Source organism: Macrotis lagotis, chromosome X (assembly GCF_037893015.1).
Source record: "Macrotis lagotis isolate mMagLag1 chromosome X, bilby.v1.9.chrom.fasta, whole genome shotgun sequence".
In the NCBI taxonomy this organism is placed as follows: domain Eukaryota; kingdom Metazoa; phylum Chordata; class Mammalia; order Peramelemorphia; family Peramelidae; genus Macrotis; species Macrotis lagotis.
Window position 1 is genome coordinate 73876008 of NC_133666.1, and position 240683 is coordinate 74116690.

At 47.4% G+C, this 240683-nt stretch overlaps 3 protein-coding genes across 6 annotated transcripts in view; 1 reads left to right on the forward strand and 2 right to left on the reverse strand.

Annotated features, from left to right (window-relative positions):
* The window catches only part of AKAP4 (A-kinase anchoring protein 4), a 7196-nt gene extending 3375 nt beyond the window's left edge, over positions 1-3821 (reverse strand). The window contains exons 1-4 of one of the 2 annotated variants that reach the window (XM_074204344.1): positions 3673-3821; positions 1890-1985; positions 701-748; positions 284-382 (exon numbers count right to left, since the gene is read on the reverse strand). In XM_074204344.1, coding sequence (XP_074060445.1) covers positions 284-382; positions 701-748; positions 1890-1985 — 243 coding nt within the window. In that variant the 5' untranslated portion in view covers positions 3673-3821. Of the gene's footprint in view, positions 1-283; positions 383-700; positions 749-1889; positions 1986-2590; positions 2719-3672 lie in introns of those variants that run through there. The other variant, XM_074204345.1, reaches the window with a different exon arrangement.
* A 5624-nt stretch (positions 3822-9445) lies between these two features.
* On the forward strand, positions 9446-37663 carry CCNB3 (cyclin B3). Of its 3 annotated transcripts, XM_074203111.1 has the most exons (14): positions 9446-9624; positions 9737-9862; positions 10936-11086; positions 20387-20535; positions 21762-21845; positions 23723-23841; positions 25589-25748; positions 27053-27148; positions 31298-31390; positions 32003-32140; positions 32952-33107; positions 34237-34386; positions 34733-34863; positions 37521-37663. In XM_074203111.1, the coding sequence occupies exons 4-14, from the start codon at positions 20419-20421 to the stop codon at positions 37594-37596; spliced, it is 1320 nt and encodes a 439-aa protein (XP_074059212.1). In that variant the 5' UTR covers positions 9446-9624; positions 9737-9862; positions 10936-11086; positions 20387-20418; the 3' UTR covers positions 37597-37663. The 3 variants fall into 3 exon arrangements, with proteins under 3 accessions (XP_074059212.1, XP_074059211.1, XP_074059213.1); XM_074203110.1 differs by lacking the exon at positions 10936-11086; XM_074203112.1 differs by lacking the exons at positions 9446-9624; positions 9737-9862; positions 10936-11086 and adding an exon at positions 17578-17686.
* A 6930-nt stretch (positions 37664-44593) lies between these two features.
* Positions 44594-170132, reverse strand: DGKK (diacylglycerol kinase kappa). The gene is made up of 34 exons (XM_074201861.1): positions 170106-170132; positions 169836-170015; positions 169662-169751; positions 121499-121657; positions 110767-110874; positions 105349-105458; positions 101046-101097; positions 99818-99883; positions 99637-99736; positions 96436-96524; positions 95690-95800; positions 91165-91245; positions 89961-90065; positions 80520-80652; positions 80015-80121; positions 79529-79654; positions 78723-78825; positions 73131-73293; positions 72175-72283; positions 71324-71463; positions 70662-70719; positions 68017-68308; positions 66507-66606; positions 64673-64780; positions 61889-61985; positions 61153-61260; positions 60408-60521; positions 59831-59965; positions 59195-59358; positions 55778-55898; positions 54989-55075; positions 52824-52946; positions 50676-50781; positions 44594-45286 (listed from the first exon to the last, which is right to left on the reverse strand). The coding sequence occupies exons 1-34, from the start codon at positions 170130-170132 to the stop codon at positions 45234-45236; spliced, it is 3825 nt and encodes a 1274-aa protein (XP_074057962.1). The 3' UTR covers positions 44594-45233.
* Positions 170133-240683: the final 70551 nt, after the last annotated feature.

A 240683-nucleotide genomic window follows, 5' to 3' on the forward strand; every position in this document is an offset into this window, starting at 1 on the left:
CCTGCCCCTCCAAAGGTGGCTACAGGGCAGAACAGAGCAGGGAGGAAGTTTTTTATGTAGCTTTGGTCTAGCATGAGAGAGGCAAGATCAAATGTACCCAATGCCCTACCCTTATGACATCAGCAGAGTTGTTTATAAGCTCCTTTTGCTAACCAATTACATAATTAAAGTTCTAGAGTGACAGGCAAATTGTGTGAGGTTTCCTTGCATATAATTGGGTTGCCAATCACGTAGGCAAGCAAACAGTGGGGGGAAGAATACTGTTCAGTGATTAGGCATTTACCTTGGACTGATCCAATTTCTCTGTGTCCTTGATGACAATTATCTCCTTTTCTTCCAAACACTCCAGGTCCAGTTCCCCCTCTGAACTGGGTCCTCCTTCCTGTTGTGGAAAATAAAGATGGGGTTTTTCAGGGGACTCACTGATAAGTCAACAATTCTCCCTAACCTAGAGCCCCACTATTCCCTAGCTACACAAAAGGGGCAAAGAATAGGAAAGGCATGTGACTGGGTGGCAAGAGAATTATATCAAAGTTGCTTTCTCCACCTTTTCCTGTTTTTTTTAAAATAAGGAAATACACACCAAATAAAAAAAAAGAATGGCTTAGAACCCTATCTTAAGACCCCCATTTTTAGCCAAAGGACTTACTATTTTCCCTTCTTCACATTTGGTCACTGTCTAAATGAGATCACTACTCACCTTGTCTTTGTCTTCTACATTGAGAGTTGATACATCAACAAAGCAAATCTAAGGCAGAAGGAAACATCCATAAACAGCCATGTCAATTCCTCAGAGCCCAAGGAGAGAATGAATGTCTACACATCCTCGTCCCTCAGTCTTTCCTCTTTTCCTTCTTCCCAACTGGAAAAATTTCTTGACTTCCATTTGGGGAGGTGGGGGAAAGAATGAATGTTCCTGATTTTTCTTGCAGTTTAGAAGACTGGGGGAAGCTTGGCCCGTTATTCCTGTTTGTGTTTGTCATTGTGTGCTGGAACCTTTGTGAAGTTTACAGTTGTGTTTCTCAAGATCACTCTCCTCTGTTCTGCCATTACCTCTGCCAATAAGAGCAGGGTCAAAAGTGACAGAGCTTTGGAAGGATCTTTAAGATCAAATTCAGTGAAGATTGAGTCACGTTTTTATAAGGACCATATGAGAACTAGTGTAGCTTGAGTTATAAACTGTTTAGAACTACACAGAAATGTCAACTAGTCAGTATAATAGCTTTCTTCCCCAGGATCCCCCACTGAAAAATGAAAGGCTGATAATAATCAGGGCTAGCTTTCACTTAGGAACCTTTTCTCATTTTGGTACTAAGTCCATCTCCTATTGAATTTAGTGATCAAATGTTTGGGAGTAGGATATAACCTTGATTTTGGAAAGGCAAGATTAAAAGTGAATCGAGTTTTCTGTTTCTGGAACATGGAAAGGGAAAACTTTCTGTAAAGTTATCCTTTTATAGGATAAATTAAGGGAGGGAACTAAGTTGCCATAATTCTCTAAGGTCCCAACATTCTCTGGCCTTTTAACTCCCTGGCTCCCTTTGTGACATCATTGACTTTCTTAGTTACAGTTGAGCTGAGCCATTTGGCAGTTGCCTGGGTGACGGGGGCATTTATGAAATCATGACCTGTGTGAGGTCATGAGTTAAGGTTGCCAGGCAACCCAGTCTGTTTTCCCCTGACAAGTGTTCCCCACCATTTTACCTGAATTTCAAAATCCTAGAATTTTAAAAATCCCTAAAAATTCTTTCCCTTCTCCCCTTTCTCCCTTCTCTCCCATGTTATATGCCAAGCCTAAATAGAAAGTTCTTTGGGAAAAGTCTCAAAAGCTGAGAACTATGTGGTTGTATGCACCCAAATTTGGGATGCTTAAGAAGCTTCCTACTTACCACTTTTCTATCCTGATCTGGCTGTCCTGTTGGGCTGTAGAGATCAACCTTGCAGACTCCTCTGCGGCTATGTAACCAGTCAATATCATCAGACATCTGAAATAAATGGAAAAGGATGAGAGGAAATGTTCTGAATATTGGGGGGGGGGGAGGTAAAACCATTCAGGCAGCGATTTCCAATACCTGAAAACTTGGAATTAAGCAGGTTAAACAGACAACATTTTTTTCAAAATCTCAACCTTGCTTTTCCTATCTCTTTAAGAAGCAGGCAGGGGGAGAAATCCTTATAGAAGCCCTGTGATAAGAATTTCTACTTTTGGTCTTGTTTCCCAATTTGAATCTACTAATAGACTATTCTCAGAAAGATAAGTTGGAAAAATAGAGCACCAAGACACAAGAGATTTAACTATAAGAAAAAAGGGGGGGGGAATTCCTCTTTTTCAACCCACAGTTACTTGAGATTAAAAAGGAGTCATAATATAGACTCCCTTTACATGGACTAGAAATACCCCCTGAAACCTAAAGAACTAAAAAGGAAGAAAAGAGAAAATAAATAAGAAGAGAATGAAAAGAAAAAGAAAAAGGAAAGGGAAAGAAGGGGGGAAAGAAAAAAGAAACAATAAAAAAGAAAGGAAAAGAAAGAAAAAGAAAGGAAAGGCAAAGAAAATTAAAAAGAAAAAAGAAAGAAAGAAAACTATTACCTTGGTAGTCTTTTGAAATTTGGTACCCAGAAAGCTGGGCCCCTTAGATGGTAGTGGGCAGTGCCGAGTTCTTGGGCACCTTACAGCTGGATGTCCCTCCCGGCCGGTGGTCTGAGTGCAACTGACTAGCCAGGGCCCCCCCCCTCACTGCTCTTGTTACCAGGGGCTGGTCATCAACCTCTGTTACATAACAAACACCCTGAAGTGTCATTAAATTCAGTCATCAATGGATTACTGAGCTCAAAAGAGGGTGGGGCTGGCCATCCTTAATATTAATAATATTAAAATTAATATTAAAACACCACTTAATCAAATCAAGGGAATTTGGGACCCATTTTTTTGTGATCAGCCCTAATATAAGCTCCTTGCCTCAGTTTTGGTGAGGGGGAGAGGGAATATGAAGGCTAGTAAACCAGATTTGGGGGGGTTATATTATACCAAATTTCAGGGCTGTGGGCTATTTATCTCAACTAGAGAGTTTAATATGGCTTTACAATCATGAAACTTTGGTGACTAAGATACCAGTTCTGAGCTACTCTGTATAGGATTTCCCTCAGAAACTATCTGAGTCCATACTTCAATACCAATTATTTAAAATGATTTTTTTTCTTATTGGGAGGAGGGGGGAGGAAAACACACAAAATAACCAGTAACCTTAAGAGCTCAAATCTATACCCAAAGGGCTCCCCTTTCCATACCCAAGAAATTCAAATCCCTTTTCCTCAACTGCCCCAATACAAGAATTCCAATGTGTTCCCTTCTCCCACTTCTGAATTCCCTTCCCTCCCATTTCTGAATTCACTTTCCCTCCCCTGGGCTGACTCAAAAAGAATCCCTCCCACATCTGAAAATCCCTTTCCCTCCCTGGGCTAATAGCAAATCAAAGTAGGATGGTGAGGAACTTTGAATACAACTTCTATGGGAATGAGAGGAAGGGCCTTCTAACCCTTTGTAGAGGTGATGAAGATTGGGGGATTGTGAACTTGGGAACCCCCCAGCTTCCCTTTCCACTGCCCCCCAAGGACCACTTGACAAATGAGGGGAACCCCCCTCCAGGCCAACTGAAGCTGGCCTTTTTCTACCTTTGCTGTAGCAGCAGTAGTACAATGCTTCAGATTGGGGAACAACTTTTCGTTGTGAGTGCTGATTTGGCGCTGAGATGACCTTGCCAGACTGAGGAGGTGTTACTTCCTTCTTTAACTCTCCATACTCCCCGAATGCCCCAGCAGCTAGTGGCGTCTGGAATTTAAGTGACTGGCATCATTTGTTTCCATGGTGACCAGTGACCCCCACAAAGCAGGGGCAATGACCTCAATATTCTGGTTATCCTGAATGGTTGGCTTTCAAATGAGGCCAGATGAGGTCACAAAGCCATAGACAAACCATTAATCATTATGCAGCTTGATTGAAACTTTTTTATAATAATAATAAAAAAATAATTATTATTACTATTATTGTCATTAAAAACTTGACAAGGCTGTGTTCCTCTGGAAGGACAGACCTGGCAGAGTTTTCTAGGCCAATGGAGTTCCAGGGAGGTCAGGAAATCCATTGTAGGCCTTTGAATTCCCTTCTAGCCATTGCAGGTCAGTTGTTTAAGGCTCAATTCGAAATCAGTGTTCATCCCACATTAAAATATCCCCATTTTCACTTCCTGTTTTGAGAAATCCTTTCAGAACTCTTATTCTCCCTGCTGCTCCCACAGCAATGGCTCTTAGAGAAAAGTCAACTGCAAGAGAACTTGATGATTCCCAAGGACCACTGTCATCCTTAAGACAGGTAGCCCCTCTGGTCTTAGCCTTTGTGTGGAGGAATGATGGACAGAATAACCTCTGGGGTTGTGATACCTAGAGTCTCTACCATGAAAGTCCTGTCAAAACTGGGGAAAGAGCTGCATTAGTTCAAAGGACAAAAAGGTTCTAGGCAATGAAGGAAATCAGAGCAGAGATGACCTTTAAGTATAAGGAGGCTTTCATGAAACTGACTAGAGAGGCGAGGACCCAAGGCCCAGTGGCTGGACATCACATTCACTAGTTAGGAAGGCCTGGTTGACATGTGAAGAGAAGCATGAGGCCACAGGAGAGACAGACCCTGACCTGTGGCTGTTTGAAATGAAAGGGCTATCATTCAAGAGACTTCAGAAAGTCAGGAGCTTGAAGAAGGGGACCTTTGTGATGGTCCTAACAAGAAAGGCAGATCCAAGGAGGAATGGGGGTAGCCCCAAAGGTCACAGGGCTTTCCCCCCTTCCCCCCCTGGTGCCTTTCAAGCAGAGGCTGTTTCTACTCTTTTGTGTGTTTTTTTGTCTCAGTATTTCTTTAAATGTCTAAAAGATGGCCTGGCACCAGACTGGCACTTCAAAATGTTTGTTAAACTTAGCTGTATTGACTTGAACTGTTAGGGCTAGAGCAGCTGAACCCATCCTACAGGGTAGGCTAGGATTAGGGGTTCCTGGTCCTTTCCCCTGGAAGGTGGCATCCTTCCTTGAGTTCACAGGGCCATGCTGACCTGCTTTTGTGGGCTCTCCATGGGCAGTTCCCTTTTACTCAGTTTTGCCTCTGACAAGGGCTGACTCCTTAAGCTCCTTCTGATTGGAGGTCAACACCAGTAGGCACCAAATTCCACAACTCTAATTCTGCCCCAAACTGTCTGAAAACTTGAGGCTCCACAGAACAGTAGTCAAGGCCCCAGCACAGCCCCAAGTAAGGTAGCTGCTCTGAGCAGTCAGCTGTGTTCTTCCCTTGATCCAAGACTGGGCTCATGTATCTGGCCCAGAATCCCATTCTCTGAGGAGTCAGCTCTGTTAACGCACCCTGGACCTTCTTTGAAAACCTCTTCTCTACCTCGCCTCTATATGAACAGACAGCCTATCTCCAAGAACTCCAATAAGGGGGAGCCCCCACCTCCTGAGGCAGGCTGTCCCCTTTTAGGGCAGAGCTTCTAACTAGAAACTGTCCCCTGATTTCCATTGAAAGCTACCTTTGGCCAATTTTGATGTTGAGAACACAGATTTTAGGCTAAAAGGGAGCTTTGGGGGTCCTGAACCAACAGTCCCCCCTAATCCTGCTACTGGCTTATAGAGAGATCCTAAAAGTACTACATGCCCCATCTCTTCACTGGCCACTACAATCCATTTAAGAAAGTTCTCACCCCAAAGTCCTTGATTCCTCCAAGAGACTCAACATCAGTACATTAGTAAAACTTAGGCTTTACTCCTGGAAATACCAGGAAAGAAGATGCCTTGCCATCTTGGTGGCTGCCCCTCCCCATCCACCCTGGCACCCTAACCCCTTCCTAGATGTCCTGCAGCTGGATTGTCTCTCTCTATTAAAATAGGGTGCATTGAGAAGCCAGCCTGTCTTAATTTCTGATTTGTGTCTCTAGGGCTCAGGGCCACACTTGCCCCCCAGACCCAGAGATATGTGAGGAAAGGATCACGAGAATGGAAGGCAGCCATGCCAAGCCTGGGATATATAAGACCATGCTTGTAGGTGCTATAGACATTATTCTGACATTTTGCGAGCTGAAGAAAATAAGACTAGGGAGTGAAATTGTGAGAAGGAAGGGAGAACTGTGCTGAGAGCATCTGAGGCCGGAGGCCTCCCAAGGATGGTCTATAACCAGATTAAAAGGTCACTGGGAAATGTTTAACTGAATAAACAAATAAATAAATGATCAAATAAATAAATAAATAAATAAATAAATAAATATAGAATACAACACAGATATTGGGAATTTGTGATGTTCCAAGGCAATATGTGGCCCAACTAGTTTCACAGTCACTGGGTGGGAGCTCTCCCAGGGACCACTCCTGCTTTGGAGAAATTGGTCATTGTGTTTCCTATTCTTGGTAACAAGACCCATTCCATTCCCTTTTCACCAGGTCTGACACTTCTAACTCATGTTCTTCTCCTGTACTGAAGACACTCCAGGGCTTCTCTATCATCTGTAAGTCAAATACAAAATCCTCTTGTCATTCAAAGCCCTTCCTATCTTTGTGGCCTTCCTATGCCATATACACCCCCAATGTAGTCTCCAAGCCAGTGACACTGAGCTCCTGTTTGTCCCCCAAACTCAGACCCTCCAACTCCAGACTCTGAGCTTTTGTTCTGACTGTCCCCCACTCCCAGAATACTCTCCCTCCTCATCTCTGCCCTCTGGTTTCCCTGGCTTCCTTCAAGTTTTAGCTAAAAACCTGCCCTCTCTAAGAAGCCTTTCCTAATGACCTTCATTCTGAGCCTATCCCTGATTTATCCCATGGCTGTCTTGTTTGTCTGGAATTGTTTTCATGTAGTGTCCGCCCATTAGCCTGGAAGGACACTGGGAGGTCCTTGGGGCTGTGCTTTGCCTTTCTTTGCATCCCCAGCCCTTAGCACACACACACACACACACAGAGGAAGTTTTTAATGGAAGCTTGTTGAGAGACTGGTGGGTTGAGGTAAGCTCCTTCAAACACCAGCAATCCCTTAACCTTGCACTTGAGAGAAGTAGGCTGGAGTTGCCCAGCACTAACCCTCCATCCTCAGGCACCTTCCTGACTTCTGGGGCCTCTGGAAACAGGACCAGGTGGGGTCTTGAAACCTGGCCAGCAAGGAGCAGAGACTCACAGCAGGTCGGCACAGTGGATCACTCAGCAAGGGAGCTGACAGGTTGAGAAAGGAGCAATGTTGTTTGGGGGTCTTTTGTTCTAAGAGGGGTCAAAGAGGCTAGAAAACATTGGACTCCATCTCTGCAAGGAGCACCCAGAGTTCACAAAATGATCAGCAGGGCAAGGCCTTCATTTCAAATCCACAAGCTTCATTAAGTTCCTACTAAATAACACAGTGACAGATGAAGTGGGGGAGGGGAGGGGTGGCAAAGCACCTTCCCTTCCCCTCAAGTAGCTTAGGGGGAGAAGCCACGCAAGGGTTTCTCTAAGTGAACCAGGATGTTCTTTGAGGAAAGGTACTAAGTCATAGGAGGAACAGCCTTTAGCTGAGAGAGACAAAGGAGACAGGAGGAAGAGATTAGGAGGGAGAGTGAGGCCACATGGAGGCCAGTCAGAGACATGCAGAGGATTCTGGGGGAAGAGCAACAGAGACACTGGAGTCACTGAATGGCAGATGGAGAGAAGAAAGGGCCTCTAATTAAGGATTTCAACTTTGATCCCAAAGCTAATCTGAGTGGCTGACTCTCATCCTTTTGGGTTCAAAGCCCTCTCTCTCATTAAGCAAACCTGCTTCTCTTATTGTTACTGTTTAATTTTCTTTTGAATAAGCCAAGCCCTTCTAGTTGGCTCTTTTGGAGAATTATGAAATTAGGACCAGAAGGGACCTCAACGGGTTTCTAAACCTTTAATTTTACAGGGGGGAAACTGAGGCCCAAGAGAAGCTCCATGCCTTTCCCCATATCACAAGAATTGTCTAAATGGAGGCAGGATTTGCATGTCCATCCTCTGACTCCCAAAACTCTCTGTACTCTACTAGGACCCCAGCATCCTAGAATGCCAGGCTCCCAGGGCCTCGGTCACCCTCTGACAGCTGTTGGGGGCAGTTTGGAAAAACCTCCCTAATGCCCTCTGTCCCCAGTGTTATCATCTAGCCTAAGCTAAAGGCCTATTCCACTTTGGGGAGGCTCTAGTAGGACTTATCATCTATCCAGCCTAAATCTGTCCCTAGGTCACTTCACAAAATGCTGGAAGTGTGGAAGAGACAGAAGGACATTTGTTCTGAACCTGAGAGCCTTGGGAATGTCAGCATCTGCTACTCTAGCCATCCTAAGTCAACTACTGTGCCATCCTGTCACTACCTACCCTGTCCATTATCTGCCAAGTGCTGGGCAGTCAATACAGCCAACTCAAAAAGGTTTCTGAGAGTGAAAAAGAAAGTGTGTTCCAGGTTAAAGAAAACACTTCTACCCTGTCCTGTCACGCCTCTGTGCAGACAATTCATTGGGAACAGCATTACCTTCTCAGCCTCATACCCCCAACCACTGGACCAGCTTCCAGTATAGCCCTAAGTGTTCCCTGTTGACAAGTTCACTTGTCCAACCTGTTCAGCAGACATCCAAGAGCCTCCCCCCACCCCGATTCTCTCAAGTATCAGGACATCAGAAAGAGGTATGATTTATGTCCCTGGGAATGCCAGGAAAGTCAGTGCTTCACCATCTGCTTGGTAGCTGCCCCCAGGGACCCTGCCCATCTCTGCATTTCCAATGGTGGCCTTTAAAACTGGGTAGACCTTTATTAAGTTGGCTGGAGGGGAAGAACACTAGAGAGAATGGGCAGCCTGGGCAAAGGCTCAGAAGGGAGCCATGTTTGTGAGATCCAGACATGGTTAGACATGTGGGCTGCTTAAACCATGAGTGTACCTAGGGGCAGGAACATGGCGTTGAGTCAGACTGCAGGCTTGGGGCCGTTATCATTGAAAGGCTGTCACACACAAAAGGAAAAACACAGGGACTCTTGGGTTTCAGGGTGCCATGTTAGCGTACAGGTGGGTACGGATGGCTGCCTTTGGGTGGTAGGAGGATTTCAAGCACAGAACAGTTCAGCTCTTTGGTGTTTTGTCTGTGTGTCTCTAACCCTTGGGCCTGACACCAAATGGGAACTTTGTAAATGCTTGGTAAATTCAATTGGTTGGTAAGCCAGCTGGGTTGAAGGGACTTCAGAGCTGCTTAAACCCTTCCCCCTAGAAAATTCTGTTCTATTAATTAATCTGTGTTTCTTTGTCATTTTGATTAAGAAAAATTAAAATAATTAAAATGCCTATCCATTGGGGAAGCCCTTGCTCTCTGGCCAGCACTGTCTGACCTCACTCCCTTTGTGTGTTCACAATGGGCTACACCCCAGTGACCACCTGCCCCTGTCCACTAGCTGATCCCTGAGTTTCAAGTACCCTCAGACTGGGCCCCAGCACCCGTGGGACTCTCCTGGGTAGATTCTGTTCCAACATCCAGTTGGGTACTCAGGAGACTCCACAGGGTAATAAGAACTCTGAGCAACAAAGGCAAAATAGAGTCACCCTGATGATCACAAGCAGGGACCCTCTCCTCCCTGGTAATTGGTACTCCTGATCCCTGCCCAAAGACCAATTGGCCAGTGCCCTAGGCCCTGCCAGCAGCAGCCACTGTGACCCAGTATCATACACCTCTGATTTTATTCCCACTAGATCTACTTGGTCGCTGACCCCCACCCCACCCCCCCAAAGAGAACATCCACCTATCAGAACGGGGATTCTTCGGAGAGCAGAGATCGTCCAGCTTTTACTTCGATCCCTAGGTCGTAACTGTGCCAAGTAAGTACTTTCCAAATTCTTAAATGCTTTTTCTTTTGTTCACTCTGTCATCTATTCTAAACACATCTTCCCTTTGCAGATCAAGAAACTGAGGCCCTGTGAAATAAAGTGATAAAGGGGCACAGTCACAAGGGCCTTAGCTGGAAATAGAAATCTAGGTTATGTGAACCCAAAGTCAGTCCTTCGGTATTTCCTGAATCCATAAGAGACATGATTGTAAATGTACATCCTATATCAGTTTGTTTGCTACCATGAGGAGGAGGGAGGAAAGAGTTGGAGGTCTGCACCCTTGCTAAAATCAGCAGGGGCAAAAAGGAGAGGCAAAATTTGACTCTAAACCTTCCCTCTCTCAACTCCCATTTCTCTTTGTGATCTATCAGAACAATAGCACTAGAATGGCCGGTCTGCAGGGCCACTAACTGTAACCCTTCAGTGAATCATGGAGGGAATCAAGAGGCAGTAGCTGCTGCTGCTGCTGCTTTGGAACATGAAGAAGGCAGAAGGCAGGCTTGGAGCCCATGGGGGTATCCCCAGGTTTGAGAATTATATCAAGCATCACATGAGAGTCCAGACCTGGCCTGGGTTTTTTAAACACGGGTGGAATTGCAGAAGGTAAAGTGAGTTGGAAGTATGGTCAGAGGCCTAGAAGAGATGTATAGACAGGGGATAAGCCTAGAACCTAGGGGGTACTGAAAGAGGAATAGCAGGAAGTTAAGGGGGAGATAGGCTTGAGGCAGACTGAGCTTTCTGGGTTTAGGAAGAGTGAAGGGCATGTGACAATACTACCAGGAGAGCTGCTGTGTATAAGAGGGGACACTTGACATCCTCAGCTTCAGGGAATGTTATTGGAAAGTCACATGTAAGGGGGGCTAACCAGGAGGATTCTCCAGTGAGAAAGAAGTGCCTAGGGGACCCATTATAGTAGCCTCCCAGGCCACAACTGCCTGGCTGGGACCCTTTTAGGTACAGGCTGCTCCACTGACTTGGACTTTTTTTCTCTTAGCACCTAGGACTGGGCCTACTGGCAACCTATTATTAGGTACTCCAAAAATGATTGTTCAATTGAATTTCAGAGTTGTTGAATTTTTGACAATCCAATCACACTATAGGGAAGCTGGGATAAGGGTGGCTTAGAGATACCCAGCTCCCCCTGGAAGATTCTATCCTGTGAACTCACAAGGCCACTCAGTCTGTAGCTACTGGTCAGCAGCTAGAGAAATTCAGGTAAGTTCACTGTTTATCATTTGGAGAACCAACCCCCCATCTCTGTCCAGGGTTGCCCAATCTCACTGACATTGTGGGTTCATCATAGCCTGCTCCCTAATAACCATCCACTAGGTCCTTCCCAATGAATGAGGGGGCAGGGAACAAGCAGGGGTTGAATCCTTTAGCCTGTGAACCTCCCTCTGACTTGGGGACCAGCACCAGTGGGCAGTGAATTCCACACATCTGTTTCTACCCTCCAGTCCAAACTGTCTAAATATACAAGGTGACACAGACCAATTTAGCCAGGACTCCAAGTCCCAAGTTAGACAGCAAGGCAGCCAGGCTGCAGAATGTCCAGCTCTCTATGCCTTGATTTCCCCTGAGGCTTCCCTCCTTTGGACTTCTCCATCGTGCCCAATGCAGCTTTTCATCCTTCAAGATCACTTCAGCCCTGGAACTCAAATCTTGTTGGTATCCTGGGCTCCCTCCCTTTGATTGGAGACCTCTCTTCCCAGACGCTCCATCGAAGGGGAGAATCTAAGACACCCATTCCTTCCTTTCCCACTCAGCTACCCTCCCCTGGATGTCTCTATGATGTCCTTGTACCTTGTCTCCCACTTCCTTTTACATATCACCATCAGATTTTTCAGTCCTTTAGGGCAGGGGACTGTCTTTTGCCTTTCTAAGGCCAGCACTTGGTGTGGTATTTAATAAAATTTGTTGACTTTGACTTACTGACTGACTGACTAACCGACTGAGGATATCTTTGATTTGTTTCTGATCTGGGTTAACGTGTCTGTCACAGAATCAGATTCTTATGGTAACGATGGACCTTAGGGGACATCTCTTCTGGTTTATCTTAGATCTTCTTCTGTAGCCCCTGACCTGCCCCCCCCCCGTGCCCCTGGCCCCAGATTTGACAATTCAAACTCTGTTCTAGAGGCCAAATTGAAGGCGAAGAGATCTAGCTTCTCTTTTTGTGGCTGCCTATCTCCTTTTGGAGTAACTTTCCTGGCTAGGCCCTGCCTCCTGAAACCCAGGCTCCATCTGCCCTTGGGCAATACCACAGGCCCTGGTAAGAGCCATGAACGTCCTCTCCCAGATTATTGCCCAACCATATTCCAGGGAAGCCACCTCAACCACCATTCACAGCAGGAATTCACAACCACTAGGAGTCGTCCTCAGAATGTAGGGCTGGCTGGTCAAGCTGAAGTGGCTCCAGAGAGGAGCTGGGCAATTCTCTGTTAGCACGTGGACAACCACCTCCTTTCCCAAAAGATAGACCAGGACCCTGAACCTTAGAACCATCCTGAGACCACTAGCTTTCTAAGTCCTTAGTCATCTAGGAAGGATATAATCCTTGTGGAAAAGGAACTTGCCAACCTCTCCTCCCACCCCACACCCATCAACTGTCAACAGTCAGCCACAAAATAGGCAAATCCAAGAATCTGGCTTAGCAGAGTCCTTCAGAAGAGGGAACCTTGGAGTTATCCCTGAAGGCACTACCCACTGCAGCAGTCACCCTCAAAGTCTACCATGTCCCAAGGTCACCAGAGGATGATTGGGTCATCAGTGGTCTTCCCCAATTAGAATGGGAGCTTTGTGAGAGCACAGACTGCCTAATTTTTCTATTTGTATAAGCCCCAGGATTCCACACAGGCTTAGGGGCATAACAAGTCTTTCCCAAATGCCAGACCAAGCCCCAGTGGAATGAAGTGACAGGTACAGTCACAAGGGAGAAAGTTGGCCCAACTGAGGTCTAGGGGTGAGGATGGCTAGGGGGTGGTGCTCAGTGCGGGGATGGTTCCAAGCCAGGCTTCCAACCAAGCTGACCAGATTTAGACAGTACAACCCTCTCTCCTGGGGAGCAGCGGATCTTTAGAGAAATTCCCATTTCAGTGGGATTTTTGTCCTTGGTTCTCAAAGAAAACCTAAATGACATCACTGCATTAGAGTCAAGTCACAATGTGTCCAACTGACTGGTTGGACTAAGATGAGCTTGGAATGCTCTACCACAGGTTGGGCACAAAGTATCCATGGGGACATTAGAGTTGATATTCTAAACTTACACGTTTTCATATTAGGACACATTTGATACATTTTTCAATAGGTTGGACACTTCCAATCTGGGACCTCAGATCTTCTACAGCCAACCCTGGTTTTGACAAATGGGAAAGCTGAGACCCAGATGGAAGCCTGTGACTTTTCCAAGTGTTATAAGGGTTATAAAATGGGAAAGCAGAACGTGAACACCTTCCCATACCTTTCTTTGGATTCTCTTTTGATAACACCCCACATAGAAGTCAAAGCTTTCTAGGGTTAATAACTTAGACATGCAAAGGTTCTAGAGAACCTCTTCCAGGGTGCTGTGGCTAGTACAAATAAGAGATGGAGGTGGTTTCCAGTGCCCCTGGATGTCTGAGGACCATGATAAAATGCTTCTAAGTACAAAGATGCGCTAACTGAATTCAGTTCAGTGTCCTATAGAAGCTGTGAAAATAGCTGGCATTAGTTTAGAGGGAAAGGTTCTGTGTGGGCAGCAAAGTCAGGAAAAACTTCCTAGAGATGACATGGGACCAGGACCTTGAAACATGGGTAGGATTTAATTCTGGAGGTCATGAAGGAGTTGGATACACCTGAACGGCTTAATTGGGTGACTAGAGAAAGGTGCTTCAGATGAAATGGGTAGCATGCACAAGGACCTATAGGTAGGAAACCATATTGTACAGCAGGGGAGCAGTTAGAATATAGGGGTCAGCAGGGGAACAGAATATAGGGGTATATGATGGGGAAGAATGTGTCAGTCAGGGAGGGACATAAGGGGTGGTCAGATTTCCAGCTCTGGGTTTAGGATGAGAGGGGGTGAGGGGTTATCCTAATTGAAGGACACTTGAGCCTGGCATCCTACCCACTGCACCAACTAGCCTCCCTAAGTACTTATCTATTTGAATCAGGCACCCCTCCCCTCAAGCTCATTAGACAGGCCCTTCAGAATTCTGTGAGGATCCTTTGGTTCAAAACCAAGGTAGAAAAAGAGAAAACATTTCCTCTGTAAACTTGGGATGTGGTCTCCCAAAAAGATAATATTCAAACAAAGTAAAGACTGACAGAGTGCTTTCCGTGGGCGGGGGAAGCAAGATTGGGGGGGAAATTGTAAAACTCAAATAATATCTTTAATAAAAATAAATTAAAAAAGACAATATTCAGTGGAAGAATGAACAGGGAATATACATATATATATATATACATATACATATGTATATGTATGTATATATATATATATATATATGTATATGGAGGGAGGTGATAAGCATGTATTAAACAAGTAGAGAGGAAGACGGGTGGGGCCAGAGTGCAGTGGAAGACTCAGTAACTGCCTCTGTAAAATGAGGGGCAGATTAGATGACTTCAAAAGTCCCTTTCAAAACTCTGGACCACTGTTGTTCAATCACATCTCACTTTCTGTGACCCCTTTGGAGGTTTTCGGAGAGGAGATATTGGAGAGGCTTTGTCATTCTCCAGTTTCTTTTACAAATGGGGAAAGTGAGATGCCTGGCCCTTTCCCCCTAAAAGACGCTAAATTTCTATGAGGTCAAAAGTCCATTCAGTCTGGCTATTTGTAATTCGACTACAGAAAATGAATTAGGTGCTTGACATTTGGGGACACCCCTGCTCTTTAACCTAAGTTGCCCAACTTAACTGCCATTGTGGGCTCACCATGGGAAGCTCCCTAGTGACCATCTGCCAAGAATTGTCCAGTGACTCAGGGGGCAGGAAAACAGTAGTTGAATCTCCAAATCTTGGTCCCCTCTCTGATTTGGGGACCAGCATTAGTGGACAGTGAATTCCACAGACTTCCATCCATTCCAAAAGCTATGCCCACAGGTCATCACATAGAGTAGCTACCCGAGCCATGTCCCTAGCTTGTTCCAGCAGTGGGATCATGTGCCTGTTACTGGGTGGCAAAGGACCTGAGGGTACATCTAGTTTATTACAGATTTGCCTGACAAGCCTTGACTTCACCACCTGCTCCCCAGTGGTGGTTCCGCATTTGTTCAAGGAAGGGGCAACCCACTGTCCCCCAAGGTGGTCCATGCAGCTTTCCTCCTGGGTACTTCTGACACCTAGGCTAAATATGCCCATAGGCAACTTACTAAGATAATGAGAGTCAAGATTGGGAGCTTAGTGTCATCATCCTGTCCACAAGAGCCTTGGACATAGCAGTCCCTATATGGCCAACCAGGTGGTCTTTCAGAAGGGGCGTAACAATTTTGCCATCACTAACCCTTACTGGTCACTAACAGTCATCTGCAGAGCACCCTGAGGGCGAGATGAGAGGTGTGTCTGAAGTTAAGCAAACTACTGCCACCACTCATGCCCTTAATACAGCCAGCTTAGGGTCCTGAGCTTCAGAGGCCTGGAATGGACTCTCTTTAGCCCTCCCCTTGGATTTGTGACTCTCCAATGGCCTCAGGGTGCTGTAGCCACCATCTTCTCTTTACTAACAGTTCACTTCCCCCAACCCCAAATCCTAGACACATTCAAGTAGGCAAAGAGATACTAAGAAAGAAAGATGCTTGGTCATCTGTTTGGCTAGTTCTCTACCAGCTTTGTTTGTCCGCTTTGTGCCTATGCTGCAGCTGAGACCTCAAACATGGGGAACCCCCCCTCTTCACATGAAGAGTCAACCCCTCAGCCTGGCTAAGGGTCTTTTTCATCCTGGTTTCCACTTCACCATCTGATTTCCCTTCACTATCAATTCTCACTCAGTATGTACCAATCAGACCAGTCTGTCAGCTCTTTGTACCTCATGTCTGGAAGGCAGTATCCTTCCCCCAACCTCCCAGGGTCCCTCATCTTTGAGGCTATCTCACAAATGTTTCATAATTTTGTATTCTGGCCAGGAAAGGGATGATGGAGGGAGGGAGGGGAGCAAAAATTAGGCAGAGAAAGGGAGGGGTAATCTGAGACTCCCTTTCATCATCATGCACTGAGCTCTCATTAGCTGCTAGCAGCTGAGAACTGTCCATTTCTGCCCTAGGAAGCAGCTGGTGGACTTTTCAACACATAAAACTGATTTTTTATAAATAAGATTTGTTTGCCCATTGCTCCTTATTGAAGGAATGGTTTAGAATTTTAGACTTCCTTCAGAAGCCCAGTGAAGTAACTGTAAAGTATCCCAACTGAGAGGTGCCTGAGACTGCTAACAATTTTCAGAAGTCCTCATTAATATTCACAGTATGATATAGGGCCATATTCTTGGGGTAGAAGTCCAGGCAACTTATGTTTACATTGCGATGTTGGTCATATACCCCGAAGCTCAGAACTGGAGACCATCTGAGCCGAAGCAGTGCCGGTCTTCAAATCCCCACCACAATAACCCTGCCAAGTAATTATCCTTTCATTTGAGGATACTGAGTGAGCAGGTAGACACAAAACACCTGTTCTTGGCTTTCACCTCTCCTAGAAGCAGTCATTTAGAATGTTCCAATCACTGGTCTTAGAGGTAAAGGAGAATTTTAAACCAAAGGAATAACGAATGGGGGAATGAAGGATGTGGCAGAAATTGGAATGGGGGGGTGGAGATTTTTCAAAGCTGCTCATAGACTTCTAGGATGTTTAACTTGGGCGTCTTTAGAGACTAATGCAAACTCATTCTCCCGATGAACACGGAGATCCAGAGAAGCTAAGGGATTTAAATCAAAGTCATGCCTTTGAACGTTATGGGGCCACGCCAGAGGCTTATTCTAGTGTCTCCAGGTATACCCAATCCAGATTAATGGGCCTGCGACCTCAGAGGCTGACTCGGGTCACCCCTCCCCGCTCCCTGGAATGCAATTCCGGTCCTTGTGGCACCATCTCCCTACTATCATGGTGGTCCTTGAGAAAGGACAATCATCATCATCGGGTGACCGAGTGGGTCACTTGACCTGTGTATCGCAGTTTTTCATCTGTAAAATGGACAGGACGCATAAGTTCCGGGGAGGTGAGGCCCAGACACGGGGGCCTCCTTTCGCTACACGAGAGGGTCACCCAGAGCCCGAGTCCCGGAGTCCCTCCGTAACGGCTGAGACGGGGCGGGCAGGCTGGACAGAGCGATCCCGTGGGCTCAGGGGTCAGGCTTTTTCCGAGAGGCCGGCCGGAGGCAGAGGGCAAGCAGCGGACACACTTACTGGTACCTACGCGTCCGCGAGGAAGCCCTTCAGCCAAGCGGGCTCCAGGCCCGGAGGTTATTTAAATCACGCCCCGCCCCCCCCCCCGCCCCTCCCCCGTCGCCCAGGTTCGACTCCGCCCGGCGGGCCCCGCCTTCACGTGACGGCAGAAGGCGTAGCATGCTTGGTGGTCACGCCCTCGGAGGCTCGCGCTGCTTTTCCATTGGCTGCTGAGCCCAATTTTAAAAAGCCCTGCGCCTCCTCCTGGACCCAGACAGCAGCCTTGAGGGCCCGGCTCGCGGATTGGCCAGCCCCGAACCAATCAGGGCCGGGCTCTCTTCTCCGGTGGCAGTTTTCAAAATTGCTTCCCGAGCGCGAGCAGAGGTCCGCACACAGGGAGCTCCTCTAGGCCAACTGCCCCGCTCAGCCGCAGCCGCGCGGTGCCGGAGAGCCGAGCCTAGGCCAGGTAAGGAACACGGGAAGGGCGGCGAAGGCCGGACCCGCCGCACGGGCCGGCGCCTCAGCCCGGGGTCTGCCACCTGTGCCCCCGACTGCCTGCGCCGAGCCCCCGGGAGCCCTTTCGGGGCGCGTGCCTTCCGGAAGCCCGGGGGAGGGAGGCCCCGCCTCGTGAAGCCCCCCCCAAGTCAAACGAGAGCCCCCCCCCGCCCCGTGGGCAGCGAGGCGCAACCCTGCCCCAGCCTGCAGAGCTAGCAGCTCCTCCGTGGGCCTCCTCCGCCTGGCTTCGGGTCACGTGGCGCTGGGCACCAGGCCCGGCCCCCCACGAGGTAGGCCCCGCCCCCCTGATCTCCATAAAGCAATAGTAGCACTGCCGCGCCCCGCCCCCACGTGACTCACCTGCTGGAGCCCGGAAGTGCCAGTCTCTGCGGGGCGGGGGGCGGGGGGCGGGGGGCGGGGGGCGGGCCCCGCCCCCGCCGCCGCCCCCGGGCTGCTGGCACTGAGTGCGACCAGCTCCTGCTGAGCTTCGGCCGAGGCCTACACGGCCACGCGCGAGCGAAGCCATGCCAGGCGCCTGCACTCCGGAGCTCTGGGAGCTGCTGGAGCCGTGGCAGACGATTTTTGTGTGAGGGTCCCGGGAACGGGGAGCATCCGCCTGCCTCCTTTGCCCTCAACAGCCCATTCGCACCCTATTTTTACCTCAGTTCTCAGACCCCCATTTGATCTCAGCTTGCTTTCTTTTCAACCCGTTTCCCTTCTCACCCGAGTTTTCCCTAGGCTTCCCTTTCATCACGTTTTTACCTCTCTTTCCTGTCATTTTCCCCTCTTCCCTCAGCTTCCCATCTTTTGACCCTAATTTTACTTCATATTGGCTTTTCACCCCATTTTTGACCTCAGTTTCCCTTTTCACCCTTTCTGTTTTGTTTTGTTTTGGCCAGCAGTGGCGTTAAGTGACTTCCCAAGGGTCACACAGCTGATTTCTAGGGCCAGTGCTCTCTCCACTGGGCCACCTAGCTGTCCCTCACTCTTTTTGTACCTCCAATTCCCTTTCACACCATTTTTGCCTCAACATTTACTGTGTCCAGGGTTCCCATTCCCCTGGGATCACAAATGCTAGTGTTCCTTTTTGACCTGGGACTGTAACCTGGAATCTGGGACCAGAGTACGACACCCACTGCTATCAAAGGGTCCCCTTATAATCTCCTTCATAGCAGTTGTCTGACTCCTTACCATCTAGGGGTTGAGAGCTCTTGAAGCCACCTGTACATATACCCCCAAGGCCAGCTACTGGCTTGCTGAGGCCTGGCTTGGGCTCCATTCCACTCTTCCTCCAGTGAAACAAACCATTCTTTTCAACCTCCTAAATTGGCTTGGACTAGAAAATTGTTTCCCTATGACCTTTTGTTGGTTCTGCTGCTCCAGAATTCGTGCTGAGGCATTCTTTTAGAGATATTTGGAGGGGAATTTGGGAGAGCTTAGGCAAATTTCTGGCTGAGTTCTGCCTTCTTGAATTCACCTCTATTTGTTATTTTATAAAAAAAAATTAATTTAATTTAAAAAAATATAGCCAATAACTTAGATACATTTCTCCCATTTTAAGAGTAGGGGTTCTATTTGCTCCTTTAAACTTGGGAGTTTTGTTGTCCTTTTCCATGAGGGCATGAAATGTCAGTACCATCACCCTTAGTGGGGAGGGATATCTGGTATTCACTCTGTACAAGCTTTCACCATTTGTACCTTCTATAAATGTTCTTGAATTCTCACTGAAATATTGTTATACAAATTCAACTTAGCAGGTCAGTGCTGTATGTTGCTGGGGTTCCTAAACAAAGGTCCAGCTAGTCTTGCCGGGCTCTGTGGCTTCACGGGCCAAGACCCCAAAGAGAAATGTGGCTGTAACTGTTGGGGCAGATGGGAACACTGCCCCCTGCAGGTTTGGGTTCAGGTTCAGTGGGGATGAGTGGGAGGGTTTGAGTCTGTCCTCCCACTCCCCAAACAGATAAATACTTTGTTGACTGCTTAATGACTTTAATCAAATTTCTTCTTCTCTTTGAAAAACTAATCTGGAGGTCTGGTGGCAGCATCTATGTTATTAACAGTTGTCTTTGTCATCACGGTGATTTTTTATGAGTGGGAGGCCCTTTACTGTACTCAATTGAAGGGAAGGGACCCTTCCAATCTAACTTGGCATAGTGAATTTTGGAGATTTGAAATAGCTTGACCACACAGAAATGGTTTCCAAAGGAGACCAGGAAAGTTTATAAAGGGGAGAGCATGGAGAAATTCTGAACCAAAATAAGCTAGCTTTCAAGGATTCCAGGCATGGCAAAAGGTTCTAAACAGTGGGACAAAACCAAGGTGACAATGCCTTGTTGCTTGTTCAACAGTTGTCTCCTTTGTTTTTTGGAATAAATAGTTTTTTTTAAGTGTTGTGTGATCCATTCAACCCTGCTGTTTAGACTCAGTATGATAAAAGTGAGATTGGTCCTGTATAATTTCACTGTTGCTGATGCGCATTCTTATGGAGTCTCTTCAAAATGCAGAAAGCATCAATCCTGTTTCTATGGCAGATGAACATCTATCCTAGAAATTGTTTCTGTGCTCAGTCCTGAAGACCAGAACTCTCAGGGTCCATAGATAGAGATTTTAACTTAGTGATGACTCTTTTCCAAAGCTTTTGTTCAAAGGTGCTGGGTCTTTCTGATTACAGTAAACTGTTGGAGCAACAACTGAGTGTGGGAGATGCCTCGCAACTCCAGGTCTCTCAATGGCAAGGGGTCCAGATCCAGCAAAACTCAGCCCATGGAGAATACCAGAGGTGAAGCAGTTAGAGCCACAGAGAGCCAAGAAGCACGAAAGGTTAGCCAGGAGTATGATATCCTGATGCTTGGTTTGCTCTTCTTTCCCTACACTTGTCTGTTCACTGATGCCACACCCCCCTCCCCCAAATGAATCTGCATGTACCTTAGCTTACATAACAACTTTGGGTTGTTATGCACAAGCACTATATAAATGTTAGCTATTATGAATAAGAATAACATTAGATTTTTGGCATCACTGCCTCCAAAACCCCAAAGTAGCACAATGACTGCATCTGATGGCTTTTGTACCTACAGGCTAGACCACAAATGGCCTTTTTGATGAAAGGGAAGGGAGTGTTTCATTAGCATCAGAACTGTGGAACTTGGGCTTTTGGGGGTCCCTAACCTGAATTCTGATCATGAAAATACTTGCATTACTTTAGTGATGCTGTAAATTGTTCTAGCTTTGTTTTCTTTATATCAATTCATACTGATTTTCCCCATTTATCATTTTCAATAGTACAAGAATATTTCATTATATTCATATACCACAATATATTTAAGGATCTATCTCACAATCAGCAGCCCCCCCCCATTTCTTTGTTGTTTCCAAGAATGCTTCTATAACGATTTTGGTCTGTATTGGACCTCTCTGTCATTCTTGGGATTTACACTCCCTCCATTAAAGGATTTGATCTAGGTATACTTTAATAATAGTAATAATAATATTAATAATTAAGCTATCATTTATATAGCACCTATTATGTGCTAGTGCTTTTTACAAATATCCCAGTATGCCTTGCATTGAATATCAATTTGTATTTATATGACACCTGAAGATTTGTAAAATACTCTTGGGATACTTCATTTGTTGTTTCCTGGAAATGTTACATCTTATGTCTTATTCTGAATTCTTTTAATCAGATAAGCTACCTGTAGTGGAGCTGGTAGGGAAGGGGTTGGGGGGACAGGAGGGAAAGCAAGCAGGGTCATTTCAGAACATGGAAGATAGACCTAGAACAGCATGTGGAAACTGATACCAGGAGAATACAAAATGGTAAAGAAAAACAAGTGGGAAAAGAATATGAAAGGCAATTTTCCCCCACGAGTAATTTTTGACTAGGGCCTCTATTTGTCCGATGGTTGTATTAGGATGCTCTTGATAATCCTGTGTGTGCCTGACCAGTGACTGGGTGTTTCTGATGTGTCTCCTGTGATCCTAGGTGAATATGGCTTTCCATAGTGGCTGGCGAGAGATATTGTTATCCATATCTTTTTTAACAGGAGGAAAATAACCAGATAAAGAGATCACCATCTTCACCACAGGGAGCACCCAAGAAGCGGTCTGTTTTTGGAGATCTCACCAATGTGAGTAGCCTGGTTTTGTCTTGGTTTGTCCGTGTCTTCTAACCAGGTGATGGCTGATGGACTCAGGGGTGCCTGGAAACAACTAGAACTTAATACCTTTATTGTCTAGCTATGATAGCTTTGCTCTTGACTGTTGAACTGGAAATTTGTGCCTTGGCTCTGAGGCTTCCTTCCTGTTTTGAACTAAATGTTAGTGGGGTCTTGTATATTTATGGCATCAAATTAGGCTCAGGGCTCTGAGTGATTGATCTTTGCTTAGATTAAGATTAGAGAGTTTTGGAGGGATATAGGAGGAATGCTTGCTCTGTTCCACAGAATAGCCCTATATAATCCTGTAGTGACTTATCAGATAGAGTAGGCACCAGTATGCATTTGCAATCTTCATGCATTTCCTGTTAATATGTGCAACTTGGGCCAACTGATCTAAATCTCTAGGTTTAGCCGTCAAGGGAATTGCTGGACATTAAACAATATATCAGTGCAAGGAGGGCACATGAGTTAATTTAGTTACCTCCAGTTAAGTGGAACTAGTAGTCTGATATTATAACATTTGACAACTCCCTAATGCAGGGGTTCTTGAAAATATTTTAAAGAAATATTCTTTAAATCTTTAAGAAAAATATTTTAATTCTAAGAAGGGTCCATAGCTTTACCAGTCTATTGCCAAAGGACTCTGACACAAACTAGGTGAAGAACCCCTCTGCCCTAGGGAATGCTCAGGATTCAGGTCTTCAGGGTACCTGATCAGGTATAAGTTTGGGCAAAGGTAGCTTGGGAAATATATCTTCTATGCCTATTACAGTGGTTCTCCTTCTGGGACAGCCCTAAAAATCTCTGGTTCCTTTGTGACTTTTGAACAGACATGTAGGGTAGGAGAGTCTAAGGACTTCAACTGAGTCAGATTATTTAAGATCCCCTTTTATAAAACTAGTTCTCAGAGGCAGACCTTTCAGTTCTGCCTATCTGTGGATGTCCTTTTGATTCTTATATAAGGGAGAAAAGTAGGGAGGGATAGTTATCAGAACAGCAGATTTGTTTCTTTGACCCATTCAACTGGTGTTACATATGTGACTGCTGTAGCATCCCCTAAATTTTAACTTAGCAATTTGGTCAATTTCTGCTCTCACGGATATAAGTGTTTTAATTTATTATTTTTTTATTTTTAGAAAGGTTTTATTTATTTTATATTTTACAATTTGTCCCCCAATCTTTCTTCCCCCCCACAGAAGGTACTTTGTTAGTCTTTACATCATTCCCATAGTATGCATTGATCTAAGTTGAATGTGATGAGAAAGAAATCACATCCTTAAGGAAGAAATATTATGAGATAGAGCAAAATTACATAATAGGACAGCATTTTTTAAATTAAAAGTAATAGTCTTTCATCTTTGCTCAAACTCCACAATTCTTTCTCAGGATAAGTGTTTTAATTTAAACATTAGTAATGTGACCTCCTGAGATTTTCTACCTTGTGCCTTGTCAGCCTAATCTGGACAGTGAGGTAAGCTGACACTTTGAGTAGCCAGAAGGGGAGGATCTAGAACCTATATTCAGGTGCACCTGAGTGGTTTAATTAATTAGCCTCACTAGTAGACCCTGCTGTAGAACTTGGTTATTTATCCTCCTCCTTTTTGTGATTTAAGTAGGGATTTCATTCCTCCTACCTCTTGGCCAGTAGATTAAATAGAAAAGTCAAGGATCCAGAATGCTACTCCAAACTTGATAGCTAACCAGGCACCTTGACAATTATTTGAATCAGACATAATAAAGATGTATTTTCTAACTAGTGTTACTTGCACCTTCTTATTGAACTTCAGTCTTCAGAGGAATGTTTTTCCTGTTAGACCTGCAATGGTTCTGTTCAATTTATTTTCCAGGCTCACCAGAGTCAGCCTACACAGTCCAAGAAAGATATGGTCAAGGGTAATAATAAGAAGGTACTTAGGAGCACAGTGGCTCAAAGTCTCTGCAAAAACAATGGGTTCAACTTCCAAAAGTAAGTAAAAGTCATGTATAACCAGAAGTTAAGGGGATAACATCCTATCTTCATCAGAGAATTTACTTAGTAAGCCACAATGGTGTTTGTCGTGTTAACTTTAGGCATTATAGTAGGTGATTGCTGATTGTATTGGGTAGAATTGTGGAGAAGTCTTGCTTAGGAATTTGGGAAAAGGGCTTTGTGCTTACCTCTTAGGAATTCACTTACCATTTTTGTGGTTGGTTTTAATTTTTAATTTTTCAGGAAGTTAGCAGAAAATAATCAAAGGCTTCTCACTCCTACCTTCTGAGAGAAGTTGGATTTCTGCTGTTACAAAGTAATCCTTCATCACTGGCCCTAATCATTCCTGTTGCTGGATTATTTCTTGGTCTCTTCTCCCTTTGCCTAAAACCTGATATATGAAGGGACTTAGTACTGTCCTGATGGCTAGTCACTTTATGCAATCAGATTAGTGATTCTTCTCCCTACCCTTACCCTTCCAACCTCAACTTATATTTAACTTGATCTCTTGCTACTTTATTCTTCTGACCCTGGCATTAACATTTCCCCAAAGAGACTTTTTGCTTAATATCTTATAACCATAATTATATCCTTGACCTCCTGTACCATGATCTGATTTCAATCTAGTCCATGTTGCCTGCTGGGCTAACTGTTCAACTCTCCACATAGGTTGGCTGTCTCACAACTTGATCTGATATTATCCTCTAGATCAGGGGTAGGGAACCTCTGGCCCACAGACTGGTGTGGTCTGGTGTGGCCAAGGCAATCTCAGGCAGAACTCGAAATTCAATAAATCTAGTAGCTTTTCAGGGGTGAATTAATAGCTCAATAGCCCTTGATAGAAAAAAAATGTTCCCTACCTCTACTCTCTAGATGAAGGGTTCTGCCTGGTATTTCAGCTCAACAAACTATTTTAAGTCTCTACTTTATATATATACATATATGTGTGTGTGTGTATGTGTGTCTGTGTGTATCTCCCTAATAGGAAAGCTGTCTTTCTCTCTGGTCTGTCAGGGCTTTTTCTGTATATCATAGCTCTAATCTGCAGGGTTCTTTACTCACATAGGAAACAAAGTTCCTTGACTCTTTTAGTATCTTCCTTCCTTCTCCATTACTATTTTCATGTTAAGATTTCTAAACTTAGGGGTGGCTAGGTGGTGCAGTGGATAGAGCACTGGCCTTGGAGTTAGGAGGACCTGAGTTCAAATCCAGACTTAGACAATAAATACCTAAGCAGCAAGTCACTTAACCCCATTGCCTTGCAAACCACTCTCTCCCTCCAAAAGCAAAAAGAGATTTCTAAACTTGCATTTTATTGTCACCAGCTCTGAATTCTAGGTATGAAGATCAGAAACAGAGAAGGCTTGGCATCTAGTACTTTTGGTATAGATACCATCACCTGGTTCAAGGCATTTTCTGTTGTCTTTCATGCCCTTCCCTCCACTCACTCCTTGAGCTCTCCATACATGTCTCCTCCTCTGTCACAGGCAATCATAAAATGTAGGAAGAATAAAAATTCCAAAATGGTCTGCCTATTCTGTTGCCTGGCCTGTTTATTTAGCTTGGGGACCATGGGGGGTGGTACTTAGAGAAGATCTGTCTATGTTTTGAGGTTAAGACCCTTTTCCCAGTCAGGTTCCCTAAGAAACAACATCTGAAATCTGAAATCTCCCTTCATGCACTTTGCCAATGAGAACAGTGGCTAAAGCTCCTCAGTTTGTCCTAGGTCTACTTTCTCTTACAGGTCTGGTGCCAAATCCACTTCAGAGGATGCCTCTGTCAGCTCTGGGCCTCCTCCTGTCAGTGGGGGACTCATGGTTGTCCCAGAGGAGGAAGATTCTGCGAGGGTACAGGCAGGACCCAGTATTGAAGAAGCCTCAGCTGCAGAACCAGGAACAAGCAAGGTACTCTTCTTTCTCCTTGTTCCCATTTTTCATATTCCTTGCCTAACTGAAATGATCTTTGGAGCATTCAGGAATTGTCTGAGAAAAGCAAGCCTGGAGCTCTGGAGATATTTCTTCTCTCCTAGTCAGAAGATGATATTGCTTAAGATTACATCTGCATCTGTCCACAACCAGGTGGACCAAACACTGATTTCTTTTTTTGGGGGGCAGCTGCTGAAGACCGGGCTCACCAGATCATGTTCCTTGTCTTCTGGTCTAAATTTTCCCCCAGATCAGGTTATCCTTAGATAAGTGGTTATTAATAATTATGTTCAATAAGTATTTAAGAACTCACTGAGTGAAATGAAATAATTTAGGTTTGAGAAAGAGGCTATGTTTCTCCCCCCTTGATCTAATCAGCTGTTAAGTACCACCACCAGCAGATTAGTGATCAATTAGCACAAAGATTGAGAAGTCAGTACCTGTTTTACCCCTAGAATTGATTGTACAGCTTGGGAGACACTGGGACAGGACTGCCCAGCATGGTATGCCATCATCAGTGAGGGTGCTACTGTCTGTGAGGAAGGCAGAATTGAAGCAGCTCAAAAGAAACGTGACATCTGTAAGTTTAGAGGACCTACCCAGGTGTTCACATGGACTATTTGTGCCCAACCTGTGGTAGAGCATTCCGAGTTAGTATTGGTTTGATCAGCTACATGCTGTCATTTGTCTCAAATGTAGTGATGTCGTTTTGATCTTCTTTGAGAACCCTAGAATATTGGTAGAAAACAAAAGAGACTATCTTAGAGTAAATAGACCTTGAACGAATAATTAGAGGGTTAATGTTTGGCAAGAAGGAGAAAGGGAAGTGATCATGTATGTATTAGAGAAGACTTAGAAGATGGGAAGAAACGATTTGGGAAAGGAAAGAAGCCATATAGAATAAACTCTAGCAAGAAATTCAGGGGAACAGATGGGGTTCCTGGGCACAAATTCTACTGGGTAGGCTGGTCTTAGTACTGAGGAAACCAAAGCATCTTGTCCTGGTAGGTTTTCCCCCAAAGATGTAGCATCTTCTTTGGTTCTGTGGGCATGCCCAGGGAGGGAGTTCTTCTAGCAGGTCAGATGTATTACCATCTGTTAAATGTGCAGAGCAGTAGTTACTGGGCATTATGACATGTTCCACCCTTCAGAGGAGTTTAGGTTTGACATTGCTGAGGGGTTGAACTTTGAAATGCCTTAGTTGGAAGATGGGGTTGGGAGAAAGACTTGCAGTAGGTACATTTCTATGTCTCCCCTGAGAGCTGTCTCTTCCTGATGGATAGATGCCTGTAATGGAGACTACAGAAAGAGTGGAAGAGGACCCCTATACCACTACAGAATATGCCAAGGAAATCTTCAAGTACATGAGAACTAGAGAGGTATGTGATCTACATGTGGCTCAGGAGCCTGGGGAGCTTAAAGCTTACAGATTGGGGGTATTGGCTTTTCCATTTTTCTACTTGCTGTTTCTCAAGCCTGTAAGTGGAAGACATTGAAAGCCTTTGAGAAACCACAAAATCACTGTCTTTAGAACCAAGGAGGTAGGACCAGGAAGAGCAATTAGAGAGTATAAGCTTGAGGATCACTTTCTACACCTCCCTTCTGGGACTGTTGTAGGGAATCTAGTCTTCTTTCTATGCTCTGGATGGATTCCCCACATGTGTGGAAAATAGTGTCCTTTGATTTTTACCTGATCATTATAATTGTTTCCTTCTTTCAGTATGTTCATGAATCTATTCGTTAATTGTGCAATTCCTTTATCTGGTCATAATCTGTTGTCATTCTACTTCCTCTGCCTTTCACTCCCTGACTGTTTTCTATCTAATCTCTTGATCCCTCAGTCCTTTCCTAGGCTATCATTCCTTCCCCACTATCCTCGGCTCCCTTTTCCTTTCCTGTCTCGACCCCTTGGGTGAACCATTTCATTCCCATGCTGTCATCAACTCTTTTTTTTTTTTTAGTTTTTGCAAGGCAATGGGGTTAAGTGGCTCGCCCAAGGCCACACAGCTAGGTAATTATTAAGTGTCTGAGGCCGGATGTGAATTCAGGTACTCCTGACTCCAAGGCCAGTGCTCTATCCACTATGCCACCTAGCCGCCCTGTCATCTACTCATGATGCTCTTGCTCCTTCATTCTTTTGCTGAGCTTGCTCCCAAATCATTCCCACTACCCACTGCCCTCTCTTCCTATTCACATGCTGCTGAAAGAAATTGGAGAGAATCATGAAACCATGCTGACCAGGTCCACTACAAATTTGTTTCACCATCTCAGCTGGACTCTCAACGTGGCAAGGCAATTCTTTTACACTTCTCTAATTGACTCTGTTCCATTCACCACAATGACTGTTCCAAAGGTTTTTGTTCTTCAGCAAACCTCCCATGAGCTTCTTCCTTCTACCCTCTCAGCTGAGAGTCTTGTCTCATGTCTTAACTGAAAAACTTAAAACTATTTGCTGAGAGTTCCCCCTTTTCTCATCTTCCATTCTGAGACATCTTCTCCCACTCTTCTCCTTCATCACTGTCTCTCATAAGGAAGTGGCCCTTCTCTTTGCCAGGGAGATTTCTCTCTACATACACAAGTGATCTCATGCTATCCCATCCTTTCCAAACAGATTTCCTCTTCTCTCAACCCCATTTTCACTAATCTGCAGTCTTTGTCTACTAGCTGGAGCCCAAACATACCCTTGTCTTTCCCATCTTCAATACCTCCATTTCACTAGCTGTTGACACACATTTTACTCCCTTTTGTGACTGAACTGCAGAAGGTAATTTCTACTTCTTTCCTCTCTTTTCTTAACTCTCTTCAGTCTGGTTTCTAATCTTATCATTCAACTGAAAGTGTACTCTCCAAAGTTATTGGTATTCTCTTAATTTTCAATCTATTGACCTTTTTTCAGTTCCCCTCTTGACTTTTCTTCAGCCTTTGACTATCATTCACCATCTCCTCCTTAATACTTTCTTTTCTCTAGGTTTATTCTCTCCTGGTTTTCTTTGTGTCTATCTCACAATTCCTTCTCTCATTTTTTTCATATTTTTTTAGGTTTTGCAAGGCAAGTGGAGTTAAGTGGCTTGCCCAAGGCCACACAGCTAGGTAATTATTAAGTGTCTGAGGCCGGATTTGAACTCAGGTACTCCTGACTCCAGAGCCAGTGCTCTATTCACTGAGCCACCTAGCCACCCTGTCTCCTTTTTTTAAAACAAATTTTTAAATTAAATATTAATTCATTTAAACTAATAGTAACAAATCCATTACATGTTAAAATAAATAATATTTTATGGGGGACACAGTATTTCCAAAAGAAAAACAATAGTGAAAAGAATAGCTTTGTTTTTTATTTTTGCAAATCTGTTCAATGTCTGGCTTGATAAGAAGGGAACTGGATTCTCATACCAGCTTCTGTAGTTGATCTATGCCTATATGTTGTATTAGTTGAAGTAGATGTAGAAAATTCTTTTACTGGCTCTTCATTGAGGTTGTATGCACTAACTGTGGGTATTCCCCAAGGTTCTTTTTGCCATTTCATTTGGTAATTTCGTCAGCTCTCATGAATTCTGTTATATCTGGCAGCTAGGTGCTTCAGTGGATAGAGTGCCAGACCTGCAGTCAGGAAGACCTGAGTTAAAGTTCAGCTTCCTTTACTAGCTTTTGACTCTTGGCAAGTCATTTAACCTCGGTTTGCCTCTGTTTCCTCATTTGTAAAATGAGCACAATAACATCAGTACCTACCTCCCAGAGTTGTTGTGAAGATTAGATGAGATGATAATTGTAAAATGCTGACACATTGCTGGCATATCATAGGCACTGTATAAATGTTAGCTAGTATCATCATCTGTCTAGATGATTTACTGACATATTTATAACGTTTGTCCTTCATTCTTGAAGAAGACAATGACATCAGGGAGGTGAGACCATGACAAGCACATTAATTGGATTGGAGTGGGGTGGGGGGATGTGCTCAGTCACCAGCCTCACTTTCTCTTCCAGAACCATCTAGGTCCAGGGGCCAGATAGGAATCAGGATGACTAGAGATGACCCTGGATGTGAGGTATTCAGAGTTAGGTATCAAGTGTCTGAGACCAGATTTGAACTTGGATCCTCCTAACTCCAGAGCTGGTCTCTGGCCACTGCAGCACTTAGCTGCCATTATCCAGCCCTAATTTCTTTTCTGACCTCTTTAGAGTCTTACATGTCTAGCTGCTTATTTGATGTCCAGAAGTAGATGTTCCCTAGAGACATCTTAAATTCACAATGTCCAAAATTGAACTCATTATCTTTCCCTCCAAACCCTCTCCTCTTCTAATTTCCCTATCACTGACAAGGGCACCACCTTCCTCCCAATCACTCAGACTGGAAACCTGGGTGTCTTCCTCAACTCCTCACTCACTCCCATATCCAATCAGTTGTCAAGTCCTTTTGATTCTACCTTTGCAACATAGCTAATCTCTCCCCTTTCCAGTCTATCTTTCACTTGGTGTCAAATAGCTTTTCCTTAAGTACAGAGCAGACCATGTCACTTTTTTGATTGGTTGTTGAAGTTCTTCATCTGGCCTCATTTTTGCCTTGCTAGTCTTCTTCCACATACTCTGTGACCCAGACCTATTGACTTTTTGACTTGTCTTTACACAAACCATACCAGCTCACAACTTGGAGCATTTTCTCTGCCTATCCTACATGCCTAGAATTTTCTTCTTCTTCTTCTCCATCTCCTGGCTTTCTTCAAATCTCAACTGGAATCCTATCTAGAAACCTTTTCTTGTCCTTCCTTCCCTCTGAGGTTATCTCGTGATCTTGGTTAAACATAATTGCTTGCATGTTATCTTCTTCATTAGAAGGTGAGCTCCTTGAGAGCAGGGATCATATTTTTGTCTTTCTTGGTATCATCCTGTTCTTGGCATAGCACAAGTATGTTCTGACTAGTGAGCTTACACTATCAGCTCCCAATTTTTTTTAGGATTTTTGCAAGGCAAATGGGGTTAAGTGGCTTGCCCAAGGCCACAAAGCTAGGTAATTATTAAGTGTCTGAGACCGGATTTGAACCCAGGTACTCCTGATTCCAGGGCCGGTGCTCTATCCACTGCACGACCTGGCCGCCCCTCCCAATTTTCTTGTCTCCCCCACTGGAACAGATGTATCTTGGCTGGACCTCCAGCTATAGTTTTGGCAAAGAGCATAGAATTATATGCTAGTCTTCTCTTTGACAAAATAATTAACTGAGGATAGCCCAGAGTCAAAGAAGCTGCTATGTGGAAATTTCCATTGTTGATCTTTGACTTCATCCCACTGGCACAATTGCACAGGAGCTTGGAACCTTGATTTTCTTGCTTCTGTTGGTCCCTTAGTGGAAATGATACTTTCCTAAAGCATCCTCCCATTTGGTTCTGCACATCCCATGTCTCAAAAATAAAGTGTCCCTTTGTCATGTAGATGTGGGCCCTTTCAGGTAGGACTTGCAGGCTAGTAATAGTTGTGCCGTTTGACTGCTCTGGTTATGACCAATCCATTCCCCTTTGTTCCTCTTGACTACCAGGAGAACTTCCCAATCTCAAACTACATGGTCAAGCAGCATGATATCAGCAAGGATATGAGAGCCATCCTGGTGGACTGGATGGTGGAGGTGCAGGTAAGTCTGGCAGCTTCTGACAGGGAAAACTGGTGGCAAGATGTTTTAGAGAGAGCAGCCACATGGATAGCTGTTCCCCTGTGCCCATCTTAAGACAAATGAATAGGCAGCACGGTTGACCCATCCCTGCTTTATAATTCATCTCTGCCCAACAGTGTCTTTGGCAAAAAGTCTCTGAGCTTTGGGTTCGGAAAGTAGCATAGTAGTTTGATAGACCTAAAGAATAATTCCTTATTTCAATGGAACTTTATGTTTTGTTCATACATCCTCATTTGATCCTACATAATTCTTTATGACATCTCTTGGCTTAGCTACAACTAGAGGTACTCTTAGGCTAGATCCCTGGGATGAAATTTTCCTAGGGAAAGGGCTGCCTATTTCTGCTCATTTTCCCTGGCCTTTCTGTGTCAATCCTTTTTTATTCAAAAACTGTAGGCCTGTCTGATTTCTGACTTGGCAGCCCTGCCTCTTCTGGATCTTCTCAACTACATACTCTGAGTGTGTGTGTATATACCAACTGGTAGCAGGAAGCCAAAAGTAGCTAAAAACAGACTAGAAGACAAAGGAAATCATGTTGGACTTAGATATGGGATGTGCTGTCTCCTTTTGCAGGAGAACTTTGAGCTGACCCATGAGACCCTGTACTTGGCAGTGAAATTGGTGGATCACTACTTGATGCAAGTGGTGTGCTTGAGGGACAAGTTACAACTGATTGGATCCACTGCTATCCTGATTGCATCAAAATTTGAGGTGAGTCCCTGGGTATGATCCTAGAACTTTGAGAGAAACATCATGTTAACCATTTCTTATCCAGGAGCAGAGAGGCCTGAATGCCATCTTTAGCCCCACCAAACTATATCTGCTCTACCCAGAAAGAGAGCCTAGGGTTAAGCTGTTCTAGCTGAGTCTAGTAAGGGTTGTCATTTTCTCCATTTCCTGGGTATCTCCAGTATCTTTCAAAGTTCCCTTCTAGGGAGGGGGGTGGGTGATGTCAGAGGCATGTTGGTACAAGTAGAGTGATTCCTCTGCAGGCTGGTTGCCATCTCATATCTGTTCCCACATAGGGAACAGTCAGGGAAAACGTGTTTATATCTGATATGCAAAAGACTTGCTCTATTTGCCTCATGTTAACAGTGATTTGAAATAGTATAGATGAAATGAAAGTGATTTCAAAGGCATGGCGTATTGTATTCCCTACCAAGGAGAGCTCTTTTTTTTTCTCTTGGCCCCTTCTTGATAACCAGAGTTTCCTTTTTCTCTCTGTGAGCTAACCTTCACATTTTTTTAACTGAGTCACTTGTCTTGTACTTTTCTGACCTTTTCTTCAGTTAGGCATAAGAAATTCTAGGATCTTGGAATAAGAAATAATACCTTATTCTAAGGCCCTCAAAAGGTGTTTGTTTCAGGTCAACCAATGGTTTTCGGAGTTGGTTGTGAAGGCTTGTGCCAGGAATTAGGGATTTCTTCTATCCTACCTCTCTCATTCTTTTAAGCACCCTATCCTAAGGGGAGAGGCACTGTCTTATTCCCATATGACTTCTCTTTTAACTTTCTTTTTTAGGAACGTTGTCCACCCTGCATAGATGATTTCCTATATATTTGTGATGATGCTTATCAGCGAGAGGAGCTTCTCTCCATGGAAATCAGCATCCTACACACCCTCAACTTTGATATTAATATTCCTATTGCCTATCGTTTCTTGCGCAGATTTGCCAAGGTGAGAGGAAATCACTAGGTCACATAGACCTCTTCTACCCTAGGGCTCTTCTCGCATGGGATAAAGGGAAGTTCTTAAATTAGGGGCAAGTTTCTTCATTCCCAAATTTCCCTAAGTCAGAACCTGACAGCATTTCAGGAGAGTGTCATAGGGTGGGGGAGCGGGGAGAGCTGGCTAGGTGATGCAGTGAATAGAACACTGAATCTGGAGTCAGGAAGCCCTGAGTTCAAAGCTATCCTCAGATACTTAGTAGACATGTAGCCCCAGTAGCTAAGTGGTCTCTTAATTTCTGTCTGCCTCAATTTCCTCATCTGTTAGATGGAGGTAATAACACCTATCTCCCAGCATTCTTATGAGGATAAAATGAAATATTTACTAAAGAATTTTGCAAGCCTTAAAAATGGTTTATGAATGCTAACTGTTATTATTCAGAAATAGGAGTATTAGGAGGCTGGAGAGAAGGGTGCAGGGTAGGAATGTCTTTTGGATAATTTTGCCTAGGGCCATTTCTAATTTACAAACATCCTGTATGTTATGGACTGGAAGATATCTTTAGATTGCCAAATGCCACTCCTAGACCCTTGAAGGAAAGAATTTAGGCAAGGAGAAACCAGGGGAAGGAAAGATTCTTCTTGTTGGAATTGACTCATGGGGACAAAATGTCAGAGATGGAAGGGATCATGGAAGTTCTCTAGAGCAACCCTCATGTGAACACAAATCCCCCAACATTTCTGACAAATGCTCTCCATCCATTGCTCCTAGACCTCCAGTGAGGGAAAATATTCCCTGCCTTTGAGGCAGCCCAGTCCACTTTTGGATATCTGGAATTGTTAGGAAGTGTGGTTCCTTTATTGAGCTAAGATCTTTTCTGCAATGCTCATCTCTTGCTCCTAGTTGGATCCCTTGAGCCCTCTTCCACATAACAATCCTTCAGTACTTAAATGCTACAAAAGGGTTCCTCCCCTCCAGTGCCTTCTGCACGCTAAATGTCTTCTGTTTCTTTAATCAGTCTTTCTGTAGCTTTCTGTGGCATGGTTTTGAGTCCCCTCTTCATCACTTTCCTTTGGATATTCTCTGATTAATCTATTTCCTAGAGTGTAACACACTTGCTTACCATTCCCACCTCTAGTGTGCCCACGTCAACATGGAGACCCTGACCTTGGCCAGGTTCATCTGTGAGTTGACTCTGCAGGAGTATGACTATGTTCAGGAGAGGGCATCAAAGCTGGCTGCTAGCTGTTTCTTCTTGGCCCTCAAGATGAAGAATTTTGGAAAGTGGGTAAGCCTCTGGATGGGAGCACAGGATTAGGCAGAAAGTAGCATAGCAAATCTAGAGGGAACTAAATTTGCAATATCCTGAGTCATAAAATCCACCACATCTTCCAAGTAAGGTGGCTGATAGAATGGGAGAAGACTCAGAAGAGGTTTCAAGGTAATCTCCATGGTCATTGGTATACATGTCCTTCACGATAGGGGAGGCTCAAAGACCACAAAGTAAGGGTATTTGAATGTATAGGGCAGGTTGGATCCCTCAAATTTCAGTCTCCCTGGTATGATTCAGAAAAAGTCACATTGACAACTGTAGGCTCACAAATATTACAAATATTATACTTTGCTTATTCTAGACTCCCATATTGGAAGATTACAGTGGATACCGGGGCACAGATCTCTTCTCCTTGGTCAAGAGACTCAACTTCTTGCTGACTTACCAGCGCCATGACAAACTTAAGGCTGTGCGTACCAAGTACTCCCACAGGTAAGAAACTAAGCTCTCTGCTGGGAAAATGGATGACTAAAACCTTTGGAGACCAAAACTTGTAACTTTTCTGGCTCATGTGAGGAGTACTAATAGCTTCTGTCTTCCAGAGGTTATTCCTTTTGAACCTTCTTCTGATTACTAACTGGTAGAGCAGAAAATGAAAGGAGCTCAGGGTTATTACTGCTCTCCTAGTTACTATTCTTAAAGTCTGTCACATGGACCTAATGGTTTTTTAAAGGAATATTGCAAAAACCTTCTTCTCTTTAGGCTTACCCAGAAGGGAAGGCAAGGCCTTCCTGCTTATTGGAACTCCTTTATTCTTTAAAGATAATTTCTCAACATTAATAAATTATATTATAAATAAATTTCATTGAATCCTCCAACCAAAATAACTCTAGCTAAATTTAGATGAAGTGTTCTGTACCCTAAGTTACTCAAGCCTCCTTATGGAGAGGAAGAAGGGATATGTTTTTTCCCCTCCTCTTAGGGCTCAGAATGAGTCATTCTAATTAATCTGTCTAGTAGTATGTTAGCATTTTTGTTTACTACATTTTGTGTTTGTTTATGTGTGTGCATGCATGCATTTGCCTTTTGGTTCAACTATCTTTTCTCATTTTCAGTTCATATGGGTTCTTTGAAATTCTCATTTGTTTTTTTTTTATGGCACAATAATGTACCATCAATCAAATTCGTAAAACTTTTGCCATCTTGTGAAGTGGGCACTCATTTTGTTTTTACATTTTTTGCTACCACTGTAGTGACTACTCTGGCTCTGTTGGGCCAACTCACAGTTTTCCCCATCTGCACACCATCAATGTACCTGCTTTTGTTGTCTTTCATCATATTTGCCGATTTTGGGGACATAAGGTGAAACCTCCATTTTTCATGTGCATTTCTCATGATTTGTGGTTCAGAGCATTCTTTGATAGGGAATTGATATTGTCTTTTGAAAAATAATGTCCTTATTCTTTTAACCATGGAGAATGGCTTTGACCTTACATATTTTTGTGTGTGGATCTTGAGATTATACTTTTATCGGTTATTTGATACCAAAATTTTTGCTGCAATCAAGTTTCCCTTACCTTGGTGGTTTTTATTTGTCTCTCTATCCTCAAAACTTACTTCTTGTTGTAGTAGCAGAGAGCAGCTGGCACTCTTTTACATATATTATCAATCAATAAAGATTTATTAATTGCTTACTATGTGTCATAGATTGTCAATAAAGATTTAATAAATTACGATGTGTCAGACACTGTGCTAAGTGCTTTTGTCATTTGATCATTTCATTTGATCCTCCCAGTAGCCCTATGTCTTTCTTCTGTTCTTGAGTTTTTAAATGATACGACCTTGTCTATGTAGGTTGAGCGGTTGAGCATCCCTTCAGAGATCTGGTGGTTTATAGTAAATAATTCAGTTTTCTAGAAAACTGCTGATTTTCCAGCTGCTCTGGTCAATGTTCTTCTCCTCGTCGTTTGTAGTTTGGCCTCTATTGAACACTGGACTGTTGTGTTTGACTGCATCTAGGTCTTACCTAATCTGATACCTGATTTACTTTTCTCTAACCACACTCCAATCTTTTTTTTTTTAAATCAAAAAAGTAGTTTTGATTATTATAGCTCATTATAATATATAATTTGAGATCTAGTATCACCTTCATTGCTCTTTTTTAATACTATTATTTCTGTGAGATGTGAGGCCTTCTGTTCCTCCAAATGAATTTTGTCATTTTTTTGTCAAATTTTGTACCACAGCTCCTTGGATATTGAATTAATATGGGACTAAATCTTTAATTTAGTGTCTTGGACTTGACCCAGTTATGAACAGTGAATCTCTCTCATTAGTTCATTCCTTTATTTTTATAAAAAAATTTATAATTTATCTTTTTGTATGTCATTTACATCTTGGGGGGGGGGGGGTTGGTGATCCAGTAGAAGTGATAGCTCTTTCTGTCAGTTTGTTTTTTACTCTACTACTATATTGATTAATTGCCTTGATTATTAGTTTCTTTCCTGCTTCTTTTGAGTTTCCCTAGTATAAAACATTTGTCACTTCCAAATGGGGATGTGTTTGTTCTCTTTTTGTCACTGATAATACTACCTTGCACTAGAAATTAGAAATACATTTGAGGTTGTAGCTATAGCTAACATTTTTTAGAGCTGTGTCCCACAATAGTGAGAAAGGGACATTCTTGTTTTTTTTACTTTTTGTTGGAGAGCTCTTGCTTTGAGAAAATTTGGATGCTATGAAAGAAGGCTCCTGCCATAGCTGGTCTTTCATATCAATGAATTCTCTTCAGAATCATTTTGTTTCTCTGATTCATCCTTTGACCAGAAGCCTCCACTTAAGCCTATATCTTTTATTTTTAGTATTTATTTTTATGAAATGGTCTGAAAAGGATGTTTATTTCTTCCCTTATGTATTTGATTTCTATTTTACTCCAGGATCCCTTTTTGTAAATGTACCATGTAATGATGAGAATTAGGTATATTGTAAACTATTTTTATATGCCAAAGCCTTTTATATTTGCTTTGGATGAATTTATAACAGATGTCAACAAGGAGAAAACTAAACTCTGATAAAATGCTAGAAAAACCAGATTAGAAATATCTTTGGTGATTTCTGAGCTGCCTTTCCCATTCCCCTAATTCTTACAGAATCTTCTTTGAAGTTGCTAAAACTCCTACCTTGGATATGTTGAAGCTGGAAGAGATTCTGAAGAACTCAGTCTGAAGAACAAAGCAGGGACCCTTATGTGGAGGCCCTGAGGCTGGCCTTATAAATACTACACTTGTAAATATTTTGTCTGGTCTCTGTCTCTTTGTTAGCACGTTTGTCTCTTTCTGTCTGTCTGAACGGATGTTATTTAAAAAAAAATCAAACAACTTTTTAAGAAGAAATAGTTCCAATGTTTTGATTAGAAATTCAATAAAAGCTTATTCAGTGCCTTCCTTCCCCTTATTCTCCAGGGACAGATGAGGTATCGAAAGGTAGAAAATAACAGCTTCCTTTCTTCCATGGTGGGGGTGGGGGGGGAAGATGCCAAGGGCTTCTTGGCATAAGGCAGTTCCTTTCCTGCTGGTGGTTGTCTCTATGGCCCATCCTTTTCTATCACAAGCTCTCTTCTATAATTCTCTAGTCACTGTTCAAGGAGGGGGGCAGTATTGCTACATGAATATTGAGTTCAAGGGTGCCTTCTAACCCTTACCTGAGAGAGCTTTCCATGCCCAGGAAATGAACTCGAGATTTAGAGCAGCCAGCAGTGCCCATGATACCTTATGCTTTACCTGATGCTTTTCTGCATTTGCAGAACAATCTTTAGTTGCATATAGAATATATAGAAGCAGGAGATGTCCTTTTTCTGCGGGTTTATCTTCAGTTGCTAGAAAGAACTCTAGTTGGCAATTTGTGTTGGTTTTTTCCATTTCATTTTATGTGTTGTCATTAATGTGTTGGTCAGAGATGAAGGTGTTGGCTAACACTTTGAATTGTGATCTGGGCCTTCTGCTGATACCTAGCTTTAATGGCAGAAAAGAGAATCTATGCCACAAGACCATCCCTCAGTACTAATGGAGGATAGGGATTGGAGATGGAAATTCAAATTGTGCCACTGACTCAAAATCCTAGTGGTAGACTCGACACATCATTTTTCCATCCTTGAGGATGAGGAGGTTTGGGAAGAGTAGCTTCAAAGTCATTGTGATTTTGTACTAATAGGGAACAAATGTGGCCTCATGTGCCTTCTCTTTCCCTACCTCCCTCTGCTAGAGGTGCTAATGCACAATGAGTAGCTGAAAAATTCTTTGGGTTTGTTTGGTTTTTTTTTTCTTTTTGCAAGGCCATGAGGTTAAGTGGCTTGCCCAAGGCCACAGAGCTAGGTAATTATTGTCTGAGGGCTGATTTGAACTCAGGTCCTCCTGACTCCAGGGCCAGTGTTCTATCCACTGTGCCACCTAGCCACCCTAGGAGGAAGTTCTTTGGTGCAGTTTCATTCCAACCATCAGATATTAACCTCTCGGGGCGGCTAGATGGAGTAGTGGATAAAGCACTGGCCTTGGAGTCAGGAGTATCTGAGTTCAAATCGATCTCAGACACTTAATTATGACCTAGCTGTGTGGCCTTGGGCAAGCCACTTTAACCCCATTTGCCTTGCAAAAAAACCTAAAAAAAAGATAACCTCTCGGCTGATGGATAGCTTAGGGGCTATCATTTCTAAACAATTGAAGCACCCCCTTCTCAGATCTTGCTTGCTTCTTTGGCCTCAAAAGTCATATTGGAGGCTGTGAGAGGTTGTTATAGAGCGGGATGTGGACTCTCAAAGATGTTTCTGTAATAGTCCACCTAAGTATCACTGCACTGCTCCTCCCCCTCCCTCTTCCTCCAATTCTACATTATAAGGGTGCTGAGACTGTTGCTTTTATACCTGCTTCTACACAGCATTTTTGCTCTTAACTCACTTTTCTGCAATCCAATATAGATCTCACCCTCTGTGTCTTACCCTTCACCAATCCTTTTATTACCCTAAGAATGAGAGATACCTGCATGCAGCTGTGGCTTTTTCTTTAGTAACCCCCTTCCACCTGAGTTCTGTGCACTGGCCTTTTATTTTTACTATTTATGTTCAATGTAAGTTTTGACATAAAAAATTATTTGAAATTTATTTGAAATTTAATAAAGAAGTTTGAAAAATAGTATTCTAGTTGTTTTTACTATTGTAGGCCCAAATCCCATGAATTTCTGACTACCTTTTAACAGTGGAACTTGACTTAAAGGTAAACACAAAGGAGTATCTATCCCAAAGTAACATTCTGCAGGCTATGAGCCTAATCAAGGAGAAAAAAAAAAGCTGGATTTGCACCAAAAGAATTCCAAACTGGAATCCTACAAGAGAATCTATTGGAATCTAGAGATGGCCAAGAAAGTCTCTTCCTTTTTTTTAGTTTTTTTCAAGGAAAATGGGGTTAAGTGGTTTGCCCAAGGCCACACAGCTAGGTAATTATGAAGTGTCTGAGGCCGGATTTGAACTCAGGTACTCCTGACTCCAGGGCTGGTGCTCTATCTACTGCACCACCTAGCTGCTCCAGGAAAAAATCTCTTGATAACTGTACTTGCTTATTTACCAAAGTAACAAAGTCAGTTCTCTCATGCTTGTAGTGAACAAAGTTATTGTTTAGGTCTCAGTCAAAAACAATTTTTAAGAAGGTGGGATTCGGGGGCTAAAAATTGAAGGGAAGTTTAAAAGAGGCAAAATAAGGGAAGGAAGAAGTAAACCAGGATATTCCTTTATAAATTAACCTGCTTAGGGGAGGGAGGAGGAAATGACACAGGAGACAATCAGTTGATTTAGGAGGGGCAAGAAAGAGGTGATCTGGAGTTCTATTCCAGCCTGTCTTGGGAGTAAATAGAGAAGGGATAGTGATTTCTTTGGTCTCTTGGAGAGCATGGTGGAGCTCTGTAGAAGCTGGTTAAAAGCAAGGAAATGACACAGGAGACAATCAGTTGATTTAGGAGGGGCAAGAAAGAGGTGATCTGGAGTTCTATTCCAGCCTGGCTTGGGAGTGAATAGAGAAGGGATAGTGATTTCTTTGGTCTCTTGGAGAGCATGGTGGAGCTCTGTGGAAACTGGTTAAAAGCAGTGGAAGGATGTCAAAGGTGATAGGAAACTGATTTTGTTCTACAGGAGAGAAAATAATGGAATGCTATGTTCCTAGGTAGCACAGAGCCTTATGACAAGCTTCCTTGGAGGGGAATGGACATTTTAGATGATCTCCAAGCAAGGATCCTGTTTTCTATCATGTAAAAAAGGGAGGGGAAGGGGGTTCCAGGGGCTCTGTGGAGATTCAGAGACAGGATAATAAATTCTGGTTTGAGTAAGGGCTCAGTAATAGTAAGGGCAGAAAGTAAAGATGCCAATTGTAATGATTTCTGTGAACCTATGGAAAAAGAACAGCAGAACATAGAAGAAAGAACCCACATCTACAAACTAAAGATACCATATCAGGAAAGAAAAAAAGGAATATGCCAAGGAACCTGAACTGAGTAAGTACAATGGCTACTCTGGGCTCAGGAGACTGAAGAGGGAGATACAAGCTAGTGGGAGGGGGATTAGGGGTGGGGCTACAGGTGCAGAATGTGGCAGATAATGGTCACTGTGTTGGGGTTTTGTTTTTTTAATGAGGAAATTTTCATTAGGTGATTTTGAAAGTCCAAAAATGGCAGCATCTAAGGTCAAAAGACATTAATAATGCTTGTAAATAATTTTTACAAAACATTTCTCATTAGAGGGATTTCCCCCAGAGCAGCCCTGGATACAGCAGCAGTGGGAACAGTGGGCATCATACTCATTAGATCCTGTCTGTCTATAGGAGTTAATGATTGATGGCCCCTGAAATAATTCACAAGGAGCCGAGACTGTAAGTTCAACCATTTATTAGTGGCCTGAAACACAAGCGCAACTTCGTTTTAAATTCTGGACTGATGTTATATTGGGGAGGAGGGGCTGGTGTGGATTGGTGGACATATTTTAATTTTGCTTTTGGTATTCTCTTTGCCACTTCACCATCCAGCTTCCTCCCTTCAGTCCGGGCTCTGCTACTGAACAGGAGCCTTTGAAAACAAACAAGCAAACAAACAAAAGCCCCCCAAACACAACAGAAACCAACAGGAGATTACAGGTCAGCAGACAAATACAAAGGAACAATCGCAATTTCACCTAGAACAGGAAGCACAGCAGTTCTTAGGAAAGGATGCAGATTGGGGTGGGCAGGTGAGTACAGTTCAGTTCCATTCTGTTGCATATTTTGGATTACTGCTTATCCTAATCAGACATCTTCCTTTATACTGTGGAGTGTTTGATGATAACAACAAGGTTAGCATCCTTGACCTGTCCCTTCCTCCTTTAAGCTGCCATGGCTCCCAGTGTCATCTCTGTCCTGGAGATGCTGGTGCTCAGTGATTCAGCCAAAGACCTTCTGGCAGAGGCTTTTCATAGCCTTGCAAAATTAATCCTTTTTCCTTGGCCTGTGCTCTCACTCCTTACAGACCCCATATCTAATGACTGAACTTGTTACAAAACCCTTTTACTCTTTAATCCCTCCCTAATATCCTTTTTTCTACACAAATGAGGTTTTTGGAACATCATTAGCTGAGAGAAAAGTTGGACTTTGCAAGTTTCAGTCAACTGTAGATGACAACCCCCTCCCCCAATCCCCATCCTACAAGACGTGTCAAAGCCATCTGTCCATCCACACTGCTGAGATCATCAAGGAATTGCATTCAAGTCTACATGAGAACAATCACCCCATGAAGCAACCCACCCCTTATTTGCCTGAAATGCTGTTTCCAAAGGTAATGGAAATGGAAATGGATGGTGAGGGCCTGGTCCCATTGCCCAAGCAACTATATTACAGCACTGCTTCAGCGAGACCCCTGAGAGGCTAAATCACTCCTGGGGCCCAAGGGCAGCCCCTGTGAAGGAGGGAGCTGATCTTGCTTTGTTCCAAGCACTGGGCTGGTCCAGGTATAGCAGGTGCTCAGCAGGTTCTTTTCCTTGGCACCCCGAGCCTGTCAGGAGGGCTGGCTGGGCATCAGGGCAGGAAGGGGAAAAGTAATGGAAACTGAGCTAGCAAGCAACACCTGCTCAGGACCCTCCTTCCTCCTCCCTATCAGCTCAAAGCTTACTCCTTGCTTGGTCTATAGCCAGACTAGCTCCATTCTGATTTAGGGAAGGAAGAAAAGAGAATTCTGGAAGGCCAAGGGTTTGGGGGGTGTGGATACTGGCCAGATCAACAATAGCACAGCACAGAGCTAGCATCTATATTAGCAATCTGAACAAAATGAGAAAGAGCTACATTCAACTTGGCCACCATTGGGGGGGGGAGAAGCAACAAAAGAATCCCAACTCTGCCTAGACTCCCAAGATCAACGACAGCCCTGACCTCTGTGTGGTGGGCTTGTGCATGCATAGACCCATGTCCATGTGCATACCCTTGTGTCCACATAGGGGACACAGGGATGGCTTGGCCCTGGAGGTGGTGGCATTGATAAAGGGAAAGGGCTTTGAGCCCCAGAGGAGCCTAGGAGTGGGGGGGGCAGTCAAAGCAAAAGTCTCAGAGATGGCTTATCTCAGTGACAAATAAATTAACTCTGTAGATGCTTAAATAAAATTTTAAATAGTTTCTTCCATCTATTTACAATACTTTCTTCTTTAGATTTATGGCTAGAGCTATTTTTTGGCATCACAATTAGACAAGACGGCATGAGGAATTCTTTTTTCCCTGTTTGCTGTTTTAAGCTCCCCATTTTCAGGATGGAAAAGTGTCCAGGACCAGGTTTCTTATCTGATGTACCCCAATGATCCAGTGACAGGAGAGACCTAGGGAAGAGCTCTGCCTTCGTCTTGAGGTATGGAGAGGCCATCTTTCTAGCTCCCAGCCAAAGGGCTCGATTGGTTTTGGGGCAGAGGGGACAGAAATTTGTCTGTGGCCTTCCTAGGGCTTGGCTCATAGGGCCCTGGAGCATCTCCCCTCTAGATGCTAGGGCTTGGCCTCATTTGCCTGCCTTGCAACAGGCCTTGCAAACATCAAAATCCCAAGCAATGTTAGGGTTGGGAACAACTGGGATTTTTGTTTTTTTTAGAAGGTAGAGAAGTGTCCCACTCAAGGAGGCTTGGAGTCACCTGCTGTTGCTATGTGACCTCATGCTCCAGAGGTGCTGCTTTGACAGCCTCTCTCTCTGCTGTGAAGGCCAGCTCTGCCAGTCCAGAACCAGCAAGAGGGAAACAGCCTGGCAACTCTCAGGTGAGTCTGGGATCATCTTGACAGCTAGGCCAGGAAATTCAAGACTGGCTGCACTGGATGATCCCTGGGCTATTAGCCTAACCTAGCCTTGAGGAAGGGGGGGAAGAGGGGAGGAAGGGGGAGGGGGAGAAGGGAGTGGAGAAGAGAGGGAAGGGGAGGAGAGGAGGGGGGAGAGGGGAAGGAGGGAAGGGAGGGGAGAGGAGGGGAAGGGAGAGGGGAGGGAGCAGATCCTAATTGCCAGTAGCTTTTACCTTTCTGCATGGAACAGAAGTGGCCTGGACATCAATCCTAGCAGTGGCTCTGAAGGCTCCGCAAGGATGGCTCAGATACCACAACTGTGTCAGTGGAAACAGTGATGGGGATGCCCAGAATCTGAGGTTCCTGGGCATGGCAGTAAGTACAGAAGAACTTTATCAGGAGCCTTAGATACTGAGTTGTACTTTCAGTTCTTAAAAAAATATAGACATCTCTCCAACTAGTTAAGTCTCTATCTTTCTATAATCTCTACAGCAGCACAAGGGTGAATGACTCTTTTGGCTCAAAAACCCAGCCAGAATGCAAGCGAAGCACTGGCGGACAGCATGCAAGCTTGGGTCAAGGCAGCGGGGGTTCTTAAAGTTTCTGGAGACTCCGTCAAGTTACTAGTGATGAGCAGCAGTGGGCAGAGTGGGTCATTCACCTGCAATCAGGACTGGACTCTTAAGTGGTCCAGTGGGTACCTGATCAAAGCTATTCACAAGCAGGCACACACGGGCACACACACGCAGACACACATACACACACACACACACACATACACCCATACACCCATATATATATACACACACATCCATATACAGATGCACACAGGCAGCATAGACTACTTGCAGAGACTGCAAGCCACATCGCCAAGAAAGGCAAAGTTTTTGACATGCATAATTGAGTCTCCCAAGATGATGGTGGTGGGAGTGTCAAGGTAGCACAATTAAGCTTAGGCCACTGATGTGGGGGGGGGGGGGGGCTGAACTCAGGGATAATCAAATACAACCATGTAATTAAGGCCAGGATAGAAGCCCCTGGGACCTAGTTCCCATCTTCCAGGACACAAAGTCTCTCTTTCTACCTTCTTCCAAAGGGAAGGCCAAAGACATTTGACAATCTCAAGGCGCCAAATCATCCAGGTGACCCTGACCCATCAGAGAAAACCCTATCTGCAACACAGCCAAAGAAGGCCATTCTAGATCCCAGGCATAAACAGAAGCTTAACTCATTTAACCAGAGCCAAACAAGAAGCACAGAGAGGGAGAACTGAAGAACAACTCCATCCAATGATCTTTGGCCAGTGTGGAAATGTAAACTTCTAAGGAAACCTGATAAAGTTGAGAATGTCGCATTAGTAGAAAGCATCGTCTGACAGGCCTACCAAGGGTCCATGTCTATTCTGGAATAACCGAGTCTGCGATTGTTATATGGGTTGAGAGTCATTGTCGGTGTGGTTATCATTGTCAATCCACCATGAGGTGAGTTTTTGTTGGGAGTGCCAAGCTGGCGGGCTCTCTCTCTTGGCCATTTCATAGGTTGTGGCTGATATCTTTAATTTCTTGAAGAATCTTCTTCACGTGGCCAACCTTTCTGATTCCTAAATCCTTTATGGGAGAAAAAGAAGAAGGAAATTAGCTTGCTGACATGTATCCAATGTCTTGGGCCAGAGGAAAGGAAGATGAGAGAAAGGGCGCTGATGAATTCACAGCTTCCCCAGCATGCCAAAGCCCAGTTGGGAGCAGCTGAGCCATCAGAGGATGATGCTGAAAGTGCTTGGGACAAAACCACTTCTGGCTGAGCTCTCATGCTAGAAAGGGCTGCTCCACACCATACTGTAGTATGCCCAGCATGCACTCTGTCTACCACCAGTACTGTACAGAAGAAGTAGAGGGAGAGGTAGCTAATGGCAGTTCTGGCAGGGGGGTCAGTTAGGGATCTATGAGGAATCCTTGGATGAAGCAGAAGAACAATGGTTTTTGGATCAGCAGTCCTCTCCTTCTTGTCTCTGGAAGGAAGTTGACCCAGTTTATTCTCATGCCCCATGATATCTTGGGGCTGACCTCAGTTCTGTGGAGCTATCTGTGCTGGGCCGCTTGGGATGCCAGTATTTTGTTTGCCGGTAGGCACAGAGCAAGTCTGCCCTCCAAGCCTCTACCTTGCTTCTCAGTTTTTATATTCTCATGCTACGTTTAGACTGTAGGAAAGTAGACTGGGGGAACTAGATGGGATACCTTGTTTTGCTTGAGACAATGAGCAGAATGAGGATTGGAGAGAGGGGGGAGCAGATTTAGAGAACAGCATGGATTTAGATAGGGTAAGACTTGCCAACAAAGTGAGCTAGCTTAAGATCCAGTGGGTTGATCAAAGAGAGTAGATGGGCCTTCCCTTGATAGTAGCCTTTGAACAGGTCTTTGGAGTAGATGCCTTGGATTGGAGGTGTTAAAAGCTTAGTGGAGGATCAACTCTCCACCTAAATTGAGGAGGTTGGGTCAGTTTATTCTGAGGACTTAGATCATGGCCAGGTGAAGGGCAAGGTCAGGGTGAGGTTTGATGCCCACTACAGAGTAAGGCTTAAATTGGAGATCAGGATTTTATGTGGTGGTGGTAAGGAGAGGGGCCTACTGTGAGGCTGGGGTTAGGATCTGCTCTCACGTGGGCTCAGGTCTTTTCCTGTAGCTGGGGTTCAGGCTTACTTAGACCTCAGGTTTTCACTGACTGGGAGTAGGGTTGGTTGCATTAGCAGTGAGCAGATAGGGTCTGATCTCAGTTTGAGTTGAGATAATTGTCAATTCTGAGTTTGAGGTCAGAGGTCTCAGCATGAGATGGGCATAGGCTTACTATTTGAAGTACCAGGATCAAGGAGAGAGAGAGAGAGAGAGAGAGAGAGAGAGAGAGAGAGAGAGAGAGAGCGAGCGCACTTGAACACACACCAGAGCCTTCAGCTGAGTCAGGTAGATCTAAGTTCAAATCCAGTTTCAGACACTTATTAACTGTGTGATCCTGGGCAAGTCAATTCCCCTGTCTTATCCGGGTTCCTTATCTCTAAATTGGGGATGATAGTTCTTCTCATAGGGTTGTTGTGAGCATTAAATCTGATAAATGTAGAAAGTGTGATGTAAATGTTAACTATTCTATTCATATATATATATATATATATATATATATATGTCTAAATAAATATATGCACATCTCTATATATAGATAGATAGATAGATAGATAGATATACATATGTGTGTGTGTCCACACACACAGAGACATGGTGGTCCCCAGAGGCCCCCTCCCCCGCACTTAACCACCACCCCTTGGTGGAGGAGGGGTGGCCCCATTCAGGGGATTGCACATCCCAACAGATGCCAGCTTCTGGGTAGCAAAAAGAAGCCTTCAGTGAGCTACGAGGCAGTGAAAAGGGAAGCCCCTCAGCCGAGATGTTCTCAAGGTTCCTGTGTCTGGAGGTAGATTGCCTAGGGTCCAAGGGCTCTCAGCCTGGGTGGGCTGGCTTCCCAGCTCAGGGAGCCTCATTCAGGGCTCAGGTCAACTTGGATCCATTCATGGGAGGCTAGAGGAAAATCCCACAGCTCATAAAAAAGGGCTTAGCCTTGCTCATTGATTTGGGGGCTTCCCCAGCCCATTGGTTTCCTCATCTTTATTCGCCACCAGAGAGTATGTTTAAGATCCTTGGGTGAAAAATCTTTTTATGTGGTAGAAAAAGCCGAGAATAGACCTCTCTAGTGCGTGAGACATCCCCACCCCACCACGTAAATGTTAAGCAGGTAAAAGCAGATGAAAATTCAGAGTTCACTACAAAGAATTGGAAGAACAAGAAGACAAGATTCAAGGAGAGAAAGACTCCTTGATTACGAGGTAAAGTTGCTGACAATAAGAACAGGCAGAATTCCCACCTGCGGACCCCTCCCTCTCCCATAGGACAAAGGCCTTTGCTTTTGGGATGAGTCTCTGAGTCCTTTATGAGTCACTTTTCCTTTTCCATGACAGAGCTGAGGAGCTGATGCCAAGGATCCTTGTTTTTTACCATATCTTGAAGAGGAAGGAAGAGCAAAAGCAAGGCCATCCTGGCCAGGGGATCATGCCAGGGCCAAGTCACTTGTGGGCAGCATGGATGCCAATGGGGCAGCCACCATTTCTGGAAAACAGGGGCATTTTGAATACCTTCAAGTCTCGTCTCTCCAGCAGGATCAGCTCTGAGCCCTGGATTTCATGGCGGGTAAAAATGTCTTTGTACTCCCCTAAACCAAGTGCGTCCAGCCAAGAAGCCACTTCCTCAGGGCCCCATTTGTCCACTAGCAAAAAGGAAAATGACAGATGACGAACTTATTGAGAAGACGCCAAGAGTGACACGTGCAGAGACATACAGAGAAAGAGAAGGAAGCTCTTAAGCAAAGCACAGGCAGAATCAGGGCGAGTTGGTAAGAGGCGGTGGGAACAGCGGCAGCAGCAGGAATCTTAGAGAGGTTTCTTGAACGTAAGAAACCAAGTCATTGAGCCCTGGGACCCCTGGGATGGCCCGACAGCCTAAGCCTCACCTAACAGTTGAGGGCATGTTCAGAATAACCCCTCAAATGTCTGAACTCTTTGAGGAAAGAATGAAGGGGCTCATGCTTTATGGTCCTCGAGACAGTGCTTCCCCATAGCAGAGGCTCAATACTTGCTGATGGAATTGGCCTGGACGCTGTCCCTTTCATGGTTTTCTTCCCTCTCCATACCTCCACAGTATGGATCCCATCTCTCTCACATGGCCATAAAGGCGCAGCTAAGCTGCTCCAACAGTAGCTGATGGCATCATGTGCAATCCAAGAGGTCAGCTGGGGAAGGCTTCGCTGCTTGGCCACCCAGTGGTTGGATGGGTAGGTAAGCTCTTGGGACTTCAGGGCGTGGAATCCAGTGATTCCACAATCCTGGGCCTGGGACCCAAGGCAAATGAACTTCCTGGGAACCTCCCTTTTCAGCAGATCTCTCTGCTCTAAACATGCTAGGGAGATAGACTCTATGGCTCGAGCTGTCTGTCTGGCCCTCATTCAGGTGGACCAGGCTGACCAGGCCTTCTCTACATCCTTAATCAAAGAAACACTGCACTCCTCTACTCTCTTCTGCAGACACAAGTCAGGAAGAGTTGAAGAAAACTGGCCACCTTCTCCATAGATGGCCATATCCTGGAAGTCTCTGGGCTGTCTGGGTAGCCTGAAGGTGGCAATCTCAGTACTTGTCTCTGGCTGTGCCCAACCTCTGGGTGACTGTTTCTAACGGGTGTCTTATTAAAAACTTCCTTTTGACAGTGTTTTGGGGCTTGACCATCAACAGAGTTGAGAACATCACGAATGAGTTTTCCAAAAACATCAAAATTTGGCAGGAAAATGACTTATGCCCAGGCAGTAACAATACTCCCTTTCCTTCTGGGCCATGTCACATTTATACAACTGGATGTAGCTCTGAGGCAAGGAGGCAGAGGTAAAGGGCGGAAAGGCAGCAGACAAGCAGACAGATTCCTGAAGTGACCATGCTGGGGTTTAGGAACAGATGGGGAGACCCAGGAAAAGCAAAGAAGCAAGAGGAAAGTCCCTCTCAACCTTCCCTAAGCTAGTTCCCTGTCTGGAGGAATTCTTGATCATTTTTAGGTTCCTCAGATCTCTCTCCCAACTGCCTCCAGATAAAAGAACTCATGGAACAACCTTCCCTTGGGACCTGGCCAGTTGGCTACATGAGGCCTTGGTCACAACTTATACTTGAAGGGTGGTCAAAGAGAAAGTGGAGCAAAAACTAAGGGGCTCACCACCTCCCACCACCACCCCCCCAGCCTGGCAGGCAGGCAGGCTTTCTCTCATCCCCAGTGATCTTGGGTTTGTCTATTTTGAAGGGAGACACAACTGCACTACCTGCCTCCTCCACACCTGCATGCTGTGATAAGGTCTCCAACACAGTTGGCACAGTCATCTTTGGGTGATGAGCTCTGGGCTTAGTAAGGGAGGCACCCCCCCTCAGGTAGCAGGTCTTTTTTTATCTACACCCTGGCTGAATCCCCCTTTTGGGGGCTTGGTTCTTAGCCCAGCCTATATAGCTATCAGTAAAGCCTACGGGTGGAGAAGTCTGGGAAAGGGTAGAAGGGAAGGATGGAAGGGAAAAAAAGGAAGGGGAAGAGGGGAACAGAGACAGTCAGCCACACACCCAAAGAGAGACAGAGAAGAGGGTGGAGGTAGAAGGAGGAGAAAGAGGTAGAGGAGTGCTAATGGAGCTTCAGATTACTCCTTGATGGGCATCCATGGTTTTTTCAAAAAGAGACAGCGGGATTAGAAGGTGACAACCTCCCTCCCATTCCTCACTTTTTCCCCTCAATTTCTAGCCTCCTTACTTTAATCTTTGCTCCTCCCAATCCTGGCGAAATTCATCTTGGACCTTTAGCACCTAGGCTAAGACAACCCTCTCTTCTCATCAGCTCAGAATCAAGACGGTAGTGGAATGCTGTCTTTCTGCACTTCACTTTCCTGCTCCAGAAAGAGAGAGCCTCACTTACTCTAGTTTAGGCTTTTTCAAAAGCAAATTTCTCCAGCAGGATTAGCAGCTCTCTGCTCCTGGCACAGGAAAGAAGCTAGGTATGACTGGGAGACATTATCTAAGAAAGACTTTTTAGCCCTAGTTTGGCCTGATGGATACAGCTTTGGACAGAGTAGAGAAGTGATGGATGGCATTTCAAATAGATTTCTTCCAGTGGGCTGCCAAAAGTCAGCTCCAAGGGAAAACTGCCCTCCGGCCTCCTGTCACATTGAGGGGGGCAGAGGCAGATTCCATGTTCCCTCAGGCTTTCATGGCAGCTCTGGGATCCCTTGGGGCTGTCCAAGATGTTCCCCTTCCACCTTACTTCATCTTGTTTTCAGCCATGGGAGAACAGGGAACCATGATTGTCTCCTCCAGCTCCCTCTCTGCTTCCTTCCATCACTGTATGTCTCTGGGGCTTCACCCCCACAGCTGGGGAAGGGACTTACCTGAGACGGAACTGCTCCATTTGACCTTGTGGGGCTTGCTTTTCCTTCCTTTGGAGATGTTGAGGCGCAACCTGAAGCTGCCCTTGCTTGTGTGGCCCAAGCTCTCCTGGGTCAGAGGAAAACAATAGGCTTAGTTTTTATACCTTTTAAAAGAGTTGGCAGGGGCTTGGTCCAGGGCCAGCTACCCCTAAGTGTGCATATGCTTTTAGATAATCCTACAGTTAGAACTCAGAGGCCATCGAGTCCAAGCATTCTATAGGAGGAGGCATTCTATAGATGATGAAACTAAGGCAGGCCCATGGAGATGATATGACTTCTCCAAGATGACAAAGGTCTATTGGAGGGGCAGCCTTAGTCTCTGGCTCTACTGCCTGATATGCATTCCACCTTGGGCAATGTGTGCTGATTGCTATCTCTGTGGGTCTTCCTCCCTGCCCCCCTTTCTGGGGCTATTCCATTTTCCACCACCTTGCTGTGGAAGTTGCTGAGAGGCAGAGACAGGTTTGAAGTCAGGATGCACTTCCTAACCCTCAGGACTGCCCTCAAATGTCCTGGGCTGTTGAGGTGGTACCTATGCCCTCCTTGGAGGACTTGGGGCACAGCTTGGGGGGCAGGGAGGCAGATGCTGGGTCGGTTGTGCAGTGGATCATCCTTCAGATGCAGGTTGACCTCAATGGCTTCACTTCCTCCTCTGTGAATGTTCAAATGTGAAAGCCCAAACCCACCAGCTGTCTACTTCGGGGGGGGGGGGCGGCAGGAGAGGCAACAGGGCCATAAGCCAGGGCCCTCTGCTTTATGCTTTTCTTCATTTCCCACCAATTGCATTCCTTGGGATTTCTCCAGCATGACCCTGCACTAAAAACTCCTTCCTAACACCCCCACCTCCTTTTCTCCTGTGTACCATCTTCCCATATTTGAGCGTAAGCTCCTTTAGGGCAAGGATTGTCTTTCTTCTTCCTATACCAGTAAGTCACCCATTGCTTGAAGTAGATTAGGGTGCTTAATAAGTGAAGAAAAAAGCCAGGGTATTATGTACAAAAACCAAAGCGGTTTGGCTCCCTCTTCCCAGGCCAGCCAATTTAAGATGAAGAAAAAGAAGCAGGTTCCCTCCTCCAGGGGCTTGGCCACATTTAATGAAGGACACGGACAAGCTGGAGAGCATCCAGAGAAGGCCAAAGAGAAGATGACAGAGCTGAAAGTGACCCTCAGAAATGGAGCGGAGGTCAGTGATGCAAAGTGATTTGCCCACGGTTGAGAAGGGGCAGAGCTGGGACTCATGGGACTCAGACCTCTAACTCTGAATGTCAGCTAAGCCATAGGATGATTGACCCACATACAAGTCACTTGAAGGCTTGGGGGTGGGGGTGGGATGGGAGTTGGCTGCTGAAAGGCTTAGGCCTCATCTACTCTGCTTGGTCCCTGAGGACAGAATCAGGAGCAATTGATGTGGGGTGGGGACTGGAATGGCCGGTCAACTTTCTGAAGTTGCACCAAGAGAAATTCAGGTAGATTGGGGCTGGTTAGAAGGCAGAAATCTTTCCCAAGGAGAGTCATCTTCAAGTATCCTGGCAGACTCCAAGTCAAGGCTGAGGACCCTCAGGGGAGATTTCAAGAGGCTTTTTGCTTGGGGATGGATAGAACATGATGCCCTCAGAGGGAGAGCCCTTCCACCTTGCAGCTTCTGGGCAGGGCCACCAAACTAACAAAATGTGACTATTTTCCAACTCTGTGACATAATTCTCAAAAATTCTCATGTGTCTATGATGCGTTCCTGCCATCTATCTTGCTATTCCTGTCTCCTAGAAGAGATCAAAGGACCAAAGCAGCTGGTACAGAGTAGTATCCCAAAAGCCCTAGTGCTTTTCTTCCTCTTTCCCCTTCAGACTCATGGGGCATCAACCCCCACCATCCCTCCCAAGTTACCTTTGGCTAGAAAAGCCAAATTTCACTCTGCCCACATCCTTTGATCCAGGAAGGTTCTCTTCCCTCTCAAGGTGACCCTGGGATCAGGAGAGGGCCCTGGCCCACAGTAGGTGTTTCAGAAATGGTAGGTGATTGATGAAAGCTATAGATTCTTCCATCTCTCTACCCCAAGATCCATTGAAGGCCCCATAGCTTTCAGTCACCCTGTTTCGATGCCCCACTCACCTCTTCAGTGACAGCATTGAGGATGGGGGCCATCCAGTGGATCTCAGACACCTTCTCCAGCTCCTGGCTGACATTGGCTAGGGCGACCTGCAGTCCCTCCTCTCGCCGGGGGCTATCCAGCTGCTGGAGGACAGAAGGCAGGCGGAATGTGCCCTGGCTCCTGCACTAAACATTTTGAGGCAACGATGGGGGTGGAGAGACCTAATAGATGTGGCTGGAGAGGGACTAGGCCCATGACTTGCCTCTCCAACAGAGTGTGATATGACCCAGTGATCCCAGGCAACTTTAAAGCTCTCTCATTTTCCAGCCATTGAAGCTCAGAGAAAGAATAACCCCGGTCTAACTTGGAACACTTTGTATGTGACATGTATGTATGATTCAAGTCCAGGTCCTTTCTCGGGAATTCAGGTTGGTTTGCTGTCCATGACAGGGCTTGGGCTTTGACTTGACCATTGTTTGCCCCAATTTCTCATCTGGATACTGAAGTCTGAAGGGACTTCAGAAGGGCTTAGGACAGTCTAGCCCTCTCCCACAAATGGGACTCATAGCATATTCTGGCCCCTAAATCCAGATCCTTGAAGACTCCTTTCTCTGAATGCTGGCATCACTTCCACCCCAAACCAAGCCTTGGGTTACCAGCACATAAGACGAATTTTGTGTTCCAGGGCCTAATGAGTTAATGGAACAGATGGGAAGTGATGTCCCTGTCCACCCAGCCTCTTTTCATCTCCTTGGCATGGGACCCACTTTGCATTGGACCCCCTGCTGCGAACTGTACTGATGCCACTTGTCACATACAGGTGAGTGGCTGGAGGGTTACATGGACTGGGGGATCAGGAAAGCCAATAGCATAAGACATCAGCAACTGAGACACATATGCAAGGATGGGCAGACCTGAAGAAGTCTGGCTGATGGGAGGGCCTTGGGGAGTTTTGTAGAGATGCAGTGGATATGGCAGTCCTGGGGAAAAGATCCCCAAGCCAAGCTAACGGTGAAAGGAATTACTCCAAGTATGTCAGAACACCTGGATCTTCCTACAGTCCTGGGAAATGGCCCCCACAGATACATAGAGGCTACTCTGAGAGAGGTCCAGGGTGTAGGGATCAGGGAGGTGACAGCTCTCTTGTCTCCATCGTCTTCCAGATCTGGGCACCCAGTGGAACAAACACAGTGATAAAGGCTGAAGCGCAGCCAGAGGAAGGCTCCCAGAGTTCAAGTTCATACCACAGGAGGAAGGGAAGACTTGGTGGAGGGAGGGGAATCATGCTCATTGTCTTCAAGGATCTGCAGTGAGTTTTGTGGAGAAGGGCCTAGTTTAGATCTGCTTGAGTCCACAAGGCAGAATGAGCATCTTTGGGAGGAATAGCTTGCTAATGGGGAAAACTGCTCTCTTCCCCTAACCCTCTGGCCTGAGCTTGGGCTGCCACAGAAGAGCGGCTCCCCTGGCTGTAGGTCTTCAGACCGAGGCATGGGGTGGTAGGGACCCAGGGCTTAGGAATCATTGTTTGGGCCGGTGTTGAGCTGGTTGCCTTGGAGGGGGGGGGGGAGTCAAGTCTGTCAGTGACCCCCACCCCCACCTTCCATGTGGTGCAATGAAAAGTCCAAGGTTCTGAGGTTAAATCTGAGCTCTGCTCTAGGTCACACTATCTCTTTGAGCCTCAGTTTGCTAGGATCTTGTCTTGCCTCTTGTCTTCTCATGACATTTCATAGTTCTCTCTGCTCTCAGGTGTACTGTGGCTATTGAATATTCCGAGATGTGACTATACTGCCTGGATGGTCAGATCCACAGTGTAACCTCTAGACTGGAGGCTCTAGGAGGGGAGGGGCATGTTGGAATCAACTGGCTCTTACCTACCACTTTTCCCATAGCAGGCCCCACTCTGTGGGACAGCCAGAGGATCTTGCAATGTCACATTCTGGGAGATCCTGTGTTCAAAGCCCAGCTCTGCATACCTGCATGACCTCCTTTCTGAGGTGACTCAATTTCCTCTTTTGTAAAATGAGGACCTCTGAGGTCCTTTCTAGTTCTGGAACTAGGAAACTATAATTGTAGGAATTGGAATTGGAATCTTCAATCCTAGTCCTTTCTTCTTAACTCACTGGCCCTTGTCTCTCCTACTTGCTGCTGTCAGGTTATCCAGTGCCCACGCATGCCCTAGACTCACCAACTTCCCTTCCACATAAGCCCTGGCTTCATTATACAAGGCCTTCACGCTAATTGAAACTTCCACAGCTGAGTTTCTGCTCAGGCTCTGCAAAGTGGGGAGGTCAAGAGAAAGAAGGAAAAAGGAGAGAGAGAAAAAGTCAGTCAAGATGATGAGCCTGGCTTCTGCATGTCAGGGGATGGAAGGAGCTGGCAAGGAGATCAGGGAGCTGGGCCATCCCTGACCTGACCCAATGTGGCTCTCCTCTCCTCTTTTATTCCCTCCCAAGAAGGGGCTTCACTCTGGCCTACCCTTGGAATGGGAAGCAAGGCTGGCACCTAACCTATCCACGTAAAATGGAAGCCACTCTTGGCCCTTGAGCTAAATGAGTGGAGATCCACACATTCCCTCCCTCTTAGCCCACCAACTAAACTATTTCTTTCAGTGGGATCTTTTGGTTCCAACAGGGCTAGAAATCATCAGCCCCAGAGTGTTGGAGTCATTGGTCCCAGATGTGGTCTTTAACTCCTGGGTTGGACCAGATGGTGCCAGTTTTTGAGCAGTGAAGGCACCATTCAAGGGCTGCAAATGTGTCCCCAGTCCCTCGCAGACTTGGTGAGCAGCACTAGTCCCAGCTGCTTCTGGGACTCATACTGGTCTCAGATTTTCACTCCTCAACACTTGAGCTGCTTGCCCTCTGGCCTCATCTGTGTGTCTGTGCTTCTGTGAGTACCTTCCCTGCCCCCAACCAAGCTCCCATCATCCCTCCCCCCAACTTCCCCCCATCCATTGCTGACATCCCCATCTTACCTCAGGGCTGCTGCCGCTGCGCTTGCTGGGCAGCACTTCAGTCAGGGCTGAGGCACAGCCATTCACTGAGTGGGCCAACTCCTGTTCTATGGCCTTGTAGATCTTGGCCACTTCACGGATCCTGCAACCAAGTCAAGGAGAGGTGAGACAGGGCCTCAGGTTAGAGGCCAGAGCTGACCATGTCCTTGGGGGTACATCATGACATGAGAAAGAAAGCGGGCCATGCTACACTCCTGAGAGAAGCCACGGGCAACTCTCAGTGATATCACGCTGGGCTAGCCACGCTGGCTGGGGGAGGGGCGGCACCAGGCATCAGTGAGCCACGTAAAAGGGCATGGGCTCTGGGGAAGCCACATCCTGAACCATCATCACATTCAGAGTGGTTGTCACTGGGACCCCCTTGGTCATAGCTGCAGCAGATCCAAGGTCAAGGATGCTGCTGCTGGGCAGCTTGGTCCAAGTTGTGTAGCTGAATTTTTGAGGAACCTGAGGAGTTTAAACTCCAATTGAACACATTCCCCTTGGGAATCATCTTGGTGCTGCTTCCTGGGCATAGACCTGGCCTGTAAAGGGATGAAAGGCGGAGGAAAGCTGTTGGGGCTGCATGGGCCAACCTATTCTGTGAGGGGAGGGAGACTGAAGACAAGGCAGTGGGGGAGTCGAGCCCCCAGCCCAAGAAGCTGAGTCCCCATCTACCCACCACCACATCTCAGACCCATGCCACAAAAATTGGACAGAGCAGCCAGTGTGACTACTGGGTCTGGGTTGGAACTTGAATGGACCCCATTTCGACTTGTCATGGCAGGAGTTTGCTTCTCATCTTTTAAGACCTCAACCTCATTGCTGTGCTATATGGAGAAGAAAGAGCCTGGCAAAGGCAGCTTCTTCCTGGGCTCTCTCGGCTGTCTCTGCACTAACACATTCCTCAGGAGTGGCGGGGCCCTGACTGAAATGCCATAGCCCAGGTGGGGAACATTCGGTTGAACCCTGGACTGTCTGCTCCCAGGGCTGGCATCATTCCATCTGGGCAGTGGGGGTTGTTTGGCACACACCTGTCCTCGGGGTCCTCCCTTTCTTTTCTTGTTCCCTATGCTGCTGGGGTCAGGTGGGAGGGTGATATAAGAGTTCCTATGCATTCCTCAGTGCTTTCCTGTGCTAGGTTCAGCCCAACAGGGGCCCTTCCCTTGTTCTCTTGGTTGGCGGTGGCTTAATGCTACTCTCCCTGGGGCCCTCGGGATCTATCGGGGCGGGCACAGGATTCCCGACCTTGCGGTAAGTCCTAGCCCAAAGGGTCCCCCGATTCATTATTTCTAACAGGATCTAATCGAGGCGGGCACGGGGTTCTTGCCAAAGCAATAGTCCCAGCCCAAAGGGTCCCCCGATTTATGAGTTAATTACAAGGTTGATGGGTTTTCCCCTCTAAGGATGGTGACTATCCCCTAACAGGTGGCAGTCCCCCAGAATCAGACCTAGTCAGGTGACTGATAGAGGGGGTGGGTCTTGAGTTTAATTCGAGCATTCTGGATACAGAGGCCAGTGGCTCAGGGGCCTGGCTTTGTTCCAGATGATTCCCACAATGCTCCCCTTTAGCACCTACCAGTCACTGAGGGTCATCTCCCAGAAGTCCACTCCTGCTCATGCCCCACCACTTTTATGCATAACAGACAACAGCAAGCTTTAGGTGGGAGCCACGCAATTAAAATGCCAACCAAAAGTCAAGGGGGGGGAATTCCCATTACCGAACCCGGGTTTGTCTTTCACTCTGGGGGGCAAGTTACCATAAAACCACCCTGCTTTCCATGTCAGATGTTCTGCGTATGAGGGGACATTTTTCTGAGACTGGAGCAACAAGCAGTCACTCCTGTCCATTCCCCATCATTTAGTAGCAAATGTTCTCTGAGTGGTTATATGGTAAGTCTGCCAGTGCAGCAGAGGAATGAAAAGACAACCCACGCACAAAACTTACGTATCCTAGTGAAGTGTTTTGAAGGATATAGGTACGGCCGGCCGGGTCTCAGATGCAGAATCGAGAACTAAGGACACAGGTGTTGTAGTGCTTCTAGGTGCTTCTAGAGGGGAGACTGTGTCCTTGGTCCAGGCCTGAAGATCAAGTCTCACACCAACCATCTGGGCCACGCAGGCGCCGGTGTCCCCACATCAGGTCGTGACATGCAGCCGCACAAAAGGGGGCATCTGACTTTCCCCCTTATACAGAGAAAAAGCTCCATCTCTGCCATGTGTTGGTGATGCCTTGTCAGTTTCCCTGAGTCTTAGGGAATTGGGGGTAAGGACTGGCAGTGACAGGAGTGACTGGACGTGGGATCGGAATGCTCCACCCTAGGCTTTACTCCAAGCCCGGGGGTCTCTAAGACCCTCCCTAGAGGCTGTGGAACCATGCTCCCCTTGTGCCCAGATGGTCGTAATCTGCAGAAACTTTGGACTGCTTTTGGACCCAGAGAGGGAGAGCCTCTTGGCAAGCTTAGGAATGTGGAAAACAGAGACCCTGGGGCACAAGCAATCCACACAAACCAAGGTCCCCCCTCTCTGGTCACCCACAGGTAGCTAGAGGCAATGGGCCACTAAGCATGAGAGCAGATTCTGCCTTCTTTGGCCCACCATGACCAGGCAGGTGCTGGGGGTAGGTTTGGGGGGAGGGTCTTTGACTGCAAATGCAGGGAGCCTGCACCTATGGCTGCCAAACTTGGTAGTGCAGAAGCTCTCTCCACCAATAGGGAGGTGGGGGGGGGTAAACTTGGCTGCAACTGGGAGTTTTGAGAGAGTGACCTCTACTAATCCCCAGCCCTCCATATGTATGAATGTGTATGTGTGATTCTTCTAAAGTAAATTAAGATCGGCTCATTGACGGTCACAAAGGCAAGAGCAGCTAACAAATAATGACCTCACACGTACAATGGGATGACAAATTCAGATGACCAAGAAAGTTTTTCAAAACCACATCCAGAGGGAGTTAGGCTTGGGTGGGTGGGGGGGAGTAGAAAGGCCCAGCCACCTTAGCTTACAGAGGAGGAAGCTGAGGCTGGCTATTTTTTCCCACATTAGGAGGCAAAGAGTCACAGGGTATTCAGGACTACAAGCAATCTTTGAGGTCCCTTGGGATCACGGGATCCCAGATGTGGACCCAGCAGGGAACGCTAGCCTCCTTAGCTCACACAGGACAACCCCTCAGGTCCAAAGAGGGGGGAGGGATTTTGTCCAAAGTCACTAGGTCAATTAATGGCCCAACCAGGACTAGAACCTAGGCCTTGGGACTCCCAATTGAGGCCAGTTAACCTCCCTCTTGATCTAGTCCATGCTGAGGGATGGCTGGCATCCATGTGGAGGCCAGGCTTTCCATGCAGTTTACCCTCCTCTCTCTTCCCCTCACCCCAGGACTCCCTGACAGAGCAGCCACTTCACCTGGTGATGAGGATGTCAGCAGATCGGGCAAAGCGCTGCAGCAGCCTGTATTCCTCTTCAGTAAGATACTCCATGGACTGCTGGGAGCTGAGCCGGGGGCGGGCTGATCGGTAGCTTTCCCCTTTTTGCTTATCTTCCCATGACTTGAGGGTACTCTCAAAGGCCTGAAGAGGAGAACAGCAAAGATAGGCGATTGAGAGGTCACTCCCTTGCTGCCTGACCCACCTCTTGTAGAAGCAGTCACCAAGACAAGCTTGAGGCCTTCCCTAAACCCCAAGCACATCTTCTGAGCTCTAAAGCCCAGCATGCTGGGCCTCGGCTGCGCCTCAGGGGCTACTATCTGTCCATCTCTGAAGAGGGCTGCCTCTTGGTAGCAGTGACACTTAGCACTTAGTGACAGGACAAAGGAAGCCTTCGGGGAGTAGTGGCACTGGGGTGCTCGTCATTGCCCTTTTCCCCTTCCCCATGCAGACTGAACTGGGCAACTTAGAGGGTTTCACTGAAGTCAGAATCAAACATAAAGGTTGTTCTTCATGGTTTCTTAGAAGGATGGGGGTGGGAGACCATTGGAAGTCTTGTGAATTCCCGGGGAGGGCTGAGGCCTCTAGGTGTACATGATAGACTGAAACGTCTCACCCGGTCTCTGGTCAGCATCTGGGCTCGGTTCTTATGCTGAATCTTGATGATACCTGGGGGCTGGACCCAGGCCTCTCCATCTACTTGCACAGGGACCCCCTCATCACCACAGATGGTGATCTTGACCACACGGCACTGGCAAAGCAATGAGGAGAGAGAGGTAAAAGGGATACCCCAACCCAGATCCTAGGACCTCCTTCCAGCTCAGCTCGAGTGTCTGGAGCAAGGTCAGGCCCCAGTGACGTGAAATTTCTTTCCTGTTGGCTAGTGGGACCCAGACATTAGTTGAGGCCCTTCAGAAGCAAACCTGTCTCAGAGGCCAAAGGGCTTCCTTGCTCTAGTCTGGGAAGAAAACCCAGATGGGGCCTCTGCTCAGTGCTGGACCCAAGGAAGTACTTCTGAGCCTGGCCTCAGCAGTCTAGCCCAAGGGAACCTAGTGTTCCCCGCCCCTGCTATTCATGGCACTGTGTGTCACACCACTCCCAAACACGGGAGTGTGTGTGCTCATGGCCCATGGCCTAGGGAGCTTCAGGAAGGCGAAGGCCCAGGCCTGACCCACCAGGCCACTGTTGCCCACCTGGGCAATGCGGTGATGTTGAAGGTTGATAACTCTGGACACAGCCATCTGGATGCTGCCAAACACTGCCACCACCTCCAGCTTCTTGTCATCAAAGGAAGGTGCACCAAAGTTCTGTAGAGAGAGTGGTGAAGTCACCCACCCCCGCCCTCCAACCCCATCTCATCCACTGCTATCAAAGGCCTTCTTCGCAAATTTGTCACAGCCTAGGAGATGGAAGGTCACCTGACAGATATGGGCTGCAGGGTTCCCTTGCAACTTGGAGATTCTGGGCTCATACATTTGAAAGCCAGCTTTACTAAGGAAAATCTGCCCAAGGAATTGATTGGACATCATGGAAAGAGAGGGATCTGGGGCCAGGATGGTCATCTGCTTTCCTGGGGCCTGGCTTGTCTAAACAGACTGTCTCCCACCTTTGCTTGAGGGTGGTATGTTCACTTGCCATGGGTGCAGGGAGATTATTTCCCATTTTCAAGCAAGGAAGGCTGGTCCCAGAAAGCTGGGAGACTGACAGATCAGGAGAAGCAGTTCCCTGTCCTCAGGTCCTCAGCCAGGTCTTTCCCCTGTTCACCACAACCCCCCAAGAGGCCCTCCCTCCTTAGCTCAGTGAGCTGTGTTCCAGGAGGGTCTGGGCCAGGACAGCCCTGCCACTCTTTAGGGTTTGGAAGGCTTCTGGTTGGGTCAGCTTTCCCACCTCACAAACCTCTTTCCCTCTCCCCCCTCGTGGTTAAGAGTATAAACATACATTATCTTCCTTGGTGCCTCCCCAGAAGTTGATGCCTCCTGCATAGCTGGGGATGTTGAGCACAGCAATTCCCTGCAGACTAGGCAAGGCCATGATTTCACCATCACACTGGAAGAACGAAGAAAAGATCTGGGGCTCAGTGCTCACTGGGAAGGGGGTGAGAAGCCTGGAAGGGAGCAATGCTAAAAAGGACCTGGGGCCTCCATTCTGTAGGGAAAAACTGGGGCCCAGAAATTGGAAGTGAGAAGGTGCTACAAGGTCCCAGCTCCTAGGGCCTGTGTGACCTTGGGTTAGTCACTTGACCACTCTAGGCTGCCTCAGTTTCCTTTTGTAGAAATCGAAGAGGTTGGTCTAGGACTTTATAGTTGTAGAGGTGATGGGAAATGAGGGGGGCAGAGCACTTTCCAGGTTGGGCAAAATTAGCCTCAGATACTAGCTCTATGGGCCTCTTTCCTCACCTGTAAAATGACAATGTTGGTCTCTTTGAGCCCTAATGTTCTAGGATCCTCTAGGCTCCAATGTTCCTTCTATGTCCTATAATCTTGATTTGGGTACAGTTAGAGGGATTCCAAGGCAGTTACAATATGTACCACAAGGAGGAGTGGTTCAGATCCCAGTGGGACTTGGTTGGGCAAAGATAATGGATATGGAGTCAACCCTGGGCCTTGGTTTCCTCCTCTCTAAATAGTTTGGAAGCTGGCGGAGGGGGAAAGATCAATGCGGATGGTGCACTGACCTCGAGCTGTACTCGCTGCTCCAAGTTCTTGTAGGTTCGCTGCAGAAGCTCCTTGGTTCCCAGCACCCCATACCACATCATGTTCTTGGTGCGACTGCTGTAGGTGGGGAAGGGAGAGAAGAGAGGCAATGAGGGTGGGAGAACGACTGATGGAGAAAGAAGGGATGAATTGAGAGAGAAGGCAGCACGAGGTCAACAGTCTGACATATCCCACAACGAGCCCCGACCAATGCCCTGCAATTGAGAACAAACCTCAGTCTCTGCTCCCAACTACAAATAGAAACAATGGACAGGGTTCAATGGGGTAGGCTCTAAGGGAAGGATACAGCTCTCCTTTCTGTTGTCAACCAGGTGGTGCCAACGTTCAGACCAGAGGCTCATGGGGAAGTGTCTTGGACAGAGATTAAAGGGGTCTACAGAGGCTGAAATTCCTGGAGAGAACAGAGAAATCAGGTCTGTTCACACTCATCATCTGAGAGAGCATGGACCAAGAGGGTGAAGGAAATGGGAGTGAGGCATCAGGGAGAACATCCAGAGGATCTGGTGGCTCATTTGGCTGTAGAAGAAGGCATCAGAGGGTCTTGATTCAAATCCTAGGCAAGACATCTTTGTGTAACCTCAGGTAAATCACATCCCTTTGGAGCCATAGCTTCTCATCTGTAAAGTGACAGGGGCCTGGGCCTGTTTTCAGACCTTTTGTTTTTGATGCTTCATATCTTTGCTGGCTTTCCTCAATTTTCAGATTTTCTTCTAATATTTCTGTTTCATCCTTTGGCCTGGTCTCCTGTTCCAGAAGTTCATCCCAGTATCTTGCTGTTTTCCTCCCTGGGTGTTGCCCCATCTGGGATCTTGTTTCCTTTCTTCTTCTGGCCAGGCCTCTCTTCTCTGAGGCTCCACTTGGACTTCTGGGTTTCCTCGGGAGCTTCTCCCAGCATCTTCATGGTTGGAATGGAAGAGTTGATGGTTCCTTCTATTGCCTGTCATCGTTCCTCTAGTGGGGGATTTGGGAGGACCCAGACCAGCTGGCCCTCAAGTCCCTTCCAGCCTTCAGTCCATGATCCAAGGACTAAGGACTTGCACCCCATTAGCCACTGCCGCAAAGGCCAGAAACTCCTTGGAATTTCTCTTTAATGAACGAATCTTTCTGGAGTGACCAGGGAGAGATGAAGGCTTCTGGAAGAGTGGGGAAAGAGGAGAGGCAAGGCAATCGGTCCCGTGGCCCTTCAGGACACTCACCATCCTGCCCCAGACAGGTCGGGCACTTCAACTGGCAAGTGAACATCTCGGCAAGGGGAACTGCCACTAAGGTGGCATGCAGCAAGAAGAGCAACTGAGTCCTGAACCAGAGCTAGTCTACTGGAGGCCTTCCAGCAGCTTCCCTTGCTCTCTGGGGCAGCCAGTTTCCCACTTACCTTCCCCCTTTTAAGGACTGGAGAGGGAGCAAAGAGGTGGTAGCACCTGTTCTCTAAGCCAGATAGCAGGGAAAGAGAGTCAACCAATCAAGCGATTGATATGGCAGTGAGAAGGGAGTATCCAAGGTAAGATTTACTTGGGAAATGTCTCCAGCCTTCCCTTTTGAACCAGAGGACTGAAGGGGGCTAAAAGTGCCAAAGGTGGGATTGGTAGATTTGGATCAGCCTGGCCACCAGGCCTAAGAGTGGGGGGAGGTTTCTAAATGTCTCTATTGCTTTGGAAGCTGAGGCCAGAGAAGCAAGTGATAAGGAAAGTTAGGATCAGATCCAGCCTCAAGCTATCAACTGGGTGTCCTTAGAAGGGGGCCCAAGGCTTAAGGGGCGGAGCAAAGCCAACTCTGACCTGATTTCTGATCACAAGACTGCCTTGAGGGAAGGCTGCCACTGATGGGTTGGTTCCTTCATCTCTATGCTGAACTTGCCAAGAGAACTTGGGAGATTTGCGGGGAGTTAATGCAGAATCAAGAGATGCTGGGCTCGATACGGTCCAGGTTCCCTTCAGCACTTGAACACAAAGGGAAATGAACAAGAAAGGCTCAAGCAGTGGGCAAGAATTGGGAAAACAAAGCAGCACCTTGATTGTGCAGATGGTGGCGACTGGGATCCAAACTGGGCATGTCTGAGGCCTTTGTTGTCTGGAGACAGGATATTCCCAGCCAGAGCCAGGGGAGAATTGAGCTTTCTGTTGAATCTGTTGAATCTGGCCAGTGCCTGGAATGTGGACCCAGGATTCCCCAGTCCCCAAAGTTGGTCAAGTGGTTTTCTCCAAGCTGTGTTTGACTGGAACAGAAGAAGCCACGTAGCTCCACCACTGCATTGCAGACACAGGCTCCCTACTTAGCCCTGGAAAATGGCCCTCTTTATTTCTGGGCATCATCTGAGCAACTGGCCTGAACCTGGGGGTGCTGACCTAATCCATGGACCCTCAAGCTCAAGACAAGTTGAGCGATTCTTTGGGAAAGGGAGAGGCTGGACAACCAGGACAGAGCTCCAACACCTGTGCCCAGAGACTCCCGATCTTGGAGTACCAGACTGACTGAAGGAACTGGGGGTGCTGACTGGAGGAGAGAAGTGGCAGGGGGATACGCTCATTGTCTTCTTGCGAATTAGAAAGCCTCTCTTGTGGAAGAGCCCTTAGAGGTCTCATTCTGATGAGGCTCAGAGAGCAACAGGGGCAGATTCAGAAGTTTGGGAGTAAGAAACAATTGTGAGCAATGAGAGCCTTCTCCCAGTGGGCTGGGTCTGTCTGGGTGTCTGGGGGCGTTCCCTTTGTAGTTGGCCAACTGCTCTGTTCTATGAGGGACAGCCGTACCTGCATTTCTTGGGGTGTTCGTCTCTTTTGTTGTTAAACTCCAGAGAAATCTTCGCATCCAGACCGATGCCAAAATAGTTGTTCATGACGCACTTTTCAGAGAATTGGCTAAAATCAACAGATGGGGGAGACTGAAGATTAGTGTGGGAATGTCGAGCACAAGCAATGGCCACCGTCACCGTCAGTGACAACCAGCGTTACCCAGTGCCTGCCAGGCTCAGGCCAAATCTGTGATCCCCTGTGCAGAAGGAATGGCTCAATAGGATGAGACCAGAGCAGGCTTCAAGAACAGCTCTTGGCTAAGCCTCCAGAGGGCCTGCACAGTTCCAGGGTTAGCCCTAACCTAAGCTTGGAGTCCCACCTGGAAATCCTGCTAAAAAGCTGCCCTGATCCACGTGGGAGTGGGAAGAACAGGAGGCTTTGGAGGCCTCAAACCTGGCTCCATCATCTGCTCCCTGTGGGCCTCTGAAAGATGAGAGGGGGTTGAATGAGAGGGCACTTCAGGCCTGTCCCTCCCTTTCAGCTCGAAAGCAATTCATTTCCCCTCCAAGCGCCTTAAGTGAGAGCCAGCAGTAAAATCCTCCCCATAAACTCAATTGGGATTATTCCTCTTCTCAGATGACAAGGCCATCCAGTGGACCCACTAGATGGGTAGCCTTTCTTCTGAGCCCCATGAAGAAGCATAGATCTGGGACAATGATGGAGAGAAAGGGATCTCTGGGTCCCCAACCTCATTACACTTATGGATGGCTTTGCCCATACTACAGTCTGGGTTGGAACTCTGGTTCTGTTACTGGATATCTGTGTGGCTAATGGCAAATCACTACACCACTAGGAACCTCAGTTTCCCCACTCTTAAAGATCTTTTCCAGCTCCAAGTCAATGCTCCTACTGTCAGCATATGCTGAGAGTAGTACTTCATTTAGCTCAGAAATGGAAAGACAGAAAAAATTAGAAATCAAGTAAATGTCCTTCAATTAGGGAATGGCTTAGCAAACCATGGTCTATGTATGTCATGGAACACTGTTGTTCTATTAGAAACCAGGAGGGATGGGAATTCAGGGGAGCCTGGAGGGACTTGCATGAACTGATGCTGAGTGAGACGAGCAAAACCAGAAAAACATTATACACCCTAACAGCAACATGGGGTGATGATCAACCTTGAAGGACTCACTCATTCCATCAGTGCAACAACCAGGGACAATTTGGGGCTGTCTGCAATGGAGAATGCCATCTGTATCCAGAGAAAGAACTGTGGAGTTGGAACAAAGACCAAGGACTATTACCTGTTTTTTTCTAAATTAAAGGCATCTTATTGTCAGATCTTGTTATCTCTTTTACTTAGTTTCTTCCTGAAGGATCTGATTTCTCTCTCATCACATTCAATTTGGATCAATGTACAACGTGGAAACAATGGAAAGATTATCAAGACTGCCTTCTGTGGGGGTGGGAAGCAGATTGGGGAGAAAATTGTAAAACTCAAAATAAACAAAATCTGAAAAAAAGAAATGGAAAGCCAGGTAGGGTTCTGTAATTAGGAGGGATTTTCTCCTTAGGTCATTCATTCTACATCTCTCAGAGCAGGACTGGAGGCCACCCTCACCACAGTCCAAACCAGCCTCTGGGATGGTAGCACTGGAGGCGATTGTCAGTGACCAAAGAGAATAGCCAAGGTATGGGTGAGTGATGTAGTGAGGCATAGAGCCCCCCACCATGACTGGAGCACTTCACTTATCTGGGAAAACAAAAAGCTTCTGGGATGTGGGTGAGTCCTTTCCTGGGAATGGACAGAAAGAGCATGACATCACTGGAAAATGACCAGCTCCATACTTACATGGTGACAGGCTCCTCAGCAAAGTTACTTGAACTTGAGTCATCAGGTTGGTCCAGAAAGACAGATGACGTGGTGGAAGACACAGTGTCTCGACGGGAGTCTGGCCAAAAGGAAGCCACTGCTCAGAGCTCAGATCTGCCCACCCCACAGTAGGGTTTGGGGTAATGGCTTCTTCCTCACAGGCACTAACTATTATGTCCCTTTCATCATCTGCCTCCTCAGCTTCCCCTACCCAACTCTGACAACTGCTGTTTGGATCACCTTTGAGGTAAGGGATCAATAAACCCAGAGCATCATGGGTGAAGGCTCACCCTATGCCTGTCCTTCAATCTGTTCCTATTGGGGGATGGGTTAGATTAGGGGTATCTCTTCATTGGTTGGTAATGGTTAAACCTGAGCAAATTATGTTTGCAAAGTACCCCTTTCTCTTCCTTAGGTGGGTCACCCAGGACCAAGCAGGCAAGTGGTTCATCTCTGGCCTTTCTCAGTGGTTGCTGGGATTCCCTAATGTCCCCAAGCCCTTCTTAGGCCAAAGGGATGGCATCTTATGTTCACGTAAAGTCTCTAAAGAAGGGGAGCGGAATGGGAAGTGAACAACTGGGGATGAGCTTTCACCTTCTTGCTCTGGAAGTCTGAATGCTGGGACCTGGGCCTGGGCTGAGCAAAAGATGGGGGTAGGGGGAGGGCAGGGCCCTTCCTGAGCCTTTCAGGCTCCTGGCTGATTTTTCCTGAGCTGCTATCCTTGAGAGAAGCCAAGGCTTGGCTGGAGGGGATGCTATAAGAACCTGGTGCATCCAGGTTTGGGGGTCTCCAAGCCTGGCTGTCAGTGCATGGTAGGCCTTAGCCCTCTCTACACCAGGCTGGCTGCCCATCTTTGCTCCCAGGTTCCTCCTCACTTCTCTATTTGTTTCTCACAGAAGTCACAGGCAGAGTTGGGAGGGTCCTAAGCCACTGAGTCCAGCATGGGTGGGGTGGGGGACCCCAAAAGTCAAATCCTGGGCCCTCTCTGCTCATCCCTCCCTATCCTTTCATACATGTGTGACTGCAACAACTCTTCATCCACAAACCATGTGAGAATCAACTAATTCAGAAAACATTTATTAAATGCCTACAGTGTGTGAGATACCACCACCCACTGAGCTGGGGGCTGACCTCTGACCTCGTCCCTTCTCCACTCTGCCCTTCTGCTCCTCTTGAGGAGCTCCTTTGGTACCAAGGCATCTCAGGATTCACCCAAATCAAGATGCTTAGCTTTACCAGTCACTGGGCCTAGCATTAACCTTAGCCAACTGACTGCTGTCTCTGGGCGCAATACCCACAAGCCAATCCTCTGTGTTGCTGGGCATCAGAACCATCCAATGTGGAGAGGGAGCTTGCTCTATACCTTCCTCCCCCCAGAAAAGGAGGAGCGTAGGTCAGGGTAAGGGTAGCTCAAGCACCACCTCTCAGAGGTGCCCACGAGCAGCCAAAGGCTCTGCTAGGCCTTCCTGTTCAGGCCTAGACTCCTTACCTTGTTCCGTCTGCTCGATGATCTGTCTCAATGCCTTCTTCAGGCTGTTCGCTCTCAGTACCATCTGGTCCTTGGATTTGAAGGCAGGGGGCACCAAGCTGGAGGGCTGGCACACCTCTGCAGGGGCACCACCCACGGCTCCCCCTTCAAAGTCATCTTCATCCCCTTCATCCTCTTCCTCTGCAGCAGCTGGAGAAGCCAGGGGGTTGTTCTCTAGGTAGCCCACGGCAGCCTGGGGCTCCATCTCCAGCTCCCGAATCAGCATATCTGTCCTGTTGCTCACTGGGGTACACTGCAACAGATGGGGGGGGCTGTCAGAGAGCAGCCCACAAAACATCACAGCTCTGGGGACACCAGGGGCATAGTAAAGAGCCCAGCAGGGAGCTGAGGAGGGGGAGGTCAAAGTCTAAGCCAAGCAAAAGGAGAAAAAGGAAGGAGGAAGGGAGAGATATCCATCTGGACAAAGAGAGGAGGGGGGGGAGGAGGAGGAGGAGGAGGAGGAGGAGGAGGAGGAGGAGGAGGAGGAGGAGGAGGAGGAGGAGGAGGAGGAGGAGGAGGTGACCCAGCCACGTCTCCCAGAGAAGCAGTCTCCTTTTTCAGTACTTCTTCTCTTCTCCCCAACGTGACTAGAAGGGACTGTTCTCCCTGACTCTGTGCAACGGGGGGCAGGGTCGGGGGGACTGCCTGGCCAGTCCCCAGGCAGCTCTACGAACTAGTCTCATCAGGTTGTGGGGCCAGTAAGCTGGGGGGTGGCAAGGCAAGGCATGGACTTTGGTTTCTCGGCCATGGCTCTGCCCACTTTGACCACAAATTCATTGATGGTGCCACCCAGAAACCTGACCAAGACAGATGGCATAGTGTCATGGGGTGATGCCATTCCCAGTCTCAGCTGGAGGGATATGAGGCCTTGACAAGGGAGCTGGCCTCCACCAGAGAGCTCTGTGGCTTCCTCTTACCCCTTTGGGGCTACCCTTTGCCTGCAATCATCGGCAAGTAGCCATTCTCTCTGAGCTGGGTATGCTAGCATGAATTCAGCAGATTAGCCCTAAACCTCCTTCTTCTCTTCCTTTCTACAGGCTGCCTGGAAGTCCATATTCTCAGGATGGAAGCAGCCTGCAAGCAGATCTGCCCTGGCAGAATGAATTGCCACCGAGCCTCTCCAGGTGGGAGACCACTAAATCCATGTACTGCCCCATGGGGCACCAGGAGACAAAGGAGACCACCATCAGTCATCTCCGCCCTGCATCCCTATGCATGGTGCAACTTTCCAGATGGGTGAGTTAGCTTCTCATCTGGCCTTCAACAGCATTTCCACTGAGACAGAAGCTAGCTCTCAGTCCAAGAGAGGAAGCAGGAATGAGGGAATTTCAGGCAGGCCTGTATGTGGGTACAAGCGTATCTGTGCCTAATGCAAGGGGTGCACATGTGTAGTGGAAGGGTCTAGTAGAGAAGGGGGGTTGTCATCTTGTTGATCTCTTCTGGGACCAGTTAGCTTTTTGGGCAGTGAGGATGCTCTGATCATTTCTGGCATAACACGGACGAACATTTCATACCAGGCACAGACATGTAACCCAATACACAGACATACCTATGGTATGTAGGCTGCACATGATATGCCTATTTGGGTAACCTACAGGGCCCTGGGTGGGCAGGGCCCCTTTTCAGAGGCTCCCTACTGGGTAAGCCTTGAGAAAACTATAGAATGTTCTGACTAGAGACTTTAGGGATTACCTAGTCTGACTCCCTCATTTCACAGAGGGGGAAACCAAGGCCCCCAGAAAGGAAAGGGCAGAGCTGAAATTGTAATCTTATGTGTTGCTGGGTCAGGCATCAGAATGTACCTGGATTTGGAGTTGGAAGTCCTGGATGAAAGCCCTAGCTTTGCTACTTACTAGCCATGTGATCTTGGGATAAGTCCTCTGCATTTACCCATAACATGAAGAAGGGCTAGACTAGATCACTTCTAAGGGCCCTTCCATCTCTGACATAATATCCCTAATACCAAATTCTCAATATAGTCACTGAACTGCCCAAGGCCTCAGTTTCCTTTTCTGTAAAATGAAAGGGTTGGTTCAGATAACCTCTACTACAATCCTCATCACAGGATGCCTGGGAGTCCTCATCCCCTTTCCCTGCCCACTTCCCCCCACCCCAATGCAGTATACCATGGTGGCATTTTTCACATGGCAGGTTCTCCCTGTTGCCAGGCGACCAGGGCACTGGCTATGCTCACCCCTTGAGCAGTTAGCCGTGCTTGGGTTACCAGCTTTGCCTGCCCTTCCCCCAAGCTAATTATCACTGCCCTGCTACATTCTCCTTGGGCATGCTCACAAGCACAACCAAGGCTGCCCACCCAAACCCCCAACCCTGCCTCCTGGCTCAGCCTCAGGAGGCCCACTCTATGGTTTCTTTGAGGTCAGGTCTGAGTTCCTTTGGCTCTTGGAGCAGTGGGGATAGTCTAAGAGGCAAGATCTTCAAAAGAAAAAAAAGAAGGGAAGGCCGGCCTCCAAAGGAAGCTCTTCCTGTCCAAGGCTAATGTTCTAAAGGGTCAGGGGGCAGTCTTTCCTCCCAGTGGCCTTGGAGACAGGAGCCAGTCTTCCTTTCCTGACTCTACTCCTCTTGCCCCCCTCCAATAAAGCTCTCACCTGTCCAGCCCTCCGTGTAAGCACTCCTCCAGGTGCCTCCCAGGTCAGGACGCTCCACCTGAAGGGAAGGCAGAAATGGGGCTTTGGGGCACAGTTGCATCCCAGACCTGCCTGGGCAGCCCAAGAGCCATGCCAAGTATGGGAAAAAGACTGATCAAATGGACCTAGCCCTTGATTGCTGTGGGTAGAGCTGGGCTGCACACCTTGGCTAGGCAATCTTCTGGATGTGGCCAGGTCTCCCACAATCCAGTTGGCTTGGGAGGGACAGGAGATCTCTCCAATCTTGGGATCCTGGCTACTAATTCCACAGATGGTAAAGGGGAAACATAAGGAATGGAGAAGGGGACTCAAGTGGTTGAGTGGCTTGTTAGCCCCCTTTGACACTCACCCTGGCTAGGGTTAACTTTGCCTCCTTTGGCTCTTGGAGCTATCCCTCCCATTTCTTTCCATTCCCCCCTCCCCACCCCCCTTCCTGTGCCTCAAAGGCCTAGGTGAGGCTCCTCTCTCCTCCCAGGACCTCAGGATTAGAGATGATCTCTCAGGATCCATGGGATGTCATTTAGGGGAGAGATCTTGACCCAGTTTAGAGAGTGGCAGGGGGCCTGCCTGCCAGAGAATGGTCCTGACAGGAAGGGGGAGATGGGGCAGATGCTTCGGCCTACCTGTCCAGCATCTTGGTGGTGGCCCGCTCCATCTTCTCCAGAATCTGCAGGAGCTGAGTATCATCGTCACACAGGCTTCCCCAGCCAAGCACACGGGCCAGATCGTTGCCAGTTCCAAGGGGCAGGACCCCAAGCTGACACTACAGCAGATAGGAAAGACATGGTGTAGGCAGAAGAGAACAGTCTCAAATGGAAGCTCCCTGAAGGGAGGGGACACTTGTGTCTGTCTCTGTCTGTCCTCCACCCGATGTCCTATCACACAGACCAAAGTCAATAAGGGTTTCTTGCATAGTGGATGGCTGGATGGCAGGCAGGCAGTTAAGCCAGTCTAGCCAGTCCCTGGCTATCTCCATAGCATGTACCAGCCTGGCTCAGGGCTGGGCTGGCCAGAGATGGGGGTGGGGGGAGGATAGGCTCACTGTCTTGGGGCAATCTCCTCTGTAGTTTCTATCTTTTTGTCCCTCAGTTTCCAACCCTGGGGCTCCTTTTCTGGAGGTAAAGAGGGAGGAGAGTGCTGTTTAGCCCTCCTGCCAACTTCTTGTCTTCTCATGCCCACTGTTGGCTGACCAGGCAAGGGACAAGCTGTGACCCTGAAGTGAGAATACACATGCTTGTTAGTAGGAGATAATACCAGGATGCCAGTTTTACTGACAAGGAAATAGGCTGGTGAGGTGAAAACATTCACCTTCTAAACCCAAACTGATGGGTAGCACTACTGAGCCCCAAGGGGTATAGGCAGAGGTGCTAGCAGCCAAATTCAGTTTCACCCTTCCCTGACTGCCAATCTGCTAGCCTTTGGCCAATCTCAGGCCTTTTCAGAAAGATGTGGTGGGCACCACGCCCAGGTTTACCTGTTTGTGTAAACCCAGGGTGTCAATTTCAGAGAGAACCCAGCCCACACTGCCATCTCCACCACACACCAGAATACGGAAGGTGGAGAACCTCTGGAACAGACGGAGCCTATCAAGGGGGAAAAAGGTGAAGAAGAAAAGCTCAGATGAAAAGCAGGAGATAGGCAACCCTCTCATGGAAAGCTCCTCTGTGACTGATCTCAGCTCTTGGCCACTCCTGTGCTTAGCTGTCTCCCTTCCCACTAGGGACTTGGTCTGCCCCAGTCTTACTTGCCCTACATGGGTAGCAGCAGAGGCAGTGCCAATTTGATAATGGGAAGGGTGGAGAGGGCTCCTGTTCTAGAGGGGCACTCTGAGCTTTGCATGGGAGGGAGACACCAGAAATCCCTTGCCCAGAATGGTAGGGCTCTTGAGTGGCTGGCTGGCTGTCCTCCTGCCTCAGATGGACACAGAGAGGGGGCCCACTAGCCACCTGGCCAACCATGGTTTCAAGTTCCCAGCCACAAAGCCTGCCTTTCACTAGCCTGTTGTGTTCCAGCACTGCCTCCACACACCCTCACCCCTCAACTGTGATAGCCCTACCCTTTTCCTAACAAGGGACCCAGGGCTGTCAGCCGGGGTTGTCAGAATTTGGGTTGGTCTGTAACATCACCCAGAGCACCCTGTACTTTTCCATTGGGAATGCTAAGGGTAGGGTTGTGCCTGGGTTGGGGAGACAGAACTCTGAAAATCTAGCCAAAGGTCTCGGACTCAAATTCTGTGTTTCTTTCTCTGTCCAATGAAGCCATTGTACTGGAAGACTTCTAAGGAGGGCTGGCTCTTAAGTGAAAAAACGTGGGCTCATGGCCTGTAGCTGCTAACTTGCCTGGCCCTCAGTCTCCTCATCTGTAAAATGGTCGAGATGATCTGGAAGGACCCTTCTCCTTAACCTTTCTCCCAGTGCTGAGCTCACTTACCCCAGGTGAGGCCCCCCATTCATCAGGTCGAACACTTGAGCCGGGTTCAGGAACTGTTTGAATTTCCGGAGGAATCTAACACCTTGGTTGTCACCACTCTTGGAATTGACAAAAGCAAGGAGAGGGCTGGAGCAGGTGCCTGGACAAGAGGCCTTCCAGAATCCTAAAGAGACCAAGAACAAGATGAGAGGTGGGCCAGAATGGCAGGTGCCTTCACTGAGCCCCATCACCTTAGCTCCCACCAGCCAAGTGGATGGTTCCTCCCGAAAGGCAGGGGCTGCGATAACAGTCACACTCCAGAGCTTTGGCCTGACTTTGCCCATCCTTGGACTGACAGGAGAAGAACCCAAGCCTTGTTGGGTCTGATACTGAAGGTGTCCTGTGAGGAAGCAGACCAGGGAGTCATAGGTAGAGAGGACTGCTCTAACACCTCAGGAAGTAAGGAAGGGGTCTCCCATGTCCCACCCCGCTTGGCCAAGGTCTAAGCAATGCCATGCCAGAAATGAACCCAAATGCCAGAAATTCCCTTGCTGGGATTGTGCCACAATTAATAAAGGATGCTGGAGGTGGATGGCTAAAATGTCAGAAGAAAAATGGGTGAAAATGCCTCAGGTGGGTCTGGGCACATCACGGGCGTAACTGCTTGAGAATCAAGGGATGAGTCTCCAATGTCTGCAGGGAGTAGAATTAGTGCCCCACCCCCAATCCTGAAAGGCTAAAAACAAAGAAGTTGGTGCAGCTGAGGAACAGAAGCACCAGATGATGGGAGAAGGCTTCCAGAGAATATGGGTGAAAGAAATGTGGGTAGAGAGAAAACCTAGGACAGTGAGCTTATCATGGAGGGGAAGGGACCTAACCCGAGGGCAAGAGTTTGTCTGAAGCTTTCTGTGCCCACCTCCAACATGCCTAGCATAGAACTACTGTGGGCCCAAAATGACAGGGTCACAGGTGGCATCACAGCATCCCCGAGTACAACTGCCGCTGGAAAGAAGCTGCCCTCACAGGCCAGCAACTCAGCCCTACTTCTTCCATTTCTCCTCTATAACTGAGGAGCATGCATCTGGCCATTCTGGGGGATTCCTCAGTCTTTCACAGTGAAAGGGGCCCCATCAGAGGCCCTTCTCTTCTTGCCCAACCAGACCCTCAACTCCCTGCCTCAGTACCAGACTTGTCTTTGTTGAAATTCCACCCATGCTTTTTCCCTCCTCATTGGCACTTGCTTTATATCCATCATCTACTTACTCTTTGGCAATTAATTGTTGTTCTCAGCCTTCCCTCCTCCTCTCCTCAATCTTCTTTTTTCTTTTTTTTCCAGGTTTTTTTTTGCAAGGCAAATGGGGTTAAGTTGACTTGCCCAAGGCCACACAGCTAGGGAATTATTAAGTGTCTGAGGTCGGATTTGAACTCAGGTCCTCCTGACTCCAGGGCCGGTGCTCTATCCCCTGCGCCACCTAGCCACCCCCTCCTCAATCCTCTTTTACTTTGGGTCATAACCTCTGCCTCCTCTTCCTCCTTCTCAAATGAGAACAAGCTCAGGGACAGAACTCATCTCTTTGAGCTGATCCCAGAATCATTCTTTCTTCTACCTTCCTTTCAGTCTCAGAGGGCAAGGTGGCTCTATCCTTGCCTCAGTCTAGTTGTCCCTCTCCTTGTGCCTTCCAGGATTTGCATTTGACACTCTCCCTCCCTCTCAACACACTCTGGGAACAGGTCTTGTCACCTGTACTGTCTCCTCCAATCCAGGGCCAGCCTCTTTCCCACACTGCTCTCCCCCACATAGTCCATGCTTCAGTGAAATCAAGTAAATTCCAACCTCCCAAATGGGCCCTGGGCTTTCCTAGTGACATTCTTTTGGTTAGGCTGCCATTCAGTCTGCTGTGTTTCCCCTCTTAACCTCCAGAATTAGACTGATAAACTGATCAGATTTCTGCATGCTCCTAGGCTGGAGAGTAGAATTAAATAGTTGGTGAGAGACTCGAGATCCAAAGCAATCTGGAGAGTTTGGAATGTTTTGCTGAAGCCATGAGGATTTGGACTTTGGTTTAAAAAAAAGCAACCAAAACCCTTACTGACATCAAATGCAGAAAGATAAGCTGGAGGGGGTTTGGACTAAACAAAGATCTGAGACTCTTAATGGACCACAGACCCCATTAAGATTCAACTGCTTTAAAAAACTAGTCAAGGCAATCTTAGCTTACGTTAATAATTGTGTCCAGATCAGCATACTACGTAATGATCGTCTGTACTCTGGTCAGTGTATGCGCTTAGGCCTGGGTCTAAGACCTGCTGTCACACAAGGACTATGGGAAAAAACTGGCAAAATGTAGCCTGGAGAAGAGAAGATGTGGGGGTGAGGTGTGAAGCTGTCTTTCAAGCATTTGAGGGGCTGTCCTGTGGATGGGGGATGCAGAACCAGGAGCAGTGGATGGACCTCAGGAAAGCAGAAGCTGTCATGACAAAGAAGACTTTTCTGATTCTTAGAGGAAGCAGCAAGTCCCAGAGGAGGAGGCAGGAGTTGTGCTGCTATCCCCATCTACTTCTGATGCCTCCAAACATGCCCATGGCTCCCCAGCCACAAAAAAGGCTCCCTTTTGTCCCCTGTAGTTTGTTGTCCCCTAGATCTTCATGCCCACTAACTTGGGTGACCCTCTCCCCCATGGCTCTGTCCTGGGTCCTTCTGCTCTTTTCCTTCTTTTATACTTCACTGGGTGATCGCCTCAGCTCCCATGAAGTGAATGACCATTTCTGTGCTGAGAATTTTCAAAGTGGAAATCCAGTGGCAGCTTCAACTCCTTTTCCAAACAGAATTTGTGTTCTGTCTCCATGCCCCCCTTGCCCAAGGCCTGAGCAATGCCATGCCAGAAATGAATCCAAATGCCAAATCCTGGGGCTTGCTGCAGATGCTTACACTCCAGTACCATGGACAGCTGAGCAGATCCTGGACAGGGGGTGAAGCCAGCCAGTCACTGGCCAGCTTCCCTGGGGCTGTGTGGGTGTGGAGAATCATGAGCCACACCTAGGAGGAGCCTTTCATGGCTGCCTTTCTGCACAGTGAGTGAGGCTGCTGGCTGGACTCCAGGGTCTGCTGGAATACTAAGGGGCAGAGGCCGCCCCACCCCTGCACTGTTCTCTTAAGTCTGTGGGGAACAGAGACCCTTGGGTCCTGGCTGTGCTTCCAGCCTGGGGGGGGGGTCAAGAAAGAGAAACTGATCACACTCTGTTAAGCATCATGGTCACTGTCACTGTTTCTGAGGGGATCAGCACATTCTTCTGGACTGGTTAACCCCTGCCACCACCCCCCCATCACCAAGCAATGAGTGACTAGTGAAGCAACAGACAGCAAAGAAGGAAGCAGGGAGGTGAGCACAGGGAGGATCAGCATGGGGGAGGGTGGGCCGACAGCAGGAAGGAAGGATCCTGGGAAGCCCAGAGCCGGGACCCTCCCACACGTGGCCTCTAGAAATTCTTCCACCACCCACACTCCTCCATCACCATCCACCCCCATCCCCAGCAGGCTCTCTTTCTCATCTGCTTCCAAACATGCTCACAGCTCTCCTACCATAAAATAATGACAATAAACATCAACCTAAAAAAAATAAAACAAAAAATGTCTTTCTTGGACCATGGACTCTGTGTTAGATACCATTCTTTCCCTCTCCCCTCCCCCCATCTCTGCCACTATTTCTTTCCTTCCCTTCCCTGTCTCTCTCCTTTGATCCTTTGATCTCTGGCCCCCCCCATCTCTGTCTGTCTCTACTTCATGCTGGTATGCCTTCTCTCCTCACTATGTAAGCTGCTGAAACTGCTCCCTTGAACTCCTCAAGGCTCGATCCACTGGCCTTGTCTCAGGTCCCAGCCTCCTAAGCTTCCAGGCTGACTTAGAGGTCACTATTTCTTTACTCCTCCAAATTCTCTCCCCCTTGGATGCTTGGCCACATCCCTAGCTTGGCTCCCCACTTTCCTACCCCCTGGATTTCTCCTGCTGTGTTACACCATCTTCCATCCCCTACACAAGTGCCAAAGCCTTGACCCTTGGCCTTTGTACCTCAATACAGTATCTCCCTCAGAGACTCCATCTACTATCAGGTTCCAAGTAGGCTGTCCACAAGGCCAATTCCCAAGTCTTTACCCTTGATCTCCAGGCCACATGCCTAGCTTGCCCCTTGGTACTTCCTTCTGTCTGTTAGATCTCCTCATCTTGGGACCCAGGTCCCAAAGCTCTTTTCTTTCATTTTCTGTTTCTCTCTGATGCTCTTTAAGCTACAACCCAGGGTCTCTCCTGGACCTCTCCATTTGTCTCCAGGCAGAGAATCTGTTGAGGACTGCCTAGGCCCACTTGGACCTGCTCTAGAGCCTTTACTATTAATGAATGAATGAATGAATGAATGAATGAATGAATGCACCTCCATTACAGACTGCCTGCCTTCCCTCCTGCCTGAGGTTCAAGAAGTCAACTCAGTCAAGTTTGGCAAAGTCCCCAGTCTTGTTCTTGCTTCCTCCTGCCTTGACAGAGCCCAGTGGGTTTGCCTGTGGCTTCTACAAGGGCCTGTGTAGCTTTTTCACACCCTGGGGGGGCTTTCCTTCCCCCCCCCGCCCCACCAGATCCCTGCCAGATGAGTCTTGCTCACACAGGCCTTCATCCTCATAAGTCTCCGATTCAACTGAATTCATTTGACTCCAGACCCCCTGAACCTCACTCAGGATGAGTTTTCTTCCCAGCCAAGCCTCCCTCAACTCTGATGAGGCACCAGCCTGGGCTTGGCACATCTTTGCATCCCCAGGCCTCAGGACTCAGTAGGGACTTAATTGTGGATGAGATCTAACAGGTCTTTGGGAAACTGCCTGGGCTTGGGCTGACTTCTGTGCCAGTTTTCAGAGCGACTTTATTTAGGCCTTTGGGCAAGTCTCCTGTGCTTTCTGGATCTTTCACTAGTCAGGCCAAACTTGTCTTTCCTAACCAAGGGAAAGAAGTGACTGGAAAGAATCGATCACCCTGGATTTTGGAAGGACGCCCTAGACAGAGTGAATTAGCCTGTGGATTAGGCCACGTTTAGCAGAAAGCCATTAATATGCTCTTCTTTCTGGGAACCATGAGGGCGAGAGTCAAGGTAGAGAAGTGAGAAACAGTATTCCAGGGATTGCTGAGAAGGGAGCCCAAGGGCCCAGAGAGAACCAATGAGGGCTCCTGCTCCTGTCACAGACAGAACCAAGAGCCCCGCTCTGATGGAGGCAGCATCAAAACCACCATCTTCCTTTGCCTGGCCTGCTTAGTGGTGGGTCGAGGACTTCCAAGTAACAGAAAGAGGAACATGGCCTTCAGAAGGAATCACTGATTTCTTTTGGATTTCTGAACCTTCCAAGGCATTTTTCCTCCCAGTAAGACTTCTAGAAGGGTCCACAACCCTCTCAAATGAGAATTGTAGAGAAACTAAGACAATTTTTTAACATCAGTGCCAATATTGAGGTCTTGGGGGCTCTTGGCCTTACACCAAGCTTTAAGCAGAAGGTCAGGGAGGGCCATCTGGCCCTCCCTCCCAGCATCTCCTACCCCACATCTCCCCGTCATGAGGAGGAATTCACTTGGCTACTCACCATCTGAGTCCATGCAGTTCAGAACAGTTGGTGGGAGGATAGACACTCTGTACTGTCCCAGGGGGCATTTCTTGGAAAATTGGTCTCGGCAGGTCCCGTGAATCTGAAATGATCAGAGAGAGAAAGTGAGGGCTTTCTGCTGGGTGCAGGTTGTTCTACTGAGTCTTCAAGTTGGACTCAAGGGTCTTTGGGCCTCACTATTCATAAATCTCTGGAATCTCTAGTGCCAGTGACTCTAGGAGGCAGATGCTATTATGATTCCCATTTTACAGATGAGGAAACTGAGTCTCAAAGAGGTCAAGCGACTTGCCTGGGGTCACTTATCTGAGTACCCAGAAAGAGTTAAAGAAGGTTAGCTGCCTGCTCTGGAAGCATCTAAGTCCAAGGAGGATGAGGGACATCTGACCAAAGTGGGAGGTCCCAGATGGTAGCTATGAGGGAGGCTGATGGAGGATTCTGGGCAAGAGGCTACCATTTTCATTCACCATTTGCCTCAGAAGCAGTAGGGAAGAGGCGGTCACTCTTTTTTCCCCCAGGTCAAATCGAGAAAAGCCCACTCTAGCTGTACAGCAGTAGAAAACCCTCGACTTCATGACCAGGACCTGTCTGACCTTGGGTGAAAGAGTCAACTTTTCTGGGCCTCAGTTTATACCCTGGTAAAATAAGGGGATTGGGCCAAAAGGTACTTAACCTCTGACCCTGAGCTTGCCAACTACATTGAGATGGGGAGATAGGATTTTATGCAAAGAGCCTGAAGGCTGCTCTGCAGCCACATTGCCACCCCTCCATCAGTTAGTGAGCCTTACAATGGCCTTGCACCACAGGCATTTGTAATCCTGGAGCCTCCGGACACTGCCACACATGCGGTCACATGAGGCACAACGGGCATTGACGGGCAGGTTCCCTTCCAGCCACTGATGGGGCATCGCCACCTGGACAAGAGAAACAGAACAGAACTTAGGAAGGGAAGTAAAAGGTACAGAACCCAGCTCCCCAAAGTGGTAGGTCTCTGCCGAGGCCCTGCTCCCCCAGAGTCCAAGCACAGCAGGCAGAGATGGGAGAAGGCAGTGGCTAGAGCCCTACTATGGAGGGGAGAGAAGATGGTGGCCAAGGCAGGGCAATGAGCCACTGAGACACAAGAGGGAGCCTTCCTAGTCCTAAGTCTTCATGGCAGACCCAGCCTTGGCCCTAAGCTGCCTTATGACTGTTCCCCAATGTCAGTCTTGGACTAACTACCCATGCAGAAGATAGAGGGACCTAGCCAATAGGGAATGGCTGCTGCCTCTACTTACTCCATCTTCATCCTCAATGATATCATTGCCTATGGTGGCCAGGGTGGTCCATTTGCAGGTGGAGCTGGCTCGCACAGCACACCGTTTGTGAACTTTGAATTTACACACTGTGGGAGAAGCCAGAGATTGTGGGGGGGGGATGGGAAAAGTGGGACATCCTCCTAATCCATCCACCACCCCAGCAGCTAGTGGGTACAATTCAAATTGCCATGACCCTAGCATCCTCAGGGAGGATGTCACTTGGTGAGAAGCTGAAAAAAGTAAAGTATATAATATCCCAGGGACTAGGACTGTACCCCCCCACCTCTCAGTCCCCCTGCCTTGGCCGTATGGCACCAATCTTGGCTCGGCCCTCTCTTAGCCTACTCGCCTATGGGGTCTTAGGCCCGGGCGTTTGCTTCTGTGGAAGATGAAGGGGCTGGACAGAAGGCTTTTGTCTCATCCCTGGCACCTTAGGCTGAGGAAGATGCCCTTGCCATCCCCCAAGTCAATAGAAAGTGAGTACCTTCACAGGACAGGCCATGGGAGGTGACCCCTGAGAGGGCTTCCCGGCAGACATTGCAGAAAGTGGGCCGGGCATGAGAGCACGTGTACCAATTGTGAGTGCTGGAGAAGTGATCCGATGTCAGTTGAAAATGCTATAAAACAAGAGAGGTCTCGTATTTCTAAAAAATCCTGCATAGACACCACACCAGGCTGCAGGGGGAGCCATACTGGGCTTGGCACCAAACTAGCACACAGCTGCAATACCAGGCACTGGGCACCACCTCAGTCCACAGGTGTAATACCAGGCCATGAGGGCCACACTAAGCTGTGGGAACCACACCGGGCCATGGGTGGGTATGCTGGCTACTTTGGAGTCCTGTTCTAGATGGCTGGTGAACACAACCCCTCAAATGAGCAAGATGGAAGGGTTTTTTCCATCCAAATTCCTGGACCCCTTACATCTCTCTGCTTGATAGTCTCATCCAGTGATTTCATCAGCTTCTCCTTCTACCCCTGGCCTCTTCTGAACAGATCCCATTCAGCAGCTGTGGAAGGCACTGCCACCTTTCCAAATAACCCAGGTCCTCTTCCTCATGCCGTTCTCTCTTCCTGCCATGGTCAATCTGGGGCCCAGTCCTTTCATTTCTACCTTCATAACATCTCTTGTACAGGGCAGCCCAAAGACTTCCGGGACACCCTGTATACATGCCTTCTCTGGCACTGTAGCCATAACCATGCACCCTCATTGCCTCCTGCCTGGACTACTGTAACAACAACTCTCCTGACTCCACTTAGCTATTGTCACGCTCTTCCCAAAGCTGTCGCCTTCTCGGCACCCCCTTCCCATTCCCGCCATATCCTCTTTGATCTAGTGGCACAGGCCATGTGGCATTCCTGAACCAAGAGGCCCCATCACTTGAACTGGGTGTTTTCACTGACCGAACCCCTACCCAGAACTCTGTCCTCCTTCTTCTTCACCTCCTGGTTTCCCTCAAGTTCCACCTACCCCCACCCTCCATAACAAGTCTCTTTTGGTTCCATTTATTGCCAGGACCTTCCTTTATCAATTTGTCTTCTGTAACTTATCTGTACCTAGTTATCTACATGCTGTCCCTTAGACTGCAGGCCCCTCAAGAGCAGAGGCCGCCATCTGCCTGGTACCTAGAAGTATCTTAATAAAACCTTTGTCCTGACTTGACTTTCTGCAGACCCAAGAGTGGTCTGGTCCAGCCTGGTATCTCCTGCCTGCCTCCCCCGAGGCCTGTACAGGATCTATCTACTGAGCTCAGTCTCAACTCACTGTATGGGAACCAGAGGCTATACATCTTCCCTTCCCTCCTTCCTCACCCTCCCCAGATCAGCAAGTGAGCAGCACCACCCTCCTCCCCCACTATCACAATGCACCAGGACCCTGAGGTTGAGGAAGGGGAGGGTCCCTTCTCCCATCTGTCATTAAATCTTAGAGAATGGCTCTTGAACACAGGTCATCATTATGAACAGTTGATGAGAAGCCAGAGGAGAGAAGAGGGGAGGGCAGCCCACACATTTCTCATTTCCATTTTCTCTCTCTCCCCTCTCCCCTGTCCATCCCTCCCTCCGACTTTCTGCGTCTGTCTCTGCCAGCTCACTCATCTAGATTCCTGGCTTGCCGTTGGGTGGGTCAGAGGTCAAATCTCGACAAAGAAATTCAGTTACCCTTCCTATGCTGTGGTTCACAAGCCAAGGGCCACCCAGCCTGAGTCCCCCCACCCCCATCTGATGACACAGACCCAAAAGAAGGCCAAGGTTGCCAAATGCTCTGTTATAGCAACATCAGCCATGCTTCCAGCCTCCCCCACTGGCTAGGGCAGCAGGCAGCTCAGGGCAGGCCACCAGAGGTGAGCTTGGTATTGAGTGTGGGTGAGGAGGGCTCCTGAGCTGGTCACAAGTGGGCAGAATTCCCTCCCATGTTAGAGGGGAGAAAGCCTGTAGCCTGGAAGATGAGATTGGGAAAGGCTGCTTTGAAAACCTGGGTTGGAATCCTGACTAAGAGTGTTCTACAGCTATGGCCTTGGGCACCAGACTCTCCATCCCCCTCACCCCCCACCAGCCCACCAACCTGTTTCCTCCTTTGTAAAAATAAGGTAGAATGGAAGTCTCTGGTCTATGGGTGGTCCCAAGCTCCAAGGGCACCAGGGAGAGCCCAGTTTGACCAAGGTCAGGCTTTTCCCCAGGTGCCAGATCAGCGGTGGGCCCTAGTGGCCAAGCAGCCAAATAGTCACAACTTGGAAGGTCAGAGATGATATGGCCATGGAAGCGCTGAGAACACTAATTTGTTGCTGCCTCAGCTTCTCCTCTCGTCTGTTGCCTGTGGCTCAGTCCCAAATTGCTACCCACTCTCCCTCCTCTGCATCCAGCATATAGGGCACAGGCTGGTGCCTGTCAAGGGAGCCAGGGGCAGAGGGCCAGGCCTTTATCTGGGCCTGAAGAACTCCCAGATGATCTTTCTGACAAAGTGCCTTGTGGAAGCCCTGTCATTCACCCCTTCCACCAGCTCTGGCACCTGGGAGCTCTTCTTCAGGTGAGGAAGCTGAGCCCAGGATTGGAATCTCTGGAAGCTGGAAAGTGAACTTGGGCCTTCCCGACTCGATAAGCAGGGCCCTAGACACTCTACTCTTCTGTCTCTGGCCCTCAGCCACATATCACCAGACGCCTTTGTTCCTCCAGCCTTGGGAATTTACACGGGGCTCTACAACTGCTGGACAACTAACCCTGGGGGTAATGATGGTGATCATTTTACAGATGAAGGTAGTGAGAGATCTGCGAGCTGGAAGAGACCTCAAAGGCCATCTCACCCAGTCACCTTACTCATGAAGAAGGCTCAACAGAGAGGCCAAAGGAAGTGACCTGGCCAAGTTCATACAGGCCATCAGTAGCAAGCCTTCAGAGTCAGCACTTTTGGCCCTGGACCACACTGTCCCTCAGTTCATAGAAACAAGGAAAAAAATTCCCCTTTCTCATCTAGGAATGGGAGGAAGTTCATTACAAAAACCAGCGCCAGGGAGATCATCAGAGAGAAAGGGGACAATTTTGATCACGTCAGGTTGACAAGGGGCTTGCAGAAACCAGACCCTGTCTTCCTCAGGGGCTTGGACCCAGAGCCTCCTTTTCCTTCCCATGGGGAGCTCTGGGCACAGCCTGGAAGAGGCCCCTGGCCAGAGTGCTGGCCCAGCCAAGCTGAGCCTGGTCATTTAGCTTCCTGAGCATGTTCTGACAAGAAAGACAGCTTGGAAAAATGGGAACGTTCACAAAGCTGTTTGCTTGTCCTCCTCGCAATGAACCCAAGGTCCCCGAGAGTGATGAGGGTATCTGGGGAAGGGAGGGGTCCCAGCAGGCCGGACAGCACCTGATTCAAGACCCCAGACATCAAGGGGCTGACAGCAGGGTCTGCTGGAGAGGAGAGGTGACCCAAGGGCCCTGTGGGAACTTGGGAGACAACAGAGAATCAGCACCGACAAAGACTCCTCCCAGAAGCCCTGAGACTGGGCTGCCTCTGACTAACTGTGTAGTCCTAAGCAAGGCACTTGACTTCCTCAACCTTAATTTTCTCATCTGTAAAATGGGAGTGATAACAGCTAAGAATCCTCCCAGGATTAATGAGAGGATCTAATAAGTTGGAGGCCAAGGCCTCTGCAACCCTGGCATAGTTCCTTCCTTGCCCCAGCTGCCCTTCTATAACCTCCAATTCCCACTTGTTTCAGCTGAGCCTTAAGTGTCCCTTCTAAGGGCTCTTCATAATCCAGGGTCACCTAACAGAGGAGGCCACAGTCTAGAGGGCAGACGGTCTGAACTGTCTGGAGTTCAGCTTCCATAGGATTCAGCAATTTACTAATAAAAAAGGGGCGGATGGAAATCTCCAGGCTCACCCAGCTAGAAGTGTTGGAGGCTGGATTGGCACACGGCTCTTCCTGCCTGGGGGACTTCAACCCTTCTCCCCTTCTCAGGCATGCCCAAGGTAAACTTTGATCTCTGCCCGCAGAGGATGTATGGCAAGTGTTTGCCCCGGGCATCTCTGTCCTAGACAATCAGTAATGCCTTAGAACACTGGGTGAAAGACCAATGACAGCCTCTGGCATGTGGGAGTCTGGGCAGATTGTAGTAGGGGGTCCCAGATCCAGCAGCAACAGGGCTGGGTCCAGAGTCAGGGACCCCAAGTTACCTCCAGGGTACATGACCTTGGAGAAGTTCCTCCTCCCATCTGGGTCTCAGTTTCCTTTTATAAAAACAAGGGGGTCGGATTGCCTGACTTCCGAGGGCTTTCCAGCTCTAGCAGGAAATGCTTAAATGTTGGCCTCAGAGAGGACAGAGTTGGGCCTGGAGGCTGATCAGGTTCCTGGCCTTCTCTCCCATCCCTGACCAGATCAGGGTCTTCTCTATTAGATTCTTACCCCAACAGGGCTGGCCTACAGCCTTCTTCTCCCCTTCCTATCTACCCAGGAGACCCCAGAGATGCTGTCCTCTCAGCTGCCAATGGGAAACTCTGGGGGCCTAGCTAGGCTCATGCCAATCACAGGGCCAGAGCAGCCTGGTAGCAGAAAGCACTGGCCACTTCCGATTATAATGAAGAAAGAGATGAAAGATCTGCAGAGGAGGCTGGCCTGGCCCAGTCCAGTCTGACCCATCCTTCAGAAAGGTATATGGTGGTGGCTGTGGCAGAGATGCAAAGGGCTCCTCTCCTACCTTCGTCCTGGCTGGCCTGGGTTGGGGCATGACTCAGGGAAAGGCAGCCATGCCAACTCCTAACTGCTCTCTGCCTGGGCTCCTGGACCCCTGTTCAAACACAGGGAAGGACAGCAGCACATTCATCTTCCCCAGATGCCCCTTCGGGCACATCCCTCTTTTTGCTGTGGCCTCCTGGTACTCCTCACACCCCTGACTATTCTATCTCATCTTTATGTGTTCTCAAGGTAGTCATGGGTTTGGATCCTAGATCTGCTGCCTCTGAGACCTTGGCCAAGTCACTGTCCCTGCTCTGGGCCTGTAAAATCAAGAGATAGGACTAGAGGGTTGGGTTGGGGCAGGGGGAACATCTCCCAGCTCCCATAGTCTAGGATCCTAATTCTCCCTTGTTTGTCTGCATCCTGTGAGAAAGACCAGCCTGGCTCCTCCTTTCCTTGGGAGTCTGCCTGGCCTAGCCTGGCCTAGTCCTGCCCAGGGTAATCTGGGCCTCTTTTAAACTCTAGCACACACTGTCAGACTCATCCCTCCACCATCATGGACAACAGCAGTTAGGACGTTCTGGCTGTATGGTCCTGGGGAGGTCATTTGCATTCAATGTCCCTCATCTGTAAAAGGGGAGAATGAGGCGGGTCGTCCCAAAGAAGCTCCAGGAGGCAAACAAATGAAGCCATCTTTGTAAAGTACTTAGTGTGTCCCCCTCTGTCCCCCATCTGTTTGTTTGTCTGTGTGTCCCCATCTGTCCATGTGACCCCTCTATCTGTCTGTCCCTACCTATCCATGTGTCCCCCTGTCTGTCCCCATCTGTCTGTCTGTGTCCCCACCTGTCCGTCTGTCACCCATCTGTGTGTTCCCATCTGTGTCCCCCTCTGTCCACGTGTCCCCCTGTCTGTCCCCATCTGTGTCCCCTCTCTGTGTGTCTCCAACTGTCAGTCTCAGTAGGTGCTTCCCAAAGGCTTATTCCCTTTCTTTGCAAGGTGCTTTGCCAACCTCAAGGAGCTGGACAACAATTCCTGTGGGAATATCCCAGAGTTCTCTCTGTCTGTCATGCCCTCTGGGGAGGCTGGGCCTGGGCCTCCAAATTCTCCCGTCCCAGTCTCCAAATACATACTGAGTGAGTGGAAGTTCCCTGCCCAGTGGCATTGCAGTGGCCAGGGCAGGGAGAGGGGGCAGCGCTGAGTGTTGGGGGGGGTGGGCACACAGGCCCCAAGCCTTGAGCTGCAGCTGAAATGCCAACAGAGAGACAGTTCACTGTCAGCTAAATATTGCTCCCAACTAGATTGAGGCCAGTGGAGCAGCCCCACAGAGGGATGTTGGGACTGTTGGTAGAGAGCAAACTGGGTTTTTTTTGGGGGGGGGGGCCTGGCGGGGAGGGGGGGGCATTCTGCATGGAGCTGCTGAGAGAAATTGAGCCAGGGATGGGCCCGAATAGAGAGAAACAGGCACGTCAGTCCTCTGATGCTTTTTGCCTCTAGATTTCGCAGCCTGCCACCAACAGCTCGCAATTAGCTTCCACATAGCCTGCTGCCCTTTGGTGCCGAAACAAAAAAGAGGAAATGATTGGCAGGCAGAGCCCTCATTTTAGCAGGAATGGGAGGGGGGCTGCTAGGGGAGCCACTGGAGCAAGGAGGGCAGGTACTTCTGCCAGTGGGGTCTCTTGGGGGCTGGGGGAGAAGGAAGAGGTAGAAGAGGAAGGCTCATAGATGGTAGGAGAGTAGGGAGCCAGAAGACTGAAGGCTATGGGGGGAGGGGAAGAGAGGGAGAGAGAAAGGGAGAGGAAGGGAGAGAAAGGGGGAAGGGAAAGAGACAGGCAGAGCAGGGAGAGGGCAGAAGAAGAGGGAAGGGAAGGGAAGAAAAGGATGGAGGAGAGAAACCTTATGGAGGTGTGCCTGTATAAACTGAGGGCATGGTGAAAGCTGGGGACACCATGCCATTGGGGTCTGCTAGTAGCTGGAGAAAAGGCAGCTGGAGCCGGGGCCCAGCCAGTTCTACTTGGGAAGGAAGGCCAAGCATTCTCTGCCTCCATTAGCACCCTGATTTGCCTCACTGCCCCCCACCATCTGTGCCCACTGGCCTGCTGGCCACCCAAGTCTCTTTCCTTTTTCACTGCCAGGGTGTCTCCCCTGCCCCTTCTCCTTGCTCATCACCAGCCCCATGGCCTCTACCCCTGGGCTGAGCCAAGGTTGCCAAGGGGCTCAGCACCCCCACCAAGGCTCCTCCTCATTGCTTCCCCTTCTTGACCTACATGAGTCAGGGGCCAAACCTTCTCCACCTGACTGTCTCCACCTCCTCCTCTGGGCCCCTGGACGCTAGGCCTCTTAAAGGTTCCTTTCTAGTATCTGCACTAATGTGTCTTCCGCCACCCCCAAGGCACTGAGCAGAGGCCCCCCTGGAAAAAGTGAGGCGAGATCTTGCCTCATCCACCCAGTTAGGAGATGGTACTCCCCTTCCTGGAATGATTTTACACGTGCAGGTTTGCTAAGTCTGCACCACTAGGAACCAATAGGAACAACAGAACCTCATGAACATCATTCCATTTGGTCCTTCCAACAGTACAGAGGGCTGAGGCTGCTGCTCTCATCATCATCATCATCATCATCATCACCACCACCACCACCACTCCCATTTTACAGATGAGAACACTGAGACCACAAGAAAGGTCAAGGAACTTGTTGACAGTTAGAAAGCTACTCAGTAGCAGAGGCCCTGAAGGCAGAAGCTAGTGTGCTGGGCCAGCCTGGCACCTCCAGCTCCAGGCCTTGCACTGGTATTTGGGAAACTGTGTGGCCCCCGCATCCCTCCCCTGGACAGGCCCCGCTGTGGTGTCGACTCCCCCTTTTCTGTCTCTATTCTCCATTCTCTATTAAATTAAGGCCATACTCCTAAGCTGTCATTCAAGGCTGTCCACAGATGTATGGCTCCTCCCTTCCTTTTCCAAACAACTGGGCTTTTGTGTCCTCAGTGCTTCATGCCTGTCATTCCCCGCCCCATGCCTCCTCTTAACCCTTAAGTGCTCCCTCTCTCCTTGGAGCATTTTGGGGTCTAGGCTTCCCTCCCCTGTCCATTGTATAAATCAAGAGGGCAAAAACCATCCATAGGACAGGTGGCTCCTATAGGCCCAGAGAAAGTCACCTAACAAGTCAGTGGGTCTCCACATTTGTCCCTAAAATATCCCCCAGCATGGGACCCCTGCCACTGATCCAGGCTTCCCAACATGTGATGAGCAGGGCAGCTCATGCTGGGAGCACAGCTGAAGAAGGTCTAGTCTGTGTTGGGGTCACTCTTGCCCAGACATGGGCTCTGGTTTGGAACCTGAGGCCCCTTCCCACTCATTTACAGGGGGAGGGTGCCAGGGCCCAAAGCAAGGCTCCCTGAGATGACCAGAATGCTTGGAATCCTCCCAAGAGCCTCCTCAGACCAAAGTGCCACCTCCAGCCAAAGTCTAGGCCAGCACTCCTGAGTATCCAAACCAAGCCCACAAGATGGCATACCAGGCCCCAGGCTGACCTCAAGACTCCTGCTTCCTGGAAGTTTCTGTGGCAGGATGGGGGGAATATGGCCTGGCCATAGAAATATGGACTCTCTGCCCTGTGCTCCTTGGAGGGATCACCTGGGGGCCTGGGAAAGGTTATCCTTCTCTTAGGCCACCTGAGCCAAGCCCAGAAGGAAGTGAGACAGGTTTATGAGGCTGAGGTGAGGATGGAAGCAGACCAGGCAGAGAGAGAGAACATGACAGAGAACGAGGCATCAGACAGAGCCAGCCAATCCCCCCCAGGGGTTGGAATTTTATCTGGGGGGCAACAGGGATGCCAGGAAACATCTAGACCAGTGGAATGCCCTGGTCATACTTGAGGACAATTATCTTGGCAAGGGTGGAAAAGTCGGGTTGGAGAGGTGTGAAGACAAGGTTGTAGAATTGAAAGGCCCACCTAAGGATCCTGAATACAATCCTGAATAAAGGGGAGTGGAGAGAAGGGGGCCCAGAGAAGAGATAGGGAAGATGTACAACTGTCAACTGAGGAACCTACAATGATGATGAGTCCTATCCTCTGTTACAGGTTGCCTCCATTTCCCCAAACTGTCCTGACCTACAGAAGGCAGTGATGACCTGAACTCTCACTGTGAGTCCTCTAACACTTCCTAGCTGTTGAGACCTTGGGCAAGTCTCTTCCTTCTTTGGGGCCTTAGCAGCCTCATGGCCAAAGCAATCTCTACAGTCCTTCCCAGCTCTAGTCCTCAGCTCTCTTAGGTCCTTTGACCGAAGAGGCACCAAAAGCTTCAAAGGATGTTCGGACCCTTCCCCTCCCTGGGCCAAGTCACACAACCATGGCCCCACCTCCACAGTCACCCAACCCCAGCTCCTCTGAGCAAGGCTGGACCCATCTCTTGGCCGACTCTGGAAGTCCATCTTTCTGAGCACCTCCACCTATCCTGTGGAAAGCAATCTAGAAAAGGGCATAGAGCCCTCTCCACAGGTGCCTGTCTCAACTTGGGTCTCTGTTGATCCAACTGCCTTTATCTGTGAGGTAGGCAAGGTTCACAGACATATGGGTACATAACCCTCAGTGGCCACCTGTGCCCACCAGGGAAGCAGCCCGAGGACAACCAGCCCCCCAGCTGCCTTCACCCCCTGACCAGATGGCCTCTGTTTCCATCTCATTATTTTCTGGTTAATGCCATCAATCGGAGATCGGTCCCCAGAGCAAGCTGCTGCTTCTCACGGCTTCCCGCCCAGCTCCCTTACCTCATTAGCTGCCCACTTCTGGACAGCTTTCAGGGCACCCATCCAGTCTTCCATCTCCTTCCGGTTCTCTGCACACAGGATGAGCTTTCGGAAAGGGGTGATCACCTACATGAGACAGCCCAGACGAGTGTTAGTTCCGTGACCTTAGTACCCCTGGGGGAACTAGGGCAGCCAGGCTAGGGTTGGAGCAAAGAACACAGAAGCAGCCTGACTCCCAAAGACCCAAGGCAGCAGCCAGCTACAACACCTCAAGCTTGGGGCTGCCTGTCTCAAACCCCAGTTCCTTGCTTGCTCTAGTCTTGCCTTTGAGAGCTCAGTATTTATAGCCCCCCAATCCTGACTTAGTTGCTTGGCATGCACCCTCTCCTAGCTGGGCCTATCACTGAGAGAAACAAGGCAAGGGCCTGACTGGAAGATGGGGCCTTCCAAAGGGGACAAGAGGACACAAGGGAAGCTCACAGCCTTGGCGATCTACTGCCTGCCACTTAAGCCACCATGCCCATCTCACCCTGAAGGCCTTCAGGTCAGAGGCCCCATAGCCACTAACTTGACAGGGATGAAGGGGAGTAGGAAGTGGGCACAGGGGTTCATCCAGTTCAAGAGAGAACTAGTAGGCAGTGCCAAAGGGCATTTTTTCAGGGAAAGGATCTGTGGGGACTTCCCCAGGGAGAGGAAGAAGGCTGGGCAGGCCCTGGCTCAGCTTCCCAAGGCTGTGTCAACAAGACCACAGCTTACCTGGACAATCTGACTGGAGGAAGGAGGTATGGAAATGACTCATTGACATGTTCTGGCCTGGGGCCCCCACCGGCTCTTCATGCCATGGTGGAGCTCCCAAGGACCCTGTCAGCTCAGATGCTCATTTTCCAAGAACTCACTACTGCTGTCTTGATGTGTCCCACTGATGTCATTTCAGTCATCATCTTACCCCCCCCCCAGGAATCCCCTCCTTTCTCCACTAAGATCTACCATGGGGGCTGCTTTTGCTTAACCCATGTCCCCATCCCAGCAAGCTTCATTTCTCACCAGGCAGTCCATGACTCTGGACACCACTAACTCCTGGCATGTGTCATGAGGCCTATCTGGACTGGGGACTTGGGGGCCTCGTTGGCAAGGCTTGTGATACTCTCCTGTGGGCATGTACCCCCCAAACCCACAGCAATGCACAGAGGATCAGGGGGCAGGGGTAGCCTGTGGCCCCACTTACAGTAAAGCTGTTGTTGACGTTCTTCGTACTGGTCTCAGCCACACTGGCATCAGTAAGATCAACCTCATCAAAAATCAGGGACTGGAAGAGCAGAAAAGGGAAAGCTGGGCTCAGTGATGCAGGTGATGAGGCGGCCATGGAGGCAGCGGGGGGCTAGAGGCTCCCCCCACCCCTAGCAGCTGACACAGTCCAGGACTCGCCACCTGAGTGGCTACGGGGTCAACACTACCTTGAGCAGCTCTGATTATGCAGCAGGAGACTAAGCCTCTCTCCCCAAAGTCCTCAGTGGGGCCAAGAATAATGGTCAAGGTAGCCTGGGCCAGTCAGCCTCACGTGCCTGTTCTGCTAAGGCTGCCCGTCAAGATAATGAGACTTGGGAGTGTAGACCTGAGGAGTGGGAAGGGAGACCGGAGGCCCACCAAGTCCAGGTCAGCCTAGATCCAGACTCCCTGTGATAGCATCCCCTGTACATGGAGGGGGAGAGGCCCAGGTCTGACTTCTCAAGAGAAGGCAAGTCATAAAGGGACTTGGGTTTCCTCCCAAAAGGGCAGCATGTGAAGGAGAGAGTTCCCAGTGAAGAGACTGGAAGGGAGAAAGAGGAAGGAGGAGGAAGGGCTGTAGAGAGAGGTGACTTTTGGTCAGCACCAGAACCCAAGTATCCAGAAGAAAGGGTGAAAGCTTGACCCCTGACATCCAATCAGAGCTGGGCCTAGGCCTTCAGACCATTGGGGGTGGGTAGAGAAAGGGAGAGCAGCTTACTGTCCCTGCCTACCACATTCTATGTCAAGCCTTCTCTCCAGGTCTCAAAAGCCCACCCTGTGGTGGCAGGAACGTGAGGCCTGGCACCATTTTGGTTGTAGAGCATGGTATCAAGGACATTCAGGCAAGTCTCTTTCTTGGTGGGGCTTTGAGTCCAAATGAGGGGTTGGCCAAGGTGATCCCTAAAGGGCCCTCCTGGCTCAACAGTCGGGCAATGAAGGCCATTTGACTTCGGTCTTGATGCTGGATGGAGCCCAGAGCTTTCTGGGAGTCAAGAGAACTCTAATGCATCAAGGATCAAGTTTGGAAGAATGTGTGGTGCCCAGGACAGGAGGGTAGGTGAGCAGGTTAACTCAAGCTGGAGATGGGGTAGAGGCATTAGCTAGCTCTGTGGCTACAGGTGAGGCTCTGAGCCTCAGTTGCCCCATTTGGAAAAGAAGATAGTCCTCCCCACCACCTCCCAAGTGGGAGGACCCTTGGGATAGTGCTTAGTGACCCACAAATAAGTCAGTTGGGAGCTCCCTGAGCAAGTAGTAGTCAGCAGCCTTGGAGTTCTCTGCCCCTAGAGCAGCTGGCAGGGCCTGGGAGAACTGCCCAACACTGCCAGCAGCTTTGGAAGGCCCAAGGGCCAGGAAGGGATTCCCTGCATAAGAAGGCATGGACATGCCCTTCCCATGGGCAGGAAGAAAAGCTGGCAATGGGGGCCTGGATTTGGCATCAGAGAAGTCTGACTTCTGGTGAGCTCTGTGGTCTTCAGTAGTCAGGTCACCTCTCCTGCCTCAGTTCTCTGATGTGGAAAATGGGACAGTAAGCCCTGCACTGGAGGAGCAACATATTGTCAGGAAGACCTGGGTTCCTATCCCACTTCAGACACTAGTGGTGGGGCCCTGGGCAAGTCATATCACCATGGTGCGTTCCATTTCTTTTTCTATAAACGTAGTACCTACCACACAACGTTGATAAGAGGTGATAAGAGATGGCCAGTGCTTCGGGCACCACAAAGCATTAGAGAAACGTACACTGTTCTTCATCATGGTGCCAGCAGGCCCTCCCTGAAGACCCACAGGCCAGGCAAAGGCATTGTCCTATTGTGCAGGGATGGCTCAGGCAACAGAAGGCGTACCCAAGACAGGAAGCACCAAGTTTGGAAGAGGTGCCAAAGGAAGGGGGTGGCTCTGAGGGGCTGGGCACCTGCCAAAGACACTCCCTCTTGGGTCTTTGGATCTTTCAGGAACCCTTTTCTCAAGTAGGGAAAGGGGACATTGACACGTGCCCAGGAGATAGTGTGAGGATAGACAAATCGTGCTCCAGGATGAGTGGGGCAGAGCTTAGGCTCAAAGAGTAGAGATCACAATGGACAAAAAGCAGAGGGGGGCAGGCAGATGCAGACCAGGAAAAGGCCAGGGGGCATCCTGGCAGAGCCAAGACTGGGTGGCCAGAACCCAGGGCCTGGGCAAGGGATGAAGAGGGGCACATTGGGAAGGGTCTTGAATGCCAGGCCCAGGTTTTACTGACTTGCTATTGTAAGCAATGCCCAGCCTGCTCTGAGACCCAGGGAGGGAGCAGGAAGTGCCCAGGTTGGCAAAGCTGCCAGCAGTGCCCGCAGCATATATCTTACCTTCATTTCCAGCCCAGGATGGGCCAAACCAAGCTTAACCGCTACCCACCCCCACCCCCTGGTTCACAGGCCCCCCCCCACCAGTCCCACTTCCTTATTTCTCTGGCTTGGCTCCTCAGCTCAGTGTCTTTCACAGCCTGCCACTTGCCAACTCCTATTGATTCTTCCTGTGAAATTTTCCCCATCTGTCCCCTTCAGTCCATCCACAGGGCAGTGCATCACCTCCCCCAAGCCCATTGGGAGAGGCTCAGCTCCTAATTGACCTCCCTGCCTCCAGCCTCAGTACCCTCCCTCCGGGCCAGCCTCAACATTCAGCCAGGTTAATCCTTCTCAAATGCAGCTTTTAGCCAATCTCTCACTTGCCCACAAGCCAATAAATGGTTCCCTGTGGCTTAGCACAATGAACCTGGCTGCCCATGAAGGTTCTGGAACACAAGGATCATGGCCGGCAGCCTCCCAACATCCAGTTATCTCTAGTCTGGCCCATCTGCACTTCCCACCTCTGGGCTTTTGCTCAGGTTGTTTTCCCTCTCCCGCCCCCACATGCACCCCCGGAATAGTCTCTTCTCTCCTCTCTTCCTCTCCTAGAAAGCCTCCCCATCTTGGTACCAATCTTTACCTTGGCATCATTTCCAGGATTTCTAGACGGTACCATGGAAAGCTACAGTTTGGCATCCACAAAAGGTGCACTTCACTGGACCCTGGCCTTTGTCTCTGCCCTACCCACCCACCCACCCGCTGGCTGGGCTCCAAGGCCCTCTAAAGCATAGCTCCCCCCTTCTCGATAGCCAACTCTGAGAAGGAAGCATCAATCCATATGATGCAGAGAGGGGTACTGAATGCCAGAATCCTATTTCCAAGAGATCTGAATGGGCTGAATCCTAGCCTAGATACTGGGGACCAGGGAATGATTCCCACAGGCGGCTTCTGGCCAGGGGAAATGTGGCCCCCAAAACATCACCTTAAACGATCCAGAGGCCTGAATGGACAGCAAGCTCAGTGGGAGTTGGCAGCTCTGCAAAGCATTGGACCCAGAAGCTACAGTCCTGGCTGAGGTGGGCCAAGGGGAGACCGACTAGCTGTTGGCAGATGTCCCCCAGCAGGGAGAGCTGGGAGCTCTGGGAAAACTTTCCTGATGAGGAAGTGGCAGGAAGAGTAACAGCTGAAAACTGTGTAGACTTCTGCAGCATTTTGAGGCTGGCAGACCACTTTACAGATAGCATCTTATTTGCTCTTCACAACAGTACTAGGCTACTGTGCCCCCCACTGTACAGATGAGGAAATTGAGGCAGACAGAGCTAGTGTCTGACTAGATTATACCTGGGGAGGATTTCCACAGGCCCGGGGCTTTCCATCAGCCAAATAGTCCAGAAGCCCTCCTCTGGTTCCCCCCACCCATCCCTTCTGTTTGCCACAGCCTCTGAAGGTCTCTACCATCACAGCAGTACAGGAGGAAAGAGAAAACGAATGGGGCACCTGGATCTAATTCTGGGAATTTTTTGGTGATTTTTCAGATTTCACTGGTCACGTGTGATATGCCATCTTAGTGAGTGATGCCCTGGGAAGATCTGTCCTGAGGGCCAAGGCAGTCTCCTGTACACTCTAGTTAGCTTTCAGTTTTGATCATGCCCCAGGGAAAGCTATAACTAGCTTTGCTTGTGCTGTCTATGGATGAGGTTCGGGGCTGACTCTATCGTTCTGCTGCTAAAGAACCTCTTATGGCTCCCTGGTGCCTACCCTTGATGTTTGTAGTCTTCTACTTAACTTTACGCATCGAACACTCCAGCCAGGCTGCTGAGTGAGCTGCTCCTCATACTCAACTTGCTATCTCCTATCTCCAGGCCTTCATACTCCTCAATCGCTTAGAATTTCTGGCTTCCTTCAACAGTTAGCTTTGTTGCTGCACACACACACACACACACACACACACACACACACACAACACACACACACACACACACACACACACACACACACACACACACACACACACACACACACACACACACACTCCATGAGGAACGGAGGGAGGAACAATTCTTCCGAGTCTCTTGCCACCAGTGGTCAGGATCCAGGAAAAAAAACACAAAAGGAGGAGAGGGAGAAAGGGAAGGAGTCAGAGAAGGAAAAGCACCTCCTAACACATACCTTGGAGTCTTTGGCGTAGTATAGTGTTTTTCCTCGAATCCGCACGTATCTCCTCTTCCACCTCTGGAAAGAACTGGTCTGTTTCAGTAAAAGTCCTTCCTTCACACTTTTCTAAAAGACAGAGATGACAGGCAGACGGGAGTCACCCAGCTGGCCCAAGCCAGGGAAGTCTATGGAAGCTGGCAGTGTAAAGCCCCCCCACCCACCCAGAGAGAGGACCAACCAAGTCTGGCATGAAATGAGGCCTTGCCCAAATACCTAGAAGATAACGCCCGCCTGAGGCAGGCCAAGAGGCCCAAGACAGTATTGGTGGTGGCACTAAACCTCCCAGGCTCCTAGACCCAGCTTCTAGCTCTGAGAAGACGAGCCTCAGATTCCCTCAAAGCACGTTAGGAAAGGGGAAGGGGCTATTGTGCAATAGGACACAAGACTGCACATCTCCTCTTAGGGTACCCTTTGTCCTTCTCTCATTCTAGCCTAGCTCAGGCCTGGTGGGCCAGGGAAACAGGGCGTGGTCAAGGCTCCCTGTTCAGACTCCAAGAGCCTCAAAGCTCCTACTGTGAGCGTGAGAACATGGATGCATGGGAGACATAAGAGAGAATGGAGAACCCTTGACCATCAAATGGAGTCATTAGCTAAACCATGGCAAGTTGCCCCCCTCCCCCAACTCTAGACAGGTCTGTCCCAGAATGGGACACCCTGGGATCTATGTACTCCCAGGTGCTCCCCTCAGCACTGAGGCTCACCTGGGGCAGGGAGACAAGAGGAACAGCCCCCACCCCAGACAGGACAGAAACAGCAGTGTCAGACAGAGGCCATGCTAGAGAGACGATGGCTGGGGGAGGAAGGGAAGAAGTCAGCAAACTGCCATCAACAACAATTGAGCCGTTCTTGCTTAAGTGGGATTTGATAATGGTAAGATTTTCTACATGGCCTGATCACAATTCACCCAAATTGGTTGCCAATAAAGGGATGCAAAGGAGAAACAGAAGCAGAGCTGGGGCTGGCCTCTGGGCACAGGCAGCAAATCCCTGACCTGCCATTGTAGGGAGAAAGGTGCAGAACACAGGCAGAGACAGAGAGGGAGAGACAAAGGAAAAAGACCAAGACAGACACCCAGAAAAAATGAGCTGTTCAAAAGAGATGCTATCAGGTTCTCCGACTCTAAGAAGGAGCTGGATGCCAAAGTCGGGCACTCACAGCCACATGTGGTCAGGCGTTGTTGCATCCCAGAGGCCCCAAGCTTTGTCCCTAGATCTTTTCCTATGCTCCTACTCCTGGTAAGATGAACAACAGTAGGCACAAGTAGGCAGATCACTGGATTTGGAGTCAGAGGCTACCTTAAGTCACTACACGATGAGGGTCCAGAACATTCTGTCTTTGGATGTGGCCCTCTTTTTCCCTGCTCCAGCTCTGCCAATGTACCTCTCTCCTGTTACAACCCAACTCATTGGTTCAAGGTCAGTCCCACAGCCTGTGCTGGTATAAGCTAGATGGGGAACCAAGAATGGATCCCACACCCCTCTTGCCTGTTGATGGCTGCTGCCACCTCAGCCTGCTCCTACCCCCTAAGCTCCCAGGGCATCTTCCTATTTCCATGTCCTCAAGGAAAAGCTGGGTCAGAGGAGGAGGAATGTGGCAAGTATTTGAGGGACTTCCTAAGGGATTGTTGAATTTTATCCCCATTATCTGGAGAAGGAACCAGAGGCTCAGAGAGGAGCAGGGTCCCATGGCTAGGAAGAATCAGAGAGAGAGGCATCTGCCTCCAGACCCAGTCTGGAAACCATGGCAAGTAGAGACTGGCTCAAAGAACTGGGAACTGAAGAAATGGCTTGGGGGACACATGGCAGCTGGCAGCAGATATCTGCGGCAGAGAGAGGCAACAGGGCTGGGCAACTGTTGAATGAATGACCTGGATGCCGAGGGAATGGCTCAACTCACCAGGCCCTACCCAGAGGGGAGACTAGCTATGACCATCCTTTGACAAGTGGTCAACCAGGACTTCAGAGTGCTGGTCTTCACTTCCTATGTGTACCCACCCACTTCCTACGTGTACCCAACTATCCACCTTAGGGTGCTGTTTATTTCTTCTACTTCTATCTCTATTTCTCCCTCCCCCAACTTGGCAAGGGTTGCTTGGTGCCCATCTGCTGGTAAAGCCAAAGTGGCTATATTTAGTTCATGTCATCTTTCCTCATAAATCAGTGCCTCCATTTCCCTAATCTGCTCAATTGCTTTCCTTGGGCCTCTCTCCAAATTGTTTTTTTTTTTCTGGCACCAAAAAAGGCAGTGGCAGGGAGTGCTGAAGGTGCTCAGGGAAGACTAGTCACCTTGTTATGCCATCTGGCTGCCCTGCATAGACCTTAGTCAGACTTAGGGCCTCCTGGCAAGAAGAAGGAAGGATTGCTTGCGTCATGTATGGGCAGAGCAAGGGAGATGATCCCTACCCAGCGGGGCTGACCTTCCTTAACTTATCTGCCTTGTATCCCATTGGATTGCTTCCCTACCCCCACCTTCCCAGATTGCTCTCTGACCTGGGTTGCAGGGTCCAGCTGAACTCCCCCAAGTTACTTCACCATCTGACCTTGTGATTTCCCTACAAAGACAGAAAGCCCAACCCAGGGTCGGGGGTGGGGGGGGCTCAATAACTGTGACCTCTTTGATGGAGTCACTACCTGTCCAGTACTAGCAACAGCCTCTGGGATTTGTCTTTTTGCCATAGGTTATGACCTTTGCCCAATGGACCACAACTCTGGGCTTTCCCCTTGTGCCCTCTACATTGTAGCCTGCTGTTACCTTTTGGCCTGGGGCCTGGGTCTACCCCTCCCTCTTCCAGGGTCATGGGGTCAGGCAGAAGCTGGGTGCTTGTCCTGAGGCTGAGAAAAATGCCCAAAAGTAAAGGTAACCTGAGCCATTTCCCAGGCTAGGCTCCAGCGGTCTCTATCCTACCTTTCAGTCTTCTGACCCAAGTACCTGATGCCCTGGCCCAACCTTCTCAGGACCCCTGGATGGTGTTCAACTTGGCAATCTCACTTGGGCCTTCCCTTCCTAGGGGACCCTAACTTCAGGACTGCCTAAGACTCCCAGGGTTCAATGAGTCAAACAAGTCACTGGTGTTTCACAAGACTCAAGTAAAGGCCAGAAAAGGCCTCTACTTCCCTGTTCAGCTCCATGAGCCAGCTCATGGTTACTGAACACCCCAAACAAAATGATCTCTAGTCCTACCTGCAGGCCTTGGGTGTAGTTAGGAGAGGGAGGGAGCTCAGTGGATGAGCTGCCTTCAGGATAGCCCTGTCTGGGGGCCTCCCTCAGTTCCTACCTTCATTGCCATTCCCTTTGGACTCCATAGCTGGGACTTCAACTTTCCCCTTCCTGGGTTCCAATCATGGCCAAGGTCAGTCCTAACCTCTTCATTTGTTTAAAGTGGGTTTGAGATGAACATGAAGGCCACGGCAGCACCCCCAGTTCAGGGGCTCCCAGCAGGTACCACAGCCTCATCCTACCCTGCTCCACCCTTCTATCCCTCAGGATACTCCTCCCTTACAACTTGGTGACTCAACTTCTGACCAGACCAATGCCCTCCCAAAGATGGAAAGCTCATCTCCTGGAAAGCTCATCTCCCAGCAAATCTAGGTGGAAGAGAACCTGTCAGAAGAGGGGGAGGGGGCAGAGCCAGGATGTTAGAGAATTCTGCCTGAGGTTCCCTTCAGAGTGCCAACTGCCCTTGAACATCCAGGGCTGTGATGACTGAAATGGGGAGCCACCCTGGGAAGGTCCACCTTGGGAAATCAATTTTCCTTAGTGGGACTCTGCTTCCCCCCAGCCACTCCACACCCTGGGGCTTTCTGAGCAGCAGAAGCAAAGGAAAACCAAAGGAAAGCCAGTGAACATCACCAAAATTCAAGGGAGAGGCTCCTATTTTCTAGTGTCCTTAAGCTTCTTCTGACTGCGTCTGATTGAAAGCAATCCCGGCTCCTCGATGGCAGGGCTGCCTGGCAAGGCCAGCTCGGCACCATGGCCCTGCCACGGCGGTCTGCCACTGTGGCCCTGCCATTGTCAGATATTGAACAGAGATGAAATTGACAGGGCGAGCCTCCTGAATATTTATTCTGATAAGTAGCCTGTCACCCAGCCTGTCTGGCCCCGGCTTAGCAGCCAGAGCATCTCCCCACCGGGGATCATTTCCAACTCTGTCTAAAAGAGACACGCAGAGAAAGTAAAGAAGGGAAGGGGCTGCAAGGAAGTGACATGAGAGAATGGAGGGTCAGGCCCAGGAGGCTGGCCTTGGATCATTTAGCAACCACAGGCCAAGGCAACATACTAACGTTCAAAATGGTGAGACAAAACGAGACAAGGGAAACTCCATCTACTGGCCTCAAGTCCTGCCACTGGGGAGGTACACGTGGGGGCCAAGGCCTCCTGGTCATTCAGTTCCTATGTGAGTGCATCCAGGAGACCAGCAAAGGCCTCCTTGCAGAGGATGGGCTCAGAGCTAAATCATGAAGGAAGCCAGGGAAAGTACAAGGCAGAGATGAGAGGCAGAACAGGTCAGGTGTGGGGAACAGCCAGGGCAAAGACACGGAGATGGGAAATGGGGTTTTTAGTACTTGTGAGGAACAGTCAACAGGCCAATGGTGCTGGATTGCCGAGTATGACAAGTATAAGAAGACTGAATAGGGGGAAGGACTGCTAGACCAAATGGAAGATTCTCTGTTTCTACAGGTAAAAGGAGGCACAGAAGCCCCCCAAACAGGGGTCATAGATGGCATAAAGGTAAAGATGACAGATTGGGGCAACAGCCAGACCATGGTGGGGGTGGGGTTAGAGATGTGAAGTGTCAAGAATGGCCCCTAGATGGCAAACTGGAGGATTGAAAGGATAGAGGTGGCCTGAGCAGGAAAAGGGGAGTTAGGTTGAGGGAAAAGAGAGGGAGTTCTGTGGGACAGTCAGTCCAAGATGTCAGAGGCGACTGGGGCAGAGCAGAGAGATGGGCAGGACGGGGAGACCTGGGAAATCACTGCCAAAGAGACAACCCAGATGACTTCATGAGAATGTGGGGAGCAGAGCCTTCGACTGGGCCTGTCCCCCCTCCCCCACTTCAGGTGGTCTGGTGAATCCCACAGATACTTCAGCCAAGGATGGGAGTGACAGACAGAATGAGTCAAAGGCGGGACTCCAACCAGATCCCAATCATTCCACTGGGAATGAGTCAACAAAATAAAGCAACACAGACGACACTCATGTGCCACATGCGGCTCCTTCCCATCATTTCGCTTTTGGTTGGGTTGGTCATTGCCCCGCATGCCACAGGCCTGAAGGCTGATGGAGCAGGCGACCCCTGACTTTGCTGACTCACCTTGGTGGCAAAGGCTAACTGATTGAGTAGAAATAACTTCTGGAGTGACACACTGGCTCAGAGGCAGGAAAAACCAGAGTGACAATCCCTCCTTTGCTACTTCTTAGCCATGTGATCCTGGGCAAGCCCCTCTCCCTCTCTGAGCCTCAGTTTCTTCACCAGAGAAATGTGTCTAAGAATACCAGTCCTAGCTGCTTCATAGAGCTCTTAAGTTACTTACTCCCCAGGAAGCAAAAGCCAGTATTGGTTTCCCTTGAGGGCTAACTGGCTTCAGCTGGGAGGTGACCTGGGATGCTGCCACCCGTGGCTGCCATTGGCAGCTAGTTCTGCTTCACAAGCCCCCAAAAGAAAAACCTGCCAGAACATACCCTCAAGGATCTTTTTGCAAAGGTGAGAGAACCTGCCTTGGACCTCCAGCTAAAAACGCCTCAGTCTACTTTTTCTAAGAAGATGACCCCTTCAACAGGATATTCTGCCAAAGGGGTAAACCAAGGCATAGCGGAACATCTCCAAGTGCCCTGCTGACTTGACTGCTCTTGGCTCTGCAGGATTGGGGGGCCCAGTGGAGGAAGAGCATAGGGCTCTAATCCTGCCTCTGTGGCCTTAGAAGAATGTTTTTGCTTCTCTCAGCCTCACTTTGTTCCTCTGTAAACCAGGCAACTCAGATGAGTATTATTGGGAAACATCTAGAAAAAAACTCTACAGGCTTGGAGGGAAGGGCTGAATCCCCCCTCTTTAAGCAGCTCCTGAAAGGCAGGAGAGCTAGGTCCCCAAATGAGCTTGAGTGACCTTCAGCAAGCTGTCCCACCCTGGTCTTAGCCATGTTTAAGGGCCCCGCTCAGGCTCTGGCTCCGATGTCCAGAGGCTGGCCAGTTCAGTGGCTGCTCCTGCTCTGCTGCCCTCGTTTCAATGTGGAGTCCTGTGGCTGGCATAGATTTGAGGCCATTGCTGTGAAGACCCCAGCCACAATTTTAGATGGGACAAGGGATTTGGGTTTCTCCTTGCACCATTTTGTGGACAGGCCAAAGAGGAATTGGGGAGGGGGGAGAGAATAGTCACAGTAAGCTTAGGAAACAGCTATGGGGCCAATCTGGCTGAACCCGAGAACACACAAAAGACGGTACAGGGACAGAGAGGGCTAGGCAGTGATTCCAGAGAACCAGAAATAGCAGGCTGCAGTGGCTCTGTTTAATCCTGGAAGCAATAGGGAGCCACCAACAGGGTTTGAGCAGGAGAGTGACCCGGTCAGACCTTGACCTTAGGAAAGTTAATTTAGCAAGTATGTGGGAGATGGAGAGAAGGGCAGGTCCTGCTAGGAAGAAACTTCAATAGTTTATACAAGAGGTGATAAGGGCCCTACTACCTCAAGGGTTGGTGACAACAGTGGGAGTGGAGAAAAGGCTAAGATGTAAAGTTATGAGGAAACTGAATTGCCAATGGCACATGGTGGTGGACAGAGGATGAATATTGCAAATCCGGATGCCTGGAAGGATGGTGTTGACCTCAATAGAACCAGGAAAGCTGGGAAGAGGGAAAGGCCAGGGTGCAAGACAAAGAAGAGAAGCAGGTGTTTAGGAGGGCCTGAAGTGGAGCTGGCAATGGGTCATCCAGGTGGAGACACCTAGTGGGGGTTATCCATGTGAGCCAGTTGATTCAGGCCTCATTTGCAAGGATTACATGGGAACAAATTAAATGATTAAGGAAAAAAGGTAGGAGGGCAGGAGAGGATCTCAGGAAAACAAAGCACCCATCCTTAGGGGCTGGGAGCTAGATAGTGACTCAGCACAGGAGAAGGAAAGCATATACAGGAGAGGGGGGGGTGTTCAACCACACCAAAGTTACCCAGTGGTCCAAGAGAGTATGGTTCAGTCTACTCAGTTGTGTCTGACTTTTTGTGACCTCCATTTGGGGTTTTCTTGGCAGAGATCCTGAAGTGGTTGGCCATTTTCTTCTCTGGCTCATTTGACAGATGTACAAACTGAGGCAAACAAAATGAAGTGACTTGCCTAGGGATACCCAACAAGACACTGAGGTAGGATTTGAACTCAGGTCTGCCTAATTCCAGGTTCAGAACTTCTCTATCCACTGAAGTGGATAGCTGCCCCCCAAAAGGTGATGACTAAGCAAATGCCTTTGGGTTTAGCAGGGACAAGCTCACTCTGGACTGAGCAGGGATGTTAGAAGTCTGACTGCAAGGAACTGAGAAGTGAGGGGTGAAGGGTGGACAAAGAGACAATAAGAATAGAGGTTACTTCCCACATAGGGATAGCAAAGGTCTGGGCACATATGGAGGGCAGCAATAAGGCCAGTGGATGGGGTAGCAGGCTGGAAGAGGAGAGATAAGGGAGGAACGACAGGTGGGGCGAGCTGCCTGAAAAACTAGTTATAAGCTGGGCTCAAGGGAAAAAGTAATAATAACAAATGATTGTCAAATGCTGCTTGGTATATACAAGGTGTCCCCAAAGTCTTAGGGCAGAGTTAAGAAAGCTTAAAAGTACCCTAAACTTTTGGGACATGTATTGAGGGACATACTACAGGTAGCATTGATCCCATTTGATGGATAAGGAACTGTGAGGTTCAGCTAATAACTGTTGGAGGTGGGATTTGAACACAAATCTTTGAAGGATTAGCTTTGACCAGAAGACCCATCTCCTCCTCAGAGACTGAGCAGAGGAAGAGAGAACAGAGGAAGTTATAGAGGAGTTTCAAGGGATGGGGGGGGGGCGTAGGGAAAAGGAGACAGCTCATGCTATCAGGCCTCATTTCTTGGAGTAGAATGTGAGGCCCCCTGCCGACAGAAAGGGGGTTTGAGGGATGAGGGATTTGGTGCAGTAAGACCCAAAGCACTACCAGCCAACAGTGAGGGCCCAGCCAGGAAAACTGGCTAACTTCCTCTAGCAGTGTTGAGCAGTGAGGCAGTATGGGAATGGGAACAGAGATGGCAAGTGCTGGGGGGGGGGGGTGATCAGAGGTGAGGAGGATTAGCAAAGCACCACAGCAACATGGCCAAGGAGGAAGAGAGGCCAGCAGCATAAAGGTGAACTGGGCGAGAGGAAAGAGAAGAGAACGAGAGTTGATGGGAAGGAAGATGGGGGCATGACGGAGGGACTGCAGATCATGATGAGGCTGAAGACCAGATACAGAGCTAGTGAGGCAGAAGGAGAAGTGGAGATTAAGGGAGGGGGAAGCTAAGACCAGAAACAAGGAGGACCCACAGCCCTCAGTAGCTTGAGCTGACACAATGGAGGAAACCCTGGGGTTCTATTAGGGCTAGTGGAGAGAATCAGGCTCCAGCACCAGGATCTCCATTCCCAATAGATGGGCCATGTCTTCTAGAGCTATTTTTCCATTCATCTCTATTCTCAACCTTAGCACTTGGGACTCAGAGTCACCTACTAAAGGTCTGTTGGATTGAGGGGCATTTTGGGCCTGTCTCATGTCTATATAGAATGTTAGAGCTGGAATCCGGATGCTCAGAGGCCCAAGGGAGCCCAGGTTCTCTCGCAGGGCTAAGTAATAAAGTTCAGAGAATTCTCCAAGTCATCTGCTTCCCAGTTAATGTTATTTGAGGGGACCAAGAATCTGGAAGGGACCCTACTCAGAGCTCACAAGGTCATTTTAGAGAGGGGGGAAACTGAGGTCTAAAGAGGGCAAAGGGACATGCCCCAAATCAGAGCAAGTCACAGGCAGAGGTTGTGAAAACATCTCTGGGCCGATGAGATGGCTGCCAGGAGCTATTCTAGTTACAGTGGAAATCATCCGTCCCATTGAGAGACAAGTGAACAAATCAGAGAATCTCCTCTAACCTCCCATACCCAGTAGCCAAATCCTCTCTGTAGACCCTCCTGTGATGGGGAGCTCACTGCTTCACAATAGAGTAACTGTTCATTTCCAACATTCTTTAAACAAGTCCTCTCCTCTCTCTGGTTTCTATGCCCACTCCCCCTTCCTCAGAAGGAAAGCAATCAGTCCATCAACCCCTTCACAGTGAGGAGGCAAACCAGTACCTTCAGTGCTTCAAGGTCTCACTGTACAAAGGAGGCGAAAGGACATGGACCTTGCCCTCAGGAAGCCTGCGGCACCAACTTGGCCTCAGATAGCTAGCTACTGGGCCTCTGTCTAAGCCGTATTACAATTACAATTCCTCATCTGTAAAATGGGGAGAATAATGAGACCCAACTGGCAGAGCTAACGATGGAAAATACTTCGTGAGCCCTCGGGGACTGGAGACACAGTGCTGCCAGCATGATGGGTATTAGGTTCAAACTTGCCTTCAGTTGTAATGCCATTTTCCTACCCTCACCTTTTGGGGGAGGGGTAGAGGGAATCTGTTGCAATCCATTTCTCCATCTTCTTTGCTATTTCCGCCTTTAGTGAATAAATAGCATTTCTGAAGACAAACACCACCTCCATCTTTGAAAGAGTGAGATTCGGGGTCCATAAAAATGGTCTGGGCCAACCCTTCCATCTTGTAGACAAACCAACACTGCCCATGAGAAGCTACAACTAGAACCCCCAAATGGCATCGTCTAGTCTAGCTCCATTATATTACAGAGAAGGAAACAGACTCTGAGAGGGAAGGTCCTGGCCCAAGAGCAGAGCTTTCCATCCAGTGACTCCATTTTGATTTGAATGGCCCCAGAAACCTGGGGAACCTTCCTTCACCATGTACTTGCTGGAGTGGGGCCTACAGGAACTGCCCTTTTCACTAGTCATGGGGAGTAGGCAGCCATGACAAAGAGAGGCCCCCTTAGCATGGGGTGGGGGGAGAAGGTTGGAAAAACAGCAGCAGGTGACTATCTGCCCTGGGAGAAACATCAGGAAAGGAAAGAAGCCTCCCTGGGCCCCCTAGCTCAAGCTTCAGCCATCCAATCTTAAGGTCCGGTCTGCTGGCCAGGTCTGAGAAGCGGGGTGGCCATGCCAGCTGGGCTGCAGATCGCCCACTATTTAAACAGAAGGGAATGCCAGGGAAGTAAAAATGAACTGAAAGAGAGGAGAGACAAGAGACAGTGACAATGAGACAGAGAGAGAGAAAGAAAGGCATGTGGGGGAGGGGAGGGAGGGACAGAACTCCACAGAATTATAATTCAATCTGCAAAGTCCAGAAGGAGGAGTGATGGTGATGAAGTCAGAGGCCCACAATGTCACTGGGGGAGGAGAGGCACTGTGGAGCAGGGGCGGCCAAAGATGCTCATTTGTCCACTTTTGACACATGGAATTCCCACTGGTCCCAGCACAATCTCGCCAGCCTCCATTTCATTGGTTCCGAGGCTTCTCCAATCAGGGGCTGAAGTCAACACTGGCCAAACAGGGAAGGAGAAGCAATGGGGAAAGATCATCAACCAAGGGAAAAATCATCATCTGGGAGAAAATTGTCACCTGGGGCTCGGGAGCTGATGGGCAAGGGGAGCTCTTGGAGGGCCTGAAGGGCAGGGTTCCCAGAGCTGAACAGTCCCATCTAACTGGCTCCACACACCTCTTCCCACTGAACCATGGACACATAGACACATTCAGATAAAGATGCCAAGAGGCCTAAAGATTTGCCCCAGATTCCCTTATGCCCATTTCCACCAGGACATGTAAATTCCCAGAAGATCAACACTGTCTTAGATACCCAGACAGGACCTTGGAACTCACTGAGGCCAAGCCCCTGCCTGTTATAACATCTCATCTCTGCTTAAACATTCAAGCAATGGGGAACTCAACCCCTCACGAGGCAGACCTGTCTACAAGTGTCACTTGAGGGTTCCTCTGAGTCCTGCCACCTGGAATCCCCAGAGACCAGGAATTATCCACTTCCTCGGGGATCAGAGGATGCTGGCACCCAGAGTTTTTGACTCCTTTTTTTTATTGCCATAGCGTCTGGGATGAAGTAGGTGCACTTAATCAATATTGCTCAACTGATTGCCTGTCTTAGAATTGGAGTGAATGACTGACTGACTGAACAATCCTAGCAAAAGGGAGGAATAGCTCAGGAAAGTAGGGGCTTAGGGGAAAGAGCATCAGTTCCCTGCATGGAAGGCACTGCTGGTCTCCTTTGTGGAAATTCTCCCCATAGAGAAAGTAGATTGACTGCTCTTCCAAGGCTATTGACATCCCCAGCCCTGGCGAGGACCCTGCCATCCTCCTAGAGCTCAACAACATTCTCGACACCTCACTCTCCCTTCAGCCCTCATGGCCAATCCCTTGCCAGGGCCCATATATTCCATCTTCACAAAAGCTTTCCAATCCATCACCTCCTCTCTGCTCCCATCACAGCCACCCTCAATCCAAGCCTTCAGTACCTCTCTCCTGGACACTTACAGCAGCCTCTGAGCCTCCTGGTATCCAGTCTCTCCCCATCACAGATAGCCCTTCACTCCATTGCCAAAGGACAGACCCGAGCATGCTTCAGTGTCTTCCCATTCTTACAGATTAAGATACAGACTTTTCAATTTGGTATTTCCAGCCCTTCATAAACGTAGTTCCAACCTATCTTTTCAGGCCAATTACATATTATTCCCCTTCATACACTCCACATTTCAGCCAAAATGGCCTGCTGGCTCTCATCAGCAGTTGATGCCCTGCTTCTCTCCCTGCCCAGAATGCTCTGTTCTCATGTCTGCTCTTTGGATCCCCACAGCTTCCTTCAAGATTCCATTCAGGAGCTATCTCCTTCAAGGGGCCTCTCCCATTTCTACCTGCTTAGTATGCCCACTACCATCACCAAGCAGTTATTTTGAAGCTACCATAGATTTATTTCTCCATGAACATATTTTGACTACTAGGAGGATGGATGTTCTATGGGAATGGGGCCTTTTTCCAGTTTTGTGGGCCAGAGTGGGTGTAGAACAAAGGACAGAGATGGCATCTTAGCAGACATCAAAGTACATCAAAGTAGCTCAGAAGATGGGTGAGCGGGCACATGATACCAAAAGCCATCTCAAAAACCCCTACATCTTAAGTGTTCACCAAATGGGGAACATCCAGTGGCTATTTGCAATGGCTAGTTTCCAATCAAGTCTTCTCAACTGCGGGAGATAAGTGAAGGCCTAGGAGATATGAGGGGTTTGCTAAAGAGACTGTGAACTCATCACACGTAGCCCTGATGGGAATTGGCAAGTTGCAACCCTTGGCTATGTTGCCAGTGGCCCCAGAACCACTTGAAAACGTCATCGTCATTGTCAGCGGATCTATGGGTCTATGAGCTCAGAGAGAAGCTGGCTGGACACTTTTGCCCTCCTAATATGTGGTGGCTGTCAGTACAACCCCTTTATGCAAAACATGCATGGACTTGAAAAGGGTCAGTCAGAAGGACTGAGAGCAGAAGTAGATGGAATTGTGGGGACTTATACGATGAGCATCCAGAAGTGAATTCAGATGATGGAGAGCCCTTCAATCTCGAAGAAATCTGCTTTTACTTGGACTCCACAAAACATCTTCCATCACGGGAGAAACCTGCAGCAAATGGGAGTCTTCCCTGATGGGCATCTTTTGTGGAGACACTTAATGTACGCTTCTGCTGGCATCTTATCAAGGACTATCACATAATTGGGACAGATGCATGAGAGACATCTTGCTTTTTCAAAAATTCATTTTTATTGTCATTCTGAACTCAACAAACGCCCAACAAACAGCACCCCCAGGTACAATGAAGGACCAAAAAAAGAAGACGACTCAAATATCTCCATTATGTACATTTTGGTTTTTATTTTAAGTGCAGTATGTGCATTCATTTCAAAACTGACATGATTGTCTCCTGGGAGATGCTAGGTTGGAGGGCAGGGTTTAAGGGGGGGCATTTGGGTCCACTAAGACACTATTTTATAATCAACAACAATAAGCCTGGGAGGTGATAACTTCCTTCTTAGCCTGTGATCTTTTTCTTTTAAGGTTTTTGCAAGGCAATGGGGTTAAGTGGCTTGCCCAAGGCCACGCAGCTAGGTAATTATTAAATGTCTGAGGCCGCATTTAAACTCAGGTCCTCCTGACTCCAGGGCTGGTGCTCTATCCACTGTGCCACCTAGCCGCGCCACCTAGCTGCCCCACCCGTGATCTTTTGAGATCCTCTCCTCTCTCAAATAGATTGCAACACAATCATCACCCTTTCAGTTGGGCAGCCTTCTCTTCTCTTTCTCTTTGGTCAGGGTTTTCTCGTCCTGAACTCCACTTCTCTTCCCTCCCAAAGCATGCTGGGGTTCCCATTAGCACGAGCAGAGGCAAAAATGAGAGGAATGCCTCTCCCATTTCCCGTCTGGCTTTCCAACTCCATCTCTACCAAGAAGGGTGGGGACCCTTGGTCTGGGGAGGAGCTGGCTTAGCTTTCTATTGGCTTGGCTTCCTTTACTGTTTTGCTCCGTTGCCACAAGGTGATGATCTGCCATCCTCTTCCTCCTCCACTTGCTCGACATTTTGCACATCAGTTCATACTCTGAACTGGCAATGTCCTTTGTTGCTATGTCGGTTTCATTCAGAGAGCAAATGTTTGCTGGCTGAAGTGATTTTCTGGACTCTTTTGGCCTCTTAGTGGTGACTATTCAATAGTAATTTAACTTCTCTTGAGGAATAGTGATAATTTGAGCCAATGTCTTTACTTTCATCCATTTCCCATTTTTCAGAGTCAACAGCTTGCTTAAATAGGTCCGATTGGCACTGTTTATAATTGCACCCAGGGTCTTCTTTCCCATCTGTATCTTTTCTCTTAATTTGCTATTGATTGGGACCTTTATTCTCACCAGTCAATGAGCAGATTGCACACAGCTGGGTAAGTGGAAACGATTCCCATGCTGCTCTTTGCAGTTTCCTCAGGGACTTTCACTTGAGGGCTGAAATTGTCTGGGACTTACCATATCTCTCCCTTGATGATTCTTCATGAGGAAAGATGGCTTCCAAGCTCTCTTCCAGCTCGAAATACAAGGTATTTATATCACATGGAGGAGGGTTTGAAAAATCTATTTGTTTTTTTTTTCCATTTTTAATTGTAAACCATATTTTCCAGTATATTTCTCAGTACCCTCCCAGTGCCTACTTTTGCATCCAAGTCACCAGATATTAAGGTCAGTATTGCTTTGGCCCAGAGGAACTGATTAGATTCTTCATTGGGATTCTTGTCTTTGTCATCCTCTACCACGGGAGTTGGTCTGTTGGCTTACCACCAGCCCTGCCCCCTTCACGAATATTGCAAGATCCTACTGCCCAGTTGCAGAGTGGCTCCGTGCCAGTGAACCACCAGCACTGACAGGTTCTCCAGAGCTGGAAACATAGGGCATCCCATATGAGAAGCCAACTGTCTTCCATTTGAGGCTTAGCCTAGTCAAGAATCCCTAGTAGACTGCCCAATAAGTGAGGCCTTCTTAGGCCACAATGACCTATAAAACAGATGAAAAGATAAAATGGCTTCTGGACCCATTATACCCCACCTTTTCTTTCCCCAGTGGCAGAAAAGGGAGCAGAGGGGGCTCCACAAAACAGGTTGTAGACCATCTACAAGCATTCGTTTACCTGATGATCTGACCAATGTGAGGGCTTTATCCAACAAGAGAAGATACATTCTGAAGCAAATTCAACCACTTCTACATTACCATTCTTAATGTAAATGGTTGCAAGGACTAAGGGAACTGCTGCCTCCAGTGTCCCAGAGCAACAAGGAGCATGATTTCATGAGACCCTAGGGCAGCCATAATATAACTACATAAAAATCACTATCGGAATGAAGCATCAGCAAGGGAAGACCAAAGCATACCAGTACGAACGGCCTGTAATTAGTCTGTTTCAAGTTCGCCGGCCAGGCACTAAGCTTCTTCCAAAGAATGGGCTCTGGCTTGGGTCCTGTGTCCGGGAGCGAAGAATGCTGCAAAACAGAGGAAGGAGTTCAGGGGGGTAGCCTGAGAACAAGACACACAAGTGGGTTCCAAGTCTGCGTTACATCTGAGTGACCTGGGAGCAGGTGCCAGGCCCCACGGAAGAGCCAACATGCTGCTACCACAGCAGGATCTCCATGATGCACCACACCTGAGTGTCTAGATGATGCCTGCCTGTGGGGGGCGGTGGCTGCTCCTATGGGAGCAGCATGGGTGCTGGCTTTTAGGCAGGGCTAACAGATCTTCCAGGGGCATGAGAAAAGACTCAGGATGAACTGAGCTCTCCCTGTGCCTCATAGCCTGCTCTGTCTGGTACTGGAGTCAGCTTATAAAGTCTGTTGGGATCAGTGACCATGAGTCTAGTTAATCTTTCCTTCCGATGACTGATGAACAGGGCTCATCAGGAGAGGAGACATGGATTAGAGGCAAGAAACCCAATTTGTTCAGGGTTTAAGCTGCCCCCTTTGTGAAGAAGTGCCTCCAGCATATCCTGTTTGGCAGGTTCATCCAAGGCCTCAGACTGCTTTTGTCCTGGCATCCTCTGAAAACCAGCTATAGAGTCAGTGACCATTAGAGTAAAAGGAAGACTGGGAAAACAGGTAGAATGAGTAGCAAGTGGACAAGATGGAAGCATGGCAACAAATACAGAGCCACCAAGAAGGTTGGGGTGGAGGGAGGAGACAAACTGGTGGTGGATGAGAAGCTTCAAGCATTCATTAGCAAGGGGCATGGGAGACTGGAGAAAGAGGCAAACCAGATCAACTCCAGACAGGCCCAGAGTGGTAAGAATGGTGGCATGGGAATCTGAGGACCAGGTAGTAATAAGAGTGGCATGGGAATCCAAGGAGTAGGCTACCGAACTAGCTGCAAGGGTGCCTGGGGCAGGTGGTGGCAGGAGCAGGCCACCCAGGTGGAGCTGGAATCTTGGGATTGGGCCCAGGGGAAATACTGGTGGTAGAGAGCTCAATGTGGGGGTTACCTGTATAGCATGGATGACCAAATTCATGGGAGTAGATGGATCCATAATAGGCTATGACTGAGAAGAGGGTCAAGCAGGAAAAAAAGCCAGTGGATGGGTGGGGGAAGGAAGGCACCCAAGTTCTTTGCTGCTGAAAGATTGAGAAGGATGAAGGATGAAAGATGAGAATAGGCAAGTGGACTTAGCAAGTCTAAGGTCACTGGGAAGAAAGCAGTTGGGGTTGGTGTCAGGAGGCATATGGCAAGTGGTTGAGGAGCACAGTCAGCAAGGAGAGTGTACTCTTTCCAAAAGTTTAGTTGCAAAGGAGAGATACAGGACAAAGACTGGGGTCAAGGGAAAGAAACAAAGGGCAGAGTAGACTACTGGCTTTGGTATGAGGAAGCCCGACCTGGGTGCAGATCTCAACTCTGACCCTGCTCAAGTCACCTAATCTCTCTTAGCCACATTCTATTCCTCCAGAAAATGGGTACAATACCCCTGTGTGGTACCTACCTCACAGGGTGAAGTTAATGCATGGATTCAAGTGCTACCACGATGGCAAGAGCCAGCATCAACCATAAGGATTAGGGAGAAGCACTGTCATTGCCCTGGGGTTTTGGATTTCTTTAAAACCTTGCTCTAATGTCTTGATTTATTTCAAATATAGTATTCTTCAGTTAATATTAAAACAGCAAGCATGGCTTTTGAAAAATGCCAATTGAATTTGAACTCAATCAAGCACAGTGCTAAGGGGCCCAGCTTCTCAGATCCTGAGGCCCTAATGAAGGCAGAACCCCTGAGAGCAGCAGGAATATCCCAGGGCCGAAAATGGCTTCAACAGACGAGATAGACTGGCAACCCAAAACCCAAGGAAGATGACGCAAAGCTTCTGAAGCCACTTCCTCTTTCTCAATACTCAACTGTATGGAGCTGGGACACCCCAACATGAGGTGCCAGCTCCCAACATTTCTCACTTAAAAAATCCTCCAACCCCACCCTGCCAAAGTCAGCTCCAATTGCTGTAGTCTGTCATTTCACATGCATGTAATCCCTTTAGGGTTAAAAAAGCCCTAGTCCATCCCCCTGCCAATGAGGATGGGGAAGTTGCCATACTCTAGTCCTGAACAAGGATGACATCTCCTACCAAACCAGTCTCTCATTTCTGATCAGGATGGGTTAGATGCAGGCTTTACTGGTGGGAGACCATAGGCCTATAGGGGAGAAGCTGCCATATGCATGTAAAGAAGAGAACCAAGTCCATACGCAGCAAGGGGCTACCTGGTAATTAAAGAGCCCAGGGCAGCTAGGGAGCTTCTGAATATTGCAAATTGTTTTCAGGAGAGATGATGGCCAGTTTCAACCCATTGGGGCTCCCAACTACCCGAGCTGTAGGGGGGAGGGGGGAGTCCAGACCTGCCTATGAACCACCTGAGTATTTTTGACCCCAGAGAACACAGTTTACATCATGGAGCCTCTAAGCTAAAGAGACAGCAACATAAATCACAAGCCTCACACCTTTAGGTGGGTCTGGTTCTAGGGGCTCCTCTTTTCTTCCTCTACCACTACCACCACCATCACCACCACTACCACTGCCAGCACCACCATCACTGCAACCATAACTACTGACTGTCCCCAGCTTCCCATCATCCCCATGGTTCAAAGGCACAGAGAAGATCAAAGAGTGGGCTGGAGTCAGTAAGCGGGCATTGAGCACTGCCAAGGCCAAGACTTCTCTGGCCTCTCTAGCCCTTCCCTTCATTTACCACTGCCCCCCCCATTAGATTAAGAGAAAGAAGTGACGATGCTATTTCTTTGTGACTGAAACCTGGCTGGTCCTGGCCTGAGCTCACTCCCTCTGACTCCCCTCCCAGGCATGCATACATCCACAGGAACATTCTCATAAACATCCACACCTCCCTCCCCCCATGCCAGCAGCTTGAGTAGGTGAATGAATCAATGGGTGGGAAGAAGAGGAGGGGGGAGGGGGAGCTGTCAACCATCTGGGGGTGGGGTGGAGGTGTGTGTGGCCCTAGCCTAACATTTTATCATACACTCAGTGTCCCCTTTACTATAATAAAAAATGGTATCATCAGGCACTTTCCTCCCAAGGAGTTCCAGTGCTTTCCCCACAGCCTCACTGAGCCTTTCAACAAGCCTGCAAAGGTAAGGAGAAAGCAGGTGGCACTGCCCAAGCTCCATAGCCCAGTCTACCCCCAGGTCAAAGGGCTGCAGGCTGGCCCCTCTGGTGGGGCTCTCTAGTTACCTCTCCTTGTTCTTGCCGGCTCCCCTAAAAGCTTTAAGAAGCCATTCACCACAATCACCATGGCCCTGACCTTGGAGTTCCCCAAATGGTCCTGAACGATGGCTGGAAAGCCAGAGCTGAAGGCCTGCTAGAACAGTATGCTTAGGGAGTTCATTTTCCTGCTGCAGCACCAATTCCCATCTCAAGCTGCTTTTGGCTCAGCTTGGCCCTCTCCAGGAGGAGCCCAATGACAGCCTCAGCCACTCATCGATGGCCAAGCCATCCTCACCCTGAACCTGCAGTTCCTGGAGCCCAGACCCTGGGCATTGCATGTTCTGCCCTCTGGGGCTGAGCAGGGTTCACCTACCAGACCAGCCCCTCAGGTCAAACACCCTACTCCTTACGTGATGCCCTGGCCAGGTTGCCCACTCTCCACTGAGAAGAGAGTCCATCATGAGAGACAATAGGCCCTGATACCATTGGTGAGCTTGAGGAATTCATGGCCTCTGGGTCGCTCCCTTCTCCCCCTGTGCCCCCACAGCTGCAATTGACTTTCTGAACCAATTTAGCCCCGGGTTCACTCCGGCCTAGCCTAACATTTTACATACACTCAGCATCAAATGGTGACTTATTTTAATTATCCATTATTTTTTTGGCCTATCTCCCAAAGCCTGTAGCTCTGCAGGGGGTCAGGGTGGGAGCAGCTTGAACCCAACATCGAATTCCTTTTCTCATCTTCTCCCTTATGGGAGAAGGGATTTTGTGATCATATGGTACTATCAAGTCAATTCTAAAATCTGTATATGATGTATAATGTGTGTGTGAAGGATAAATCATTTGGTGTGAGAACTCCCACCATTGAGGCAGATTGCAACCCTTGGGACTTAGTGTATCTTAGGAAGTTGCCTGGCTCTCAGATAAGGTATATGACTTGCCCAGGGTCACACAGCTAAGTATTCCTCAAAGGCCAGACTGAAAGTCAAAGTTTCCCAACTCCAAGCCTGATTTCCTCTAACTTGCCTTCTCAACTTCTGTCTCTAACTTCACCAAAGTCCTTGCCTTGGGTGGGAGGTGACTGGAGACTTCAAGGCCTTGAAGGTAGGTCAAGTCACTGATTGCATGGTTCATTCCAGGGCCCAGTCTAGCTAAGTTTCCTCCCTAAAATGCAGTACCCAGAAACACATATTAGGGGCAGAAGAGCTGCAATCTGTATAGATGGAGGGCACAACCACCTCCACCCTGATGAAAGCCCATGTCCTTGACCTAACAAAGTCTGTGTCTTATGTCCTGAAATAGATAAAAGCAGAGAAGCCACTTTGTTTGACAATAAATGAGTAATAAGGCAAGGCAATGTGAGGACTCCCCCCCCCAATTCTGTAATCACCTATTTGGGACATCAAGGACCAAACAGGGTCCCAGCAATTTGGACATGGTTGTTTATCAGCAGTCACATAGAACTCTGTCTCTGTTCATTCCCTGCCCTGAGTGAGGGCACTGATTAGCTGTGCCCCATGGCCAATACAGGTACCACCGAGGCCTGGAGCCCTCCCCTCACTGGGGGGTGGGGGGTGGGGGAGAGGGCTGTGCAGGTGGGAGTAGCCACCCTGCCCCCAACTCTACCAGCCCCCAAGCATACACCAGGAGGCCTGGCCTCTTCCCACTGGGGGGTGGGAATCACAGGAAATGACAACCCCCTCCAGGGAGGTAACTCAACCCCATCAGCAGCAACCTGATTTCTAGGAATAGCATCTTCTATTATGTCCCAGAGCATGCTGGGGGAATAGTTCTCACCATGTGTTGTGATTCAGGCTCTGGACCAGGGATGCCTGCAGGAGAGCAGATTCCACCTGAGCCTCAGTGAGCCAGACAGGTAGAGGAGCTTGCTAGGTAGCTCTACTTCACCCCTCTCTCTCCAGGGCTACGGGTTGGAGGCCCTGCCCCCCCCCCCAGCCCCACAGGCTGCTAGGGCCCAACCTCCCTCTGACGTCAGAGATGCTTTTTGGGTTTTTGTGCTGCTGCTATATTTAGGCAGAAAAGCCACAAATAGTACCCCAACCAGGATTTGGGGGGGGTTAATCCCAGAACTATGAAATAAATGATGTCCCACATAGAGGACATTAGCCATCCAGCAGTAGCAGGGATGTATCTCCCTTTGGATGTGAGCAGTGGTGCACTTTTGGGGAATGCTGCAGGGGAAGGCCTGGGGGGGGGGATCTGGAGGGGGCCTGAGTCACTGAAAAATGGAAGCTGTGGGCCTATGGCTGCCTGGGCCTAATTTTGTATATCATAGCTCAAAGGCTCATGGACCTACAACTGGCTACATCAGCATCATGCAAAATATGGGAGGCAGAGATATGGTATTTACCATATGGGGGCAGAGGCAGGGGGAGGGGAGGGGAGGAAAAGAGAAGGAAGAGGGAGGGGGAGAGAGTGGGGAGGAGGAAGAGGAAAAAGGGAGTGAGAGAGAAGAGGGGGAGAAGAGAAGGAAGGAGGCAAAGCACAGGGGGGACCAAAAGGGAGGAGGTAAAAGAGAGAGGAGGAAAGAGAGAAGAGGAAAGAGAAAAGGGGGAGGAGGGAGAGGAGAGGAAGAGAAGAGGAAAGAAAGGAGAATGGAGAGGGAGGGAGGGGACAGAGAAAGGAGGGGGTGAAAGGAGAAAGGGGAGAGAGGCAGGATAGAGAGAGAAAAGAGGAAGGGGACAGAGAAGGGAGGAGCAGAGAGGAGAGGGAGGGAAAGAGAGAGAGAAGGGAGAAGGAAGAGGAGAGGGTATGGAGAGAAAAAAGGAAGAGAGGAAAGAGAAAAGAAAGGTGGGGAGAGAGGGAAGACTGGGCAGGGAGGAAGAGAAGGGGAAAGAAAAGAGAATAGAGAGAGAAGAAGAAGAGAGGAGACAGAGAAAGGAAAAGAAGGAAAGGAGAGAAGGGGAGGGGGGAGAGAGAGAAGAATGGAGGGAAAAAGAGGAAGGGGGAGAGAAGGGAGGGGAAGGAGGCACAAAAGGGGGGAGGGAGGGTGGCGGGGAGCCGAAGAGAGCCAGGAATCCTTTTAGCCCCTTCTTCCTTCATCTGTTTTAGTGACTATCTATGAAATCCTCCCTTGGTGTAAGGTGGAGAGGGAAGGCAGTGTGTCCCACAAGGTCACCCTAAGGCAAAGAAGGAAACAGGGAGACCACCCTGGGAGCTGTGGGGGGGGGGACCAGGGCTGCCAGTGGCACAGAAAGGAAGTAGATCAGGCCATGCTTTGCAGAGATGAGCTTGAAGCTGAGCTTTGAAGGAGAGGTGCAGCTGAGCAGGGAGAGCATTCTGGCCAGGCAAAAGTGCGGAGGTAGGAAATAGAGCATTGAAGCTGGGTGACAAGTCCAAGCCACATCTGCCTGGGCTGAAGAGCTCCCAAGGGGGAAGGTGAATGGGAACCCAGTTTTGGAAGGCTTTATATGCCAGGCTGGAGTCAAGATTTGATCCAAGAGGTACTAGGGAGTCATTGAAGTTTCTTAGGCAGGAGTCACCCCCAGCTGCTTTCTCAATCTCATCTAGAAGATGCCCTTGCCAACTCACCCCACCATTATCAATTTACTCATTCCTACAGTCACCCCTTCCTGTCTCACAAAATCAAATACAACTCTTTCTGCGTTCTCGTTCTCTCTCTCTCTCTCTCTCTCTCACACACACACACACACACACACACACACACACACACACACACACACACACAGAGTTGGAACCTGTGATTGCAGCTATGTGGGGCCTTCCCAGTGTAGAAGGCACCTTAAGGTTGCCAGTGCCAGACCTTCCTGCAGGAGGACCTGAGTTCAAAGCTCTCTGCAAAGGTTCCTGGCACACTGTTCCCTCTACTATAATAGCAGTGCCACTACCTTGCCAGCCCTTTGTTCACCCTAAAGATGGCTTTGGTCCTGCTCTGGCCCCTATGCCAGGCACAAGCTGAAATGACACTTCCCCTTCTCCCCCCATCTCACCCCTTTAGCAAAGTGGCATCTTGGGAAACTCAGGGAGCTTCAAATCCTTAAATTTTGCCATTAGCAAAATAGAAGAAACAGAGCCCCACCATCTGGAGGCAGAGGCTCTGGGCTCAAGTCTTGGAGGTGTGCCCCTGGGCCAGTCCTTTCTCTTCTCTGGGCCTAGGCTGCTCTGACTCCTGCTGCCTACCCCCCCCAAAGAACATGGCCCCGTGGGTGCCAAGGCTCTGATCCTCCCCTGCTCCAACTTCTTTCCTTCTGGCTCAGGACAAACAGACATCCATAGGGCATTACCTTTCCAGCAGGCTGCAAGCTGCACACTCTATCCAACAACACTCTCGATTCTCCTAAGAATGAGTAGCCTCCAAATCCCTTTAAAAGGTTGAAACGCATACAATGCCAGCCTCCCACATAGAAACATTAGTGCCCGGGGACACTGGCACACACACTAGCAAAGGGAAAATATACACTGAAACCCAGCGACACACAAGCTCAGGCCCTGGCGTAGGGGGCAGGGAGAGCTCTTTTATAACAAGCCCCCTCCCATTTTCTTCCTGCTCAAGCAATAGCCCTGAGGCTGTGAAGAGAGCCAAAGGGCAGCCAGAGGTGCCTGCTGGAACACCCAGCTCTAGCCTCCTAACTCAGCCCTGGAGAGCATCACTGCTGGGTTCAACCAGGCAGAGGAGAGGGCTGGGCCCTTAGATGAGAGAAAAGAGTCCCAGGCCAGATGAAAAGTATGTTCATGAAACCGAAAGGCGGGGGGGGGGGGGGGGGGGGGGGGGGGCAGGGCCAGGGACTTGCCCAAGGTCACACAGACAACAGGAAGCTGGGATCACAACCCAGATCCTTTACTTCCAAACTAGGAATAGTTTCCCAGGATAAGATTATCCCTTCAGCCCCTTGCCATGAAAAGCACAGAATATTACCCTTACAGTTGGAAGTGGCGTGTTCAAATCTTGCCTCAGATACTTTCTCACAGTTGGGATCCTGGGCAAATTGCTTAGTTTCTTCATCTGTATAACAGGGAATAACAATCCTCATATCCTTGTACCTCCCCCCCAAGAGGATGGAGGGAAGGGAACACCTCCCCTTCTAAAAACCACCTCCAGCACCCCCTCCCCCTTCTCCACTGTGCTGTCCACTGCACACAGCTGCCAAACCAGAGCCTTCACAACCCCTGCCCAAGACAGTCCATTTACCCAAGGGACACAACCCCTTTCACTGCTCTTGGGAGTGACTAACATAAGTCAAAACACATGATGACATAAGACAATTCTGCTTCTCCCCAGGCCTAACATGACCCTGAGCAGCCACTTGGGTAGTAATAAGGGGCAAGGTGGGGGAGCAGTAGCACTTGGAACTTGGCACCTTTCTTCCCTCTTCCTCCTGACCAAGGAGAAATGGGAAAATGGAGAGTGCTGGGCTGATGAAGGAACACTGTCAAGTGCTGGGGGCGGGGGGGATGGAGGGCAAGGGCCTTCCTGGTGGAGCCCTAGCCTAAGAGTTTCTCCATTCCACAGGGTGATCCTAAGCTACCAACATGCAGGGATCTGAGCAAGAGCCTAAATGAGAGATCATAATCCTTTGAAAAAGGCTTCTCAGCCAGTTGAGCCCAGAATACACCAAGGAAGCAGGTGGGAAGTGAAAGAAAAGGCCACTGGGCCAGGGGAAGGCACCCAAAGGTGGGAGGGGAATCTTTTGAAGCCACTGAATCCAAAGAGCTAGCCACAGAAGTGTGAAGCCACATGGGTAAAAAAGCAAAAGGATTCAAATTCAAATCCCAGTCCTCTGACTCCAAAGAGACTAGCACTGTGACCAAGTTCAGATCTGAAGCCAGGTTGTCCAAGTGGAGGCCACAGTTCAGCACGCCACATGGCCAGCACCCTCAGCTTGGGCCTGCCCAAACTCCACTCACGGTGCCAAGAAGGAATTCCTTCAGCCACTGGCTTTTGGCCTTTCTCACCAGATTACTCAGGAGCTTGATAGGAACCTTCCTCTGCTCTAATGGCAGACAACATGTACATTGATTTTTAAATTGGGACCCAGAGAGATAAGAGGATTGTCTGCCTCTTGGTGCAATGGGAAGAAAAGGAATGTGGAGCCTGCTGCTAATGGTAGCCATTTGGTATGCATTCTCTAGGGGGGCCCTTGGGCAAGTGTCTTCTGTCTCTGGACCTCAGACATGGCCTCCAGAAGACAAAGGGGATAGAAGGAGATGAGCTCCAAAGGCACAAGCCTGGTCACCTGAAGGGGGACTCAGGCCCTCTTTGTACATAGACTGGGGAGGAACCAGGAATGCTGCAGCCCCAGCCCCCCAGAGTGTTGCCCAGCAGGCCCAGGTCAGCCTCTCGGGGAGACTTGAGGGGCAAGGAGGGGGCCCAGGTTCTCTCCACTGGGATGGACCCCACAGCAGGCCCTCAACTGCCACCCTGAAGTCCTTGACAGAGGCTTCCACCAGGTTTTTTTCCTACCAATGCCCCAGAGAAAGGCAGAGCTAGGCCGTTTATCGAACTGACTGATGACATGGAACTGGGAGGAATGGCTAACAGGATCTACAGCAAATCTGAGAAAGGAAGGAGCTCCATGGGGCCACTGGAAGGACCTGAGGAGTTGGAAGCTGAAAGGCCTAGACTTTGGGTCAGCCAAACACCCACTGGAGGGCAGGCTGGGGAGGCCTGGAGAGACAGAACCCAGGACCTGAAGGCTGGGAGGCGGCCTAGGCTTCAGGGAGGCATGACTCAGCAGTGCGAGGTGGCAGCCAAAGAAAGCTAATAGAGCTCAGGCTGCCCATGCTCATGGCCTCGCTCCACAATGGGGGAGGGAATGGTCCCACTGAGCCCCGGCCTTGGGCGGACCCTGCTGAATCCAGACTTGAGCACAACCAGGTGGGAACTACGAGGATGTCACGAGGAGATGATATGCTTAGAGAAGTAGGGGTGCAGAGCATGGTCCTGTGATATCTGCTCTGATGCCGGCTGGGATGGCTGCCCTCAACCTTCTCTGCTCTGTGCTATCATTTCACTGATAAGGAAAGTGAAGCTCAGAGAAGGCAATGACTTGCACAGGATCACACCACCACAGAAGGGTCAGGCTTGGGTCTCAAACTCAGATCACCAATTCTGACCAACTCCCCCCAAAATCCTGATTATCCCTGTCCCTTGGCTTCAGACCCATCTCATTTCAATAAAGACTGTGTCATTGAAAGAAAGAAGATGGGGCTAAATCTTGACTCTGCTATGGACTTAGGTGTCTGACCTTGGGCAAGGTAGCTGACTTGTCAAGGTCCTGGAGGCCTCCTCTGTAGAATGGAATCATAGAGAGCATCTAGTCCAACTCCCTCATTTTCCAGAGCCCCAAAGAGGAGTGACTTGCTCAAGTTCACACAGTCAGCAAATGACAGGGCTGGGATTTGAACCTGGGTCCATGATGCCAATCCTGCTAACTCTCACTTGCCAACAACTGCAGATGGGGAGACTGAGGCTCAGGCTGGCAAAGGTGCCATATGTCTTTGATTCCCCCAGAGCTCTTTGCAGCACACCAAGCAAGAAGCATTTTCGGAATGCTGGGAAGATTGACTGCCAGAGCCTGGCTGCCAGCAGGTCCTGCTTCTGCAGGAATGGGTGGCCGTGCTCAGGCTAGTGCTTCATTGGCTCCGCTTCTGCTCCCTCTCAGGGTTTGGACTGCCTCAGTGGAGCCATTCATAATCATTTGCTTGTCTTTGGGAGGTACATGCTTGTGGAGGTGGGCCATCCACATACTCAGTGCCAGGCCCAAAGGTGGGCTCTGCCTTCCCATGGGCCCCATGCCTGAGAGCAGCAGCAACTACCCTAAGGAAATAAATGGGAATTTAGCTCCACAGCAGCCTGTGATGGGCTGGGCTAGACAGACACGGATGGAGAAGCAACTATTCTCTATGGTCCAGCTTGAACATGTCCCAGTTAGGTGGGCCTGCCTCAGTTTCCCTCTCTGTCTGACACCTGTGTCTTGCTGTACACCATGTCCTTGTGCCTGGCTGGCCAGGGAGTGGCAGCTGCTTCTATTGTCTTCCTTTAGCCTCCTGCTAGGCCTGGAGAGGCCCAGGCCAGCAATATGAGAAGAGCAGCAGGCTCTTCTTGGTGCTGCGTTTCTCTGAAGCAGCCAGCCCCACTCCCTCACTCATCCCAGTGCCATGGCAATATCCATCTCTTTGCAGCTCACACATACTTGCTAATTCAGTGTCCAGAACAAGGGGTACGTACAGGAGGCAGCAGGACAGGCGAAGCGGTACTGATCCCATGGGGGAGAGGGGAGGGGCAGTCACTTGAGCTCAAGGCCTATTGACATGGGCTTGCCACCTACATCTCACCCAATGGGAGTGCATCCAGGGTCAGTCAAGTCTCTGCTAAGGTTTCCAAAGGTGACAAACTACAGAGCCAATATGGCAGACCTTGGATGCTTCTGGGCTCCTTCAGGAAGCTGCTGGCGGGGCAGGGAGGGAATTGAAGCTGAAAGCAGATACCTGCGGTTGGGCAGCCAAGGCAAAGCCCATGGGTCTGCCAGAAGTTCCCTGACCTGGACTTCTTAAGTTGCTTCTCACTCAGTCTCTTCCTGGTGACCCCTGGGAAGGACACTTGCCTTCTCCTCTCAGGGCCTCAGCTTCTTTCTCTGCAAAGCCAAGTAAGCAGAGAGTCCTGGATGAGCTGACCTCTAAGAAATGTAACCTCCCATAATCCTTAGGGTCAGAAGCCTATACAGTCTGCACTGACCACCTCAGCTCCTGTGAACCAGCTACTGAGCTAGCATGATGATCCTCAGCATTTCCACAACGCTTTAAAGATGGTCAAGAGCTACATAATTAGAATTCCAGTGGAGTTTCTGCCCACCAAACCCTGAGGCAAAGGCCACTGGAACTACCAGCCCCATTTTACAGATGAGGAAGCAGAGAACTGGAGGAGATGAAGTCACTTGTTCAGTAGGAAGTCTCAACTGTGCGATTTGAACCCAGACTTTCGATTGCCAAATCAATTGCCACTGAAAAGAGGCTCCAGGGCTCATAGTAGACCACCACCAATGCAGGCCTGTTTTAGATCAATGCAGCCAAGCAGGTGGAGGGAAACCATGTGGCATACTGCCTTCCTACTTGGCAGTTTGGATTTGAATGAGAACCTTAGCATCGCAGCTTAAAGGAAATATGAAAGACTTGGAGGGTGGCCAGGAGCAGAACAATAAAATTATCAGAACATTTGAAAATAGGACCTATGAGGAAAGGGGGAAAGAACTGGAATGATTTAATTTAAAGAAGAAAAAAAAGCTCCAAAGAGATATCAGTATGCATTATCCTCTAAGATCCTGGAAAGGTAATTTGCATATATCACAGAAATAGACCTAGCAGCTGGGTGACCCTAAGTAAGTCACTTCCTCTCTTGGGACTCAGTTTCTTCCTCTATACAATGGGGATAATCATAGCTCCTAGGAGGCTCAGATGTCTGCAAAGGGATTTGCAAACAGTGGAATGCCAGGTCTTCACTGCCATGGGACTGCCTGATAAAGGAGGTGGGTTTGGCTCTACCACCATATTTGAGGCCCAGTTGAGAGTGTGTAATGAGAGCCCAGGCAAAGCCATGCCCAACTGCTACGGTCTCAGTTAGGGTACCAGACCCCTGTCCCTGGGGAGTAGAACCAAGGCCAGGTCTGTGTAGAAGGGGGAAGATGGTACCGATGTGGTCATGAGAAATGGGAATTAAGCCAAGAAAATGAAAGCCATCTCATCAGAAACCTTGTGGGACCCCACTATTCCCCAAAGGTCATTATTTCATTTGTATAAAACCTAAACTGGACAAAGGCCCAGGGGAGGGGGTGGCAGCATTCAGCATTGGATCTTCTTCAAAGAATTCAAAGAACAGGTGAGGTGCATCAGCACCTACAAGCCCCAGAAGAGTCTGGCTAGAAGTTGGAGGTTGTTGATACAACAGAAATGTCGCTGGTACTCATAGAAAACCTCCAGTTTGAAGCACTTTATCATTTACAATTTTACACAGCTGTTCAACTATCCTGGGAGACCATTGCTCTTATCACCCCCAATTCACAAGTTTAGAAACTGAGGCCAAGGTCACACTGAGCAGGGGTGGTATTTGAATCAAGCTCCAGGTCACTACTCTCTTCTTTACCATAATCCAGACCTTAAAATAATTTTCAAGGCTTGGGAAGGGAAGTGCCTTGGCCATCATCACCCAACTGGGCTGGAATGGGCCTGGTCCTGAACCCTGGAACTTGAAATACTCTTCCTTGCCAGGAGCTGCTCCCTCAGCATAAAGATGGCTAAAAAGGTCACTCAAAACTTGGGTGGTGTATACAAGCCTCCTCCAAGCTGCCTCTGACACCCAGATCTTGAACCCATGTCCCCATTTGCAGATGGGGGACAAGGAGGAAGAAGCTAAGGGATTTGTCTGAACTCTGCTAGGCCTAGCTGAGAAGAACAGAGAGGGCTGGCATCATAGGTCTGAGTCAGGTTAAAATGATCAATCACCAGACCAGGCAGGCTTTAAATACATCCCTGGACAAGAAACAAGCCATCCTAATGACAGCCACTTCAAACAGGCTTCCATTTTGAGAAGGGAGATTGGCCATCTTGAGGCACAGAGCTCTTAGATGAAAGAAGAAGTCTGAGATAGCCCAGAGGCCCCCAGAAGGCTGGGCTTCAGCTGAGCCTGTGCATCCTTCACAGCTGGGGACTCTGGGAAAGCTGGAAGGGCCCTCAACTCTTGGGATGAGCTCCAACTAGTCCCTCAAGTAAACCTTAAAATGGTCTTTCCTCATCCTCCCCTCCCCGGCTGCTCAAGCCTCTGCTCTAAAATTACCTTCTATCTTCTTTCTACTGATTTCATATACTATTTCACCTGATGAGCTCATCAGTTCCCAGAATTTCAATTATCCTCAGTAGGCATTTGAATCTCAGATCTACTTATTCTACCCTAACCTCTCTTCCAACTTCCACTCACATCTGCAACTGCTTTGTAGACATCACAAACTGAATGTCTGAAAACTCAGCTTGTTCAAAACTGAGCTCAGTAACCTTCCTACCAATGTTCTCCTCTTTCTAACTTCCCTAGTAAGGCTAAGAGGACAGCATTCCACATTACTAGGATATCTACTGAGGTCACTCTCAACACCTCAATCTCTCACCCATATTATCCAACCACATATCAGATCCTGTAATTTCTAAGTCCACAACATCTACCGTTCACTCCCCACTTCTCTCCTTTGACCCTGACCCCATTTCTGCTATAAGCCCTGACTACCTCACACCTAGAACCACTACAATAACTATTGGAAGGTCTGCCTGTCTCCAGGCTCTCCCCAAGCCAGGCCATCCTCCATTCAGACATTTTCCTAAAATTCGGGTCCACACACTCCCCTACTCCTTAACACTTTCAGAAACAGATACAAACTTCTCTGTTTGACATTTAAAGGCCTTTCTTTATAGCCTAGCCCCCCCCTTACCTTTCCAGTTTCTTTATACCTTATTTCCTTCCCCTGCCTGGGATACTCTTCCATCCACTAACCCTGGCCTCTTGGATTTTCCAGGCACAAGACCTCCACCTCTCAGATGTCCTTACCTGAAATGCCTTCCTTCCTCATCTCCCTTCCCTGGTTTCCTTTACATCTTGGTTAAACATACCCCCTTCTTCAAGACCCCTTTTTTGAGTCCCCTTAAAGATTCCAGGGCCTTCCCTGTGTTGATTCCCTTCAGATCATCCCGTCTAGGTTTGCTTTATATGGAGTTGTCTCCCCCTTAGACTGGGAGCTCCTTGGGGACAGAGAAACCTTTTTTTGTGTCTCCTTCTACTGCTTAGAACAGTGCCCAGCATGCAGCAGGTGCTTAATAAATACTGACTGACTGACTTGTACTATGTGCAGTTTATTTTCCCTCTCTAGATTGGAAACTCCTCAAGGGACAGCCTGTTTCTCTTTTATCTTTGTAGTCTCAGCACCTCATATGTCTCCTAGCACCCGACAGGCAATGGAGCCCGGGTCTGAACCTTGCCCTGAGCCCCTGAGAAAGAGTGTGAGGCCTTCAATGCAAATCAGAAGCCCCCCTTCATTTTATAAGGGTAAGAAAAATACAGTCACTGATTGCAGAAACTCCTTGGGGGGGGGGGCTGCAGGGCAAGACATTCTTTAGACTTGAAAAGATCATTTACTAACTCTCACTGATAAACTGAAGTCTTAGAAGAATTTACAGGGAAGGAAACTGAGATCCATAGTGGGGGAAAAGCTTGGCCTTCTGCCTGAACACTTTCTGTAGGTAGCAGAGGGAAAGTGCTCACTAGGGGAGCCCCCCCCCCAAAGGATTATGCTGCCCAAATAGGACTCACCATGCAATCAAGACAAGTGAGCTCAGCAGACTTCCTTCCTACCAGTAGTAGCCCAAAGCTCTCCTCAGCATAGAGTGAATGCAAGGAGAGATAGTGGTATCACTGACAGACTGGCCAGAAAGTTTCACCTACACTGCTGGGACTGGAAGAGTCCTTGGTGACTGCCTCCTTCAATACTCTTTTTGCACAGAAGAAGAAACTGAGTCACAGCAGAGAGAAGAGTTAGTAGCAAACCTGGGTAGAAAGCCCAGGTTGTCCAATTCCCAACCCAGTCTGTACTCCATCATGTTCCCACCTGTTCAGATGGCTCCTCACACACACACACATTTTTGGCAGCTTGGTGATGCAATGGATAGAGCACTAGGCCTAGAGTAAAGAAGACTTGAGTTCAGATCTGGTCTCAGATATTAACTAACTGTGTGACCCTGGGCAAGTCACTTCACCTCTGGTTTCCTCAGTTTTCTCATCTGTGAAATAGGATGTTAACAGCCTCTATTTCCTAGGATCTTTATGAGGATCAAATGAGATAAAATGTATAAAGTGATCAGAACAGATCTGGCACATACTGGCACAGGGCTACTACCTAGTATGGTCTGCCCTTATCAGAGAGGGTGCTGGGTTCTAGTTACTAGGCAGAATGAAAGCCTTTCAAAGGAAACGTGAGATACTTAAGCTTAAAGGACCCACCACAGGTGTTCACATGGACTATTTGTGCCAACATGTGGTAGAGCATCTCAAGCTCTAATTGGTCTGATCAAGCACAGTCAGACACACTGTAACTTGTCTCTAACATAGTGATATCAGTCCAGTTTCCTTTGAGAACCAAGTAAAAGAACCACCAATAATAAAAGAGAAAAAGCCTACCATGTCCCACCACGCTCCTAGGTCTGCTCCTGCCAAGAAGAACCAGGCCAACATGGCTTCCCCTTGGCCAATCTTTTCTCCTTCAGGCTAAACCAGCCCTGGCCTTTGGGTCTATTCCCAAATGGTTTGGATTCCAAGGCTTTTCTCCATGCTGGTTGCCTCCCTCAAGACACTCTCCAGTTTATCAACACTCTTCCTAACTAGGGCCACCAGAATGAACCCCATCCAGCAGGGAGAGGGTAGAAGATTGCCCCACTTTACTACTCCTGAGCATCAGGCCTCCTTCACTGCCACCTGTAATGAATCCTCATCATCAGCTACCATGGCATCATGTGTTCCTCCAACCTCCCAGCTCTCCTCAGCTCTTGGCCACCCTTGGCCCAGCCCTCCAACGTAGAGAAGAGAGTAACAGCCACAGTAGCCGATGCTTAGAGGGTGAGGGTGCCGGAAGGTGTTGGCTAAGCCCCTTCTGGTCATTCCTTGCCATCCATGTGAGGGGGGCACCATCAGGATCTCCACTTTCTACTTCTTCCTTAGATCACCAAGCTAGGGAACAGTAGCGCTTGGTGTGGAAGTCAGGGCCCCAGAGCTGTACCTCTATCTTCCACACCAGGTTGGGCCAGCCCTAAGGGAGGGCCTGGGATTCCAGGGCCCTCAGCAGGGAGGCTTCAGGAGATATGCCAATCAGGCATCCGAGTGGCCGGGCTATGTCTGAATTTAAATGAGGAGACTAAATGCAGATGCTGCTTGGCAGACAAGGTAGTTCAGGAGAAGTGACACTAGAGACTCAGTTCCCCTCTGACCAGGGCATCTCAGACCAGTAAGAGGCTCAGAAGCAGGATTTGGCAATGACAGGGAATTGCACAAGGGCCACTGAGAGGGCACTGGCCAAGCAGGTGTTCCCATGGTGGGGAGTCCCTCCTGCACTCCCCTTGCTCCTCCCTTCACTCCTCCCTCACTATCCATCTACCTGCTCCATCTGGCCTCCTCCAACTCTCTTGAATCCATCCCTTTTCCTACCAACTGCCCTTGCAAAGATTATCATCACTTCTCAGCTGCATTATTATGGCCTGGCCTAATACTGGAGGCCTCCCCTCTACTCATTCTCACTATACCTCTCTCCCCTTCCCTCTCTGTCTCTCTTTCCCCCTCTGCCTGTCTCTGTCCATTTCTCCCTCCCTCTCCCTCGCTCTGTCTCTCTACCACCCCCATAACTCTATCTCTGTCAATCTCTCCAGCTTTCTCTCTCTCTCTCTCTCTCTCTCTCTCGCTCTCTCTCGCTCTCTCTCGCTCTCGCTCTCTCTCCCAATCCTGAAACAGCACTTTCATCACAGAGCCAATGATCTATTCAAGGTTTTAAATGCCCTCCCCACCCCAGTCACCCACTATTTGGGAGAAGGTATCTCTGCATAAGGTATCTCTGTGTGCAAAGAATCAGGGACTTGGAGGGCTCCCAGAGGTGGAATCCAACCCCCTCATTTGACAGGGAAGGAAACTGAAGCAAAGTGAGGCAAGAGAACTCAGCCCTCCCCCTTCCCTCCCCTCCCCTGCACCCAGGCAGTATCATTCCTTAGCATCCTCGTGCTCTCCAGGGGTCACTCATGCCTTTCCTTTGAGGCCTCCAGTCTGCTTGGGGCATGGGGAAGACCTTGGGCCCGGGCCTTTTCATTTCTACTCCTCCCCACCCACTGCAGGCCCCAGAGCAGAGGCCAGATTGCCCCCCCCCCAGGTTGTCAGGGAGGTTGAGGAGGAGAGGAGAGATGTAGGTCTTGGCCTAGCTGGTCTCCAAGATGGCTACACTCTGAATTTCTGCAGTATCTCAAGAGACTCTGAAGTTCACCCCCCACCCCCAGCCACTCAGCCCAGCTGGGCCCTGCCAAGCCCATCAACACAACAAATTTCATTCACACACTATTTAAGCTCATCCTTCCCTCCAACCTACCCACTGTAGAGCACGCCACTAAAAAAGCAGACTTCTGATTAAAATTTGTAATCTTTAAACACACACCAGCATCTGCTAGGTGCCCCCTGAGCTGCCCAAGCCACGATTTTTGGGAAATCGTCAAAATGTCTGTGAGGGCCCTCAAAGGCCCGCCAAGTCAGACTGTTCACAGGTGAGCGGCCCAGGGCCCAGAGAGGATGGAGGCTTGCTCTGGGTCACACAGCAAGACTTGATTGCTACCTGCCTATTAATCATCAAGTTCAGTCTTTTTTGTTTGGGGCCCAACTACCAACAGAGCATGGGCGGGAGCTGCTAGATCCAATTTTTCCCCTTTCCTCCCTTTCAAGTCCCAACAGATGTATTGACTGGCTCTCCAGCCTGGGGACAATTCCCTCCCTACTCTCCTTCCTACCTCTCCAAACCCTAGTCATCCCCAGGCTAAACATCCCTCCAGACCTCCTCCCAGCCTCAGTGGACTCTTTCTTCTCATCCTTCCTTTCTTCCTTCTCTAGTCCTTCCCTAGTCTCTGGCATTTGCTACCCCTGAAACATGCCCCTGTTCCCAGTTCTGGGTCTCGGTTAGCCAAGCTAGGAGGTAGGGTGAGCCCCCCTGAGAGGGCTGGGTGGGGCCTGGGGCTCCGGCAGCCATAACAATAAATGATATTTCAATGGACCTGAAAATCTTCAATTCTCCCTTTTGCCATCCCTGGCTGCCGTACCTTAGATTTCACCACTGTCCATAGCAATTTTAAAGGCCGAATTATCCAAAATAATAGAATCATTGCCATTTATGGAGCACTTCAAAGCCTCATGAGACATGGCTGAATTTCAGAGAGGAGCCATCTTGGAGACCAGCTAGGCCAAGGCCTCTCTCCTCCTCAACCTTCCTGACAACCTAGGGGCATCTGACCCCTGCTCTAGGGCCTGCAGTGGGGGGGGGGGGGCACTCCTTGAGGAAAGCTCCTGTCCTCAGGCTGAAATTGCCTTTAGCAATTTGTCCCACCCCTAGAGTTCTTGGCTTTGCCTTCGTCTCCCCTGCTTCAAAATGAGTGACTGTGTGTGTGAGAGAGACAGAGATACACACACACACACACACACACACACACACACACACACACACACACACACTGAAAGACAGAAATAGAGAGGCAGAAACCCAGATAGCCAGAAAGGCAGAGAGACTGAGAGATTGAGAGAGAGACAAAGAGAGAGACAGACAGAGAAAGACACAGGGAGAGACTAAGAGACAGAGAGATTGAGAGAAGTTGAGAAATTGAGAATGAGACAGAAACACAGACAGAGAGATTGAAAGTGACTGTGTGTGTGTTTAACCTACCTGAATTTCCCAACAGCCAGGTCAGCTCTAGCTATATAGTTAGGAGCATTATGAGGACCATTTTCCAGATAGGGAAAATGAGGTTCAATGTATTGGCTAGGATCAAATACTTAGGAAGGATCCAAGTCCAGACATAACCAGAGGCATCTCTTGCCTCCCAGGCCCCAGGATGACTAGGATGGAAGGATAGTAGAGGAATACTTTCTGGTTTTCTATGGATATTCTTTGGAAATCCTTTTTCCCCAAGCAAGCTCCAGTTCCATGAGCATATCTACATGTGAAGTCTCCCTTTGCCTCCAGCATGGATCCAGGGTCATCACCCCCTCTCCAAAGTCCTGCCACCTAGTCTCTGCCACCAAAGGAATTGCCACCAGGGAAGAGGCTAATGGAAGAAAAGTCAGTGGAGTCCTGGCCAAGGGCAGCCCAGCAACCCGGCAGCCCAGCGGCCCCCTTGCCCTTCCTCTCAAGCCCAGCCAGAGGATTTCTTTCCATCAAAAAGAGAATAGCTACAAGAAAGCAACCAAGCAGAAATTGCTCCAAGTGCCCCCTCCCAAAAGAGCTCAATCTCTTCTCCTGTACAGCCCAAGATGGCCTTTTCTCACCCTTTGCACCCATTGTTTGCCTACAATGGACTCCTTCCCGTAGACAAGAGGATTCATTTCTTATTCCTTCCACCATACAGAAACAGAGCGGTTGTACATACCCCTCACTGAACCAAGTCCGCCTCTGATAACATGTCTATCTTCCACCAAATGCTTCCTCTCAATGTCATAAATAGAACAGAAGTGGCAAGCAACTCCCAAGGCAAGTCCAATCAGGTCACTCCCCCTCTCAAGAAGCTTCAGGGGTTCCCCAATGCCTGCCCCAGGTTGAGACTGCTCTAGCTCTCCAGCCTTCTTTCCCAAGCTCTCCTTCATTTCCCCCAGGCCTGCCTGCCTTCCTCAGTGGCTTCATACAGAGAGCCCCCATATCTGAGAGGTACCCCATTCCTGTCTCTGCTTCCTTCAGGACTCAACTCGGATGCCACCTCCTATGGGGGGGGGGGTCGTCTTTCCCCATTCCCGCCTGTTTCTGTTCTTTTCCTCCATAAATTGTCTTCTCAGTCTGAAAAACACATCTATACTCAGCAGGGCCACTTCCTCTCCTCTCATAGGTTTCTACGTCCTCTGCTGTCTGGCTTCCAACTTCATCAGTCAACTAAAAGTGCCCTCTCCAAAATTCCTGAGGATGTCTTTAAAAACATTAATTTTTTTATCTAAGTCACTCCTGATTAGAGAAATGCAAATTAAAACAACTCTGAGGCACCACCTCACATTCATCAGATTGGCTAAAATGACAAAAAAGGACAATGATCAGTATTTGAGGGATGGGTGAAAACTAGAGAGCAATTTGGAATTAAGCCCAAAGGACCACAAAACTGTGTCTACCCTTTGATCCAGCAATGCCACTAGTGGCTCTGTAAACTGAAGAGATCATAAACAAGGGAAAGATCCACATGTACAAAATATTTATATTTTTATAAATCTATAAATTGGTACACTTTTATATTAATATTGTGGTAACAAGGAATTGGAAATTGGGAGGATTCTCTTCAACTGGGGAGCGAACAAACTGGTATATAAATGTGACGGGATGCTACCGTTCCGTAAGAAAGCACAAGCAGGGTAGGGGGCGGGGAACTTCAGAAAACGCTGAGAGTGAAAGGAGCAGAACCAGGAGGACATTGTACACCTTAACAGTACCATGGTGTGATGATCATCTACACTAGACCTAGCTCTCCTCAGCAGTACAATGATCAAAGACAATTCTAAAAGGCTTGTGATGGGAAATACCATCCAATATCCAAAGAGAGAACCATGGAGTCTGAATGCAGATCAAAGCATGTACAATTTTTTTTTAGGTTTTTGCTAGGCAAGGTTAAGTGGCTTGCCCAAGGCCACCCAGCTAGCTCATTATTAAGTGTCTGAGGCTGGATTTGAACTCAGGTCCTCCTGACTCCAGGGCCAGTGCTCTATCCACTGCGCCACCTAGCCGCCCCCATTTTTACTTTTTAAAATCTGTTTTATGGGCTTTTTTTCTTTCTTACAGCTTTTTTTGTGATTCTTCTTTCACAACATAATTAATATGGAAATTTGTTTAACATAGTTTCACATGTAGAACCTATATCGAATTAGTTAGGGAATGGAGGGCAGAAAGAAAAGTGAAGTTCAAAATCTTACAAAGACTGAATGTTGAAAACTCTTTGCATGTAATTGGGAAAAAGTACATTTGAAATTTTAAATTAAAAATTAAAAATACTCATTTTTATTAATATATTTTGTTTTTACATCACCAAAATCTCCCCTCTAACTCCCCCAGAGAACCATCCCTTATTATAATGTAAAGGCCATCTCTTATAACATCCTGATGGCCACATGTGAGGGATGACCTTAACTCAGTCTTCATTGTCTCAACCTTTGACACTGCAAATGACCCTCTCCTTGTGGAGAGTCTCTTCTCTCTGGCCCACCATCTATATCACACCCCTAAAGTGCAGGTATCCCCTGAGGCTCTGTCCTGGGATCTTTTCCTCTATGTATTGTCTCTGGGCGAGTTCATGAGCTTTCATGGGTTTAACCATCATCTCAGCAGATTAAGTCCCCTAACTCTATATCCAATTCTAGTCTCTCTTCTGAGCTCTGGTCCTATATCATCACCTGACTACTGAACATCTCCACCTGGCTATTCCTTAGGCCTCTCAAACTCAACATATTTAAAACTTATTTTCTTTCCAACTGTATTTTACTCCCAAAGTTCTCTATTTCTTGACTAAATGAACATTTTCAGAGAAAACGTAGAAGACTGTATAAACTGATCCAGAGTGAAGTGAACAGAATCAAGAAAACAACTTCGACAATAATTACAAAAAGAGAAAGACAACTTTGAATGACTTGAGAGCTCTGCTCAACACAATGACCAACAATGATTCGTTCCAGAAGACAGAAAAAAGAAGTATTCTACCTATCTCCTGACAGAGATGTCACAGAAGAACCCAAGATGTAGAGTGAAATCGACATTTCTGGACGTGGCCAATGCTGGGAGTTGCTTGGCTTGACTGCCCAATCTAGGATAGCCAAAGTCAAAAGAGGCTACTTTTCTCTTTTTATTGTTCAACATGGGGGGATGGGGAGAAGGGTGAAACTAAATGCTAGTTAACTGAAAAAAATGATCAAAGTTTATAAGTTCCCTATATCCTTCCAGTCTCAATATCATCCTCAATTTCTCAATTATTATTCATCTTACATCATGCAATCAGTTTTCAAGTCTTGCTGTTTATATCTCCTCAAGCTCTCTTGCACACACCCATATTTCTCCAATCACACAACCCCTTTCCTACTCTCTTCCTCAGTCTCCCTGCCTCAGGTATCTCCAACACTCTTGTCTATTCTGCACTCAACTGTCAAAGTGATCTATCTAAAGGTAGGTCTGACCAAGTCACTCTCCTCCCTGCATTCCCCACTCCCACTCAGTAAATGCCATCTTCCCCCCCTCCATGCTCTGTGATCTACTGGTCTCCCAGTAGGGAAGGAGGTTGAAGGGGCAGCTGGTGAGGCAGAGCTCACCTCTGCAAAGGGTTGAGTACAAACAGCTGGTGCATAATCATGCCAGGTGTAGGCAGTCAACCCTTTGCAACCAGAGGTGAGGCTCAGCTCTGCCTCACTGAATGCCCTCACTGCACTTCCCTCCCTCCCACATATTCCATCATTCTTTCCTCTGCTTTGCAATGGCTGATCCCCAGAAAGGTCTCCCTATATACCTCCACCTCTGAGGTTCCTTCAAGACTAACCTCAAGGCCAACCTTAAAATGGTCTTTCCTCATCCTCCCCTCCCCGGCTGCTCAAGCCTCTGCTCTAAAATTACCTTCTATCTTCTTTCTACTGATTTCATATACTATTTCACCTGATGAGCTCATCAGTTCCCAGAATTTCAATTATCCTCAGTAGGTATTTGAATCTCAGATCTACTTATTCTACCCTAACCTCTCTTCCAACTTCCACTCACATCTGCAACTGCTTTGTAGACATCACAAACTGAATGTCTGAAAACTCAGCTTGTTCAAAACTGAGCTCAGTAACCTTCCTACCAATGTTCTCCTCTTTCTAACTTCCCTAGTAAGGCTAAGAGGACAGCATTCCACATACTAGGATATCTACTGAGGTCACTCTCAACACCTCAATCTCTCACCCATATTATCCAACCACATATCAGATCCTGTAATTTCTAAGTCCACAACATCTACCGTTCACTCCCCACTTCTCTCCTTTGACCCTGACCCCATTTCTGCTATAAGCCCTGACTACCTCACACCTAGAACCACTACAATAACTATTGGAAGGTCTGCCTGTCTCCAGGCTCTCCCCAAGCCAGGCCATCCTCCATTCAGACATTTTCCTAAAATTCGGGTCCACACACTCCCCTACTCCTTAACACTTTCAGAAACAGATACAAACTTCTCTGTTTGACATTTAAAGGCCTTTCTTTATAGCCTAGCCCCCCCCTTACCTTTCCAGTTTCTTTATACCTTATTTCCTTCCCCTGCCTGGGATACTCTTCCATCCACTAACCCTGGCCTCTTGGATTTTCCAGGCACAAGACCTCCACCTCTCAGATGTCCTTACCTGAAATGCCTTCCTTCCTCATCTCCCTTCCCTGGTTTCCTTTACATCTTGGTTAAACATACCCCCTTCTTCAAGACCCCTTTTTTGAGTCCCCTTAAAGATTCCAGGGCCTTCCCTGTGTTGATTCCCTTCAGATCATCCCGTCTAGGTTTGCTTTATATGGAGTTGTCTCCCCCTTAGACTGGGAGCTCCTTGGGGACAGAGAAACCTTTTTTTGTGTCTCCTTCTACTGCTTAGAACAGTGCCCAGCATGCAGCAGGTGCTTAATAAATACTGACTGACTGACTTGTACTATGTGCAGTTTATTTTCCCTCTCTAGATTGGAAACTCCTCAAGGGACAGCCTGTTTCTCTTTTATCTTTGTAGTCTCAGCACCTCATATGTCTCCTAGCACCCGACAGGCAATGGAGCCCGGGTCTGAACCTTGCCCTGAGCCCCTGAGAAAGAGTGTGAGGCCTTCAATGCAAATCAGAAGCCCCCCTTCATTTTATAAGGGTAAGAAAAATACAGTCACTGATTGCAGAAACTCCTTGGGGGGGGGGCTGCAGGGCAAGACATTCTTTAGACTTGAAAAGATCATTTACTAACTCTCACTGATAAACTGAAGTCTTAGAAGAATTTACAGGGAAGGAAACTGAGATCCATAGTGGGGGAAAAGCTTGGCCTTCTGCCTGAACACTTTCTGTAGGTAGCAGAGGGAAAGTGCTCACTAGGGGAGCCCCCCCCCCCAAAGGATTATGCTGCCCAAATAGGACTCACCATGCAATCAAGACAAGTGAGCTCAGCAGACTTCCTTCCTACCAGTAGTAGCCCAAAGCTCTCCTCAGCATAGAGTGAATGCAAGGAGAGATAGTGGTATCACTGACAGACTGGCCAGAAAGTTTCACCTACACTGCTGGGACTGGAAGAGTCCTTGGTGACTGCCTCCTTCAATACTCTTTTTGCACAGAAGAAGAAACTGAGTCACAGCAGAGAGAAGAGTTAGTAGCAAACCTGGGTAGAAAGCCCAGGTTGTCCAATTCCCAACCCAGTCTGTACTCCATCATGTTCCCACCTGTTCAGATGGCTCCTCACACACACACACATTTTTGGCAGCTTGGTGATGCAATGGATAGAGCACTAGGCCTAGAGTAAAGAAGACTTGAGTTCAGATCTGGTCTCAGATATTAACTAACTGTGTGACCCTGGGCAAGTCACTTCACCTCTGGTTTCCTCAGTTTTCTCATCTGTGAAATAGGATGTTAATAGCCTCTATTTCCTAGGATCTTTATGAGGATCAAATGAGATAAAATGTATAAAGTGATCAGAACAGATCTGGCACATACTGGCACAGGGCTACTACCTAGTATGGTCTGCCCTTATCAGAGAGGGTGCTGGGTTCTAGTTACTAGGCAGAATGAAAGCCTTTCAAAGGAAACGTGAGATATTTAAGCTTAAAGGACCCACCACAGGTGTTCACATGGACTATTTGTGCCAACATGTGGTAGAGCATCTCAAGCTCTAATTGGTCTGATCAAGCACAGTCAGACACACTGTAACTTGTCTCTAACTAGTGATATCAGTCCAGTTTCCTTTGAGAACCAAGCAAAAGAACCACCAATAATAAAAGAGAAAAAGCCTACCATGTTCATGGATACTGTCTGGCAAGCGAGATCTACTCTCTCTCTTCCAAGGCTCTAGGTAGCTTTCTCCAATTGTTCTCAACTTGCACTTGGTGAACCCTGAGTCTGGACTCCATACAGGGCACATACTCCAGCAGGGCATGCCCAGACTTTTACTTCTCTAGAAGACAACTCAGTGCTAATTGAAATACAAAAAGAATCTGCCCACAACCTATGATGTGGCAATTCATAATTAATAAACATTTATTAAGCACCTAGCATGTACTGGGCCCTGTGCTAGGTCTACTCCCAAGGGCTCATAGTATCATATAGTTAGGATGGGAAGAGATGTTATACTCCAGCCAGTCCAATGGCCTCAATCTGTGCATTTGGATAAGTTGTTAAACACAGACTAATTTTGGAGGGAGAACATTGATTAAGTGCAGGGATCAAGAAAGACTTCATACAGAAGATGTCAAGGATGAAAGGGATTCTGTGACATGAGGGAAGGGGGCTGCCCCAAAGCAGCATAAAGATGGAAGGTAGAACATCGAGTAAGGAACAAAGAGAAGGTCAATGGGCTGAATCAGAGAGTCTAAGAGAGGGCATAATTTCCAATGAATAAGAAAGAAAGGTTGGGGTCAGACTGTGTAGGGCCTTAAAAGCTAAAGAGAGGCAAGAGCAAGTCACTGGAGTTGACTTAATAAAAGTCACATGGTCAGATCTGAGTTTAAAGAAAACGATTTGGCTCCACTATGGAGGACTGGAGTGGGGAGAGACTTGAGCCATGGAGAACAGATAGCAGGCCATTACAATAATCCAGGTGAGAGGTGATAGGGCCTAAACTAAGATGGCGTGGGAATGGAAAGAGAGAGAGTTGGCAGCCCTTGGTTATGTGAAAAGGCAACTGCCTCATATGTAGGGAGAGAGAGATGGAGACAATGAGGATGATGGGGAGGTTATGAGCCTAGGGAAACTAGGAGGATAGTGATGCCTTCATCAGAAATATAAAGTTTGAGAGAGGGGAGGGTTTGGGAGAAAAAGAAGCAATTCCATTTTGAATGCATTGAGATTAGAATGGCTCAGAGACAGTCAGTTTGAAATGTCCAAAAGGCAACTGGTAGTGAAGCTTTGAAACTCCAGAAAGATTGACCATGTAGATGTGGCAGTCATCTGAATAAAATATAGAGTTAAAGTGCTGGGAGAGAATGTTGAAGGAAAAGAGATGAGCCCATGACAGAACCTTGGAGAACACTCCCTAAGTAGTAGGCATGATGCAGATGAAGAGTCAGCAAAGGGAAATGAGAAGGAGACATCAGAGAAGTATGAGATGAACTGGGAGGGAAGAAGATTACAAAAATCCAGAGAAAAGCCAGTATCCAGAAAGAGTGTGTGAAGGACACTGTTCAACACAGCAGAGAGGCTAAGAAAAATTGGGATTGATAATGTGATAGCTTGTTTAGAGAAATGATATGATGGCTAACTTTAGAGAAACCTAGAGAGCCAATGACAAAAATTAACTGAAACTCACTGAAGAAAGGTTGCAGGCTACACAATAAATCCATCTAAATCATCAGCATGTTTTAAAGTTACCAACAAAACCCAACCGATTGAAAGATAAATTCCATTTAAAATAACTCAAGAGTGGTTAATATACTTGGGAGCCTACTTATCAACACACACACACACACACACACACACACACACACACACACAAACATACACACACAAACTATATAAATATAACCTCAAAATACGCTTTACCGAAATAAAGACAGACTAAAATAATTGGAGAAATAGTCAGTACTCATGGGTAAGCCAAGCTAATACAATAAAATGTCAATATGATGTAAATTAATTTATTTATGCAGTGTCATTCCAGTCCAGCTACTAAAGGATTATTTGATAGAGCTAGAAAAAGTAATAACAAAATTCATCTACAGAAAAATAAAAGCCAAGAACCTCAAGGGATATAATGAGGAGAAAGTGGGAAGGAAGGAGCCTAGCAGTATGAGATTTCCAACTATCCAACAAGCAGTAATCATCATAACAACTTGGTACTGGGTAAGAGATAAAAGTGACCCAGTGGTTCACAATATATAGAGAAAAAAAATACAAAAGTCTCATGTTCAATAAATACAAAGATGCTAGCTATTGGCATAAGAACCCACTATTCAGAAAACTTCCAGGAAAATTAGAAAGCAACCTGGCAGAAACTAGACATAGACCAACATCTCATAATCTACCAAGATAAACTCCAAATAGGTATGTCATTTAGATACAAAGATTAACAACATAAATAAATTAGAAGAGCAAGGAAATTACTTTTCAAAAGTATGAATAGAGGGATAGAGAGGATTACAGAAGATAAAAAGGATGGTTTGGATTAGATAACATAAAAGTTTTTGCACAAATAAAACCAATGCAGCTAAAATTAGAAGGAAAGCAGGTTAAAAGGGAAAATATTTACAGCAAGATTTTTCTGATAAAGGTCTCATTTCCAATATATATAAAGAACTAATTCAAATTTATAAGAATTCCCTAATATATGGTCAAAAGCTATAAATAGGCAATTTTGAAAGAAAGAAATTCTAACTAATAATAGCCACATGGGAAAAAACAAATCAATAATACTTAGAGAAATACAAATTAAAGCAACATTGAAGTTCTATCTCATATCAGCTTGACAAAGATGACAAAAAGGAAAAATGACAAATGTCAAAGGGTCTATGGGAAAACTGGCACATTAATGCATTGTTAATGGAGCTTTGAATTGCTTTAGACATCCTAGAAAGCAATTTGGAGCTATATCTATAATGTCACTAAACTGTGCATATTCCTTGATCCAGTGTGATATTATTACCTGGCCTAGAACTCAAAGAAAGGAAGGACAAAGGCAAATGTACCAAAAATAAGTACAAAAATATTCCGAATAGTCTTTTTTTTTTTGGAGTGGCAAAGTACTGGAGACAACAGGGGAGAACATCAATCAGGGAATGGTGGACTAAATTATGGTATGTGAATATAATAGAATATTACTCTGGTACATGACATGAAGAAAGGGATACTTTTGGAGACACCTGAGAAAACTTGTATGAATTGACACAGAGTAAAGTGAACAGAACCTGGAGAACAATTTCCGTAATAACAATAACATTGTAAGGGTAAATCATTTTAAAAGACTTGAGAACTCTGATCAATGTTATGACCAACCACCATTCCAGGTGGGAATGCTATGTAGGCTATGCACTTCCTCAAAGACAGGTGTGGAACATGGGCTGCAGAATGAGACCTGTATTTTTGGACATGGCCAATATGGAATTTAGTTTTGCTTGACCACGCACATTTGTTTTAAGGTTTTCCTTTTTCCCTCCAACAGGAAGGGAGTGAATTTTACTCATTGAAAAATCTATACAATTTTTTTAAAAAGAGGAATTGGGTCTGCAAAAGGACTGTGTCACATTTGTAAACTGAAAGATCATTGATAACTTTGGAAAGAACACTTTCAGTGAATGATGAAGTCAGAAGTTGCAAGGGATTGAAGAGTGAGAGGAAGAAGAGGAAATAGAAGCAAGTAAGTGTAGAAAATCTTTTTAAGTCATGATGAAAAACGAGAGATTTAGGATAATAGATTGAAGGGGCAACAGAGTCTAGTGAAGGTATTTTTAAGGATTGGGAGATGGGCACATTTGAATGCAGTAGAGAAAGAACTAGTTGCTAGGAAGAGGTTGGAGATTTGAGAAACACAGGGGGTTTGGGTGGATACAATGCACTGTAGAAGATGGCAGGGGATGGGTTAAAACACACGTGTTGAAGGGTTGGCCTTGACTTTTGTTAGAGCCACTACGGGAAAGGATGATGGAGAGACACTGAATGGGCTCCATTTTCTCAATAAGAGAAGGGGAGGGGTTGCATGAGAGACTTGAGCAGAGGAGAGAGATATGCAAGGGCTTAGGGACAAAATTCTACTCCACCATTTACCAGCCTCAGTGTCCTCATCAGGAACATGGGAGAAATAATTTCTGCAGCATCTGCCTCATAGGCTTGTGAGGCTTGAACAAGAGAGCACATGTGCTTTTCAAATTACAAAGCTATATAAATGTCATCTATTACATGTTGAACATATTGGAATCCGGTAAAAATGGTAAGATGGAATTCTAGGAACCCCACCTCCCCTGCTGAGCTATGACCATTTTTACCAGATTCCAATACCTTCAACATGCAATAAAACATGGCTTTGAATGTCATATTATCTGGTAGAAGAGACAAGCTCTTGGATAAATCAGGGCTGGAGAGTCAGAGAACATACCAGCCACTGAGACTATTGTGTCCACATTTAAGTATGTCTGAAGCTTCACTGCAGATCCCTCTTGGGAGGGGGAAGATTCTGTTTCAGCTTAAAGAAAGGAGAATTACTCCTTTTGATAAAAAAAAGAATGTGAATTTCCTCGAGGTGGAGAGGAGGACATACGATTGTAGAATTGGATCCTTCCAAGCTTAGTGAGCTCTTCATGTTCTCCAATGATCCAAGGGTTCAAGGCTGGAAGGGACCATACAGGGACTCACTCCAGGGAAAATAGCTCTGAGTGGGAGAGGATATCAAACCAGCAAGAATACTGAGAAGCTGAGGGGTGAGCCAGGGAAAAGCTCTTCCCAGATCTGGTAAGTGAGAGAAGAATCGGAGGCATTCTGAAAGGAGAGGCACGGCTGGGCATCAGCGCAACAGACCTTGGCCCTCATGCACCTTCAGAACAAGCTGGGGCCAACATCACCTGTGACTGATGATGGAGAGGGAGGATGGTGCTACTAAGTTCTGCTACTAATGGCAACATTAAAGGCAAAGTGTGAAAATGATTGACTGGGCCCATGATTTCTGGGGCATAAGAAGCCCTCTATCAATGCACACTGATCCCTTCTCAGCAACTCGGAATGTTAGAGTTTCCTTGGGGTATTGGGAAGTGAAGGGACCAAGGTCATACATTCAATATGTGACAGATGGAACTTCAACCACGGACTTGCTGATTCCAAGTCCAGTCTCCATGGGCTGTGGTATTCCTGCCCCCAACATCTAGAATGCCCCCCAACCTCACTTCCCAACAACCACAGCCTTGCTGGGACCAATGTCTATTAAACACCACCCAATAGGAAGGAGCATTGTTTTCTGTTCCAGACACCAGTGAAATCAGAGGCTCAGACTATTAACAACCACATCAATAACATTAAAACAACGATAATAATAGAAATAAGATATCTCTGCCCATGCTTTTTACAATGCTTTTCAGTAGGAAAACCACATCACTGTCAACCAAAACCCCAAATTAAGCACTTGCTACAACAGCCTGAAGCAGCTCTAAAGTTGTTGTTAGAACAATTTGGAAACTGAGGGCCACAAAATCAGAGGTGTTAAGTTGGCCAAGAATTTACCCAACTCCTCTGTTTGACTAAGGAGGAAATGAGCAATACCAAGAGCCATAGACATCCTAAATCATCTGAATCATCTTCTCAATTCGAAGATGGAACCCCAAATTATTGTTAATTTGAGGCTTAGTCCCTTCTTCTTAGAACTAGCACTACCCATTTGGTGTCCAATTGAGGACATGATTAAGGTGTGCTGTTATAGGCCGCACACCCATTCTGTCCCTATTTGGGAGGACTCAGAAGATAGTTTGACTGTTTTCAATCATTCCAAGAGTTGCTGGTTCCTCTAGCTTTGCTTTTATGACATCTTGCTGATGATATCTCTGATTTATCTGAAGCTGAGCTCTCGGTCAGGAACATAGCCCCCAATTTATCACGGTTCTTATGGGAAAGTGTAATCTGCTTTAGGTAGATCCACTTGATGATGTGGTTTCCAGGAACACACTGGGGGCCCTGCCTGGAAACTGGCTTGCCTCCCTCCCAGAGGAGTAGCCACTTTGTGGATTAGCCAAGGTCTGCTTCCTCTCACTGCCCAATGCGATCTGGAAAGAAACAACTTGGAAGGTCAATCAACTGCAGACCAATTTTAGAATGTAATGGCAATTAGTGAGGGCAAGACTGAACTCCGTTTCAGATGACTCTATCCGAAACAGAAGACAACAGATCTCTACTCCCCTGCCATGTACACCCCTTTCCTGCCTGGCTTGCTCTGAAGCAGAGGAGAGCAAAACCCAGACCTCAAAGCTTTTGGATTCCAAATTGTCAGGGAGCATATGCAGCTGGGCCTCTCCTTCCACTGATCTCAAGACAGGGAGAAATGGCCCCAAAGTGGCATATCACAATTTAAAGGTGATGATGAATCACTGAATCACAGAATCTCAATGTGAAGATTGAGGTGTCAGGAGACAGCTACGGCCAACTAAGATGCTACTCATTAATCAACCAATGAGCATTTATTAAGCAAAGCTCATGGGCCAGCTTGGGGATCTTTCAACAACTCCTCAGGGAGCGGTATAGTCACCAGCTCAAAGGACTAACTCTCACCTTCTACAGATGGGAGTTCTATAATAGATACTTGCTTTCCTGCCCAAGCAATCCTCCTAAAAGCACAAGTTTGACCGTAGCACACCGACTCAAGAAGCTCCAGTGGCTCCCTATTGCCTCTTGGATCAAATACCAATGATGCCATTGGGGACCTTTCTGGGCTATTCACAGGCACTTTCATCTCCTTGCCTTTGTACTAAAAGTCCCCCATACCTGGAATATACTTCTTCCTCACTTCTGCATCTCAAAATCAGGCCTTTCCTTCAGTTAAGTTTAAATGTGTTCCCTTTGTTGATCTTCTCTATTGCTTGTTTGCATAATAACTGTTTGTCCTTTGCTGTCTCCTTGAGGGCAGAGTCTATTTGTGTTCTGCCTCTTTTTGTATTCCCAGTGCTAAGCATGCTACCTGGTCTTTGTTTACCTCCTGGTTAACCAAGACCCCACACTAGGCCCATTCTGAACTATCCAACTGACAACTGATCCCCACCCAGCTTACACTCTATTTGCTTTGTCTATATTTTCCATTTAATTATCTTAGTATATATTGTCTCTGTGACATGGAATATAAGTTTCCTGAGGGTAGTGACAGGGCCTGAGACACAGTAGCCTCTTCCAAGTGTTCCTGAATTCCTCAACAGTTAACCTTTTGCCCAGGTCTTCCGTGTTCACTAGGCAACAACGAAGAGATTCACCAAAGCTTTAGGAGCAATGGGTGCCAATGATAATAACCCAGGACATTAACAAAATAACAAATAGTATCGGTCTAAGTGCATCTTTTTCAGAACGTGCCAGTCCCTGCACTGGAAATGCTAGGTTTTTCATAGCTGTGCCTTATACAGGTCTAGAACAATAACTCATCAGCACAATGTAAAGCTCTCTAGTACTTTTCCAGCATTCTCCTCTTTGAGCCTCAACACAACCCTCTGAGGTTGGTACTATAGAGTTTGGTCTCCCCATGTGACACATAACGAAACTGAGACCCATTGAGAGGCCCTAACTCCCCCATGGTCCCAGAACTGGTAAATACAAGGGGTCAAACTCAAACCTAGATCCTCTTGGCCCCAAGTCCAGTATTTGTTCTTTGTTCTACCACTGCAGCAGCTAGGCTTAGAACAATCCTCGCTCCTACCATGGAGGCCACCAACTGCTTTCCCGCATTCAGTAAGCCCCCAGTTAGCCTTCTCCATGCCTGAAATCAGTTTCTATGACTCCAAGAGTTCTCCCTCTGCTCTTCAGATCTTAGGGGTCCAAGCAAGTTTTGGCCCTGGAGGGTTATCTTATCCTTAACACAAGTAGTCAGACAAATGAATTTGAACAATTCCAATAATCTTCCAGTCAAAAGGCCTCTGTACCTGACTCTTCCTAGGCTCTAGACTCCCTACCTGCTGGTACTAACATAAAAAGATGAATCTTCTCTAGGCAAACTGCCCTTCACAGTGGCTTCTAGAATACAGCTTTTGAGAGGGTCTGGAGCCAGACTGCCTTCTGATCCCTTTCCTTGTAAAGCCCCCTCTTTCAAAAGAACAGAACCTTCTTGACAACACCACCACAGAATGGTACAAACTGAGAAAGCTAACTAACTTCAACTGGTTTCTTCCTCACCATTGCAAACCTAGAGCAGTGAGGCCCTCCAAGAGGGCTCTTTCCTTCCCTCAGATTCCATGTACCAGCTTGAAGATTTGTTGAAATAAAGGAAGAATCTTGGCCCTAACAACTTGGAAGCCTGGAGGTGTTTGGGTGTCATTAGTTGGTTCACAAGGACCCTTGTGTGCAGCATATTGATTCAATCCCAAAATGAACATTATCCATATTTTGTCATATCTTTATCTATTTTGTTAATATTTCCCAATGCAGTTCAGGCCACACTAGGGAGTTTTGTAGGCCTTACAGCGATGTGTCTGATGCCTCTGGTCTAGGATATTGACTGATTGGACCTTGGATGGGGCTCCAGAAAAATCTTCTAAAGATGAAGGCATTGTAGAGAGAGAAATGGCTTTGGGATCTGAATATTAGGATTCAAATTCTGACTACGCTATTCCTAAACGTGTGATTTGAGCTGAGCTGCTTTGCCTCTCTGATCCTCACTAGCCCTCTCTGTAACAGATGATTCACTGCAAACAAACAAGCAGTACCCACTATGTACCTCATTAGTTCTTGCCTTCAAGCAAGAAGAATACAGTCACTCTGACTGAGGTCTGGGCAATGGCTTATTCTATGCCCTTCCCGAGTCCCAAGGTTTGAAGTTGTGACTCAGAGTAGGAGGAAATCCCCCCTTTTCTTTCCTGTCCCACCTCAACTTTTTCCAAAGGGTCCTGGTGCTGGGGATGAGATGATTCCCCCCAAACAGCAGAGCCACCTACTGAGCCTCCCGAGGCATCCCAAGCATGCCTCAGTTCTTGCTCTTTTTGCTCCAGCTCTTGGGAGCTGCAGCTAAACTGACTGCCCAATGACTGAGTCCCTCTCTCCACAGACTTCCCCTTGGTCCTTCTCTCCATACCTTGGGCACAACAGGCCTTTTAAAGACCATGGGGGCAAGGCCAAATATTCCCCTGGTCTCCCCATCAATCACTGCCTGCCTGCCCTTCCCAGCAGCACTCCTGGCTCATATTTGGGCTGAGGAAGGATTCGCTGAATGGGGAATTACCAAAGAGGTAGGAGAACATGAAAGAGTCAGACCTAGAGGAAGGGGTAGTGGGTGGCACAGAAGGAAGCTCCAAGGGGAAGGGGAGGGACGAAGATGGGGAGTTACTAGGATTTCTCATCAGCTCCAGCAGCTGGGGATCACCTCTCTTGGGTATGAGACAGATTAGCTTTAAAGCCCAAATATGTTGGATGCCTCCACCTGGGCTAATTCTTATTAAAACCAGGCAGGGAGCCAGCCAGCAACTGCTGACAACTCAGGTCTTGGTAACTAGGCCACTCCAGACCGTGTGGGTTGCGTGTAGTTAAGGCTGCAAGAAGCTGGCTTGCTTTTCTCCTCCAGTGGGGTGAAAAGCACGGAGTCATAAACCCAACACTAGACTTTCTGTATTGAGTCCCCACCAAGTCCTGTTCACGAATTTTGTTCACGAATTCCGAATTCTCAAATCTCCAAATCGGAAGGAGCTCCAGCAGAACAGCATCTAGCTGGCAGGTGGCCTCCATCAAAGGTGAAAACAGGTGGCCACCCACTGCACCTCTGCATACCTCCAAGGACTACCACAAGGGTTTACCTTACTTACATTGAGTTCAAAGCTACAACTTGAACTTCTGCTACCAGATCTGCCCCTGATGCGATTTGGGGTCAGAGGATCTCAGGTCCAATCCCCACTGAGTCACTTCCCTTTACCTCTTGAAATGACTTCACTTTTTTCTACCTCAGTCTGCTTCTCTGTAAAATGGGGGGCAGTTAAACTTGCTGTCCTCCAAGGACCCTTCCAGCTTTCAATCTATTAGCCTAAAATTCAAATTAGTTTTTCACAAAGCAGACTTTCAAATAGTCAAATAGCTTCTAATCATTTTATCTTCCTACCTCAAGAAGCTAACAAGAAAAGATATGTATGATGGGCAGCAAGAACTGGGGAGCAGTCAAAAGAAGATGAGGGAAGAATGAGGAAGGGAAAAAAGTATGTCAGAGAACACCCAGGACTGGGGCAATACTTATAGCTCTAATCTTATTTGGCCATGTTCCAGAGTAGTTCCAGTTAAGAAACTGACAGAGGATAAGGGATGAAGAAAATCCCCTCCCAATAATAAGCATTGGAGCTTATTTTTGTTTAGAGACTGGAAAACAACAGCTAAATAAGTGAGTCACTTTTTGCCCTCAACAAGTATCCTTCATTTCCTACCCTTATCAATTCCCAGGAGAAAGCACATAGAGATATACTCAGAAGGCTAGCAACTAGGTGGTACTGAAGTGCATAAAGTACCAGATCTGAAGCCACAAAAACCTGAGTTTGGATCTGGCCTTAATAGCTGGTTGATCCTGGACAAGTCACTTAACTCTGTTTTGCCTCAGTTTTCTCATCTGTAAACTGAGTTGAAAAGGAAATGGCAAACCACTCCAGTCTCTTTGCCAAGACACGACTGAAAAACAAACGCAGAAGGAGAAGGCAAATGAATGGCCACCCAATATACTTTTGTTCCCCCACATTCCAACTCAATGTTCACATTTGCTCCCCAGGAGCTACGTATAGTGTTAATAAGTGAGCTTTCAGTATAGGTCCTTTTCACTAGTCCCCACAATGCCATACTGACTCAAATAGTCAGATCTAATATAAGCACATTTGGTTACTTAAACATAGATATAGTTCCCAAACTAGCATTTAGAACTCCCAGAAAAAAAACCATTAAGGTCCGGGGAGGGGGGGCTTGTGGAAAGAAACAATGTCACAAAGGAGCACTATATTGTGGTAGCACCAAATTGAAGTAGGATCATAAGATCATAGAATGTCAAAGTTAGAAGGGTAAGAACTCTCTTAGCTATAGTTATAAAAGGTACCTTCCTTCCACTCTTCCCTGATTTTATTCTGAAGAGACCTTACTTTTTCTATTTGACCAAGTAGCCACTGGAGCTTATTGTAGTATGTGGTACAAGTGACTAGTTGAAACTTTTATTTCTGCCAAACTGCTTTCCAGTTTTCTGAATACTTCTTGCCAGAGAGCTCTTCAGTTAATATTATCAAACACTGGGCTTTTGAATTGACTTACCTCTTGATATTGCTGATCTAGCCTGTTTCACTGAGTCAAGTTTAAAAAAATTTTAACCAAGATTTTCACTTACCACTTCATAATATAGTTGGAGAGCTGGTCATGCTCTGCCCCTTTATTTCAGTTTCCCCTCCCATAACTTTTCTTGAGATTCTAGACCTGATGATGTTGCAGATGATTTCTGTTCCAATTTTTGCCTAACTGTTAAAACTGGAAGGGACCGTAGAAACAATCTAGTCCAATCCTTCATTTTACCGAAGAATAAACTGAGGTTCAGAAAAGGGAAACAATGTGGACAAGCTCTCATCCAGTTAGCTTTCCGATACCAAAATCTTACCGAATGACCTCTATGCTGATGGCCAAAGCAAATGATCAGGAAGTTCATTTCTTTCTTTACAGACTGGGATCTGCTGGCTTACCAAAGAGCAAAGGAAGCCTAGGCTTGAACAATATTTATGATGGGAGGCATGATGCAGAACACAGCTGTCATGTGGTAACCAAAGTTTGAGAAGAGCCTCTCAAGAGCCATGACCTTCTATACCTCCTCCACTCAGTCCTTTCTGTGAAATGCCAAAAAACCTCAAAAGAACAGGTAACATTTCTATGTCTCCTCTGATCTTGATCATGACAAAAGCTCTTTGAGAGACGTGAGACAATTATTACCATTCCCATTGTACAGATCAGTAAAAATCCATTTTGGAGAGTTGTAGTTCACACCACAAGTAAGACAGTTTTAGAGCTCACACTCAGGTCTTTTAAGTCCAATCCTCTTCCCATAATACCATGCGACCTCTCTCAAAGCAGAAATCTGGGGGGCAGAGCTTGGAGTTTCCTATATACACAGTACATGCTCTATCTCCCCAGTAAAAATAAGCTCCTGGGGGGGCAGGTTCTGTCTTTGTATCCTCATCACTTAGTCACAGTAATTTGCAAATAGCAAGGCCCTTAATAAATGATTGTTAGATTGGATCAGAGAACATGTTCGATCATCAAAGGAGGGGAAAAACTGTTGATTTCCAATTCAGAGAACAATTCTTCCCTTCTCCCTCTCTTCCTTGCTCCCTACCTTTCCCTCCCCTCCCTCTTTCCTTTTTATGGCCTTCATTCCTCCCTCTCTTCCCTTCCCTTTTTCCCTTTCCTTCCTTTCCCTTCTCTCCTCCCTCCCTTCTTCCCTTCTTCCCCTCCTGTTCTTTCCCAAAGCAGCCTGTGCATCTCTGAATACCCTCTACAAGAATACCATTAGAGCCAAGACACTGACCAGACGATGAGAAAGGCAGAAAGAAATGGAAGATAGAGGGGCAGAGTGAACTTGCTCTGTGTCCTCTCTCTCTCTCTCTCTCTCTCTCTCTCTCTCTCTCTCTCTCTCTCTCTCTCTCTCTCTCTCTCTCTCTCTCAGAGGGGGCAGCACCCAGGGGCACTTAGGGTCACAGGAGCAGCATATGCCAGCACCTAGAAAGGTTCTCTCTCTTCCCAAGTCTCTTTAACTATAATTATCCTGAGTCAGAATGTGTTCCAAAGATGGGCAGGGTCTGAAGAAAAAGGGAGATAGAGTTCAGCCCAAAGGAACTTAATTATAATACTGAAACTAGTACAGAATGTGCTGTGGCTGCTTTTCCTAGGGCATCTGGGTAATTGCCCTGTGAGTTCTTGTACAAGGAGACTGCTTTGAGGGGCATAGCTACTTTGGGGGTTCTCCTTACCACATTTTTTGAATCATCTTGGTGGCTCAGTGGATAAAAAGCTGGGCCTGGAGTCAGGAAGACCTGAATTCAAATCTTTCTAGCTATGTGACCCTGGACAAGTCACTAAACCTCTGTTTGCCTTGGAGGCAGCTTGGTTACTCAGTGGAGTCAGGAAGACCTGAGTACAAATCCAGCCTTAGACATTCACTAGCTGTATGACCCTGGCAAGTTACTTTACCTCTGTTTGCTTTAATCCACTGGAGATGGAAATGGCAAATCACTCCAGTATCTTTGCCAAGAAAACCCCATACAGGGTTGGCACTTAGTGACTACTTGATTAGCATTAGACTTCATAATTATAAAACATCTTCTTCCATGCCTCTTATTTATATCCACCTTCCAATCATCTCAAGCTAAAGGTGTGTGTGTGTATGTCTGTGTGTGTCTGTGTGTTTGTGTGTCTGTGTGTATGTATGCATTTGTGTGTATCTGTGTGTCCCTGTCTCTGTGTATGTACCTGACCCTGTGTGTGTGTGTGTGTCTTTGTGTCCCTGTCTGTATGTGTGTATGTGTGTGTGTCTTTTCCTTTCATTGCCCTAAGTTGAAGGCCAAGCACAAGCTGTATCTTACATCTGGACTTCCCTGCCTAGTTCCCTGCAGGGCCTGGCCACATTCATTGGAATCTAAGGAATCCAAAGAGCTTGCAGCTCTCACCTTTGTCTGGACATGAGTGAATAGGAAACTGAGCTCCTGTCCAAGTGGAGGGTGAAACTGGTCCAGGTTTAGGTAAATGTTTCTCTGAACAGCTGAGTTGATCTGATGGGATGGACAAGTGGAGTGAAAACAGCAGAAGCCTGAGAGGGAGACCAATATGGCGGCACAGGGAGTTCACTGAACAATTAAGATTTTCCACAGGCATTTATAGAAGGGGGAAGTGAACATAGGTAGCTACTGGTGGATAAAAAAGCAACCCCCAGGCCAGTGGGAATAGAGGGTCTCAGTCAATGAACACACATTTATTGCTGTGGACCAGGCCCTATGTAAGTTGTAGACACAAAGAAAGACATCAACAATCCCTACCCTCAGGGAGCCTCTACTCTAAGGAAGGATGGCTGCTAAAGTCCAGAACAAGGGTCTGGCAATGAACTTTAAGGTCAACGAAAATCAGCTACAGGAGGAGATGAAACGAAAGGATTAGGACAATGGTGAACACAGGGCAATTCAATTACCCAATTCTGAGTTTTCTTTCTGTTTGCTTTACCAAGAATTATCTTCAGACTGGAAAAGAAAGGACAAAGATAGGTATTTACCAGGGAGGTGAGGGAAAGGATACTACATGAGTTCCTACTTGTCCTCTATGAGCTCAGGTCATGAAATCTGAATGAACTACATCCTGGACACTGAAAAAATTCAGAAATGGTTGAATAACTGAAACCAAAGAGAAGCTAGCAATGGAATGTTATCAACCTAGAGTGAGGTCTTCAGTGAAGTGCTCCAGGGATGTGAACTTGGCACTCTTCTGTTGAGGAAGTGAAGGCAGAGATGGCACATATATCCAACTAATGGATAATACACACAAATGGAAGAAATAGCTAGTTTTCTCAGTGATAGACTTGGGATCCAAGAAAGTTTCTCAATGGGCTCGAACTATGAATCACATCTACAAAGATGAAATTTCTGTCTCATACCTGGAATCTCATGAGTGTGGGTACTGCCTCCAACAATGTGGATCACGCTCTATCTCCTGGGATACTGGGCCATGTCCCCCCACACATTTTTCACAGGGGGACTACCCAACATGCTGGAATTCTTCTACTGGGTCTCTCAACCTTACCAACAGAGTACAGAAGCAGTCCACTGTTACTCTCCACTCACTGCATGGCTAGTCATGCAAGTGACCCTTTGGAGTTTTACTTCTCTATAATGATCTACCATATTTTACTTTCTGAATGCACTTCATCAGCTGATAGTATGCTACACCATATTTAGCCCCACTTCATGGATAGCGACTGTTCTTTATGTGACCTAAAATTCATATGCTTTTGTGATGATGGATCCCATATTGTGCTGCCATATATCAGGAATTAGCAAATAAAGGAGCGAAAAAAAATTAAACCACTGTTTCGGGAAGAAGTTTGTGCAGGGACAGGAAAAGAAAATCTTTGTAGCAAGTTTCTCTGGAAAATCTCTTATTTCTGATATATTTAAAGAACATATTCAAACTTAAATGGTCAAAGGATAGGAACAGGTATGTTCCAAAAGAAGAAATTCAAGTTTTCAACAGTCACATGAAAAAAGCTCCAAATCAGCAATTATTAGAAAAATTCAAATTAAAGTAACTTTGAGGTTCCTCCATACCAATGATAAAATTGGTAAGGTTGGGGCGGCTAGGTGGCGCAGTGGATAGAGCACTGGCCCTGGAGTCAGGAGGACCTGAGTTCAAATCCAGCCTCAGACACTTCATAATTACCTAGCTGTGTAGCTTTGGGCAAGCCACTTAACCCCATTTCCTTGAAAAAAACCTAAAAAAATGGTAAGGTTGATTAAAAAAAAGAAAAATGACAATTGTTGGAGGAGTTGTAGAAAATCAGACACGTTAATGTGCTATTGGTAGAACTGTGAATTGTTCTAGTCATTCTGGGAAGCAATTTGGAACTAGGTCAAAATCTCCCATGGTTTGCTCTCCCACCCCTCTCTCAGTTGACGACTTTGCTTCATATTTTCAAGAAAAAAACTGATGACATTAGACATGCCCACATCTCTCCTATCTTAAAAAAATCCTTCAGTTGATCCTTCCATCCCTGATCACTATCGTCCAATATCTCTTCTGCCCTTTGTACCTGAATCAAGCCAAAAGGATCATCTACAATAGGTGCCTCTACTTTTTCCCTTCTCACTCTCATCTTAAACAATGACATGCGGTGGTCCATGACTGGGGAGGCAGGACCAGTATCAGAATCAGAATGTATACACACATACAACCTCCTTCAGGGAGGCAAATGAACTGACTGCCTCATGTGGGGGGGGGCAGGTTTCAGGCTATCAAAATCAAGATCAGCAATACTACATATCTTATACAAATACATAAAAATGCATCATCTAGACTATGGAAAATGGGCATATATAATAAAAGGATCTATTGACATTATGCTGGTGACATCCAGAGAAATAACACCAGGCATGCACTTAATGTGCATACTCAACCCAGTTTGTGAGGGATTATGCAATCTGAGGTGAGGCACAGCTTGCCCCTACCTCACCTCTCAGCTTTCTCCATATTTGAGGCTAAAACACACAAATTCAGCTGGTTTTGTCTATGAAAATGACTGGAATTATACAGAAATCACATATATAATACAGACCAGTAAGCAAATATCAATATTTATTTTATCATTATTATTTCTTTACTTTCATGATGTCAGGGGAAGCTCTGCCTCCTCTGCCCACACATCTCTGCTTCTTAACCCTTTACAATCTGACTTCTGACCCTATCGGGTTTTTTGGTTTTTGTAAGGTAATGGGGTTAAATGATATACTTGACCATGGTCACACAGTTAAGCAAGTATTAAGTGTCTGAGATCAGATTTGAACTCAGGTCCTCCTGACTCCAGGGCCAGTGCTCTATCCACTATGCCAACTAGCTGCCTCTGACCTTATCATTTCACTAAAACTCTAATACTAAAGATCTCTTAGTAGCCAGAGTCAATGGCCTTTTCTCAATTGTCACCCCTCTTGCCTTCTGTGCAGGCTATAATACCATTGGTCACCTTCTCCACCTTGATCGGTTCATCTCTTTAGGTTTTCAAGATACCCCTCTCTCTTCCTGGTTTTCCTCCTCCTCCCCTCTCTCTCTCTGACCATTTCACTGTCTCCTTTGCTGAATTCTCTTCCAGATCATGCACTCTAACTATTGCTATCGCTCAGGGTTTTGACCTTCTCCCTCTGTACTGCTTCACTTGGTGATCTCTCCTCAGCTTCCACAGATTTAATGACTATATGCTAGTGATCGTCAAATCTGCCCATCCTGTCCCAAACTCTCAGCTGACATCTAATCTCACATCTCCAACCACCTTTCAGATATCTTGAACTGAATGTTAGTGGACATTTTAAACTTAATAAATCCAAAACAGAATCCATAGTCTTTCCCCTTGTACTTTTTTCTTTCACTCCTACCACAGTGAGTAATACCAATCTCCTAGTTCCTCCAACTCCCAACCCAGGAATCACCCTGGACTCCTCATCTTCTCTCACCTTCCATATGCAGGCCAAGGCCTGTTGATTTACATCATCTTTCAAATACCACCCCCTTTTTTCCCTCTGACCCTGCCTCCACCCTAGTGGATTACCCTCATCAACCTCACACTCAGATTATTGGGGTACTGTCTGACTCAAGCCTCTTACTCCAATCTCTCCTCCATTCAGACACTAAAGTAATTTCACAGGTCTGACCTTACTCAAGAAACTCCAGTGGCTCCTTATTACTTTCAGGAACCAATATGAAATATTCTGTTTGGTATTCAAAGTCCTTCATTATTTAGTCTCCTCCTGTCTTTCCAGTCTCTTTAATCTTACTCCCCCAAAACATGTTGTGACCCAGTGACAGTGGCCTCCTGATCATTATGGAAACAAGTCAGCCCATCTCTCAATTCTGGGCATTCTCTCTGGCTGCCTCCATTCCTGGAATGATCTTCCTTCTCACCTTTACCTCCTATCTTCCTTAACTTTCACTCAGTTCAAACTAAAATCCCACCTCTAACCCCTCTTCATTCCAGTACCTTCTCTCTATTGGTTACTTCCTAGTTATCCTGTCTAGAGCCTGCTCTGTATATATTTGTTTGCATGTGGACTCCCCTAATACACTAGAAGCTCCTTAAGGGCAGAGGCTGTCATTTTACTTCTTTTAGTGTTCCAAGCATAGTGTCTGTCATATAGTAGGCACTTAATGAATGTGATTGCCTGAAGTCATGGTTCCAGCATCCTCTGTCCTCACAAAACCACTTTTGAAATGTTCCATTTACTTTGGGATATTGGGTTTTGGAAATGCCTTATTCCACCAGAGCCCAGGGAACAGAGTGAAAAGTAATGGGTAGGAGTTGAAAAGCTATCCCAAAATGGAATGGAATGCCTCTGAAGGGAGGGGAGTTTCCCTTCATGCAGAGACTGGATGCTTTTCTTTCTTTTTTTTTTTTTTTGGATGTTTTTCTTAAGGATATTGGGAAGGCCCATGGTGCTGGATTAGAAGACCAGTGAGGTCCATTCCTGTTTGAGGTGCTCAGAACATCCAGTTAGGGTTGGTATGACTGTCACAGGACTGAAGGATTCCTGACAAATTAACCTGTTCGGACCAAATCTGGAAGGTCACTGAGTTAACCAAGCAGACGATTCTGTATGAGGCCTTGTGTGCCTAGGACTGAGCTCTATCAGAACAACTGCCTGGCAGGTTCCATAAAACTCAGATTCATGGGAATTGCAAGTGAGGCCAGAGTTCCATGACATTGCTAACAACAAAACCATGTCTGATGTGTTCTATAGGAAGAAATGAGTCCTTTTACAATGAAATCATTTGCTACTCAAAGATAACAATGATTCCTGGCCTACATGGGGATTCTGGAGCCCTCAGAGTATGATACTTGTTCACCTTTGCCTTAACTTCTCATGGATGTAGCAATCTAGGAAGAGCATTTTCCAGATTCAAATCAAGAAGTCAACAGAATGGGGGGGGGGGCAGAGAAAAATCAAAATGATCAAGTTAAGAGGAAGCATGTTTGCCTAGCTCACCTAGTATACCTATTCCACAGTAATCTAGAAAACACACCAGGGGCAGCTAGGTGGTGCAGTGGATAGAGCACTGGCCTTGAAGTCAGGAGGACAGGAGTTCAAATCCAGCCTGATATACTTCATATTTACTAGCTGTGTGACCTTGGGCAAGTCACTTAACCTTTACTGTCTTGCATCCAGAACCATCTCTAGTCATCTTTATTCCTATCTGGCCACTGGACCCAGATGCCTCTGGAGGAGAAAGTGAGGTTGGTGACTTAGCACAACATCCCCCTCACTCAAATCCAATTCAAGGCATCACCGTGGCATCACCTCCCCTTTGTTGTGGTCTTCTTCAAGAAAGAAGGATTATTTATTATTATTATCATTATTATCATTATTATTATTATTATAAAACACACCAAACTGAGTTCTGATTGGAAAAGTCACGGTGAGTCATTTTTCTAACCCAGAGAAGCTTAGAAAGACAGGTCTGTTGATGTTAGGACACAGACTAGATGCTTTAGCTATGGGAAACACTGTAGAACTCAGGGACTGTAAGGGGGCTCAGAGTATCCACCAAGGCAAAGGCAAGAAGCACTGGGGCATAAAGAAATCCCAGGGGATCCCTGGATTAGTGTTAGGAATTGGGATAGTTGATATCCAGCAGCTCTGTCACCCATTACCCAGTTCTGGGTCACAGTTGCAAGGTGGAGAGAAGTGGTCAGTAGAGAGTAGGGGTCCTACCTGTATAAGGAACAAAGAACAAATTCCTAAAACATCATTGTGTAGCTCTGAGCCCTTAGGCTCAGCACAGCAAGGACTCCATTGTAATCTTTAGTCCTGTACTTAAATATGGAGTAGACTACCCAGGGCAGAAAACCAAGACCAAAGAGGTGCCAGTAACTCAGCCGCTCTGAACCTGTTGTAGAACCTCCCAGTGGGCTAACAGTGGTTAAGCCTCAAAGTAATGTTCAGAAACTCAATCACATACAAGCCAACCAATTCAAATCTGGGTCAGAAACTTGCAGAGCTCAGACCAGGAAAGTAGTGAACAAATTGCTCTCAGATTACATCACTTTGGAAGCACCAAGAATATGCAGGTCCCTAGCTGGAGCTTTAAAATCAGCAGGGCATAAAATAGCAGAACTCCAGGCCAAACATCCCCCCTCCAAGGTGATGAGAACCCAACACTAACATGAAATACAAAGTCAAGAAGTAGACTCTGAGAATAAGCAAACAAAAGAAAAATCCAACCATAAAACTTTTAGTGACAGGGAAATGCAACATAAACAGAGAAAAGTGAATTACTTGAAAATATCTACAAGCAAAGCCTCAAAGAAAAACACCAAAACAAAGAAAAAAACAAGTTCAAAAAGAATTCCTAGACAAGTTGAAGCAAGCACTAAAGAAAGATATTTTTTAAAAAGAAAAAAAAAAAGGATTTTAAGAGCAAGTAAGAGCAGCAGCTGAAAAAAATATAGGAAAAGAAATGAGCACAATGCAAGAAAATCATTTATTTATTTATTATTTATTTTTATTTATTTTAGATTTTTCAAGGCAATGAATGGGGTTAAGTGGCTTGCCCAAGGCCACACGGCTAGGTAATTATTAAGTGTCTGAGGTCGGATTTGAACCCAGGTACTCCTGACTCCAAAGCTGGTGCTCTATTCACTGTACCACCTAGCCACCCCTATGCAAGAAAATTATTAAAGGAGAACTAATAACTTGGTAAAATAGGCACAAAACTTCACTGAAGAAAATAACTTCTTAAAAATCAGAACTGGCCAAACGGAAGCTAGTTATTCCATGAGACATCAAGAAATAATAAAACAAAGTTTAAAAAAAACAGAAAAAGAAGGAATCGTGAAATATCTCACAGGAAAAACAAATGACCTGGAAAAGAGATGAAAGAAAGATAATGTTAGAATCAATGGACCACTTGAAAACCAGGAATGGAAAAAAAAGACCGAGATATCACATTTCAAGAAATTATCAAAGAAACTGTCCAAATGTATTAGATCCATAAGGCAAAGTAGAAATGGAAAGAATATAGTTCGTTTGCTGAAAGAAATCCCCAAACGAAAATTGCCAGGAATATTAGAACCAAATTCCTGAGTTCCCAGATACTGTAAGCAGCTAGAAAGAAATATTGAAGCACCATGGAGCCCCAGGTGGACTCACACAAGATTTAGCAACTGTCACTATAAAGAAATATAAAACCTGCAATATGGTACAAAAGTATCTAAGATTACAACCTCAGCAAAACTGGTATAATACGGGGGGGGGGGGGGCAGGGAATAGATATTTAATCACATAGAGGACTTCCAGTGTTTCTGATGAAAAGAGTCCAGCTAAATACATAATCTGACATTTAAACAGAGGAATCAAGAGAAGCCTAAAAAGGTAAACATGAGTAAGAAATCATAAGGGATTAAGGCAAGATTAAACTGCTTACACTCTTATATGGGGAGATAATACTTGTAAATACTCAGAACTTTTATCATCACCAAGGGTCTTAATGGGAATCTAATTAGATAGAGAGTCTGAGTGGTTCTATTGTGTTTGGATGATCTCAAAAGAACTGAAGGTAAGGAAGAGAACTGGGGAGGGCAGGGAAAGGTGGGGTGAAGAATGGAGAAAATTAACTCACATAAATGTGGTATGCAAGGAAGTGTTTTTATACAATAAGAAAAGGGAGGAAGCAGGCAACACTTGAGCCTCAGTCTAATCTCAACTAATTCCAGGAGGGAAGAATATACATCCACACACAAATGGATACAGAAAGTCATTTGGCCCATCAGGGAAGGAGTTAAGAGGAAGGGAGGGAAGATTAAGGCAGACAATGTCAGAGAAAAAATAGTCTCTTGAGGAAGGGACAGTAAAAAAGAGAAGGTTAAGAGAATAGGATGGAGGGAAATCCACAGTTAGCCATCATTAATAGGAATGGGATGAACTCCCCCCATAATAGAGGAATGGATTAGAAACCAGAATTCACCAAGATGGTATTAGTACAAAACACATGTGAAACAGAAGGATACAATTACAGTTCAAATAAGAAGCTGGAGCAGATGAATGATTCGGCTGTTGTTAAAAAAGAGGCAGAGGTGGGGATCATGATCTCACACAAAGCAAAAGCAAAAACAAACCTAATTAAAAGAGGTAATATCTTTTCTACATTTTCCTAAAAAGGAAATGATGAATTCAGGATGAATACATGATGAATTCATGATGATGAATTAATATGAATACACTACATATCATATACAACATATATGTTTATACACACATGTACACACCAAATGGCATAGTTTCTAAATTCTTAAAGGAGACATTACATGAGTTACAAGAAAAAATAAAGGGTAAAACTGTAATAGTGAGGGACCTCAATTTATTTCTCTCATAGCTAACTAAATAGAACCATGAAATAAACCAGAAAGAAGTTCAGGAGATGTATACAATGGTAGAAAGTTAGATATGCCAGACCTCTGGTGGATACTCAATGAGAATATCTATTTCATATCCCTGCATGATACCTTTTTTTTAGGTTTTTTTGCAAGGCAAATGGGGTTAAGTGGCTTGCCCAAGGCCACACAGTTAGGTAATTATTAAGTGTCTGAGACCGGATATGAACCCAGGTACTCCTGACTCCAGGGCCGGTGCTTTATCCACTGTGCCACCTAGCCGCCCCTCTGCATGATACCTTTACAAAAACTGACCAGGGCAGAAAAATATCACAAACAAATGCAGAAAAGTTGAAATATTAAACGTCTCTTTTTTCCCAGCATAAAACAAAAATTACATTTAAAAAAGGGTCTTTGAAACATAGATTAAAAATTCATTGGAAAGTAAATAAATCCTGAAGAATAGGTGGGTCAAGGAACAGATCATAGAAACAATCAATAATTTCATTAAAAAGCATGACAACAATGAGAAAACATACTAAATTTGTGGGATGCAGCCAAACCAGTACTTAGGTCTAAATGCTTACATCAATAAAAGAGAAAAAGAGCAGATCAATTAATTGGGCATGAAACTAAACAGAAAAATAACAAATTAAAAACCCTAATGAAACACTGAAATAGAAATACTGAAAAGCAAAAAGAGATGAACAAAATCGAAGGGAAGAAAAGCACTAAATCAATGAATAAAAGGAGCTTTTTAAAAAAATAGATAAATCACTGCTTAATTTAATTTTTCAAAAGAAAAAAAACAAATTTGCCAGCATCAAAAATGAAAAAGGTAAATTCACAGCCAATGAAGATGAAATAAAAGCAATTTTCGGGAGCTATTTTGCCCCAACTATGTGCCAATAAAACTGACAATCTAAATTAAATAGGTGTATATTTACAAAAATATAAATTCTTCAGATCAAGAGAACGGAAAATAGAATATTTTAAAAAATCCTTAGAAAAATAAATTGAACGAGTAAGAAATGAACTTCCCAAGGGAAACAACAACAGCAAACCAGGAAATACACAAGCAAATTGGACCAAACATTTAAACAACAATTCAACTTGACATGAACTTGAAAAAATAAAGAAATCCTACCAAATTCTTTCTATGACACAAATATGGTTCTTGATACCTAAACCAAGGAGAATTAAAACAGAGAAAGAAAACTAGAAACCAATTTCCCTACTGAATATAGATGCAGAAATTTTAAATAAAATTAGCAAGGAGATAACCGCAATATATCCCAAAGATCATTCCCAAAGATCATACACTTTTAATGGGATGGATTTATATAAGGTTGGTTCAATATTAGGAAGACTAATTCAAAGTAACTGACAATAATATAACAAACCACCAAAAATTATATAATTATTTTAATACATGCAGAAGCTCTTAACAAAATACAACACTCATTACTGCTTAAAATACCTAAAATGTGTAAGAATAAATGGAGCTTTCTTTATTTTTTTATTTCTATTTTTTGTATATTTTCTTTAAAAGAAGTAGTGGCTATCTAAAACCAAGAGAAAACATTACGTGTCCTGGAGAATAACTCAGAAGCCTTTCCAATCAGAGTAGGAGTGAAGCTAGGATGTGGTTTATTGCCATTCTTATTCAATATTATACTAACAATTCTAGTTTTTGAAATAAGACAAGAAAAAGGTATAGACAATGAGGAAACTAAACTACCACTTTTTTGCAAATGATATGATGGTATACTTAGAGAATCCTAGGGAATTGATTAAAAATCTAATTGAAACAATTGGCAACTTAAGGAAAGTTACAGGATATAAAATAAACTGACACAAATTTCAGCATTTCTATATATTACCAACAGGAAAAACAATAGAAAGGAAAAATTCCATTTAAAATAATTCCAGATGGTTATTTTGACAATCTACTTGCCAAGACACACATAGGAACTATATAAAAAAAAATGACCAAACACCCTTCACATAAATAAATATGTAAACAATTGTGGAAATATTAATAGTTCATGGGTAGATCAAACCAATATAATAAAATGGTAATACCAAATGAATTAATTTATGTATTTAGTGTTCTACCAATCAAATTATCAAATTGTTTTTGGTTTTATAGAACAAGAAAAAACCAGAACAATATTCATCTAGAGGAACATAAGGTTAAGAACAGCAAGGATGGCAAAGAAATGCAAAGGAAGGGGGACTAGCAGAACCCGATTTTAAACTATACTGCAAAACTATCATCATCAAAACACTTTGGCCCCGGGTTAGAGTGGTAAGCAGTAGTCAGGATTAAGCACACACTATATACAGACGTGTGTTGGAGAAATCCAAAGCAAGGAGGGCAAGAATTCATTATTCAACAAAACCCCTTCAGAAAACAAACCACCACTCTGGGAGAAATGAGGCATAGACCAACACTTCACAACATAAACCAATATACGCTCCAAATGAGTTCATAATGGAGACTAAAAGGGTGATATCATAAGCAAATTAGGAGAGAATAAAAGAAATCACTTGCCAGATTTGTGAATAGGGAATAATTCATAACCAAATAAGAGATAGAAAGCTACCCAGGAGGTAAAATGGATCATTTTGAGGATATAAAATTAAAAAGGTTTTGCATAAACAAAACCTATGCAGTTAAAATTAGAAGAAAAGCAAGAACCTGAGGGATGGGGTATGGGGGGAGAAATCTGAAAGTTTTTTCTGATAAAGGTCTCATTTCTAAAATATTTAGGGAACTGAATCAAATTTGCAATATTGAGGACCATTCCCCAATTGATTAATAGTCAAAGGATATGAATAGGCAGATTTCACCATAAGAAATCCAAGCTATCTGGGGCAGCTAGGTGGTGCAGTGGATAGAGCACCGGCCCTGGAGTCAGGAGTACCTGAGTTCAAATCCAGCCTCAGACACTTAATAATTACCTAGCTGTGTGGCCTTGGGCAAGCCACTTAACCCCATTTGCCTTGCAAAAAAAAAAAAACTAAAAAAAAAAATCCAAGCTATCTATAGCCATATAAAAAATGTTTTAAATCACTAATAATTAGAGTAATGAAAATAAAACAAACTCTATGCTACTACCTCACACCCATCAGATTACCTAAGATAACAAAAAAAAAAAGAAAATGACAAATGCAAGAGAAGCTAAGAGAAAATAGGTGCACTAAAGCATTGTTAGTGGAAATGTGAACTAGTCCAACTATTCAGGTAAGGAATTTGCAACTATGTCCAAAGAACTATTAAACTATATATACCACTTTGATCTGGTAATACCACTACTTGGGTCTAGACCCCAAAGAGAACAAAGAAAGAAGAAAAGGACCTAGATATACAGAAATATTTATAGCAACTATTTTTCAGTAGTAAAGAATTAGAAATTGAAGAAATGGGGAAAGGTTGATCAAGCTATGAGATGTGTATGATGGAATATTAACCGTGGTGCTGTAAAAAATGAAGGGAATGATGTAAAAGAAACCTGGGAAGACTTGGATGAATTGAAGCAGAACTAGAACAATTGGTATAGTAGTAACTAACAACATTGTCATTATTTCTCCATAACTGCCTTAGAAAGACCTAGTAACTCTGATGAACACAAAGACCAAGCACAGTTTCTAAGTACATGTGATGAAATATGTTGTTTATCTCTAGAAAGAGGCATATTCTCTGTTTTTGCTTTTTCAGACACAGATAACGAGGGAAATTGCTTTTTCTGAGTATACAAATTTTAACTGGGTTCTGTTTTTCTTGCTTTCCCAATGGGTGGTAAGGTGGGAAATGAAAATAAAATTGAATTGAATATAAAAAAATAAAGACGTCAACAAGAAAATCGACTCCCGCCTAACCAGCGAGCACCCTTTAGTTCTGCTTAAGCTACTCCCTTCCAAGCCTCGTGGGAAGACCCTTGCTACCTTTCCACAGTACTCTCTTTGGGGGCTGTGTATTCTCAGGTTCCACACAGTCCCAGAGATTCCGCAGTGAAGTTGGATGACCTATAGCTATAGGTCAAACACAGACATCAAATTGAACTACCAGAGCCTCCAGACAATTCCCAGGGGGCTCTAGTTGAAAAGCAGTCTGCCAGACACACTTAGCCATGGGTATTTCAGTCACCTGCCCTGGGCTTCTGAAAGGGTCAAGGTTGATCCTGAGATAGATACATCTATAAGTAAGTGCTCCCACAGTCTTTCATATCAGTCACTTCCCTGTCCTAGTGTACTGGCAGTATCTTGAGGGACTGACCTCTGGTATGAGGACAAACCTCCTACCAAGAACACATGCCTCTAGCAGATGAACTACGGTACCCTCAATCTGATGTCAGAGGACCCAGGCTTGGAACCTGTGTGTAAAGCACTGGGCTAGGCTAGGCAAGGCAAGGCAAGGCAGAAGACCTCTCTGGGCCTTTTACCTTTTCTGTCAAATGATAGGATTGGACCAGACAGTTCAATCCATGGTCTCTTCCAGATCTGAGCCTAGGATCATAATAATCAAGGCCTAGGGCCCACAAAGGGAGCACTCCTTTGTTCCTAGTCTCTCCTTGATGTTTGGGCATCTCCCACCAGCCTGGAAATGGACTTCATGATCCTCATCCCAAAATGATGTACACAACCAACAATCAGACCAAGTCTCAGAGTCCACCATACTTAAGGCTAAACATACCCCCTGAAGACAGTCCTGGCCTAGGCGGGCACAGGTTGCATCTGATTACAAGAGGGAAGCCATCTGCAGGCATCAGGGCCAAATCCAACAATGAAATGACACTAATGAAGTCTCCAGAGAGCCTGTCGCACTGAGACAGGATTAAATATAGCATCTGTGCAGAGCAACAAACTCAGCGTGGAGAGGGAGAGGCTCCTTAGGGCGTCTGCCAGGGAGATACCTGGATAATGGCAGCCACTGAAGAAGGCCAACCGCCGCCAGAGCCCGACCTCCTGGATCTCTGGGCTCCCTGGCCATCAAGGGCCTTCTAGAACTCATGCTCCTGCTGCCTGAAGGAGAGGCCCAGGAGACTCCTTAAGTTCCATTTTACAAGGAGGAAGACTGAGATACAAATCATTTGGCAATTCATCTACACTTGCCTGAATGTATGCAGTGGAGCCCTCCGATGGGACAAAAGCTCTTTGGAGTTTGGTCTTTGTCCCATCAGCTTCTGGAATGTACAAGTGACACAAAAAATGCTTCTTGAGTGAGAAGGAAGAAAGGAGGGAAGAATAGGAGGGAGCATGGAAGGAAGAGAAGGAGGGAGGATGGAGGGGGGGAAAGGTGGGAGGGGGAAGGGAGGAAGGATGAATGTAAAGGAGGTACAAAAGGAAGGAAGCAAGGGAGGGAGGAAAGAAATAGAGGAAGAAAGGAAGGGAAGGAGGGGGAAGGAAGGAATAAAGGATGGAAAGAAGGAAAATAAGAAAGAAAGGGTGGCAGAAGGAAGAAAGTAAATATGCATAGGAAGGAATGGAAGGAAGGAATAGAGGGAGGGAAGGAGGACAGAAGAAAAGAGGGATGAAGGAAGGAGGCAACTATAGGAAGGGAGGGAGAGAAGGAGGGAGGAGGAAGGGTAGGAGGGAGGGAAGACAGGGAAAGAAGGATGGAAGGAAAGAAGGAGGGGATGAAAGGAAAGAAGGAAGCAATAAAAGGAAAGAAAGGGAGGGATGGAAGAAAAGAGGGATGAAGGAAGGAGGAAAGGAAGGTAGGAAGGGAGGGAAGGAGGAAGGAAGGAAGAAAGGGAGGAAGGAAGGAACAGAGGGAAGGAGGAAAGAAGGAAGGGGAGGGGGAAAGACAGAAGGAAGAAAAAAGGGATGGAAGGAAAGAAGGAAGGAAAGGATGGAGGAAGGAGGGAGGGAGGGAGGAAGGAAGAGTAGGAAAGAGGAAAGGGTTAGAAGGAAGAAATAAAGAAGGAATTGAGGACTGAGGGAAGGAAGAAAGGAAAGGATGGAAGGAAGAAAGGAAAGAAGAGAGGGAGGAAGAAAGGTAAGTGGGAGGGAATGAAGGAAGGGATGGAGGGAAGGAAGAAATCAAGGAAGGAAGAAAGAAAGGGATGGAAGGAGGGATGAAGGAAGGAAGGAAAGAAGGGGAGGAAGGAAGAAGAGATGGAAAGAAGGAAGGAAAGTGGAAGGAAAGAATGGAAGGAAGGAGGGAGGGAAATTGGAGGAAGGATGGGAGGGGAGGAAGGAGGGATGGAAGAAGGAGAGAGGGAGGGAGGAAGGGAGGAAAGGAGAGAGGGAGGGAGGAGAGGGAAGAAAAGAGGGAAGGAGTCAAGGAAGGGAGGGAGGAAGGATGCATTAAAGGAAGGTGGAAGAAAGGAGGAAAGGAAGGAGGGAGGGAAATTGAGGAAGGATGGGAGGGGAGAAAGGAGGGATGGAAAGAAGGAGAGAGGAAGGGAGGAAAGGAGAGAGGGAGGGAGGGGAGGGAATAAGGGAGGGAAGGAGTCAAGGAAGGGAGGGAGGAAGGATGCAATAAAGGAAGGTGGAATAAAGGAGGAGGAAAGGAAGGAGGGAGGGAAGAAGGATGATGGAAGGAAGGATGAAAGGGAGGGAAGGAAGGAGGGATGGAAGGAAGGGAGGGCAGGAAGGAGGGATGGAAGGAAAGGAGGGAAGAAGGATGAATGGAAGGAAGGATGAAAGGAAGGGAGGAAAGAAAAGAGGAAGGAAGGAGGGAGGGAAGAAAGAGAAATGGAGGAAGCAAAGAATCAAGGAAGAAAAGAAGCAAGGAAAGAATGGGAGAAAGGGAAGGAGATAAGGAAGGAGGGGTGGAAAGAAGGAAAGGAGAGAAGAAGGGATGAAAGATGGTTGGAAAGGAAGGTAGGAAGAGAGGGAGGAAGGAAGGAGGAAAGGAAGGGGGAGAACAAGGCATGGAAGGAAGGAGGGAAGGGAGGAAAGGAGAAGGGAGGGAAGTTTGAGGAGGGAAGGAGGGAGGGAAGGAAGGATGGGAAGAGGGAGGGAGGAAGGAAAAGAAGGAAGGGAGGGATGGAAGGAAGGAAGGAGGAGGGAAGAAAGGGAGGGAGGAAGGAAAGAAGGAAAGATGGATGGGAGGAAGGAAGGAAGAGGGGGGAGGGAAGGAAGGAAGGGAAGGAGGAATGGAAGAAGGATGGGTGGGAGGAATGAAGGATGAAAGGAAGGAGGATGGGAGGAAAGGAGAAGAGAGGGAAGTTTGAGGAGGGAAGGAGGGAGGGAAGGAAGGATGGGAAGAGGGAGGGAGGAAGGAAAAGAAGGAAGGGAGGGATGGAAGGAAGGAAGGAGGAGGGAAGAAAGGGAGGGAGGAAGGAAAGAGGGAAAGATGGATGGGAGGAAGGAAGGAAGAGGGGGGAGGGAAGGAGGAATGGAAGGATGGGTGGGAGGAATGAAGGATGAAAGGAAGGAGGATGGGAGGGAGGGAGGAAGAAAACAAGGAAGGAGGAAGGGAAGGAAGAGAAAAGGGAAGAAGCAAAGAATCAAGGATGGAAAGAATCAAGGATGGAAGGAAGGAAAGAGTGAAGGGAGGGAGGAAGGAAAGAAGGAATTAAGGATTGAGGGAAGGAAGGAAGGGAAGGATGGAAGAGAGATGGAGGAAGAAAGGTAGGAGGGAGGAAAATGGAGGAAGGAAGGGATGAGGGAAGGAAGAAATCAAGGAAGGAGGGAGGGACAAAGGGAGGAAAGGAGTGAGAGAGGGAGGGGGAATAAATCAAGGAAGGAAGAAAAGGAGGGAGGGAGGGAGGGGAGAAGGAAGGGAGGAATGAATGAAGGGAAGGAAGGGAAAGGGAGGAAGGAAAGAAAGAATCAAGGAAAGAATCGAGGATGGAAAGGAAGTAAGGAAGGGATGGAAGTAAGGAAGGGAGGGAGAGAGGAAGGAGGGAGGGAGGGAGGAAGGAAGAAAGGAAGGGAGGGAGAGAGGAATGGAAGAAGGATGAACAGAAGGAGGGTGGGAGGGAGGAAAGAAGGAAGAAATCAAGGAAGGAGAAAGAGAAGGAGGGAAGGAAGAGAAAAGGGGGAAAGCAAAGAATCAAGGAAGGAAAGAATCAAGGGTGGAAGGAAGGAAGGAGTGAAGGGAGGACGGGAGGAACGAGGAAAGAAAAAGGGAATTAAGGATTTAGCAAATGATAGAAGGAAGAAAGGAAAGAAGAGAAAGAGGGAGGAGGAAAGGTAGGAGGGAGGCCATGAAGAAAGGGATGGAGGGAAGGGAAAAGGGAGGAAGGAAGACAGGAAGGAATCAACGATGGAAAGAAGGAAGCAAGGAAGGGATGGAAGGAAGGAGGGTAGGGAGGGAGGGAGAAAACAAGGAAGGAGGAAGGGAAGGAAGAGAAAAGGGAAGAAGCAAAGAATCAAGGATGGAAAGAATCAAGGATGGAAGGAAGGAAAGAGTGAAGGGAGGGAGGAAGGAAAGAAGGAATTAAGGATTGAGGGAAGGAAGGAAGGGAAGGATGGAAGAGAGAGGGAGGAAGAAAGGTAGGAGGGAGGAAAATGGAGGAAGGAAGGGATGAGGGAAGGAAGAAATCAAGGAAGGAGGGAGGGACAAAGGGAGGAAAGGAGTGAGAGAGGGAGGGGGAATAAATCAAGGAAGGAAGAAAAGGAGGGAGGGAGGGAGGGGAGAAGGGAGGAATGAATGAAGGGAAGGAAGGGAAAGGGAGGAAGGAAGGAAAGAAAGAATCAAGGAAAGAATCAAGGATGGAAAGGAAGTAAGGAAGGGATGGAAGGAAGGGAGGGAGGGAGGAAGGAGGGAGGGAGGGAGGAAGGAGGGAGGGAGGGAAGGGAGGGATGGAGGGAGGAAGGAAGGAAGGGAGGGAGGGAGGGAGGGAGGAATGGAAGAAGGATGGATAGAAGGAGGATGGGAGGAAGGAAGGAAGAAATCAGGGAAGGAGGAAGGGAAGGAGAGAAGGAAGAGAAAAGGGAGAAAGCAAAGAATCAAGGAAGGAAAGAATCAAGGGTGGAATGAAGGAAGGAGTGAAGGGAGGGAGGGAGTAACGAGGAAAGAAAGAGGGAATTAATGATTGAGGAAATGATAGAAGGAAGAAAGGAAAGAAGAGAAAGAGGGAGGAGGAAAGGTAGGAGGGAGGGCATGAAGGAAGGGATGGAGGGAAGGAAGAAATCAAGGAAGGAGGGTGGGACAGAGGGAAGAAAGAAGGGAGGGAGGGAGGGAAGGGAAAAGGGAGGAAGGAAGACAGGAAGGAATCAAGGATGGAAAGAAGGAAGCAAGGAAGGGATGGAAGGAAGGAGGGAAGGAAGGAGGGTAGGGAGGGAGGGAGAGGAGGAAAGAAGGAAGGAAGATAGGAAGGGAGGGAGGGAAAGGGAAGAAGGAAGGAAAGAATCAAGAAAGGAAGGAATCAAGGATGGAAAGAAGGATGGAAGGAAAGAAGGGAAGGGAGGAAGGGAAGTAAGAAAGGGGGGGAAGAAGCTGAGAGGAAGGGGAAAAGGAAGGAAAGTAGGTAAGAAGGAAGGAACAAGTGAATCCTATGAAGGAGCTTAGCATGGGGATACCAGAGCTGGTCTCGTCCATAAGCTAGCAAAAATCACTCACTGGTAGGTGCTCCAACTCTTCCTATCCACACACACATACAGTCACACAGTCCCAGGTAGAGATGTCTTCTTTCTGGATAGAGGGGTGCAAAGGATGGGCTTTGTGTTGGGGAGACCTCAGGCGAGTGAAGACTGCAAGTGAAAGAGCCGCTGCCAATGTGTACATCAAAAGGCGTTTCCTTATTGCTCAATCTTTCCATTGAAGATCACATTAGAGTGAGGAGTGGGAGCAAGAGGCCAATCAACCTTCTCTGGACCCTCCTGGGTCTGGTTCAGAGGCAGGATTTTAATCAGATCCTCCCCAACGCAGGTCAAACACCCTGTCCCCTCACTATACTGTGACATGTGATCTCTAGATTGAGGGTAAGAGATTTGTGTTCTATCCTTAATTCTACATGACCCTGAACAAGTTATTTCATCTGGGCCTCAGTTTCTCCCTCTACAAAATGAGGATAACATTTTTACCCCACTTAAGAGGGTTGTCAGGCAGCTCCAGAGAGTTGAAAAAGTCCTCTGTAAACTGTAAAGTGTTTCCTTAGTGTCAGCCATTAGAATTAATCTAAAACATAATCTCAGTCTCAGACTGTGAGCTTGAAGGGACTTGAGGAAAATTGAGTCCAATAGTCCCATTTTAGAGATGAGGGCTCCATCTTGGAGCCTGCCCTTTCTTTCCCCCAAGTGTCCACGTCTCTGGGCTCCCAGGAGACCCCCAGACTAATGTGATGCTCTGACTTCCCCAATGCCCCCCACCCCCACACCCTCTCCATAGCCAGTAGGGAGCTTTCTCCTGGAATATCTGGAGGGCCAGAGTGGAGGAAAGACTTGCTGTCACTAGGAGATTTCTAGCTTCTCCAACTGGGCCATCTGTTTCCAGTGAGAAAGACTCCAGCCAAAGTACCCTCCCTTCACAGGTACCATGAGGCCCTACCCAGTTCAGAGTTTAGAAGGACCTGCAGCATAGAGTAGAGCCCTATTTGGGGTGTTGGGGACTGAGAGGCAGGAGCCTCCTACCAGAGAGCTGCAGAGTGGCCCTAATCCCGTCACTTCATTTCCAGAAGAGAGCAGAATCATTGCTCTCTGAGTCCTTTGCAGTTCTGACCCTGTGTGATATTAACCCAGTACAGCCACCATCCAGTGCTGTTTGCCCAGTTGAGCCTCACCCAGACAGTTGCAGCCTGGGCTGCAGGCACCTTCCCTCCCTTCCCATGGAAGTAGGACACATGAGGGATTCTCATGGCTAGCCTAGCCGAGTCTCAGCTAAAGGGCACAGTATGGGGCAGAGAAATGGACTTGGGAGTCAGATACATGGCCTAGTTGCGTGACCTTGGGCAAGTCATCTTACCTCTCTCTTGGATTTCTCATCCAGAACGTAGGGATCCAAGGGCACCTCCAGGGAGATGTCTGGGAGTTCCTTTGCCCACCTAAAAGTGTGCTAGAACTGTCAGGCATGAAGAGTGTGGCTTAAAAACTTCCTAGGTGAGTCCCTTAGGAGCCACCAGGGCTCTCCTCCTCTGACCAATTGGTCACTGCTCTCTGGCTTCCCACTTGGTTGCCCCCAGCCAGGCCCCTCGGTGGCAGAGTGGAGTCCAGGAGTGAGTTTGGGAGCTCTCTGCTGACCCTTCCCTTTAGGAGTCTCACCTGCCTCCTTCAGCTGTAAGACTCCAAGGGTAGTGATGCCTAGCTCTGAGGAGGTGTCCTGTAGATGCAGGAGGAGCAGAATTTCTTGGGGCCGTGCCTCAGTTTTCCTTTCCATAAAAGTACTAAAATTCAACGTTTTCTCCCATACCAATTGGTGGCGCCAGCCAGTCCCCATGTAGCGTCAGGAGAGATAAGGGTGCCAGGCCTCACCCACATCAGGAAATGAGTGTTCCCCCCTTCCTGTCATCAGCTAGACCCTGAACCCATGGGGGTGGGGGGTAAGCCCGGCTTTGAAGTGTCAATAGATCTGCCCGTAAAATCCAGTGACTCCTGAAGGCCCTGCCTCAGTTTCCCGGGATAGAAGACTTGCTGCCCCCCCCCCCCCATGGAGGACAAGCCGGGCTGGCTGGGGGAAGAGCAAGGGCCTGGCCCTGGGGAAGCTGCCCGGTTGGGGAAAGATCCCTTCGCCCCGGGGGGCCGAAGAAGCCTCAGGGGCTTCTGCCTCAGAAACAGGAAGCTGGTGCTGGCCAGGTGGGGGGCCCGGATCCGTGAGGGGCCGCGTGAGGGAGGGGGCTGCGGCCCCCCCCCCTCAACAAGGCTCCCGGGCTGGGGAGTCGCTGACTGGGGCTCCTTCACTGCCTGGCCCTCGGGGAGGGCAGCGTGCTGCCGGGGGACCGGCGCCCCGGGGTGGCCAGGATGGGGGCGGGGCGGGGGAGGGGGGGGTCTGGGTCAAGCGTGCGGCTCGGGCCAGGCCGGTGCCTGGGCGCAGTGCGCCAAATTCAGACAGAGACAATGACGAGAAAAAGCCGGAGCCGGGAGCCCTGGAGGGCTCCCCGAGGGCCGGAGCCCCCCCGCGGCACAGGCCGGGTTGGGGGGGGGGGGTGGCGGGGAGCCTCCCCTGCCGCTGGCCGGCCTCCGCAGCTGCATACCGCCTCTCCTCCGCAAAGGCTGCGCTCCCCACCTGGGGAGGGGGGGCTGTGTGTGCGTGTGTGTGCGCGCGTGCTCGCCTGGGGGGCAGATTCACCCCGGGCCTGTACACACAGGAGCCCGGCTCTAGCGGCCAACTTTCTAAATCCGATCCCACTTGAAATGCACGTGTGGCGGGGGGGGGGGGGGGGGGGGGGGCAGAGAGAGGCAGAGAGAGACGGAGGGCGCGAAAAATGCCAAGGTGAAGCGGCTCTCCTGAAAGTCAGCCACTGTGGCAGAGCCAGCCTCTGTTTGTCCATCTGCCTTTTCATCCATTGGGTGGCCCGGAATGAGGCTCCCCCCTCAGGATCCCCCCAGACCCCCGGCATTGCGAGAATCCACACTCACCCCCACACACGTAGGCCAGAAGCAGACAAACACAGAGACCCACACACCCCCTCCCTCCAAAGAATGCCCCCTGGCACTCTCCTCGAAAGGAAAATGAGAAGAGACTAATAGAACATTTCTCTCCCCTCCCCATGCTGAAATCCAAGGCCAATCTCCCTTATTAATGGCACTAACAGAATGCTTTGCCAATGTAGGCGCCCTATTATTGAATTAGCTACACATTCACCTGGGCTAGGGCCCTGGCTTTCATTGGGAAAGTCAGTCACTGCTAGTAAGCTTATCCCCATCTCTCAATTATCTGTGGTAATAGAGGGGAGCAGTGATGCAGATAATCCCCAAATCATTTCTCTTGGGCCATGGAAGGCACTCTATGGTTGGTGGGGTTTTTGTTGTGGTGGCTTTTTCCCCCTGGAAGATTTGTCTTCCTAATTCCGTTTAGCTTAGACTAATGAGTTTGCCTTCCCTGACCGAACACAGCTCAAGTCAGGGAGCTGGGAGATTAGGGGGATGGGGGGAAGGGGGTACCCATCTGGGATGAAACTCTTGCCACTGAGCAGCTCTCTATGGTTAATTGAGAGCTGCCTCTAAATAAGAGCTCTCAATCTTTCATTTTATCTGCTTTTATTCCTCTGAAAGAGGAATGGGAATAAAAGAGATCTGAGGAAACTTGTTAAAATTAATGGGTAGCTGACACCCCCATTGCCTGCATGAGTAAATAATAACATCAGTTCACACATACATGGGTCTGGTCCCCACAATAGCCCCACAAGGCTGGCAGGCTGGGCAAATATCATCATTCATATTTACAGAGAAGGAAACTGAGGCACTGAGAGGGGCACCTGCCCACCCGGTGGGAGACCCTGGATTCCAAGCTAGTGTTCTCAAACCTGGGGTTGGCTTCTGTCTATATCTTGTTTCCTCTCCCTTCAGCAGCATCCATAGCATCAGCAATCTCTGGTTTGGGGGAAATCAGTGTTGATGAAATGTCAGCCAAGAGATTGTTTGTGGACAAATGGGAGTCTTGAGAGGCACAGATGGTTAGATTGAGCAGAGTCAGAGTTTGGGGATTTGATTAGCTGTCGTTTGTTGCTGACCCCTAGGGGATTGGGGGATGAGGGGGAGATAGCTGAGCTTTCTATTCAGGGGGCGACCGATTTTGCAAAAACACAGGTCGTAGACTAGATTTAATAAAGACGGAAGAGCAAAAAGCTGGTGAGCCAAACATTCCCTCTCCTTTCTGGAAAGGCCTAGACTCAGAGGCCCCCAGCTCTCCCAACCCCCCCCCCCCAGAATAATCAGAATGCACTAGAACCTGGCCAGGGAGGGAGAAAGGGGAAGAGGGGGAAGGGAGGAAAAGGGAGTGTGGGGGTGAAGGATGGAGAAGAGGAGGAGACAGAATCACAGAATCTCTTCCCCATGATCAACAGGTTCAGTATTAGGATCAACAGCCCTGGCCCTTGTTAATAGTGGTGCGGATGCCATGTTCAATTAGAAAAAGAATTTATTACCTTCTAAACAAAAAAATATCCCTGCCAACCTGCTGTCGGATAGGGATGGGCAAATGATGGCTGCCACCCATTTTTTTAATAGTTTTCAATTTACTTCTTAATTATACTTCTAACACCTGCTCTGGAAACAGAAAGATTTACTGGTGTTCTCCCTGAGCCCATATATTGTGGGCCCCTTAAAGGAGCATTTACTTCTCACTCTGTGTCTAATGGGCTCCAGATCAGGGGCTTGGTCTGGTTTTCTTTAGCCCTAGCAGCACAGTAGGTCTTGCTATTTCTGGGGATAATCTATAGGGGTGTGTCTATGTCTCTGGGTAGGTATGTGTCTGTGAGAGTGTATGTGGGTGGCTGTATCTGTGGAGTTGTGTGCATCTATGTGTGTCTGGGTATCTGTGGGGGGGGAGCATGTGCTCACTTGCACTGTCATGGGTATTACATTGGAGACACAGAAGGGAAAACCCTCATCCATAAGGAACTTGTAATCAAATGGGGGAAGCGGGGCAGACACATATGAGCCAGACAAGGCAGGTGTGAGTGACAGCGTGTGTCCATCCATAAATGCAGAGAAAGGAGACTTGGCTGAGGATGGGGGAGGTGAAGGAGCAAGCAGGCACATTCATTTTTTTCTTGGCTAGTGGGGAAGTGCAGAGAGACCCCCTAAGGGAAAAAACTAAGCAAGCCAAGAGCCACTGATCTCTTTTCTCCCCTTACTTTTCTTCCATGCTACAATTAAAATGAGTTTCTAAGTGGTCCAATGTGCAGCCCAAAGCTACTCCATTGTCTATTTCAATAGGAAGCTGAGCAGAGCCAGACAAATGTGGCTCACTTCATCTCACGCCCTAGAGGGTCACCTCATTGCTCCAAAACCAATTCACACATTCACACTTACACTTTCTGACACCAGGTAGGGGATTCTGCTCCATTGCCTAGAAACTGAAAATTTTAAGAAGGAGGGGCCTGGATGGATGTCCATTCATAGGCCGGGCCGCCAAAACAGAGAGAAGGAAATGTGACCCCTGTCTTCTGTCTGTGTGTATCTGTCTGTCTTTCTCTCATACACAGACACATACACACACATACACACACACACACACACACACACACACACACACACACTTGCTTTTTTTCTCTTTCTCTCTCTCACATGGACTAAACCAGCTTGTATACAATGCCATAACAACCAGGGTATGGAGCTAATCTGCTTTCCCCTCCTGCAGGGGACCTAGATGTACCTCAGGAGTTGGCAAGCCAACTTCAAGTAGCAATGCCCAGCACCACCTAAGTGCATTGATTTGCTGTTTTCATGGCTTCACCTGGTCAGGATGGCTGGGTTCTTCTAGTGAGGGCCAGCTTCCCACCCCCAGGGTGAGATGTAATGCCCCAGAACAGCCTCTAAGAGGCGGTATTTCTGAACACTGCCCTCCCCGTGGAGCTGGACACCGTTTTCCTCTGCTTGCCCCGAATGCGAGGTGGCAGAGGTGTTGGCACTGGAGTCTGTTGGCCACGGCTGACCTCCGAAGCTGAAGCCTGGATGGAGGCGCTCAGCTGTTTTCAAAGCATTTGGGTGCCCCTGAGTCATGCATCTCCTCGGCCCTCAAGGGAGGCTGGCCCACGTCCCTCACCCTGTTCTGGGGCTGGGAAAATCAAAGCAGCCCCCGGTTCTAAAGTGGGAAGAGCAGCAGCCCCCCCCCCCAAGGCCGGGCTGGCAGCCACCTGACCAAGCCAGGGGCAACGTAGAGGATGCTCGTGCCCGTCCTTACCTTGTTCCTCGGCCGGCCCGGGGTGGGCACTCGGCTGCTGAGACCGGGGGAGCTTCCTTCTCGTTCTCCTCCCTCGCTGCCAGAGGATGCCCGGCCCGGCCCCTCGGCCGGAGCCGGAGAGGAGCCAGCGTCCCAGAGCCGCCCGGCCGCCGAATCCCCGGGTGCCAGAGGCTCAGTCATGGTCCCGGGTTCTCCCTTAGGGGCGCCCTCAGACCGGGAGCTCCCCGAGCCCGAGTCGCTCTTTTCCCTCTCGGCAGCTCCCCGCAAATCCTTCTAAAAGCCCCGAGCGCCCCCCCCCCCCAGCCCCCGCCCCCTGCTTCGGCTCTCTCGCAGCCTCCCCGCTCCACTAGAGATAGGGGCTCGGCAGGAAGGAGCCCCTGCAGGGGAGCGGAGCTGGGCACAGCCGAGTCTGCCGGCTGCCCCCCCCTCCCCGCCGCCAGTCCCCGCCCAATCGGGCTCCTGCCCCCTCTGTCCCCCGGCTCCCTGCGGGACCAGGGACTCGAGCCTTCCCCCGGGCGGCCCTCGCGGGGGCCGGCGACGATCGGGCCAACTCGAGCTCCCCTCACTGCGACTCGGCCAGCCCGAAGCGCTCCGTTCCGGGCCGCCCGGCCTCCCCCGCGCCCGCGCCGCCGCCGCCGCCGCCGCTCAGCTGCATTCTGCTCTACAGGTATAGGGTGGCCGAGAGCCACGGGCGCCCAGCGGCGGGGGGAGGGGGACGTCTGGGGGCGGGCGGGAGGGGGCAGAGCGCCGCGGCTCCCCGGCAAAGGAGCGGCGGCGGCGGCGGCGGCGGGAGAGGAGGAGAGAGAGCCCGAGACGGAGAGCTCGAGACAGACAGGCAGATGACACCAGACGAAGGGCCCCGGAGCCGGGCGCCGGGGACACCCGAGAGCCGCGGAGACACGGGGCAGGGGGCGTCCGGCGGGACTTCCGCCCAAGTCCGGCGCCCGAGCAACGCTCCGCCAAAAGGACCCGTCAGCGGCCTCGGGCCCCCGCCCCCCCGGCACTTGCCCCTCTCGGGGCTCCCTGCCAAAACACTGACCACGACACTGCGGCGAGGCAGCGGGAGAGGCTGGGCCCCTGGGGCTGGAGGCCCACGGAGCTGCCCGGCCGCCGGCCGTCGGCGCCCCCCTGCAGCCCCGCGCCAGCCTGCGGCCAGCCCCGCCCCCGCCCCGGCCGGCCCCCGCCCCGGCCCGCGGGCCCGCACACAGAAGCCCGGGGAGCCGGGTCAAGCCGGCGGGCGGCGAGGCGAGCGCCCGCGGCTCCTGCAGTGCGCGCCGGGGACGGAGGGGCGGCCAGACCCGGGCACGGGGGACAGCTGGCGGGCGAGCGCCGGGCCCGGCCGCGCCCCCCGCCCGGCCCGCGCGGCCGCTGCGGCACTCGGGGAGCGGGAGCCGGCCACCGGCGCGTCGCCACCCCCCTCCCGGGCCGGCGCCCCCAGCCCCCCGCCCCTCTCCTGGCCAGCGGGCGCGCTCGCTCCTGCACTTGTTGCTCCGCCCGGCCGGCTGCCTGGCCTCAGCGTCCCTGCAGAGGGGCGCGCGGCGCGGCGCTCCCGGTCCGCCTCGGGACCAGGCCCCGCAGGGCCCCCCCCCCGGCCTCCCGCAGCCCGCCCCCCCTTTCCCGGTCGCCGCGTCGGTGGCCCACCTCGGGGTGCGGCCGCGCCGCCGCACCTGCCTGGGCTTCCTGCCCCGACGGCCCGGGGTCCTCGGCGGCCGCGGCGTGGGGCGGCTCGGCGGGCCGCGCGGCCGCGCTGCGGCGCCGCATGGCGGGGCGCTGCCTGCCGGGCCGGGCGCCCCCCCGGGTCGCGCTCCTCCCCGCCGCCTCCGGGGCCGCTCTCCCGCAGGTCCGGAGGCCGCGCGCTCCAGCAGCGCTCTGGCGGCGGCGGCGGCGGCGGCGGCGTCGGCGCGCGGGGCCGGCTGGAGCAGCAGCCCCCGGGAGCAGCAGCCAAACTTTCCCCCTGCCCACAGGCTCGCGCGCTCGCGCCCGCGCTCGCAGTCCCCTCCCCTCCCCCCCGCCTCTCTCGCGCGCTCTCCCCCCGCCCCTCTCTCCCGCTCGCTCCTTCTGGCTCTGGCCGAGCGGGCGGCGGGGCGCGGGGCAGGGGCCGCTCGCCCCCTCCCTCCCAGCCCCTGGGAGCCACCTGAGGAGCGCAGGGGCCCGAACTCCCCCCCCCCTTCCCCCAGACTGGCTGCGGGAAACACGGGACGGATGCGCAGACGGACGGACGGTCAGGAAGCCGATCGCAGGGCCACGGACCTCCCGGAGGGACGAGGGCGCAGAGCATAGGAGGGGCGGGGAGCTACGGGGCACAGAAAGAGGCATGCTAGAGTTCGAAAGTGGCAGGGAAGAGAGGAGCTGGGGGGCAGAGAAGGAGTGAAGCCAGGGATCAAAGGAGGCCGAGAAGGGAATGGGGGACTAGCAATCAGAGGGCGTAGGCAATACAAGGCCGCGGGGTCAGAAGGGGCCTAGGAGCTAAGAAGCCAGCGAGCACAAGACGCAGGGAAGGGGAGGCTCATGAGCACAGGGAACAGGAAAAAAGGGTCAGGGGCCAGAGGGGCCACAGAAAGGGATTAGAGAAGGGCATGGCTAGGGTGCAGAGGGAACCACAGTGGGGCAGGGAAAGGGGATGCTAGGGGGCACAGTAAGCAGAGAAAGGAGGGCTAGGGACCCAAAAGGGCAGAAAAAAGGGGCTACAAAGAAGGGGATGGGGGTTAGCAGACAAACAGTACCAGGGCTCAGGGACAAAGGGGACAGAAAAGGGGTAGCTAGGGGCCAGACAGGGAAACAAGAGAATGGGAGGCTAGGAAGTAAAGGGAGCAGGGAAGGGGTGGAGGCTGTAAAATAAAGTGTACCAGGACCAAGAGGCAGAGGGGACAGAGAAATGGGGATTTCGGGGCCAGAGGACGCATAAGGGTTAGGGACTACAGGGGAAAGAGAAGATGGGGCCCACAGACCACAGTGGGCAGTGAAAGAAGCAGCAACAAATCACACCATAAACACTTAATGTCCCAGTAGCTCTATCAGCATGTTATAGACAAGGGTAAAGGCTGGGAGGCTGTTTGGACTTCCTTGATTGGCTGTTATACTCTCCCAGTTCTTCAGAATGCATGTGCTACAAGCTCTGGAATGCTTCAAGGTAGATCACCCTCTTCAGAGCTGAGACAGGAGAAACTTCCTGAAACTCCCCTCCCACGCTAGGGGCAATTAAAAAAACCCCACTAAGTTCCTTCTCTCACCTAAAAAACGTTAAACTCTCCATCAACTTTATTCATTTATTTTTTGCCTCTAGTCTCCATTTCCATTTCTTTTCTCTCATCTACACTGCTGTCTCACATGTCTGTATCTCTCTGGGACCTCCCTGTCAGGGCACTATGAGCCCCTCTTCTTTCTTTCCCTCTCTTCTAGACTCAATTTCCTTTCCTCTTCTTCCACCACATTTCCCCAGATTTCCCTGTCCCATGTGTCTGTCTTCTCTCTCTCAACTATTCCTCAGTCCTCCATTTTCTCTCACTGACACCTCACTGTCTAAAATAACAAGATCTGACCACTATACACCTCCTGGCAGCCAAGCCCCTGGTGCTCCCAAAATTCCTTCAGAGATACCATCTCAACAGCTCCATCCCTTGCAGGATACCCATCTCATCAGTCCCAGTGCCACCACTACCAGCTGCCACCAGTGCCAAGATGGAAACACTACAAAAAGCCTACAAACCTCCTTGGCAAGCTGAATTGGGAGCTTTGGTTGACAGGTAGGCCTCCCCTCACCAGTAGGCCATTCCTGAGCTTAGCACTTCAAGACTTCTTTTCTTCTTCCTCCTTGGTCTCAACCTGGCCTCCTCCAGAGTCTTGTCTTGCCCCTGACTGGCTCTCTCCTAAGCCATTGGTACTTCTGTATCTTTGACTGAATCCCCTTAGAACTATTGAGCCATCAGACACCCCAACTCTTGAGGGGAAGCCAAATGTTACAGCAAACCCTCTGGCCAGCCCTGCCTCCTAGCAGTGATCTGAGGAGCCAAACTCCAGCCTGGAGAAATGGCTTCCTGGATGCCATGGTCAGCCAGGCCACTCCAAGACTGCTTTACTAGCCCAGCCTGTCCTTGGAGCCTCTTGTGAACTCAAAAAGACTCCAGAGTTGCCTTTGTGGGACCCAGTAGCGGAGAAGAGGAAGGGAAGAAGCTTGGGCCTATAACCACCTGACAAAGTTGGTGCAGTGGGACAGGACACCACTGGGGGACACCTTGAAGCTGTGCCTCTTTTTCTCAAGTATGTCCAAGGGTCAAATTTTTAATTCCAAAGCTCAATCTAGGATATACTTCCTAAGACTTTCCTTTCCCTGGAGGGCTTGAGCCAGGAGATTACTCTCTACCTCATTCTCCCCCAAAATGGGAAGCTCCCAAGAGCTCCTCCGTAAACTTGGGGTTTCCCCCACCAGAGTTTAGCATCAAGCATACAAAGAAACAAATGGTCAGAACAGACATTGTGGGTGGCTTTAAATTTATGACCTCATATATTTTGAGGTGGAAGATACTTCAGGGGTTAATATAACTCAACTATCACATTTTACAAAGAAGGAAATTGAAACAAAAAGAAGGGAAAGGACTTACCCAAGGCTCCACAGGGAGATTTAAAGTGGGGGGTAGTCACTTGAAACCCAAGTTGTTTGCATCCAAATCTCTCTTTTTCCTGAGCCACATTCACTCGTTAGGATATTCAGTCACTGGGTTGCATGTTTTTGGAGATTGCAGATAACTAGACAAACTGAGCCTAAACAACCCCCTCAAGGACAATTCTGATCTAGACACCAGTGGAGACAGTATAGGCCTGCTTGAGAAGGTTCACTGATCTGGGCCTCAATACAGTGAAGTGTACCCACTCCTCCCATACCTTCTGATATAGGCTGCTTTGAATAGAGTGGCTAGTCCAGGCAGAGTGGTCCATGATCCAGGGAACTCCTGGCAGCAGCCTGAACCCCAAATGTGGGCCTTATGCCCCTGGCCCTTAGGGCTCCTGGCCAGCAGCTTCTCCTTTTCCAGGTAAATGACATGTGAATCCTGGTTTTGGAATTAGTATGTAAATCCCCATTTGGGGCCTCCAAGCTCAGTGACTTTGGAAAGTCCCTTCCCTTTTCTGTTTCTCACTTGTTAAAAGACAGGGTCTAAGGATTGAGGATGGGTTCTAAGGTCCCTCTTTTTTCTAATTGAAATTTTATTTAATTTTTTGAAATACACACAAAGGTAGTTTTCCACATTCATACATTTACAAGTTTATGAGTTCCATGTTTTCCTATCCCCCCCCCACCTCATGGTGGCAAAGAATCTGGTAAAAGTTGTACAAGTACAATCGTGTTTAACATAATTCCATATTAGTCCTGTTGGGAAAGAAGATTAAGAGAAGGAAATCATGAGAAAGAAAGGAAAAACATAAAGGAAGGTTTAACATAATAACATAGTCTGCTTTGCTCTGCATTCTGACTTTACAGTTTTTTCCCTCTGGATGTAGATAGCATTATCCATGGCAGGTGTCTCAGGGTTGTCCTTGCTCACTGAACTGTCTCACAGTGTTATTGTATACAGACAGAATTTTTCCTTTTTCTGCTTACTTCACTCAGCATCCGTTCATACAATTCTTTCCAGACTTCTTTATAGTCTTTCCACTAGATTTCTTATACAGTAGTGTTTCATCACATTCATATATCATAACCTGTTCAACCATTCCCCAGTGGATGGGCACCCACAATTTCCAATTCTTTGGCACTACTAAAAGAGCTGCTGTAAATATTTTTGTACCTGGGAATCTTTTTCTCTTTTTTATGATCTCTTTGGGATACAGGCCTAGTAGTGGTATTGCTGGCTCAAAAGGTATACACAGTTGTATTGCCCTTTGGGCAGAATTCCAGATCTGCAAAATGGCTGGATCCCCTTCCTTCTCTAAACCTAGGATTTTTGATGAGTGATGGACTCTAAACTCTTCAGCTATGTCACTTTCTATCTCGGTGACACTAGGCCAGTGTCCCCCACCTCTTGGAACTTCAGTTCCTTTATCATGAAAATTAGGAGTTTGGACTTCCTGACCTCTAAAGTTCTTTCTAACTAATCCTATCTAAGTTCTTATGAGCTTGAGTGAGATATTGCTATACCTCCCTGAGCCTCAGTTTCCTCATCTGTAAAGGTAGGGGGTTAAGCTAAGTCATCTTTCAGCTTAAAATCGAGAAAGAAAAAGGGAAAAACATTGCAGAATATCCCAGTTGTCTCTTTACTCATGCACACTGCCAGCAAATGGGCCCCAACTGGACCTGTTTGGGAGCAGAGTTGGCTTGCTCCTTGTCAACCATCCCTTCTCACAGTCACCTGAGCACAAAGTACCTCTTCTAGGCCCCTACTCCTCTCCGCTCCTTCTCCCAGCCCCATTCCTTCTGGGTGCTCCATCTGATGGTCAGACATGTACTGGCACCAATTGAAAGTCCTGATGGTTCCAATTTCTTATTTTCCTTGTGCCCACAAGACAGGCAGGACCGAGATGTTGATCCCTATTTTACAAAGAAGAGATCAGAGATTCTGAAAGTGGACTGGACTCTCTAAGTAGTAGATCTAAGGAAGAGAACCAAGATCATCCACCTATATTGGGGTCACTTCTCACTGTGTGACACCTGAGCAGGTATGTGTCCTTGTCCTCCAAGTGGCGTCTCCCATTCCCCAGCATGTTCTTCTCTCCCAGAGGCCCATCTAAGAAACAGTGACTCCTAAGCCCTCAGCTTCAGGGACCTCCTTTGCCCCCACCCTTGGTAAGAAAGGTGTTAGGTTAAAGACACCCTTTTCTATCCTGGCAAAAAATGCTAACTTACCCCCTACTTAATAGTTTCTATAAAGGAGATGGAGTGATCAATTCAAAGGATATTTCTGTACCTAGCCTATTCTATCAGATGGGATTCTCCCTGTGATAAGTGCCAGCCCTAGCTCGGGCAAGAACTCAAGCTGACAGAGGAAGAGTTTAGACATCACCTGATCCCATCCCCTTGTTTGTCAAATGAGCAAACTGAGACTCAAGCTGGCAAAGTGACTGGTCTGAGGTCATGCAAAAAAAAATTAGTGGCAGAGCTGGGACTCCACCAAGGACACTTTGACTTGGTTATCTGAAGGGTGAAGGAGCTCATGTTGGGTGGCAATATTAGATTCTCAACTAACAGCCTGATTCATCTTCTGACTGTCCTGAACAACTTGTGTTCTTCAGGTAAATAACTCCCCCTCTCAGAGCCTCAGTTTCCTCCTCTGTAAATTTGTTGGACAAGATGATGCTTTCAGCTCTGACATCCCATCATCATAATAATCATTTCCATCCCACTTAGCATCAGTGTTTATAGACAACTTTTCTCACAATCCCATATGATAAGGGGGTGTAAGAAGAATGTTTGACACAGGAGGGACTTGCCTAACAGCACATACAGCTCAAGCCCCATGGTCACTCAGCAAGCTAATGGCAGAGCCAGAATTTTAACCCAGAGAACCAATTTGGTTCTCTCTCTGCCAAACCATGCTCATGATCCCCATTTGGCAGATGTGAAAACTGAGTGAACTATCTCACACAGCTGGGACTCCAGTTTCCTGACTCTGGAATCTTTCTAACTCTAGAGAGGCTAGTTACAGACCAAGGCCAGTTAATGGAAGTCTTGAATTACTAGCTAAAGTGATGGCATTTGGAAGCTTGTTCTCCATGGAGAACCTTTCTGAATCTCCCCAGTTCTTCATGCTCTTTACCTTTTCAAATGATGTTCTGTCCTGGGTGTGCAGAACTGATAAGGAAGGATGCTATAGACACAGAATGCTCAGACTGGCTTAGAGTGTCACTTGGCTTCGTTGGATGTCTTAGACATCAGAGACTGAGTGAATGCTTCAGGAAGCAAATTGGCAAAGATGACCAAAGAAGGAGAATGGCAAATGCTGGGAGGCTAAGGGAAAGCAGACAAGCTAAGATGCTGTGCCGTGGGGCTGTGAATTGCTACAGCCATTCTGGAAAGTAAATAAGGGCTCTGCTCCCCACTACCATGCACGCCCTTTGACTCAACAACAGCATTACTACTCCTTTATCCCCAAAGAGGCAAAGAAAAGAAAAAAAATGCCCCTATGTACAAAAATATTTGTAGCAGCTGTTATTATAATAATGGAAAACTGGAAACTAAAGGGATGTTCTTCAGTCAGGGAATGGCTAAAGAAATGATCCAAACATACAAACAAGCAGTTTTCAGATGAAGAAATTAAAGCTATCTCTAGTCATATAAAATGCTCTAAGTCATTAACGATTAGAGAAATACAGACTAAAACAACTCTAAGATACCACCTCACTACTAGTAGCTTAGCTAAAATGACAGAAAAGGGAAATGATAAATATTGAAGTGGATGTGGGAAAACTGGGACGCTAATGTACTGTTGGTAGAGTTGTGAACTGATCCAACCAAGACTGTGTATACCTTACTAGCAATGCTAGGTCTGTATCCCAAAGAGATCATAAAAAAGGAAAAAGGACCCACATGTGCAAAAATATTCATGGCAGCACTTTTTGTGGTGGCAAAGAATTGGAAATTGAAGGACTGTCTATCAATTGGGAAATTGCTGAATAAGTTGTGATACAGGAATGGGATGGAATACTAGAGTTCTATAACAAATGAGCAGGGGAATTTCAGAAAAAAACTGGACAGACTTACATGAACTGATGCTAAGTGAAGTGAGCAGAACCAGGAGGTCATTGGACACAATAACACTAACATGCATGACAATCAATTATGACAGACTTAGCTCTTCTCAGCAGTACAGTGATCAAAGACAATTCGGAAAGACTTGTGATGGAAAATGCCATCCACAGCCAGAGAAAGAACATGGAGTCTCAATGCTGATCAAAGCAGACTATTTTCACTTTTAAAATTTTGTTTTATGGCTCTTTTCTTTCTTGTGGTTTCCCCTTTTGCTCTATTTTTTTCTTTTACAACATGACTAATATGGAGATATGGGTGACAAGATTGTAGCTGGGTAACCTATATCAGATTACTTGCTGTCTTGGGGAGGTGGGAAGGAGGGAAAAAATGTGGAACTCAAAATCTTATAAAATGCATGTTGAAAACTATCTTTACACATAAATGGAAAAAAATGCTATTAAGACAAAAAAAGAAATGATGATATCTGGATGTAGTGGAATATTATTGTGCCATAGGAAGTGATGAAAGAGATTCAAAGAAACATGGGAAGACTTGTATATGACCTGATGCAAAGTGAAGTGAGCAGAAACCAGTAGAGCACTGCATACAACAACACTGAAAAGACAAACAACTTTGAACCTCTTAAGAACTTAACTCAGTGTGATGACCAGCCATAATCCAGAGGACCCATGAGGAAAGATGCCACTCATCCCCTGAGTGAGTGGTGAGAAAGGGTACAGAATGAAACATGGTTTTGGACAGGATCAATGTGGGGATTTGTTTTACTTGACTATGCTTATTTGTTGAGAAGGCTTTCTTTTTCTTTTTCTTTTCTTTTAAAATGGGGGTAGCTGAATGGGAGGGAGAGAAAATAGTTTTAAATTGCCAAATAAAACACGAAAATCAAATACTTTGTAAATTGAATTCCTGGGCCCCACCCCAGCTCAAAGTGAGCTCTGTCTGGTGGGAGGAGGGATGCCATCTCAGCGCATGATGTGGGAGCTACAATTACCCCTGGATACTGCCTACCACAGATTCTAGAGCAGGTTCCTAGACCCTGGGAGAATCATAAAGATTTCCCAACTCATCCAAACAATCCTCTGGTGGCTGAAAAGGCAGTGAGTTCTTCCATGGGCCAGGCCCTGGGGGATAGCATGCTAAGATGGGACCTTCTGACCCAGACCTGCTCCCCTAACCCTTGATTGAAGTTTATGGTGTTTATTGCCCCCCAACCCCCACCCCAAGAGCCACATTGAGAATCAAGCCCTGTGATTGGCTTACCTGGGATCCCAAGGCAGATCTTTCCAATTTTCCATCACTGACTTTGGGTAGAAATAAGGCCTGTGGTACCTCTCTCAAGCAGCATTGCTCTGCCCTTTATTCCTCCATGTCCTTGGCCTGAGCCTTAGGTGCCATCTTCCACCTCCATGAGATCTCTGTTAGTCTTCCTCACTGTGAACTCCCATGGGCCCTGTGGAGGTCTCATTTGCATGTTATCCCCGATCATTAGCCTGGGAGCTACCTGAAGTCAAGGCTCCCGTTTTCTCCTTGCTTGTTCCCCTGGGTCTCAGGACAGTGTCCCGATACATAGTAGGCACTTCATAAATGTTTGTTGTACTCTTGTTGTCTTGACCTTGGTAAAATAAGGTAAAGTCGTTTCTAGGGACCCTGATCTGGGGTGGTGCTCTCTGATTGGTCCCAACTTCTCATTTGAACTGCTGGGACCACATGATTTGGTTGTAAGCACCTTGGAGGGGGGGGGGTCATGACAGAGCATCTTTTTCCATCCCCACCCCTCCCCCAGTGCCAAGATGTTAGGGGAGGTGCCTCAAGCTTAAGCCAGGAAGAACCTCAAAAGAGCTCCAGGGACCCCCTATCACATTCAGCTCCGGGAGCATCAGGCAGGCACCCAGGTGGGGGAATCACCAAGTCTCCCAGCCTTGGGGCCCCATTTGGCAGGTGCAGGCCAAGGCCACTGCTCTGGCCTGCTCGGCCACCTGCATAGACATTTGGAAGATGTCCATAATGGGGAGTTTGGCTTTCCATGCTAATGGGATTCCTAATTTGAAATTCCAACTGATGATGATGAATGAATAAGAGAAGGAGCTGTAGAGGAAGGCTTGTACAGGGACAGAAGGAAGAAGGGGGAATGGAGGAAAGGAGTGAGGCTGGGCTGGGTATACAAGGAGACTGAGGAATGCCCACAGACAGACAGAGGCTGGGCTTCAGTGAAAGAGCCAGAAGTCTGACAGAAGAAGCAAGAGAGCAGTCAGGCCTGTGACTAATAGGAGCCCCCCACAAGACGCCTTGGGTGTCTGGGTCACTGCTTTCTCCAGTGGCCATCCAGACTGACTAAAGGCCAACAATGAGAGAAGGCAGCCCAGGTCACTGAGGGTCATCTCTAGGAAAACTCCTCCTTCTACTGAGTAGAAATCTGTCCCTCCCTCCTCTGCCCTCCAGGGTATTGTCCTTCTAGCAGGAACTCTGGCCTCAATTACTGTAACAGTTTTGACCTGGGCTCCTTGCTTCCAGTCTCTCCTCACCTCAGGTGCCAAAGTGACCTTCCAGGTCATCCTTCCTTCCCCCCTGCTCAAGAAGTGCCCTTTTGGCACTAGGAAAAACCACCAACTTCTCTATTTGACATTTCAAATCCCTTTCAACCTACTCCAACCTATCTTTCCAGTCTTACTTGCTTCATATGTTCTAGGGTGCAGTCAATTTGGCTGTCCTGCTGGCTTTTCCTCACATGAGAGATCTCATTTCCTACCTCCATGCCTTTGCCTAGCTTATCTCCCATTCTTGGAACACACTCCTCCTCACCACTGCCTCTTAGAATCCTCAGCTTCCTCTAGAGCTTGCCCTCCAGAGCTTGCCCAAGTGCACTTCCTATGGGAAGGCTTGCTTGACTCCCCCAGCTGCTAAAGCTTTCCCCTACCTCAAAGTTGCTTTGGATTTCTCTCGCATACATTTTGCATCTACTTCATGTGTATGTCTGTGTACATGCCAGTCACTTGAGAAAAGGATTGCATCACTTAGGTCTTTCCATCCCCAGCACTTAGAAGAGTCTCTGAAGCAGAAATGCAGATGAATGGGATGGATGGATGGATGGATGGATGGATGGATGGATGGATGGATGGATGGATGGGTGGATGGGTGGATGGATGGATGTGGGCAATCCTTTCAGCAATTTGAGCATAACCCATTGGGTCAAGAAATGTTTATTAATTTGAAGCTGACCACAGCCAATCCCTCTTCCCCATGACAGCCTGTCAAATACTTGAAGATGGCTAGTTTTCAAAATTCACTAACAAGCATGGATTAAACTCTGTGGCTAGAAAGATAAGAATGAGACAGTCTTACCTTCAAGGAACTTCTACTCTAAGATCATTCCCTCTCCATGCCCTCTTGCCCTGGCCAGACATCCCCAGTTCTGAGGGCTCCTCCTGCCCCAGGGAACAGAACGTTAGTACTCCCAATGTGGGAAGGGAAAACTGTAGCTTTGAAGGTCAGTTCCAGATGCTGGCAGCAAAAGTCTCTGTATCAACAGGAGGGGCTTTGGGAGGAGGGAGAGCCTTTGGATACCCACAAGCTTTTGGCTTGAGTAGTGCCAAAAAACATCTCCTGGAATTCTTTAGACAGTAATGTGCCCTCTCCTGTCCCTGGGCTCAGATCACTCTGCTCCCCACCCTTCCAATCAGTGCTACTTCTGAACTCCAAGGAAGAAAGAGAAAAGGGAGATGGAGAAGAGATGAAGGACAAGAGCACTATAATGAAATGGGATCTCACCTCCACTCTCAGCCACAGCCACAGTCACACTACCAGGAAAGTATAGCCCCTCCCAAGGTTACTCTGCAAGCTTTTTATCATGGTGACATGGGTACCTTTCTAGTACCCTCAGCTAGGGGCTCAAGGACAAAAGGTTTTATGACTCCCAGCCTTCTCTCCTACAGGGACAGGGACCACCAGAGCCCCCTGATTCAGCTGCTCTTGTCCAGGCATTCTTGGCCATTCAAAGGCCAGTCCAGCTCTTGGAGATACTACTCCCATTGGGCATAAGCTGAGTCCTCTTGTTCTCAGCCCTTGAAACACCTCCAAAGCAGAGTCTAGTCTGTTGGTGTTGAGCCTATCTGATATGGCTTCAATCACTACTACAGTCTGAGCTACTGGTTCCATTGATTCAGGTGGTCTACCTTCACCTCCCTGACTTTTCCTGGTTATGGGCCCTGGCTCCTTCCCTACTGTTCCTCCCCACTCAGCTCAGCTCCCCCAGGGGTTCCTTTCTTTTCTCACAGCATTTAATAAAGACAATCTTACTCCCAGCCTAATTCTCCAGACTGTTCCCCCCCCCATACAGTAGGGAGAGCTTGGCAAGGGTGGGGTGGGCAGGGGGACAGGGCATTTGCACAGAGACCCCAGGTTCCAATCCCACTGCTATTCCTTCATCCCTTTAAATTTTAGATTCCTCCTCCAGAATAATCCGAGTTGGATCTCATGAACTTTGAGGTCTCTTGCAGATCTAGTTCTATGACCCTACACCCACAAGGGCCAACCCAGTAAGATTGGTAGAGCGGAACATTCCAAAGCGATAGAGGATATTGAGGTCTTCCCCCTCCCAAAAAAGGACTCGGGTATCTCTTTTCTCTCTCCACCTCAAGCCAAATGTCAGACCTCCCTCAGAAACCATGTCCGTTAACTTGTGCCTAAATAGGAATCCCTACCATGATACCACCTTGCCTATTGCCCTGGCCTTCATCACTTCCAACTCCTATGGTCACATCACCTTCTTTGGCCCCCTTCAGGAACGAGCTAGCTTTCACTTGTATCAATCACTTCTGAGACTGTTCTTCTCCTCATAAGACTTGAGGAGGCTATCTGCCCACCAGAGTCTCTGTGGAGAACCAAAGTATGAAGAGAGCTGAGGGCCTGAGGGTCCCCATGGAACTTTGGCACTAGAAGGACTAAGCTAAGGAAAAAATAAGGGCTGAGATTGTAGATTGAAGGTGGGGGGACGGAAGGGGAGGGAAGGTTTCTGCAAAATCGTCTCTACTCTACCCCTGAACCATTTGTGTCCATTCTAGGCCAAGGAAGTCCCACTTGGTTGGAATCTCTGAGTACCTTGATCCTTGGACCCAAGACTAATAATAAGAATAATAAAGACCATGGTAGGAGATTATGCAGAAGGATGTCTTGCCTGGTTCCCCCAACTGTGGCAGCCCCCACAGTTCTAAGTCTTGGCAGGTTTCTCTACTCTCTCATTCTGCTCAGTGTGGGGTGGTTTTTCACTTTTCTCTGTGCTATATTAAGGTCCATCAAGAGGAGTCACTGGGGTGATGCTGTGATGAGGAGGAGTCTCATTGATCGGCCTCCCGAGAGAAGAGCTTCCTCTGACTCCTTGGGCATAGGAAAGGAGCTGGGGGAGGGGAGGCATCTAAATTCTAAAGTGGGGGACTGACTTCCTGGACTGAAGAAAGGAGATCAAAGGTCAAAGATGACAATATGCTTAGAACCTAAGGGTTGTCAGTCTGGACTCTTCTTCCAGAGGTGGAAACTGAGGGCTAGGAAGGTGAAGGGTTTCTGACTTCAGACCTAGTCTTCATATCTTCCTAGAACTCAAAGACTGAAGAGGCCCTATGGAGCTCAACCAGGACAACCTCCTGCCTCCATTCAAGTTTACCTTCAACTTGGAGATTTATCAAAGGTGGAAAGGGCTCTGGAGCATAAAGGTATACCCACAATCCCACTCTCTGTGAAGGGCAAGAAATAATCCAGGTCCAGATTAGAAGCTCAAACAAATAAGAGCAAGCAAGCTAGTGGTCCTGACTGGATCAAGGGCATGGGGGGGGGGGGGGCTGCCTGTCCTCTGTGTCATCTCCAGTGCTTCTTAGGGGCCAAGAAGGGAAAGTCATGATGTCATGATTCCTGTGATCAGGAGCCCTTATCCCCAAAAATATTGTGGCTTCTTTACTCCAGACAATCAGAGCTGGCAAGAATTTCAGGGACCACCTAGCACAGCCCTCAGAGTGACAGGAGGAGCAGAGATTTGTTCAAGGTCACAAGGAGGCCATTGGATTCAATGTGGAGACCAGAACATGTCCTCCATGAACACAGTTCTGCCTGAGGAGGACTGCTCTTGGATTCAGTGGAACACCAGCTTGGTCACTGTTCTTTTCCCTCACAGAACCTCAACTTCTTCCTCTATAAAATGAAGAGGTCTGACCATAACAGCAATATGGAGGTGATGATGGACTCGCTCATTCCTTCAGTGCAACGATCAAGGACAATTTTAGGGTATCTGCAATGGAGAATACCATCTCTATCCAAAGAAACAACTGTGGAGTTTAAACAAAGACCAAAGACTAAATTTTTGAAAAGGTATTTTATTCTGTAATTTTGCTATCTCTTATTATTTTATTTTTTCCTTTAGGAAATGATTTTTCTCTCAATACATTCACTTTTGATCAATGTATAGCATGGAAACAATGTAAAGTCTATTAGACTGCCTTCTGTGGGAGGTGGGGGAGGGAAGCGAGATTGGGGGAAAATTGTAAAACTCAATAAAAATAAAAAGAATAAAAAAGAAATGACATACAAAGTGCTTTGAAAACCTTAAAAAATGAAGAGGTCTACTAAAGAGGCCTCTGTGGGGCCTTCTATCCTTGCTGAAATCCTATTCACTGGGTGTCCATCCCTTTGCTCCTGGAAGCTAAACTGTGGAGCAGAAAAGAGGGAGACCAGTAGGAGGGAAGATGAGGAAGAAGGAGGGAGGAAAGGATAATCTTGTCTGCCCCAGACATTTAAGAAATCAATTTCATGAATACAAGTTCAATGTGATATGGTTAGACAATAGTCGAACTAAAGGGGGTTTGACTAGACTGCAAAGCCACCCAAGTCAACAGAGTATGGTGGCCTAAACGAAGGGTGTCATGGACTGCTTCCTCTATGCTGCCCTAGTCAATCAATTGGTTAATGGAGAAGCTCTAGTGCCCAGGCTCTGTGTTAAGCTCCAGGGATACAAAAAAGAAACAACAAAACTAATGGAAGGGACAACGTGCTAACCAATGTTTCACAGAGAAATAGAGAAGACACTAGAACCAAGAGGGGGCAGAACACAACTTCAGGATTGTGTTTCATTCTGGGATTCACATTTTGGGAAGAAAGAACATTGACCTGAGAGACATCTGAGAAGACTAACCAGGATAGGAAAGGGCTAGGAGTTCTGTGTGAAGGCAGCTTTACCAGATGTCACCATCAAGAGACCTCCAACATCTACTTCACAGCCTTCCCAGCACAGCACTCCTGCTCTGGATCATCCAATCTAAATCTGCCTGTCATTTCTTTGTTCTTGCCCCTAGGGCAGCTAGGTGGGGCAGTGGATAGGGCACTGGCCTTGGAGTCAGGAGGACTGTGTGCCCCTTGACAAGTCACTTCACCCTGGTTGCCTTGCATCCAGAGCTATCTCGTCATCCTGATTCCTATCTGGCCACTGGACCCACTGGAGGAGAAAGTGAGTCTGGTGACTTAGCACAGCACCCCCCCCCACCCAACTCCAATCTAAATCATCTCCCTGATGTCATGATCTTCTTTGAGAATGAAGGACAGATATCATCATCATCATCATCATCATCATCATCATCATCTGCCCCCAGGGCCAAGTAGAACAAAGCTAATCCCTCCTCTCCATGACTGCCCCTCAGATAATGGAAGACAGCTCTCATATTCCCCTATAAGCCTTCTCTTCTCCAGGATAAATTTCCTCATTGTATGAAAAGAAGCTCTTTTGTTTTGTTACCATGCTGGTGTCCTTCCTCTGAACAGTCTTGGGATCACAGAACCTCAGTGTCATCTAGTCCAATCCCTCATTTTATCCAAGGAAACAAAGGTCCACAGAGATGACAGTTATGGCCCAATATCACCCAGTAACAAAGTTGTAGAGACAGAATCTGGACCCAGGTCTTCTGATTCCAAACCCAGCAATCTTTCTATTCCAGTATGCTACTTCTTATGCTCCATCTTGACTACTAGGAAAACCCAAGGCCCAGAAGTGAAGGTCCAGCTATCAGCCCTAATCTTATTCATCAAAGAAAGACCATAAACAGGCTAGGAAACCTTATCAGATTTCTTTAATTAAGCTTGAATGATGGTACTTGAGAAAAGCAGGTTTAATTAAAGGAGGATGAAGAGGGATAGAGAATTGAGAATCTCTGAGCTGGGAGGTCAGAGAGGTCAATCTCATCCACTTGCAGCCTCTCTTCCATGGCATCTATGATAGGAAGTCATCCCGCCCCTGCCTGGAGACTCACAGCATGATCCTCTTCATCAAGCAAGTATAATCCTTCATTGGACAGCTCTGATTGCAAGAGAGGTCTTCCTTATGTTGACCTCCAAGCTGCCATTTCTACTCATTTGTCCAAGTTCCACTTTCGGAGACCAATCAGAGGAAGGCTCATCCTTCATCTATATGACAACTTTCAGATATCTGAGTTCCCTCCTGTCTTTTCACGTTAAATATTCCCAATTCCTTTGATTGACCCATGTCCTCCTTGCCTTGGTCCCTCCTCTCTGGACATCTTCAGTTTTTCCAAAGTCTTCCTAAAGATAAGTGACCGTGATGGGCTGGAATACTCCAGATCTAATATGACAAAGGCAACAGGAACAAGCCCTTCACCAGATCCCTGAATGAATTCAAAAGTCCCTTTTGTTCTCTTGACCAGGACCTTTTCACATAAAGACACCATGGATGGCGCACTGCCTATTTGTTGTCGTTCAGTTATTTTTCTGTGGTGTCTGACTCTTCTTGACCCCATTTGGAGTTTTCTTGGCAAACATACCTGAGTAGTTTGGCATTTCCTTCTCCAACTCATTTTACATTTGAGGAATTGAGGCAAATAGGTTGAAGTGACTTGCCCAGGGTCACATAGCTAGTAAGTGTCTGAAGTCAGATTTGAACTCAGGTCTTCCTGACTCTAAGCCTGGTGCTCTAGCAACTGCTTCACCTCACTGCCCTCAGTCATACCTGGTTGCATACCAAGGATCTACAGACTCCAGGATCAATATGCTTTTCTCTATGTCACTTTTTCCACTCCAGAACTTTCCTCAATCTACAGTTGTGGATTTCCTCCTTTGGAAAATTTGGGATATTTGCCCCTTTCCAGGCTTCTGACACCTTTCTTGTTGCCCATGATTCCCCTGTGTTCACTAAAAATGGTGCTATAATCTCATCTGCAAGGTCTATTGATTTTACCATTGGGACATCTCTCAGATACATCCCTTTCTCTCCTCTGACACTACTACCACCCTAGGACAGGTCCTCATCACCTCATTCTTGAACTACTGCAATGAGTTGTTGCTTTGTCAAACTGTCTTAATTCTCTCCCCACTCCTGTCCATCTTACACTCAGCTGTCAAAGTGAACTTCCTAAAACACAGGTCTGAGTCCACCACCTCCTTACTCAATAATCTCCAGTGGCTCCCAATCACCCTTCAAGATCAAATGTAAAACCCTCTGTTTGGTATTCAAAGTCCTACATAACCTACGCCACCATTTTAAAAGTTTTCCTACATTTCCCCCCACCCTACAAACTTCAATTTCAGTGACCCGGATGAAGATGGAGCAAAGAAGACTAAGGATCAGCCAGACAAGTGGGAGGAGAACGAAAGAGAGGAATGTCCTGAAAACCTAGAGACGAGAGAGTGATCACCGGCGTCAAAGGCTGCAGTGATGAAGAAGGATGAGGACCGAGGAAAGGCTATTAAATCTGGCAAGTGAGAGTCACATTAGAGATAACAGCTTCAGCTGAATGATGATGTCAGTAGCCAGATAGTAGAGAGTGAAGAAGCAGCTGAAAGGAGAGAAAATGGGGACTTTCTCAGAGAGTTTAGCCATTAAAATATGGGATGATAATTAGAGGGGATGAGCAGATCCAGTGAGGGGGTTTTGAGGATGGAGAAAACCTGGGTATGTGTGTGGACATCAGGGAACCAGCTAGTGGCAGAGTGAAATTAAAGTGAGAGGGTATGGATGAGAGAGGGGACAGTCTGCTAGAGGAGATGGGATGGAACAAGATCACTCAGGCAAGTGCTGAGACGGATGAAGAAGGCATCTAGGTGATGGGATGAGGAGGAGAGCAGAAGAGGGAGGTCTAGGTGAACTCCCTTGAAGTGGGGTCCCTGGACCCCACCCTATTCTAGCCCAGGTCTAGATAAAGTTCAGGCTCAGATTACTCAGAGACAATCTGCCATTTAACAAAACTAGGGCCTGGCCGAGGCGAGCCCTGTCCTCAGAGAATGAGGAGTAGGATTTGCCTGCTGCCTACTCACATGGAGGCGAGGGAGCCTACTTCCAGAAATATCAAAAGATATGTCATAGAAAGACCTTGCCCTCTGACTAACATGTTAATGTGTGCAAATATTTTGATTGTTTCTAGTTGACATACTGTGCAGCAAAGAAAGGCTTTGGAAACTGAGCTCCTCCACCTTGTTCTTTCTTCCTGCCTGGTTGTGTTCAAGTGAGTAGGCAAGACCTCTTCTTCCCTCACCGGTAGAGATGAAGCCATGAATGAATGATTCTTCTGTTGCTTCTGCCTCTCTTATGTCTATTCTTTCCTGCTTTTAGGGACTCAGAAGCCTGGGAAACAAAGCAGACTAATCTTGTGAGCTTAGAAAGGTTGGGAAATGGTAGCCAGGGGGTCAGCAAGTGAAATTGGGTTGAGTCAAAGCTGACAAATGGACACCAAGACACTGATTTTTGCAAGCAAGGGCGTGTCCACCTGCATTTGGAATCCAACTAAAGTAACCACATTCAATTTGGACCCATTCTCCCCAGGGTCTACTTGGGAAAGAGTGTCTGCAATTCAGGGGTATGGCTGTACTGGTCTTGCCAGATCTACTCAGTGAAAGCCAATGGATGAGAATTGGTTAATTGAGCTTGGTGGGTTAATTAACAGCATAAGGTAGATACTAACTAATTTAAGCTTAAATTCAAAATAAGGGGGAAAAGCAATGTCATGGGTGCAGCAAAACACAAGAGAGGACCAACAATCTAAAGCAATAGATTTCCATTTTGAGAAAGCTTATATAATAAGTGCCACACATTGTGTTCAAAATGGTGCATCTTTTTTTTTTTTTTTGCTTCCTTGGAGGTTTTCTTCTGTTCTCTTCTGTGTGGTTTTTGCCTTTCTCATTTTCCTCTCTTACCCTCCTCAGGATGTGTGCCTCTATAAATACCTGGAAATATACACATCTGCACACATCTGCAGAGAGACCTGCTCACATACATAGATATCCATGAATATGTATGTGTATATGCATCTACTCTGCCATCTTCCCAGAATCCTCTCACAAACTATTAATAATGTCTTGAAATAATGCTCCAAGTCACTAGTAATATGAGAAATGCAAATCCAAACAACCCTAAAGTTTTACCTTGGGCCCTAAAAATTTACAAAGATGATAAAAATGGGAATAATTCATGTTTGCAGGGTTGTGGGAAAATAGACACATGAATGCATTGCAAGTGAAGCTGTAGAGTCATATAACTGTTTTGGAAAGAAGAGTCTAGAATTATGCAAATAAAGTGACTTAAATGCCCATACTCTTTGAATGTAGTAGGTTACTTCAGTATTAGGCTACTTCCTCAAAAAGGCCATTGAGAAGAAGAAAGTCCCCCACACTGCCCCCCCATACACCAAGATATTTGTAGCAGCACTACTAGTGAAATCCCTCAATCGGAAACAAAGTCAATGCCCTTCCACTGAGGACTGGCTAGATGAATTATAGTATGTGAACATAATGGAATCTTATGGCACTGTATGAAATGACGAATAAAATGAATACCAAGACTCTCGGAGAGATTTCCATGACCCAGGTGCAGAGAGAAGTGAATGGAGCCAAGAAAACAATGTGCACAATGATTACAACGATGTCAATGGAAGAACTATGTGGCCCCAAAATCAAAAATGACAAAGAGCAAGTTTGTCTGGAAAGAAGAAACAGAGGAGTGGTTAGGTGGCTCTGTGGATAGAGTACCGGCCCTGGAGGCAGGAGGACCTAAGTTCAAATCCGGCCTCAAACACTTAATAATGACCTAGCTGTGTGGCCTTGGGCAAACCACTTAACCCCATTGCCTTGTGAAAAAAAAACTAAAGAAGAAACAGATAAGAGACTCCTACCCTAACCCTTTGCAGAGGTGGGAGGTGCAGGAATATGGTACATTGCTCATATTTTCTGCCTTTTTCAATGTATTGCTCATTTTTGCTGATTTTTTTCATCTTTTTTGACTAACAATGTTTTTACACGGGATGACTCTTTGGTTAAGAGAGTGGGAAAATAAATTATGGTAATGTAAAAAAAAAGCCAAAAGACCAATAAAAACTTCTTTTAAAAAACATACTCCTAAATCCTCAGGGGCAACCCCAGCATCCTTTGGAAAGCTACTAGTGTCCATGTGGTTTGAGAAAACAAGCCCAAAGTCTTGGAACCATCATGGTGCATTGCGGAATGTGGAGTGCTAGGGTTACAACTCAATGAAACATTGAACAAAAGAATATTTCCTTAATCATAACTTAGGGAAGCTATTGGGAAAGACAAACATTGACCTGCTGACCTGTCTTTATACCTGCCATAATGGTGTGCTCATCAATAGCATGTGTCAAGTCCAAGGAGCGCCCCCCCCCCATGTCTCATGCATTAGGCTTTTACATTTAGATGACCAGGCAGGTGCTCTAACCACTGAGCAACCTAACTGCCCTCACCTGCCACATTGTAGGCATTTAGGAAATGCTAGTTGACTGACTGATGACTGGTTCTTGTTCCCATACATAGGACTTTCCATCTCCATAATGTGGGTGTGTTGGTAGCACCATGTCCATTTATCTTGGACTCATCCAGAAAAGATTTTTCTGCAGAGAAGAGAATGATCTTGACCAGCTTGGGTCTCTTCACAAATAGAGATGCTGGGAGAAATTTGCCAAGGTGAGAAGAGGATTCACATGGTGGAGAGGTTTTCTAGACCGAGGCAAAGTCAAAAGCATAGCCAGGAGATCTTGGGGGGGGGGGGGTGGCAAGGCTCATGCATCAGACCTGAGGCCAGTGGAAGGTAGCTTGACATAGACAAGGAGCTGCTGAGCACTCCCCCAAACACAGCCAGCAGAACTGCTGCTGCCTGGAACCCCAGAAGGACTGAGCTCCCTTAACTTCACTCTCTTCACTGCCCTTCATCCCCCTCACCACCATCTCTTACTTGCTCTCACTTATTATAGTCCCAGAAGAGCTAGGCCTACTGGTCACCTGGGCCAATTGCCATCTTAAAGGTGCCCTGGATCCCCTTACCTCCCAGATCTAATCTACCCCCTGCCTGGTGGTCCCTCTCTGCCTTATCTCCCTTACCTAACTGCATACCAAAGCTTACACTAAAAGGCCTCAACTTGACCCTTCTGCTCTTCCGACACCTGTCCCATATCTCCTATCTACTTTGCTGCAGTACTGCCTGAAAAAATTGTCTGTGGCCAAGGCACTCCTCTCCCAGGTCATGAATTGTCTTTGACTCAGTTCCCCAGATGGCGATAGCATGGGGTTCTTTGTGGCCTCTGCAGCTTCTTGGCCTTAGCCTGTCTTCCCTCCAACCTCCTTGGCTCCTCACCTCCTCTGCAGCTGCTCCTGAGGACCCTTTCCATTTTCCCATGGCCTCACCTTCTTCCTCTCTACAGCTGCCTCCCAGTGGGGTCTCCGGAGGCCTCAGCTCTGGGCTCCCTCACCCCCTGCACCTTGTTCTTCCTTCTGACTGCTAGAGAGCTGTCAGAGGCATCATCACTCACCAGGCCTCCAGGGCCCTGTTGCTCAGAGTATGATGCTAGCCTCATTTCTCCCAGTTAATCACTCACCAAGTCCTATGGCTTCTCCCTCATCTCAGTTCTCTGGCACCTCAAGTCCCCTCCTCACCACTGACCTCCTAACCAGTCCTGCCTGCCACTCAAATGCACACAATGACAACCTCCCCCCATGATTTCCATTTTCCTGATGAGTAGGCTGAGGCTCAGAGAGACATAGGATCACACATTTAGAGCTAGAAGGGACCTTTCATTTTACAAAGGAGGAAACTGAGATCCAGAGAGAAGAAGGGTCTTGCTAAAAGTCACTCAGGATTTGAACCCAGGTCTTCAAACTCCAAAGCCAGGGTTCCTTTTACTACACCACATTGGCTGGTTAAGTGACCTGCTCTAAGTAGTACAGCAAGCCAGGGGCTGGGGTGAGATTGAGACCAAGGCCTCCTGCCTGCAAACCCAGTGCTCTTGGACTATATACAGCCTACTGCTGTGTGTGAGAGATAATGGCAGAGATCATGCAGGGAGAGGGTACCCCAGCTTGGGTTGATGGATGACATTCCAGAGATGACTTTGTGAGTCAGAGCAGTTCCAGGTGGGCTCCCCACTCACAGAAGGTACCAAGAACCCCAAACCTTTCAAGATTCTGCTCTGCATGTGAGAATTTGAGGACCCCCAGAAAGACGGCCGTCTTCCTCCTGCACCCCCCCCCCACACCTTGGTTCCCCATCTGGGAGGTTTTTGCTGCACTCTCCAGCTATGGCAGTGGAGCCGGCACAGACAGCCAGAATCCATTTGCATGAAGCTGGGGTGAGGGGCGGGGACTGGGCCAGTCAAGCCACCAGAGCCTCAGCTCAGAGAAGCATCAGGAGGGCTGCAAAGGAAGAAGAGAAATGATGGCTCCCATTTATTTATTTAATTGCTCCCCAAAATTGATCCTTAGAGCCAGCAATGAGGAGAGTAAATGTTGAACTCCACAAACAGGGCTAAAAAATGATCACTCATGTAACAGTACACTCAATTATTTACAGTTCATTTAGGAAGGTGTCTATTAACTTCAACAAGCTAGGAATTGAATCTTTTCCTTCCTGCCACCAGCATCCCCTTCTCAGCTCCTTGGCTCCAGAGATTTTGCCAGATTTTATCATTCTGGGCCTAGCTGGAATCAGGGCCCAACCTCCCCATTATGCAGAGGGGAAAAAGAGGATCAGAGAGGAGGGCCACTTGCCCAGGCTCTCACAGCTACAAGGTTAGAACCCAGGGACCCCAATGCCTAATAGGCATTCCTTCAAACCATCCTAGGTTTTGAGTTCAGAGAGAATTCAGGGATCAGGAAGCAATCTGGAAAAGTCCTCATTTTGTACAGAAGGAAATGAGGGCCCCAAATGGGACTGGAAGCTTCTCAAGATCCCCCTGCCCCACCAAGGTGGGGGTCAGAGGGACTTGGCATGGGTTAGTTCATGGAAAGTAAGTGAGTTGAGTGGGGATTTGAAGCCGGGGTCACAATGGAGGCCCAGGTCAGTGTTGTTCCCAATAGGTCCTGACAAGCAAGCAAGAGAGCATCTTGGTTTCTGACAGCAGGACAAAGGTCTCTGGTCTTGTGACATTCTGGGCCACTTGGGTGAGCTACTTCAGGGTCTTCAGGTGGGTATTTGTATGACTGAGTCTTCAGTCAACTGGCCTTTTCTTTTTCTTTTGGCAAGTTAAAGGGAAGGCTGGGTAGCTTCTCTGGTGATGAGAGTGGCAGGAGACTCCAAGTGGAGGCTCCTAGGGCAGCATCCTTCCCTTCCTCCTTTCTTTCTTTTCTTTTCTTTGAGGCAATGGGAGTAAGTGACTTGCCCAGAGTCACACAGCTAATAATCTGAGTCCAGATTTGAATTTATGTTCTCCCAATTCCAGGGCTAGTGCCCTATCTATTGAATCATCTAGCTAGCACTGAAATAACTTTTCCAACATTTTGGTTTCGTTTGAGTTTTTTTCCCCACTTTAAATTTATTTATTTATCTTGAGTTTTACAATTTTTCCCCTAATCTTGCTTCCCTCCCCCCACTCCCACAGAAAGCAGTCTGTTAGTCTTTCCATTGTTTTCATGGTATACATTGATCTCAGTTGAATGTGATGAGAGAGAAATCAGATCCTTAAGGAAGAAAAATGAAGTATAAGAGATAGCAAAATTACATAATAAGATAATTTTTTAATTAAAGGAAATATTGTTCAAATCCCACAATTCTTTCTCTGGATACAGATGGCATTCTCCATTGCAGAGATCCCCAAATTGTCCCTGATTGTTGCACTCATGGAATGAGTGAGTCCATCAAGGTTGGTTATCACCCCCATGTTGTTGTTAGGATGTACAGTGCTTTTCTGGTTTTGCTCATCTCACTCAGCATCAGTCCATGCAAATCCCTCCAGGCTTCCCTGAATTCCCATCCCTCCTGGTTTCTAATAGAACAATAGTGTTCCATGACATGCATAGACCACAGTTTGCTAAGCCAGGCCCCAATTGAAGGACATTCACTTGATTTCCAATTCTTTGCCACCACAAACAGGGCTGCTATGAATATTTTTGTACAAGTGATGTTTTTATCCTTTTTTAATCATCTCTTCAGGGTATAGACCCAGTAGTGGTATTGCTGGGTCAAAGGGGATTGCACATTTTTTTGCCCTTTGGGCATAATTACAAATTGCTCTCCAGAAAGGTTGGATAAATTCACAGCTCCACCAACAATGTATTAGTATGGTTTGGGTTTTTTTTGCCAGGCAATTGGGGTTAAGTGACTTACCCAGGTTCATACAACTAGTAAGTGTCTGAAGCTGAATTTGAACTCAAGTCCTTCTGACTCCAGGGCCAGTGCTCTATCCCCTGGGCCACCTAAGCTGTCCCCTCTCCCCTTCCTCCAAATGGTCCTTCCAAAGCACTAAGTTGCAGGCAGGGATGCCTCCACCAGGGCCTCCTCCCCACCTTGTCCCTTTCCACTTCCCACCCCTGTATCAAGGCAGCTCTGATTGTTTGGTTCCTCTGAGGTACCTTAATCAAAATACCTCTGGAAGTCTTAGGGTTGCTAAGTTCCAGGCCCAGAGGATTCTAGGAAAGATCTGGGGCTGAAATCAGACAGGAGAGCTTGTTGGTTGAAGGAAAGATGAGCTCTGAAAAAGCAGAGCTTTGGCTCCTAGACAACAAATGGACAGCTCAGGATGGTCAAGTACACTTATTAGGAAGTGGCCACCCAGTTGAGCAGGCAGACCTGGGAAATCAAGGCTCAGCCAGGCCACATCAATATAAGGAAGGAAGTCAACACTGCCTGTGGGACATGTCCCCATCATTCCCGCACTGCTTCTGGGGAGCAGGGCCAAAGCCACAATCCACTTTCCTTAATTGGTTGCAGCAGGAGGAGGAGGCATGCTAGAACTTTGACAAATTACACAATACCTTTCAGAGAGCAGTCATTATGCCTCTCTCCCTCCCTCCCTCCCTCTGCCCTGCATCCTAAAAGGAGTCTCAGAAGGTACCCCCTCACTGGCATGCTGAGACAGCAGCAGCCCCAAGGCTTCCCCCTGACAGAGGTTCATTTGTCACCTTAGCCCAAGGACAGATGTTCCCTTAAATAAGGGTCTTTTTGCCCTGGTGTCTATCATCTTGAAAAAAGATAAATAGATACACAAACAGGTAAGATGGCTCAACAGACAGATACAGGAAAATAGATCTAAACAGACAGACAGACAGACAGATAGAAATAGACATCAACAGACAGATGGATAGATAGAAAGATATAAACAAAAGACAGAGACAGAAAAATAGATCTAAACAGACAGTGACAGATAGAAATAGATCTAAACAGACAGATGAATAGATAGAAAGAAACAGACAGACAGACAGAAACAGACAGATGGATAGAGTTATAAACAAACACACAGGTAGAGAGAGAGAAAAATAGAAATAGACAGATAAAAACAAACAGACAGCTGGATAGATAGAAACAGGACAGACAGGTAGAGACAGAAAAACAGAAACAGATATAGACAGATGGATAGAAAGCTAGAAAGATATAAAGAGATGGACAAAAAAATAACCAAATTTGGATAGAATGATATTCCCTCATATAATCTCATCAGTCTCATTTTGCAGGTTCAAGTCCATGATTCTGAGAAGGAGCCCTGAAGCTCCAGCAGACTAACAAAGGGATCTGTGACACCACATAGGTGGAGAAGTCCTGCTTTGGATGACCATGGCACTGATTCTGTTCTACATTCCAGAGAGTCTAGGGTAGGAATAGCCAAAGCTGTGCAGTTTGCACACACACACACACACACACACACACACACACACACACAATGTATGGATGTGCACACACAGTCACTTTCATGTGGTATTGGAGTTCTTGAGTCTAATTCCTTTCAGGGCCCATGGAGGACTTTGTTTGAAGGTCAGCAAAGCCTTTTGAATGCATGAATCATCTCCCTGGATGCTCCAGACAACTTCAAGGTAGCTGTGGTAGGGAATCCAGATGAGAAGCATGGGGCTCCCCCAGGTTGGATTGACTGATCTAGGGTCCTAGAGTGAGGAAGCATCAGAAGGGAGACCAAAGGGAGGCCAAATGTCACAAATGGAAATGTCATTGGAATCAACAGAAAGGCCAAGCCTAACAGCCAAAGATCAATTAACATGAGAACTAGAGGAAGGGGGAGGTGTCAGGGAAGAGTGTAATTCAGGTCCAGTCAACATGGCAGCTCTTGAATGGCACTAAAGGAGAAGCCTCATGTCCAGGACTAGCTCCATGACAATCTCATGTACTCTCACAGTCAACAGGTAATATAGAAGCAACCCCATACATCCAGCAAACTCTGGCCAAGGTAAATGGGAGATAGAAAGCAAGCTTGGAGGCAATGGGATTTTAGTTGGTACTTGGAAGAATTCAAGACAGGAAGGAATTCCAGCCAGTTTTAGAAAATGCGAAGTCTTATTTGAGAAAGAACAAAGGGGTCAGCATCTTTACCAAGAAAGTCCCAATTGGTGTGGCGACAAGTTGAACAGGATGGACAAAGGACTGGACAACAGCAACAAAAGCAACCACAAAGGGAGGATGGCACTATAGAACTGTAGAGTATATGCTAAGGAGTAAGGGAAAACTGGAAAGGGAAGAGGAGGCCAGGTGAGGAAGGATGGTAGAAGGCAAGCAAGATCTTATTTTAAAGATTCTGGAGGGCAATAAGGAGCCATTGGAGTTTCTTTGAATGGATGGGAGTGATATTCTCAGAGCTATCTATCTTTTAGGAAGTGAAATGGAGAGACTCAACAGGGAGCAGCAGCCCATTCCAACACACAATTATGCAATAGGCTGAATACTGGGACCAGGGTAAGTGAGAGACAGTGAGTCACCTAAATTGTACACCTGAATAATTGGGAAGATGGTGGTACCCTCGACTGTAATTAAGAAAGCTAGGAAGAGGGGAGCAGGGTTTGGGGGAAAAATACTGAGTTCAGTTTGAGACATGTTGACTTGAAGATGTCCATGTTTGACATCTCCATCAGGTTGTTGGCGATGGGAGGAGAAAGGATAGAGATGAATAAATAGATCACAGAATTATCAGTACGGAGATGGTAATAAAATTCATGGGAACCAAAGAAATCACCCAGTGAAATCAGAGTGAAGGAAAAGAGATGGATGCCCAGAAAAGAGCTCTGTGGGACACCGAGGATAACAGCATGTGATCTGGAGGAGGATCCTAGTAAAGAAGCCTGAGGAGTAGTCAGACAGGTAGAAGGAGATCTGGGATTAAGTAGTGGCCCAGAAACCTAGAAAGAAGACAGTACCAAGGAGAAGAGGGGGATGAACAGTGCTAAAGGCCACAGAGAAGTCAAGAAGGATGAGGGTTGGGAAAAGGTTTCAGGATTTAGCAATGACAAGATACCCAGTAACTTTGGAGACAGATCTTTCAGTTGGATAAGGGAATCAAACTGCAGAAAGTTAAAAAGTGAGAGGAGAGAAAGGAGAGACATCTATTGTAAAGGGTCTTCTCAGGCTGAGCCACAAAGAGGAAGGGAGATATGGGATGGCAGCTACTGGGGATGGGGATGTGCAGATCAAGTGTGAGCTCTTTGATGATGGGGAGTCATGGATAGGTTTGGAGCAGCAGGAAAGCAGCCAGTAAATAAGAGAGACTGACATTTAGTGACAGAGTTGGGATGATGGGAGGAGCAATTTACTGGAGAAGACAGGATGGAATGGGGTGACTTGTGCAGATAGAGGGCTCTGCCAGGGATGAAGGAGGAAATAGTGGGGGAAGGCTTCTGAGTGCTATGAAATGAAGAGGATGGGGGTGGGGTGGGAGGCAATAGGGTCAGAAAGCAATAGGTTTAGAAGATAGGTAGTGAACTGCCCATAACTACTGCTCTCTAGGTGGAGGTTAGATGACCACATGGGAGGGAAGGGTCACATCAATAATTCTGGATTTCATCTTCCTTAGGTTCGGCAGGGCCATCTCCCATCCCACTGTGGTCCAAATCACCCCAGCCAAAACATTAAGCTCAAGGCTTTTGTGCTACCCTCCTCTAGAGACTCAAAGCTTTCCTAGATTGTGGCTCTGGTTCCTGTTACCAAGCTCTAGAGTTCCTCTTTTTGCTGTTGGTCCTTCATTCTCAAAGAAGACCATGACATCAGGGAGATGACGCCATGACAAGCACAGGAACTGGACTGGGGGAGGGGGGCTGGGCTCAGTCACCTCCTGCAGAGGTGCTCTTCCAGAGTAACTGTCAAGTGGCCAGATAGGAATCGGGATGGCTGGAGATGACCCTGGATGGGAGTTAGTGTCAGTCAGTCGGGCTTACCCAAGGTATATAAGTAGTAGATGTCAAGTGTCTGAGGTCAAATTTGAACTCAGGTCCTCCTGTCTCCAGGGCTGTGTCAACTCACTGCCCCTAGTAAGTACTAACTTGTTGGTAACCAGTGGGATCTTGCTAGGTTACCTTGGCATGGAGAAGGGGAAATTGCCTGAGGATAATAAAGCAATGCACCTCTGATGGGAGGCTGTCATTTGTGTCCCTTCAATTGTGTCACATGAAAGATCACCCACTGGACATGTTGTTCTACTAACATACTGGTGTACTGAGTACAATCTAGTGATAGGAAATAACACATTGACAAAGTCCCTACTCTGTGATCTGTACAAACATGATCTCACTGAATCTCATAACAACCCTGAAAAGCAGGTGCAACTTTTATCTTCAGTGTACAGTTGAAGAAACTGAGGCCAATAGAAGTGAAGTGACTTGCCCACGATGGCGCAACCAGGGTCTGTGGTCAAATTTGAACTCCCAATTCAGCACTCTCTCCAGCCACTGCTCCACATAGATGAACACAGATGCCAAGAAATGAACTGCCTCAGGAGAACTGGGAGCCGCCATCCCAAGGTTTCCAAATAGAGGCCTACTATCTCCTTGTTAGTGAGGTTTTTCTGGGGGTTTTTGCAAGGCAAATAGGGTTAAAGTGGCTTGCCCAAGGCCACATAGCTAGGTAATTAAGTGTCTGAGATAAGATTTGAACCCAGGTACTACTGACTCCTTTATCTACTACGCCACCTAGCCGCCCCTTAGTGAAGTTTTAAAGGTACAAGTTGGAGTAGAGGCCTCCCCCCAACTCAGTATTCTCTGATGGGGCCTGGAAGTGGCCTTGGGAGTGCAGTTAGCTCACAGACTTAAGGCCTGGGCACCAGAGGCTGGTGCAGATGGACTGAAGGTGGGGACAGGGGTGGGAGCCATGCCCAGATTTCTGAGCCAATCACTTGTGACCTTCCTGGTTGGCAAGGTGAAGGGAAGGAACCACAGGAGGTGATGGTGAGCCCTGTCAGGTTAATTCCCTTCTGAGTCAGGCTGTAGGCCTCAGTTGTCCCTCACCCCCTGCCCAAGGATAAAAATTGATCTGCTTTGAGGCTCGCTGGGAACAGTGGCCAACAGTTGCATCCTAGTCTGGCTGGAAAACACCAAACCCTATTCACATCTGGTCATCAGCTGAGCTAACCTACAAGGGCAGACCCACCTCCAATGGTGTGTCTTCTGGCTACAGGAGCCAGGGGCCAGGGAGACTGCTCATGGCCTGGCACCATCAGAGAATGGAGCTAAGCCCTGCTTACCCCAACTCTCCCCCTCCCCACACCAACCCCTCAAGCCTTGGATGTCTCTGCCAGCTTCTAGAGTTGGACTAAGCCCTCTTGGATTAGAAGTGTTTCTGGGATGGAGTTCCAAGGGAGGCTGGCAGTTAGTGCAACCTAGAATGGGGACCCCAAGACAGAGAAGAAGGGTAGGAGACATCTCTTAGAATCTCAACAGTAGCATAGGCCTGGCTGCAGAATATAGGAGAGCAGTCCACTGAGGCAGCAGCCCAGGAAGAGGCCATTCCAGTCTAAAAGAGCTGAGGGAACCTTACCTTCACCATGGAAACTCATCCCCCGCAGTGACTCAGGTAGCCCCCAAGGGAACACCTCCTGGGAAGGAGCAACAGCTCACAGTGCTTGGGGGGAGGTAGTGAGGAGGGAGGCCTTGTCCCCACACCCCAGCCTTGCCTTGCTACACAGAAGGAATCAGCTCTTCTCCTTCCCCCAAGCCTTCGTGATGGGGGAAATTGGTCAGGAGAAGGGCCAAGAGACCACACACTTCTCCCAGTGTTCCTGTTGGCAGGTTGCCATGGTGATAGGTCCTCACATCTGCCTCCATCCTGGTCTGTTGACAGCCAGCAGAGGCTGATGACTCTGGGCTTGTCTCCTCCCTGCTGTGGTCATGTCCCCTCCCACCATACACCTTAATCAATGAGGATTGAATCAGGGCCTCTGATGGACCTGGCAACAGACAGGACCAACAGTCGATGGAAAGGTGTGATGAGCAAGTGGAAGTGAACCACAGACTTGGGGGGTTGCAAGGCCCCCTTTCCTCAGACTCTCTCACCAGGAGGACCCTGGCCCACCTTGGACAATTGGCAAATCAGTTGACTGGGGGAGGGGACAGAGGGGACCAGTTCTGGGGAACCTGAGAGAAAGGGGCCCTCTCTCACTCAAGAAGCTTCAGTGATTGACTTCTTATTGCTCCAAGGTCAAACTGCCAAGTCCTCAGGTTGCCATTTAAAGTCCTTCCCAATCTGGTGCCAGCCTGGCTTTCTGGGTTAGAGAAACATTACTTCCCCTCACTCACCCTATGTTCCAGCTAAGCCAGTTGACTTCCTCCTCCCTGTGAATGCCATTCTTTGCTCCATCTTCCATCACTATGCTGTCTCTCTTACCTTGGAGTCACTCCCTGCCTTGGAAGCTAAGACCTGACCTCACTGGTTAGCTCTTCTCCCTCCCCCAGTGCCCTTATTCTACTGATATTTGGCATCTAGTCCTGTGGAACATAAGCACTTCCAGGGCAGGCCCTGTTCCTTCTTTTGTCTTTGTATCCTGGTGCCTTGCCCACCCAGGAGGTGTAGCAATGAATACTTGGTGGACTTCAGGAGTTTCCATTTGCCAAGATTTTCCCTCACATTCATCAAGACCAAAGATGAGCAGAGGAAATACAAGGTGGTTGGGGGTCAGAGAGAGTCTGATGATGGTGTCCCATAGGAAGTAACAGCACAGGAGAGCCTTGAAGGATGCTTGGGGGACAGAGCACCCCCAAGGAAGGCCTTGTCCATCCCCTGACTTCAAGTTGGAAGCAGAAGAGGGATAAAAGAAACGTGGGGCTGCCAGAGAGAACCAGGAAGCAGGGATACATATTGAATGAAGGGCTGAGGAAAAAAGAAGAGAGAGGGGAGCAGCAGGAGGAAGGAAAGAATGTCCTCCTCTGCCATTTCCCTGTGACCTCCCTGCCCTTCATCCCAGAGGCCTTCCAGTGGGGACTGCTCAGCTCTTCTTTTGGATGATTTGTGCCAAGTCAAAAGAGCCACTTTCGATAATCAAAGGAAGCCAGTACCTCCCACCCTGCTACCTGACCCTCCCCTTCTCAGGATGCCATCCCTCACCCACCGGAAGGAACTGGCCCACTGCCTTTGTGGTGACACATCCACACATTCCCTGCCCAGTCTTTCCTGCTGCCAGATTAATCTTCCTAAAACATTGCTTTTAGCACAGCTTTGCCTGCCCCAAGAAACTTCCCTCAACTCTCCAATGCCAACAAGAGAAATTCCAAAAACTCTTCAGTCTTCTGTTACGTTGGTATCCCTTCCTGGAATGGTCCTCCCTGCCTCCTACCCACCCTCTCTGCATTCCCCCATCCACTTATTCCAGCCTTACTCTTTCTCTGAGGCTGGCCGTCACCAGGTGCCTTCCTGGTGACTCTTCAGTTGACCCTAAAGACTTCGTTTACTACTTGTGTTTGTGTCCCATCCTCCCCCATCACCTGTCCCTTACCATTGCAGGACACTCCAGCTGGAAACTTTCTGGACTTGGAGCTGGCAGGGGCCTTGTCAGGCAAACCTGAGGCTCACTTGTCACTGTACCAGAGTGTGCCCTGGTAAGGGGAGCCCACCCATGGTTATGACCTCTGATCTGACCACAGCCTCTGACCTTCACCCATATGAACTATTCTTCCTCCTGTAATTCACCAGTGGGCTACTCCTCCTGAGCTTCCCTGCCCTTTGGTCTTTGGCCCCTCATGGGCTGACATGTTGCCACTACACTCTTGGCTGTCTTGGTCAATGAACCATGCCTGCTGCTCCCCACTCCTAAGGGAGTTCTTGGGTGAGCTGTGAGTCAGGGGGTCCTCTGAATACCTCCTGGAGTCCCACTGGTGCTGGTCCCTCTTCCTACAGGTACCTTTGTTCTCTGCTCTCTGCCCAGCTTTCTCAATGACCCGTGAGTCTATACACATATCTCCAACTTTCCTTCCCTAGCATTGGCATCTTGGGGGTGGGAAGGTGGCCACACATTCTGCCATCCCTATTAAGAGACTTCCAAATTCATGGAATAAGCACTGATGAACTACCTGCTCTGGGTCAAACATTGCAGATGCAGAGACAAAAATGAAGTCAAGCCAATGAACATTGATTAAGTGCCTACTATTTACTAAGCATGGGGGTGGGGAGGGGGGTAGGAAGAAAGAGAGGTCAGTCCAGTCGCTGTCCTCAATGAGCTCAGGGTCTAAGGGAGAGATAACACAAGGAGAACATACAGGATATTCCAGAACAAAGGGTAGGTAATGTCAAGGACTTCCCTGCCCTCTACAAGCCTCCTTTCAATTGAGGAGAAGCTACAAGGACATGGAACCTACTGGAGAGAGGCAGAGGGTACTGTAATGGGGATGGGGGGAGGGGGGCAGGCTCCAGTGACAAAGGTGCGGGACACCCGGCCTGAGCCTTTGCAGAAGCAGGGCTCCTGAGTGGGGGAAGGGAGGAAGGCAGGAGGTATGCAAGCAACCTTCTCCCTTGATGGAGAGGCCAGTAATTAGCTACCATATGTAACTTCTTCTAAGGCACCTGGAGACAACTTCTGCACAAAAATGCCTTTCTCCAGTGGTCCTACTTTACATGCAGCCAGGCTGCTGTCACATATGGGAAAACTGTAGCCCAGTGGGGGAGCACACAGGAGCACGGTTCAAATGCTGACTTGTCTTGTGGCTACCTCAGTGACCTGGGGTAAATCTTTGAACTCCTCTAGCTTCATTTGTGTGTTGAGGTGTGAGGGGGATTCTTCCAAGGGTCCAACAAGCATTTATTAAAGACTCTGTGCTAGGCACCAAGGAGATAAAAACCAAACTAAAGAAATCAAAATGCTAGCGAAAGGCATTCCGAGTAAGGGGCCCAGCTAGAGAAGAGCCAGAATTTCCACTTTTCTCCTCCTCATTAACTTAAAGACACTGAGCCTTGTCTAACTCCATACTCCTGTGCATCATTGGCTATGGGCTAGTAGATAGTAGGCCTCTTGGCTTCTTCTTTGGCCAGGGTACTCAATTTCTATTCCCCTGCTTTTTCTGAAGCCTTCTCGTGTGTTATCTGTGTGTGTGTGTGTGTGTAAGGAAAAGAGGGAAATGGGCGAAAGGAAAGGGGAATAAAAGCAGAAAGGGAGGAAGAGAGGAGGTTGCAGAAGGGAAGAGTGAGAAAGCGAGAGGAAGCGCAAGCACAGAGAGGGAAGCACAGAGAGGGAAAAGGGAAGGAGGGATGATGTAGGGAGGGGGAAGGAGGGAGAGAGAGAGGCAGGGAGGGAGAGGGAGAGGGAGGAGGAGGAGGAGGAGGAGAGAGAGAGAGAGACAGAGAGAGAGAGAGAGAGAGAGAGAGAGAGAGAGAGAGAGAGAGAGAAGGGAGGAGGAGAGGGAGAGGGAGAGGGGGAGAGCATGAGCGTCAGCAGCAGGAGTCTGCCTTTTTTTTTGCTTTCCCGCATACATTGCATCTGTCCCTCTTTTCGCCTTGTGCCCCATTCTCGCCCTTGGATAATCAAGTCCCCTTTTGGTGATCTGCCCTGACACAGCAGCAGGGCTCCAGATAATCCCTAAATCCTGCTTGTTTGGCCTGGAGATGCCTAATATGATTTGTTTTATAGCTATTTCCCTTCCTAATTCTGTTTTGCTTGGGTCAATATTAGGATGAGTTTGCAGTCCCTGAGCACACAGGGACTGGTGGGAAGGGGAGGAGGCCTGGGAGGTGGCCCAGTAGCATGCTGGGTAGGAGGAGGAGGGGCACCTTGGAACTAGAGAATTGCTCGAGATCAGCCAGCCAGCCAGTCAACAAATATTTATAAGCAAGACTACAAAGGACCTCAAACACTGTAGCCTGGCCCAAGTCAGGTGGAAGGAACCTAGTGAGCTGTCTGTGGTTCTAGGAGCTCTGCAAACGAACTAGCCTCCTTAGACTCTTCACCCCCCCCACACACACACATACACACACTCCCACTAGAAGATTAGAGATCTTGGTCATCCATTAGTCCTCCTTTCATAGATCTAGGCCTGGAAGGACCCTCAGAGATCATCTAGTCCAACCTCTCTCATTTTATGGCTAGTAAGCAGCATAGATGTAATTGGAACCCCAAACTTTTGCCCCCTCAATTTTGGCATGTGTTAGTTTACATATGAATGCAAATGTCTTCTGGAGTATCTGGCCATGGGTATGTCTGCCAGCAGAGCCTGTGGAAGGTGTGAGGGGCAAAACAGCAGCTATTGTTTAGAGCAGTAGTATGAGGGAACTGTGGAAAGTTTCAGATTCCAATCAATTCTAGTGGAGGCCCTATGAAAGGACCAGTAAAAATATGGCACTTGAGATAACTTGACCAAGGCAAACCTAAACTTAGAGATGGAAGGCTCTTAGGTCAACTAGTTCAGGCCTCTCATTTTACACAAAAGAAATGGAGATCAGGGCGGCTAGGTGGTGTAGTGAATAAAGCAACGGCCTTGGAGTCAGGAGTACCTGGGTTCAAATCCGGTCTCAGACACTTAATAATTACCTAGCTGTGTGGCCTTGGGCAAGCCACTTAACCCCATTTGCCTTGCAAAAAAACCTAAAAAAAAAAAAGAAATGGAGATCCAGTGAGGTCAAGGGACTTGCCTAAGATTACAAAGCTAGTTAATGACATATTGGAATTAAGGTTCTGGTTTTCTGTCTCTTAGTCCAGTCCCACAAGAACATATTAGCTCATATAATAAAAATGACAATTCTACCAAAAATAAACTATCTGTTTAGTGCCCTACCAATCAAAATTCCAAAAAATTACTTTAATGAGTTAGAAAAAAATTGTAAGTAAATTCATATGGAGAAATAAAAAGTCAAGAATTGCCAGGAGCTTAATAAAAAAAAATGCAAACAAAGGTGGCTTAGCACTACCCGATCTAAAATTATATTATAAAGCATCAGTCATCAAAACTGTTTGGTATTGCCTAAGAAATAGAGTGGTGGACAAGTGGAATAGACTAGGTGTAAAAGCAGGAGATGATTACAGTAATCTGCTGTTTGATAAACCCAAAGAGTCCGGTCATTGGGATAAAAACTTCCTCTTTGATAAAAACTGCTGGGATAATTGGAAGTTAGTATGAAAGAAACTTAGATTAGACCAACACCTCACACCCTTTACCAAGATAAGATCCAAATAGTTACAGGACATAGACATAAAAAACAATACCATAAGCAAATTAGAAGATCAAGGACTAGTCTACCTGTCAGATCTATGGAAAGGGGAACAGTTTATGACTAAAGAAGAGTTGGAGAACATCACTAAAAACCAATTAGATGATTTCGATTACATTAAATTAAAAAGCTTTTGCACAGATAAAATCAATGTAATCAAGATCAAAAGAAAAGTAGTAAATTGGGAAACAATCTTTACAACTAATGATTCTGACAAAGGACTCATTTCTAAAATATACAGAGAACTGAGTCATATTTTTAAAACAAAAAGCCATTCCCCAATTGACAAATGGTCAAAGGATATGCAAAGGCAATTTACAGATGAGGAGATCAAAGCAATCCATAGCCATATGAAAAAATGCTCTAAATCATTAATTATTAGAGAAATGCTAATTAAAGCTTCTCTGAGGTACCACCTCACACCTCTCAGATTGGCCAGTATGACCAGGAAGGATAATGATCATTGTTGGAAGGGATGTGGGAAATCTGGGACACTATTACACTGTTGGTGGAGCTGTGAACTCATCCAACCCTTCTGGAGAGCTATTTGGAACTATGCCCAAAGGGCAACAAAAATGTGCATACCCTTTGACCCAGCAATACCACTACTGGGTCTATACCCTGAAGAGATGATGAAAAAGGGTAAAAACATTACTTGTACAAAAATATTTATAGCAGCCCTGTTTGTGGTGGCAAAGAATTGGAAATCCAGTAAATGTCCTTCAACTGGGAAATGGTTTAGCAAACTGTGGTCTATGTATGTCATGGAATACTATTGTTCTATTAGAAACCAGGAGGGACGGGATTTCAGGGAAACTTGGAGGGATTTGCATGAACTGATGCTGAGTGAGATGAGCAGAACCAGAAAAACACTGTACACCCTAACAGCAACATGGGAGTGATGCTCAACCTTGAAGGACTTGCTCATTCCATCAGTGCAACAATTGGGAACAATTTTGGGCTGTCTGCAAAGGAGAGTACCATCTGTATCCAGATAAGGAGCTGTGGAGTTTGAACAAAGTACAAAGACTATTCCCTTTAATTCGGAAAAAAGACCCAGATGTCTTATTGAGAATTCAGTTCTCTTTAGGGATATGATTTCTCTCTCATCACACCCAATTTGGATCAAGGTACAACATGGAAACAAAGTAAAGACTGATGGAGTGCTATCTGTGGGGTGGGGGTGGGGGGAGGGAAGCAAGATTGGGGGGAAATTGTAAAACTCAAATAATATCTTTAATAAAAATTTAAAAAAAGAACATATTAGCTCAGTTTCCTCTTGCCCAAGTGCCATTTCATAGCTCTATTCCTCAGCTCAGATTTCAGGTAAGCATCCTTCAATGCTCCACTCAAATGGGAACTGGTACCTCTGGCACACTTGAAGACTGTAAGTCATTTGAAGTTTATAAGAGTTGTCTGGGAACTGAGAGGCTTAAATGACTTATCCAGGGTCACATAGCCAGTATGTGCCAGATCTACCACCTAAAGCCAGGTCTTCTTAACTCCAATACTGATCTCTCTGGTACAAGCTTTTTCTCCTTTAGAGATGAAGTGACTTGCCCAGAGTCACATAGCTGGTATTTATTGGAAGTAAAATTTGAATCCAGATTTTTTTTTATCCCCAAGTCAAGGCTTAAGCCCCTCTGCCAAGGTGCATCTCTACAGCTAGAGCCATATCGGTATCTAGAAATATTTCTTGCTTCTGTTCTCTTGTAGCCGGCAACTAGGTCAGCTCTGGATTTTTATTCATTTATTTTTTGTATCTTTTCATCTTTTATTGTAATTCATACATCTGCTAGATTGGACCCAGCAGGATAAAGTCAGAGTAAGGTGGGAAAAGCCCAGAGACTGGGGCCAAAAGCTTGGGATTCAAATCCTGGCTCTGCTACCTTATGACCCTAGGTTATTCAACCTCTTTGGGCGTCAGTTTCCTCACCTGTAAATAACAGACATTGGGCTCATGGGCTGCTAAAGCCCCTTCCATTTCCAGATCAGCCCTCCCAAGTACATCCTATTGGTGGGAATGTAGCTAGTTGAACAATGATGAACGTGAATTCTTGCATTGGGGTCTGTCTAGAAGGAGGTCTTTATTGGTCCATCAGGAGATTCTGTGATGACTACTGTTCACTTAGAGAGTATTTTAAAAGCATCCTGTTGAGAGACAGTATGACATAGTGGATTGAGCTCTAGACTTGGAGTGAGGAAAAACTTGGCTTCAAATCCTGTGGCCTTGAATAAGTCTTTGGGCCTCAGTTTCCTCCTCTATAAACTTGATGACATCTAAAGACCTTTGCAGCTCCAACATCTATGAGTCTAATTTGCAGATTATACAAAGTTGGAAGGGCTGGGGAATAAAATTCAGAATGTTCTTGTCAATGTGCTGCCCTGAACAGGGAAGCCAGAAAGAACTTCACTAGGCTTCACACCATTTGATGTACCAAGTATAGGAGAGGGAAAGGGCTCCCAGAAAAAGACTGGTGGATTTGAGGCCAAATAAGCCATGGATTCCATGGCTAAATTAACAGAAGCAGAGGCACGAACAAAGGAGGACTCTCCCCTGGGACATTTCCAGAGGCAATGAGACAAGCTGGAGCTATCCAGTGGGGAGGACTTGGATCCATAGAGTTGGAGATCCCAGATTAGGCACCTGGGTACCAGCATGCCAACGATCTAATCCACGATGTGATCATTTATACAAGAACAAATTAAGGCAAATTCAGGCAAGGAGAAAGAGGAAGTATTTATTATATTGGCGAAGGAATGCATGTATCGAATTTGTGTCCCCTCTTGAGTTTGCTGCCCTGGGACAATGCCCTCATCACAACACTTTATGAGTGCAAAAATGACAGTAAAGGCCCAAGGGTAGAAAAGAGCATGGCGTGTTTGGGGGACGATGAAGAGAGCAACCTGGGTGGTGTGCAGGGTGAGTGTTTGGGAAGACTCGATGGGGAGGATTAGGGCTAGATTACAGAAGACCTTGAAAGTTAGGTAGATGACTTCCTGGAGTTCGAGATGGAAAACGACTCTTTCCTGAGACACCAACTGAGCCAGAATCTACCATGTTTGAAGATCTAAAAGAAATTTTTCTAGATTCATTCATTCATCCATTCATCAAGCATTTATCACATACTGTTAACTCCTTGTCTCAAGAAGCCTCTAGGAATAAAATACAAACTTCTCATTGAAAGGGACTTTTAAATGGGCATTTAAAGCCTGGACAATCTACTTTGAGTCCATCTTCCCAGGATTAGCTCTTCGTACTTAGTCCATTCTGGGTAACCTGAACTTCTTACCATTCTACATACATTACATCTCTTGCCACCAGGCTTTTGCATAGGCTGTCTCCCAAAGCTGGAGTGCAATCCCTCCTCACTTTTTCTTCTTGAAATCCCTATCTCTTATTCAGTCTAGCTGGAGAGCTGCTGCCTATATGAGACCTTTCCTGGCATGCCCCCCCCCCATATCTATGTGTTTAATTTGTACATTACCTTCTAGTTAACTTCTCGGTGTATATGTTGCTTCCCCTCAGAAGAACAGAAGCTACTTGAGAGCTGGAAACATGGTCCTGAAGAAGAGATATGAGATATGTTTTGCACAGGTGGGAGGTTGTGTGGGAAATTGTCAGAATTTGGGTGATATATTCATTTTGTTGATTTTTTTCTCATCCTCTTTATTTTCTCATCCTTTGTTCTATGAGATAGCCCTGGGAGGGGAGGAAGCAAGGGAAATTTAGGATCAGATATGGATTCATGTTAGGGTAGTTAGATGTAAAAACAAAAGAAATTAATGCAATTTTTTCTTTTTAAAGAGAGACTTGGGGGCTGCTAGGTGGTTTGGGAATTAGGAGGACCTGAGTCCAAATTGGTTTTAGACACTAGATACATACTGGCTGTATGATCTTGAGCAAGTCAGTTTAACCCAAAAAAAAACAATTAAAAAATTGAGAGAGAGAGAGAGAGAGAGAGAGAGAGAGAGAGAGAGAGAGAGAGAGAGAGAGAGAGACTGGAGAGGTGGGAAATAGTCAAAGAAGGAACTTGAGATGAAGAGAGTGATATGGGTGAGTTGGCATTTTAGGTCCCAGGCAGGAAGCACATGCAATAACATGGGAATGAGGTGATGAAGTAAGGGAGGATCTGAGAAAGACTAGGTGGTCCCCTCTCTGAGCCCCTACCCCACCAGTGCTCCAGCAGTTTGGTCTCTAGTTTCTCAGTGATTATTTCATGGACCCTGGCTCATTTAGCAAGTGCCTACTGTGTACTGGACACTCTGCCAAGCACTTCACACATCTGATCCCATCTGTAGATGCTGCTCATTGCCTGCTGAAGCATAGTAAGGCTTTCATATTTATTCCTCCCCTCCTCCTTCTCAGTGCTTTCAGGGCAAAAGTCAAATGTTTGTGTTCTCAGACAGCATGAACTCTAACATAGGAGCCAATGTGAACACATACAGTGACATACAAAACAAACACACTAAGCACACACAAGGAGAGAAGACGGGGTGGAGAGACCTTCCTGCAGGAAGACCCTCCTCCTGAATGGAGTCTCAGAGGTTACTGAGAATTCCCAAAGATGTCGGTGAAAAGGGGGAGCATTCCAGGCATGAGAGATTACTAGGGCAAAAGCCCGGAAGGGTCCTATATGAGGATAGCAAGAAGGGCATCTGGAGGGAGTGATATATGTATATCAGGTTCGGAAAGGTAGAGTGGAGCCAGGTTGGGAAGGGCCTTGAGTACCAATCAAAGACACACCAGAGCCATTGGGGGGTCTTGAATGGAAAAGTGTGTTTCAAGAAAATCCTATTAGAGACTGTGGGAGATTACTTGGAGAAGGGAGAGAGAAGCGGCAGGGAGACCACTTTTGAAGGCTCCTCCACTTGGAGGTACCCAAGCTCTCACCTTCGGTAGGAGAGGTGGTGGGCATGGAAGCATAGGTAGAAAAGGTGGCACCTGACTGGACAGGAGGGCTGAGGAAGAGTGAGGATGACACCCACTGAATTTGAGATCTTTGGCAAATTGAGAGGATGACATTGACAAAAATAGGAAAATGGGTTGGATGGGGTGGGAGGGATGGAAATGAGCTCTGTTTGGGACCTGTTGGCTTTGAGGGATCCACTGGGAAAGAGACAATAGGCAGTTGGTGAAGTGGGGTAGAGTTCAGGAGAGAGGCTCCTTCAGAGATGACTAAGCACCTACTGAGGGTGGGTAAAAAGAGCAAGGACTAACTCAGTATAAGATTGGCCCAAGGTTGTTTTTTTTTTATTTTTTAGTTTTTGCTAGGCAATTGGGGTTAAGTGACTTGCCCAAAGACACACAGGTAGGTAATTATTAAGTGTCTGAGGCCGGATTTGAAGTCAGGTTCTCCTGACTCCAGAACTGGTGCTCTATCCATTGTGCCACCTAGCCGCCCCTGGCACAAGATTTTATAGAGATTATTTGAGTCTAACAATCTTGTAAGATAGGCACTATTGTTACCCCCATTTTCCAGGTGAGAAAACTAAGGCTGAGACTTGCTCAGGGTCACACAGCTAGTGAGACAGAATTCAAACTCAGGTCCTCTTGACTTCAAATCCACTGTTCTGGCCACTATGTCCACCCTTGCAGAGTTCCTGTGTGAGGGAGAGTTTGGGATAAATGCAAGAATTCGCTGAGACATGATCTCTACCCTCAGAGAGGGACCCCTAGAACCACAGGTCTCTAGACTAGTGCTTCAAAGTCCGGGCTCTAAAAAAAGACACTAAAGCTGAGGAGGGAGGGGGTCACTGAAGGGTGTGGAGAGGGGGCCAAGGGAAGCTTGTAGGGGCAGGTGGAGCTTGAATTGGGCTATTAAGGAATTTGATTCCCTATTTCTAGAGAACAGAGATCTAGGTTTATTGCTGCCCTCCTCCCTCCCCCAGCCCAACCTCAAAGTGAATGCATAGTAGGCACTTAATAAAGGCCTTTTAATTGACTGACTGGTTGCTTGGTCGATAGCTGGTGTCCCAGTGCCCATCTCTACCCTCCTTGATTGTTTTCAGCTGCCCTGCCTCATTTCTAATGAGCCTCTCTGCATTTTTTATCCCGAGCCTCTTTAGGAGAAGAGATTCTTCTGCAGGCATCTGCCTTCCTTCCCTAGCTTGCCCCGAAATCCATGGTCTCCAGGAGCCGGCCCCATTCATAACACTTAACATCCAATTCTTTCCTGCCTAAGATTTGAATCACTGCAAAGAGATCCCTGGGAACCATCTCCAGTGAATGAATTATTAATACTCCCACCACATAGTCTGGGAGAATATTTACTTATATCACTGGGCAGCCTGTCCTGACAGCAAATCACCATTAGAATGGCTGCTGCCACGGCTCCCTTCTGCCTTGGGGGTCCTGCCTCCTGCCTCTTCCCCCAGACTCATGCTCCCCATCCTCCCTCTCCTACTCCCCTACCTCCTCAGCCCTGCCTCTCTCTCCCGCCCTCCCTCTCCCTTTGCAGCCATTAATTCTTTCCCTCCTCGGTCCTGTCTACTCCTTCCTCCCTCAGCCACAGCCACAGCTGTCACTCACCAAGACCCTGGAAGGGGTGACATTTCCCACTCTGCCACCAGAATGGCTGCACCCATTTTCCCTCCTGCAAGTCCCCAGTTATTTGACCAGACTCCCCTCCTTGCTCTGCTCTCTTCCCCTCTCCTCCCCGCCCCTTTTGCAGCAGCATCTTCATCAATCAGCTTTGCTCCTCTGCCTCCAGAGAGCCACCTTCTTAGCTTTTTTATAGACACCCTCTCAACCCCCACCCCAGCAAAGGAGGTGATGCTGTATTGATTTAATTAAAAGTGTAATTAAGCTCAACACCAACAAAGGCTTGAAAAAAATCTTGGGGCTCCCAAGCCTTGTTACAAACAAGTCCTTATATACTGCCTTGCAAGACCCTGGGGTGTAGTGGATTAAGAAAGAAGAGATTGGAAACTCGATGAAATCTACTTCCTCATTCACTTCTTGCTCATTCTGTGGCTGGGGGGGGGGCACTTCATCTTTATGATGTCCCTGTGAGGGAAAAGGTAACAGCCAACATTGAGGAATCTATACTACTCAGCAAGCTTAGAGGATTATTAGATATTAGATATTGGGACATTTTCAGAGTGGGGAAGGGTCTGGATGTGAGAGCTAACCCCCCTTCCTTCTCATAGTGCTTCTTTCTAAGTGGTGATAACAATGACACCGTGGGGGAGCAGCAGTGGGTGTTTTGGCTTGACAAATCTCAGGATCTATTGTGTGACAAAAGGTGGAAGGGGGATTTTGGATGACCCAGAAAGGCCAGGGAAGAACTGGTAGTGGCTAAGGCTGGCAGATTGGCATTCCTAGCAGACTGGGGTTCAGGCTTGTTAGGAAGTGAGGAAACTGAAGTGCTGTTTTGTGTCCTATCTCTTTCCCATCAGCGAGAGCATCTAAAGGAAGGAGCTTTGGTGCCTCCAAGGGAAGGAGGGCTGTGATGGATGTCTGTGGGTGATGGGCTAGTGAGGCATTGGTTGGGAAATGTGCCCCCGAGGCATTACAAGAATCATAGCAGAGGTTCTAGTTGGCTCTCTATTGGAAACCACTGTAATAAATTCAAGTCAAAAAGCAGTCATCCAAATGAAGTGGTAAATAATGATGACATTAGCTTGCTATGTGACCTTGGGCAAGCCTCTTCCCCTCTGTGAGACTCAATTTCCTCCCTTGTAAAAATGTGATGACTTGAACAAGCTATGATTGATGAGACAGCACAACTTCATGGAAAGAGTGTTGGAAGACTGAGTGCAAATCCTACTTGCTGTGCTGAACTTCCCAGAGCTTCAGTTTCCTCCTCTGTAAAATGGGATTAAGGATGGCTATGGAGAGCCATCTGCTGAATACCAGGTACGGCAGCTCACAGGGGTTTGCTTGTTGGAGAGATTCTCTTACTTAGCTATTAAAGCCAGTGGATCGATAGTTTAATCACTGGAGAGAAGTGGTAATTCCCTTAGGTTTTTCTTAATCCAGAATCTTCTCTCCCTACTAACCAGAGCAGGAGAGCAGGAGCCACAGCAATCCTGTCCCACTGGCCTCCACTTGGGAAATGGAGGCCAGGAAAAACTGGAGCATCCCGCCTGGGGTTGGGAACTCAACCAAGTTGGGAAGGGCCCCAGGCCCTCTCTACCACTTGGAGCTCAGCTAGTGCTGTTCAGCTGCCAGAGCTGGGCAGTCACTCGTTTTGCTAAGAAGTAAATTGTATGACTGATCAACCTGCCAGTCAGGACCAGTTAGCCTAGTCAAGGCCTCTTTGGAGATCAGAATTCAAACAAAGTGCTGCTGTGGTAGATGCCAGGCCTGTTAATGATAGAGTACACCTTAAAGGACCTCAGTAGAGACAGGGGCAACCTGGGGACATCCTGAAGCTCCCATTTCAATGTTTGTTGATGTTTGTGATGAGGCCTATGAATCCACTAGGGAACTAGATTCAAATCTCACTCTGCCACTAAATAGCTGCTTGCCACTAAGGAGCTCCTCCCCCTTCTGCCTAGGATTGTGTATGTCCCAGAAAGCTTTGAATCCCTTCAGTCTCAGGCTTTCCTACCCCCCTACACACACATCTCCTGGGAGGATCTCTATCAGCTCCATTTTAGCCCATTCATTCCCAGGACCATTGCTGCAACCAACCAATCCATCCATACATCAATAAGCATGTCTTAAGAGCCTCCTGTGTACTGAGCACACTTAGCCACTGGGGTGAGAAAGACAATGAAGGAAATCATTCCAACTCTGTGGAGTCACCATGCTCCCATAAGCCAGTTGGTCGGTTGGTTCTTGTCCTTCGTTCTCCAAGAAGACCAAAACGACATAGTGATGTGAGAGACAAGTTCCAGTGTCTGACTGTGGTGATCAGAATGTTCTACTAAGCCAGAGATGCTGGGAGTGTCCATCATGGGGCAAAGTGAGGAAGCACCGTGAGGGAGGAGGGGACTGCCCCCCACTTCCAGAATAACCTGCTGCTCCAAGAATCAGAAGTGGGAGAGGAGGCACCTTCCCATGGTGAGCCATTGTTGGACATCTCACTTGTACCTACAATTTCATCCCCTAACACTACTTAAGGCTATATTTCAGAAATGAAAAGTTGAAAAGTTTGAGGTTGATTCTCGAGAAGCTCAAGAAGTCTGTCTTAAACAGTTGCTGTGTACCAAGGCCCTTGGTATCCCTTGGGGGGATATACAGAAGTACATTACAGGATCCCTGTCCTCCAGAAGTTCACAGGCTACTTGAAGAGCTAAAATGGCCATATCTGGGAGGGCACTAGACTTGGAGGCAGGAAGACCTGAGTTCAAATACTGCTTCAGACATTTACTAGTTGGCTGACTCTTGGGTGTTCTCCACTCTCTGCTCCTCAGTTTCCTGTTTTCTGTACACACAAGAAAAGTCTGGTGCCACTAGAAGATAGTACAAAGAAGGTTCAGGCAAATGGTTCAGAGAATGCCAGGCCCCAGGAAAGGTGCCACCTGGACTGAGTTGGGAAGATGAGATTCTGGAAGAGGGAGCTGAGGAGGATGCACTTTCTCTAGGTGAAAACGATGAATGATGGGGAGTGGGGAGAGGGCCGGTGGAAGCAAATGACCTTTTGTTAAGTGGTTCATGCTGGAACCAAATTGGTCATATCACAGGAGCCTGACAAACTTTGAGAAATCTCCTGGTAGCAAAAGGTATGTGGGACCAGTGAGCAATAAGGAGAGAGCTGGGGAACAAGGTTCAGACAGCAGGCCTGACTGCTACAAGGAAGCCTTCTTCTGCCCCTGCCTTCCTGGCAGTAGAAGACTGGCTGAGAATGAAGCTCCCCCTAACCACCTCACTGCTGACTGGATTGGGCCAAACCAAGAAAGGAAGCTTCCTATCACAAACTGCCAAGCTCAATTGTTTCTGCCAGTGCTCCCAGGACCCTCTAAATTTCCTCACCCTAGGCCAGTGCTCTGACTATCCCACTTCACTTTTGGCCCTGGGTCTCTCCGCCTGGGCTAGGCTCCCCTGACCCTCCTCCACCACCTGTCTAAGGGGAGAACAAATCACTTTTTTCCCCTTGGATCAACTAAGACAAGGTTGGAAAATTTCACAAGAAACTCTTATTATTCTCATTCTCATTATTTTTTAAAGCAAAGCCAAGAAACCAAAATCCAACAGTGACTAAGGGAGAGTTTACCCACTGAGTACAGCCGTGGGGGGGGGGGGCATAAGGGCATAAGGTATAACAATATGGAACCTGAGAAAAAGCCTGGCCTGGATTTGAACCTCAGCTCACCCACCTACAGCTGTGCCTCAATGTCCTTCTCTATCAAATGCAGAGGTCAGCAGCCCTCAGGCTGGGGAGCTTGGCCTCCCCACCTCCCACCCCCGAGTTGATAGGAGTCTGAACAGGCTCCTGGCTCCCTGTCCTGAAGGTATTGGTTTTCATTCAGAATTTCATTTTCCTTCTCTTGGTTATGTGGGCCTATGTGTGGTTGAAATGCCTGGTACCTTCAGGCCAGGTTAGCAGGGGCTAAGGAGTATTGGAGGAGAGCTTGCTTCTAGAAAGGGTCTCCATCCATTAGGTGAATTGCCACCAGGCCTTGCAGGCTGACAGCTCTGAAGGGTGTCGATTGGGGCCACTGATTCTGTTGCCTTTTGGTGGCCCTGCCTGTCAGCCAGAGGGAAGACAGGCTGGAACCTAGAGCTTGCCATCTTATCTGGAAAGGAAAGTGGGATTCTAGAGCAGGGGGTGACAGGTCGCTGGGCAGGGCCGGGAGGGGGGGCATGCATGGCTTACACTATTGCTTCTTAAGCCTGTAGCTTACTTTCTATAGGGGAAACACAATGTGAGATCCTGGGTTTGGAGCTGAAAGGGGCCTTTAATGCTGTTAAGTTCAACTCCCTCCCCCCATTTGACAGAGAGGAAAGCAGAATGGCAGTGACTTGTCCAAGGTCACAAGCTGGTAAGTAGTAGAGTTAGTATTTAAACAACTAAGTATATGCATGCTCACTGGAGGATGAGGGAGCAAGCCCTGACTGCTGAAGACTGTGGCCCCTTTCTTAGAATCAGGTTTTTAAATATATCAAAGCAAATACATAAGACTGCAAAGGAAATCAATTATACTGAAATCCCAAACTCAATTATATCGAAATCCCAAACTCAATTATATTGAAATCCCAAATTATTTAAAGAGAAGTTCACAGACCCCAGGGGAAGACCTCCTGAACTAGGAGGAGCAGGAGAGACTTCTCATTGAAGGTAACACCCCAGCTTAGTGAAGATTTTTTTAGGTGGTACTGCAGTGAAGAGAATACTGAACCTGGAGTCAGGAAGACCTGAGTTCAAAACTAGTCTCAGCCCTACTAGTTGTGTGTCCCTGGGCAAGTCATTTCACCCGGTTTTCTTCAGTTTCCTCATATGTAAAATGAGCTGGAGAAGGAAATGGCAAATCACTCCAGTGCCTTTGCCAAGACAACCCCAAGTTGGACTCAATAGAAAAACAACTGAACAACAATAAGAGATTCTAAGAGGCAGAGGTGAGGATGGGAGGGCACAGCATGTGCAAAGGCATAGAGGCAGAAGGCCAGTTTGGATGGCACATGGTGTGTATAGAGAATTGATGAACAATAAGCTTGAAAGACTGAAGCCAAATTGGGAAGGACTTTCAATGCCAGGCTGAAGACTTGGTACTTTATCTTGGAAGCCTTTGGGAGTCACTCAAGTGTTTTCATTGCTAAAACCTTTGACTGGTTCTCAGACTTCAACCTGCTAAACCTCTCTGTGGTCTGGGACACTTTTGGTCACTCTCTCCCCCATGATCCTCTCTTCTCTCTAGGTTTTGGGGATCCTCTTTAGCTCCTAATTCTCTCCTTCCTCTCTTCTGCTCTGTCTCCTTTGCTGGAGCCTCCTCCAGAACTTGCCCTTGAACCATAGGGGTCCCTCAGGGGTCCCTTCAGGGTTCTATCCTGGGCCCTCTACTCTCCTCCCTCTAGACTCCTTGGCCTTGGTGAATTCATCAGCTCCCATGGATTGAATGATCATCTCTAGATTGATTACTCCCAGGTCTCCTTTTCTTACTTCTAGTCTCTTTTCCTGAGATACAATAATCTTGTGTCATCAAATGACTATTAGAAATGATGATGATGATGATGATGATGAATAACTAAAACTATGAAGGCAGAATACTTGTTGTCACTTCTCTTATATAGTATCTCCAGATTTGCAAAGTGTTTCTCATACATGATCTCAGGAGAACCACACAATGGCCCTGGGAGATAGGGAAGCCAATCATTCAGATCCCTATTTTCCAGATAAGAGAATGACCCAGAGAGGCCAAAGGACTTCCCAAGATTAAAGAACGGAAATGCCAGATTTGTTCCCAAAGAACTGCCAACAATCTTTGGGTTCACTCCATCTCCTTTGCCTCTGACATCCTGGACCTCTGGAGACTCCCTTTTCCTACCTTCTTACCTCATACCTGGACTATTACAATAGCCTGCTGGGGTAGGTGGAAGGGCTCTGCCTACTTTCCAGGTTCTCCTTGCTTGGGTCTGTCCTCCAAAGAACAGGTCCAACCATGTCACCACCCTACTCAAAACTCCAATGGCTTCCTGTCACTTCCTGGAGCAAATATAAGACTGTCTGTTTGGAATTCAGAGCCTTTCATGGCCTGCCCCCTCCTACTGTCTCAGTCTTCTTATACCTCATTTTCTATCATGTCCTCTTCCATCCAGTGACACGAGCCTCCTGATTGTTCTATAGACAAACCTCTCCATCTCTCAGCTCTGGGCATTTTCTCTAGCTGTCCCCCAGGCCTTGAATGTTCTCCCTCCTTCATTCTACTGACCTCCCTGGTTTCCTTTAAGTCCCAACTGGAAGCTTTCCCCTACTCTGTGTTCATCCCAGGGCTTTCTCTATGTTCATCATTTTCTACTTTTGTCTAGAGCTGGTTTTGTCTGTAATTGCTTGCATGTTGGCTTCCCCACTAGATTGGAAGCTCCTTGAAGGCAGGGAGTGGCTTTTGCCTCTTTTTGTGTCCCCAGTGCTTAGCACAGTGACCCAGCACATAGTAGGCACTTAATAAATGTTGATTGATTGCTTAATATTCATAAGCCTTCTGAGCATGGGCCCCTGAGGGCTTTGCAGCTGCTCCATTCTGCTCACCAAAGCTCTCCTCCTTGGCCTGGCTGATGACATTGGAGAAAAGGCTTCAGCTAAGCAAGAATGGCCTGATCACCTAGTCAGTCCTCTTTGACCAGGAGGGGGAAAAGAGGGGAGTGCCATTTTGTATCTCACTGTGTCCTACACACGATAATGATGATGATGATGATGATGATGATGATGATAATAACCACCATTTGTAATGTTTATGGTTTGCAAAGTGTTTTCTACGGATCGTCTCCTTTGATCCTCACAACAATTCTGTGAGCTAGATACTATTGCTCTCTTCCCCAACTTACAGGTCAGGAAGTTAAGGCTGACCAAAGTTGAGTAACCAAGCAGGGTCAGGCAGCTAGTTGAAGTCTGTCAGTAAGTGCTACTCCATGGGGGCTTCTCTAGGAGCCTCAAACAGAAAGAGAATGTGCCTCTGGCCTAGGCCCCAGGGTAAGGAGCAGGTCTGAAGAGAATTCAGGGAACAGGAGGCAACTAATCTGGAAAATGGAAACTGATGCAGCTTGTGTAGCTGAGCCTCCTCAGGGTAAGGGCAGGTATAGCCAGGTGTTCAAATCTTGCTCCCACTGTGCTCATCTAAAAGACTGACTGTGAAGTTTCCTGCTGGCACCCAAGGGCCAGACTGGCTACAGCAGGTGAGTGATGCTCACTGATTCACTCTATTGGCTGCTGGTAGTTTCTATTTGACTAATTGCAAAAGGGACCAGGGGAGCAAGCTGTAAGAAGGTCCACCTGTCCTCTGCCAAAGGGAGGCTCTGAGGAAAGTTGTTTTCTGTTAAAGTGGCAATTTTCAGCCCTTGCTCACTCCCCCCACCCTCACTTCAAACTGCCTTTTGGCATCTGAGGGCCCTTCTTCACCCCCCTGCTTGGATGAGGCACCCAGGCACCATATGGGAGAAGTAGGGCTGCTCATCTGATAGATGCCATCGATTGAGAAGCCAGCCTTCACCTCTGCCTATTTGGCAAGTCCATCTTTACTTGCATTTGCACTAAAGCCTAAATTGTTGGCCCAGACCCCTGGGACTCCTGGCAGAGGACAAGAAGGCTGGGAGAGGGACTGGGTCACTGCAGGCCCACTGCAGATGGGCTCCTAGCCCTGCCCAAAAGGAAAGACCACCATCTTTTCCAGCTCTCTTCCTTCAACTGGATCTTTTTGAAATTGCCATCCAACAAACACCACTGAAGCCTGAGCTGGAAAGGCAGGCTATGCTTATGAAATACGACAAACTGAGACAGAACGACCAACCAGCAGAAGTGAGATTCAACCCAAGGGCCTTGCTCGCCAAAGTCAGTGTTATCCTGGGCCACTTATGGACTTAGTATGAGAATAAGAATCCAACATAGGTTTGCTTCAACTCAACACACATCTCTTATGGGGACCTAGACAGAAAAGGGCCCAGTACCTCCCACTTCCCCTTAAAGAACATCCCTCCTACTTTAGGGGTGTAGGGGGGGCAGATGCTACACATGCACAGATAAAGTCAAACAACATGTAAACAGAACTCCACATTGTAATGGTAGAGAGCATTGTCACCAGGGATGGGGGGGGCAGAAAAGTGCTCTTGGGTATGAACCATGGTCATACTGGAACAAATGAAATCCTTCCTTTGGTGCTGGAAAGGCCCCCTGGAGGTTACTGAGGCCTCCTCAATGTAGGGGCCAATGGTTGGAGGCTCAGACTGGATTAACTGGGGGAAAAAATGTCAAGAGGTAAAGGATGTACGTGTATGTGGGCATGCATGTGGAGGGCGAGGGGGTGGGCTGAATTCCACTTGCCGATGCTCCCCTCAAACCTAGCCCAGGGCTGTGAGCACAATCGATGCTTTTGTTTCTGTTGAATTGACTTGTTTTCCTCTTCCCAGTTTTCCTTTTCTGCTTCTCCTCCAATGATCCAGGGAATTCATGGGCAGAGAAGGAGCTCATCCACCCTCTAGCATAAGCCCCTCATTTGACTGAGACACAGAGAGGGGATAGAACTTGTCCAAGGTCCCACAATCAGAAAGCAACAACCCCAGGATTTGGTCCCAGGCTCTTTGACCCTGAAGCCTGCTCACTTCCCTCTGCCCTGTGCTGTTCTGTCTTATGTCCAACAAAGACTTACCCAGGTGCTCACTCTACTAGCTTCCAGCACAAGAAAAACCAAATGGTGCAATGTTGCCTTAAGTGCCAGGACTGATGGGTCACCATGTAAATGCCAGCCCCAGTCACCCCTTGATGGATGTCGAGATGACAAAGAACAGAGATAAGGGAAATGGAGGCAGAGAACAATCCCTCTTCCATTGTTCAGGGCCAGCAGGAGAAGGAAGAGGAGGTGGTGGTGGTGGTGGGTCTGGATTGGTCTTCATGGAGCAACTGGGAGGTGGGAGGGCTGAGTTGCTCTGGTCAGACCCCCAAAGCAAATAAACTGCTCGGGGGTAATAGCAAGGAATCCAGGACTGTCATGCCAGCTTTGATTATGGCCCTCTCATGGATTTCTCTCTATTCATTCCTTCCTGAATGCCTGTGGTGAGCCACTGTGTGCTGGGGCCACGGAAGGCGGGGGGGGGGGGGGGGGAGCCAACCAAGAACCATGGAGACAAAGCTATCTTAACAAGTCCCATTATCACATCTATCTAATGAGGCTACTTCAATGTCCTCGAAGATGGGCTAAATCTCCAATCCGACATCGCTTCCAAGCTCCAGTTGTACATTCCAAAGTGCCCACTTGAATAATCGGTCACTTTTCCTCTCAAACTCACCATAGCTGAAAGCAGCCTTATCATCTCCTCACTCCCCACTCCCATTCTCCACACAGGGCTCTGGCTGTTTTGTCTGTTTATGCTAATGGTCTTACCATCTTCCCAATTCCCCAGGCTGAGCAAAAGCCCAAACACCCCATTTGCCGGGGGGGGGGGGTGTCCCACCAGTCCCACCCCTTCTACCTATAATTCTTCTATCTCTCCTTTCTTTTTCTTTCTTCATTCTTCCTCTCTCTTCTCTCTGTCTCTTGTCTGTCTCTCTCTCTCTCTCTCCCCACCCTCCTGCTCCATCACTCCCCTCCCCACATCTAATCAGTCATCATGTCCTGGCCATTATTCCTTTATATTGTCTGTTTGTCCTAGCGTAAAAATCAAATCTCCCTTCTCTTCCTGTTGATTGCTATTGTCCATGGCAGTGTATAGAATGCTTAGCTTCAAGTTCCACCTCTGCCACCCCTAGGCCATGCCCATCATCTCTCCAAGCCTCAGGAAATTCTCAGAGGCTTTCCTACTCAGTCAAAGGCAGACTTTATCTATTGATGAGCCTGAAATAGTAGAAGCATATAAATGGAAAGCTTGAAGGGTCCCAAATCTAGCTCCCCCTTTTGAATGAGGAGCAGAGAGACCCTGACACTTGAATGTCAATGACTCCAAATCTGGGACTCTGCTTTAGGTATGCTTTCATGAAACAACATCTAGAAGAAGAAACAAACCAAAACAAAATAAACTACATCATCTGAATGAACACTGTTCACTTTTTAAAAATTTCTCATGTTTCTCCGTCCTTTCACATGGTTTTCATTCTTTTTCCTTAGTCCTAATTCCTCATATAGAAAATGACTAATCTGTAAGCATGTTAAACATAAGCATATATGAACAATGCTCCCTAGACTGTTTACCACTGAGGGGAGCGGGGTGGGAAGGGAAGGTGGAAGAAAATTGTGTAACTTATAAATATGCAAGTGGATGAATGTTGAAAAACTGTCATAACACGTAGTTGGAAAAATAAAATCAAATATCAATAAGAAAAAAAGAAAACCATAAAAAAGGAATGCTTCCTGTGAGGGATGCAGGGGTTCCTGGCCATGCCTCATCAATGCCTTGAGAAAGGGGAGGCACAGATAGGACTGCAACAAAGGCATTGCATTGGGTCCAGTTGCTGCTAGTTTCTCAGGAGGGGAAGACAGGAAAAGGTTGGTAATCTGGGCACTTTAGGCCCCCAAAGTTCAGTGATGGCAGCTGAGAAAGGTAGGAAGCTTTTCACTGGAAGAGCCAACTCTAAAAGTTAAGGCACGAAAGGAAACAGCAAAGGAAACTAAGCACAGACATGATGATGGGAGAGGGACAAGTCAGATTGTAGTGACACATGGTTGGAGTCAGAGTTTTGTGGGAGATCAGCCTGAAAATGTAGCTTGGGGTCAATTTAGGGAAGCTCTTGAGTGCCTTAGTCTACAGGATAGACTATGGGAGTCATGGAAAGTTTTTAAGGCAGGCAATATTTTTATTGTTTTTTTAAGTGGTGTTTTAGTTATATGAGTCCAACTGGATGTGTGCAATGGGTTAGAGCAGAGACAGGTTGGAACCTGAGAAGTCAGGGAGGAGGGGTTGGTTCACTTGGCAAGGGTTTTTTTAATCTGTCCCTCAGCTTCTTCCTCTCTAAAAGGAGAATTTGGACCAGTATTCCCTAAGGTCCTTCCCAGCTCTGACATGCCATGTTCCTAAGCTAGACAAGAGGCAATGAGGACTAAAACTAGGGATGGAAAGGAAGAAATGAATGGGAGAGACTTTGCAAAGGAAACAAGTCACTCCATCTCAGTGTCCAATGTGTAACTTTGGAGGATTAAGGAGAGGGAAACAATTCAAGGTAACTCCAGAGTGTCAAAGCTAGGCATCTGGGCAACGAGTCTGCTTTTGGACATTTGGAGTCTGGGGTGATGGGAAAGTATTCAGGAGGAGCTGTCCAGCAGATCGTTGGGAATTGGTGGCTGCATTGGCGCAAAAGTGGTGAGTTCTTTAAAAATGAGGCAGAGAATTTATCGAGAGACCAGAAAGGAAAGGAAAGGAAAGGATTTGGAGAGGGTTCATCTTCAGGGTCTGGAGGGAGGAAGCCCTCCAAGAACACAGAGAAGAAGCTGGAGACCTCAGAAGACAAGAATGACGGGGCCTCAGGAACAAGATGGGAGAATTTTGCAGAGGAAAAAGCAAGCCGGTCACATTCACTACAGCAGAGAGATTGAGGAGGAGGGGGCCATTGAGAGTGTCAGAGAGCGGCCAGATGGAGGGGGGTGGGAATTAAAGAAGGAGTGGGAGAAACAGACTGTCATCAGGGTCAGAGGTCACTTGTTGGACAAGCTTGGAAGCAAAAGGGAGAAAGGAAATTGGATTAGAACTCAGGAGGGGGTGAGGAAATGGCTTGTTTGGTTGGGTTTGCTTTTGTTTTTTCCCAAGATAAGAGACCAGGAGACAGAATTACATACAGTGGGAAAGAGCAATGGACTCAGGTCAGAGGGCCTGGAGCCTAGGCCCAGCTCAGTCATTTATTGCCCTTGAGAGTCTAGGCAAGTTCCTTAGCTCCATGAGTCTCAGATTCCTCACCTGGAAAAAAGAAGCCTGCACCCCCCCCAAGCTACCCAGCCACCCAGTCACCCAAAAGTCCCACTGAGCTCTTAGACCTAGGATCCCATGGGCCTAAGCATAATGCAAAAGGAAATCTAGTCAGCAGCAAAGGAAAGGTTGAAGATGCTAAAAAGACAATGGCTAAAGATGGAGCAAGGGCACAGGGAAGAAATGTGGACATGGGAGCCAGGCTAAAAAAGAAGATCGGAAGGCAACATGAGAGAGAGGGAAGTAGTAACTAGTATGGGGACAAGGAGAGAAACAGAAGCTTGTGTCAGAGAGCCTCATTCTTAGTGAAAAAGGAGGCCAACTGGGAGCAAAGGATGAGAAAAGAGCTAGGATGAGGATCCCAAGGAAAATATCACCAAGGGCCGGGGGCAGAATTCATGAGCATAGGCAGGGATGGTGGTGGCGGCAATGGCTACAAGGGTCCCAAGTGAATTTGGGCAACTTCATCTTTCAAAGACAAGGTCTCTGGCCTCCAGAAATGAAGTTCCTGATTGGAGTCAAGACCAGGGTACAAATAGTAATATCTATTAAGGATGCTCTTATTTCTTTCCTTTGTCTAGTGGCCTTGGGTTCGAGTGCCAGTTCTGACGGTAAATAAAGTATACCTAGAGGGGAGAAATGCCAACAGGAGCTTCTGCTCTGAGTGTGTACCAGTCAAGCATGCAAGAGGGATGGTGCAGAACCTTGTGGGGCTGGACTTAGATGGTCTGGGGACACTTCTAGCCCTAGAGCTTTGTTCTCATGAGCTCCAGGATCTCTTTTTACCTCTAAATCTTAGGAACTTCTTAGCTATGTGGCCATGGACATCATGGTCTTGCCAAGTCTCAGGTTCTTTAACTACAATGGAATGATAATCTCTATCACAGAGTTCATAGGAGTAAAATGCTCGGTAAACCTTACTGTGCCACAGAAACACAAGTTATTTTGATTTCGAAAGGAAGACTGGCAAATTGCTCAATCTGTCAACAAGCATTTATTGAACACCTAGTACTCTATGGTGCACAAAGAGACAAAAGACAGTCCCTGCCCTCAAGGAGCTTCCTATTATTGAGATCAAGGAACGCTGGTGGTCCAGCACTACCAGATATAACAAAATCTCTAGAAATATTCTTCTGGACTAGATGGAAAGATGGGAGCTGGAGGACAGTACTGTGAGGTCAGCGCATAACTGGTAGAATAAGCACATCTAAAAAGAATGTGGGTAATGGACCTTTAACAACCTGAACAGAGGTCTCTGGAGGAATGCTACATGACTCTGGTCCTGGCCCTTTTATAAACAATCAGAATGAAAGCAGAAGCTCTTATAGCCCTAGATCTGGAAGGGACTTCATTTGCACATAAGGAAACTGAGGCCCAGGTTTCACATAGCTAGTAAACATCAGAAGCAGGATTTAAACCAAGGACTGCTGACTCAAGAATTGGGCGACAATGCCTCCCTGGCACACTTCTCTAATCTGTGAAGGATACAATGTAAATAGACATCATTTATTCTTTGGATAAGGGAATCAGTATACAAAATTATTTCAACAGGATGGAAATGTGCTCAAATCTGAGATTATATAAGATAGAAATGGATGTGTGCAGAGAAAGTCCTGTTCCTAGGTTCAAAACCGAAACCATATGAGTACAAGGTGGAAGGGGTGTGTCTTGATGGCAGATTATAGGGAAAAGACCTGATGAGGGAGGCGGGGCAATGGAAGTAGAGATTGGTAAACAGGAAGCCAAATTCTTGGAGACAGAAGTGATTGGACTTGACCAGTCCAGAAGGTGGTAGGAAGGAGGAAGAGGCCAAGTGACTGGTTTGCAAGGTTCATTAATTAGGAGAATCATGTTACCAACAGCAGAAAGAGAAGTCAGGCAGGAGCAGATTTTGGAAGGAAAATGATGAGCCTATGTGGGAGGGGCCTACAACAGCCCTGGGGAAGGTATTTAGCAGACACATGGCAAAAGAGAAATGAGCAATGGAGAGATAAGAGTACTGGAGATAATAATTTAGGAGTCATCAACATCAGGCTGATAAGATCACCAAAGGACTGAGAGGCTTGAGGGAAAGGAGAAGACTCAGGATAGAGCCTTGGGAGATGCCCATATTTAGGGGATAGGAAAAATGACGACCCAGCAGAGGAGACAGAAAAGGAGAGAGATGAGAGTGTGGAGGTTCATGCTTGTCAAGGGAGAAGAGAAGAGGGAGAGGATGGGCAACATCATCAAATATTGCCCAAAAACATCTGAAAAAAAAGGCCACTGGTTATGTACTTAGTGACCTTGACCAGAACAGTGATCAGGGACCATTTTGTTTGTTTTTTGTCCTGGTACCTCCAGTGTACTCAGCAGGTACTTAATAGAGCCCGTCAGTTCACTTATTGATAGAAGCTAGATTTCATGGAGCTAAGAAGTAAATAGGAAGTGAGGGCATCAAATTCAGGAGACTTTCTACATGTCTAGTAGCAAGGAAGACCAGAAGGGGAATCATAACTTAAAAGGATAGCTGAATCCAGGTCTAGCAGTCACATGAAGTTAGACATCAGTTTCCAACGACCTGATCCAAGAAAAAGGTTGGGTCTTGTGAAGGCTTGAGAATGTCTGAGGGAAAGGGGGAAGAAAGCTAGGAGAAGAGACTTGAGAAGCATGACAGAGGAGGGGCTAGCTATCTGAGACCACTTCCAGAGCTAATGAGAGGAGATAGGGCCAAAAGCAGAGGTTAAAGGGTTATCTTTGGAAAATAGAAGAACCTCTGGGACTGGGAGGAACAAGGAGAAAAAGGGTGGGGGGTATGGTGAAGTTTCCAGGAATGGTCTGTAGGAATGGAGCAGCTCAAGGTCTTCCCACTGGGATACAAACACAGATAATTGAATCTATATTGTATCACTCACTGACACTACCCCCTTGAGGTTCCCACTACTATGACTAGTTCTTCGGGAGGGAGGAGGACTACACCAACCAAATTACTGGAGGTGTGAGTTACACTATTATGTTTCTTATAGTGAGGGGTATGTTGTACAAGGCATCCTTCTCACTAATCTTTACCAGAGTCATTCCATCCCAGGGCTGATTTATAAGGAACAATACCATTAGAGATGGTCTGACTACTGTGGGAGTCTCTTGGCCTTAAAATGATTTCAATTCCTCCCTTATCATCAAGGCACTATGATGCTTCAACACTGGGCAGGCACTATTGGTGGTGCAACATGGTACCTCACTTATATGGGGGGGGGAACTAAAGAAGGAGAAATGGTCAAACTGATGATTAACCCACTGAGAGACAAGTTAGGATGTATCTGGCAGTTGCATTTGTTGCCCCCTTGAGGTATAAGTTCATTGAGGATAAGAGCTAGATAATTTTTCTTCTTTGCAGCCCCTGGGCCAAGCCCAAGCCAAGCACTCAGAGGCAGCTTTAGGATTTGGTGTGGGGAGATACTCACCAGACTAATTAAAACAGAGAACCATAGACTTCTACATGGACAAAGACCAGAGAGCTCATTTGTCCCAACTCTTTAACAGTAACCATTTAAAGAGATGAGAAAACATCTATCATACCAACCACAATTAGAAAGTCATCAGGTATGATGATCTAAGTTTCTAGTAGGCAGGGAAGACCAATCAAGAATATTACACCCTCTCTCTGAGCCTCAGTTTATTCCCTCTGTAAAAGGAAGACAAGACTAGACTCAAGGATAATCTCTAAAGGCTTTTACTCCAACTTTGTAAAATGAGGGGGGTGAGCCCATTATTTCCAAGGATGCTCATTTTACCTCTAATAATGTAATTCTATGGATTGAACCCCTAAAGGTCCCTGGGCCTGACTCCATGATGTTCAATAGAAGGGAGGGCAGTGACATCTTCCCAGGAACAACTTCGATAAAGAAAATAGCTGGTCCAATGCAGATGAGGACTTGTTAGGCAGCCTTTCCTCACTAGGTGGCAGGCCTGTTGACTCCTGAGGTATGTGAGTACCTGCAGGGCCAAGAGGGAGCTTTGGGTAGTCCCAATGCCCAGGCAGGTGTTCCTGGAGGAAGGAGGGTGAAAAGTTGCCCAAAAGATGAGGTAGCCATGGGAAGTGCTTAGCTGGTGGCCCCAAGGAGAGTTTGCACTCAGTATGAGGTGGGGGAAGGGGGGGAAACCAGGGTCACTATGTCTGAAAAAGATTCATTTCATTCTAAGCCCTATGACAATCTCTATCACAGGACCCTTTCCTTCTGCCTTCTTACTCCCTTTTCCTGGAATTATGAATCATTATCATATCTACTGTGCCTTTGTCCCCAGATGGGGGGTGTCAATTACTCCCTCTGCCCCACTCATCATCCCTTTCCATCCAAGCAAAGAAGGTAAGGTCCTTGCTTTTTTCATTCAGGAATTCATTCAAAGTATTTTAAAAATCACTTCATTCTTATTGTCTGTTTTTACATCACCTATATTTCCTCCAGTATTCCTATTCCTCCCACAATCTCTCCCCCACTGTCCCCCACTAGCCCTCATAACCAAGATTCTCTAAGCCTTTTTTTCTTTTCTTTTAATTGATAATTTCTTTTATTTTTCCAATTACATGCTTTGGTAGTTTTTCAAGAATCATCCATTTGCAAATTTATAAGTTACACATTTTTCTCCCACCCTCCCTTTCCTCCCCACCTCCCCTCCTCCACCACAAACAGTCTGGTAAAAGTTGTCCATGTACATTTCTGTTTAACATATTTACATATTAGTCATTTTATGTGCAAAAGAAAATCATGAGATAGGAAGGAAAAACATAAGAGAATAAACCTTTTTTCCACTGTAGGTTGGATCAATTGACAATTGTGAAAACCATCTATGACAGGAACCCTCTTCTGATCATTTGGCCCACTAAGGAAAACTCTTGGCTACCACTGGGTGGGGCTCAGGCTAGCCTGGTGGGAGAAGAGTGTGGCTAGATTTCAGCCCCAGGAAATGGGAATACTAACTGTGACTGTATAGCGACACAAGGAGGACTTGGGTCTTTGAACTGGACTCTCCTAGGGCTCCCTCAGGTAATGCAAAAAGGATATTGAAATATGACATAGACCTCTAACAGCAGAATTGGGAATCCTAAAGCTTAGAGCTGAGTTTAGGGGACAATAGTCATGCATTCATGCATTCATTTATTCATTCATTCCACAAGGTTTTTTAGGTAGCTACTCTGTGGAAGCTCTGAGGCAGCCAGTTGCTTAACCTCTTTAGTTCTTGCAGGTAAATCCTCTAAGCTACACAGCAATTATGAGCTGCCATGGAATGGAATGGAAGAAGCCCCTCCTTGTATTAGGCATCGTGCCAAGCCCATGACCTCACCCGATCTCATTTGGTAAAGCGGGTTTCCTCAACAAGTATTCCCTAGACCAGTGAAAAAGCATAGACCCCAATGTTTGGGGAGTGAGGAAAGTCAGAAACATAACAGTCCTTGCCTTCAGGGAGCTTGCTGTCTAATTGAGAAAACAATGCTTACACTGAGGGTCAATACAGGCTAGTTACAAGTGGATCCAAAGTCCTGCTGGGGAGAGCTCTAGGATTTTGGTGGAAGGAATGGAGGTGGAAGAGTAAGCAAGACCTCCAGTAGGGGTCCCACTGAACTGAGCCTTGAGGGTGAGATGGGAGAGTATTCCAGAGAGGGAAACAGCCTCTGTAAAGCCACAGACACGGAAGATAGAGCTAAGGACAAAAAAGAGGAAGATGAAAAGAAAGCTAGGATGGTAGCTCAGGGTTGATGAGACCCTGATAACAAATAAGAGAGAGAAGACAGAATTCTCAATTCTTTTTCTGCTTCCTCTTCCTGTGGCCAGAAGAATGATCTTTGGACTGAAGAGGACCACACCCAGGTAGCAATTAGGGAATTAACCTGAAAAACAAGAAAATGGCTGATAAGACAATGTCAGGTGGGAAATGGTGAGTTCACATTGCCAAGACCAGATGAACTACGCTGCAGGGCCTTGAGGAACCAACAGACCAGAGTGCTGGGCCAATATCAGTGGTCTTGGAAAGATGGGAGAACAAATGTGGTATCACTGTGTGATGTGATTTTCCAAAAAGGAAAGAGAATGCACTATGTAGGGCAAGGATCTTAACTTATATTATTAACAAAATTCTACAACTTCTTAAAGAGGTTATCAGTGGGTATTTAGGAGGAAACTGGTGCTCATTAGAGTCAAGAGAGTAACAAAATGATGGGCTAGACATTTTCTCCAGTCCTCTAAACCTCCAAATAGAAAGTAACACCAGGTATTTCCTTAGCCCACTGGACCTGGAGTCAGAAAGACTGCCTGGAGTTGTCCCACTCTTTCCCCAAGAGTTCAAATCCAGTCTCAGAAATTTACTAGCTGTGTGACCCTAGGCAAGCCATTTCACCCTGTATGCCTAAGTTTCTTCATTTATAAAATGAGCGGGAGAAGGAAACAACAAACCATTCCAATATCTTTGCCAAGAAAACCCCAAATAGGACATAAAGAGTCTGACACAACTGAAAAAAAAAAACCTAACAACAATGACAACACCCAAAATCTAAAAAAAAAAAGAAAAAGAAAAATCTCCCCAAACTCAGGAACTGATCCTGAGCTCACTCAGCACCCTTCTTTTACCTCCCAGGCTATTAGCTGAGAAGGTATAGTAGCAGACTCAAGGATATAACATAGGTTGGTCTCAAACTCACCCCTGCATTCTATTTTCCCCTCCATCTTTCTGGTGCCATAGAGACCTTGGCTTCAGGATGGGGACATTTGCTCAGACCTTGACAGGCTGGCCAGGAGCAAAAATAGAAGTTGGTTTTATGAAATAACAAATAAAACAGATAAACTGTTGGTTAATTGGATTTTTAAAAAAAAGAAAACAATTATTATTAACAAAAATGGAAAGGGTGAATTCACTACCAATGAAGATGAAATTAAAGCAATTTTTAGGAGTTATTTTGCTTAATTATATGCCAATAAAACTGACAATCTAAGTGAAATGAATGAATATTTTCAAAAATGTGAACTGCCCAGAATAACAGAAAAGAAAATAGAATACTTAAATAGCCCTATCTTAGAAAAAGAAATTGAACAAGCCAGAAATGAGCTCTTTAAGAAAAAATCTCCATTCCTTCCTGGGAAGATGATACTCGTAACTCATAAGAACTTTCTCATTATTAGGGCAGTTAGAAGGAGTTTATCTACAGAGAAGATAGGGGTGAGTTGAATATCAAGGAATGATATCAAAAAATTAAGGAATGAGAGGAATGTACTGGGAGAAAGGAAGCGGAAAAGACAGAATGGGGTAAGTAATTTTACATAATAGAGGCAAGAAAAAGCTTTTACAGAACAGGGAAAGGGAGGCAATTGAGAGGGAGTGAGTGAATCTTTCATCAGAATTGGCTCAAAGAAGGAATAATATACACACTCAGTTGGGTATAGAAATCTATTACCTTATAGGAAAGTATGAGGGGATAAGAGGGGGGTGGTAGTAGAAGGGAGGGCAGATTGGGGGAGGGAATAATAGAAACAAAACACTCCTGAGGAAGGATAGGATGAAAGGTGAGAGAGAGAATAGAATAAACTAGGGGATAGGATAGAAGGAAATAACAGTTAGCAATAGTAAATGTGAAAAAAATTTGAAGCAAATTTCTCTGATGAATCAGGCCTCATTTCTCAAATATAGAGAAACTGAGTCAAAATTATAAAAAATAAGAGCCATTCCCCAATTGATAGATGATCAAAAGCTATCAATAGTTTTCAGATGAAGTAATCAAAGCTATCTAGAGCCTGACAAAAAGCTACCACATTCAAGGAAATTAGATCATTGAGACAAGACAGCTTTACCCTACTGTCAAAAGTTTGTCATCTGATGATGCAGTATCTCTGAAGAGTCTTGGTGATACAGGAAAGACCTGACTCTAAAAGGTCAAGGTCTCTCAATGATCACCAACTGACTAGACCTTACTATGTCACACCACTGGGCTCACATGGGATAATGAGACTGGCCTCTTGGTACAATGGCCCTTCATTTAAATTAATCTTCTGTGCAGATCATGACATTACTTCCCTGATATTATGATCTTTTTTATTCTAAAGGACAATGGCTATCCATAAGAAAAAAATGTTCTAACTCACTATTGATTGGAGAAATGCAAATTAAAACAATTTTGAAGTACCACCCTATCAGATCAGCTAATAGGAAAGAAAAGAGAAATGAAAAATGTTGGAGGGGAGGTGGGAAATGAGACAGTGCATTGTTGGTGGAGTTGTGAACTAATTCAACTGTTCTGTAGGGTAATTTGAAACTCTGCCTAAAGGTCTATAAAACCATACATACCTTTTGACCTAGCAATAACACTACTAGAGCTGTATCCCAAGAGTTAAAAAAATAAAAAGGAAAAGGACCTATAAGTACAAAATATTTATCTTTTCTGGTGACAAAGAATTGGAAATTAAGGATATGTCCATCAATTGGGAAATGGCTGACCAAATTATGGTATGTGATTATGATGGAATACTATTGTGCTATAAGAACAGATAAGCAGGATGCTCTCAGAAAAACCTGGGAAAGACTTACATTAACTGATACAAAGTGAAATGTATTGTCTACAAAGTAGCACCAATATAGCAGGATTAGTTGTGAGTGACTTAGCTGTTCTCAGTAATACAATGATTCAAGATAACTCTGAAGGACTGACTTAAAATGAAAAATATTATCGATTTCCAGACAAAAAACTGACAGTGTCTGAATACAGATTGAAGCATCCTTTTTTTAAACTTTATTTTTCTTGAGTTTTTTGAATCTATATATTTTTTCACAACATGACTATTATGGAAATGTTTTGCATGACTACACATGTATTACCAATATCAAATTGCTTGCCTTCTCAATGTGGGAAGAGTGGTGGGAGGGAGGAAGGGAGAGAATTTGTAACTCAAAATTTTAAAGATGAATGTTAAAATCTCACTTTTCCATATAACTAGGGGAAAATAAAATACTAAGAAATTTAAAATATTACCAAGACCAGATGGTTCACAAGTGAATTCTACCAAATGTTTAGGTAACAATCAATCTCATTATTACATAAACTGTTTTTTTAAAAAAATAGATGAAGAAGATGCCCTATCAAAGTCCTTTTATGACACAAATATGGTTTTGATGCCTAAACAAGGGAGAGAGAAAAAAAGAAAAAAACTATAGACCAAATTCCTTAATGAATATCAATGCTAACATTTTAAATAAAATACTAGCAAGGAGGGGAATTGGGGGAAGATGACTGAACAAGATAGGAAACTCCAGGTTCTTCCCAAAGTAAATTTCAGAATGGCAGAAATAATTCAAAGTCCTGGTGAAGTAGTTATCCAGGCTAAGACAACTTGGGAGAGCATTAAGAAAGCTCTGACCTTCTGGTCTCATTGAAGTACGCATACCTCCTACCAGATTCTGCAGCATCAACAAACACCAAGACCTGGGGTGGGTACTGAAGGGAGGCAGTACTGTGCCTACTAACCTGGAGAGTGGGGAGCAGTCCTGGGGGGACAGCTTGTGGGTAGCAAAATCAGTTTTGGAAACTTTCACTTCCAGGTCACTGTGGGAGCTGTTTCACCACTCAGGGAAAAGATTGCCTAGGGGTCATGCCCACTTGGTTATGGCTCTGATCAGGGAAAGTGCCCTTATGAGGGCAAATACTAGGGCAGAGGGGGCTAAGGTCACTCTAGAACTGAGTCTCTAGTTTCTCTGGTTTCCCTGGTTTTGGTTGGGAGGTAGATGGCTGAGCTGAGGCTTATAAGGAGCACAAACATTGGAGGAGTCAGATGGGGGCCCTGGTCCAGGGGTGGAGAGAACATCCAAGGAATAACAGCCAGAAAAACTGGAAGCCTGAAATATTGTCCTCAATTCCTTGGGATTGGGGTTGGCGCTAATACGAAGTTAAAATGCAAGAAATAAGCAGCTAAAAAGAGAGTAAGCAAAAGAGGATGAATCTGACCATAGATAGCTACCATGGTCTAGGTTCAAATTCAAAAGAAGGTAGTGAAATTAAAACAGCCACTTCTCCTTTAAAGAAAGAATTAAAATGATCACAAGCCCCAAAAGACTTCTGGGAAGAGCCTTAAAGGGATTTAAAAAGGACGGCTAGGTGGCGCAGTGAATAGAGCACCAGCCCTGGAGTCAAGAGGGCCTGAGTTCAAACTTGGCCTAAGACACCTAATAATCACCTAACTGTGTGACCTTGGGCAAGTCCCTTAACCCCACTCCCTTGCAACAATAACAAAAAGGGCTTTACAAATCAAATAAAAAAGGATGAGGAGTATCTCTGAGGTGCTCCCCAGTTTGGGGAGCCTTCCAAACACAAAGGAACAGGGCAGGAAGGATGCTTTGGGACAGAGGCCAGGCCAGGGCTGGGTTCACCCTGCCCATGGCCTCTAGACTTTCCTCCTTCTCCAAGACTGCTCTCCGCGTCCCTCAGAGTTAGCCTGGGCTAGTGGAAAGAGTACAACATTGGGAGTCCCAGACCTTGCTCTTGAATTCTGGCCCTGACACTGACTCCCTGTGCACCCTTGGGCCAGGCCCCTTTCCATTTCCTGGTCTCAGACTCATCTGAAAAATGAGGGGACTGGACATGGAGGCCTCTCCCAGACCTTTGCTCCTCAACTCCTACCAACCAGGAATCACTATTCTCAGAATCTTAGTTTCTTAATTGGTAAAATGGTGATGGAAATGCTCCCCCTCCCCAGGGTAAAGAGGAGGGAGAGGTTTGTAGTGGCCTCTACCCACTCCTGGTTCAGGTCACCCTCTGAGGCCCTCTGGCTAGGCTAAACCATGCTCAGATGGAAGGTCCCTCCACCGGTACTTAACCAAACTGGACCTGAGACCCTCAGGCCTAGGAATTCTGCAGCCCCTGAAGCAGTTCAGCAAACTGGAATCTTTCTGCTCCTTTCCCTTCTCTTCCCCTTTCCTTTTCTCTTTTTCTTTCCCTTCCTTTTCCTTGCCCCTTCCTTTTTTCTTTCCCTTTCCTTCCCCTTCTCTTTCCCTTCACTTCTCTTTCCTTCCTTTCTTTCTTTCCTTTCCTTTCCCTTCCCTTCCCCCTCCCTTTCTTTTTCCCCTGCTCCTTCCCCTTTC

Coding starts and splice junctions, on each gene's coding strand:
- DGKK (XM_074201861.1), bottom strand. CDS start 170,132: ATGGGGACTGGCTGGCGCCACCAATTG. Junction 79,655..80,014: donor TCATTGAGGATGAAGATGGA/GTAAGTAGAGGC, acceptor TCTCTTGTCCAG/GTGGCGATGCCCCATCAGTG. Junction 61,261..61,888: donor AGCAGCGAGTACAGCTCGAG/GTCAGTGCACCA, acceptor TCGTTCTTCCAG/TGTGATGGTGAAATCATGGC.
- CCNB3 (XM_074203111.1), top strand. CDS start 20,419: ATGCCTCGCAACTCCAGGTCTCTCAATGGCAAGGGGTCCAGATCCAGC. Junction 23,842..25,588: donor AATGGGTTCAACTTCCAAAA/GTAAGTAAAAGT, acceptor TTTCTCTTACAG/GTCTGGTGCCAAATCCACTT. Junction 27,149..31,297: donor AGTACATGAGAACTAGAGAG/GTATGTGATCTA, acceptor CTTGACTACCAG/GAGAACTTCCCAATCTCAAA.